The 288,358-nt window shown below is 28.8% G+C and overlaps 8 protein-coding genes across 19 annotated transcripts in view; 6 read left to right on the plus strand and 2 right to left on the minus strand.

The window, feature by feature from the left end:
• Nucleotides 1-19,903: 19,903 nt before the first annotated feature.
• On the plus strand, nucleotides 19,904-54,218 carry LOC119599612 (homeobox protein orthopedia). Of its 6 annotated transcripts, none has more exons than XM_037949456.1 (8): nucleotides 19,904-20,723; nucleotides 22,837-23,034; nucleotides 34,411-34,658; nucleotides 35,697-35,855; nucleotides 51,147-51,351; nucleotides 51,507-51,632; nucleotides 52,508-52,668; nucleotides 52,778-54,218. In XM_037949456.1, the coding sequence occupies exons 2-8, from the start codon at nucleotides 23,004-23,006 to the stop codon at nucleotides 53,177-53,179; spliced, it is 1,332 nt and encodes a 443-aa protein (XP_037805384.1). In that variant the 5' UTR covers nucleotides 19,904-20,723; nucleotides 22,837-23,003; the 3' UTR covers nucleotides 53,180-54,218. The 6 variants fall into 6 exon arrangements, with proteins under 6 accessions (XP_037805384.1, XP_037805385.1, XP_037805386.1 ...); XM_037949457.1 differs by having other exon boundaries at nucleotides 35,721-35,855; nucleotides 52,778-53,179; XM_037949458.1 differs by having other exon boundaries at nucleotides 19,906-20,723; nucleotides 51,582-51,632.
• A 4,004-nt stretch (nucleotides 54,219-58,222) lies between these two features.
• On the plus strand, nucleotides 58,223-61,731 carry LOC119599613 (calcium and integrin-binding family member 2). The gene is made up of 4 exons (XM_037949462.1): nucleotides 58,223-58,361; nucleotides 59,000-59,034; nucleotides 59,700-59,965; nucleotides 61,475-61,731. The coding sequence occupies exons 1-4, from the start codon at nucleotides 58,311-58,313 to the stop codon at nucleotides 61,690-61,692; spliced, it is 570 nt and encodes a 189-aa protein (XP_037805390.1). The 5' UTR covers nucleotides 58,223-58,310; the 3' UTR covers nucleotides 61,693-61,731.
• A 1,811-nt stretch (nucleotides 61,732-63,542) lies between these two features.
• On the minus strand, nucleotides 63,543-162,215 carry LOC119599609 (inositol-pentakisphosphate 2-kinase). Of its 7 annotated transcripts, XM_037949449.1 has the most exons (13): nucleotides 160,395-160,646; nucleotides 159,604-159,735; nucleotides 159,442-159,500; nucleotides 102,601-102,685; nucleotides 73,593-74,192; nucleotides 72,405-72,560; nucleotides 67,450-67,550; nucleotides 66,183-66,710; nucleotides 65,962-66,020; nucleotides 65,735-65,872; nucleotides 64,566-65,061; nucleotides 63,787-64,022; nucleotides 63,543-63,719 (listed from the first exon to the last, which is right to left on the minus strand). In XM_037949449.1, exons 5-13 carry the CDS (start codon nucleotides 74,131-74,133, stop codon nucleotides 63,569-63,571), a joined length of 2,406 nt encoding a protein of 801 aa, XP_037805377.1. In that variant the 5' UTR covers nucleotides 74,134-74,192; nucleotides 102,601-102,685; nucleotides 159,442-159,500; nucleotides 159,604-159,735; nucleotides 160,395-160,646; the 3' UTR covers nucleotides 63,543-63,568. The 7 variants fall into 7 exon arrangements, with proteins under 7 accessions (XP_037805377.1, XP_037805376.1, XP_037805378.1 ...); XM_037949448.1 differs by lacking the exon at nucleotides 159,604-159,735; XM_037949450.1 differs by lacking the exon at nucleotides 159,604-159,735 and having other exon boundaries at nucleotides 159,442-159,543.
• On the plus strand, nucleotides 156,615-172,328 carry LOC119599608. Its single transcript, XM_037949446.1, has 4 exons — nucleotides 156,615-157,046; nucleotides 168,420-168,818; nucleotides 168,879-170,825; nucleotides 171,447-172,328. The coding sequence occupies exons 2-4, from the start codon at nucleotides 168,447-168,449 to the stop codon at nucleotides 171,912-171,914; spliced, it is 2,787 nt and encodes a 928-aa protein (XP_037805374.1). The 5' UTR covers nucleotides 156,615-157,046; nucleotides 168,420-168,446; the 3' UTR covers nucleotides 171,915-172,328.
• Nucleotides 161,454-167,612, plus strand: LOC119599611 (phosphatidylinositol 4-phosphate 5-kinase type-1 alpha). The gene is made up of 2 exons (XM_037949455.1): nucleotides 161,454-162,074; nucleotides 164,132-167,612. The coding sequence occupies exon 2, from the start codon at nucleotides 164,148-164,150 to the stop codon at nucleotides 166,422-166,424; it is 2,277 nt and encodes a 758-aa protein (XP_037805383.1). The 5' UTR covers nucleotides 161,454-162,074; nucleotides 164,132-164,147; the 3' UTR covers nucleotides 166,425-167,612.
• A 51,516-nt stretch (nucleotides 172,329-223,844) lies between the features above and the next one.
• The window catches only part of LOC119599629, an 82,983-nt gene continuing 18,469 nt past the window's right edge, over nucleotides 223,845-288,358 (plus strand). The window contains exon 1 of the mRNA XM_037949487.1: nucleotides 223,845-224,367. The gene's annotated coding sequence lies outside the window, so the exon portion shown is untranslated. The remainder of the gene's footprint in view (nucleotides 224,368-288,358) is intronic.
• LOC119599593 (mucin-2-like) lies at nucleotides 258,212-262,553 on the plus strand. Its single transcript, XM_037949408.1, has 3 exons — nucleotides 258,212-259,032; nucleotides 259,240-259,277; nucleotides 261,658-262,553. The coding sequence occupies exons 1-3, from the start codon at nucleotides 258,287-258,289 to the stop codon at nucleotides 262,464-262,466; spliced, it is 1,593 nt and encodes a 530-aa protein (XP_037805336.1). The 5' UTR covers nucleotides 258,212-258,286; the 3' UTR covers nucleotides 262,467-262,553.
• LOC119599594 (putative uncharacterized protein DDB_G0282133) lies at nucleotides 265,932-273,038 on the minus strand. Its single transcript, XM_037949409.1, has 4 exons — nucleotides 272,963-273,038; nucleotides 272,235-272,852; nucleotides 270,978-271,271; nucleotides 265,932-270,583 (listed from the first exon to the last, which is right to left on the minus strand). The coding sequence occupies exons 1-4, from the start codon at nucleotides 273,036-273,038 to the stop codon at nucleotides 265,932-265,934; spliced, it is 5,640 nt and encodes a 1,879-aa protein (XP_037805337.1).

Below are 288,358 nucleotides of genomic sequence, written 5' to 3' on the forward strand. Positions count from 1 at the left end.
ACATACTTTATGGGGTCTAAAGGTTCTGGTATTTTAAACGATTAAGAATTGCGTTAAAAATAAAACTTCTAAAACTATGGCAATCCTTCTAAACCCTATGGCAATTTCTAACGATCATAGACCTCTTTTTACGTGTTTAAATAATTGTGTCCAAATCGGTGATCATGGAAAAATCCTTAAATTAAATGTTCCTGCCGAATATCAAAATTTTGTTAATTCTAAGATACCATTTCTCAAAATGTTTGGTGAGCTGAATGAACCATTCATTTTCGGGAGGAACTTCAGTATCTTATTTTTTCTCCACACAAACGGTGCCGCCCTAATACACATACATATACATACATATGTACTCTTAGATCTCAACTTCCAAAATTTAAGTTATATTTATAGCAAACAATTACATATTTATTTAATATTTTTGTAACATTTGTCACAAGGTAACACCCATATTCAATCAAAATCATTTCATAATTATAATTATGTTTAGAAAAAAGTTTATCAAGAAATAACAATCGATGCCAGTCATAACACCCTCATTATTACTTTTGTGTTGAGGGCGGGAGAGTTTATGCTGTTATGCTAATTTTAATGTCCTGAGGTCAGGTTAAGTTGTTATCACATAATAAATATGATTTAAGTATTTGTTACGAAACAAACATTTCTGTTTTGTATTGTACGAAAAAAAAACGGTAAAAATCAATTTCAAAAAAGTATCTCAATATTCATCATTCAAATTTCTCAAATTACCTTAAACTACTACTACCATAAAAAATGGAAAATTAAACTCAAAAATTAAAAATAATATTAAAATAGTATGCATTATCTATGTATTTAAGACTGTTTATTAAATAAAGTTACATATCGTCACTTGAAACGCAAACGGCCCTAACTAACCAAAAATTCAAAATCGATTTTATTGTTGATTATAATGTATTGCATCAAAACAAATGTCCACACAAAAAATTGGACTCCTCCGACCAAAATTAGCGATTTATTGACAAAAAAACAAAAGGCCCTATCTACAAAAACATTTAAATATTAAAGGTTAAAAGTCCAATTTATCCATTTTTATATACGCCATTGTCAACTATATGTTTCACTATTAAACAATTTGTTTATTTACTACAAATAAATCACGTTGATAGAAACAAACTTTTCAATTTCAATAGTTTTTTGCTTCTCGTGTAAAATTTAAAAAATGTTAGATAGGGCCGTTTGCGTTTTTCTAACATTTTTTGTTGACTGGATCAAAGGACAACTTCAATTCATTCCATAATCTGTCTTATAGAAATATTATCAGTATTTTTTTTATAAATACATATTAACAATTATTTATTTTCATTCTAGTTAAATTTTTCCTGTAATATGCCATTTACACCAAGGAAATCTATAGTAGTTGGCTTTATTTGGTTTTTGATATTGCCATTTTCAGAGACCGTCCTACTTAATTTGACGCCCAAGAACACAAGGATGTAAATATTTGAATAAATTTAAGCAAAAAATGTATATCCTTGAAAGTTTAAAGTCCTTTAAAAATTGTAAAATTATTATATAGTTTTTCTGTATACGATCACTATACTTTCACTCGTATTAGGTTTTGTTCCAGCCCAAAAAGTAATGTCCAATATTTTACTCACATTTATTTCCTTATTTGTCAACAAATTAATTTGTTCATAATAGAGTAATAATATATTTTTTTACGGCTTAAATAAAAGTTATAGAAACAAATTTTAACTTATACATATTTATTAAAAAACAAGTAAGAGTGCTATATTCGGCTTTGCCGAATCTTATATACCCTTCACCACAGTGTATTTAAAAATATCAATTCTATAAAAGGTTAATTTATTTCATTTTCCCGTTTATATCATTATTATAGCAATAGTAAAACGAACAACAACAACGCTAAACGAAATAAACACACAAAAAAAAAAAATACACAAGGCAGTAAAACCAACAGACATCCAAACATACGAAACGAAATACACAAAAAACAAAATAGACAACAAATAGCAATGAAACTAAGGCGCAATTTACATGAAGACTTTTCAGACGTCTGTTTTTTCCAATTCTCTTTTGAGAATCTTCCAAAAAATCATGAACATTTATACGGTGATTTTTTACATGCAACTATGCATGTCTTTTTTTGATGTTCAATTATATAATCCTTTTTAATTACTTATTCGTAATAAAAACAAAATTAAATTTTTAACATAAAAACCATTTAATTTGATTTAAAAAAATTTAATTACACGCTATAGTATTTTTTTAATGCAAATTTTAATGTTTTCATGTAAAAAAAAGACATAATTATTTTTTTACATGAGCATGATATCAACAGTACGAATGAGTTTAAAGAGGAATGTCAAAAACAATCATGAAAATCCCAAATCATGTTTGTTTTCTTACCCCCCATTCTCCTCTACCCCGCTCACCGCCAATCATCGACAAACATGAAAACAGACGTCTGGGCAAACATGAAAAAAATCATCGTGTAAATTGGGTGTAACAGACATCCGAACATACGAAACTGAATACACCAAAAAACAAAAACAATATACACAAGGCAATGAAACATACGAAACGAAATACTCCAAAAAAAAAGCAAAAACAAAATACACAACGCAATGAAGCCAACAGACATCCAAACATACGAAACAGAATGCACTAAGAAACAAAAACAATATACACAAGGCAATGAAACACACAGCCATCCAAACACATGAAACGAAATACTAAATGAATAAGCAGAGTTGTTGTTATTGCGTATATCAAAGCATGAAAAAAATTGTCTTTTTTATGAAATTTTCAGAGGTTGTCTCGGATTTTTGCTCATATCTCCGGTATTTATGGACCGATTTCGCTGATTTTAAATAGCGATCTTCTCGAAAGCATGTCTAACAGAATTATTGAAGATTTGGATCTTGCCGATATCTGGGGTCCTCTAAAAACTGATTTCAACAAACACACAGACGGACAGACAGACAGACGGACATAGCTTAATCAACTCCGCTACCTATAAGGATCCAGAATATATATACTTTATGGTGTCGGAAAATTATATTATAGAAATTACAAACGGAATGACAAACTTATATATACCCTTCTCACGAAAGTGAAGGGTATAAAAATGGAAATTCCTAAGGACATGAAAGGATGAAATTGCATAAAAATTACTTCTTAAGAATGACTTCAGAAGTAGTGAATTTGGAATCAAATAAAAAAGGACATGCCTCCTATGACAAGCCTGTGTTAAAATCATCACTTTTTCAGGTCTTTTTCAGTACTTCCATGAAGTAAATTCTACTTCTTTCGAAGTTCTTTTTTTTTCTGGGGAACAATAGTTGTATTGCGCCATCTGTGTTTCATTAAAAAATCAATGTACGCTTATCAAAGACACCTTTTATTAGTTTAATCTTACACTGACTACCAGATGACACAGTGTGTTGTGAGACATGTCTCAGCTACATTCAATGATGATGTATTTAGTGAAACATAGATGGCGCAATGGAATATAACATTGTTAAAAAAATAAATTCCTCTGCTGTGCACAGAAAATTCGTTATATATTTTATATGTTCTTCACGAACACGGTATACTTACAAGGTACCAGCACTTGAGAGCAAACGTACAACTGTCAATTTTTTATATGTATACAAGCCGATGTATAAAAAATTGTAAACAATTATCAGCTGGGCTTGCGATGTCACCTTGTATTCAGTACACCATGTTCACGAAGTTAAAAGTCGCCCTAGGGTAGTGCAGCTAAAAGTTGCCCATAGGAAATACCCGTGTTTGTGTGTCGTGCACTGCTAAGTCTGTTAGTTTTTGAAACTCTCTGAATTTGCAAAGCAATGTGAATGTATTTGTGTATCGCGAGGTGATTATAATATTTACCCCAAAGCGTCAAAAGTCGCTTTTTGAAGAAAAGTCGAATATCTTTACAGAAAAAGTCGAAGAATCGATTTAGGAAATACGAAAAAAAGTTTAAAATATTATTAAAAATAAAAATCCGAAAAATAAACTAGAAAAGGACCTCAACTCTTAATATATAAAATATGTAGAAGAAAAGAAAAATAATAAGTGAACAAAAGTCAGGTTAAGTTTGATAATCCATCACGGCAAAGTTATTGTAATAAACAATTCACAAATGTTATCGATATATTAAAGGAAGTTTATGTTTTAATTAAAATTTAAGGATAATTATAATCATTTTATATCAAAAATAAACCGTTAGAAAAAACATGAATGAAAATACTTGTTAAAAAAAAATAAAAATTCTCAAAAATAGTGGAAAAATTATAAGAAATCCCCAATTTTCGATTTTTTTTACTTATTACATAAAAACTTTTTTCGATAAATATAAAATCATCGATAAATATGGAAATATTTTTATTTAAAGTTATTTTTATATAAAGTTATCGTTTTTGGAGAAATATTTATTTGATAGCTTAAAATGTTTCCATATTTGTTACCCGCTTATGTCGCTGTATTTAATAACAAAATTTTTTATTGAAGACTCAAACCGTATAACAATGTACTATTGAAGGTGAATAGAATACAAGGTAAAGTAATGTTATTTTCCATTTTTTAATGTGGAAAGCATTTATAAGCTTGAAAAAAATATTTCCACTAAAATAAATCCATACAATAAAAAATCAGGGAGTTTTATACCCACCATGTAACAAACACATCAAAATATTGCTAATAGACCCCATAAAGTATATATATACTCTGAGATCTCGTAAAATTCTAAGACAATCCAGCCATGTCCGTCCGTCTGTATGTTGAAAGCACGATTTAAAATGGGTAATATCGCACCACAGTGACCCCCTGGAAAAAAATAGGAGTACAAGGATGAAATTTGACATAAGCTAATTTTATACGAAAAGAGATGAGGATCGGTCTATAATTGACCCTACCCCGCATAAACGGTCCTCTTCAGAAAATGGCTTAAACGCTAATTACTGGCTTAAAAATACGAATACGAATACAGCGATGAAATTCTCTCCTCTAAATTTTATGAGGATCGGTTAATAATTGACCCTACATCACAAATAAGGAGCCCTTCAGAAAATGACTTTAACGCTTATTTCTGACTTGGAAATGGGAGTACAGTAATGAAATTCGATATAAGCAAATTTTATACGAACGGAGATCTAACTACCCAATTTTATAAGAATCGGTCCATAATTGACCCTACCACCCATATTAGATCCACTTTAGAGAATGACTTTAACGTTAATTTCTTAGAAATATGAGTACAGTGATGAAATTCGACATAAACAAGTTTATTATAGACGATAATCCCTCTATTAAATTTTATGAAGAGCGGTTCTACATTGAACCTGACCCTCTTATAGGGTACCCACTAGAAAATAACTTTTACGCTCATTACTGACTTAAAAATAAGAGTACAGCGATGAAATTTGGCACATGTAAATTTTTTACGAAGATCTACTTACCAAATTTTATGAGAATCGGTCATTAATTAATACTAACCCCAAATAAGCCCCCCTTATCGTCCTTTAGTGATGAAAATTACAGTGATTAAAATTGATATAAACATGTTTTATACGAACCAAAATCTATCTAATTTATTTTATGAGGGCCATAATAGCCCCCTTCCGAAAAATACTTTAAGTCTCATTACTGGATTAAAAATACGAGTATAGCGATGTTCATACATATTAATATCTATTATAAAATTCAACATAAATCTAATAAATGAGTAAATCGTTTTGACAACAACAAAGTGTTATTGTAGGTAACCTTCGTGTTACGTTATATGATTTCATGGTGGGAAATCCCTACTATCTGAAAATCAATTACGCTGTTTTTTAACATTACATAATTATTGAACATTAAAAAATATTATTTTTTCGTAAAACTTTTTGACATACATATACAGAAATTATATTGTTTGCGTAATATTATTAAAATAGGTTCAAGGTAATCTAATACTCAGTCGCGAATACACAACAATTAATTTTGTAATTTGCAGGTTAAGATTTTTATGTATTACAATTGCCCGAATTAAAATTTACTGTGCTATATAAGGGATACCTGTAATTCATATACATACATATACATACATATATGTACATATGTACTGTAGTTTCTGTTTTGATTTTTCAAATTGGTCAGTTTCAAAGTGTTAATTGGTAAGATCTGCTCCAGCATCCGAAATGATCTTGTATCTCTATTTCTGTTTGAAATGTTGGTAATATTTCTGTTGTTGTTGTTTTTACTGTTCCATTGCTCTTTCACACATTCTTTTTATTTATTTTCTTTTGAACAAAACAGTTGACAGTCAATTGTTTGAAAAACGATGAGCAAATATAATAAAAAGATTTTTTAATGGAAAATTTTATTTCGTATATTTCAATGAAAATAAAAAAAAATCGTGACTTTATAAGAAAAATATCAAATAGACGCTTTGGCATCAAGTAGCCGGTTAAATTTTATAAAAAACGATCATATGACACCCCAACTTACAATTTCTGTTCGGACAGAGATTTTACAAACACTTATTTTCAAATAATAAATTGAGAGTTAATAAAATGTCTTCGTAAAATATCCTTTTCCTTTAATATTTTCAACATTACATATGTATTTGTATGTTTGGGTTCACTTGACACAAGCATGAATGTTTACAAACATTTTCATAAATAAATGTGTACTACTAATGTGTGTAAGCGCGGATATATGGTTTTTCTTTTTTATGGATTGTTTGTTTGTGTTTTTTGTATTTCTGTCGTTAAAAATACCAACAAAAGAGCAAAAATAAACTTATACATAAATCACTTAAACTAAATACGGCTGAATATTATCCAGTGACATGCTTGATACTCGTTCGGAAAAAAAGTTCAACAAATCCTTGTACATGAACAAACATATAATCTCACACATACTTGTTCACACTTACATACATATTCAAGATGTACTCGTATTGAATACTAATGCCAATATTTAATAGTAAACAGTTGAAAAAGGATTTCATTGATATTAAGAAATGAAAGCATGGATTTTATTTATATGTATGTGTTTTATATTTAAAAGAGTTTTAATAACCATTTGCAACTAAGTTAAAAAGTTTATTAACGTTAAAAAACACTTTAAATCATTTTAATACTGGTCATTATACCCTACAATGATCTAAAATCGACATTTTGTTTGGATAGAAAATTCTTTATCAACAACATTTTAGATTTATTATATATTATGTTACATTAAAGGATATTATTGACACATTATAACTGCTAGATGAATTAGTTTAACTTTATGACTTTTATACCAATACAAAGTAATACATAAGTGGATTTCATGCCGGGATGAAATTTGCACCATTATTAGTCCTATTGTATATTAGTTTAGACACAATTTTTCAACATGATTGGTCAGGAACTTTCTGAGTTACAGTTTCGAAGTTGGACATTTTTGACAAACATGTGTTTCTTCTTATCTATGTAACTTATTACCTATTGTTCGTAGCAAAAATTGTTGCAAATAGTTAAGATAGCTATTTCTTCAATCCTTCGGAAAAAATGTAAAAAAATTTGTGAACTTTTTTTGCAAAATTAAAATTTATTTAGATTTTTTAATTTCTGCCCTTTTTATATTCATTATTTTTGGCTCAAAGCAAAGCTTAGATACTTTCCTTTAAGAGGTTTTTGGCTGCTTGGTGGGGTACGAGTGAGATATGCTTCAAAATAAATAAAAACTAAAAAATTAAACTATACTGAGAAACTAGACAAATTAACCTTTCCGACGGTATGTACATGTCAAACTAAAATCTCATACCGTCGATATTGTAATACCGCCAATACGCTAACCTCAAGAATAAAATCTATTTTTATGTGATTTCGCAGAGTACAGTGGGGTATAATCACATTTTCGGATATTATTCTAGCATTACGAAACGGCTGCTTCGATGAAGACAAAATTTGACATAGGCCTACTTAAGGAGTACTCCATTCAAATAGAAGAAATAGACCTCACTACTGCTCCTGGGACGGAGCAGCGGGTGCTCTGACTTGTTATTTTTTTAAACAGGTGTCATTCTTTGTTTTCGGTCTGATTTATGCGATTTTTAGTTAGATTATAAAAAACCTACCTTATCTTATCTCAATTTATAGCCATGGCCGCCTTTTTTAACTATCGGGCTTAATTTTGAATCGATTTTACGCAGATTTTTTTTGCTAGTTAGACAACAAAATTTTAATTTTTATATTCATATCATTTCAGAATTCAAATAACCCATTTATATTGGAAAAAATATTGAGTTACAAAGCATTTAAATTGATACATATCCCACTAAGCGATTGGAAAGCTCTTAAAGTAAAATATCTAAGCTTTGAGCCGAAACAAAAGAAAATAAAAAAGGCAGAAATTGGAAATAAAATTACAAAAAAGTCCAACAAATTTGTTTAAACACTATATTTTCCGAAGGATTGAAGAAATAGTTATCCAAAGTATTATAGCTATCAAACATTGACCTACTGTAACTCAGAGAGTTTGTGACCGATCTTGTCGAAAAATTGGCGTAACATTGGTGTACATTTCATTCCCCATATAGAAAATTTACATTTTGTGGTGTACGCGGCATTAAAAGCAATTTTGCTGTCCATAAAGAGTGAGTCGGTCTAATGTTCATACGGATTTGTATGTGGACGTGTTTAAAGTATTCGTAGTGTCGAGAATCCTTGTGCAAAATTATTGTGATCTTATTTTTATTAAAAGAGGATGAAACAAACATAAATCAACAATCATGATTTCGACAAAACATTATACAAGCTTATCAAAAAGGATTTCAAATTTTAACGCTTCTCCATTTTTTTCAAGATTTAAGTTTTTTCTGTTTCTTTAAGTTAAAGGGAGAAGGACTTAGATATTTTTGTAGAAGTTGTGTTCTATTCAGCTTAAAGCAATTGTGCTATGTGTGGTTAGGTTGGAATGAAGCAGATGAAGAAACAAAAATAGTGCCCATCAACGTCATGTCTTTGTTTTTTAAGAATGTTAACAAAAAAAAAAAAAAAAAACAACTTGGAATGTTGGTAATAATGTATCTTTTTCATTTTTTGCAGTCTTCAGTGTTACTTGCCACTCTCTTTTTGTACCAGCGACATTTATTCATTCAGTCATTCTTTTAACACTCGCACACACACACAAATGAATTAAATAAGAATAATGCGATACATGAAAGTGCACTATAAATTTGTTTTGTTTTTATCTCTTTGTAAACTATATCTATATATGTACATATGTATGTGTGTTTAAGTATTTGAACAAGTATGTATTTTTCTGGTTGGTTAAAATAATGGCAGAATATGTTTTATTTAAAACATTTTTTTGGTTGGTTTTTCTATGTAGAAATTTTGTGTGATTTTATTTTACATTAAAAAAAATAAATATTTGTAGTCATGACGAAAAACAACGAGATGCTTTTCAAAATACAAGCAAACGAAAAATGCACTATAAAACAACAACCACAAAAAAATTATATAAAATAGAAGTCTAGAAAAAGTTTGATTTAGGAAAGAGACAAATTACCACAGAGAATCCATCAAGAGTTTTTGCTTCGTTTTTGTGCTCATTCATTTTCTTTAAATATTTTTGTAAATGTGTATATGTGTGTGAAAAGTGGCATCAACATCCTGTTTAGATAAATTACTTTGAAACAACAACCAAAACTGTTGAAACGAAAAACATATCAAGCGAATGAATTTAAAAATTATTCGTACTTTGATGCCATGTTGGCCTATATGTATGTTAAAGATATTCTTAAGAAAAAATACAAAATTTTCAAGGTTTTTTTTTTATACAACAATAACCTTTTAAATTATGAAAAATTTTCAAAGTTAATCTTTCTACACCCCTTTTGTTTCCTTTTCACTGTCCCACCCAAAATTTCTAGTCATTGTCCTGTCTTCCCCTCCCGCCAATTAGTTCTATACACCAAGGATGGCAAATGGAATTCTACAATTGTACAAAACAAAATTAAAAAATGTACTTTTTTAATTCCGATTGTACTAAATATTTGTTTTTACAAATTTATCATCATCGTAGTTCGTATACCCAGTCTGTAGAATAATCAATATATTTATATAGTTAATGAACTACAACATTTTCAATTTCATTGAGAAATTTCTAATTACTATATTTAAGAAATTTATACTTTCAGAAAATTCTAATTATGTGTCAGAAATTTCTAATTCAATTTCAGAAATTTCCAATTCTATTTAAATGTATTACAGAATTTTCAAGCTGTATATTAGAATATTCCAATTGTATTTCAGAAAATTTAAATTTAAGTTAAATGTATATTCCATTTTTATTTCAGAAATTTTCATTTGTACATTTCAGATAAATTTTGAATTTCTGAAATTCTATTGCACATTAAAAAAATGATTCTTTCTGAAATTAAATACAGTTAGAAAGTTCTAAAATACAATTTGAAATGGTGTAGTCCATAGACTTGCGGTTTAGTTTATATAATAGTCCACAAATAGAATAATCATTCGACTAGAACTTTCTTAAAAATATGAAAGAATGTAAACAAAAATTGTTTTTCCCTTTTTGAAATTCGGTAAAAATTTTACCGAAATCGGAAGTAAATGAAATAATTACAATTTTAGATTATTATTTCAGTCAAGAAATAAATTTATAATTGAACAATTGTTACTTATGTACTTTTAAGGATCGAATTGTCCAAAAAGGACTATTGTATCAATTTTGCTCTCCCTGCAATACACTCATAATCGTTCATACCCATACAAACCACATTTATAAATTCTTATTCAAACATACTAACATCTCAAATAACAAGTATTGCCAAATTGTATGTGCATAAAAATCGTTTAGTTGTTAGATGCGATATTATCTAGCGTTCTTAACTGGCATTCTGCTAAAAATCACTATTTGTCAGATTATATTTATTTAGACGATTTTTTAAAATTTACCTGTTTAAATTTTAGTAAGGACTTATGAATACTTTGCATTCTTTTTAGTTTTTACTATTTAAGTAGCAAAACTAAATGCATTTAATAGAGATGTGAACATGTATGGCTGTATTTATAAAAACTTATTTTAGGTTTATTAAACAATTTTAGGCAAAATTCAGGAAAATCGTATTTATAAACGTGAAATAGCATAAAACACCTTCAATAAACCATTGACAATTATAAGAATTTTATTGTAGGCTCGACCCTTCTTTAAGCCCACAATAACTTGATTTTTAACAATTTTATTCTCAGATAAAGCTTTTTCCGGTAATTTTAGGTTGATTGCGAAAAGTAATTACGGTTTCTTTTAAAATAAAATCTAAAAATTCTAATTTTAACGTTTACAAATTTGTAAATAAAATGCCAGAAAATTTTTAAACGATTATATTTTGAGGAAAAAACTCAAATCTAGGCATTATTGGATTAATGCATGAATATTTGACAATATTCCAATTGTCCAGCACTATTTTTAGGCAATTTGGAAATGCCCGTCTGTCAACCAAATGATGGACAAAATCATTTGATTTGGCTTTTTCAAAGTTTGTTGGTTAAATATAATGCCATAAAGTAATTAACCATGTAAATTATATTGATTAGTGTTATACTAATGCAAAATATATTCGCCGGCATTAAAATTAGTCAAATATCAAAGAAATTGATCAATATTTGCAAAAATTTATCAAAAATTACAAGGAAAATAAGTAAAAATAAGAAAATGTGTCATAGTGATGTATATTTTGTCGCAAAATATCCGTTATTCGGAAACTTTTAATAATAATTAGAAATTATATGTTATATTTATACATCTGAACTAAATAGACATTTATTAAAGCCATATATATTTATTTTTCTTAAAAGTTTGTTTTTATTGTCAAAAATCTATTATAAACAAAAATATGAAATTAAGAAAACCGAATCAACGATTATTTTATCCTAATTGTACGCAACACTAACACATAAAATGACAGCCATATTGTACAGTGCTGCCAACTTAAACATAAATCAGCACAATAGTTAATATACGTTTATTATTTGTTTATGAATATCACAATTTTATTAATGGTTTTTAAGGCTAAAGTGTGCTTTAATTATTGAGTACATTAAAAGCAAAATAAGATTTTTTTATAAATACAAGCGGTAGTGATTATCACGCGTATTAAATTAGCTTAATTCACTTAACTTTATAGTATTCACTGAATGTATTATCGTCAGATGTTCAGAAATTTAGTTTCCTGGACGTAATGTCTATATATGTTATATGCGGAAAAATATCACTCCCAAGATATTTGGATCAAATTACGGCGAAAGCTTGACAATAACAAAGAAAGTACTCCAGAGTTTCACTGTCTTCTCTACATGCTCTACATTCGTTCGAATCCTCACGTCCTATTTTGTACAACTGTGCCCGTAATCATGTGTATTCACTCAGAGTACATACCATCATACTAACCTCAGACTTGCTCATTTTACGGAGGCTTATTGTCCTGCTCTCGTTTGGGACTTTGTGGTTCTACCTACCAAGAGGCCTTATGGGTTTCTTTCATATACAACATATTCCTAGGGGTATTTGCTCTAATGTTCCGTTTGACAAAGACATTCTGTCTAAGATCAGTGTTTCAAAGTTTTCGACATATTCTGTGTCAGGTATGCGATCGGACACTTTCGGTGATTGTGTATAGCCTTCCCATGTGTTCAGTATACACTGATGACGTGTAATGTGACCGCGTTTAGCCAGTTCTCGACTGCATCTTATAAATGCTTCAATGGGTGGAATATCTAGCATGCACTACTTATATCCAAGCAGCATGTGTGCTGAACTCCCTGTAGTAGTTTGATATTATACTTTTTATTCAAATAAGTCCTCCAGATTATTGAAGCATAAGCTAGAATTGGTCCAATTACACTTTTATAAAGCCAATGTGTCATAGTAAGACTAATAGCCCATTTCATGCCTATGGCTCTCCTACATAGCACCCAGCACCGATATGCCTTGTTGATCCTATCCTCTATGTGGTGTCTCCATTTTAATTTCCGTCCAAGAATTACACCTAAGTAATTAACTCCGTCTATCACCGGTATCTTCTTGCCAAGAATAGACAGATTTCCGTCTTCGCCGAGTTAACATTGAGGCCTCTAGGTTGAACCCAGCTCAAGGCCGTATTCTTCAGCTCTTCTACACAAGTAAATTTCAACCAGGACACTTGCGAACGTTTCTACTTTGGCGACTATATGCTCTTTATTTCGACATAGAAAATTGTCTTGTCCTAAACGGTTACTTAGTAAGGTCCCGAACATTGTCCCAGATTATATTGACGAAGTTAGCTTATAAGCTATAGTATTAAAGAAATCCAGGAGGGCTTGTCCCCTGCGATTGGTGTTTGTGCTACCCCAAGCTACTTGGTGAGAGATGCTTCAGTACTTTTTCATTCGATGATAATATTTTTTTTGAGAGGAGAAAACATAAGTTCTTGTGACATAAGATACATGTTCTAGGGCGAAAGCCTATATCAGCGTAGAAAAGTCGAAAATAAGTATTATAGTTCATAACTAATTTTTATTAATTTTAAAATTCGTAATATCAAAAAATCCTTCACTACTAAAAAAACGTGTTGACAACACTGAAAATTAAGGATAAGTATTTTATATGTATGTGTGCGATGTGTTTTATTTGTCTATTGTTGTGTTTAGTCATCAAGGCTCAATTAAGCTTTGAAGTAACTTTGTGGTTGTAATGTCATAAATTTTGACTGATTATACGCATAAATCTATTTACATTACTCTTTACAATATGACCCTTGATATTATTTTATAAAATTACAATATAAAAAAAACGATGAGATATATACGAAATATATTTTATACTTATTACTACAGCTCTTTTATTTTTTTATAAATAAGAAAAAGAAGTAGGTTCAACATGTATGTATGTGTATGAAGAAGATTTAAAATCTAATATACATATTTTTAATCGGTATGACATTCTCAAGAAATTTGCTCCTTAATTAGGTGACGCTTCTGTATTTATTGTCTCATTTCATTATGTTTCACACTTTTTTGTCGTTTGCTTCGAATTTTATATTTAGCATCGTTTGCCAGTTAAAACCCAATCATCCATCATTTAATTAAAGGAAAATATCAACTTTTGGCGAAGTATCTCGTTTTCTTTATGACAAATGTTTAATTAAGAAATGGTCATCCTTTTTCATACCCACTCGTACAAATAAAAATATTTTCGCCTTTGGTTTGGGATCGCATCAAAATCTGAATTCCCAAACAAAAGAATACCAAATTTAAATAAAAAAGTATTTATATGAATACATATGTATGTAAGTTCATTAGGGTAGTTCCAAAATAAAAGTTGCTAATATTTCCAGCTAAAACGAATATTTAAAGAATATATCACTATGCTTTAAAAATTGTTTGTCCTTGCATCAATATTAGAGTGAACTAATTAATACAAAGCATGTTCACTTCATCCAAAGAGTTCACTTATTAAGTAAAAATCTTTTCTTAAAAAACAAACCAATCTTTTATAATCTACTTTATTTCGTATATCACAAAATTATAGACCATTCAAAGGTCTTTTAAAAATTGGTGAAAATAAATTTTGTTAATGACATACATTATTCGGAAAATATATTAAAATTGTTATTTTCTCTCATATAAGTTACATTCAGAAAAAAGTCTATAATTGACTTACGCACAATGGAAAACTTTATTGATTTCCGTATCGAAAATGGTTTTTACAAAGTTTGGGTTTTTGATAAAACATTTATATTTCCTTAAACTGAGATAGCTACCCCCATAGGAGGCTATACGATATTATGATGAGATTTCGTTACAGTATATTTCATAACTACAGTATTAACTCAATCAAGTTTCTTGAGGATGGATCCATTATAGGACCTAGACCAGATATTAACCTTATATATTAATTATACTGAATACCAATTTATCTCAATCTCAATATATTAAAACAGTTTCTAGTTCTACTCAATTTCGACACGATTGCAGCGCTCCTAGTAACTAGGATCTGTAACAGAAACTTATCCCGAAAATTATATATTACCGTTCATCAACTAAGCGCCCCTTTCTGCGAATTTGGATTTAAACCACAGCCACTACGTGGAACATGTAGGAACCTCAACTAACTGACCAGCAGGACAAAGTCCTGCGTGCAACTGGTCACCCGTAGTACCACCCCTCCTGGTGCTCTGTTCGTCACCATGTCAAATCATACCAAGGGAAGGCCTAGGTTAGATTTGATTAACACCAGTTTATAGTCCCGGAAGACTGGTAGCACCTCTTTTCCCAAGCTTGCAATAACACCAAAATGGAAAGGTTCATCAAGGTAACATGTCCCTGGGGGTGGTATAGTTAATAATAGAGTTCTGAAAATGTGTGACAATATTTATATTCAATAAAAAATTTTCCTGCAACAAGATACATACTATTGTCCTGGAGCCATCCTAATGTACATTTGTATATAAACCTATAAACCGATGTCTGTGTGTGTGCAAACATTTTTATATGAAAAGAAATATTTGAAGAATTAATATTGGAATTTTATAAGAAAATTTTCCAAAAGGACAAAGAATTTTTCAACAAAATTATATAGATACAAGGAAATAAATCAAGTGAAAAAATGTACAATCAAAAAACCAAGTAAAACAAAAATATTGTTTTCTAGCATGAAAAACCCGATATTTTAAAATGTTAAGCAACGGGAAGTAATGGTCAGAGATTAGATACCTCGAGTACTTGAGAAAAGCGCTAGTACATCGACTGGCGTGTAAGCAAAATAGGGGGTGGTGAGTCGTCTAATTAGCTTACCCTGTGGGTGAAAAAGTACCACCGTGATATGAGGCCAACTGTCATATAAGGCACTTCGACATCTTGAACAGATTCACATAAAAAGTTTATTCAAATTCATAAGACAAATAAAACAATTTGAAATCTTGCTGTTTTTTTATTATTCAATTAGACTTTTCACCTTCGTAGAAACGGTATACACATATAAGTTTGTCATTTCGTTTGTAATTTTCATACTCTAATTTTGCGATATACATATGTACTTATGTATGTATATTCTGAATGCCAACGAAGTCGATTTAACTATGACCGCTGTCTGTATGTGGTTAAAATATATTTTCTGAAGACCCCAAATATCTACGGGATCTAAATCTTGAATAATTTTATCAGAAATGTTTCGAATATCAAAAAATCGTTCAGAACAGCCGAATATAATCCGCTTAACATAATAATACACACCTTATAGTGGCGCATGTACATATGTATGTGTTATAAATGTCGACTAACGGACACAAAATGTAGTAACCGAAGCAATAATTTGATGAAGAAATAAATGTTTATTGTTTTAATAAAAACGGTTTAAAAAAATAACACAACATAACACAAGATGACAACCATTATAGTATTAACAATATTATATCGTAGATACCAAAGACACGCGTCACGAAAACTTTGAATGCCACTCGCCTCGACATTTATACAAATATTCAGATATAAGACCTGGTAGTCATAACAATATTTAATATTAAAAAGAAATAACATCAACCGCCAACAAAAACGGAAATCAAAAGGTACTGCAAAAATAAATACAATAGTTTCACTACCATTTTAAGAATGTACATTGATGCTGTAGATACATTCATAATCAAAGGAAAAAATAAAATAATTTCACTCATTCGCTACACGCGCCACACAAGTGCTGAATAGTTCTTTTTACCTTTCAATATTTCACCTGTTGTTATGAAACCTCAAAAAGAGGAAAAAAGGAAATGTATGTGTGTATGCACATAAAAGCATCATGGAGACATTATTGCAAAATTCTTTACGAATGGTGTGTATAACCATGTGTGTTGGTTCCTTTGTTAGTTTAATAAATATTTTAAACATTGTTTTTTCCTTTTCGCTGACAATACTTTTAATAGATATTAAAATTTACATTTTGAGAAGATTTGCAAACAATTAGAAATGACTGTCGATGTAGATATTCTACTTTTAAAAAAAGGCAAAATAAAAATATGGCTATGAAGGCTACCCTATAATTAAACCTTGATATTTATGAATCGATGCATCTGTTATTGTCAAAATGATTTACTCATTTATTAGATTTATGTTGAATTTTATAATCGATATTACTATGAACATCAGAGTGATATTTGGAATAGGGCTTAACTGAATTGTTGACATAGACGTTCGGAATTATAAAGTAAAGAAACAGCTAATCTATAATTAATTACAAAAATAGGTAAACTTAATTACCATTTTAATTCAGTATTTTTAAATCAGTTATGAGCTTTAAAGCTATTTCCTGAAGGGAACCCTACATGGGATAATTATGGACCCATCCTCATAAAATTTTGTACATAGATTTTGGTCGAAATGAGAGTTAAAGTAATTTGTTGAAGGGTGCTTTATATGTGGGTAGGTTTAATTATGCAACAATCCTCATACAATCAGTAAGAGAGATTTCAGTTCGTATAAAACATAAATGGGGGTAGGGACAATTATAGACTGCTCTTCGTAAAATTTGATAGAGGAATTTTCGTTTACATTAAACTTGTTTTTGTCGAATTTCCTTGCTATAATCATATTTCAAAGCCACAAATGAGCGTTAAAGACATTTTCTGAAGGGGACCTGATATATGAGATAAGGTCAATAATGGACTGATCCTCATAAAATTAGGAAGCTGGATCTCCGTTTGTATAAAATTTACTTATGTCGAATTTCATAGCTGTACTCGTATTTTAAGCCAACATTAAATATATATTTTTGTAGAGTTAATTGTGGACCGATCCTCATAAAATTGGGTAGTTAGATCTCCGTTCATATAAAATTTGCTTATACCTATATAATTTCATCACTGTACTCCTATTTCTAAATCAGTAATGAGCGTTAAAGTTATTTTCTTAAGGGGATCTTTTATGGGAGCTAGGGTCAATTATGAGAGATTTTAGTTAATATAACACTTGTCTATGTCGAATTTCATCGGTATACTTGAATTCGTAAAACAGTTATGACCGTTAAAACCAAAAAAACCTTTTCTATATTGAATAATTATGGAAAATTTCAACTCTCTGCCTCTTTTCGTTCGAACCCTATCGTGCTTTCAACAGACGAACATTGCGTGATCGTCTGAGAATCTTACGTGGTTTCAGAATATTATGGGGTCTATTAGCAATATTTCGATGTGCTACAAACGGAATGACAAAATCCATTCATTTTTGATGGTGGGTATAAAAAAAAATCCAGTATACAGTAAATTTAATGGAATTTTTTAATCAAAATAATGCTTCGCCGCCCATATGATACCCTATACCAGTGATTATGTTACTAATTTTGGTTATTTTTCGAATAATTCCTTGATTCCGAAATATTTTAAAAAATTGTTACCAAAAAGTGTGTTTCTGAAAGAGGGTTTATATGGGGGCAAAGGTAAATATGGTCCTATCCGTATACATTTTGGTAGAGTGATTTACGATGATATTAAAGTTATTTATGCAGAATTTATAGAAAAACTAAGATTTTCCGAATTTGTAGAGATTATACAATATTTAACATTATTATAAGCTCAAAAGTCCTATTCAGTTGTATGGGTCCGCTATATAATAAAGAATGTGATTCTGAGTCGATTGGTATACTTTAAGGTGGGTGTAGGACCACTATTTTTAGGTGTTATAAACATCAGCACAAACGCATAATACCCTCCCCACCATAGTGGTGTAGGATATAAAAATCTGTAAAGTAGACTTAGTAGATGCGTCCATTGTGCTTTTTAAGATAGTTTAATCTTTTTTACAATTTATGTGTGAATATGATTTTTTGATATGTTTTATTATTATTAATAAAAAATTAGAATGCTTAAAATTATTCCCTTATAATTCAGAGCCAAATCGATGGTTATTATTAAAATTATTTAAAAAATAATACAATTCAAAGTCGTTTTATTCGAAATTATGTTTTGACCCGATTTTGGCTTCACCTAATGATATCAAAATGCCAGTATTGACATTTTGATACCTCTTCTTCATAAAATAATAATTAGTTTCTAAAGTACAAGGCAATTCAGAAATCGGCACTATATTAAAGGAACATATTTGTATAAAGAAATATAATGAAGCGATTCTAACTTGAACAACAATTCTAAATAAACACCATGTTTATTTGAAACCAATATCCAAATGGAGAGGTATTTTTTAAAATAAACAAAACAAATCAAACACAATAACAAATAATGAAAATACAACAAATACCAAACAGGTGAATAGAAACTTGCGTAATGCAATCATTCACAATAGACACAAAGAGAAAGAGAGAGATAAAATAGTCAGTAACTTGGCCACGCCTTGTGTGTGAAAGAGCAGCTTCATTAATAATGTATGTAAGAGAGTGACAGCATAAAGATGACAGAAATTCACCAGCCATGGCATTGCAAAGCAACCTGCTGTTCTCAATTCATAAAAAACGGTACATCAATGATAAAACTGGAGATAAACTGTTGAGGACTAAAGCACACAGATAGACAGATATGTACATCCCCACCCCCATTTAAATGGCCATCTTGTGAAAAATCAATGGAGTCAAGTTTCAGAATAACTTTGTCTTTGTTACTCTCATTTGACACTGAATACATTTCCCTTTGATTCTGTATATTAAGAGACAAAACTTATTTTGTTTTTCTGCGTTTTTTTTGTTTTGTTGGTTTTGTAGACAGAATAAAAGAATTAAAACGCAATAGTATAGAGTTTATCCAAAAATCATAAAAAGTGATTTTCGCGTATTTCCGATTATCATGAAACTGAGACTAAAAAAATGGGGTGGGTTTGTTGATTGCAATGCGTTGTGAAACAATGCGAAGACGACTACAACGACAACGAGAGTGGGCGCCTTGTGGGCAAAAGTATCTATCTGTCTATCTTGTATAATTCGCAATACAATTGAATTTATTTTGCGTTTGCTTATTTTGTAAACTATTGAGGCATATCAACGTTTCGATACTTTTTTGACTGCCTCATTGTCAAATGCGAATCGTCTGCACTGCGAGTATAACGCGCGGTTTAACAGCACAATACAACACGCAACAAAATCCTAAAGAAAATCACAACCGGAAGTGCCAACTATGTACTAAAACTTTAGTCCCTAGGGCAAAAATATAAAACACAAAAAAAAAAAGAAAGAAAAGTACAATCAAATATGTATACGAAAAATCAATAAATGGATATATATGTTTAAATATTCTAAAAATTATAAAAGTATTATTTAATAAAAATATTCACCACTGGTGTAGCACTTCAGTAAAATATTAAATTAATGCTTAATCACAAAATTAAAAGAGAAATTTATAATTGTGTAAATAAAAATAAAATAATTGTGTAAATTAAATTCATCTTCTAGTTAAAGATCGCGTGTCTTTATGTGTAAACTTATAACTAAGAAACCAAAATAATAATAACAACAAACAATTTTGTTCTTGTAATGGGAATAAGTGTTCGACCAACCTTTATCTAAAAAGAATCTCTCATTCCTCACCACCACCTATTTAATGAGTCTCTTTATGGCAATTGAATTGGTGTTTGTGCCATAAAACCAAAACATTTCATTTAATTAAATCTTTTCCGACTACTTTTACAACGACTGCTTCTTACTTTTTATGGATTTTTTCCAATTTGGCTTAAATGGTCATCGATGCAAAGGTAAGTTTAAATGACCTTATGTTTCTATATGCCCACTTAGGATACTTTATTATGAATATAAAAATAAAGAACATTTTATGTTTAATAAAACTAGCAAAAGATTGTGGGAAATATTAAATAAACCTTTATTTATATGCATACTTACATACAAACATATTGTTCATTTACAACAAAATTCGAGGTTTTTGAAATGAGGGCTACAAAACATGCGTCATACTAAAGTTTTTCATATAGTTTTATCAAATTAAAATTATGTCTATTATTTTCGGTGTTAGATTGTTTTAACGAATATTAGATAAATAAGAATTAAATTCCAATTTAGATGAGAAACGTATTAAACTTTACTATCTGAAACTTGTTTAATTTTTCAAATTAAAAGTTCTCCAAAATGTCAGTTTGTACTCAATTATTCGTGGTTTTGTATTCTTTGGTTTATTTGACAAATGATTATTTGAGGTTTTATTTTAGCCGGTTAATAACAGGACAATTAAAAACTATTCGGTTAATCAAATAAATGGAAATATTAATAATAACAAACAATATAATTTTCCACTTCTTCGAGTTAATTTTTTGTCAATTTTTTAAATAAGTTTTTTTTTTTAATTTGCAAAATAGAAATAGTTAAAATAAAAACTCGAACACACATATATTAGTAACAACTGATTAGAAGAACTACTGGTTCTAGATCGCATCATTATTCCTTCATATCCCAAACAGGTTAAATAAAAGCAAATTTAAAGTAAATGTTGGAGGATTATCATTGGCTTAATTATATTTACAGAACGTACCCTGCAAAAAAAAAAACTAAGTACTTCCAAAAGAATTTATAATTGATTAACCGATCAACGGTTAATAGTTTGAATAAACATCTAAAAACATTTTTCTGGAAACGACTTTTTTTGAATTATGCCAGTCTAGTAGTAAATTAGAGATACATCGTATGTATATACATATATGCATTAACTTTTGAAAGATTACTAATTTGTATATCTCGAAATAAGAAATCCGTCGGTGAGTATTATGAACGTTAGTTTTTCGTTAGTTGCCAAAAAGTTATCAGTGAAGTGTACATATTCGCACCCACTCAATTGGTTCATTCAGAATCTTTTTAATCAGGATAACAACAAGCGATGAAAAGGACAACCCAACCACATTTATACAGCTACAGCCTTGGCTGTGGCAGATATTGTGTTCTATAGTGCAAGTCATGCTATAGTTCGGATTGGCATAAAGATATCTCAGAATTTTATTTTTAAAAAATAGGTTTGGAAATTATAACCCATTAATAATGCCTTTTTATTACATTATATTAAAGAGAAAATTGTTCTTTACAACCCTGTTATGGTATTCCTAATAAATCGCGATAATATTGCATATTTTAGATAATGGTATTCATTCATATGAAAATAATTAAAATACTTAAAAAAAAAAACAATTACGAACAAAAGCATTAGATATTGCTTTTGGTGGGAGAAGTTTTTTCACCAAATTGACTTCAAAAATAGATTTTTATTATCAGAACAATATTTGCTATAAGGTAGTGCTGTGGTATTTTGCGCTCCAAAATGTAATAAAATGTACATATTAATCATATGATTTATTCAAAAGTTATTTATGAAAGAGTGTTATATTCGGCTATGCCGAATCTTATATACCCTAAAAGAAATGCTCATTACTGTCTTAAAAATACGAGTATAGCGATAATAGTGGACATAAGTAAGTTAAAGTAAAAATACGAGTATTACGATGAAATACTATATGTATGTTCATGGTTTAAAAAAGTTATATTTTCTTTATTCGAAAGAGCTAGGTCGATAATTGACTTAAACCCATTACAAATATTACCCTAATGTATATACCCTTTCACTGCACACGGTTGGATAATATGTATATAAGATTCGGCATGGCCGAATGTAGCACTCTTACTATTTTGAAAATGTTTAATTACATACAACGTAAAAATATTACATATTACTGCTTAAAAGTTATCTGTGGGTTGCTTTCTTTTATTGAAAATTGTTTCAGTGAATATGAACAAACAAATTGATCTTTTTTATAATATGTATATTTACAATAAAATACTAGATTTTCTACTATTTTTGTACAATTTCAGATCTCCATAGTGTGAATCCTGTAGAAAAATGTGTATAACAAATCAACTGTGATAAAATTCATTCCTTGGCCAAGAGATTTTTAAAATTACAGATTACACTTTAAATCAAGGACACTGACTAAAGCGGCAAACTGTCGACATTATCAATTAGAAACTTTTCGGCAAACATGCTGAACAATCTGGGAGCCAATGTTTTGGGTAAGTGTGTTTAGTAGATGATCTTTAGATTCCCACACATGTTTACTGTTTCATTTTTAACTCTATAATAACAAATTGAAATGCAAACAGTCTTTAAACAACATACAATTATATGGTTACAGTAAATTAATGTTAATCATTGAATAATATTTTACTTTAATTTTAACTATTTAAATAATTAAACTAATTTCTTAAATATACTTCCGATTTGCAATTATCCACTACAGATAATACACAATACACTCTAAAAATAGAGACAACTCTATTATAAGCGGGAAAAAATAATAGTATTTAATTTATAATAATAATCACAATCAATGCTAAATGAATGAATGAACAGAACACATCGACTAAATGACGATCTGACATGAGTGATAATTATGGACTTGGTCTACGATGAATGAGTGAACGAAAGAGTGAATTAATGAATGGATAAAAGTGAAATGAAAATTTATTAACAATAAATTTAAAATCAACAGTTAATGAAAACAAATAATGAACTAAATAATTATTACAATATTTAGCAATAATTAACTTTTCATTAACCATAATTATTAACGAAAACAACCACAGGGAATGCATTTACATATGTACATGTGTAGATGTACATATATAAAAATATACAAATGTATTTACATCTGAACGAGTTCAAAAATAGAATGATTTCTTCTTGTGTTCCGAGCAATCACAAATTAAAAAAAAAAAAAACAAGAAAGGTGGAAAAAAATTGAACCAGATGCCCAGATTTATGTGTGTTTGATTATGCTCTGATAGTGATAATTGTTATAATTGCTCTTTTAAATAATTCGTTTATACTCATAATGATAATGATTTATATAATTATTATTAAAGTAATTTACATTGATTTTTATGTATTTATATATTTTCGTACATGTGCAGAAATACATACACTTGTGTGTATAAGATTGTTTATTTATAAATTATGTATTCTCACCACATTATTAACATCGTTTTTTAAGCACTTTCATTTTTTTTAAATATATTTCTTCTTCTCAACGTTGAACAGTTGTAATGTAGCACTTTTTTCAATATGCTGCATTCACTGCATGAATTATAGATTGTATGTGTAGATGTATTCACAATTTTTTAACTTCATTGCAGTTTTACATTTATTTATATTCTGCTGCATGCAACCATTTCGTTTTTACTAGTAATTAATTATTTTAATTTAATCGATTATTAATTTATGGCAATTTTTCACACTTGCCAATAGCTCTATGCAGATACAAGACTACAATATGTATGTTTGTATGAACATTTATTTGACTTGCCGCATATATGTGTGCATTTTTATTCATAAAATACTCCTACAACATATGTATGTATATATGTATATTTATTTCGGTATTGAAGGGGATGGGTGCATGTGACACAGAGAATGAGTATCATAAATTTGATATTTGGCAACTTTATTATATGGGCAATTCCCTACGATTGTGTGTGACCTTTGTATACCTCCATAGTAGTTGTTCCAAATCAGAGAACTTGGAAAAAATCATCAATCAAAAACCATTAGGAACCTTGTGTTCCAATATATTGATTAAAATCAGGCGATATCATACGTGACAAAAAACGAAAAAGCTTTTAAAGTATATATAAATATATACAAAATTTTAGAATTCTGTAGGAGTATATTTTTTGTTTTAATTTCTTACACTTCGTAATCCATAATATTTAAATATTAAAACTGGTATTATATACATTATACATTTTAGATCTACCGATTTATGAGGGGATACTATTCCCTTAATTTTTAGCTCATAAGTAACAGAGTTATGTCCTAAAAAGCGATATTTGAGGGCCCATTTGTATAGCGACAAGGTTCGGTGGCGTCAATGGACCGATTTTAAAAAATAGCCTGGGTCTTTGGTGCAACAAAAGACCACACATCAAGCTTTGTTGAATTCAAAAATTCCATACAGGGTTTTATTTTTTCAGTCGTGTTTACATTTTCATGGAATTGCCCACATGCTCTTTCGAAATTGATAACAAGTAAGTTTAGCAGACTTATATACCCATCATCAAAACCTTATCATACTTTCATATATTAATATATGTAAATATGAACAATAGGAACTTTTCAGAAGAGGACCTTTAATGGGATATTAGCTCAATTATGGACCGAACTCTTTAGAATTCGAGAAGTGACTAGGATTATTTTTTATAAAAATTTGTTTATGTCAAATAGAAAAAATTAGTAGAACATAAGCGCCGTTCTAATGATTTTATTTAATTTTATCTACTTTCAAAAGTGTATACTATTTTCGGTGTGTGAGGAATTTTTGGTTTAATTGTTTAAACTAAGTCATGTTAAGAATTTAATTTCAATTTAAACTTTCTCACGATTTAGTTATAAGTTAGAAATTGTAAAATGCCAAAAAACAAACAAATGTACATGTATTTATATACGAATATACGTATTTTGCGTTTAAATGTAATAGTTTAACTCTGAACTGTTAATATAAATCAACTTTTTTCCCATTAAATCTAAAATTTGTATTTAATAGTGGGCATAAGTTAAATTCTTTACTAAATAATAAAAATATATCTGCAAAAGTTTTCCTTGTTTATTTAAATCACATATCGTCTACTGAATATGGTCAAAATCTGCATTTAATCAAAATACATAATACAAAAAAATGAAACACATTAGGCATTTTCGCGGCTTAGTAGTGGTGAACCACTAAACCAGAAGTTTTGTTAGAAATTTGGAAAACGTTTGCAAAAGACAAAACCGCAAATAACATACGGACAATAAACATACGAATAGATAAACTTACATACACACAAATACAAATTTATTAGAACGTATGCATTTAAAATCTAGTTCTGTTTCGTATTCGTTTTTTTTTCTATGCAAATGCAGCGATTAATTAATTAAAATTTGCGCACAAACGTAAATTTATAGCATGCAATTTTAGGCAATTTTACAAAAACGAGTAGTAAAAAAGAAAATTCTGAAAAACGAACAAATCGAAAACCACCAACCATTACCAGGCAATATTCATTTAGGGGGCGTTTGGGTAAGTGTGTGCGAAAAGCATATGTACGGATGGATTTTATTCAGTCACTATTTCTGATAACACAAAACGCGCGAATGTACATACATATGCATATGTATTGTGAAATACACAGGACACTTGTTTCAGAATCAAAACAAGTGGTAAGAACATACCACTGCCATATTCGCATTTTCATATTACAAAGCGATGATAATAAATTTGAATACAATGATAATAAATGTTGGCCATGTAGATATGTGTGTATATAAGCGTGTGTGTGACCACCCTTACATTCATACCTTTAAACTCTAAACCACAATAAATAATAGTACGCATACAATTACATTCTAATTTCAACAAACAAATTTTGCAAATCAACATAAACGCAAATGCATAAACATACATACATATGAATGTACGTATATAGTATTTATACCAACAATATGTATCACAACTAAGGTTTTATTTAATTTCATTTTATTTTTTATATTTTTACATAGTTGTCGTATTTGGTTGCCTATAAATGGTTGTTGCTTACAAAAGAAGTGTATAACAGTGTAGCGACGAAACATTAAATTACAAATGCAATCGTAAAATTAATTTAATTAATCCCTGCGTAAGCATTGCAGACATGATAGAAAAAGTTTTTAATCCCTAAATGTTGACTGTAAATAAATAGGTGTTTTTCATTAAATACATTCACTTCCTTTCCGACAGTCTCTCGCCCTCTCTACCTTCCCGTCAAACATTTAACGTCACAGCTTAATATTTATGTTTGTTGTAAACTGATTTTGTAATTGCGATGATATGTAGTTGTGAAATATAAATTATTTGAAAGCTTTACGTTGCCTCGTTCAGTCCCAACATTTTCAAGTGAAAAGTCAAAATATATTAGAATTTGTTATATTTTTGGCAAACAGAGTTTCTGTAATTATTAAGCCTTTTAAAATTGTAAATTGTTTGATAATTGCCAAAACAAAATAGAGAAAAAACAAATACTTCGTATATGCAAGCTTTTGCTTTTTTCATGGAAACGGAAACAGAATGGTTGTAAAAGGATGGAGAAAAATATGTAAATTCGTATTATTTTTACTGTTGTTGTTTCTGTCGGTAAATTGCTTTTTATAAGCCAACAAATGTAAAAAGGATTAGTGAATTTATTATTTTACTGTTATGCAGTGAAAATAAATTTTTGTATAAATACATTTACGAGGATGAAAAAATATAAAACAAATAATTATGGTCTACCAAAACTTTCGAAACAACTACACTATATTATTATTTAGTGCAGAGTCTATTATGCGTTTTGCTGATGTTTAAAACACACTAAAATATTGATCCTACTCTCACGTACCATTGGATTCAGAATCACTTTCTGAGTCGATTTAATGGCGTCTATGTAAACGTTATCAAAGACCGGAATTTTCCAGATAATTGCATGAAATACTTTTTTAGTTCAGAGGCTAAGCTTATTGAAATTGATCGAAACGGTCCATTATTTCACCTTGCCTCTATAAAACCAGAACTCCCGAAAAGCACCTTTAGACCATAATTATGTTAAATATACTAGTTTCTCGACAAAACTAAATTTGACATAAGCCTTGATTATTCTGTCGATTTTCGTAAAGATCGGGCTTTATTTGACCTAAGCACCCATACCAAAATTCTTGACCATCCAAAATTCCCTTATAAATACTAATATCATGGTGAAATTCGGCACAAATAACCTTTATATAAACATAACTCACACTGCTAAATTTTATAAGAATTAAGTCCTAGCATCAATATTAGCCTTCATTTCAAAAAGTTTAATCTAATAGATAAATTGTTGAAATATATCACAAATAGGCTAAAAGTCAACGTAAATGCTTTATTACACAAAAATAAATTACACTACTAATAACTTGTTTAGGCCATTATATAGTCGGTCATGCTTACTTGTTTTAATACTAATATTTTGGCTATATAAAGGCAAAAAGACATTATTTTACCCCTCTTATAATAAAAGTGTTTAGTGTACTATACTACTATTTGTTTAGTGTACTATACTACTATAGTATAGTCGAGACTATCGACTCTATATAGACTATCGACTATAGAGTCTCGACTATAGTATAGTCGATAGTCTCGACTATAGTATAGTCGATAGTCTCGACTATAGTATAGTCGATAGTCTCGACTATAGTATAGTCGATAGTCTCGACTATAGTATAGTCGATAGTCTCGACTATAGTATAGTCGATAGTCTCGACTATAGTATAGTCGATAGTCTCGACTATAGTATAGTCGATAGTCTCGACTATAGTATAGTCGATAGTCTCGACTATAGTATAGTCGATAGTCTCGACTATAGTATAGTCGATAGTCTCGACTATAGCATAGTCGATAGTCTCGACTATAGTATAGTCGATAGTCTCGACTATAGTATAGTCGATAGTCTCGACTATAGTATAGTCGATAGTCTCGACTATAGCATAGTCGATAGTCTCGACTATAGCATAGTCGATAGTCTCGACTATAGCATAGTCGATAGTCTCGACTATAGTATAGTCGATAGTCTCGACTATAGTATAGTCGATAGTCTCGACTATAGTATAGTCGATAGTCTCGACTATAGTATAGTCGATAGTCTCGACTATAGTATAGTCGATAGTCTCGACTATAGTATAGTCGATAGTCTCGACTATAGCATAGTCGATAGTCTCGACTATAGCATAGTCGATAGTCTCGACTATAGTATAGTCGATAGTCTCGACTATAGTATAGTCGATAGTCTCGACTATAGTATAGTCAATAGTCTCGACTATAGTATAGTCGATAGTCTCGACTATAGTATAGTCGATAGTCCCGACTATAGTATAGACAATAGTCTCGATTATAGTATAGTCAATAGTCTCGACTATAGTATAGTCGATAGTCTCGACTATAGAATATTTAATTTTTTGGAAAGAAAATGTTATTAGACAAGAACATTTAATAGGAAAATTTATAAAAAAAATTATCCATTGCCAACCGTATATATGAACAATTATGAAAAACACATCATACTATATATAAAAAACCATAAGGGAATGAAAAAATAAACAAATAAAAAGCCCGCGTAAAGTTAAATTATCACACCTAACACCGCACCTTTAATTTGTTAATCACGATTTCAAAGAGCAACAAACAAAATCATACAAAATAAAATAATGAAACGTGGTGTAAAAATAAATCATCGAACAAACAAAAAATCGACCGATCCACCACAGCGACAACAATAATAACAACTAAAGACGCTGACGACATACATCGTCTTAAGCAATCAGTACCAGACACTCAAGTCGAACTTAACGATATTGACACTGGTTCTCATAGTATCTGTCGTAGACGTTCTATATTCCTCATTTATTTTGAATATGTAACTTACACATTTATGTCTGTACGTATGTAGGTATATGCTTTCATAGATACATCATGACTTACATTAAATGACATTTCTTCAATGCATTCGCTATGCTTTTGCACCAGAATGTAGCATCTACTTATTCCATCTTTTCTTATGACACATCGCCTATTACCTTATAATTGTTGAATAAAGAAGATAAGTCGAAGACGAAGGAAAACGCTAATTAACAGTAGCCAAGATTGGTGTATGTGTAAAAATTAGCACTTGTCTGGTAACTTGAATCCATATAAATCGCGTTTTCAGCCAGAAGTATGTCCGTATTATTACGTAGATATGAATATTGAAATGCTTAATGAATGTTGGATGTACATATGATAGATTGTTGATATTCTATTGAAGATAAGATGGATTACAACAGTCTCATATAAACTTCTATTCATTGGTACCACGAGTTTTTTATATGTTTAAAGGGAATGACAATATGTATATAAATAGTAAGCAATAAAATATCGTACATAGAAAGAATTATAACACTCTAAATTCAATAATTGGTATACATAAATAAAATTGTTTTTGTTAGAGTGTTTCCGGTGGGCAAAATTCTTAAAAGGCCCAAACAATTTTTCAAATATTTTTTTGTATAACAAAAATTACGAAAATTTGTACACTTATTTCGATAAAAAGCGAAAATAATTTTGTTCAGAAAATTAAAACATCTATTGGTAAATAACACATCTTTTGGAAAATCTCTTTTTTGACAACAAATTATTAAAATATTTCGGAGTTTAGATAAAAAACTTAAATGCTTTATAAAAAAATAATCCACATTTTTAACATACGCACTGGTGTAGGGTATCATATGGTCGGCCATGCCAGACTCTATATTCTTATTATTATTATTGTTTTTTTGTAAAATTATTGTGAAAAAAATATTCTACTTTGCGATAGTAAAATAACATACATATAACAGACACAAAAAGTACTAAATTAATATTTTGATCTGAAATTTATATAAAATGCATTGAGGAATCATTAGCCATCAAAAACTCAATTTGATCCAAGATTGAGTTAGAACAGTCATTAGCTGTGGATATCTAAGAATTACACATACAGATTTTAAAGAGTGAAAAGTTAGCCTTTTTCTTGCCTTATTTTTGAAACGTTTTAGCCTTTTCTGGCCTTTTTTCCGATTTAGCCATTTTTTCTGAATCTCCTGGCAACACTGATGGAGTGCAATGTCTCTCAATCTAGTACTTCTGATAGCGTCACTGCTCGTTATTATGAATATAACTTTAAAAAAATTACAAATTTAATCTATATAGTCAAAGGAATCTTACTAATTTAAAGAATATTGTTTTTTTAGTGTAACAATTGCAATCATTGAAATCCACATGTTTTCAACACTTTTTCTTTTTTTTATCATCAAACAAAATGCCGAAACGCCGCTTAAGAACACACGTAAAAATTATTTTAACATCAATTTGAGATCTTAAAATGCATCATAAACTACAAAGGCGCCGTTTATGGGCCAATCATAAACAGTAGTCAATATTCGACAGGTAACCAAACAACCTGTCATAAAATATACTAAAGAATCAAGTTAAATTTTAAATATTTTGGTTTGCTTTGGTTGAGTGTAGCAAACTTTTATTTAATGGATACAAATCGCTTGTTATTTATGTTTTGTAAAGTTATTGTGAGTAAAAAACTGACTTTAAAAACAGGGAAACCAAATATTTGGAATTTTGTAAATTTTATAATTTTGGGATATATGTATGTATGTATGTATGTATGTATGTATGTATGTATGTATGTATGTATGTATGTATGTATGTATGTATGTATGTATGTATGTATGTATGTATGTATGTATGTATGTATGTATGTATGTATGTATGTATGTATGTATGTATGTATGTATGTATGTATGTATGTATGTATGTATGTATGTATGTATGTATGTATGTATGTATGTATGTATGTATGTATGTATGTATGTATGTATGTATGTATGTATGTATGTATGTATGTATGTATGTTTGTATGTATGTATGTATGTATGTACATCTACAATTTTTATTAAAAATGTGATTTTTTACTTATTTTGAATTTAAAAATGTATTATTGACGTTTGCTCGTTAAGTAAAAAACTTGTTACTTATAATAAACACAGTACATTTTTTAACTACATAAATATTTACTATTTCTTTGTACAACTTTTTTAAATAATTTGAAGCTTATTATAACCTACTCCACTATAGTAGGGAGAGTTCAGAATTGTTTACTGATTCGACTTAACCATGACCGTTCGTCTGTCTGTCCATGTAAACCTTGTACAGGTCGCATTCTTGAATATGTAGCAATTGTAATCACAATTGACATTAGAAAATCTATAGTATACTATAGAAATGTTAACAACATTTAATCCAATCCCCCGTACAAGGTGCCTATCGGAAAATGATTTTTATGAAATTTGTCACAAAAACGCTTTAAAGATCATACTATATATTTAGATACAACAAATTTTATGGAATAAAGTTATTTCTAAACTAAATTTCCTTAAGAAATTTATAGAAATATTTAGGCCCCATATAAAGACCAATTCCCAAAAATTTTGATATTAAAATTTTTCCTAAAATTAATGTAGGGTATCATATGATCATGCCCGACAATACTTTCTTAATTGCTTTTCACTAACTTCTGCTAGTAAAATGGTATTTCTTACCAACCAAACTTTAAAATCTACAACAATACAAACAGATTGATGATTTTGCACCTACACTCACAAGTAAATAAAAAAGCAACAAACACATAAACACAACTACAAATGTGGGATTGCTTTAAAATAATTGAAATAAAACAAACTAAAGTGAAGTGAAAAATACATGAATAATGCATTTTCTTTGTAACTTGATTTCTGACTTAGAAAACAACTGATCGCTAAGAAGTGAACTGTGCTTTTTTAATACATACTTATACCCTTGTAGTATCTGTGTGTGAGCACCGATTATGAAAAAGATTTAAAAAAAGTAACATTTGTCGTCATACAGGCGTGAGTTCACAACTACTAGCGATGTGCAAATGTTTGATTTAGTTTAAAAATATTGTATGTATGTATGTATGAGTATGAGTTTTGTTGTTGCTCTTTGTACATTTTTCAATACCAAAGAGTTGAAAAATAAATAAAATATTAGTTTTTTTCATTTCCTCTATATTTTACTTCTTCAGTTGTTTTCAACAATTTACTTTGTTGACTTGGCAGAAAAGAAACAACAACAAGAATCGATCACATGTATGTGTTAAAAAATATTCCCGGACGGGCTAACTGACAGAACAACAAACTGACTGACGATCTAAAAGAAATCAATTTTAAACTCTTTCGCGTTCTGTAAGATACTAACCTGCTGATATTGAAGTTGTTGGGCTTAAGTTATTTGGTTTGTTTGCTAGCCTTTAGTTTTAAGGTGTATTTCGATGTAGATGTGCGATTTGTTTAAATGTTTTTCTGGTATTGAGAAAAACTTTAGATTATTTAATGATGGATCTTCGTTCTTCTATTCCATATCGTGTTTGCTTAGTTAAATAAAACAGCAGCAGCACCATCCGCAGACAACATTGGAAGAAATTGTGGCAGTAATCGTAGTTGTATCTGGTATTTAGATAGTTAACGAACTGTATGTGTGACATAGAATGTATGAGTTTGTGTTTGTGTTTTGACTGCGAAACTAACCCCTTTTTAACGTTTTGTGAAATTACACAGGTTTCAAATCTCACCTCTACGAATGTATCTCGTACACGTTTATTTCACTTACAGTCACTAAACTGCCTGACTGACGTTATTTTTTTATTTGTTTGTATCTTTTTGTTTTATTTGAATTTACATTTGTTTTATAGCGAGATTTTTTTTCTACAGATACTTTATATATCTGTCTGTTTGAGTGCCATGAATGTGTGTATGTTTGTGTGTGTATGATTTATTTTCCATTTTTTTCTACTGGTGTTTTTGGCATCTTTTGAATGACAGGTTGTTGAAAAATTCAATTTACTTGAACATTTCAGTTAAGTGAGATACATACGCGCGGCATCACTCCACAAATTTTAAATGACGGATTTCCAAATAAAAAAGAAATCAAATAAAAATAATACTAAATTTACGTACATTTTGTATTTCGTGATTAATATTATTTTTTTGCCGTAAACTTAATCAGTTTCTATGTATTGGTATGAGAGTTTGTGATTATATACAAACGAAATCATAGTGTGATTGCAAATATTAAAATATAAATGATAAAACAAATACATATACATGTGTACGTTCAAATAGATACATGAATTATATACTAATAAAATATAAGGATACAAAACAAAAATAAAAGTGAATTTTTATTGTTAACGAAACAAGAATACATACACAAAATAAAAGCGACGTATTTTAGTGAATATCCAGCCAGACTTTAAGAAATTTTTACATTGTACAAATATATATATAGTTACCACCTACATACATACATACATATGTATGTATAATTAACATACATTTTAATATAAGGTATGGTTGCACTATAATTTTCATAATCACAGTCATTTATAGCAATATGAAATATACTTTATTAAGGGTTAACATTTTGCAATTGTCCTTGAGAATTATGGACATTTAATTTTTTGGCTCGAAAAATGCTTTTAATTCCAAATTAACTAAATTAACATTTCGCTAGAATCTTTGGTTCTAATCATATTTTGTTGAATTTAAAAGAAAAGAAACATTAAACAAAATACTAAGTTTTCATGTCTAATGCAAACTTATAGGCGGCGTCAAATGATTATAAATTATAAATTGAACTATTATAACTACATTTAAAATAGTTTTACCAGAAACTAAGATTTTAGAGTTACGAAACTCTTGACACAAATAGCTGTCGATTAGGATTGAATTATTAACGTATATCAATATTACTCTTTTTGTAGGTCCCAAAGATTGTGATATACCAAAAGCCGCCCTGTCTGCACTACATGCCGGTGTCAATAGTTTCGGACATATATCAAATGGTCCGCCCAACAATAATGACATCTCATTGAATGGTGGTGGTGGCGTTAGTGGTCGTTTACATGTTTCCAGTAATTTATGCGATACGCAAAATTCACTTGGTAACAATAATAACAATAACACTAATAACAATAATAATAACAACAACACTATGCAACAGCAAGATCAGGTGAGTTTTTAAGAACCCTCATTATTTTTAAACACAATTTCATATAAAATAATTAATGTTTTTTTTTCGTTTTTTTCTTCCTTGGTGTTTTTTCTACTCTTAATCCTTTAACATAAAAACAAAATTAAAAAAAAATCATTACGACAAAAAAAAACGTGTTCAAATTTAATTCATAACAATTTATGTGCATCTGTAAATGTATATTATGCTCTGATGTGGATCTATATAAATGTCTTTATATACGCATATTTAAAAAATTTAATGTATATTAACTATCGATATACTTGACTGCTTGCAAAACTACTTTTCCATAAAAAAATTACAAAAAACAAAAAAATTTAAAAGTAAGTGTGATTACCTTTAAGAACTATTTTATAAATACATATTGTTGTAGATACATATTTATAACGAATCCATTATTATTGTTTTTTTTTTTAATTTTTTATATAAATGTACATACATAATATGTATGTATATATGTATGTATGTGTATCTACTTGTTTTCCTAGAAAACCACATTGTCCATTCACTATAGTCGGACACAAGAAAAAGAAAATTTTAGATTTAGATTCAAATTAAATAACATTAATTGGAGTTACAGATTTCGATAAAAATTAATATGACGTACTACAAATTCGAAAAAAAAACATAACCTTTGATATTATTGTGCATAGATTTTTACTAGGATCCAGAGTAACATAAGTAAATATTTGAAAGAAAAGCTCCCTTTAAACTATGACGAGCGTCCCTCAGACGATGTCTAAACTGAATCAAATCTTTAAGGTTCTTTAATATTTTGACAAAATTCTAAACAATACTTACAAACAAGATTAAAATATTTAAAATTCAATTACAATTCAAGTTTCTATGAAGTAATTTTAACTTAATAAACTATGATTTTAAAGTTTATATATGGAATGGTACCCTAAATGTGTAAATTAACAATTAAATTATATTGCATGTTATTTTTTTCCGACAATACTCCCAATCCTAAAATAAACATCGAAAATATTAATGTGTAATTTAAATTTATTGCAGAATTCGGATAAAAATAATAAACAGAAACGCCATCGAACGCGTTTCACACCGGCACAATTAAATGAACTGGAAAGATGTTTTTCGAAAACTCACTATCCCGACATATTTATGCGGGAAGAAATTGCAATGCGAATTGGATTGACGGAATCAAGAGTACAGGTGAGTAAATTTGGAATATGTAGTGTGGGAATCATATATATTGTTTACCAACTGTTTATTATTCTAAAAGCGTGTTCAGGAATATATGTATGTATAGTAGAGTAAAGCTCTTAAATAGTTAAATGTAACTTTAATATGTTAACAAACCCCACATTTGCTTTTCGTTTGAAGTCAAGTCATTGGCAGTTTATGTTGTCAACATCGTCATCACTATCACACTTAATCCTGGTAGATTGATTTACAGTCGGGCATGCACAGGCATACTAATGAGCTAAGCTAAAACGGTCTAAATCGGAAATATTTATTTAAATCCTTTTAAATAGACATTTCATAACTAAAATAAAATAACATGGATTTAGAGAAGATGACAATGGAAAAAAAAAGGATTATAACCGACATAAAATAGATGTCAATAATTTCTGATGACTTGTTTTTGTTTTTGTTGTTGTTTTTGTGTTGTCTAACAATAAACGCAGGGATATTATGTTTGTGTGATATTTAAATAAACCACATCATAATGTGTGCATGATAAAGTTAATTTATATGCTAATTTTATTAACAATGCAATAGCAAAATAATAAAAAAATAACAACAAAATAACTAAACTTCTCCCCTCCTGCTATGAGGATAATTCTTTTAAAGCCTTTAGAATGACATTTTAAGCCTAAAATCAAACTAATTTTTTGTCTTTAACGCCATAGAATCACCAATAACACCATGTGAATAAACCCATTCTCCCCTCAGGATGGTGCACAGTTAACTAACACTCTGTCATTTTCTCAACTTATGACTATTTGATATTGGTGTCGTTGTACTTGTCACTGAGCAGATGCTTTGGGGGAAAGAGTAAAAATATTGCTTTGTAGAGTGCGGCATGGTGGTGTGACAGTGGCCATTATTATGTTGTACTTTTAGAATTAACATTGATTTACAATTATTAAAAACCATTTATCAAATTGTATCCGAATGTTGATTTTATTTTGTTTTAGCTCACGTTATTATTGTATTCTTTAAAGTTAGCTATTTTTGATAGCGGTATTGTGAAACAAGTATTGTGAAATTCTCCTCCTTAGTTCATGCCTTTGATCCAAGTTGGAATCAGTTAGGAGTCAAAGTGTTCGATTTTAATATAAAATATAATTTTTGTATGTGTTGTAAAATAAATTTATTAATGTATTCTACTATAAATGTCCCAACATACATTTAATCACAAAAGAAAAAATTCCACATAACTTTAAATAAATATTGAAAATTTAAGTTTAAAAAAACTTATTTGTTATTTGTTAACTCTACCACTAAAATTTAGTTTTAGGCTAGAAAATTAGCCACCTGTTGTCTTAAGTATTTTCTTACAACGGTAAAAGCAAGATATTTTCCAAAAAAAACTTTGGACATTTATCTAAACCACAGAGAAATATAAAACACCCACTTTTATATTATGCCATATTAAGTTCATGTGTGTTTGCAGTTCTAGCTTTTACTTACGTATAAGTATTTTCGTTTATGTGTATGAGCTTGTATAAAATTCACAGAAATGAAATAAAAAACACCTAACAAAACCTATTGAATGAAGCTGTATTGTCGTATAAAGAAAATCTCTTCTCTTTAACGCCATGCAGCCAGTATCCACCCTGTTTCAACCGTAGAATTCCCTATCTGACATTTTCTGTTTCTTTAACAATTTCCTCGTTGTTGGTTGCAAAAAATATATGTATGTATGTGTTTGTACATTAGGGTGTCCATTTATATAAAAAGATATGGTACGGATATTCTCACCGATAACGAAAGTTAATTCTAAGTTACCGTTTCTTATAATTTTTGTCTTGGATCAATCAATTGGGTCAAAGGGTAAACAGGTCTTTTCAGCATTTTTCCATTTCTTCATATTTTACCCGAAGGAATGATATGAAATTTTGATATTATGAAGGGCGCTTTCAGTAGCATATTAAGATCTTTTGCAGTAGTTTAAAAATATTGAACATTTTCATAGCAAAAGCAGTGAAATCAAAATATTTATAAATATCCATTCTTAAAAAAAAATAACTTAAAACCGATTTTCAAATGTGTTCATTTATTTTAAAGGCAAAAGTGTAACAAATTCAATTATTTATGACGTAATGGTCATTAAAGTAAAAACCCGTCACTTTTTTCAACAATTTTTAATTTTTCTTATGCTCAATGTTGACTATGATTACGCTTTAGGTTTCCAAATATGTAATTTTATAAATTTGGACGAAGACATAAATCGCTTTATGAAATATAAGAACCCCTGCACGAACATCAGAAAAAACTTCAAGCAGCTATTATTTTTGGGCCATCCTAATGTACATGTACTATTCGTTTTCTTATTGCTGCCATTTTTACCCTCGGTAGTCATTTCTATAAAACATACATATTTCCATAGTATTCGGTGTATGATTAAATTTGACTTTATGTGATTTTCATAAAATATAAATTTTGGCTTTAAATGTAAATTATAACAGAATAGTTTATGGGACTGGCAGATAATACTATACATACACACATTCTTTTTAATTTTGATTTAAAAAATATTTCGAAAAGCAAAATTCAAATATCTAAAACGGAATGTCTGTCTGCCTTTATGGTTACAGTGGTTTTATTGAAAATAATAAAGAAGAAAGGAAAACAACAGCAATGTAATGACAACGTTTTGTCAATGTTTGACAAAAATATGTTGTGTAAATTGGTAGATTGCAGTTTATGTTAACTAGAATTTGGTTTGTTGCACAACATACTAACAAGCCAAAAACCGAGTTGTGGTTAAAAGTATTCAAACTACTAGTTTATGTATACATTTCGTTTAGAAACTGGCCACTCGAAGAGAAAAAATATTGTTGGTTAGGTTATGTGAAAAAACGACTACTATAACCGTGTTATGTTGCTCTTAAATAATGATATTCCTTTTAAGAGCATCATCAGTGATTGTGACAAACATGTACACGTTTGCTGCTATCATAGTCAACATAATATGGTTGCGACAAGTGAATTTCTTGGAATAGTGTTAGAATGATTGTTATAACCATGTCCTCCAAAATGTATTCTCTGTGTGCATATATGTACATACATGTATAGTATGTACATATGAATGCAGCATTCTAATCAATTCTCCCGTCGGATCTTTTTTGTATTTTTCCTACTCCAAATTATCTATAAAATTGGAGTCAATATTAGGGTGAGTATAAGTCAGTGAGCTATAAATCTATTTGTGATTTATTGTTGCGAGAAATTAGTCTATTAATGTAACATTAAGACAGCAATGAATACAAGCTATTTATCATGTTGTTGGGAGACAGGGTGCTTAGCAAATAAAGAACAAAAACTTTTGGCTTTTAATAAGAAAATAATCTGCAATATATTATTTTTTCTAATTTTGTTACTACAGGGATATAAGTATATTAACACTTCCTAAGGAAATCTTCAATAGTTTAATAATAGTTTAGGGAATTGAAAAACAGTTTCTTTTTCATACATTGTATGTTCGTTCTGTTCTTCTGTTGTTCGTACTCGTGATTTTCATACAGAAACACCAAATAAAAATCTTAAAATAAATTAATCATAAAAAATTCATAAAGTTGTCTTCATACACATGTCGTTTTTTATACTGGTTAGCACGTGACATTGCAACAGTTACACAGCAACATGTTGCAAATTTTAAATAAGAAACAGTAAAATTTAATATAACAACCAATAAATACTGTAAACAGAACATAAATAGAAGAGATATTTATCTTAAATCTTTTAACATCATCAAATTTGGTTAGAAACAGAAAAAAAAAAAAAAAACAAATAAAATGGAAATACAAAAGGAGACGGGGTGTACAAAAGCCTTTTTTGGATAAGTTAATTTTATTATATTCCATAAACAATTTACAAATGCTCACACATACACACTAATATACCTAAAAATGAAATAATTGTGGAAAGGCCTAACTACTCAAATACACACAATTCACTTGTAATAATACTGCAAGGGAGTAGCAGCAGGAGGAAGAGGTATTAGCCCTGTCTACCAATAACTGTGTATTTACAGATTAACTCACGTGTCAACACTGGGAACAAACATTTAAACGCACGCTTCCAAGCCAACATGTAAAGGAAACATTGTTGTGACTTATTACATGCTAAATTAAGTTTCCTTCTTTTCCATTTTTCTTCTTATCTAGCTAGAGACGAATGGCATGGGATTGGGGTTGGCTTTAAACAAATTTTACAAATTAAATGTTTGTAATGTTGGTCATTTTTATGTTTCCACCAATGTTTATTTTAATTTGGTTTCCTACTGTGCACAGTGGGCGTTATTTAATGTGTAAGATTGGCAAACATAATTCAAAGTGGATATATATATGCCAAAGGGCATACATTTCGTATACAATGATGGCATTTTCATGACAAGATTTTGAAAGCATATGTATGGGGATTACCCTATATTAAAAAGCAAACCCGAACTTCGGCAAACTTTGTTCAGTTTTGAAAGTTTGGTAAACCCGAAGTTTTTGTTTTTAAATGAAAAACATAAAATTTTGTTTAAAAAATAACAAATTTATAACATTTAAAGAGAAGTCACCATCAGGGAGATTTTTAGAAGAGGATGTTTAATGGGGACTTGGGTTAATTATGGTCTGAACTCCCTCGTTTAATTGTTTTATTATTTTTAAAAGTATTCGAATAACGAATATTTTGTGAGAATATACATACATGCACACTTTCTCATTTTTATTAAAATTTTAGACAAATTAAAAAAAAATCAATTTTAATGTTATTTCATATCAAATTTAAGAAATTAAAAATCATTAACCCTCTAAAAACCGGGGTCAAAATCAAAATTTTGAATATTTTATGTTCTTGAAGAAATAAGAGCATGATGTTGTTAGTTTGTTGATGGATATTGATAAAACTCCTTAGAAATTATTTTAATACATACAAATAATACGATAAACCAAGTACTGGATATTAATTAATTCTTTAAAAAAATAATTTTACAAAATTTCTTTTTAAAAGTGTTTTTTTAGTGTTTAAAACAAATTGGTCTTGAATTGATCCCAAGTACGACAGAGGGTTAATTTTTGAAGAAGTTCGATTCCTAGATTTCTGGATATATTTTCGTGTAGTTAGTCAAAATGTATTCATAATTAAATACACAATATTTTGCTATTTTTAATGAAGAATATTAAATATACAAAAACTTGATTTTGACCCCGGTTTTTAGAGGGTTAATGATTTTTAATTTCGGGAATTTGATCAGAAATAACTTTCCATGGACTCGGAAACGGATTACTTGATCAAAATTAAACAACACTTAGTTATAATATAATTTTTACTTAATTATTTGCAAAAATTCCCGAAATCCTTCAACTTTACATCGCAGGTACGGTAAAACTATGAGAGGTATTGAGCTCATTCTTTTTGTGTTTAATTCTTATATATATCCTTTATATCCAGTATAGAAAACTTTAAGTTCTTAAAATCCATTAAACAAAATTTTTTTAAATTTGAAAAAGGAGTTTTGGAGATGCTTTTAAAATAATGGCACTTTTTTGACCACAGACTAATCCAATTTGAACAAAAATTCGTACTAGCACATTTTATGAATCTTATATTTACTTTTATGTGTCTTCAGAATCACAAAATCTCGGGGGAAATTTAATAACTCAAACATTTTTTTAACCAATTTTGAGCTTTTCTACATTTTCTCCCATATAAACGCATTTACAAACTTTGGCGGCGATGCGCGGGCTCTTACCCTCAAAATAATTGAATAATATATTACAGTCTTCCATTTGACGTTAAAATACAACATAATTTCACTATTAGAAGTTGATTCGAGAGAAAAGCCTATTTTCGACCCACCCTATTGTTTATGTCGAATGGCTATACTAGGGACGAATTACCGCATACGTAATCATCTAACAAATGTTGATCATTTTACTCCCATCTTTGATGGTTCTTATAAAAATATTTAAGCCGACTTTTATGTATAAATTTATAGAAAATGTTGTCATTTTGGTCAAACTAAACTAAAATTTGTAGTTTAGAATAATTTTTAGTTTATGAAAATCTAAAGAAATTCTTAAAAAAATCCATAAAATATGTTTGTGATGTTTAAGTTTATTTCTCTCGGCAAATGGCGATTACCTTGACTACAAATACAATAAAAGTAAAATTTGTAACAATTCCAATCATGCATCATTCACTGTCGTAAATTTGTGTGTGGGATGGATGTTAGTTCCAAAAATATTTACCTCTTGCTATGTATAAGTACAAAGTTATAGTTGCTACTGTTACCGTTGCGGATGTTTTGAAGTCAAACAACAAAAAAAATACGTTTTCCAAAAACATCCATCTTGAAAAGTTGTTATTGCCGATGTTTGGAATTTTCAATTTGGGTCCCTAAGTTACGAAATTCAAGTTGTGGATGCTCTGCTTTCATGTGTTTGACTGTATATGCGTGTTATAAAAAAGTTACCTTTCACAAATGTATGACTGCATGAATGTTTGTGTGTGCATTGTCAGTAGCAACCGGAAGTGAAATATTTGTAAACGAGTACGTACGTAGCTTTCTTTATCTGTGCATGTTTAAAAGTTTTTCTATTATTTTTATTTTGATTTTCATATTGTTTATTTGGATACTAGAGGGAGGAGTAAAAGATTTTGTTGTTGTTAAATTCCTTTCATTTATAATTAAAAAGAGAATGACAGAAAGAGAGAGCGCTAGAGAGAGTATACAAAATCATTCACAATAGTGTTACAAATCCAAATATCAACCCTCTGTTACTGTTTGTTAGTGGGGGTCTTTGATAAAATTGACTTGCGCTGGTTGTCCTCATTTTTTAATGAAATTCTTTATAAATTTTCTATCAAGTTTATTTTTAATAAACTTTAAATAATGCCTTTGTGTTAAAAATAAAAAAAAAATATTTTGTTGTTTAGAATTCCCATTCAAAGATGCATAATTTAAATTGTTACTTTATGTTTCATCTTGAAGGTTACTAAAGTAATATATTAAAAAAATAGATGTCTCCTTTAAATTTCTATGTGGAACAAAAAACATTAGAAAAAACATTTAGGTATTTAATTTTCTGTATAAATTTGTTGTTATTTTTACGAAATTTTATTGCTCTATGACCAAAATCTAATACAAATGAACAAGCAACATAGAACAGTCGTAACAACAAGAAGCGAAAATTCTGAAATAACATTAACATTATCTTTTATGTTGACGTTTAATTTAAAATTAAATTAAAATACGATGTCATGGATTCTGATTTTATTCTTTGCAATGTTGTTGTTGTGTAAGTGTTCATCCAACTTCACATTTTGTTCGATGGGGATGTTTTGATAGAATGTGAGAGTTGGAATTCTTTCGGTTCGCTTTCTACGTTTTACTTCCACTATTTCACTTGATTTTGTAGCACGGTAAACCAATGAAATGTTATGTCAGAATAGAATTAAGTTTTTCATTCAAAATTTATCAGTATATGCTTGCGTCGACGGTACTCAATGTGAATATTATAATTATAATCTTTATAAAATTTTTGAAAATATCAAACCGACCATTTCCTTACAAAAAAGGGGAAAATGGAGCAATATTTTTAAATTTGAAAACTAATTTTACCCAAGTCTGCCACTAAGGAGTTAATGATAGGCAAAAAGTAAATTCATTCTTTATTTTGCAAAAAATTATTCAAAGATTTACATTTTTTATAAAATCACAACAATTCGTATTTGGTAGCTTTCATATTTGATACGTACATTTCAAATATGGGCAATTTCGTGTTAAGTGACCCAACTCATAAAATGGATTTGGATGAAATTTGCACCAAGGTTAGTACTATTTATAGTAGGCCAAATACAAATTTAATTTTTTTTTAATAATTTTGAAAAAAACTAAAAAAAATTTTTGGAAACAATAAAGAAATAGCTATTTCAACACCTTTGGACAATTTTGAAAAAAAATAAAAAAAATTTTTGGAAATAATAAAGAAATAGCTATTTCAACTCCTTTGGACAATTTTTGCTAGGACTAATAGGTGAAAAGTTACACTCATTTGAGCACCTCTGAGTCCAGCCGTTCTTGACCGATAGAACTGAAAATTTGTGTCTAGCCTACTATCAAATAGTACTAACCGTGGTGCAAATTTCTTCCACCATTTCATTGACACGAAATTGCCCATATGTATTTTTTAATATTTAAAACATTTACCAAAATTATTTTTTTTCAATTTCAGCGCGTAATCGTCGATTTATTCATTAAATATAAAATATGTAAATAATTAAATTTCTTAATATATCTAGCTACAAAAATTGAGTGCAGTTCTTGAAATGAAATTGAGACGCTATGAGGATGACATCCTTAAATGTCGTTAAAAAAGCGCATTAAAGAATTTTCATGTTACAACTTTTGTTGTGATTTAACTTATGCCAAAAACCAAATACAAAAATTCTCCTCAATTACACAAACAAATAAAAAACTTTTTAATAAACAAAAGTCAAGTCATAAAGTAGTTCATGAAAAAACAATAATTTTTGTCTGAGCTCAAAACATAAAACCACAGTGCCCAACAACAAATAAATCGTCATATGTAAGGGAGGTTTTTGTCTCGATACAGCTTTCCCACAGCAATAATTGCCAGGGTGCGTGGTGTTAAAATAGACGACACACTTTCGTTCATGTACACAAGTGAACAAGTAAAAAATCTGTTCAAAATCTAATAAGAATGAAACTTATGGTCTGTTAAATGAAGGGTGAACGAACAAAAACGCAACTTTCGGTTTGTGCCTGCAGAGATTTTTGTATTTGTCTGTCTGTTGGTTTTCCCTTTGTTTGTAACTTAAAATCCGTATAATGTTTGGTTTGGGAATATAATGAACCTGTTGTGTATAGAATTTAATATAAATAACCAGCATAATATTGCCATTTGATTTGTTTGTTATAGAATTATTAGATGATTATGATGATGATCACAATTATTATGACACTATCATCCTATAACAGTGGCTGTGGTATTTTTTGGGGTGGAGTGCTAATATGTTTTTTACGTCTATGAAAAAAACAGACAACATTAATTGTGCATTATACAAATTTCGAATTAAACACCTGTCATAATTATACCAACAGAAGAAAAAAGTCGATATTTGAAATCGTTAAGAGTATTGTTATGTTTATTTCGGCTAAATTTAATATTTGTATGACAAATATTTAACCTTATGAACAGTACTGCCAATTGCTTTTTGCAAAAGTCTCTAGAAAACGTCAAATTTAAGTAATACCTAAAAATTTTGTAATTTTTCCAAATACCAAGACTAGACTGTAGACTATAGACAAGACTATAGACCAGACTATATACTAGGCTATAGGTTAGACTATAAGCTAGACTAATGGTCAAACCATGATATATTAATTATAAGGTAGTGTGAAGAGAACAATGAATTATTGTTTTTTCCTAATACACTTTTATATTTTTAATATCTGGAATTTGACAAACCCCGTATGTAAAAAATATATCTTAGACCAACCTATAGTCATAGTGACTTGTGAAAAAACTTTTTCAAAATAAATAAGCTTAAAATATCGCGAGTTTTTAAGAATTTTTTTAATACTTCATTTTATAATTGACATATTAAATTGTTATTACAAATATTTCTATCTGGGAAAAAAACGACAAAGGAATCTCCATAGATGGTTAAAAATCTTAAAATTTCCCGCTAACCACTAAACGTCAAATGGGCAACAATACTTATAAACTGCAATTAAGTACTTAATCAAATTTTAAAATCATATTTATATTTAATTTAAACAAAAGTTTGTATATGTACATAGTTTTTAAATTTCTTCACATCAACTCCTCCTCCGCCGATGATGGCAATGACACTGGCTTTAAATGGTTAAATATTATTGAGAGGGCGTATTAAATTGAAACAAAACTGTCAACAACAATATTCAAACACATTAACAGCAAGAGTTCTCTTAGTATTTTCCTCCAGTTTTTCTGTTTTTGTTTGTCGTTGGCAGCAATAGCAACTGCTGATGTTTTTGTCGTAAAATAGGATTTAAAGGATAACATAAAATAAATCGTTTGCCAGTAAAGGCTTTATATTTGCTAGTGTGTGTTTACACACACATACTCACTCACATAGAGCACATACATTTACTAAAAAAAATTCACGTCGCTTCGACCATTTTTATGTTGCAAATAAACATAAAAAAATCCTTGGAAAATGAAAAGATATTGGCCAAAAAGCGATTTTCATAAACCACTCAATAAAATCTTTTAGTTAGTTTCCTCCAGCTTTTTTTGTTCCCTTTTCGGTCTCCATTGCAAAAGAAACATTTGGTTGGCGTTTTGCACTTGTTAAAAACATAAAGTTTATTGACAATTTCAGACACAAGAACAGAAAAATAAAATAATAATGTGGCTGTGTATAAAATGGCTTAATCTAATAGTGAGTTAAGTAATATTAAAACACACACTCCCACACATAGACGACATCATCGCAATGAGTTCGTACAAAATGAAAGCTTTTTCAATTGATATTTGATTGGTTCAAGTTTTTTCATAAAATTTTGTAAAGAATTCGTAATCAAACTGGAAAAATAGCAAATAGCAAATAACAAATATTCAATATTTGCTTTCATCATTGTTAACATGCAGCCTCTGTAGCCCACACTCCAGCATATAGAAAAATATCATTTTGATTTTTATTACAATTTCAATTGATTATTGTCATAATGTACGTTTTATAACTTTTATTACTGTTCTGCAATAAAACGAACAAAATAGAACAAAGAGTTATGAAAAAAAACTAATAAAAACTTTATTGAAATTGTCAACATCAATATGAAATTCAAATCTTGTTGAGTCGTACGAATTGCGAATATTGATGTCAAATATTTACTATTAATTGCCACTTTTGCAAAAAAGTTCTCAGTTAATAAATGATTGCGATTTTATACGAGTTACAATTTTATTAAATGTTTAAAATTGTATAAAATCTGAAGAGTTTTAAATAAACATTTATATTTGAAAATTTTTGGAACATGAATTAAGAAATATAGGGCAACATATCGGCTTAAATTTAAACAAGATTTTTAATAATGTTTGTATAGTCCATACAAAGGGAAGACGTGTGACGAAACCTTAAAGTTTTGATAAAATTAAACAACAGACAAGTACACAATTACACATAATTTCTAATCCATTGCATGAAATTTAAATGTTTAATATTTAAAATTTAATACCAATTTATCATTTTTGCATTCAGCGTTGAAATACAAAATCATTACTCATGACGACCCAATGATTGCTTTTTCATGTCCTTTTAACTTTTACTGACTTGTTTTGGTTTTATTTTTTTTCGATTTTATTGTTGCTGCTTTTTTGTTTTATTTTTCCTTTTGCAAGCTCATCATCATTTTCATCATTAATGCATGAGGGAGAATTCTAAACAAAAAAAAAAAAAAAAAACACTGAAAAAGTATTTATTACATACAGTCAAAACAAGAAAACAACAAAAACACAAATAAGTATTAGTCAAAATAATAAAAAACAAACATTTTTGTATGTGTGCATGTGGTGTGTTTTTATACGAATGCTCTAAACATAACATAGGGTGGCTCTTAAACAGGAGATACAAATCAGAATGAATATTTTAAATTTGATATACTATTGCAGCGACCCTAATCCACATGTACATAATGTTAACAGTTGTCTGACAGTTTTAGAAATATTCGTTAATAAATAAAAACTAAAATGCTTTAGTAGCAACGACTTTAAGTTGACCTACAGTTTGTTTTTATTTTAATATTTATTTTTACAAGAAAAGTTTTCTATTACGAATTGAACAAACTTTTAAATATTTTTTGGATATTTTAACATTTTATAAGTAGAGCTAGGCAGTAATCTATTTATTTCGTCAAAATCATCTAGCCTAGTCATTTTACTCAAACATTTATTTATTTTAATAAAAAACCTCATCAATTGTAGTCCAGAAAAAATTAGGCAAATTAATGGAAATTTTAGCACTAGATTTTTTTATATTAACCATTACTGTTAAATGGCTCAAATATTTCCACTTGTAGTTAAAATCAATTTAAAAAAATGCAAATTTCGAAAATGAGTTTTTGAAAATTATTTAAAAATTAAAGTAATTGAGAATATGATTGAAAATTTTGCAATGTTACAAACGGACTAATAAACTAAATACTTTCGTTTTAAATCAGTGGTTGAGGTTATGAAAAATTAAACATAATTGAGGCGGCTGGAAAAGGCGCGCATATATAATAATACAATAACCTTGTAACGTTTTTTTCATTTTTCATATTTTGAATTTTTGTTTACAAACACCCTTAAAAAATAAAGCGAACACATTAAAAAAAAGCGATAATTTAATGTTTTGTGAAACCACCTCATTTAACGCCTATTTATATGTATGTCTATACGAGTATGGAGCGCGATGATGGCGAGGATAAATAGAAAACAAGAGCAGCAGCAACAACAATTTTTAATGTTATGGCAATCTATGACTGGTAGAACGCCTTAAATAAGGTTATGACTTTTTTGTGTTCGGTATTTCTTAAACGGAAATTCACACCTAGAAGTCTTCATGCAAATCACGTTTTTATGACTTCTGTAAAAATCGATTTACTTTAATAATTTTGTTGAATAAAATATGAAAATATCTTATATTTTACATAAATGTTTAAATTTCAAAACAGAAAAAATCAATGCCTGAACTATGTACCTTCTATTAAGTCAAATTGTTTTAGAACAAAAATAGGAAAAAACAAAACCTATAGGACATTAAATACAAATAAGCCAAGGTCACTTTGTTATCTTCTTACACCACCGACATCAACACAACCCTTGAAATGAATCTCTTAAATATTAAAGTAATATATCGTGGCGTTGTCATTTACTTTTTTCCATAAAAAATGTTTTCGTTAATGCATTATACGGAACTTTTAACCTGCAAATAGTTAGACACAGGAATGATACAAATTTAATATACATACATATGTATGTACGTATGAATGCCTGTCCGTCTGTTTGTCTGTCACAAAAGAAAAAAAAAGGTGGATAGACAGGCAAAGAAAAGCAGCCAACTGGCACAAAATGATTCTCTGTTATAATTTAACAAGTGATGATAAATACCCGTGGGATTGTCATCAAAAAAGTACAAGTAAAGTTACTTAAACTAAAAATGTTGGGACTACATTTTGGTCTCTGCAATGTTTGCTTATTCGCAATGTGTGTTACACATACATGCATATTTTGATCTTGAAAAATATAAATAAGAAAGGCATTTTTATACAGTATTTTAAGTTTTCAGTTGAAAAATTCAAAATTTTATTTCATTTGAAAATTCGATTTCAGCACAATTTGTCCCATAAAAATTTTACTAATTGTTAAAAAATAATTGTATTTATTGTGTGAATGGGGAGTATTAAATGAATCAAAAAAGTATTTTTATTTTTAATACGCCAAAAACTTATTGTTATTTTTTCATTGAGATAAATCGCTGGTAGGAGACACATGTAAGCTGTAATATGCATATATGCGTTTTTTAACAATTTTTTAGGACAATATACAATATTTAATTAATATATACAGCGCTTAGTAGTTTAGTTCTCCAATATTTTATAATAAATAGTAACTTCCTGATCTTTATCAGTTCAGTTTGATTCGTTAGTACTATTGGATAGTAGACCAGAAACAAATTTTCAGATCTATTGGTCAAGAGATTGAAGCAATAACTATCTTAAGTCCTTTGGACAATTTTTGCTAGAACCAATAAGTAAAAAGTTACACTAATTTTAAAAAATCCTGTATGACCAAAACGTCCAATTTTGACCCCTAACTAACTCCGGCAGTTCTAGATAGATCTGTATATATGTAGATAAAGAATACAGCTGAAAATTTGTATCTGGCCTACTATCCAATAGTACTAACCTTGGTGCAAATGTCATAGAAATCGATTTTTAAGTTGGGCCAATTAACTCGAAATTGCCCATGTATGTATGTACGTTGTTTATGTCACATGATGATATCCGAAATATTGTGGGTTTAGTGTTGACCGTTAATGATCAGAATCGCTTATAAAAAATATCCAAAATTGTACTCGAATCAAAAATTTGAGTTTTTCAAACTGAGTACAAGAAAATACGCGACATATTAAAGCTTTTCATATAATTTTGTCCATTTCAATTTTTTTCCAACGTCTATGTATGTATATTTGATAAGTAAAACCATTTTGAAATGACCCCTAAAGTTGTTCCATTTTTTCAAATTAAAGCACAACTATTGATAGCAATTATTTAACATTTTCATTACAACAAAGCAAAAACCTTTTTGAAAATTTGCTTGTAACTGTCAGAGTTCTTAACAATCTGACACATTTGGTAAAAAACAAACATGTAGGCAATGTTTAAACCTCTCAACACTCAATCAATGTCCTTTCCTTTGCATAATAAACACACACACAAACTCTAATATTGCGTAAAGTTTTTCTTAAAGTCTAATTTGTATGTAGTAGAAATAACAGAAACAAACCTCAATTATCGATAGAAATTCTAATAAAACAAAAACACTTTCCTATACCTTTACATTATGTATGTACATATGTGTGTATTTGTATGGTCTGTGTGAGTATAAATTTACAAATGTAGTTTTAAGAAAACATATAACATATGAATTGTTGTTCTAGAAATCTGTCAGACAATATACTACATGCATAAATATACAAAAATACATACATATGTATGCACAAATGCGACAAAGACCATTACGTGTACAATACACGAAAACATGTTTTTATCAAGACGATACGAGTACAACTATGTATGTAAATATTGAATACTTTTAAGGTTTGAATTTACAAGACAAATAGATACATACATAGATGGTATGTTTTATGTAAATTTCCTGGAGCATAAATACATATATATACATATCTGTGTATGTACATGTGTGTCTATATATTTATATAAGAAATGTTATTTCACAGTAGTTGTTACGGTAATTGATCTTGTATAAAATCATGTTTCAGCATGTTTCATTAATGAGTCTTATTAATAAGTTCGAATATGAAGTAGGAAGAGGGAAAGGGATATTAAATTGACGATGAAAATAGTTAAATACCTAAATATAAAAAAAATTAAATATTTTCGGCTGATATATCTATCCTAAGGCTAGGCTATTCTTAGGTTTAAGTTGAAATAAATAAATATTTTGTATTGTGAATTTTGAAATTACATTATTGTTTCGTTTTGTTCAGGTTTGGTTTCAAAATCGTCGTGCCAAATGGAAGAAACGCAAGAAGACCACCAATGTATTCCGAACACCAGGCGCTTTACTGCCTTCCCATGGTTTACCTCCTTTCGGCGCCAACATCACAAACATTGCAATGGGAGAAGGCTTGTGTGGAACAGGCATGTTTGGCGGTGATCGTTGGAGTGTGGGTGTCAATCCAATGACAGCAGGTATGTAAATATTTTACTTTTTTTATATTATACAACTCTTTTACATAATGGTGTGGTATTTTTCTTTCCCTCCTTTTCTACGTTTCTTTATTTTCCTTATGACAATTTGTAATTTTTTAATACTAACAAATAATTAAACTACTTAATAAATAAAGGTTTTGGTCAACTAAATCAATCTTCTTCGCTTTCAAGTTCATTAAATAGTGGTTTAAATTCTGGTATTAATTTAGGTTCCGCTATGGGTGCTGGTAGTTATCAACATTATGGATTAAATGCTTTAGGTACGTTTAAAAAAATCAATCACACATATATATTAATTACTCCTTTAAAAATTTGTTTTCTAACATCACATAAATTAACATTATTAGTTGTAATCGAAATGTAGTTTTTTTTTATTTTTTTATTTTATTGATTTTATACATACTTTTAATACTTTAAGACAATCTAATTGCGATTTTTAATATGTAGCAACAATAAAAACATGAACAAATGTATTATAATATTATATCACGTGTTCTAAAACGAAAATTGCCAAAAATTTTCCATAACACAAAGACGACATACGTATTTTTGCAACAAAAATTAAAGAAGATTGATAAGTGACAAAATATTTTAAATTCTTTAACCCTCTTTTTTCGAAAAAATCAATCTTAAAAAAAAGTTGAATATTTTAAACAAGAAAGTTTTTCTCTAGAAAAAGTAATTACTTATGGGTTATATCTCAATTTTATGACAGTATATTAAAAAAATAATGATTATACTTAGATTATATTATCTCTAATAAAACAACAGCGACAGCAAAGGGTTAAAAATACAAGTTATAATTTTTTAACACACATGTACGAATCACGACTTTTGTTTTTCAATAATACATTTTGATTTTGAATTGTAAACGAAAAATAATAAAAGATTTTTTGGTGAGTTTTTATTTTGATATTTGCATTAAAAATTAGGATTCTGGTGCTGAAAGTGTTTAAATTGTTCATTAGCATGCCGAAAACATATGTATAAAGTAGGAAAAGATGTTAATTAAAAATTCGGAGACAAAAATTTCAAAACAAAAATATTTGTAGTGGTTTTCCATATCATAACACGCATTATAGTGGCATTAGGAAATATTTTTATAATAAATATATGTATACATCTGTTTTTTCAGGCGATTCAATGATGTACCAACATAGTGTTGGTGGCGTTGGTTGTGGAGGTAATGGTTCACCAACAGCCACAACCCCTCCGAATATGAACTCATGTTCTTCGGTTACACCGCCTCTAACAAACCAACCGAATCCTAGTCAAAATGAACTCAATGGTGATATGGTGAGTTAAAGTCGAAACATTTAGCACAGTCACAAACCTTAATGTGGTTGATGTACTGGTTAAGAAAAGTTTAACCCTTATTTTTATTTCCCTTTACACAAAATAACAGAGTGCACAACCTCATCATCAACAACAACCTCCACCGTCACAACAAACTTCTCAACAACAGCAAAATCACCAACAAACTCAAAATCATCATCAACCACCACCACAGCAGCAACAACAGCAAACACAACACTCTGATTCCAATGCAAGTAACAATAACCAGGCACACCAGCAGCAGCAGCAGCAACAACAACAGCAACAGCAGCAACAACTCTTACCCCATTGTCATCAATCCATGCAATCGCCGACAGATGGCTCTAACGAGGACGATGTATGGCGTGGTCATAGCATAGCTGCCTTGCGTCGGAGAGCTTCAGAACTGAATGCCACAACGGGAATACCATCATACTTGCACCATGCGGCTGCTGCTCACAACAGTTACGAACACCACAATTCGGTCTACTGAAATTTGCTAAAAAGCTTTGAAAGCTTTTCTGACTATGGATTTCCACAACAGGATTTTTGAAAAAACTGTATAATAAAAGTTGGTCACACAAAATGGTTGCAGTAGAAAAGCTTTCTAAGCTTTATGAATGTTCTAAGAATGTGCATTACAGAGTGGCATACAAAAATAACAATTTACTTTACACTTTTAAGTTTCCTAATTCTAAATCTTAATTTTTAACTGTACAATAATTGAAATTAATTTACGGGCAATTTGCCCACGCGTATTTAATTTTCCATGTTAAGAAAGAGGATTTGATTATTTTAATTTTATTTTTAAAAAACCTCATACAAAAGTATTTAAAATTGTTGGTTCAATACAGTTTATTTTTTCAATAATTCCATATGGCACTGAAATTATTTAGTAAAATGTTTAATAGTGCAAAATAGAAAGATTATGAATACTTTTGAAAATTTTTAAATTTATTTTTATTTTACAAAATTATATTACATATCGAACATTTACTACAAAACTGGAATAATTCAATCCTTTCCAGGAAAACGGTCATTTTTTTCTGGAAATAGATAAAAATATAAATAAGAAATACTTTAGAATAGTGTATATGTTATAGTACACAGTTCAAAAAGACCGAATTTCATGTTATAAAACGTGTGTAATAACGATTTTCGTATAGAAAGTAATTTTTAGTTATCTGGAAGGGCAGTTTAAAAATACTTAGGAAATAGGTCAAGACAACTATATGACAAATATTTTTTTTAAATAGGAAAGTCCTATAATACAATTGTATAATTGGATCAACTTGCTGCAACCCCATTTTTGATACTTATTTAAAAAAAATTGCATTATTTAATTTTAAACTGTATTGAACTTCGTTAACTAAACAATTATTTGTTTTTTCGTTTTTATTTGTTAATTTTCAAAGTGTTTTGTTTTTCAGTTTAAACAAATATAAAAATAAATTATGTAAATAATATTGATATAAGAAAGAAGTAATTAAAACCATTTAAAAATAATATTTAAAAATGCAATACAAGACTATAAAAACGAATTAAACAATGTATACGAAAACATTTAATGAATTAATTATAAGTAAAATTATTAAAATAATTATATTAATAACAAATCAATAAGTTTAAATATAAACTATACTAAAAAACATAAATAAAAATTATACGAGTTTACAAAAACAAAGAAAAATAATTATAAAATTAAATGTTTAGCAATTATTTAAAGTTTTTTTTTCAAATTTAAAATTATACATAACAATTATACAAATTCATATAAAAATATTTATGTACACATTCAAACCTATTGTAATAAACAAAAAACAAATAAATATATAAATATATATTATTTTAATTAATTAAGCGTGCTATAATACTACACACATACATATAAATAAATATAATTACAAATACAAATATAATGACCGACAAACAGACAGATATACATACATACATACATACATACATACATACATATAAACAGAAAAACTGAAAATCCGCAACAAAAGTAAATACCGGAATCTAAAAACATAAATTAAATACAAATATAAATATAAATACATGTATACGAAATAAAAATTTACTACAAGTATTAATTTTAAGATTTATACAGATGTTGTCGCTCTAATTTTGATTTGTTGTATTTTCTTCTTTGTTTTCGTGTTTTTTTTATAATTAAAATAAAATGAAAAGTATTAATCGTTAATAGCTGTAGACCCATTTGCTTTATTTAATTTATATGTAATTACAATTACACGTTTTTTTATACTAAAACTGCAAAAAACAATTTATTTTCGGGTTTTATGTTTAAAAGTAAAAGTGTGAGACATATGAGAATAACTAGTTCCTATGTATATCCTTACATATTGCATATTTGTTGTAATTTTTAATATTTTGTTTAATTTTTTTTTTTAATATTTAACATATTTTTTGCCAAAATCTAATTTTTAAAATAAACATTCCATTAAAGAAATAGTAATATGTATTTATTATGTATAACAGAATAATATAAAAAAAATATAAATTAAAATAAAAAACTATGGCAAAATGCCAATTTCAATGTGAATCCAATACAAAATGAAGTCAGCTAAGTACTATGTAATAATTAGTTTACTACATTTCTTCCTCTAGACTTAATAAAATAAACTTAAAAAAATAAAATTATACAGAAAAATTATAAATAAATAAATGTAATAGACTATGTATTGTAAAGAAATTATAATTTAAACCACTAATTAAAATTAAACATTTGTATTAAGTATTATTTAAAAAAAAAATTAAGAAAAAATAAATTTTAAAATAATTTGAATAGAAAAGTGATATAATCATTTCGAATGCATGTCATCGAGGTCTTTTGAATAACTAATAAGATATTAGGGTTCTGAAGTATCGTGTTTACATATTATGTTTGAAAGTGTTAAATTTTGGAAACTTATCGAGATATTAGCCTTTTTTTTTTTTTTGTAAGAACGAAAATAAAATAAAACAATTAAGTGTGGAATAAATATGGATCAAATAATTGCGGATATTGACAAACATATTAAAATTTTGATTGGAAACTCAAGGAATATTTATTTATTAACCAAACGCAATGAATTTTTTTTAACGTTTTATCATTATAAATAACAAAATTTAAAACAAATTGTCAAAAAGTTTCCTAAAGCTAAAACGAAAACCGAAAAAATACGATTTTTTACAATTTTACCAATTTGAGGAAAAACTTCAGGAATAAATAAGAAACATATAAAGGTTTCTAAAACTGCTTCTAGTTTTGGGGCACAGTTTTGAAATTTTAAATCATGTGGGTCAAAATTGAAATTTTTACAAAAAATAGGTTAAATTCGGACCATCGTATTGTCGACATATTTGGGCAATAGGACACTAAAATGTTCCACGTAATGATTTCTTTCATAAAAGTACAAAATTTAATAAAGAGTTAAGTTAATCTTTACGACCATAAAACAGTCCAAAAAAGTAAAATTTTAAGAAAACGACTTTAACGTTCATTCCTAATTTTAAAATGCCTGTATATTCCCTGCCGAAAATTGAGACTACTCTGCAGACGCGTGTAAAGAGTACTTCTCAAAGGACTAGGACTGGTTCAAAACTAATGCAAATATATGGAAAAAACATACATACATAGATGAGTACCACGTAATCCATTTCCCTGGAGAAAAGCACATTATCCTTTATATCTGGCTTAAAAATCCAGTTTAACGGTGAAATTTAATATAAATAAATCTTCCCACCAAATCTTATGACGATTGGTCCATACCCTCCATGTAAGCACTACTTTCGGAGAAATACTTTAATGTTCATAACTGACTTAAAATTTACAGTATAGCAACGAAATTTGTCATGAACGAATTTTATTTCAACCAAAATATCTCTCTCATAATTTACATTAACGGGAGAGCTTGGCCCGTAATTGACCCAATCCCTCATAGAAGGGCCTATTCCAAAAATCACCCTGATGGCCATGTTAATCTAATTATTTGATGTTCAGTGTACAAAGTTCGGCATTGCCAAATATAACACTGTTACTTTTTTTAATTCCAGCATTCTTTCGTAGAAACTAGTTTTAACACAACAGGATAAAAAAAGACCTTGAAAATGTTTCTAAATTCTTTATATTGCAGATAAAATAACATAATATTGCCTAATTTGGGGATGGGTAAAACTTATTTACTTAGATAATTTAAAAATTATAAATAATAACACTGGTCTAAAATGATAATACAAAATATTATCCATTTTTCCTCACACATCGCATTTCTGAAATATTAAAATTTTGACTTCAACCCTTGTTCCACGTGACTCCCTAATATTTTTTCCGAATTATATTTTTATATTTATAAAATTTAAGAATGCAAGCTTGCAAAATTCAAGACCGTTTGGATGTTTTAACCACTCAAAGATGATTGTTTTCCCTCTTTTTGGTCTTTGAATATATAAAACTAAAATTTCCATAGAATTGTCCCCTTTCGTCCTTTAAAAAGGGCAAACAATAAGAAAATTTAAATCGAAGTATGCAGTTTAACTACATAAAATCTATTTTGATTGTTTTTATTAAGGGCATTGCACAAAAGTTTCAGTTTTGAACATTAACATAATTCAAATAAAAAACAACTATTTTTAACTGAAACATACTTTATTACTACTACAATAAAAACAAATTAAACGGAACTACTAAACTAATTTAATAATTATATCAATCAATATGCTGTCGGTGTTTTCTATTGTGTGTCTAAAAACTGACCTAGTCAATGTTTCAACACTCCTTTATTTGTTTGTTAAAAAAGTAATAATCAAATGGCAACAACGCTGTTGGTGACCTCACCTAGAAGAGAAGCAGTACATGGAAAAACAAGGCAAGACGAGAGCACTCCTTAATTAATTTCCATACATCGCTCTATGAGTTTTGCATTTTTTTCTATTTCTGCTGTTGGTTGTGTATTTTTTACATAAAAATAGAATAGAGAAAACAAAAAAAAAAAACAGAACTCTACATGATGTTTTTAATCTTTCAAACACAATGTTTATTGGATTTACAGAAGTGTTGAGAAAAATAGATACTTGAATACAATAAATATATTTATTTAAAATCTTGTAAAAGAATTGCTATATGGTCTAAAACCAATGGGAGAGAATTTATGAGCTAAACATAAAAATTTAAATTTTATGGAAAACATAGAATAACGAAGTATCAAATGCTAAACAACACAATGTTTGGCTCCTGTCTCTAACTAACTCATCGTCAAATATCCTTGTGCTATTATTTTAATCAGGCTTGTCAGTTTTATTATCAATGTGTGTGTATTTTTACATTAACACATACAAGTGGTAAAACTTTCATAAACAACAAGATAAAAAACTAAGAACAAAAAATCATACACAATTTTTTTGCCCACAATGTTTGCTCAGTTATAAAAAAGTCACGGTAGGATATTGTCACTTTTTTGCGGCTACAAAATACAAAACGCGGTGTAAAAAAATAAAAAAAAAACAGTTACCGGAGTTTGTTTTATCCAACATATTTTTTAAGTTGAAATCAATTTATAAAATAGTTTTGCAATTTTTTAAACGTTCAAAAGAAATACTAATACAAACAAAAAAACACACTCGAAATGGGAAATAAAGTGGTTACATTTACTGAACAGCAACTAGATGATTATCAGGTATAACTGATAAAATATAAAAAAAAAAATAAAATAAAAAGTTTTATTACAAAATAGATCAAAATTAAATATTGCGCAGAAATGAAATAACTTTTGCAAAAATGACAAATGGATTTTAAATAAAGTTAATGAAGTTATTGTCGCGCTTATTTAATATTGAATTGATTATTTATTGAAAAGTTTTTTAATAAAATTAATGTATAGCTGATGAAAATATGTAGTAAAAATACGTATGATTAATTTTTGTTTAAATTTGTACAGTATAACAAATTTATGATTGTAGTGCATACTTATAGGAGGGAATACTTTTATATGCCCATCACGGCTTATGATGAATAAATATTAGTATTTATAAAATACTTATGCGTACCAGTGTACATTTGTGGTTCATACATACGCATATATAATTTTGAAACCTCTTTGATAATGTTTTCCAAAAACTAACACACAAATTTAAAAACGTTAATAAATAACCGAATAAAAAACCTATGAAAATTAAAAAAAAATATGGAATTGTAAAAAATAAAATTTTTGATTTATACATATATTTTGAATATTTAAACTGATTTTTATATACATAATTCAAACAAAAAATTTAATAATTATTTTTTGCTTAATTTTCGTTTAAAATATTAAAGGATTGTACATTTTTTACCCGCAAAGAGATCTTACGGTGAGTATTTGCATGCTATGCTCTTTTTCCGACCATTGTTGAATTATCATTTATTTGTAGTTATTTGGTGTCTTTTGTTAAAAAATACTCCCACTTTTATATAAACTTTGGAACTGACACGCAAAATGCTTCTTTTGTCATTAGGGTTTTTGCTTTTTCTTTTGGTTTAGTATTTTATTATTTATTTACTTTTATTTGTAGTAATCTGAAATGAATCGTGCTATTTAAAATGCTTTTGTTCGAAAATACATCCATGAAGACCAAAATTTAATTTCATATCAGAATTAGTAGTAAACAAGGTAAAAATTATCCTCAGTAGAAAAACTTTTTTGTGATTTGAAAAAAAAGGCAAAGACAAATTATTGCGTCACGAAAAAAATTTATCAGTTGTCTGTTTCTTTCGTTTCCGAATAGTAGAGATTTGATAAAGAAAAATTCGAGTTAACATAAATTCCCTTAAATTAATTTCTTTAGAGAAAGTATTAAATTTCTGTACAGTCAGTACTCTGGTGACAAGCATTTCTGTCAGTAATACAAAAAGAACAACAGCAACAAAGGCATTGTCAGCATTATTAACAAACACAACATCATGCTCCTTAAATTGTCTATTGTTTATAAAACTGTCATCCTCGTTTTGCATTTAATTTTGTTTGCTTTTACTGTAGTGTCCACAAAAGATTTCGTGAATTACGTCCAGATTTGGTACCACGCCAAATGACCGAGGGTCAGGCATCTAGTGTCAAGGTTCCTAAAGACTGCATAGAAAAAATGCCAGAATTAAGGGAAAATCCATTTCGTCGTCGGATTTGCGAAGCATTTTCTCGTGATGGCCAAGGAAATTTATCATTTGAAGATTTTCTAGATGCCTTTTCAGTTTTCAGCGAACAAGCACCACGAGATATAAAAGTGTGCTATGCATTTAAAATCTATGGTAAGTTGACTACATACAATTCCATATAATATAATTATCCAATCCTATTAAATATATTACCCATATACTTATATATACTATATAAGTATATGTATATTCCGAGACTTTATACGGAGTCGATTAAACTATGTCCGTCTGTCTGAAGATATCGTCGGAACACAAATCTTCAATAATTCTCTCAGACATGCTTTCGAGAAGTTACCTATTTAAAATAAGCAAAATCGGTTTATAAATAACATAGATACTTTGAGCAAAAATCCGAGATAACCTCTGAAAGTTTCATAAAAAATATAGAACTTTTATGCATGCTTAGACAAAACGAATTAATAAAACAAAATGTTGTTCTTGTACTTAGTTTGCTGTTTTAGAAAAACAAAGCAAGAACAATACGATACGAATGAAGCCCGGAGTAAATGAGAACATATAAACGGAGACTTTTTGGTACTTTTTCGTTCTTCAAAAAGTATTTTTTTCTATAACATTGAACAATGAACTAAACATAAAATTAAGCATGATTGAATGAAAATCAATAAAAGTGGACTTTCTGGTGCTTTTCAACTATTAGTTTTTGATATTTTGTAATAAAATTATAAAGTCTTGTTTGTATCATATTTATTTGAAGGTTTTCAGATTAAATTCCCATTTTATGAAATTAATGATGCTATTAACAATTTTCTTTTGTATTGTAATGTTGCATACAGTATTATGTTTCTATAAATTTATATTAGTTTGCATAAAATTGAAAGACTTGCAACATCTAACTTTATACGTACAAAATAATTCTCAGTAAATATGTACATACATAAGTATGCATGCATGAAGTGTGTTAAGCAACCAACATTGGCAACATTGGAATTTGACAAAAAGTCAAATGTTACTTAAATATATATGAAACAAGTACTTTCTATTTCCATGCAAATCATTTGATATCATCTAACCTTCTCTACCTTTATTACGCATGAATTTGTTATAAAATTCAGATTAAAATTAATGTAGAAAAGTTTGTTTTCAGTGGTTATGATGTTATTATGTTCCTACTCAATACTTGCACAACAAGTGAAATGAACCTACAAAGCCAATACCACAAATAAGAAAATAAGAGGAGTACTAAATTGGAAATTACAACCGATACCAAATGAAGCGTAAAATTGACTTTAAATGAAAAATGCAAGAAGGCGAAGTTGTTAAAAGGCAACTTTTGAATACATTTAAATCTGTGATTTTTATGACATTTTATAAAATTGAGATTTACACATACGGGTCATAGTTATATACAGGTGTAACTTGATGACAGAACAGGAGTTCTGCTCATGGATGTCTTCATATTTCAAGTAGACCCAAATCCAATCAAATATAAATTACGAATCCAAACCAAAGTTGCTAACACATTCTCTGTTTTCATATATTCTCTTATAGTCTTTGCGTTTGTGTGGTGCATTTTTCATTTAATTTTATTTATTCTTATTTTGCTTTTACTGTACTTGTTTGTTTGTTTTTTGTCATTTACAGATTTCGATCAAGATGGTTTTATAGGTCGTGCTGACCTTTTATCGTGTTTAACCACTATGACCAAAAATGAATTAAGCCCTGAGGAGCATCAACAAATAGCCGATAAAGTTATGGAGGAAGCCGATGTTGATGGTGATGGCAAACTATCCTTTCTTGAATTTGAGCATGTTATTTTAAGAGCACCCGATTTTCTTTCAACATTCCATATACGAATATAAAAAGGATTGAAGCACAAAGCAGCAGATACACACACACATAAACACTCATACATACATCTACACTTGATACATATGACGGCATCTTATGGTAAGAGACCATCGTCCAGTTGAGTTCAATCAATATTCCATACATACATGTACGTACATACTCTACAGTATGAACATTTGTGCAAACGTATGAAAGTACAAGAAGCTTTGCATGTGTAAGTTTGTACTATTTGCAGCATGTAAAAGTATCATCGAAATAAATAAAATCAAATAAATTTTTAATCTGTGACCAATAAATCTTTTTGAATTTATATTTAAATGTATTAACATTTCATAGTGAAGTAAAATGTGTGGGTATTTATTTAAAAATTGCAAACTCGAATAAATAGAATAATCTTTTTAATATTTTAACTATTAAAATTTTACGAGGGGAAATATATTTTGTTGTAACTTCTATGGTATAATACAAATTAAAAAAAAAGACTTTAACATAACGAAGTTTACATCCGCTGCATGACCGAAATGGTATTCTTTCTAATCTACTTATGTAAGTAAGTTGTTGACTAATTCTGCTTTTAAAATTATCTTTATAAATAACTAAAAATGGAAATTAAAATCGTATTTACCCTATATTCCCGGTAAATTCTAGTTAGAATCCATCCCATTTACATACATTGGGGAATTTCATGTCAAGTGACCCAACTCAAAAAATCGATTTTGACGAAATTTGCACATACGTTAGTACTATTGGATAGTAGGTCAGCTCTATCGGTCAAAGTTGGACGGACATTTTGGTCATATAGGGTTTTATTGAAATGAGTGTAACTTTTCACCTATTGGTCCTAGAAAAAGTTGTCCAAAGGAGTTCAGATAGCTATTTCATCACCTTGGTGCAAATTTCATACAAATCGGAAGACATCGATTTTTAAAGTTGGGTCACTTGACACGAAATTCCCCATATGTATATGAGTAATCGAATATTGTTGTAATTCACCATACTGCACTAAATATAAAATATGTAACTCTATAATATAAAGTTTGTAAAATATATGCATTAGGGGTATAACCAAAACAAACAAATTCAAAGCTTCCATTTGTAGGTTCAACAATTTAGTTAATTTAATTTAACAACATAAAGTTTTTGAATTCTTAGAGATAACAAATTCCATTAAGCTATGTCCATCTATACATATATTTGTTAAAATAAAGTTCGTTCTTTAAGGCATGCTTTCGGAAATTTTGAATATTATTTTAAATAACTGAAATTTTAAATATATTTCGAATGATATGGTCTGTATAAGAACATAGACAATATGTATATCTAAAGAATGAAATTCGAAAGATCTTTCATCTGTAAGAGTTTTAGGGATTGAACTTATGTATATCTCAATTATTTATGCATATAATTTGGATTTGTTTGTAAAAGTTGTATAAGTAAGGCCAATTTGATAAAATGGAATAATCGTATACCCTAATATATGTACATTCAAAACCAGCATTATATCGTATGCATTTTTTACCAAAGATTTTTGCATGTGTGTGCTAGATTTATAAGAGTATCTTGTATATTCCCAAGGGAAATAAAAGTTATTCTTTGTGGTTTCATCTATGTGACCTTTGGCATTTCATGGAATATTGAACATATAGAAGATAGATTATAATTGAAAAAGAAGAAAACTTAAAATATTGAATAGAAAAACCGATGTAGTAATGTAAAAATATGTAAAAACATGTATGCATTTTCAACTTAGACACAATATATGTACATACACTTTTTTTATTTCTTCGTGTAATCTTCTCTTACTAGAATTTTTTTAAACATCAATAAATAATAGTTTTTTTAATAAACACTTTGAACTTACCTTTTCATTTAGACATACACCTGTGATTACATATCATTCATTGCATCAATTATTTGTTTGGTTTGTGAACAGTATTTGTTAAAGTGTGTATCTGGTTTTGGATCCAAATCCAATAGAGTGACTTTTGTTAAAAATGTCTTACCAAATATCGACACCACATGAGTAATGTCAATTAAACTGATGGCAAAATTTAAAAAAAAGAATTTTATTTGTCCAATAAAGTAAACAATTGAAAACGTCTTACCTTTCTTTAGGTTCTTCTTCTTTGACTACTTCGACATTTTCAATTTCACAAAATGTTATCATTATGGAACAATCCAAAGCAGTGGCACCTAAAATATATTGTTCCTCCGGAGATAATTGGCAAAGTATCAGCTCGTTGTGATTTTTAGCAAATTTTTCAAGTAGTTTGTATATGATGTTGTATGTTTTTCCTTTTTTATCAGCATATTCATGGTCAAGCATAAATTGAAGATTAATCTATTTCAAAAACCAAAAATATACAAAAAAGGGAATAAATAGAATTAGAAAAAATTTAAAGGACCATCAAAAAGAACATGCAAATACGTTTTTGTTATCTTTTATTAAAGCTTCTCTGTATTGCTAAAAAAAAACACTTGAAGCAAATCTCTTGAGCAGTTAGAAAAATATTTCGGTTCTTTTTGGGATGTTTGTGTTTGTAAATCCCCAGTGAGAGTTTCTTTCACACACAAACCAGGTGTGTCTACTGAATTTCAGGCACATATAAAAAGGGGCTTAATAAAATCGACAAAAATCATTGTCTTATAGAAACAAAATCAAAAAAATTCTAATGCGGATATTATTTTAATGCAGCGCACCTGCTTCTTTTGTGTTCCAAACTTATGGTTGCTTTGTTTAATAACAAAAATGTTTTTTATTATTTTGTCATCATTCCACATATAAACATACATACTATGTACGTTTTAGTATGTGTTTATGCATGTATGTGTGTGTGAATGTTTGTATGTGGGTGTGAGGACATAAAAGTAAAGCTTTACTCACCTTGGCCAACGATTGTAAATGTAAAATTTTTTGCAAGACACAATTCTTTGGTAAGCAGGTCACTTCCGCTTTGTTGATTTGCTCTAGACACCGAGTGCTGTAGTCGGAGGAGGACGTTGAAGTAGTGTCCATTGTAAAGATGGGTTTTGCTGAAGTCAATGTTGATTTAACTTTAGTCACTTCCGTTTCCGTTAGTGTAGTGGTACTTGCTGCTACTGTTGTTTTTGGCATTGTGTTGAGTTTTTGTTTTTTGCATGAAGTTACACTTGACTGTGGTTGACCATCAACAACGCCAGCACAAATAGCAGCACCATATTCATCTCCTTCTGCTTCTCCTTCCTTAACAGCAGCAACTGATGCAGTACTTGCATGTATTTGCTCTTGTTTGGTCTCTTTGTTCGTTTGCTTTTTTTCACCGAATTTCGCTTCTACTTTTCCCTCGTATTCCCTCAACAGACACGTTACCAGCAAATGTTTTATAAGCTGCAGTTTGTCACTAAAGGATTTCACCAGTTATAAACATTGAATTAAGTTGAGATTTTATTTGTTTTTGTTTAAAGTGTTTATCGGTGGAATGAGTTTTCGTTTTGGTAACGTTATTATATGTAATGTTATTATTGTTGTTATTTTTGTATTCAGTTGTTTTTCATTTTGCTTTATTTTTTTATTACCAAAGACATTAATTTTATTGGTTTTTGTTTGACTATGATCATCGTCACAGTTGTATAAATATTCGAATTTCGTTATATTGTAGTTGGTTTTATTAAAAAAAAAAACTTTTTTCCATTATTTATTATTATTTTGCGGAATGTTAAATTTAAAACGGTATTAAAGACTTGATATTTTAGTTATACAATCTTACAACGGTTCTCCAATGAGAATTCCTGATAAAAGCCTATGTTTTATAAAATTGAAGTATCTATTATTTCTGTGAAAAATAACTTACTACGAGACTGTCATAACTCAAAAACCATCGCTCCAAGAAAATTGTTTTTTGATGTAGACATATACAATTTTATGGACATTTTAATCTAGTAAATCATAATCAACCAAAAACATTACTTTGTTTCCCGTTTTCATTTAAATTACAGAATGACAATACAACCATATTTAATATTATTTTAAATAGCTTGATTTCGTTATATATACATACATATATTCCAACCTACCTTGAAAACAAATCATCAATTTTGGACGTTCTGCTTATTTGGTCATCAAACACAATGTTACCGTTTTTGAAAATACGCAAATTATTTTGAGGACACTCGAAAAGGGATTGTAGCGCGAAAAACATTTGTTCCGTATTCCTAGAAAAAAAAAAATAAACCCACAAACATTAATTAAATTATTTTAAAAGGTGTTGACTATTAATTAAAAAAATAAAATTAAAACTTACCCGGAAAACAAATCAATTGGACAATATTGATTACGTTTACATATTTTTTGTTGTTTTATCTGTAAAAACATTTTTTATAGAAATAAAGTTGAAATGTTAAATTTTTATTGATTTTTTTAAAACTACTAAAATTTTTTGTCGAAAACTTGAAAAAGAGGAGGCAAAAGATGGGTATTTATGTGTGAGCGTTTGTATGAATGTTTGGGACTGGCAACAATTACCTTTAAAAACTGCATACAACAATAACGACACCTGGTATCCACCATGTCGTATAATGAATGTGATATTTTGTCATCTCTTGTTGTGCCACTCGTACTGTTGTTACAACAACGACTGGTCATTGCCTCCGCTGGTTGTGATGTAACTGGTGTTGTTGTTGCTGCCATTATTGTTCGTGATGGTTCAGTTTGAGTGGTAGTAAAACATCCACTGTCTGTTGATGATTTTATTGCCTTTGCTTGTGCCGCTATTGGTACTGTTGTTGCAACAGCCGCTTTTGATGTTGTTTTTGTTTCACTTAAACTTGGTGGTTGTGCTGCTCTTATTGTTTGTATTATTTTTGGCTTTATATCAAATAAATTGTTAACATCGTTTGGCAACAGCCAACCTTGCTTTGGTTTTATTTCAATGGCGAAAGTATCTGGACCGAATATATTGTTGCTTATGTTGCCACTGTTATCAATGCTGATGCTGTTGCTACATTGTGATGTTTTCATGTCCGTTGTTTCTGTTGCTGGCTGCTTTTTACGCTTTTTAGTAAAAAAAAATTAAATAAAAAAGTCATGAACAAAACATAAAAAGTACATTGTAAATGACGAAAAGGTCCAATCGCAAAATAACATAAAAACAAAAAGTTTTCAAAATAAAGAAAACCTTAAACCATCTCTCAACGATAAAAAAGTATATGGAATACAATATGATTGTGAGTAAATGATGTATGGCTTTTGCAAGAAAAAGTATCAACAGCATGTCTTTTTTTTAATAAAATGTTCTTAACATTTAATAATTCCGGTTAAATTTAAATTCATCCAATAGACTTATACTGCACAACAAGCAAATATTTAAACTTTAATAAAATTTAAAGATAAATTAATTTGAAATTGTTTCTTATACATACTTTAACAATAATGCTGTGTTGCATGTTGCTTGCTGCTGCAACTCTGAAACACATGAATGTTCTTAGAAGCAATAAACTAAAATTACATTTAGCACAAAACAAAGAATAAAGCAAGGGCTACACGAAACAAAAAAAAACAACATAAAAGAAATTACATGGATGATTTATTATTTTCTAAGGAAATAAACAAAAGACCCCCGCATTCACTGCTTCTTCTTTAAAACTGTGTACAAATTTCGAGTTTTTATATTTTTTTGCTTTCCTTGCTTTTATTTTACTTTTTTGGTTAAATAAAAAAAAATTCAGTCAACAACGTTCGCATAAAAAACAAAATGAACAAAACAAGGATGGAGGAAATTTGTTTGTTTTACCTGTAAGTTGGAATATAAAATATCGAACTCTGCAGGCAGTTGGGTAGCATCTGGTAGTAACAAACCGAAATGGCCACCAAATTCTTTATCCAAGCGATTAGCTATAGAGAAAAAAATATAAACAAATTGCAAATACAAAACAAAATTAAAACTATGTAAATGGAAAATAACAATATTACAAATAAATGTTTAAATAAACAATAATACAAATTTATTTCAATGTATACATACATCTACACACACATACATTTATAAACAAGAATTTTAAATATATGTATGTATATGAAAATACACAAATACATACATGCATTCATACCTATACATTTTTGTATAAATGTAAGATTAGAAAAACTACGTAGATATGTACATATATATATATATATATATATATATGTATGTATGTATGTACTAGGATATTCAAACATTGGGGTTTTGTTTTAATCGATTAACTCTACAAGCGCTGAATATCAGTTTTACTACTTTTTAAAAGTGTTTAAATAAGAAATAAAATTATATTTAACATCCATCAAAATTTAAATTTTAGTCGAAAACCTAAGAATGTTAAAACGCATTCAAAAAGAACTTTTATGTAATAACCCACATTTCGCTTTAAAAATCGCTTTTGTGATCGAAAACAGGTTGTAATTAATGGAGAAGTAATTTTTGTGATCACTCTTGTTAAACTAAAATCGCCCGTATTTTCGTTAAAACAAGTTTAAATTGAAAAAGAGCTTATTTTGTGATTTCCCTCAAAAATCCAAAAAACGAATGTAATTTCGTTAAAACACCTATGTAAATATCCAAAATGTAAAAAAATCCGATTAATTGATTGAAACAAATTGATCGGTTTAATAGTTTTTCGATATTTTTAATTATTCTAACGAAATTAATCGACCGAAATTGTTAATCGATCGACTGTTAATCTATTGAATACCCTAACACTTACGTATGTATATTATGGTGGCCCCATTTGTATGGATAAAAAAATACGGTACTGATGTTCCCACCTAAAATGAGAGATTGGTTTATTTTAAGATACCGTTTCTCAGCATTTTTTATCCTGAGATCAATATTTGGTGAGCTGGATCAAAGAATAAAAAATGAACTATTTTAAGGTTGAAAGGGCATATATACATATGTATTATATTGTAATTTTTGTTACAATTAAATAATTCAAAGTAAAAATTTGAAAAATCAAAAAGAAATTTACGAAAAATCCACAATTTGTTAAAATTGCTGCGGGGACTTCTTTGACAGCAGCGAAAAAGTAATATTATGGCTTTTTGTACTAAAGGATGTAAAATTGTATAGTTGAAAAAAAATAAAAAAGTTACACCCTAATATGTAGTCATATATTCTTTTGTATGTTCCCTGCCAGCAATTTTGTAGTCGACTATGAGAAAAATTCACTTCTAGTTTACTTTTACAGACTGACTATAAGCTAACTACAATGTAATGCAGAGCTGTCCCGAAATTTTGTATTTGGCAACGTAAAGAACCGACTTTTAAATACTAACTACAATCTAACTATAATGTGATGCAGAAGTGCCTCAAAATTATCTGGAGAGAATTAATTGTATTTCAACATGTTTTCCCTTGTTTCTCTATTATTATGATTTTATTTGTTAACTTTAGTAGACTGACTATAAACGAACAACAATGTAATGCAGAAATGTTCCAAAATTTGGTATTTATTAACGTAAACAAACGACTTTTAAAGACTAGCTACAAGCTAACTATCATATAATGCGGGAGTACCCCAAAATTATCTGGAGAGCATTTTGTTTCGACATGTTTTCTCATGTTTCGTTATTATTTGGAATTTTGTTTTACATTTTTGTCATTTTCTTGTATATGTACGTTGTGAAATTTGAGTCAGTAAATTGGAAAAATTAATCATAAAAGGTTAAATATTTTAAAACTCGGTCCCTAAATTCTAAATTCTGCTGATTAATACTGTAAATATAATACATTAACAGTTAACATTACACAACATTTTAAAATTTATTTTAGATTTGGATCAATGGGAATCATGGAAATAATGAACAAATCATTCATAATATTATGGATACCGGTGTTTTTATTAGTTCCCCTGCAGAAAACTGATGTTTATTAATTTTAACGAACTAATATCATAACTTGTATTAAAGCGAAATGTAATTTAGATAACTAGTAGTTAAATTTTAAATATATTTAATTAAAATGTAATTAATTAATACAGTAGGGAATACAAAAGAAAACTATTACTTGACTTTTCTGCAACTAACTTTAAGTTAGTTAATAAAGAGTTACCTTTAAGCTAATTTTTTAGTAACTAACTTTAAGCTAGTTGAAAAGTCATGCAGAGTCGGACAATTGACTACTGCGTAGGAGATCGCCATGTTAAAATAGTCAGTCGGCTCCATTAAAAATAATCCAAGAATCAACCATAACTAGTTGATGAAAAAGTCGGCTTTTAATGCATTTAAAGTTAGTTGAGTTGCTGGCAGGGTTATTGCACTAACCACACACACAAAATTCATATTTATTGCATCAATTCCATTTAAAAAAAGGTATTTTTATGAACAACCGAAAAACAAATATTTTTTATGAATATTTTAAACCATGTTTTTTTCTTCATCTTCAGTTACTCTTCGAACTCATAACAATAAGTTTACAAATGCATTGACTTTAAAAAGAGGGTTATATGCAGAAAACTAATAGTACTGCAAATACACTTGAAGAAGTAATTAATTATTTAAATTTTTCAATAAATTTTATAAATTAAAAAACTGACAATTTTCTTAATAGAAATGTAGTTATTATCAACATAATCCAAAATTGTGTTCTGTGAATTTAAAGTGATTAAAAAATTACATGACTGAAAAACTATTTAAATCTTACAGTGTATTATTGGGTAGATTTTATAAAGAATAGTTAAACATGTAATAAAAGTTATTTTTTTTTCTTTTGATGCTTAAAGTTTTATCTGGAGATTTTGTTTAGGGAAATAAACATCAATTGCTCAGAAACGAATGAAATTTTGAAATGCAATGAAGATGTATGAATTGTTACATTATGATCGATCGATTGTATTGGATTAGTTTTCATTTTATTTCGTATTCTTTCTTTAAACTTAAAAAATACTTGGCAAAGAGAAACAAATATTTGTTTAAGAATTTATTCCATCCAAATGCATACACACTTTCATCTGCACAATTACATTTACAAATATGTACATCATCATACAAAGATGAAGTTCAAAGTAAATAATGAAAAATAAGAACAGTAAAAAACTCTTACGAAATGTATATTAGATACATAGAAGTTGTGAATGCCATTTAAAGGATTTTTTATATAAAATATGTTTTTTTTATTAATTTAAACATCAACATAGCCCATTGAGTAGAGACCCATAGTCTCCCAGAAAGAAAAGGGAGACGAAAATGTTGATATTATGATACTATTAATATTATTTACAGTGTCTTGCATATTTTTATTTTAAGAATAACAAATGGAGCAATTTGGTTTTGATATTTAGACATAAACAGTTCAAGTTTCTTGATTATTAAAAAAAAAAACTACAAATCACTTTCATTGCCCAAATGTGAATTAAAGTGTTTTTATAAATGCTTATTGCATTGTTGAAGGTAGAGTTTTCCTTTAACATTGTGAGTATTCAATTAATACTTTGATTGTAGCAATCATCGCCTTAATTTTTGTAAACTATAATATGTAAAAAATGATGTTTAAACCTAAACCACTTTTCATACTTACATATGTACTATGAAACAAGTATGAAAGTAAAGTCAGGCATGGCCGACTATATGATACCCTACATCAGGAGTATATTTTAAAAATAATTTATTTTTCATAAAGAAACTTTAAAGTTGAATTTTACCTTAATTCCGATTATTTAAGCAATTTATTGATGCAAAAGAGGCTTTATATGAGAGTTAGGATCAAATATGAGCCGATTCTTAACAAATTGGGAGCAGGGATGTATTTTTATATAAAGGTTAGTTATGCTGAATTTCGTCACTATACTAATGATTATAAGTAAATTTTTGGACGTTTAAGTTATTTTTAGTGGGGGTTTGTATGGGGGCTAGGGTCAAACGACGGCCGATCATTATAAAAATCGACATGGTCATTTACGCCTATATAAAACTTAATTGTGCCAACTTTTGGAGAGATAGTAGTATATTTGACGTAGTTGTGAGTTAAAAATCCTAAATCGGAAGGTCAGGTTGTATGGAGGCTAGGTGAAATAATGCACCGATTTCAACCATTTTCAATAGGCAGCTAGCCGGACAGATGGGCATGTCTTAATCGACTCAGAAAGTGATTCTGAGTCGATCGGTATACTTTAAGGTGGGTGTATGACCAATATTTTTGTGCCAACTTTTGGAGAGATAGTAGTATATTTGACGTAGTTTCAACCATTTTCAATAGGCAGCCAGCCGGACTTACGGACGGACATGTCTTAATCGACTTTAAGGTGGGTGTATGACCAATATTTTTGTGCGTTACAAACATCACACAAACGTATAATACCCTCCCCACTATAGTGGTGTGTATAAAAAATCTTGTAGTTATGTCAGACACTGTGTATTTCGAAAAAGTTGTTTAATTCTATTTCCAATTGTGTATATTTTAACGATTATTTGTTGATGATTGCAAATGTATGTATGTATTTCATGCTGTAACAACTTTTATTAAATTAAATTCCTCAAAAATAGTTTTGGAAATAAATTTACGAATACTATTGTTTGGATATAGTCTTTTACATGCATACATGTACAAGTTCTTGTACCGCATAAATTGTTGTCTATTCATATTATTCCATTTTCAATTTATACATTCTAACTTATACCAATAAAAAAATAAGGAAATAGAAAATTTATTCAAACACTCATACATAGGTACATTTATTCAAACTTACAATACCCCGTTTCTATTACATGCATACATACCTGGCCTATAAGGCTTAATGTGCTCATTTATCCAGTGTCTGTCAATGGGATTTGGCACTGCAACAATATCCGCTTCAAATACAAACTCATTTCCCACAAGACAACGTATGATACTAATATAAGCCACATAATGGTCCATTGTCAAGATTCCAACAGCTGGTAGAAGAAGGAAACACACACAGCCACACGCAAAACCCAAAATAAAAACTTGGTATAAATATCTTGATACAATGGAGGCAAGAGCAAATGAATTAGCAACAAAATAAAACATTTGGGAAAAGGACAGACGAACGGAAAATAATAGAAGAACAAACAGTCAAGCAACATATCAACAATAACAATTGGAAAAAAATATGAACAGAATGGAAAACAAAAAAATTTTACATTAGTTGGCACCGAAACTTTTACACCTATTTTCCTACTTTTATATCAAAATTAAATTGATATTATTACATTATATACAGAATATTTATTAATTAAATAAATCAATTAATTTTAAAAAATTTTATATTATTTTTAAATTTGAAGGAATCGAGCGTATGGCGTAGTTTTTGATTTGTATATGATTTTAAATATTTTAAAAGAGGAGAAAAGTACAAAGTATTTAGAATGAAGAAAAAATAATGCAAATATTGAACTTGGTAATATTAAATAAGGAACACAATAGCTAACGCAAAGAAAATTTAACAATGTAAAATTTATGGGCTTTTATTAAATAGTACCTTTAACAATCACAAAATGGTATAACACAAAGTTTTTTGCAATTTCATCGAATGTTTACAAGGTATGCTTAAAAAATTCTAGGCGGTTCATACGAGCACGTGGAGTAGCAAATCGTATAACTAAATTGATACACCACCTGTTTTTAGATGTTTGTGTAGCAAGTAGGCTAAAATATGTTGTTCATATAAACACATTCCTTTTGGAATTTGAAGCCAACAAAAACAAAAAAGAACTCAAGGGAAACAAATACAAAAACTCCACATAAAATCATTAAAGTTTTGAAAATGGAATTTTCCAAACATTCCCCACATATGACCAAAATACAACACACACTGTGTGAGTGAGTGTTTCAACACAATAGTTGCAGCAATCAGCAGTTTTACTACATGTACTCATATGTTAAGGTGGTAAAGGATATGGATGTGGATGTGTGAATGTATTGTATGTGTTTATAATAAAATGTACCATCGTTTTTATTTTGCTGCTGGCCGGTAGTTGAAATCTTGTTTGGCTCCTGCTGGTTCATTTCATCCTGCTGCTTTTGTTGCTCCTGTGCATGTTGGTGTTGTTGCGAGAGCCCTTGGTTACATTGGGTCTCCTGGTATTGTGGTTCTTGTTCCAGTTGCTTTTGTTCGTGTTGTTTGTAAATTTTTGGCAAACGTAAAACTTTTTTAAATTGCGGCAATGCAAGCACCAAATTTGCATTACCCTCAGCACGATATATCAACTCAATTTGGCTCAATTCCATAAGTTGCTGAGACTCCTCCAGCTCGCCTTTCCATTTACTTTCCTGCAGCTGTTGTTGTTTATGCTCCTGCTGCTCATGGTGTTGGTGATGATAGTGGAGGTGTTGATACTGCTGCTGCTGTTGCATCTCCTTCTCCTTTTGTTGTTTATGTTTTAGTTTCTGTTTTTCATTTAAAATACTCAAAACTAACAACAATTCCTTCGGTGTAACCACTGATTGCGATGATGATGAAGCGTATGATGTTGTTTCAGAGGCCATTATGAAAAGATTTTATTTTCAATCTTTCTCCTCCACTTGCTATCTCTGGTTTATTGTATCTAAAATAAAAAATTAACAAAATATTTATACAATGAGCGTTGACGAAAAATATTTTCAACAAAAATTTGATGCGCAAATATTGTTGTCAACATCAAGGCAGTGTTTAAAATACTAAAATTTTTAAAATAAAGGATATACATCCGAATCCAGATCCGTCAGAATATTAATCTGACCGAAGTCTCACTGCAGGCGAATAATAAAAAATATTAAACAAATACTTTAAAAATAAATTTTATTTCGTGCACACACTCTACTATTATGTTGAACTACGTATGTATATGAATTTATTGTCTTCATGGACATTTCACATTTGTAAAATGCTATGAATACTACAGTTGTGTTTAAAAATAGTAAAATATGCAGATGTTAAAGATCAATATTATTTTGATTTTATTTACTCACAAATATAAGCACGTTAGATTAGATCAAACGTTTACTTTTGTATGGTCTATCTAAGCATTACTATCGCAGACATTTTTTAAATACATAAATTATACATTGATTATATTATTTAGAACACAATTGTTTTAGTGAAATTGCTTATATTTCATATGAATATATAAAAGAATACATTTGACCTGCCCTTGTATAGGTCTGTCCATATATTACAAATTTTTATAAATAAAATTCGCTTAAAATAGTAGCACTTGCATAAAAAAGTTATAGTTTTATTAATTTTTTATTCTCAATTCAAATTAAAAATATTATCAAAACAAATAAATTTTTAAAGGGCAGGTTTAATGTAAATAAACACTTGCATGCATTGGCCATTACAACCATAAAGTTTTGATTTCATACTAAAGTTATTATTTTATCATGCTTACTTGGAACATATAGTACCAAGAGTATGTAGTTGTTTTAAAGTGCTTATCTTGTAGATAAACAGATTACAGAATTGTTCTATAAAGTTTCTTGTTGCCAGTTTTTGTACAAAGTTGTGGGAGACTGAAAAAAGACGGCAACACAAACACTAACATTCATCTTTTAGTTTAAACTATTCAAGGATAATTGCAAAGCGATAAGTGTGAGTGTAATAAATTTTATTACTTCAAGTATATTTACTACATATAATGCAACATAAAAAACAATATCAGAGAAAAAGTTATGATAAAAGTATCCACATCGGAAATAGCACACGAATATACTGGCATGTAAGTGAACTGCAATTAAAAATATCTGATAAATTGATTTCATTTAAATTTTTATGCCCACTTACTGTTCAAAGTCGTACAAAGTAAGTGATATTGTTCAATATTTATGAAAGGAATCGAAATTGGATGAATTGAATTGCTTTAATGTCACAAAAAGTTCTGCTCGAATAAACGTTTTTATATTTGCTTTTTTATTATTATTCGATTAAACGATTTATTTTTAAACAAAATGTTCCAATTATTTGAACACAAAGGATATATTAAAACAAAAATTACATAAAGTGACGAAATAAATTAGTAACTCAATAGATTTTCAATAAATGGTTATTCAAATTTATATTTCATTACAATACTTTTACATAAAATGTTTATTAAACCAGCGAAGCAAAACTGCTTATTTGTTTACCCATCGGTCACCAATTTGCAATGTTTGTGTAACTATTCATAATTTGCATTGACTACAAACTAAAAATACCATGTTTTTATAGAAAGCAAATTTATTTTTGAAGTGATTTCCTGTTCAACAAAAAGAACGGTGTAATACAATTCTTACACTTTATCAAATCCTTACTTACACCTAAGCACAAAAAACTGTTGAAAGTAATAAAAAACAAAAACGAAACAGGTAAATGCAAATAAAGTTTGTAAATCGCAGAAAAAGTCAATTTAATGACTGTGCATTTCTTTCTTAAAAAAAAAAGAAAATCAACTCCATGAAACCCATTTTCAATAACAATTTTCTATTCAAATTTTCAATTTCAGGCAAATATAAAACTGTGAAAGGTAAAAAAACAGTAGTAGGAAAAGGAATAAAATAATAAAAAATAAAAACAAGTAAGAAATTATAGTCGGGCGAGGCCGACCATATAATACCCTACACCTGTTACAAAAATAAAATGTGATTTAGTTTTCATAATAAAGCATTTAAGTTGACTTGTGTCAGATACATATACTTAAGCCATTTATTGTTGAATAAAATTGTTGACATTTAAGTCAAATTTTGAAGGGGGATTTGTATAGGGGCTATGGTCAAATGAGACCCTATAATTATAAAATTCATGCGAGTCATCAAGGCTAGTATAGAACTTGGTTTTGCAGCTTTTTGTCGAGATACGAGTATATTAAACATAATTATAAACTTAAAATCCCTATTCGTCGTTTTCAGTTGTATGGGGTCTAGGTGAAATAATGGACCGATGTTAACCATTTTCAATAAGCTTCGTCTCCGGTACCATAGAAGATCATGTGCCAAATTTCATTGAATTATCTTCAAAATTGCGACCTGTAGTTTGATTACAAGGTTTACAAGCCCTATTCGGGGGTTCAGTTGTATGGGGGCTAGATGAGAAAATGGACCGATGTTAACCATTTTCAATAGGCTTCGTCTCTGGGACAATAGAAGATCATGTGCCAAATTTCATTGAGTTATCTTCAAAATTGAGACCTGTAGTTTGATTACAAGGTTTACAAGCCCTATTCGGGGGCTCAGTTGTATGGGGGCTAGGTGAAATAATGGACCAATATTAACCATTTTCAATAGGCTTCGTCCCTGGGCCAATAGAAGATCATGTGCCAAATTTCATTGAATTATTTGCGACCTGTAGTTTGATTACAAGGTTTACATGGACGGACAGACGGACGGACGGACATAGCTAAATCGACTCAGAAAATGATTCTAAGCCGATTGGTATACTTTAAGGTGGGTATAGGACCAATATTATTGTGCGTTACAAACATCAGCACAAATCCAATATACCCTCCCCACTAAAGTGGTGTAGGGTATAATAAAAAAACTGAAAAGTATAAAGACAGAGTACAAATACTCAAAATGTGATTGTAATATAATCAGCAATATTTTGCAAGTGAAATACAAGTGATACCTTGAATATCTTTCGGATGAAATACTTTTCTAGTCAACAGAAACGAAAGAAATTTTATAAAAACAAAAAATATTATGATGCAAAACATATCGTCTTATAAAATGTAAAGCCGTGTAACATTACTTTTCATAGTCTTACAAGAGAAGCAAAAAATCTAATAAAATAAAAATTATTTCAAATAATTCAAATTAACACTTTTCAATTTAAACAACACATAACGCACCTGTTTTGATAAAAAGTACTATCTGGGTTTTAATGAAGTTTAGAGAAAAGCTAATTTAATTGTATTTTACATAGACTTTTCATATTTTATATTGTCTTTTTATGCATAGAATTGAAGATTTTGTTTAAAATTTGAATTTTGTAAAAACATGTTGAAGGAACATTTGGTACATTTTAATTTTTCTATAATATGGAACCAAAACACAAAAAATTCAATATATACGATACTTAATGAATGAGAATCGTAAAGAGGGAATTTTTTGGTATATTTTGTTGAATGAGATTCCATAAGAAAATTCTTTAAGGGACAATTTATCTATAATACGCTATTTTGCAGTTCAGCTGGCCATACATATTTATGTATATTTCTATAAAAGTGGGAGTGCATCAACAATTCTGTTCTGGTAGCAAATAAGTTGAGTGTCAATTGTATGTAATCGGAAAACAAAGTTATTATTTTTGTTGAGCAATGGTGTTTTAACATTTGAGTTTATAATAATGTAAAATGAAGAGCTCCATATCAAAACGTTTTAATTCAACTAAAGCAATTTTTTATTCATAAATTAAAAAAATTCTGAAAATAACTAATAATCGTGATCCCAATCAGCGAGACACCTCGTAGACCTTGATCAATCACTGTTATTCTAGAGGAGCCTCACGACCCTGAAGCGATTCTGAATTCTTCAGAGCAGAAACCCAGATCTACCAACCCAAAATTGGAAGGTGATCGTAGTTCTTAATCGTTGCCATTACTCCGACAGAGGCAGTGCAAAGTGTAGTACTATGAGAGAAGTCGTTAGATTTTTATTTCATACTGCCAAAACAAAATAAAATGAAAATTGGTATGATTATCAAAAAAATCAAAAAGAAAATATATTTTGTTTTTACACTATCAGATTTGAAATAAAATTAAACTTCAATTTGATAAAATTAAAAGAAAAAACGTAAATTTTCATTTTGTTTCTGTTTTTATTTAAAATTTTGTTTCTGTTTTTATTTTTTCTTTGTTTAAATCAAAGAATAAATAAGAAATGAAACTGTTGTCAAAAGTACCTAAGTCTACTGTCATCCGGTACCTAACTCTAAGAATGTATTAGTAGAATTCTCAAGTCAACATAGTTGCAAAAAATCGTATTGAAAAATATTGAAAAAAATATTACATTTCAATTTATACTTTGAAAGGTTTCTTAAGATATTTTCCACATATTTTATCTACAAACATTTTATAAACACGTCTATTTGTTTTTTAATCTATAATATTGAAAAAATGAATTATTTATTTGAAATATCTTTTTCGTTTACCATACGAAAATTTACAACATTGTTTTTTTTTTTTAGTTTTAATTTCAACGAACAAAAATTCAATGTCAAAAAATAAAAAATATTTTTTTTTTCGTTTGTAAAAAATATATTATTTTCGGGCTATTAAATGTGTTTAAATTGTGCAAAAAAATTATAAAATATAATGTTAAGTGATAAAAAATATTTCAAAGTGCTATTATCCTCAAATTTTCGCGAAAAAGTTTTGAAGTTTGGAGAGAGAATAAAATTTTTACATATGTGTTGGATTTACACAGCACTCGTCTGTGAGAAGAGCGTAATGTTATTGTTGTAAAAAATGACAGCGTTTCACTTCTTGTTTATTCTTTGGTTTAAATAAAAATAAAACTCAAATAAAATGAAAAAATCCAATCGTTTTGAAATTTTTCAAAAAATTTAAAAAAATCATACGATTTTCAATTTTCCATTCGTATTTATAGTAAGTTTTATTACGTTTTGTATCTACACTATAATATTTTTAATTTTATTTGAAAATTTTGACATTTCGTTTTACTGAATATTATGGTGTGTAGCCGGCTTAAGCTGCGCGTCTATCGGGTTGGCGAAAAACTCGACCCCACACCGCAGATACGGCAAATCGGTAAAGACTTCACTACACTCCCTAGTTGGACACATAGAGAAAAATCTTGAATTCGGAGATTACACGTTAGTGGCCTTTTGGACATAAAAGGTGCTATTAAAAATGAAAAACCTGATATAATTCTATCAGCTCTACAAGAACTTAATGTCGATACTATAACTATAAGGTTCATAAAAGACCATCTCGAACAACGGATTATATGTTCCAATATGGACACAGCAACGCACCATAGAAAGGAAAACACGAATTAGTGAAATTGATTTTTAAAGCGGTCATCAAGCCAATTCTGTTTTATGGAGTTACCTTTTGGCGGAAAGCACTAAATATAAGCTCAAATTGCAAACTCCTTGACAAAGATCTAATTAGAAAATCGATCCTAATTATCGGATCAGTGGAGTCAATTTCTACGATATCCCTATTCGCGTTGCTAAACTGGATTCCAACCAGAAAAATGACACTCAAACGGCATTGAATACTATAAACGTATGGTCGTTTAGATCATATAAACATGCAAGTATTACCGATAGAATAGAAAACCTCTCCTCCAGAGAAGCTTTAGTTTCGTCATCTCGAAAAATACAGGATTACTTCCAGAATCTGCAATGATTGTAGTTCAATTCAGGCTGAAATATCCGCTATAAAAAGTGTAGAAAACTAGCTCTGGTATCATAAGATATCGAACAGAGAAATTCTAATCTTTACCGACAGTCAAGCTGCAATCAAGTCTCAGATAGGTGTATACTCTATATCACGACTAATCCAGGAATGCCAGACATCCTTAAATAGGATGGCGAGATATTCAAACGTTGTACCCGTATGGTACTAAGACATGGTATGGTACTAGACTCTACAGATGGCACTGATCAGTAGCTCTTAGACTCTCTCTCTCTCTCTCTCTCTCTCTCTGTTTCAACCTCCAATCTCTTTTAACTATTAATCTCTTGAATATCTACTGCTGACCCTTACTACTGTCCATTTCACAAATTTCTCTTTCCTATTTTTCTCTTTTAATCTACTTACAGGGATCAAAAGGACCCACATGTGCGTCTTTCGCAGCCTGCAAAATCAACTACCAAAAAATAAAGTAATAGTGTAAAATTTAGTTATCTTGCAATTTCTTATAATCACGGTAAAGTCAATGGCAATATTGATTATATAAAGTTACAAATTAAAAATCGTTGAAAATGTAGTAATTCCGAGCATTATTAGTTTTGTATATAAATCTGACACTTCTCTTTCGACCGTAACTGTACGTTAAGGAATTTGTATGAAAAATTATTCTATTGAAGGAAAACTTTGTAATATACGAAAGAAAAATAAAACAATTGTTTGCAGCAAAATATGCAGGAATATTTATTTGTTTTTCTCTAAGCTCAATAATAAGTTTATAAAAGAGAAGAAAAAAAAACAAAAACAATAAGTAATGCTACTAATACTTTTAAAAAGAAAAATTCTTTTGGTTTTTGAAAAACAAACTCAACAATTTAATCTGCCTTGGAGGTATTTATTGTTCTTATTAAGTAAGTATGTACACCGTTGCACAAAAACAATTACTTTGGTTCTTTGTTCATTTATACTTTCTCGAGTCATCGACACTCAACTTAACAATTTTTTTTTGTTGTTGCTGTTGTTGTCGTTCATAAAAAACAACTTTTCAATAAGAAAACATAGAAAGTATCTTGATATCCTTTGAAAATTTAGATATTTGGTTAAAAATAATTAAAATTAAACACCTTAACATGCCACACCAGATGCCAACAACAACAGCATCAGCAATATCAAAACAATAACAATTATAAAAAAGAAACAAAAACCTTAACAAGATGGAAAAGATTCCAATCTCAACTCTCTACTTCAGTTTATCTTCTGGCTTTTGTTTTCTCACCTCTCACACCCCAAAACCAAACTTTATACTTTAACAAAATTGTTTGCTAAAAGGCCTGTACTTTCTTGCATCTGTAACTAAAGAAAAACCAAAAGAATCAGACAAAAAACTCTGTGAAAATTGTTGCGGTAAAAAGTTTGAAATAATTGTTATTTAAAACGAACTCAATATCACTAACAAATTTCATTTAGAAAAATGTTTCTCTAAAATACCACACAAAAAATGCCAATATTTCCTTCCACCTTTGTTTTCATGTTGAACAGACACACGGACACTGTATACGAGGAGTACTAAAAATAGTTATACAATTTACATAGATGCGAGTACTTTTCTCTAACTCAGTAAATAACAATGTATAAATACATAGATGTAGATGTTTGTTGAATTGGATTGGATGTAGAGGTGTACAATCCATTTAACTTTCATTGTTACATTCCTTGTACTTGTTACTTTAACTTTTGCTTTCCTTTATTCGGTAATGAATGAAAGGATTTCATTCCGTAGTTTGGTGCCTCTTTTTTATTTCCTTTATTCATTTCCACTGAAAAAAAAATTACAAAAAATGGCAAACTAAACTTAAGATTTTAAAACATAATTTCCGATTACCCCTGAATGTTATTTAAAAAAATGAGTAAAACTGCCGGTACACCCTTTTTCTTTGTCATCAATGATCAAATCCGAAAAACAACAAGAAAAATGATTTAAATAAATTAAATACTTTATTAAGCATGTTTCATTAGTAAAAATTTATGCGTGAAAAATATTTTTGAAAAACAGCTAAAATATGTATGTTTTCAATAAAATTAAACTACATAAAGGGAAAAAAGACATTTTAAAATTATACATGCTTGGTACCAAATTGACAACAAAGTATTTATAATTTTTCAATAACATCCGTTGTCAAAGCATGTACGGATAGTTGTAAAAAAATACTCGACGTTATCAAATCAACAAAATAATAATAAATAATACATGATGTTGTCAAATCACAAACGCCGATTCGATCTACGATTGGCGGCGGTAAACTAGGAAAATTTAATTTTTTTTCATAATATTTATTGCCAACGGAATGTCAACGACGCATTTCCGAAATAACACAAAGCGTAATCAAAATGGCAACAATGCGTTGTTGCAATGACAACGATGTGTTGTCAAAATTACAACGGTGGTTGTCAAAATGATTACTGGGTTTTGTTTAAATTTTGTACACATTATTTGTCTAACAAACAAACTCTCTTTTGACAACAGATTGTATCAATTTCGGTACATTTCTACCGTTTTTTTTTTCCTCTATGTACATACATATTTGAATGTGAATATGACGAATTTTTATGTGCGTATTGATTTCTTTAAGTGTATTTTTATTTTTCTGATTGGGTATTTCAAACAGCGAAACTTAACAAAAATATGTAAAGTTAAATATTTTCAATGTAAATATACAGTTTGGTTTATTTTACTTCATTTTTATTTTATTCATATATTTTCTGGACTTCATTGTGTAAGCGGAAATTAAATTTTTATTTATTTACATATATTTCATTTTTTCAATTTCATCTGCAATTATGAGTGTCTCCTATGTAACTACTATTCTTTTAAAGAATTTTCATATAAATAAATAACATGCATACATATGTATATTATTGTATGCAAAAATATGAGGTTGAATCCAACTTAATTCAAGCGCCATCTATATGTCAACTTAGAAAATGTTTCCACCTATAAATAAGACAAATTGGAACTTAAATCTAAGAAATTCCAATTAACATTTCAAATAACTGAACAGTCGAACATAATATTTAAATTTTAAGAATCTAATTACACATTTACCGACTACACAAGTATAAGTATAAATATCTTATATGTTTTTGACCATAAATTGTTTGACAAGACTTAAACGCACAATAACCCTGCAGATCATTTTTCGTATAAGAACTAATAAGAATAAGAATTGCTAAATTTTTAAACTTAAAATTGAGATTTTTAAATCGTTAAATTTAATTTTTTAAAAAAATACCAAAATGCAAAGTTGGCAACCGACAATTTTTAAACTAACTTGTATGTAAGCATGTATGTACATTTATAGTTGTATCGCTGTGTATTAATTAATTGTGGAGAGTGTAAACAATATTTGTATTATTAATGCATTTGCACTGCTAATGATGTTAGCACAAAAGCTTTAAAGGTTAAAATGTTCAATATTGAATTGAATTTAGACCATTAACATGTATGTGTGTGTGTACATGTATTTCTAAGATGCAAGGTTTGCATCTCACAAACACACCCATTATAATCCAAACAATCGATGTGGCATCATGGGGCAGCAGTTGGCTTCAAAAGTTGTAAATTAAAACTTTTAATTTAACAATTTTCTTAGTGTTTTTGTAACAAAATAAATGATTTTTTGTTCAAGTAACGAGTAATTTCCCATTTTCAGGGATGTTGTTTCGTTTGGCAATTGTTTACTTTTGTAAGTCTGCTGGCTCTTGGCTATTTAATTTAATTTTACAATTCTTGTTTTTTAGCTTTAAGTGTTTTTGAAAGTGTATATGTATAAGGAAACGCATTTTTATAAAATAGTGTTAAAATATACTTGCAGCAATATTTACTCTTTAAGTATTTCAAAAAAAATGTTTAAGTTTGGCATTTAGTTTCTAATAAAATATTATGTATTATCAAGTTAAGTTTCAAACATTCAAAAATCGAGTATCCGGTTTTCAGTGAGTATATTAAAACGGTAATGCAATTCCAAACAACCAAAAATTTTACATTCACACCGTTACATTGACTTCCAAAAAAATAATTCAAAGTGTTATTTTTGCTGATTTTCTGAAGCTACAAATCAAATTTCATTGAATTAGAACACCAAAAATAGTACCTTTAGTTCGAATTAATCAAAAATATAATATTTGTGAGTTTTCTGTTTTATTAATATATACATATAAACATTAAAATTTTTATGCAACAAACACAAAATTCTGAAACTTTTGAAAGCCAAATAGAAAATATTTTCCCTCTACAACAGACAATGATCAGTAAGGCTAAAATAATAATTTGCCCATTTTTCGCCCCCTTCCGGTCAAAACATCAAGAAATGATATAGCCTATTTTAGACACTTGGACATTGGTACAGCCGTTTAGACTTGATTGACGCACAAACAAATAATAAATTAAATTACAAAAAGTTTTAAAATATCATTCAATTAAATTTTCACTCAAAAAAAATCTTCTTTACGTTCTATTTTCTATTTTGCACACAAATAATTCCGCCATGATTTACTCGCATAATATTGTAAATTGTGATGATGAAATAAATAATGAACCAATTGTTTGATGTCCTTTTTTAAATTTATTGACATTTGTATCACTGTTTTCAGGGGCAATATTTTTTCATGATAATTCTCTCGATTGGAAGTTGTTCATAATGTTGATGTGCATGTGACAATATTTTTATGCCCATACTAATGTTTGTCATGGTCAACTATCTGTTGTGTTCATTGTCCATTTGGCCTAACGAAAAACGTGTTTAAAATATTAACATGAAAACGAAATCATATTCCAGACAACATGCTGTAGACAAATTTCTTCTCATTCACTGAACATCAGATAGAAAGTCAGTCAAGTCAAAGAACTAAAACATACTTTCAGTTTAATTAATACATACATAGTTATATACTTCTTTAATTTCAAAATCGGTTTGTATTTTCATAAGTTTTTAGATTTCAAAATAGTTTTTATACTGCAAATGCTTAAATTTGTTTCTGGTAGTTTACAATTAAATGACAACTGTACAATTAGATGAATTAAATCTTTTAAATGTTTTACTAGACATTCATTGACAATTTGCAGTTCATTTGAAAGCTGTAAATATACGTGACCATTTTAGAACATAAAATAATGAAATAATTGCAAGTTATAAAATGATAATTGGTTTAATTGGTACACAATTCATTTTTTCGATACTATTTAAATGCGCTTATAATGGAAACATGTCTTTTTCAAAATCCTTTCACTCGAAAGAGCTCTTTATAAAAACTATATTTTGTTCTAAAGAAGTCACAATTAATTTAAAATGTCTCCATAATTGATAGTCATTTTGTCATTTATTATTATCTACTCTTCTCGTGTTTCCGTTTTAACAGTTCCCGGAATTGGAGATCAATTATTTTTTTAATTACAATTTTATTAATTTAGACGCAATCAATATTACACCATGTTAATAAAACTATAATCTCCGTTTACTGCATCGCCGCATAAAATAGCTACTAATGGGATACTGGCTTTATTCTTGCAACTTTAGAGCTTATAGAAACTACAACTTTTCATTTTTACTTCCACTTTTGTTTTAACCCCAAGAAGTTATTTAAACATTGTTGCCGCCAACATTTAATTCTTGCTGGCATAGAAGCGACTTGAAACGGAAAACAAGCAGAGGACATGAGTTTGAATTACAAACAAGTCTAGCGACAACTATCTGTACCTGCTGCATAACAGACTAAGAATGTATACAGATTAGTGTTCCATTGTTACTACTCCCACAATGTTCTATTAAAATCACTAAACCAATACAGTTTTGCATGCAACACCGCTCGTTCCGGCATAGGTAGACTATATCTACTTTGCCCTACCGTAGGCTGGATAATCGTCTCTTCTTAAACTTTTTTCATTTTGTTTTTGTTCTCTTTTGCTCTAAACCGACATAATCGCTGAGACTAAACTGCTTTAAGGTTGTTTTTAAATGAATTAAATCCCATTCAAATATTACCGCCAAATAGGATATAGGTTGATGTGAATTCTAAATGAAAATGTGTGTGTGTGTGTGTGTGTGTGTGTGTGTCTGTCTTACAAGTTTTATGTATGAATGGGTGAATGTAGGTGTAGAGTTTATAAGCTGATTATGTAAAATATATGCAAATTGTACAAGAAACTACTTAGGAAGAGATTTAAAGATTTCATTCAAAAAGTAAAATAAAATTAAACGTTTAAGAATTTATTTTTAATTTAACTGTAATTGTTATTTTTCGTAGAGTTTAACTCTATAGAAACAATAATCCACAAAAATGAAACAAAAACGATTTGTAGTTAGTGCAATGTTCAAATTCAAAATATATTTCCAAAAATTTTAAAAGTGTGAAACAGATTCATAGATTCTTGTTTCATTCAAAATAAATATTTATACCTTTATTGTTCAAACGATTCGCATTTATACTAATTACGAGAAAAATACAAAATATATCCCTACCAGCGACTTAAAATCTTGATCTCAGTACAATACGTTCAAATAAATTTTCTGCAATCTTTTTGAAATGGGTCTCAAAAATTTCGTAATTTTAAGATCACTGGAAAAATAATTTAAATTTTTGTTATAGTATTTTTGGAACGTAAAACTACTTCTAGTGAATTATAAGGGGCATAAAAATTCCAAAATAATCCAAACAATTCTGAAATGGACCATACCAAATGTCAAACTATTTTTTTAATATTTTTTGTATAAGCTAAATTACGACAATTTTGACAACTATTTTGGTAAAAAACGAAACAATTTATCTCCCCAGCCCACTAAAGATTATATTTATTTTTTAGAAATTATACTGAGGTCAGGATTTTCAATCGCTGGTAGGGAACTGAGCACCATTCTAAAAAATAATTTTCAATTATCTCGTGTCCAGTAAATTAATACGCATCCATTGTAGAAATACCTCTATTTCTACATGAGATTCTTAAAAAGGCTTTATAGAGACATGTCTTGTTCGCTCTTTAGAGTAAAGCGGTTTGTATTATTTTTGCTCAAAAGAAAGCTTAGACCATTTCCTCGGCAGACATCGATTTTTAAATTGTGTCACTTGACACGAAATTGCCCATTTATAAATCATTTTTTTTCCGAATTGGACAATAATTGGTCATAGCTCTCATATAAGATCCACTTCCGAAAATCAATTAAACGAACAGAATTCATTAACAAATAGCTCTACCAGATAATTGTTTCCCACTTTCAGCTCACTTCCGAAAATCACTTTATAACAACTCATTACTAAATGACGACATCAAAATAAAGTTCGACCATTTTTTCCGGATCGACATCCTAAGAATTCAATTCTGTGCTGTTGTCATTACGGAAACCAAATTTAAGCTTTCAGTATTAATAAAATATTATTTTCTATAAATATTCGACGTATTAATAAAAAACTAGCTACAATTGAAGGATGTTTATGATTCGGCGTAGCCGAATATAGCACTCTAACATGTTAATTTTATTTTTGCAAAAACATCAAAAACTTTAGTGTACAATTTGAATGTTATTTCAATGTTTAAAACTTGCATTTACTTCCTTACATGAAATACAATTAAATTGATTAGTAATTTAAAATACTTTTCTTATGAAAGGCAATTAAAGGGGAAATGCATGGCGTTCAATGAATGGACCTTTTCTATTAAATCTAGACATTCCTCACACATCCTTTATCAGATATTTGTGGTATGCAGCAGGAGTAATGGAATGAACAGGGAAATGCATTCAATGAATAAATGAATGATGCAGCCCAATTATCCAATGGAGAAATGAACATTTGTATAATTTTTTTCTCAACCTACTCATCAAAATCATCCATGTCATATGAATACGAGACACACTGACACATATAAAACACACACATACAAACATACTTTAACAAACAACTGTGGAATAAAGATGAGTGTTGAACAAGACCTTCATCTCCGATTAAATTACATGCATTTCTGAAACACATAAATACATTCAATGAGTGAGCCTGTAGTTCTGAGTAAGTGTCCCAAATATAATGAGAAAAATAACTACATATGTATGTTATAAAATGCAGTACTGAAAAAAGGTCTAAAGTGATCCCAATCTAAATTAATTTTCATACCAACAACAAAGTTAAACATTTTGCAAAACTACTTATATATTTGAATAATCCGCATAAAACTACAGGACAATGTGTTGATGAAGTAGAAATTAATGCATACATGTTCAGTCATGAAAATATGTACAACTTTAGGTGAGAGCGACACAACGACAATGGCAAAAACTTTGTAGAATAAAGAGCTTTACATTATTACCAAATCCAATGAACCAAATCATCCTTTCCCAATCAACAAGAACAAAATAGAAACGACAAGAAGATGTTTTTCCCAGTTTAAAGCAGAGCAGCAAATACATACATACAAATGTAGAGTAATTATTACGGTTATTTGAAATACAAATACACCCTTTACAGTAAATACGGCACTGATCCGAGTACACAAATCCCTCAACTGTTTTGATACGCTAGCACTTGGAATCTTTATTGATCGACATTTACTTTCGTAAATAACTTTTAATTGAGTCCATTGGTTCCAAAGTTATTAAAGAGTGCAATGATACTATTTTTCTATAGCTTCTATAGCCCGCAACTGTTTTGATATGCTACCACTTGAAATCATTAATGATCGGACATTTACTTTCGTAAATGACTTCTAATTGAGTCCATTGGTTCCAAAGTTATTAAAGTGTGCAATGACTATTTTTTTATAGCTTTTAGCGAAAAGTAAACTATGTTTTGTCTCTCACGACTTTTCGTTAATAATACTTTTTTTAGCACAACGATGATTCAGTTAAAGAATTCAAGCTAACATTCTTTACATTTTAAAAATAAAAATTTAAACTTCTTTAGTATCGCTTGAATACGCGTCATTTGTACTGGGAATCATCTTGTACGTGTTCTACCACATACAAACCGGTCGTTGATTTGTTGATGTGTTTGTGATTGTGTGTCAATGCATCTGTGTGGCGGAAAATGTAAAAGTTTTTATGAAAAACGTTATTTGAAAAAAATGATATCTAAGAAATGCGCCAAACAAAGAATTTAAAAATTCAACACTATACGGATGTGGTGATGTGTGCGAATAATTATCTATCTATTATCGCTGCAAATATGCAGGGGAAAATGAAATTTAATCAAACGTTTAAGAATAATTTAAAAAAACTTTCACTGAACAGAATTTAAGTTTTTTTGAGGTTAGAAAAGGATTTAGTTTATATTTACCATTAAATCGAATAAAGTAATAATGTGTGATAGCCAGGGAAACCAAAACATGCAAATGCATGTTTTTTTTATGGTGCGTCGTATGGACTCATGGTTAAGATATTTACATGTTTCATAACAATTTAAAAATTTTGGCATCGATTAATTAGCGCATATTTTTGTATATTATACCCATAAGAGCATAATTTTACATGATTTGACCTTACTAGCATATTTAAGACATATTTAAGACCTTACTAGCATATTTAAGACATATTTTCGAGTTTTTAGAGTATATTTTATTTGAATTGATTTCTCTTTAGCCGTTACCCAGCAAAAAATAGTTTTTCCTTAGAAGCAGATTTGTAAGGCAGAAATCAGTTGTCACTGCTTACAAAAGATTTCAAGATTTTTATATGGTATTCTTCGCGTAGAGTCTCTGCTTAAGGAATACAAAATGTGCACATTTCTCACTTCCAAAATCGTTTTTGTAAGGCAATAATTTTAAGATGCAATAGATAAAGCAGTTAGAGATGCAGTAGTATATAACTACTACATCTCTTATTAGATTTATTAATATTATTTCATAAGAAAAACTGCCTATCTTCTATAATTTAGTAAATAGTAATGCAATCTTTCAAAGTCAAATTATGAGAATGCTTTAAGTGAGAACCTATAACATATGGTAGAACAAAAGATTATTAAATTCTGACGAATTGGCGAAATAAACAGTTTTCTGCTCTCCTGAAAACTTGTGTTGTGTAAGACAGAGAGTTTTGATTATAACCCCTTGATATGCTATACAACTAAAATAAATACATTTTTATGTAAATAGTTTGTTATTAGTTAAACATTCATACATATGTATGTAAGTATGTGCATATACATAAAATAATACACTTGGGTACAAGGTGTTAATCTTATTGCCTACAATTTGCAAAGGATTTAACGCTTTAAGGATATTACCGTTGTGAATATACACACATAATTATGTAATTATAAGTGTGGGTGTGTTTATCATTTATTAAACAAGTAATTAATAGATACATAAATGCAAACATGGAGACTAGGGTGTCCCGTGGACCACTTTTTTGGAAGAATACCTCCCAAACGATGCGCTTTACTTTATTAAATACGTGAAAAATATTTTCTTTTCAAAAGGTCCTCAATTTCCTACCTGCGATTGAAAATCTTGATGTTCAAAAAAACGTTATACCATCTTTACGAAATAGGTCTCAAAAATTCCGTAATGTTTATCTTATAATTGCGGAATTTTTGAGACTCATTTAAAAAAATCGAAGATATTTTATTTTTCAGAAATTATACAATATTTTCAAATAGTATACATATTATATCGCTGGTAGGGAACTGAAGACCATTAGAAAAAAATATTTTTTTATTTTTCTCGTAACTAGTACATTAATACGCATCAATTGAGAGGTATTCCTACATGAAATTCTTAAAAAGGCTATTCCTCGGGATACTCTAATGGAGACAGGTAGAGAAATTAATATATGGGCAATTTCGTGTCAAGTGACCCAACTAAAAAAATCGATTTGGATGATCAAGGTTATAACTATTGGCCAGGCACAAGTTTTCAGCTCTATCGGTCAAGAACTGCCGGACTTAGAGGGGGTCAAATTTGAACATTTTGGTCAAACAGGGTTCTATTCAAATGAGTGTAATTTTTCACCTATTGGTCCTAGAAAAAATTGTCCAAAGATAGCTATTTTTAAATAGATTTGTTTTATATATTTTTTTTCTTATATATCAATTTGCTCTTATACAATCAATTTGCTCTTTTTTAATATTTGGCACTTAATTTTCCCCTTTTTTCAAAATAGACGTTTTTGTTGTTGTTTTTTTTTTTTCTTTTTTTGCTCAGAAGAAGAAGAAATAGCTAAGTTTTTGAGTTAAAATATTATTTTTTGCATAAGCCCTTAAAGGAAATTGTTTAAGCTTTCATCTGAGCAAAAGAAGAGAAATAGTAAATAAAAAAAATTATTTTAAACAATTTGGACAATTTTTACTAGAATCAATAAGTGAACACACTCATTTGAATAAAACCCTGTATGACTAAAGTGTCCAACTTTGACCACCTCTAAGTCCGACAGTTCTTGACCGATACAGGTGAAAATTTGTCTCCGGCGTATTATCCAATAGAGTTGTGTCACTTGACACGAAATTGGAATTTTGAAAAACAAAAAAAAAACATTTCGTTGAAATTGTATGATATTTAATATAATAATTTCAATTATTTGCATTAAAAAATATAAATTAAAAAATAATGTAGACCAGCGTTACTTTTAAATAATTTATGGTTATTTTGATCCAGTGGCCACATTTTGAAGGAGAATATATATTTTCCAAAGATATTTGTTATTTTTTACATATGTACAGTATTTCTGAAATTTATGTTCTTCCTGGACTATAATATTCTGCATTTACACTTCAGCTAAAAAATATTAAAATTAATGATTAGCTAAAAACAAATGTATTTTGTAGCATTAATCAATTATTAAATTAAATGTTTTAAGGAGCTTACTATGATTGAATTGAAGTGCAGCAATTGATTAAAAATTTACTAAAATACTTGTAATGTTTCAGTCTGCATAAGTAAGTGTACGCGTATATAATAAAACATTTTAATTAGTTTTTGCTTAATTAGTGCAATAAATGAAATAAATGTGATTAAAAAGCTATCGTATCAATTGATTTTTAGAATTGAAATACATTTTTTAAAGTTGAAATTTATTAATTTTTTTTTTATTGCCCAAAGGAATATTACATATCAAGCTTTAAACATGTGTTATTAGGTCTGTTCATTTACTTTCCCAGTAAAAACTTGCAACGAGAGAGTAAAATCAAAATTTACAAAATTACTCTCAAAATTAGTAAAAAGTAAATGAACGCTTTACTAGTAAAATCTTTCAAGAAAACAAAAAAACTTATAATAGTTTGCAACGGGAGAAAATGTTTACGCTCTTGGTTTTTACTCTTCTTACAAGTTTTTTGAGTTTTAGTTATTGAACAGAGCAATTGTCATTTTAAGAATACAAAAATGTCTTGTCTTTTGCAATATTTTTTTAAAAATTACTTTACAATAATAAATTTCTTTCACTTGTCAAAATCAATATTATTTTAATTACTTCTCTTGTCTTTCTCTTGTCTCCTTGTTATTTTTAAAAGAGTCGCAATTCATCTAGATCTATTTTGTCGCCTCTGTCATTAGGTTACTTGAAAAAAGTTCAATTGTGAACCTATTCGCAAATGAAAAGAACAAAAATAAACGAATGGTATTAACAATAACCCAACACAAATAATTCTTATATAGAAGACTTTCAAAAATCACTTTAACTTCCTGAAGGGCTTTCCTATTTGATAAAGTAGTATCATAAAATTTATGATAAATTAAAATTTCATAATGTGTTAATATTTTATTCTAAGTATTTCAGTAAAAATGAACCAAGAAGAAAAATACATTATATTCCAACTCCAGAGGGAAAGAAAAGGAAAATATTTGTTATTAGTTATAACCAATTTTTGTTAATAGCGGTATTGTGTTTCGATGTAAAGTAAGATTAGAAATACAAATATAAAATTCTATATTTACTTAAGAAGCAGACAGGTCTGTGACACTAATTTCCATAATACTGCGATGAAGTCCAATCCAAATAATGAAAGCGGCAAACAATAATATATACATTAATCCTGATTAAATTAAGTCAATGAAAAAGTTAAAAAGAAGTAAAAATTATTATTCAAATATTTCACTTTGTACCCCTAATCTGGGTTTGTTTGTTTGTCTGTCTGTCTGACTCTCTGTGACATAATAAAATTGTTAATGATGTCTCATTGAATTTGCATGAAGACGATAATGATGATGACAGTTCAGCTGTAGCTGCTATTTAGATACATTACAACTACATACACCCATGGAGGCACAAGAAAAATAAAATTAAATCTAATTTAAGACTTGTTAAAAGCAACTTCAGTTTTTTATCCCCCATGTTCGTAAGCAAAACATTTTTCTACTTGAATGGAAATATTAGTTTTTCTTTTCTTGCCTTTCGACATTTATAGTCGTACAATAGAATTAATCAAAAGTGGAGTTAAAGTTTGGACAAGATGATTATTTAAGTTGATTGTGTTTGGGTTTGTTTGTGTCTTTTGTTAGTTCTAGTTTGATTAATTGAATTTATGGTTAATTTTCAATAAAGTGAAATTATTCCCTTTTATAATTTCTTTCCAAACACATTTTTTGCAATCTACAACTACATACATACATAGATAAAACTGTTAAAATACTCAGTAGTTTTTCATTGGTGTTTAATCAGAAAAGAAAAATCGAAGCTAATATCTATATAAATGTATGCATAAGAATTAGGGATATTACCATATCAAATTGATCCAGAATAATGCCTTATTGTTTTTAATATGAGCCTTTTAAAATTTAAATTCCCTAATTGTATTTTAATTTTTAAATGTCTTCCCTTTTTAAACACAAATTAAAAGCAGCCAGTTGATGGACCAAAGACCATTAAAACCTTCTGCATTATTTAAATATAAATATCAATAATTTGAATTCGATTCCCCTCTTCAGAAGAATTTTATTTCTTAAAAATAAATTGCAATTATTATTTATAACCGAGAAATATGCAAAACTATACAACTGTAATTCTTCTGAAAGTAGTACTAATGCACTAAAAAAACATTGTAAGTAAAAATCAACATGAAAAGAATTAGATCTGCACTCGAAACATATCTTTATATTCAACAATGATTTATATAGACGAAACTGAATTATATCAGCAAGTATTTATTTCCATTTTTGAGGATTTAAAACAATACAATTTGCAAATTCGATGTATTAAAAGTATTTCGATATAAAATCTACAAGTAGCCAAAGTTAAAATTCACTTTCTTTGAAATATTGTAATAAAGTATCACATGAGGAAATCGACGTAACCTCTAATAATTCAAAATTATTAGACACCTATTGAAAACAAAAATAAATGCGCGCCGTTTGAGGTATATCACGTTGATGTGCCCGAAATGGAATGATTATAGGAGCACAGCAAAAACTGCTTGATAATATCAAATTTAGTTTCCTGCCCAATCACTAAGGCTAAGAAAAGAGCCTCTCCATGGTGGAATTCGGAGCTATCTAAGCTACGTAAAGAAACACGCAGAGCCTTTAACACATGCTACAATAACAAATTAAAAGCGAATAAGAACCTCATAGAGAAGCTTCTGCGAATCTATAGCAAAATTCTTGCTAAAGACCAATCCAAAGGAAAGACGACACTTGGTCGAAATCATCAGCAGAATCCCTTGATATTCTACTGACTACCCATTTTGAGGGCTGCAAAGATGTTGTCGCGGAAATTGATACGCAAAGTAGGACTCCATCGGGAATCCATAATGACATCATCTCCAATGATAAGATTTTGTGGGAGATTGATAGCTTTTCCCCATTCAAATCACTAGAATCGGATAGTATTTTGCCAAAGATGACACAAAGTGCAAAAGAATATATCATGATCAATAACTAGGAATATATCATCATCAATAACTGATCCAAGAGTGAACCCAAGCAAAACAGAACTGGTACTATTCCAAGATTCAACTTGGCAAAGTTCAGAGATCAGCATGCATTGGAATAACAAATGCTCTTAGAATTAGTCCTTCAGAAATGAAAATGAACTGCGGTGTTGGTTCTGATGTCTTCTGGTGTATCTCTCACCCTCTTCCCAACAACTGTAGTGTTTTTTAGGCAGAAATATATGCGATAATGTCAGCATGCAGGGTACTATACGATCTCAATATTCGTGGCAACATACGATTTTTTGTCGACAGTCAAGCGGCACTTCTTTCTCTAAAGTCAAGTACTACCACTTCTCTATTAGCCAGACAATGCAAGATGGATCTGTTCGAGATGGGTTACCTGTATGATATTACCGTTGTTTGGGTCCCTGCGCATAGGAACTATTATGGAAATGAAGCTCACCTGCTCGAGCTTGGGAGAGGCTAAGATATTATGACCGTCTTTCAATGAGTAGAGTGGTCCTGTGAAAACGGAGTCCCTTGGATTCTACTTGACTGTCCGCGGGGTTAGAGCGAAACAATTTGGCAGTTACTTCATATCAATTTTTTTATTTATCAAATAATAAAACTGAACCCTTCTATAGCTGAGTTTTGTTTTAAGGGCTGGTCTAGTCTAAATACTCGGATAACTTAAAACGAGAAAAAATTAAATGAAAAAGGATGAAATAAAAATGTTAGAAAACGTATATATTGTTGCGGCACAGATACATGAAAGAGTTTTAAAAATGTATTTACGATTAAAACAACTACAACATAAAGGCAGAGGTTCTCAAAAACTATTATCAGTTAATTTTTTATACATCAGAACAGTTGACATAGTCATTTCGAAAATATTTATAATTCTTCATAAGTTACAAAAATCTTACTTACTTATTCATTTATGAGCGTTTAAGTCATTTTTCGAAGGGGACTTTATTTGGGGGAAGGGTCAATGATGAACCGAACTTTTTCAAATTTGGTAGAGAGATTGTTCTTCTTATGAAAGCTGTTTGAGTGGAATTTCATCAATATACTGCTAATGTGGGGGTAGAGTAAATTATGATCAGATGTCCGTAGTTTCTGGGTGAAAAAATCACTGTTTTGATGGTGGGTATAAAAATATGTATTTCAATATGAATTTTTGCCCTTAATATGGTTCCAATTATATTCATTACATTTATTTTACTTACACTTATTTATATGAAGCGCTTTAATTATGCGAATTAAATTAAGAACAAACAAAAATACTTTTTTTTCTTGTAACACCGATAATGAACAAAAATTCTATCATAAATATTTCCGTTGATTTTTAATATTGATGACACTCCACTTCTTTCTTAAACGTTTTATGTTTTAAATTGTTATTCATTGATTACAAATTAGAATAGACCGAATTTTAGAAACTCTGATTTTCTGATGCATATTTGTACTACGTACATCTTGTCTAACTTAACACATAGATACATATGTATATGAAAGCACATACATATGCAGATAGTTATTGTTAAATATGCAAAAACCATAAGAAAATTCAAGTATTCTATCTATGAGCTGCATGCGAATCCTTAAAATACACAATCTATAACTGTACCAAAAGAAAAACTGGATTTTTATGCAAAATGATTTTGAATTCGCAATCCTGAATAACGAAACAAACAAAAACATAAAAAATGAAAAAATAAAACAAACTGCAGCAATATAGAAAGGAAGATGTATCTTTAATACGGGAACAACAACCAGAATGAATAACCAACAACCGCAATATCCATTTAAGGAAACACTAAAGAAAAATAGTTCAAATTTATACATCCTCATTTATTTCAAGTGTACAATCGCACATACGAATACAAGAAAAAAACTTTTGAAAAAAATGTGTCAAAATTTAATGTAATTGTCATCACAAAAGCCCTTAGAAAAAATGGTGACATAACAAGAGTAGGAAATAAACTAAAAAAATGTTAAGCATTCATTGAATAAAATAAATTATTATCATTTCGAAATGTGGAAATTTTTGTTTTAATTTTAAGAATTCTCATAAACACTTATTGTATGGCTCATATAGAAAAACATTATAAATTTCTTGAAAAAATATGTTTAATTTGTAACTAAATACTGAGTACTACAAAATATTCGACTTACTGAAGTCGTTAAAATAGTTTAATCTTCAACAAAAATGTCTTATATCAAATCAATTACGGGTGATTCGTTATATAAACGTCAAAAGTAAATCTTATTGTTTTACCTATTTTTGATTAATACAATTTCGATTTGACTCTGATAAGAATCGTATTGATCAAAACGAAATTGTATGTATAAGTTGATTTATTTTTAAAATTACAAAATTTCTTCTTTTTTTGTCATTCATTCAAATACATTTTGTATTTTTGTTCTTGTTCTACATCCAACTAACTGCTTGCGAACAAATGTTTTGAAATTCTCAAAATTCTTCAGTTCATTTTAAGTTTTAAGTATGATTTTCAACATTTGTTTCTTTTAATGACATTAGTACGAGTGAGTAAGCGAGTTCACACTTTGTTTGATAAAAGTAGAGAGTGCTAAAGGTGTTAATAAATGCAAATTTTATGGTTTAATGTTGATTGTTTTTTCCTGCAAACTAAAAGTTGTTGGAATTCAATTGACATCAAATTCAATTCAATGGATTTTTGCATTTCACACTCAGTTTGAAATATTCTTTCAACTGTTTGTTCGTTAGTTCTTGCTTTCAGGAGCATTCAAATTTTAAAACTCATAAATATGCGTCATGTTCTCATTTCCCTGTTTTTTTTCTCATGATTTCAATTGAATTCTTTTTGCTTAATTTATTTAAGCAACTAAATTGTTTGCTTTGAGGGGTTTATTCGTTCTTTTATTCATTTGCTTGTTTATTTCTGACATCGACTTCAAGTTGTAAAAGTTTTACATTTTGCCGGATGATCACAGAGAAAAGCAACAAAAAAGCTAAAATCAAAACTGAAATGTCCTCAGTTCAATTGATAACAATGTTTCAGTTGAAATTAATTTCAACTTTAATGACATTAGAAAATAATTCCTTAAAGGCAAGGGGAGTTTGTTAGATGAAATATTAAAAGGAAGTAAAAATGTTCATTCTTCTTGGAATTTCTATTCATCACAAAAATTAAATTTGCAGTTTTTATGGAACTACTTAATCGTTAAATTGAATGCTTAGAGATGAAATATTTAAATTAAATTATACAAAAAACTAAAATTATAACGAATCAATTTGGTTTACGACCAATATTTCGATTTGTTACGAAGTGATATATTTTTGATGAAAATTCAAATGATCAGAAATAAATGTTTTTATTCTTTTTCCCCAAAAATAGATTTTTGATGGAAAATTATAGTGATCAAAGTTAAAAGATTTTAAGATAGAATAAAAGGTAGAAAAAAGTACCACAATGAAATAAAGAATTTTAAAAACAAACTAAATAATTGTTTGTGTTTTTAAATGTAATTTTATTTTATATTATGTATGTATTTGCATCGTTGCAAAACGTAAACTGAATATATTCTTTAAATGTTGTTATTGTATCGTTGTTGTATAAATGAAATGTGCATGTGTGAATGGATTAACTAACTAAAATGATAAAATTTTAATTTGTTGAGGATTTTGTAAATCCATTTCCTTCCTTTTGCTAAAGTGTTACTTGTTTTAAAAATAAATTAAACGTGTCGTCATTGTTGCTAGAATTACATTGTTCTTTGAAACACATATCCACATGTCTGCATATGTATGTATGTACGATATGTAGTATATACATTGCTCAATATTCCTTGCAGTTCGGGCTGACTATTACGAACTAGTGATTCTACCTAACGCTAACAAATTTAGTTTCGTGACTAGTTATTTAACATGCATTTCGAATGCAATTAAACAATTGACTCTGCAATGTCTTTTTGTCCTTCTGTTCATTTATTTTATACTTTACAGGTGTACTAACTGGTTACTTGCAAGCAAAACTAAATTATTTTTTAAATTTGGTAGTACTGCCCGCAATAGTTCCTTCCAGAAGTATACAGGAAGATTCTGTGAACATTTCAAGAAAATCGATCCAGCCGTCTATGGACTTCAAACTCACCCATAACCATATTTTTTATAAATTGTACTGAGGTCAGGATTTTCATGAGAAAAATGTCCTCTAAAAAGGATACATTGATTCCTCTCAATATTTTTGGGTTATATTGTCATGTTTAAATACACACAAGTAAATAGATAACTAGGAAGTTGCAACTTGCAACGAATGTAACTATGTATACAATAACTTAAGATTAAGATACTAATTAAAGGACATAAGTGTAAGTACATAGTACATATGTATACATATATTTGTTCATATTAAGTACAAATTGTATATAAATACATATACATGGTACATATGAATATAAATGCATTTACTTAAACTTAAAACGCCTAAACTTCTACATTTTCTTCCATCATTGATTTGAGTATTCAAAATATGTATACTGATATACTGATATACATACATACATACTTACATACTTGCTACGAATTATATATGTAAGTCAATATATTTCTACTTTAAAAATACATATTAAAATTGCTTACGATTTTACTACACTTATTCTATTCTACTTTCGTTATTTTTTTACTTTTGCTCGCTAACAGTTTTACGAATGTGAATACACCACATACACGTCTACCAGAATGCAAATTACTAATACCTGCTGCTGATGGTTCCTACTGAACAGTGGTTTGGAAATGTTTTTAATGATTTCAATTAAGGTTATGGTAAGGCTGCAGAAGTCGAAAACATCAGGCCTTTGGACTAAATTTGCTCTTTAGGTCAATCGAATAAAATTGTTCATAAAGATTTATCAAATAGTTTTCGATTCCAATACCACTGTGTACTGGGTTGTAGCTAAAACTGAATATCATTCTTTCGTTTTATTTTTTTACTTCTAGTCGTAGAACTTCATCGTTTTCATTTCATACAAGTAAATGGCAAGTGAATGGTTGCTGAAGAAGTTATACATATTTTTTTATTTTATTATTGAATACAGAAGTTCTTGCAGTTTATGCGAATTTCTCTGAACTGCCTTCAAGCGCACTATTCTTTTTTTCATTTGAGTTAGTTTTTGCTGGTTTATTTCATTTTTTCTTTTTACCACTCTTTGTTGGCGATGTTGAATCTACTCGTATTATTGTATGGATGTGTGTGTAATACCTTGTAAATCCCTTAAGTAATGATGATGACATTCCTTTATGAATTCTTGGGTCCATTATTCGTGGTTATAAGCAAAATGTACTAAATGTAAGTACCGGGTACATGTACGTTTTATTATTATTATTGAATAAAATAGAAAACGAATAACACAAAAACAACAAAATCTGAAAGAAGGAAATATATTTCAAGTCTATTTTATTTCGATTTGCTCTTGACATGGATATTTGCATCAAAAGAACATTAGTTTCTTAGAAGAGTGAAAAATATGTATCACGATAGACAAAAAACAAAAAGAATTAGAAGAAATTACTTACTAAATAGTAAAAAGTAATAATAAAAGAAGTAGTCAACTGTGGAATTGAATGAGTTTTAAATGTGAATTTAATGAAGTTTTTAAGATTTTGTTATAATCTCCTTCGATTTAATTACTGCCTTCTACATTTAAATATATACATCTGAAACTATAATCATTATATAAGAGTAGACATTGTAAACGTAACCTCGAAACTCAACTACAATTTTGAGGTACGCTTTTGACAAAATTCGATTTCAATAACAGACTTTTCTTTTAAATTTGTATGTAGCTCCATCCATTCATAAAACAAGTACGAGACAATAGTCAAATGTATTCGTTCATATACCCAAATAACAAATAACACCAAATAACAATAATTAAAATATAATAATTAATCTAATTGTATTCAGAAAAGGTTCCCACTAGAGTGCTAATAGGTGTAGGGTATATAAATGTCAGATATTTTTCCGGTTGCATAGTGTTTAACATATTTAATAAAAAATGGTGAATAATACAAAAAATGTATTTGTAATAAAACTGCAATTGTAGCTTTTACACAGAAAATGAGCATAAAAAACAACTAAAATTCTTTGGCATTCAACATATGCAGAATCCTGTCTAACCAAAAAAGGAAAGTTTGAAAAATGTCTGCATTTATCAAAGCTTTTTGGGCTTTAACCAACAAAAACAGAACATAAAAGAAGGATTTATTTTATGCATGCTAGTCAAGGCCAGATATGAAAAGGGAATTTTAATTCCAAAAAAGGCCAGGAATTTACATTAAATTAAAGATTTACAAAGGATATCATTGCTACCAATACCTTGCATACTAAAACGGATAGATTAAAAGTTATTGGAAAATTCCAACATTTTTTATTTATACTTTCATACGACAACAGGTACAAGTTCATGTTTGTAGTCTTGAATGAATACCATCAAACCTATCAGCAGTAGGCGTATTTCGGGGCTAAAACAAAAACACACTTTAAGGATTTAATCAATTTTAAAAGATAACACAATCGTCTGGTTTTTCCTTGTCTTTAATACATCTACAGGTTGTCACTGAATATCAACAACAACAAATATTAATATACCTCAACCGCAAGTTGAATATAAAAATCATTCATCCATATATGCATTCAGCAAATATAGAAATGCATTGTAAGGAGTGTGAGGGTTTTTGTTTAACATTTAACACCTGAACCGGCATAACATGTGATGATTACAGCAACAAATAGTCAAACTCTAGCGAAACTATCTGAGTCGACTTGGCGAACTGTTTGAATGAGAGTAATACCCAACAAGGGATTTGGTTAAAAGTAGTAACTACCACACAACAACTGAGTACAGCCATGATGATGATAATGATGGTAGACTAACAGAGCAAAAGAAAAAACTTGCTGCAACACAATGTACTGTCCTTCCTACGTTTCGAATAAAGGTTACGCTTTAACGTGTGACACACGCGTGGCACGTGCATACCAATGACATTGATGCAGAAGCAGTTAATATATTCAATACATGATGGTGGTATCTATTCTTTAACTGTTGCTTATTTAATCCTTTTACTTAGCCATGCACATAGACACGTGTATATGATGCAATCGTAAATTGTTGAATGTATAGATATATCGTACATTTAGAGGGCAAATGAAAAGATATTTTGTCTTTCTACACCCGCATATTACGGAATTGCATTAATATGCAACTAATGCCACCAGTTGATTTACTTCAAAAGGTTCGGAATTAACTCTTAGACATGTTCTGCTACAATCTTCTTTTACATTTTCTCTTACACATTTTAAACTTTCCACTTTGTTTCATTCCCTTTTTTTAATTACAACTTTCTTTAGAGCGACTTCAGCACCTTTTTTCCTACGGCACTTCAGGGCTTTATTTTTCCCAACCATTTGCTGTTAATTAAGTCAAACTTTTAAACGTTACGCAAAGTAAACAAAATTAAAGAAGAATTGAAGTAGGGGAAAGAGGTTTTTTTTAGCAAAACAGAACATGGAAGAACATTAATAGCAAGCTTGAAAAAAAAACAAGAATTAATTCTAAAAAATATTCCCCTTTAAGGAAAATCTTTGAAAGGTAAAAAATAGAAAGAAAAAAAGTAATGCTACGATGTTTTAACGTATGCACAGTGGGACTGATAAATGGTCTTTAAGTAATTAAAGCTTCAATTCATTCATAATTAGGTTTTACATAAATAACAAAAAACAAAAAAAATCCTACATACCTCTATTCCAAAAATGGTAAATCTTTTTTTACTCGCTGATTTTGTACCTCAAATTGCGTTGATTGCTAGATTTATATATGGAAATCTGAAAAATAAATTTAAATATTTATTAAATAAAAAATAATTTATCGTTTCAATAAGATATAAAGCACAGAAATCTGTTAAAAATTGTAAAAGTTATTACAAATTCCTCAGATCGTTTAGATAACAAAACGGAAATGTTCAAAACAATTAACATATTTTGGGAAATATTCTTATAAACCTTTTAAATATATTCGTATTTACATAAATATAAGTTTTTTTTCTTAATTTGATAACGTAAACAGTATTTTTTGTTGTAGTCATATATAAGAAACCCTTCAGACGGCAATTTCAAAACGCCAATTTAAAACTTTTAAACATTTTGTTAGGCAAATTTTAATTTTTTTCAAACTTTTCTTTTGTGATTTATGAGTAATATATAAAATATTAAATAAGGTAAAGGTACTACCTTTAGCAATACCTGTGATTTGAACTCTGAGGATTTTGAAAATAGGCTTAATTCTTTACTGTTATATTTTTTTAGAATATAACATTTCCGATAATAGGAAACATATATCTGAAGTTTTAGTAAAATCGATTAAGGTTTTGGAGCAAAATATGTTTAAATTTGAAATTTTTATTTTATTTTACTTTTAACTGATTTTGTCCGTAAAACTTGTACTTTATATGATCAAATACCATGAAACACTTTATATGATCAAACACATAAAAATATCTTCACAGGATTTGATCGGTAGATTTATAACCAATTTAGCAATTAACTAGTGAAATAAAAGAAATTTCGGGCAAATTTTCTTATGAAAAACTAATATTCTAGTATATTTTATCTCCAGTGTTTGACACTGCTTGCCACTGTATGTAACTGACAGTATTTCATGCAAACAAAGAGCTTTAAAGGAAATAACAACTGATTGTCTATATAAATATTTTTATGCAAGTACCAAAAATACGAGATACATTCCATAAGGGAAACGTATAAAGGTTTATCACAAAAAAATAAAACAGAAATTACAAAAAAAACACACACACTTAGTGAGTATTATTGTGCTACTTACATAATTTAATAATTTACAATTATTTTAATTTTCCCGAAAATACGTCATTTATACAAATTTGAACTCATATTATCTTCGGTAATTATATAGTTGAAAATACATAGTTGATACGTCTAATCTTTTCGCTCATGTGTTTAATTACACTGTGTGTAATTATTTAAGTCTTGGATGAATAACCATATACATACACCACTATATGATAAAAGACCAAAAATAAGAAGACCCGTGTCTTCCAGTTTTGCCCAAAGTCATGCACTATTTTAGTTATAGGCCCCCAAAGATAAGTATATATATTAATATTGACGCATTATTTTGCATTGCTTTTCTAATTCATGAGTCACAGGTATATTGGTGGAGTCACAAGATCACCCTGTATGATGTTAATGAAGTATGTAAAGAAAATGGAAGACAGTCTGGAAGCAACGTGCCTGTGGACATCATAAGTTCCGAAACATAGTCAGATTCGGACGACGATTTGTGTCCACAACTTAAAAGAGTGCAATTTGCAAGTTCAGGTCCATCAACATTATAAACATAATACTAATACTTTTTTTATAATTTTTGTAATAGATAGCATTGTATCTCAATGTTGAAGTAAAGAAAAAACAAACTTTTCACTTTTGCGACTAATCTATCATTCCTAGGAAGTACATATGTTTTAGAAAGTTGTTTACTGAGATCTTAGGAACATTTTTGTAGTTGATTGTTTTCTTACATTTTGAACGGTTTGCTACTTATAGAACAATTACTTTTTGCGATTCTGATCATGAAGATTTTTTTGACTTCATATGTTCACAATTTTTGTTCTTTGTGAGCAGGCAACAACATTAGAGTTCAGCCAGAAAACGATTTTTGTTGAGAAATAAAAGTGATCACAGATTTTAAAGTATTTTGCCCCGAGGCCTCTAGTTTAGCCAGAAAATGGACTTTTATGTTTTCACTCAAAAATCGATTTTTGGTGAGAAATAAAAGTGATCACAGATTTTCAAGCTTTTTGCCCTGGGGCCTCCAGTTTAGCCAGAAAATGGACTTTTATGTTTTCACTCAAAAATTGATTTTTGGTGAGAAATAAAAGTGATCACAGATTTTAAAGCTTTTTGCCTCTAGTTTAGCCAGAAAATGGACTTTTATGTTTTCACTCTAAAATCGATTTTTGGTGCGAAATAAAAGTGATCACAGATTTTAAAGCTTTTTGTCCTGGGGCCTCTAGTTTAGCCAGAAAATGGACTTTTATGTTTTCACTCAAAAGTCAATTTTTGATGAGAAATAAAAGTGATCACAGATGTTAAAGCTTTTTGCCCTGGAGCCTCTAGTTTAGCAAGAAAATGGATTTTTATGTTTCACTCAAAAATCGATTTTTGGTGAGAAATAAAAGTGATCACAGATTTTCAAGCTTTCCCCCCTGGGTCCTCTAGTTTAGCCAGAAAATGGACTTTTATGTTTTCACTCAAAAATTGATTTTTGGTGAGAAATAAAAGTGATCACAGATTTTCAATCTTTTCGCCCTGGGGCCTCTAGTTTAGACAGAAAATGGACTGTTATGTTTTCACTCAAAAATTGATTTTTGGTGAGAAATAAAAGTGATCACATATTTTCAAGCTTTTCGCCCTGGGGCCTCTAGTTTAGCTTAGTTTAGCGATTTTTGGTAGGAAATAAAAGTGATCACAGATTTTAAAGCTTTTTGCCCTGGTGCCTCTAGTTTAGCCAGAAAATGGACTTTTATGTTTTCACTCAAAAATCGATTTTTGGTCGGAAATAAAAGTGATCACAGATTTTAATGCTTTTTGCCCTGGTTCCTCTAGTTTAGCCAGAAAATGGACTTTTATGTTTTCACTCAAAAATCGATTTTTGGTAGGAAATAAAAGTGATCAAAGATTTTAAAGCTTTTTGTCCTGGGACCTCTAGTTTAGCCAGAAAATGGACTTTTATGTTTCCACTCAAAAATCAATTTTTGGTCGAAAAAAAAAGTGATCACAGATTTCAATGCTTTTTGCCCTGGGGCCTCTAGTTTAGCCAGAAAATGGACTTTTATGTTTCCACTCAAAAATCAATTTTTGGTCGGAAAAGAAAGTGATCACAAATTTCAATGCTTTTTGCCCTGGGGCCTCTAGTTTAGCCAGAAAATGGACTTTTATGTTTCCACTCAAAAATAAATTTTTGGTCGGAAAAAAAAGTGATGACAGATTTCAATGCTTTTTGCCCTGGAGCCTCTAGTTTAGCCAGAAAATGGACTTTTATGTTTTCAGTCAAAAATCGATATTTTGGACTTTTATGTTTTCACTCTAAATCGATTTTTGGTGCGAAATAAAAGTGATCACAGATTTTAAAGCTTTTTGCCCTGGGGCCTCTAGTTTAGCCAGAAAATGGACTTTTATGTTTTCACTCAAAAGCCAATTTTTGATGAGAAATAAAAGTGATCACAGATTTTAAAGCTTTTTGCCCTGGAGCCTCTAGTTTAGCAAGAAAATGGATTTTTATGTTTTCACTCAAAAATCGATTTTTGGTGAGAAATAAAAGTGATCACAGATTTTCAAGCTTTTCCCCCTGGGGCCTCTAGTTTAGCCAGAAAATGGACTTTTATGTTTTCACTCAAAAATTGATTTTTGGTGAGAAATAAAAGTGATCACAGATTTTCAAGCTTTTCGCCCTGGGGCCTCTAGTTTAGCCAGAAAATGGACTTTTATGTTTTCACTCAAAAATTGATTTTTGGTGAGAAATAAAAGTGATCACATATTTTCAAGCTTTTCGCCCTAGGGCCTCTAGTTTAGCCTAGTTTAGCGATTTTTGGTAGGAAATAAAAGTGATCACAGATTTTAAAGCTTTTTGCCCTGGTGCCTCTAGTTTAGCTAGAAAATGGACTTTTATGTTTTCACTCATATTTGGTCGGAAATTTTTATTTTTTTTATTTTACTTTTATTTGGTCGGAAATAAAAGTGATCAAAGATTTTAAAGCTTTTTGTCCTGGGACCTCTAGTTTAGCCAGAAAATGGACTTTTATGTTTCCACTCAAAAATCAATTTTTGGTCGGAAAAAAAAGTGATCACAGATTTCAATGCTTTTTGCCCTGGGGCCTCTAGTTTAGCCAGAAAATGGACTTTTATGTTTTCAGTCAAAAATCGATTTTTCGTCGGAAATAAAAGTGATCACAGATTTCCATGCTTTTTGCCCTGGGGCCTCTAGTTTAGCCAGAAAATGGATTTTTATGTTTTCAGTCAAAAATCGATTTTTGGTCGGAAATAAAAGTGATCACAGATTTTAATGCTTTTTGCCCTGGGGGCTCTAGTTTAGCCAGAAAATGGATTGTTATGTTTTCACCCAAAACTCGATTTTTGGTGAGAAATAGAAGTGATCACAGGTTTTAATGCTTTTTGCCCTGGGGGCTCTAGTTTAGCCAGAAAATGGATTGTTATGTTTTCACCCAAAACTCGATTTTTGGTGAGAAATAGAAGTGATCACAGATTTTAAAGCTTTTTGCCTCTAGTTTAGCCAGAAAATGGACCTTTATGTTTTCGTTTAAAAATCGATTTTTGGTCGGAAATAAAATTTTTTCAGTCAAAAATTTGGTCGGAAATAAAAGGGATCACAAATTTCAATACTTTTTGTCCTGGGGCCTCTACTTTAGCCAGAAAATTGACCTTTATGTTTTCGTTTAAAAATCGATTTTTGGTGAGAAATAAAAGTGATCACAGATTTTAAAGCTTTTTGCCCTGGGGGCTCGAGTTTAGCCGAGTTTAGAAAATGGACTTTTATGTTTTCACTCAAAAATTGAGAAATAAAAGTGAGCACAGATTTCAATCCTTTTTGCCAGAAAATGGACTCAAAAATCGATTTTTGGTATTAAATAAATTCCGAGCGGTTTGCAAGATATTAGCCTGGGAAATTATCACTTTTTTCAAAAATAACACCGAGGCCCCACATCTTTGGGGGCCTATAACTAAAAAGTGCTTGACTTTGGGCAAAACTGAAAGTGTCCGTATATGGTTATTTTTTTTTGCACTGTTATTTGTCCTAAAAATGTTTGCGTAAAGTTACATTAAATGTAAAAATCATTTTACATATTTCAACTTCTATATTTTCATGTGATTCAAATTACAATATGCACTAATCAGCCTTTTTAACTGTCCCTCGTACTTTCTGCCTTCTTCACACTATACATCAAAGCTCTTAAGTCTTGAATCCCCTTTTGATCTAGACTAATGGCTGGAAGCTTTGTTTCAGCATTTTCTTCCATGTACATACATAACCATGACCTTAAAATCGTAGCAAGAAAAAGTGCACGAGTAGACAAGTAATTAAATTTTGGAATACAGTTGTAAGACTGGATCAAATAGGAATATCTTGAACTAATACACACCGCCGTTCGTTAAATTTCCTATGCATAAAGTGAAGCATATTTTAAGGAAGCACTTTGCAATTTCACACAAAATAAAAGAAAGTCGTGATATTATTTATTTATAAAATTTTTATGTGTTTGTTTTGTTGTTTTTTGTCAACACTTTAATATATTATTTTTTATATTTTTTCTTAAAAAACTCGTTCATTAATTTTAGATTTTACTTAGTTTGAAGCTACGTCTTCTTTTTTAATAATTTTATAAAATTAGGTATTTACTGTTTGCTGACTCTTCCCTGAGTTTTCGATGTTCTTTTCATTTGGTTGACAACAGAACTTACGTACATACCTACATACATATAGAAAATGTTATTAAATTTCTGTGGATATAATAAAATTCTATTGAGTTGTGAAGAATCATTTTGACTCGAAATACAAACAAACATTTTGTTACAACAACCAGTCACAGATACAAAACGGAAATACGTAAAATATGAAAATAGTCATTTCTTCTTTTAATGAAAATAAATATGAGAGTGAAGGAACTTTAGTTTTTTATGTACGTTTTGTGTGCATTTTATAGGCATAAACGAATTTCAATTACCATCTACACATTAAAATGAGAGTTTAAGAAGTTACAGCATATTTTCATAAACGATTTTAAACTTTGTATTGGTTTGTTTACCAAGCAGATATGCTTTATTACAAAAATCTTGTTGTAAAACATTGTTAAAGAAGTACGACTATTAGTAACAAAAAGGATATACAAAATTTAAATTTTTAATGAATAAATTCGATCAGATATTGTTATTGTTTTTAACGTCTATTAATATTTTCAAACAAATTACATTTTACAAAAGAAAAAAAGAAAAACTTAATAACAACCCTTTTTATCCCGCCTCATCGAAATGAGTGATAGAAATTCGATTTTTTTTTTTTTCATTTTATGGTTGTGAAATATAAATACATAAAACGTACACCTGTCTGACTAAAGTGATTCGAAAACTCATAAATATTTCATTACGTTTCATATGGAAGGAACAACTTAGTATACTTGTACGCCATCATTGATTGCAAAAGAAAAAAATGTATATAAACTTCTGATTTGATACCGGTAATAGAAAACTAATAAAATACATAGAAAAATACCTTACTCTTACATAAGTAATGAAAACATTTTTTCCTTTTTTCATTATGGAATATTTATGAAAATGGAAGAAAGTTTGTTTTTCTAAAGTTATAATAAATATATTTTCTAAATTATGGTGAACAGCTCGATGGGAGGGGGATGAGGAAAAGCGGGTACAAAGGAAACCATGTACCAGTAAGTTCAATGAATCTGTTTATATTGAGAACACAAAATTTAAAAAGAAAATTTCATTATTTTATCAAAAATCTATATTGCAAAGTAGAAGCAAAAAGTTAAATTATGTATATATACATACATATAATCAAGAACACAAACAGAGTTTGAGAGATAAGAGCGAGAGAAAAACAATATAATTAATAATTAAGGCGTTTTAATACTATACAGTAAATAACTTAAGAGCCAAAACAACTATAACTACAATATACAAAATACATCTTCAGATTTACAAAAGTCTCTGGAGATGTCTTAATGACATTGGAATTTTTGATTAAAATCTTCGTTTAATTAGATTTTATTGCAAACAAGCCAATGCCACTGGAACCATTGAAACTGATGACAACAGCGAATTATTATGACAACATGACAATAATGATGATGATACTGCTGATGGTCGCATTATAAATGTAAAAAAACAATAACAAAAATATAGGAAACAATTACCTGGAGTATTCAAGTCTACTAGTAATCAAATGGAATAAACAAGTTTCATGGTCATTTGCATTTTTAATTAATTTTTACCTTTTCTTTCAGAGAAAAACCAAACAAAAAACAATATTTAACGAATAAGTAAAACATTCAAGTACTACTCATTCTAAATGTCATTTAAATCCCCAAAAAGAATCAAAAACTTTGACAATTATTTGAATATTAGAAATAAAAACTTTAGGTTAAAAATACAAATTTTTTCTCCGTAAAACCACTACAACTAAGTATTTACACACAAAAAGAAAATAAATTGTAATCTTGATAAAATAGTTTTTTAGTGTGTATTTTATGTGTGCAAGTGGGATAGTCTGGTACTTGGCTAAAAAATACACATATTTTTTCGTATTTTTCTACATTTTACAAAATGATGAAACTTACAAAAAAGTCATTTACTTAAATTACAAAGTTTGCTCTTGCAACCACTCCTAGTGCTACTCCTACAGCCACTTCTTCAGCACACTTCTACTCTGACTACTTTTAACAGTTAAGTTTTCTTTCAACTTTTATTCTGAACGTTGTGGTGTCTTTTTTTCAAAAATATTATTTTACTTGTCGTATTTTTTCTAAATTATGAAACCATGAAAAAAATATGAAATTACTTTTCAATTTCCTTAAAACTAAAACTGAGAGTAAATAACCAACCAAAAGTTATCAAATTTTTTATTTTCTTGATGATGATGAACCAAAAATGAGAATATGAATTACAAGCTCAGATACATAAGCCCTCAAGTAAAAGCTAAATAAGACAACAACAGAAATAAAACTAAGAAATCAACAAACTTTAACGTTTTAACAATTTCCCCCGTTTTGCATAAAACGCAATAAAGTTGCAAGTGATTGCAAGTATCTATTTATAAATATTTACAGAAATAAAAGACAAATATTTTACATTTTTATGTAAACATTTGATCAACAAAATTAGTAAATGCCCGATTTTTTTTTCAAACATTCATCATTATAAAGACAGAAAATGTTAACGTTTATTTGTTAATAAATAAATCTTAAAAATACTAATATCGGTGCTAAATTGATGCAAGGCTAATCGGAGCTTATTAGCAAACTACTGAATATTACGTAGAAATGTAGCCTTGTTCCGTTATACTCTAATGTTTATACATTCACATTTGTAATAAACATTTGTTTAGCATATTTTAAATGAAATGCACTAAAAAATGTTCTACAACGATGTTGGCACATTTTAATTGGGCGTATAATACGTTTCAAAATACCATTAATGAACAAAATTAAACATACTTATGTACATATTATCCCAGCAAAAAAAGAACTTCCAGAAAAGCGAAAAGAAGTCGAATTTACTCCATGTACTGAAAAAGACATTTTAATACAGGGCTTATCGTAGAAGGTATGATCTTTTGATTCCAAATTTACTACTTCTGAATTCATTAAAAAAAAATAATTCATCGTCCTTTTATACAAATAAAATTACTTGTCACTTTCTTGGAAGTTATTAAAATCACTTCCACTGAAGCTAAAAAAATATAAACTTAGCATTTCATTTGAAGTGTTGTTGAATGTAATTCTTTTGGAAGCATAGTTTATTTTTTGCTGGGATACTAAGTATAAAGAAATGTTTATATATATTTTCACACACCTCCGACTTTAGTTTCATAATATGCATACAAATCCGTAGTTATATAAAATGCGTACATACAAAATTATGTACATACAGTGGCGAGCAAAAGTGTATTAATGTCGGTAAATTTTCTGATAAAATGTCTATAAAATTTTTTCTTGCTAAGATATTTTAACAAAATTTCATATGTTTATTCTATATTTATTAAATTACATTATTGTGTAAAAAAGTATAAAAAATTCAATCACAACTATGGTTATTGTGCACGATCGCAGCATAGGTCTATTCGAACAATTTTGCACATGGGGGTTATTGGCACATTACAAGGGTAAATTTTATTATGTATCGTTAATTTTCGTCGATTTTTTGATATCGACATGATTGATATTTAGAATAAATTTAAGTACCATTTCCAAACCATAGCTGGCAATTTTATATAAATATACTGTGTTACTTTATTTGTACTGAACATTTTGTGGAAATGGGGCACCGAATCGGAATTCTGACGGAAAGAAACAATAATGCAGACAAATAGCTTGTTTCTTGTATATACAAGATGGCGCAAAAGTAATCCTTCTATCAGAAAATGCTATAAATTTTGCAATTGGCCCCTAATGTCAGTTCTCCTTCTATGGCACTAAACGCGTGTAATCCAAGAAGAGCCATTACACCCGCTCAAAGTCACTGTATGGTGTGCTGCTTTCGCTGGAGGAGTCATCGGACCTTTTTTCTTCGAAGACGTCGCGGGCCAAACGGTTATTGTGAAGGGTGAGCGCTATAGAGCAATGATCATCGATTTCTTTTTGCCGCAACTTGATAAATTGGCATTGGAAAACATGTGGATCCAACAGGACGGTGCAACGGCACACACTGCACGTGCCACAATCGATATACTGAAGGATGCATTTCCCGAGCGCCTACTTTCCCGTTTTGGTGATTTGAACTGGCCAGCAAGATCGCCTGATTTGACCGCTCCAGGCGGTCTCCGTTCCCTACTAGCTATTGAAAATCTTGATCTGAGTACAATATCTTCAAAACAAATTATCTCCTATGCCTCTAGCGAGGCAGTTTGTGAGCTGGGCCAAACATATTATTTCTGTGAGTCAGTCTAATGTAAATACATACATCTTTAACAGTGAATGAGTTTATGGCCTTTAGTAGAAGTAGCAACCAACACTCAACCTCATGTTCTTACATTACCCTTGAGGTTAAAAATCTGAAAGATTTCTACAAGAACAAGAGGTGTGTAAAAAATGAATTTAGTAAATATAGTATATGCAAACAAATTAAATGTTGAAAATCTTAAATCATAAATCAATATTGCTTGAATTTACGTTGCATCATACACTAGTAAACCCAATATATGTTATGTATTTATACCCTTCACCTTCGATAGAAGTGTATGTATGTATGTTTGTGTGTCTGCTAAAAATCAATTTTCTAAAGTCCCCAGATATCTTCGGGATCCAAATCTTCAATAATTTTGTCAGACATGCTTTCCTATTTAAAATCAGCAAAATCCGTTTATAAATAACGAAGTTATGAACAAAAATCCGGGACAACATCTGAAAATTTCATCAAAAAAAGAGAATTTTTTGCATGATTTAATAAAAAAACAACATCAACATTGCTTATTCAAAAAATAAAAACGTATGGATGTGTGTTGGTTTTATTGTTTTGTGTATTTTGTTTCGTTTGGCGTAAGTTGTTGTTGTTTTATTGTTTAGTTTTGTTGTTGCTAAAGTAATGATGGAGTCGGGAAAAATAAAATAAATATACATTTTATAAAATTAAACTTTTTAAACACACTATGGTGAAGAACTCTTACTTGTTTTTGTTTAGATTATTAACTTACGTGGGTCAAATGACTAAGTAAATTATGTGAATAGTGAATAGATAAACTGCATTAGATTAGAATCTAATGTGTGAATAATTAACGAGGGCCGATTGCAGCAAAAATTGAAAAAAATCGTTTAATCACTACCTAGCAATTTGTATGCCTTTTAGTTAATTTTCCTAGTCCACATACTATGATACCGTGGAATACCTTCAAAAAGGCCTTTTCTAGTCTAAGTGTCCTCGTGTTCTTTAGGAAGGCGTTATATTACAGTTTTTGTTTCACAAATATGTATATTTTAATCGCTTGGATTTGTAATGATTAACTACGATCTTTTGTTTGAATTTCTCTATGAATATATAAGAAGCAAACTGACTTTTCTGTTGCATAGAATGCTTTTTCGACATAATAAAATGGACTCTTTTCATTTATTTATTTGATTTCTTATTGTTTATCATCCTTAAAAATTAAAATATGTGTGTATGTATATATTTTGAAGTCCACACACAAATGTTTTTACTGACGATCCTAAACCCCAAAAAAAGATTAAAATTTGCTACTCCAAGTTTAGTGACTAAAATCAAACATAAATAGAACAAAAAGAACAACATTTTTCATTCAAAATTATACTTCAATGTTTAAATTATACTTCAATGTTCATCACACTCACATGCATTGCCTTAATACTGACTATACTTGTGTATGTATAATATACCTTTATACATATGTACATGCATGTGTCGGTGTATATTTGTAATAAGCTTATATACAAATTTATTAAATATGTATGATCTTTGTTTTTAACAAATTTTGTAAAACACTTCCCCCACGTTCCACTCAATCCATTTACATTAGTTGAGTTGTATGAATATACATAAATACACTGCGAATCACTTAAATAAGGAATTACATTTTATAAACTGTAAAAGAAAATATCTTTCTAGAAAACTATATATTGGGGGATTACAAAATTACGGACATTTAAAGGCCATATTTTTACTATTAATTAAGTGAAAATAGTGAGCGGATTTCATTCAATCTTCTTAAGGTATTGTTTTTTCTCTTTACCTATAATAAAATTACGATTTTTTATGCATCACTCGAATAAGAAATTATTATAATTTAAATAAACTAGGCGGAATCTGAGAATTCATATTGATTAATGTGATTGATAATGTCATAAATACTATACAGTATTATTTTAAATTTCCAAAAAATACGACACGAGAAAACTCTTAAAACTTCCAACAAAATAACTAGTTTACAAGATATATTCGTTCAAAGTTAATAAAATTAAATTCCTTATTTAAATGATTCGCAGTGTACATTTCATTTACCTTTTAGATTTTATTTTCCACTCATGCAAATAATCTGTAAAAGGACAAAAGCCTTGTAGAACTTTCGACCAACTTGTTAAGGATTCCAAGTCAACAATGTAGGGATGTAGTATGTGTGCAAAAATACTTAAATTGTAATTAACATTGTGTGTCCGGATATTATAGAAATGAAGTTTTAGTTTATTTTAGACATACATATGTACATACATATACATTTAAGGATCCTAATCATTTGTATTGTAAATTAATTCACATTTATAAAGCACTTCTATTTAAAATATATGGTTAAATTAAAAGTGATATTACGGAATTGTTAAGCATTTGTGAAATTTAAATAAATATTTTACAACATTTTCCACTTAAACAAGGTTGGCTTAAAAATAAATAAAAATATATTTCCTTAAAAGCAGTAAAGGAAAAATGGACACCAAAATCTTAAAAAAAAAAAACATTTATAATTTGCAGATTTAAAGCACATGCTAAACAATGGCAACCATAAAACAAGTACGAAGTCTATATTCGCCTTTGACGAAGCTTATATACCCTTCACCATAGTGTGTTTAAAAGATTTTTTTTTATAAAATTTCCATTTATTTCATTTTTCCCGACTCTACCTTTACTTTAGCAATAACAAAACAAAAAAACAACAACAACACCAAACGAAACAAAATACGCAAAGCAATAAAACCAACACACCACCAAACATACGTTTTTTTCCAATGTTGTTGCTTTTTTGTCAAAGCATGCAAACAATTTTCTTTTTTTGCTGATTTTAAATAGGAAACTTGATAAGCACGTCTGACAGAATTATTGAAGATTTGGATCCCAAAGATACAGACAGGCAGATAGGCAAACAGACAGACGATGGACAGATGGGCATGGCTTAATCGACTCCGCTATCTATACGGATCCAGAATACTTTATAGGGTCGGAAAATTATATTGTGGAAATTACAAACGGAATGACAAACTTACACAAACAAACACATTTTCACGATGGTAAAGGGTGTAACAAGTACCACTCTTACAACCAACAAAAATACGTAAAATGAAGCCGGAAGCGGAAGTGTCTAAAAATAGTTGTATGTTGAATGCAACAACGTGGTAAATGTGGATGTAGCACCCCAAGTGTTCAAAAATTGTTGCATATTTCCTACCAACAACAATACAAATAAAAACAAAAGCAAAATGAAAACGAAAAGAACGAAAAAGTATTTTGCAGTAAATGAAAATAATGATTTATATTTACAAAATACATATTGGCCAAATTCTCTCGGTCCATTGTGTTGTAAAGATAAAGAAAGATATTACTTTTTCCTTTTTTGTTCGTGAAACACACACATTTTTGGTGTGCAACCATTTTGGCACACAACAAGCGAAGTCGCCCACTGTATAAGCTTTTCCTGCTTTAAACTATCTGTGGAACTATTTGTAGGGCATTTAAATTAATATGTATATGTATGTAGACGTACTTAATCTTTCTCAAGTGTGTCTGATAATTTATGCTGTGAAAACGCAAACAGGTGGTCAGTTGTGTTGTTTTGTTTTGGTTGCAAGATTTCCATCAAACCGGCTAATTCTTCCTTTTGGCTTTTATTTTTAGCACAAACAATAGCCACACATAATATATGTATGTAGATGGTTTCTTTCTTACACAAAATAACAGCATCAAAATTCTGTTATTAAATTTTGAAATATACATATATATTTTTTTAGCAGCACAGGCAAGGAACAAAAACCAACTTTTAAGGAAATATTACCTGTCACAACTATATTTATAACAATAAACGTACAAAGTCATAAACAGACCATACGAAAGCAATATACAAAAGTACACTCATAGAAATTAATATGGATGTTCCCCACCAAAAAAGCTCATTACAAAGTAAAGCTAAAATAAACAATTTATACATTGCTGATGTTATTGGTTACATGCTTCGCTTACATGTAAGGATTTCAAAAGTGAATGTAATTGGAAAAGAAGTACCTCAGATTTGTAAGTGTCCACGGAAATCGTATACCTATCCCAGCAAAAACTTTTCCAGGAATGGTGTTAAAATGATAATTATATTTTAGTTATTATTTTATCACACTGATGTCATTGGAGAGAAGTATATATCACAATCGCTTACAAGTAATTAAAAAAATAGTAAACAAAATTAAATGTGGGCGTGGCACCTCCCATATAAAGAAAATATTAAATTGGTATACATATCTGAGAAAATATAACAGCTAGAGTCCTCATTTTTCGGAGACACTTTAGTATCACCATGAATGTTTAGGACAAAAAATGGGCGGAGTGGAAATAGGTGGGGGCACCTCCCATATGAATTAAATACTAAAATTCATTTATCTGGGAAACAATTGATAAAATCTTAAAATTTTGCACAAGGACTTTTGCATCCATGGGAATATTGAGGTGAAAAAATAATCGGACTTTCATAACGGGGTCCTGGCACCTCCAATACGTATTGAATACAAACATTCGTATATCTGAGAAACTATTAGAGCTAAGACTAGATTTTAGGGGCGTGATAAAAAAATTGCTTTATATATGAAACTATTAGAGCTAGAATCTTTAAATTTTGTACGATGAATTTTAACTTTCATTTGAACACATTGGTGAAAAATGGGCTGACTTTTATTAAAAAGGCCTGTCACATCCATATGACTTAAGTACAAGAATTCGTATATCTGGGAAACTATTAGAGCTAGAATTTAAATTCTGCACGAAGAACTCTGACACTCATATGAACATTTGGGTAATAATTTGGCGGACTTTCAATAGGGGTTTGGCACCTCCCATATGAATTAAATATAAAAATTCGTATGTCTGGGAAACTGTTAGACAGTTAGAGTTAGAAAGAGTATCAAAGCACACTGGGTATAGCATACACAGAGTAAGTTGATATTGAATGTTATTACTAAGTGAATACAATTTACAAAAATCATCATTTTAGTCAGAAAACATAAAAAGGTTAGAAAACGTGAGCAAAAAGCTATTATTAATATTTCTATTATTTCTAAAAATGTATACGTCAAAATGCACATTTTTCAGTGGCTCCAATTTAAAGAAAATGAGTTCTGCTCTATTTGTTTCAGTGTAAAAACCCGAAAATACGTTAACCACCAAATTGTCCCAATTATGCAACACAACACAAATAATGACTTCGCAAGATAATAAACATTACATGCATACATATTTATAAATTAACAAGAGAATAAATAGATAATATAATGTTTAAAAACTAAACTTTATATTTTTAGGATTTACTAAAGCACCTTTAATTCTATGAAGGAATAATATGTATTTATGTATATTAGGAAGGCCCGACAAAATTTAATATTAAATTCCGTTAGCAAGTCCAAAAATATTTCAACATTTTACGAAAAAATTGTTTATAAAAGAATTAATTTATATAATAAGTTCCATTAATTCGACAGCTTTTGTAAGATATAGAGCGCTTTCAAGGACGTTTTAAGAAATAGCATATACTTTCTTTGCAAGAAATAGGACAAAGCCATAAAAATCCATCTCAAAAAAAAAACTAATATTTTAGTTGGGAACATTGACACCATTTTTTTGAACCTATGTATGTAAAAAAGAGGCCACCCTAATTCACCTACTTATATGTTTGTTTCCTGTACATAACTTTGAGCAACATACTTAAATATATATTCATATATGCAATAGGATTCCAAGGGTGTATGAGTTTAAAATTTACTTTGTACTTTATTGCACGCTATACAACAGCACCACTACCACCCGTCCTCCCATTCATACGTTCTTTGAAACCTTTGTCTTTTTTGATAAACATAACAACACATAAATATCAACATAACCTAAGGTTATTCGAAAACAATTTGTCACCACTCTGTATGTATTTGTATTACACATACTACATGCATATGTATTATTGTAGGTATGTATATACACGTACACAACCAACATGCTGCTGAATACGTTTACAACAACCTTGAACCAACTTAAATCAACAGAAATTTAATAGATTTTTCATTTCTTTCATTCGTTTATTCACTTGTTTTTATTTATTTTTTATTTTTTGCGTTTATGTTTGTTTATTCATTCATCCTTATGAATATGCATACATTGATACAGGGTGACACGGTTGATGTGATTCAATTGCTGCATACATACATATGGGGAATTTCGTGTCAAGTGACCAAACTTTAAAAATCGATGTCTTCCGATTTGGATGAAATTTTCATCTCACTAAGTGACTACAAAGGAAATGGTCTAAGCTTTATTTTGAGCAAAAAAATATGTACAACAAAAACGTACATTTAAAAAAATAGGGAAAATTAAGTGCCAAATATTGACAAACATTTTATTCTTGAGTTAAAAAATAATTTTTTTGATAGATATCCCACTCGCATCCCATTATGGGACAATAAAGCTCTTCAAGAAAATTGTATAAGCTTTCTTTTAAGCAAAAAAAGGGCCCAATTTAAAATAAAAAAATATTAAAAAAATATATTTAAAGAATGAAGAATAGCTATCTGAACTCCTTTGGACAATTTTTGCTAGGACCAATAGGTGAAAAGTTACACTCATTTGAATAAAACCCTGTATGACCAAAATGTCTAACTTTGACCCCCTCTAAGTCCTGCAGTTCCTTACCGATAGAGCTGAAAATTTGTGTCTAACCTACTATCCAATAGTACTAACCTTAGTGCAAATTTAGTCAAAATCGATTTTTATTAATAAATTAAACATTCTAGCCAGCCCTATATTTATAGTAAAAAATCTTTAAATTTATTTAATATTATGTACTATTTAAACTTATTAAACAGTTTAGGTAATAAATTTCCTTTTAGTGTTTTCAGAAAAATATTCGTAAAGATATTTTTTTACAAGGTATATAGACTATTGCATTGTCTATATATTACACATAAATACTTTCGAAATCACCATATTAATTTTCTATTGTTAGGAACTTCTTGATATTTGAAAAAAGAAAATATATAAAAAATTATACCCCTAATGTATTCATATGCTTTTATTTTGCATATAATTTCTATAGAAAGAAGCAGAAAATCATAAACTGTGACAATATTTTTTGTGAAGCAGGTTGTTGTAGAATTACCTTGAAAATTGGTTCTTTTTCATCGAAGGAACTGTTGATTTTAAGCTACAAAAATATAATTTTTATATTTTTTTAAAAATTTAAAATGTTTAAATTTAATTAAAAATGTTATCACTTCCTTTTATTGCAAAATAAAAGTTTGGAAAAATAAAAATCGATTTAAATATATGCAACTATGTTATTTTTTACACATCACCTACTTCAATCAGTGTTGTCAGAAGAATTTTTGAAAAATGTCTATGCTGATTGAAAAAATCCTGTTTTTGTCTATTTCCCTACGACAATCATTTATACTATAAATTATAAAATTTTAAAAATTATTTATGTAAATCAAATAAAAGAATTGCGCAAATTAAAGGAGAAATAATTTTTTAAATTTTCGGACTAAATCCAATTATTATACTAACAAGAACCAAACATCTTATGGACAAATATTAAGTGTGTTGCTCATATTTATGTGTTGTTTCTAGATAACGTGTGAGTAGTTTGAGTTAAAATTTTACTTGTATTTTGTTTTTGTTACAATAACAAAATACAAGTAAAATTTGTGCTCAAACTACTCGCTCGTTATCTAGAAACAACACATTAATCAAAACATTTCTGCCCTATTGCAATTAGGGAGACGTGTTCACTTTTCTTCGACCGATTTATACCGTATTTCAGTTTTTTTTTTTAATACTTTGAACATTGAAGTAAACGCTTTGTTGCTGTCGAAAAACGGTGTTTTATCTGAATTGTGAATGAATTGTTTTCATTAGTGTTGTTCGTGTCTAAAATTATTAGAATATAAAATATCAATATCAGTGGGTTAATATGGTCCTAGGAATTTACGTCTACATTAGTAATTTATGCAGAATATCATCGTGATATTAGTGTTTATAAGTGAATTTTGACCATCAAGTCTGAAGTCCTGATCATTTATTTCTTTATATGGGTGATAGGGTCAAATGAGACCCGATAATTACGAAAATTATTATTATCATTAAGATTTGTATAAAATTAAGTTTTGCCGATTTTTGAAGTGATACAAGAACATTTAATTTATGAGCACAAAAGAGCTATTTGGGGGTACGGTTGTATGGGGGCAACCATACGTGAATAGTGAACCGATTTTAACCAATAGGCTTCGTCCTTGAGTCAAGAAAAGAGTGTGTGCCAAATTTCATAAAATTATCTTGAAAATTGCCTTTAGAGTGCGCACAAGGTTTATATGGACACACAAACGGACAGACAGACGAACGGACGGACATATCTGAATCGACTCTGAAAGTGATTCTGAGCCGGTTGGTATACTTTGAGGTATATGAACAATATTTTGGGGTGTTACAAACATCAGCACAAACGCCTAATAACCTCCCCACTATAGTGGTGTAGGGTAAAATTATTAGTATTGTTAAAATATTAATCGAATATTCGATTAGAAAAATTGTATTCGTCCGAAGAAAAAAAATGTTCTCGATCAATCGAAAAAATTTTATTCGAATGACAACCCTAGTTTTAAGGTTTTTTTATTCCTTTAAGATTTTTTTGTTTTATGTGTAGTTTAGCTGAAAATTTGTATCTGGCCTACTATCCGATAGTACTAACCTTGGTGCAAATTTCACCCAAATCGATTTTTGAGTTGGGTCACTTGACACGAAATTGCACATATATAGTAAATAGTGAAGTTTCGTTCTTATTTTCGTTAAAATATTTTTTTGGTAGGTGATCAATAATTAAATGAATTTCTTCTAATTTGGTTAATGAATATTTAAAAATTATGCTTCATACGCAGAATACCCCAAAGGATATTATAATTAATTGTTTAAATGTTAATTCTATTATAAATGGTATTAAAAATTATATATGTATGTAAGTAGGTATTTTTTAATTCTAGTACAATATGGTATATTTATTATCATTTGTTCAAATAAACTTAAGGAAATAAACAAGCTCAGCTGTCTTTTTTTAAATTTCGGTTTGGCACGCCACTAACACAAGTCATTATTATTAATATGTATTACAACATTCCGCTTTCGGGCCATAATGTTTAATACATACACATGCATTGACAAAAAACAGTTTTATTTTTCCGATGAATTTTTTCTTCTTTTTTTAATATAGTGTTAGGAAAACCTTATGCCGTTACAGTTGATAGAGCAAACACCGCAACCACCACCAATACCACCTCCACTAGAAGCACTATTTCAAAACTACCAGCATTATCTACACCTAAGGTAGGTCTTGTTCCTATAACTTCAACCCACATACACACGCACTTCAGAACTAAAAGCCAAACTACTAACGGAAATGTTGAGCGAATTTTCAATTTCATTTATCAAACCAACTGACATCTGGAAGGCGCTAGAGCACGAGCTAAACACATTTAAACAAAAGGATATAAAAATGCATGTAGGGAGGAAAAAAGAAAAAAAAAAACATTCTCGTAACAACTATAGCACACAGAGCAAACACACGCCAACGCTATGAACAATTTTCTTAGCCACTGGAACCTTTTTTTCGAGTTTAGTTTAACCAACAATAAGAAATATAAAGACCAACAAAAAACAGCCCCTTTTAACAAGATTCACTTCAGTGACCAAGTAACAACACACTCAAAAGCACTCATCTACATACACGCATCACTACACTACCACTTGTGCAAAAAGAGGAAAAAAGCAACAACAATAATAATAAAAAAGTAGGGAGAATGATAGAAGGACATAATGTCCTTTCAAATGATTAACATACATAATAATCATAATGAAGAGGCGCATGCTACAGAGAGAATATTTCAAAGGTACAACGCATATTTACATACAAATACAATAGAGAAGATGGCAAGAAAATGACTATAAAACAAATTTGAATGTTCAACAAATAATAAAAAAAAACACACACACTCATTATTAAAATGTATGTGTGTAATTTAAGGACTCCAACTCTATACAAAAAAGGGATCACCGGAAATTATTTTAGACAAAAAAACCCATTTCCAGAGACTCTTATAAAGTTTTTATTATTTTATTCTTTTCAAGTTTTTTTTTATTAACTCAAGGTTTATGTTTGTACATTGTGATAGAGGGTGTCAGACTGACATCATCGTGTAAAAAAATAGTCACAAAAACTTATACAAACTCGTAACTCAGCAAAAAATAGATATTTGATGTAACAATGTGTTTAGTATTAAGGTGTATATCGTCACCTAAAACGTAAAAAGCGTAAACTAAAGAAATGAAATAAACAACATGGAATCTTTCCATCGAAATTTTGTCACAAAAAAACAAACGGACCTAACTACAAAAAAGATAGGACTGTTTCTTAAAGCAGCTGGGTTTTGACGTTAAAAATTTTGCTTATTAAAGATATATAAATCGCTCTGAAACTAACTATTCATTTTAAATAGTTTTTTGCTTTTCCTGTAAAATGTTCCAATTTTTAATTTGTCTGCGTTTTAGATGTCGATAAGTAATATAACTGTATTTTCCTTTTCTGACTGAAACATGGCGCGTTATTACAGATCACTTCAAATAATTCTTCAAGAAAAAACGCAATAAAAAAACACTATTTTACTACTCATATATGTATATAATGCTCTAATAAAGTATACTTCCTGAAAATAATTCCCTACATTTTTTAAAACATTCATGTTAAACTTTTTTTTATAAATTTTTTAAAATTAAGCTTGCGATCGAATTGGTTACTTTTTTTAATTACAAATTTAAAATCAGTTTTTAATTAGAAATTTTCGCTTTTACTAAGAACCATGATTTCTTCGAGACATACAAGTACTTAAATATTGTTAGCAATTTATAGATTTAACGCTTATTCTTTAAGTTGTTGAAGATTAACTAGTTAGAAGCAGTTGAAGCATGAAATGTTTAAGTGAATCAATCAGTTTGTGAAGAGGATATAAAGAGAAAAAGGAGCAAAGAGTCATGTCAATGTCAACATATTTTTTATAAATCATATTTCAAATTTAAAATTTATATTAATAGTCATTTAAGAAAAATGTTTATTAAAATTTAATGTATTAAAATCTATAAAAGTTTATTGTTTATCTGCATTCTATTTGATTATTAATCATATGGCATGAATACGTTGAATCAAACTGAAATTTGAAAAAGTAAAAGAAGAAGCCACCAAAAATATATATAAAAAATTCCATGCATCATTACGTATAGATACGTGTGTATATTTGAATATAACATAATACATTCTTACGCATTTAAGGCTTATTTAATCCAATCGTAGCCAATATAAACACCAACACGTACGCAAAGGACTTTTTCCTTTATTTTTTTTTTTTACTTTTTTGAATTCGTATGAATGTGCTGTGTATATATAGATAGAGGGAATTCCAAAAAAAATATCATAACTGTTAACAAACAACCTGTTTTGAATTTTGAATAAGTATCGACACTTTAACCATCCTTAGACTACAACAACAATTTGAAATGCTCCCCCACACATGAACATTTTTGGCAAATACCATCGATTTAATACCTACCAAATGCAAAAAAGGAAAAATAATAAAGAACCCAACAATAGCATCAATTTTATTTTTTTAATTCTTTTCAACAATATAATAAATTATATTAAACTGACAAAAGACGAGAAAACGTACAAACAAACGTACAACCACACACTGAAAAGAATAAATAAAAAAAATAATCATGCTGCAAAAAAGCCAATATCAACTTCATTTTCACTTTTTCATCCGGTTTGTATGTCTAAGGTCCTTTTATAATGATGATATTCTGGATGTATGTGTGTGTATATTTGTATAAGTAAGGAACAATAAGTAGACCACAAATTGTCCCTCTTACACTCCATTATGAATGATACAATAACACCTTTACTGTATTTGAAACTTTTTCTACTACTTTCTATATAATTTTTTAAACCTTTATGAAAATTAATAGAAGTCCGAGTATTAAAATTATGATGTTGTAGAAGTAATTTAAAGTATCAAAATAAGGTCATAAAAATTTAGAGAAGTTCATTAAAATAATTTATGTTTTACGCAGAAAACAAAACTGAAAGAAACCAAATATAATAAAGTATCGCCACAATGTCCTTTATGCACATTAGATTCATACTTATGTGATTCATCGGCTGTTTTTTTTTTTTTATATTTCAGTTTAACTTAGTGGTAAGATTTGTGGACACGTACAATAGTTTCTTTATTTTATTTATGCCACATCAATGCAAACAATATGCGTTTTGATGCAAACGCTGTTAATGCCAGCAGATAGTCATATAGATTGGATAGACATTTAGATCAGACATATCGGCATTTTTAGATTTTGTTGTTGCCCTTATTGCTGCTACATATCATAAATTTTCTATAATTTTAGAACGATAGAATATAGTACGTGTTAAACGTGGTATTTTATCGATGGATATTAAGTACCTGCCCTTGTGAATCGATGAAAAAATCAATTTGTCAAATATTTTTTTAACGATTTCCATAAAAATGTTGCAGTTGAATGTTTCGTTCTTTTTAGAACATGAGGAAATTTATTATTGTAATAAACACTCAAGAGTGCAAATGTGTTTGGAAACATTTACACGTACATACGTATTTCAACAATGCAATTTTATTAAATTCATTTGTATGCGAATGTAAAAAATTCCTTAATCTTTTTCTTATTCATTTTTAAGTTTTTTTAATAAAAATTTTACTGAGAAAAAACATAGCATCCAAAATATTATCCAGAAAACTAGTATGTATAAAAAAAGTTTAAATAAGTGGGTTTAGGAACTTCAGTTATTTATAGTCAGTCTATATGATACAGAATAGTCAATAGTCTAGTCTACAGTCTAGTCAATAGTCTAGTCTATATTCTAGTCTATAGTCTAGTCTAGTCTATAGTCTAGTCAATAGTCTAGTCTATAGTCTAGTCTATAGTCTACTCTAGTTTAGTCTATAGTCTAGTCTAGTCTAGTCTAGTCTATAGTCTAGTCTATAGTCTAGTCTGTAGTCTAGTCTATAGTCTAGTCTATAGTCTAGTCTGTAGTCTAGTCTATAGTCTAGTCTATAGTCTAGTCTATAGTCTAGTCTATAGTCTAGTCTATAGTCTAGTCTATAGTAGTCTAGTCTAGTCTATAGTCTAGTCTATAGTCTAGTCTATAGTCTAGTCTATAGTCTAGTCTATAGTCTAGTCTATAGTCTAGTCTATAGTCTAGTCTATAGTCTAGTCTATAGTCTAGTCTATAGTCTAGTCTATAGTCTAGTCTATAGTCTAGTCTATAGTCTAGTCTATAGTCTAGTCTAGTCTATAGTCTAGTCTATAGTCTAGTCTATAGTCTAGTCTATAGTCTAGTCTATAGTCTAGTCTATAGTCTAGTCTATAGTCTAGTCTATAGTCTAGTCTATAGTCTAGTCTATAGTCTAGTCTATAGTCTAGTCTATAGTCTAGTCTATAGTCTAGTCTATAGTCTAGTCTATAGTCTAGTCTATAGTCTAGTCTATAGTCTAGTCTATAGTCTAGTCTATAGTCTAGTCTATAGTCTAGTCTATAGTCTAGTCTATAGTCTAGTCTATAGTCTAGTCTATAGTCTAGTCTATAGTCTAGTCTATAGTCTAGTCTATAGTCTAGTCTATAGTCTAGTCTATAGTCTAGTCTATAGTCTAGTCTATAGTCTAGTCTATAGTCTAGTCTATAGTCTAGTCTATAGTCTAGTCTATAGTCTAGTCTATAGTCTAGTCTATAGTCTAGTCTATAGTCTAGTCTATAGTCTAGTCTATAGTCTAGTCTATAGTCTAGTCTATAGTCTAGTCTATAGTCTAGTCTATAGTCTAGTCTATAGTCTAGTCTATAGTCTAGTCTATAGTCTAGTCTATAGTCTAGTCTATAGTCTAGTCTATAGTCTAGTCTATAGTCTAGTCTATAGTCTAGTCTATAGTCTAGTCTATAGTCTAGTCTATAGTCTAGTCTATAGTCTAGTCTATAGTCTAGTCTATAGTCTAGTCTATAGTCTAGTCTATAGTCTAGTCTATAGTCTAGTCTATAGTCTAGTCTATAGTCTAGTCTATAGTCTAGTCTATAGTCTAGTCTATAGTCTAGTCTATATGCTAGTCTATAGTCTAGTCTATAGTCTAGTTTATAGTCTAGTCTATAGTCTAGTCTATAGTCTAGTTTTTAATCATGCTGCAAATTTTATAATATAGAAATTACAAATATAAAATGTTCTTTATTTAGTCCTTGTTCATTCATGTTCGTAAATTAAAAAAATATTGCAACGGAAATTAAATTATCGTTAAGAAAAATAACCCAAAATAAAAAATTAACAATAGCAATAACAAACAAGAAAATAGATGTTCAATTAAAATTCTGTATCAGTATGCGGTAAATGAAAAAGTCTTGTAAAAATAAAACGTGCCGTAAATATACTTGTCATTCAATCTACATTACCAAAATATATAAAAGCTTCCTAATGTTCAGGTTGCATGCCACACTAGTATTTGTTTCTACATATATTGCCAGCTAACACCCAACACAACAAAATATTAAAACATACAATCATGATTACAATGTTGATTTTAATCATAAAGAAGCTGTAATAAGGGCTGTTCATATGAAATAAAAAAATATATAATAAAAACTACAAGAGCAATAATAATAACAACAATACAATACAATAAATACATTATAAACTTACACTCAAACAATTTTATTTTAACGGAAATTCGTGTGAGTAATTTTGCTCTCTTTCCATTTAGATTCAATTTCCACAACGGATTTTTCAAACAAATTTCACACAAACAAAGAGAACGTATGGATGGACGGACGGACGGACGGACAGAGAACATACAATACATTCGTGCAACTCGCGGATGCAAGTAATTATAGTAACAATTCTATAAAAAGGCAAAAAGAAAAGATGCAATACAGAGTGGTAGAGGTGGCACAAAAAACACACACACACCTTTATTATTATTTAATATTTTTTGTTGTTGTAGTTCTCGTTGCTACTGATGATGTTGATTGCATTATTGTTGTTCTTTGGTTCCCTTGTAGAGATGTTAAAATCTGTAGCAATAGAAGAGGAAAATAAAAACACCCCTTGGTGTTGCATACACCGGGGAGCAGCAAACAAGAATGAAAATACAAATAAAAATATAATGACTTGAGAGAAAAAAGGATATCAATTATATTAGAATGCATATGTATGTATGTGTGACTATTCATATGTATGTGTGACGTATCCTTATGCTTATGCATGTCCTGGTTATGAGGGGTAACACAGCGAAAAATTTATTTTGTTGTTTTTATTATTAACGCCACACCAATATGTTTATTTACGTTTGCTCGAGCTGCACATCTGCCTCTGAGCGTTGATTTTTCGTTTTCGCTGTCGTCTAGACTGTTTATTTGTACATAGAGGGGTTGGTTTGTTGATTGTTGAAATTTATTTCATTCTTATTATTTTTTCATATCAGTTGGTTCATAATGGAATTAATTAAAAAGTGTATGTGTATGAACTTCAATGTGTATACAAAATTTGATAAGAGCAAAAAGCCGTTACTTTTTGAAATGCCAATAATTTTTATAAAAACATCAATTATTTTCCGCATGAGAATGATTTCTCATGGACCCTATAATACCATATGTTTAGGTAATATTGGGTCCGAAAATTAAGCATATTTAAAAAATGTTTTTGGATTGACAATATTTGCAATTTTAAAAGAAATGTTTTGAAAAAAAAAAATAAATTTTTATGCAAGTTAATATTTCTTATAGTTACTCCTTAAGTCGCAAAAAATAAAAACATAATTTTTATTGCATGACAATGTACACAGAATGATTAATGTCAGTTATATTGAGACCAAAGTATGTAATTAAATCATTATACCACAGAATTTGTGGTAAATTTTATTTGAAAATTTTTTTTTTTCAAAATAAACAAAAATTATATAATTTTATAGCTGAAATTGTATCTTTTACAATGTTTTGCAAATATTTAACATAAAATCGTTACATTTTCCACAATGACTATGAATGAGTAATGTGTCAATATTAAGAAATTCAAGATATGAAAATGTTGCTCATGAATACATAAACAATGTAAATAAGTAAGAATATATATAAAATATACACATACATATGAATGTACATATTATGTATACCCAATAAACATTGATTCAAACCTGTGAATATTTTTGAAAATTTTCTTAACTAAATAATGTATTTTCCAAATTGTTTTCAAATTTTAAAGTTTAGCCTTTGAAATAAACATGATAATTTCAAAAAACGTTTAAAAAAATATAATGTGTGATATTTATAAAATTTTCAAAGTTTTGTTTTAATTGAACTTAGAAAAGTCTCTTTCAAAAAATAAATTATTTTAGAAAAATAAAAACAGAACATTTTTTCTACAGCAAGGGAGCGAAAAAACGTTAAATATAGGAGAAATAATCGGAGATATAAAAGAAAAATATGCTAAAATAAATGTATGAATGTTTTATTTTCAGGTGATGTAAAAAAATATATGAATTTTGCAATAGTTAGCATTATAATTAGGGTTTGAAATATATATGAAAATAATAATAAAGAATACTTCAAATACGTTTGAAAATTTTTTTAGTTTCAAGCTTACCTCTAGCCTTTTTTTAAATTTGAAATACATTTGAAAAATACGTTTGATTTCTAACTGCCTTTTTGTTTGAGAAGGCCATAATTTTCTATTTGAAAACAAAAATTTTCAAATTTGTTCTCAAAGGCTATGTATGAAATTTGAATAGGTTTTCAAATACATATTTACATCATTTCAAAGGTTTTTGCTTATTGGGTATTTATAGCCAGCACAAATATTTGTTTAATTTCACACAACTCAATATTTTGAAAAAACAAAAAAATATGTATTGTTTATTGTTAAATATTGTCTTAAATCAAATAGAATAATTTAGTCAATATACACCGACATAAAATTACATACAAAAATTATATAAAAAATCTTTTAACAAATTTAATGTTTTATTATACTTTAGAGCAACAGAATTTGTTTTAATGATTTTAGAATTTTAAAACGTGTGTTTTAAAATATTATTGCTATGTATATATGCATCTGAGAATGAATTTTTGATTGAGAAGGCGTGCGGTAGGAAGTTTCGGAAAATTCAAATAGAGAAAGTGCTGAACTAAAAATTTAAAATTGTGAGGCACTTGTTTATTTTGAAAAACTTTTGTTATATTTTAAAACTTTATGTGGAAATTTTTTGGTTTTAATCAATTTGGCATTGAGAATATTTTCGTTTCTTTTTATTCATTATGAAAATTTTAATGGATTTTGAAAATTTGAATTGTATTGTACAAAGACGATAAGAAAGAGAAAAGGAAATTTAAATTTTTTTAATTCGGTGATTGTTGTGGAATCCTAGTTTTATTCTGCTTTGGAGGAATCTGTTCCAATTTTGTGATTTGTGGACAATCTTCTTTCGCTTTCACTTGAAACTAATTTTGGGTAAGCAATTATTCACATTTTAATTCTCTTTGGATTATTGCAAGGAAAATATTTGATTTTGATCTTTGTAGGTATCTTTGTTTGCATTGTGGATCCTTTGTTCCAACAGGGACTAGGATCCGGAGGACTCGCAAGCAGTGTTGTAGATGAATTCTATTTTCGTGAACCTATGTCTATTATATTGTATAGTTGGATAGGAACATTATATTCTATTGGTCATCGGTTACATCCGTCTTAGCAAAATTGTCATCTTAAACAGTTCCAATAACTCTAGTATTGAAGAACTCCATTTTGTCTACATAAACGCGGAATATTTACCTGAAATCTAAATGCATAAATTTGAAATTTCACTTATTATTAAAACCAACACCTAACAAGTCCTCAAATAACCATATTCTTGACAAGTCCTCAAATAACCATATTATTTCAAATCCTAACAAGAATTTTGGATATTTTTCACCTGAAGTTAATTATTAAATTCATAATTCTACATCTCCTAAATTACTTACATATATAGATAATAATTTAATTAATTTTTTTTTTGTTGTTTAATTTTGACATATCTTCATTTTAAATTCAAATAGATTTTTTTTATATTGTTTTTTTTTTTTTTTTTGTAAATTTTGTTTTTTTTTTTTGCATTTGTTTGTTTTAACATTGTTTTCGTTTACTTATATAAAGTCAATTTCATTATATGTTATTAACATTACACTTTTCATAACATAACATAACAACATATTATTGAGTGAATATTTTAAACAATCTTTATTTTGCCAACATCTCAAAAGACAACAGGCCTGGAGTCTTCGCGGGATAACAAATAATGGTGAGTCAAAGGTATTTTATTTCAAAATTTTAAAATTTCGCTCTATAAAATATGAAAACAAATTTCGAATATTAATTTAAATAATGTTAAAATTGTATAATATTTTCTTTTAAACGTATTGCTAGAAATAAATGTTATTAGCATACTTGATACATACCTGTGTTGGTAATCTTAACATGAACCTATTTTATTTTGGTTTTATGAACATTCTGCTAATAACATGATTCTAGTTATATAACGTATTTTTTTTATAATTTTGTTTTCATATGGTAGTTTTTTTTTATTTTTATTTATACACATACATAACACGATAATTTTTATGTAAATTCATTTTCGTTAACAATCTGTTAACAACAACATTTTCCATTATTTATAGCTCTTCAAATTAAAATTTCAAATAGTCTGTGTTAACATCGTTTTGGTTTGTTACACATTTTAACACTTGAATGTTATCAATAGGAAATATTCTTTTATGTTGAATATTTGTTTTCCTGTTAATAACATAAATTTTACTTTTCTAAAAAAAAAAAAAAAAAAAAAAAAAGCCTATTGAAATGATATCTGTAGCATACTTTTTGGCTGGTTATATAAGTAAAATTTAAATACGATATTTGAAACAATGTTATTTTAAACAGTCTAATTTAATATGTATAATTTACTCTTAATAACATTTCATTGAAATTTAAATACGAAATTAATAATTTTGTTGACATTTATATTTGAACTGTGTAAATATTGTAATTTTGAATTATTTAAAGTTTAAACTAAATTTTGATAGGATGTTGTATATTTCGACTAACTACGAGTATATAATAAATGATTTGTTATTAGTTTGCAATATGAATTGCTAAATTAGTTTTTTTTTTATTTCTCGAAAGGTTAAGGGTATGCGCAAGTAGATCAGTTCTGGGCTATCTAAAATATTGATCATACGATAGCATGGTTTGGGTGGGTATTGATCTTGGAAGAGGAAAATTACTTCTATCCCTCTTCAACCTAGCTTCTCTCCTACACTTTCTTTTGTTTTTCTGTTTGTATTTATTTTAATTATATTTTTTTCTCTTATCTTCGGTATAACTCTTCTTTCTTTTGTATTATGATCGATTTGGTATTATGCTACCTATTTTTTAAATTTTGTGTTACGAACTGCAAACGTACTTGATAGGGGCAAGAACCACCCCATTTTCCACGAGCACGGCCGGTATTTAGGTAGCAGCCCCTTGAAAAGAACGACCCTGGCGGTTAGGTTCGTTACATAGATTTAAAATGGCGCCCAACGTGGGGCATCAGCTAATATAGGTTAACATTTTAGTGTTATTTACATTTTATTCTCATAAATTACATATTTTTTGGCTGATGCTTTCACATATAACTATCTCAATTTCCGTGTTATCGATTTTTCTTTTGTTTTCACTTTTATTTATCTAAACCTTTTAAAATTTTTGGATTTTAATGTTCTCTCTGGGAATGATTAACCGAAATTTTTATAGGGCAGGTCTATTATTATTTTTTTTTATGTCACTATTATGCTTGAGATTTTTAATTCTGATCATTGATATTTGGAATTTTGCTCACAGAATATGATATAATACTTTGGGTTTTGTTTTTATTTTCAAAATTTTACTCTAGGGTGAACAGTGATGAGATTTTTGATTTTGGTTCATACTGATTTCCTACTCTCACGATATCCTTATTGTATTTTAGCTTATTTATGACATTTTAGGTATCAGAATTGAGATTTATAAATTAAACTTCTGATTGTTTAAAATATACTTAATTTTGATATCATTTCTTTTTGTTTTTTTTTTGGTTTGAAGCTAGGAATTTATTTGTTAGTATTGTTTCTTTTGTTTTTCTGTTTTAAGTTATATTGACTACCTGTTGTATACCTTTAGCCGAGTAGAGAAATTTTGGTTGATTGTTTTGTTAAGTTTTTTATTAGTATTTATTAATTTGTTTTGACAATGCCAATTACGAGGAGTATGGAAAACTTGAATGCGGAGCAACCGGCCAATTGTAGTTTTACAATTCCGGTGGAGTCCAATTCTCAGGCCGCTTCTCGGCGTGGTAATCCACAAAGTATTGGAAATGCTGGAACCGAGGGTGATAGTTCTACATCCAGCAATAACCTTGATAGACAACAAATTAGGCGTATGATCAATAGTTCGATGTCAACACTTCGTGGGGAAATGACGGATTTTATCCGTAATGAACTCAGATCATTAGTTCGTGATATGACTTTAGGTGAAAATGTAGATTCTCACAATTCACAGCCACCTAATAACCCAGCTTCTTCTAATTCATCTCCAAGGACAGGTAATGGTCAGGAACCTTTTGTGGGAGAAAAAGTATCGAACATTATTCGTAATTGGAGGGTCAAATTTTCCGGATGTGACGACCAAATGACTGTTGACGAATTTATTTATAGAATAAATGTACTGACGACCAATAATTTGAACGGGGACTTTGAACTATTGACAAGACATTCGCATGGACTCTTTGAAGGCAAAGCCTTAGATTGGTACTGGCGTTACCATCGACAGGACAACGTACTTGACTGGTTTGCTTTGACAAGGGCTTTGCGGGAACAGTACAAGGGTGACTACACAGACTTCGACGTAATGGAGGACATACATAGACGGAAACAACGTACTACAGAGACTTTTGATGACTTCTACGACTCCATTTCGACCATGACAGACAGACTGAAAAATCCTATTTCGGACGCTAATTTATGTGCCATACTAGTGCGAAATCTCAGAAATGAGATAAGACACGAGTTAATTCATATGGACATAACTAATGTAGCACATCTTCGTCGTGAGGTCAAACGACATGAGAAATTTATTACGGACATTCGTGGACAGGAATCAAAGAGACCAATAAGAGGACATATTTCTGAAATTGACTTTACGAATACGGAAACGACTATTTTGGAAACTCCTGTTTCTGACATTTGTGCACTTCGTACAGAGACTAAGTGCTGGAACTGTGACAAGGCTGGACACAATTATTACGACTGCTTAGACGTACGACGGGTGTTTTGCTACGGATGTGGAGCAAAAGACACTTACAGACCGACTTGTCCCAAATGTGGGGTTAAACCACAGGGAAACGGACAGAAGGATGTCCGTCGCAATTAATACGGACATCCGGGACTGATGACAACTCTGATTCTACAACTTCAACCGAATATGACAATACTATTGCGAAACACGATATTAACACTAATAAAGATAAACATCCGCTAATGAGACCTTACCATGAGCGATTATTGGAGTATAATAGGATTCGGGAGAGAATTTTTAGGGATTTTCAAGCCCCTACAACACCAAAACGCTCATCGTTGCGTATACGCGATTTTTATCGTAAATTAAAATCATTACGTTCTATTGTTATATCACCAATTATTTCACCAGATGACGACTCCAGACCTTTTATTAACTTGAGAATAGGTAACGATAAATATTTAGCATTATTGGATAGTGGTGCCAATAAGAGTGTAATTGGCGGTGCTTTTGCTTCTCAGGTACATAATATGGAAAACTTTAAAAAATGCAATGGGAATGTTAAGACGGCAGATGGACAGAGACAAAACATTTTAGGGACAGTAACATTGACAGTGACTTTCCAAAAACTTACAAAACAGATAAACTTTTTAATAGTTCCAACTATCCAACAGGATATTATATGTGGCTATGATTTTTGGACTGAGTTTGGTCTGAAGATTTCAGTTCCAGAAATCGGAGCACTTGAAGTTGAAAAGCCTGATCCTGACAAGCTAGTTTTGACCCCTTCACAAAAACAACAATTAGACAACGTTATTACTTCTTTTCCAAATTCGGAGACTGACGGTTTAGGGTGCACCACTCTCATTGAACACCAGATAGACACGGGCGCGGCAAAGCCAATTAAACAGAGATATTACCCTATATCTCCTGCCGTAGAAAAGAAATTGTGTTTAGAATTGGACAGAATGCTCTCCCTAGGTGTCATCGAAGAAGCTCCTAGCTCTCCATGGTCTTCTCCGACAGTTGTTGTCATAAAACCGGACAAAATAAGGATGTGTGTGGACAGTAGAAAATTAAATTCCGTGACAGTAAAGGACGCTTACCCCATACCGAACATTGACGGACTTTTATCGAGACTTCCTTCAGTTTATTGCATTTCAAAAATTGATCTGAAAGATGCCTTCTGGCAAATTAAACTGGAGGAAAGCTCAAAACCTAAGACAGCTTTCACGGTCCCTAATCGGCCATTGTACCAGTTTACAAGAATGCCGTTTGGACTGTGTAATGCACCGCAAACGTTGTGCAGACTTATGGACGTTGTTATTCCGTACAAATTAAAGTCACATGTTTTTGTGTACTTAGACGACCTACTTATAGTTTCGGCTAACTTTGACGAACATTTAACACATCTGATGGAGGTTTCAACTCAATTAAGAAAGGCAGGATTGACCATCAACATCAAAAAGAGTAGTTTTGCTCTTAATAAGGTCAAATATCTTGGATATGTTGTAGGGAACGGTAGCTTACAAGTGGACGAGGACAAGGTTAGGGCAATACAGGACTTTCCGGTACCACAATCTATTAGACATTTACGACGTTTTTTGGGAATGACAGGGTGGTACCGACGTTTCATTCAGGAATATTCCGCATTAACTTTCCCACTGACAGAACTATTGACCAAAAAGAAGACCTTCAAGTGGACTGATGAAGCCCAAGTGGCGTTCAATCAATTAAAGACTAGACTGACGTCTGCGCCACTACTTGTGCACCCTAATTATGAAAAGCCCTTTATTTTACAATGTGATGCAAGCACATATGGCATAGGTGCGGTATTGGCGCAGAAGGACGACGAAGGGACAGAAAGACCCATTGCATACATGTCCCAGAAGCTAAACAAAGCACAACGCAACTACACTATAACAGAGCTTGAGTGCCTAGCTGTGGTTATGGCAATCAAGAAATTTAGGCCATATATTGAAGGTCAAGTGTTTACAGTGGTTACCGACCATGCAAGCCTGAAATGGCTCATGGGCCAAAGGGACCTTTCTGGTAGGTTGGCTAGGTGGTCGTTAAAACTCCAGGGCTTCAATTTTTCAATTGAGCATCGTAGCGGAAAGGACAACATAGTCCCAGATACATTATCGCGTGCGCACGAGGGCGAAACTTTCGTTGATGCTATCGAGATTGAATCCTTACCTTCGATTGACTTGGACTCAGCTGCTTTTGATAGTACTGAGTATGTTAGTTTGCGTGAAAATTTTGCTACATCCGGTATTCCTGACTATAAGGTTGTGGATAAGTATATTTATAGGAGGGTTGATTTTTCATCTGGTGAAATAGACGAATCCGAATCTTGGAGACTTTTAGTGCCCAGGGAATTACGTAACAACATTATGTACTCTGCTCATGATGCACCCAATTCTGCCCATGGCGGTATTGCCAAGACTTTGGAACGTGTAAGACGATATTTCTTTTGGCCAGGACTTGCGACAGACGTAAAGACTTATGTTTTAAATTGTGACTTGTGTAAGACCTCTAAGACTCCGACTTCGACATTAAGACCACCATTGGGTAAGATGGTTACGACTGAAAGACCCTTTCAACGACTATATATTGACTTGATTGGACCCTTACCCAGGACGAAAACCGGACATATTGGTATTTTGATTATTTTGGACCATTTTTCTAAATTTACGTTTTTGAAACCTCTCAAGAAGCTCATTTCAAAACATATCATTGACTATTTACGGACTGAAATTTTTACCTGTTACGGTGTACCTGAAACTGTTGTATCTGACAACGGCTCCCAGTTTAAGAGTAGAGAGTTTGAAAATTTTTTGAATAAAAACGGTGTTGAGCATGTTTTGACAGCTGTATATAGCCCTCAATCTAATGCCAGTGAACGTGTCAATCGATCAATTAACGAGGCGTTGAGGAGCTATATTAGAGATAATCAGAGGGAATGGGATATTTACATACCCAGTATTAACTGTTCTTTACGCAACAGTGTACATCAGACTGTTGGCAGGACACCGTATCAGGTAGTTTTTGGACAGAACATGTTAACTAATGGCAAGGACTATGAAATTTTACGTAAATTACAAATTTTGGCGGACAATGACTCATGTGTAGAGAGACAGGACGAATTTTCTTTTATTCGGAACAAAATTAATGAGTATATGCGTAAAGCTTATGACAAGAACGCACGGACATATAATCTAAGATCTAGAACGAAGGACTTTACAATCGGACAGAATGTGTACAGACGGACATTTTACCAGAGCTCAAAGGCAGAATATTTTAATTCAAAACTAGCACCTGTGGGAGTAAAAGCGAAAGTCCTACGTAGGATTGGCCAGGTGTATTATGAGCTAGAGGATATTGATTCGGGTAACAAGGGCACATACCATGCGAAGGATATTTGGACATAGTAGTCAATATTTGGTATTCTTCTGTATATGCCTTTTCCAGTTTCAGTTTCTGGGAGTAAGTCTCCAAAACTGAGACTGTTTTGTGAGGCACTTGTTTATTTTGAAAAACTTTTGTTATATTTTAAAACTTTATGTGGAAATTTTTTGGTTTTAATCAATTTGGCATTGAGAATATTTTCGTTTCTTTTTATTCATTATGAAAATTTTAATGGATTTTGAAAATTTGAATTGTATTGTACAAAGACGATAAGAAAGAGAAAAGGAAATTTAAATTTTTTTAATTCGGTGATTGTTGTGGAATCCTAGTTTTATTCTGCTTTGGAGGAATCTGTTCCAATTTTGTGATTTGTGGACAATCTTCTTTCGCTTTCACTTGAAACTAATTTTGGGTAAGCAATTATTCACATTTTAATTCTCTTTGGATTATTGCAAGGAAAATATTTGATTTTGATCTTTGTAGGTATCTTTGTTTGCATTGTGGATCCTTTGTTCCAACAGGGACTAGGATCCGGAGGACTCGCAAGCAGTGTTGTAGATGAATTCTATTTTCGTGAACCTATGTCTATTATATTGTATAGTTGGATAGGAACATTATATTCTATTGGTCATCGGTTACATCCGTCTTAGCAAAATTGTCATCTTAAACAGTTCCAATAACTCTAGTATTGAAGAACTCCATTTTGTCTACATAAACGCGGAATATTTACCTGAAATCTAAATGCATAAATTTGAAATTTCACTTATTATTAAAACCAACACCTAACAAGTCCTCAAATAACCATATTCTTGACAAGTCCTCAAATAACCATATTATTTCAAATCCTAACAAGAATTTTGGATATTTTTCACCTGAAGTTAATTATTAAATTCATAATTCTACATCTCCTAAATTACTTACATATATAGATAATAATTTAATTAATTTTTTTTTTGTTGTTTAATTTTGACATATCTTCATTTTAAATTCAAATAGATTTTTTTTATATTGTTTTTTTTTTTTTTTTTGTAAATTTTGTTTTTTTTTTTTTGCATTTGTTTGTTTTAACATTGTTTTCGTTTACTTATATAAAGTCAATTTCATTATATGTTATTAACATTACACTTTTCATAACATAACATAACAACATATTATTGAGTGAATATTTTAAACAATCTTTATTTTGCCAACATCTCAAAAGACAACAGGCCTGGAGTCTTCGCGGGATAACAAATAATGGTGAGTCAAAGGTATTTTATTTCAAAATTTTAAAATTTCGCTCTATAAAATATGAAAACAAATTTCGAATATTAATTTAAATAATGTTAAAATTGTATAATATTTTCTTTTAAACGTATTGCTAGAAATAAATGTTATTAGCATACTTGATACATACCTGTGTTGGTAATCTTAACATGAACCTATTTTATTTTGGTTTTATGAACATTCTGCTAATAACATGATTCTAGTTATATAACGTATTTTTTTTATAATTTTGTTTTCATATGGTAGTTTTTTTTTATTTTTATTTATACACATACATAACACGATAATTTTTATGTAAATTCATTTTCGTTAACAATCTGTTAACAACAACATTTTCCATTATTTATAGCTCTTCAAATTAAAATTTCAAATAGTCTGTGTTAACATCGTTTTGGTTTGTTACACATTTTAACACTTGAATGTTATCAATAGGAAATATTCTTTTATGTTGAATATTTGTTTTCCTGTTAATAACATAAATTTTACTTTTCTAAAAAAAAAAAAAAAAAAAAAGCCTATTGAAATGATATCTGTAGCATACTTTTTGGCTGGTTATATAAGTAAAATTTAAATACGATATTTGAAACAATGTTATTTTAAACAGTCTAATTTAATATGTATAATTTACTCTTAATAACATTTCATTGAAATTTAAATACGAAATTAATAATTTTGTTGACATTTATATTTGAACTGTGTAAATATTGTAATTTTGAATTATTTAAAGTTTAAACTAAATTTTGATAGGATGTTGTATATTTCGACTAACTACGAGTATATAATAAATGATTTGTTATTAGTTTGCAATATGAATTGCTAAATTAGTTTTTTTTTTATTTCTCGAAAGGTTAAGGGTATGCGCAAGTAGATCAGTTCTGGGCTATCTAAAATATTGATCATACGATAGCATGGTTTGGGTGGGTATTGATCTTGGAAGAGGAAAATTACTTCTATCCCTCTTCAACCTAGCTTCTCTCCTACACTTTCTTTTGTTTTTCTGTTTGTATTTATTTTAATTATATTTTTTTCTCTTATCTTCGGTATAACTCTTCTTTCTTTTGTATTATGATCGATTTGGTATTATGCTACCTATTTTTTAAATTTTGTGTTACGAACTGCAAACGTACTTGATAGGGGCAAGAACCACCCCATTTTCCACGAGCACGGCCGGTATTTAGGTAGCAGCCCCTTGAAAAGAACGACCCTGGCGGTTAGGTTCGTTACAAAATATGGCTCGGAGTTGTAAATACACATTTGGACCATTTCTCTTATTATACATATTTAATACATTTCATATATTATAATACATTAGGGAAGATTTATTGTTATATATTTATTATAATTTAGAAGAGTGTAAGTAAAGCTGATATGATAGTTAACTCTTAAAAATTTAAGTAAAACCAATTTTCATATTTAGATACTAGAAGAATGACTTATTCATCTATCCACATATTTAGTTTTTAAAGATTTGCCATATTTTCTATTTAAAAGTAAAAAAAAATATTTACAAATTTATTTACTTAGTTCTAAAACTATTTGTTCATTAGATTCAGAAATGTTCACAATACTAATGTGATCCAAAATACCATTACCGAAATATTCTTATCGCTAATTTTTATAATCATTTAAAAACTACTTTTCCGATGTATAATTTAATTATATTTGTTTATGTCTAAATTAATTATCTAAGATTTGGATTCTGGAGACATATGGAACCTTCAAAAAACTGATTTTGAAAAACAGACGTACAGACATTATAGAAAAAAATAATAATGTAGTTTCTCATATTTTTTAACCCTTTCCGTGGTTTTGTCGAATATATTCGACATTACAATAGACTCTGTTTTTAAGCATTTTTTTGGGTATAATATTTAACTTTAGTTTTAATTTTTTTTCTCTTAGATGAAAATGAAATTGTCACTTAAGACTACTTTTTAAAAAGTGCTTTTTAACAACGTTTAAAAAACAGCTTCATTTAATGGCCAAAAAAATTGTATTTTAGGTGATCGGACTATGCAGATTTAAATTGTATTGTATTGAAAGAAGTTTAAGAAGACATTTTACAAAAAAAATTCATAAAATATATTGGTGGTACTTTTTGGAGACTGTTTTTCGAATGTCGAATATATTCGACATTTAACTTTGACCTTCTATAACTCACTAGGGAAAACTCAAATTCAAAAAATATTATTTTTCCCGGATTCAGCATACTCAAATTATCTTAAATAGAAGTTTTCAAGTTTTTTTCTAGACATAAATTATTTTTGACCCTGAAAGGGTTAATACTCTATTCGACTATGATATGCCAACATGCATAATTGTAAAGAATGTCAATAGTTATATCCCTAATACATATTTATTATAAGAAGAATTGTGTCTTGTACATACTACATATGTAAGTAGTTAAGATACTTTGTTTACATTGCTGTCTAGGAATGTGAATAGTCGGTTTATTTAACCCTCTAAATCAAAGAAGTTTTATTTTAATCATACATTTTAATTTAGGAACAAAAATGCAAACAGGGGACTTGGAGTTAAGTTTATAAATAAAAGATGTATAAAAGGCTAGATATATAAACTAAATATTTTTACGACCTTTGACCTGATATATCTCAACGGCGCTAACGTAATCAATGATTTTTAATTAACATTCCGCAGATTGATAATTTTTTCGTATAATTTAACTGGGCAAACAAGGCAATAGAGTTTCATTTTAAAAAACAAAAAATGAGCAAAAATGCTATTCAAATATTATTATGCTCATTTTGGAAGCTTCCAAATGAATGAAATAATATACTTGTTCTATTTAGAGGGTTAACGTTTTTTTTTTTTTTTTTGTTTTGCTTTTAAACGAGTACATTGCAACATCAGCCACGTATTAGTGTGGGTAATACAATGCCAAATATTCACATAAAATTTTAACACATAAACCCATAAAAATTTTAAAATATAAATAGTATAAATGTATGTACATATGTATGTATATTTATATGCCATCAAAAAATGGTGGCATAGTTTTAGGTGCTTTGGCAAATCCCAAAAACTTGTAAAATCTTTATAAGGAATAAAAAATAATTCTTTTAGGTTTCCCTGTTGTTATGTTTGTCTGTTTGTTTTCGTTCTTCATTTTTCTTTTGGACGTTTGTGTGTATGAAGTGGGGTTTTGTACTTTTTCATATTTTCCTTTTAACAGTTCTGGTAATAAAACTTGGGAAATAAACACATATATACGTATGTACGTTCATAACTGCAATTTTTGTATATAAGTATATGTAAGTATTAGAAGAGATGCCAATAGATATAGGTTTTCAAAAATCCCGAAATTCAAGATTTTAAAAACTACAGCTCCGGAAGTTTGTGGAAATCAAGACTTACATACGGGGTTTACAAAAATTATTAATTTTTTTACAAAATAAAAATTGAGAATTTGGTTTTGGTAAAACTGCCTATCAAAAACTTTTATTACCAAATAAAGGATTAAAATGCTAAAATTTACTTACACAATAGGATTTTAAGTCATTATTTTAACACGATTATGATGTTATTGGAGGCAAGTATTTACCACAATCGCTAATGAATTAGAAAGTATTTATATAATACGTTATTAATAAGACGCTATTAGAATACTTCTATGTAATAAAGACTATATGTACTAGTCATTGAAACGTACATATGTTAATAGGTATGTAAGTCGTTACAATGGAAAGTCATTACCAAGTTGTTACTGGGTATATTATTATCAAACGACATATTCCGACAAAAACGAATGTTCCGAACTTATTTGAAAGTATGTATTTTTAAAGTTATTATTTATAGGTACGTAACCGCATTTTCTGGATCAAGATTGGCATCCATGAAGAGTATGGAAAAGCTATAGCAGATGTATATATGTATGTACGTGAGTATGGAATGATTGTGGTTATAGTTATACTCGTAGTTCTAGTCAAAAGTAGTATAAGTAGTAATGGGAACACAGCATTAGCTTATTTAAGATACTTAAGCTAAAAAGTAATAAGCTTCAAGAGTTGGTATGTACTTTTTTCGTTACGCATGCACCAGCGGTAAAGGCAAAAGCAACCTGCAACTGTATGTGTGTTTGGCAAATAAAAAATGAATATGTGTAATAAAAAATAACAAGAGAAAGAAAAATACATCTTCATAAAGCTTCATAAGTATGTCATGATTCCTTTATTCCTTTTTATTTTTTTAGAACGACTGTTAAACTACATGTGTATTGTATGTATGTATTTTTGTATGTATATGCGAATATGTGTGTGTTTGTATGTGAATCATAATTTACTTTATAGTTTACCCTATATTTACACATGGAAACTTTCTTTACAAACTTGTAAATTCTCAGTGATTTTTTTCTTGAGTTTTTTATATGTATGTATTTCTGGTTTTTGTACCAGTAAAAAGTCTGCATTTGTTTGTGTTTATTCTCATGTACAACTTTAAATTGTTCTGGTATATTTTTTTAATACGTACATACATATGTACATATGTACACAGAGAAAACCACTAAAATAACATTTTATAACAAAAATGAAAACATGGTATTTCATACACAAACACACATACATATGCACGTACAAGCCGTGTACATCAACAAGGATCTACTGCCACATTTTACAACATTGGCAGCCAACATCATCAACACTATTTCCATTGTGCTTTATGTACACAAACCTACTTATAACGGCCGAATAATAAGTTATTTCAAAGGAAATGAAACAAATTTACATAAAAATTATTTTTACCTCGATACACTTCTTTTCTGTATCTTTAACTGTTTAACCCTTGCAAATAATGCGATTTCAGTTCATATCAATAATGCAGAAAAAATAATCGCATGTAGCCAAATCTAGAAAATAAAATGCAAGCAGGAGCGAATGGTAACATATATAATTATTGCAAATGAAACATATTTTTAAAGCGTATTAAGTTTAAAAACATTTTTCAAGTTGCCCTCGTATGTATACATGTACCAACTTTACTACAATTTAAATGCCACCGCCACACATATGTACATCATACATACACACATCTTTAAAAGCATACTTGTTGTTGTAAGTTTATTGTTGTTGGTATGTAAAAGAAGTTTAAGTTGTGACATTAAAATATGTCGTTACGACTGAATGCAATGTATGAGTGTTAGCAAATTTAACCATTTATACAGTTATGTGCAAAATAAAATTTTAAATCATAGTTATAATTTTGAACAATAAAATATGGTTGCTGAGCTTGAGGCCACTTTAAAATTAAGAATGTTGATTAAGATTGTTGAATTAAGGCCAATATTTGACAAATCATGAGATTTTAAAAATTAAATCTGAAATCCTTCAAAATAAAAAAATTGCTCTCACGTTGAAAATAGTACAATTTTTTAAATAGTTAGTGAAGAAGAGTTCAAAATATCCGAATTTTAAATTATACCAGTTTTGAAGAAAATGTTTTTATAATGCATAGAATCATAGAGCCCTCTTGTTAAACGTTTTATGATGATTTCCTACCTCTACAAAACCTATAAATATGGATGTACAACCTCTAATAATAATAAATATTTTTAAAGAAACATTTTTTTTATTCGAAGTTTACAATATTTTGTCACTATCATTTCTCACATAAATGCATGAACATATGTATGTAATAAGTATATATTATATTTAGTTGAATACATTCATGTATACTGATCAAAATTAAGCACATATCTGTGTACATTGTACATACATACGTATATGTCATATGAAATATGTGTTAAAGTTTACTTTCAGAAAATAGCATTCTAGATGTTGAAAAATAATGGCGCAACTACTAATTTAGCCTCACACTTATTTCACCTTCTCCCCTTTTTAGCCATCATTGTTATTTTACAAAATAAAAAAACAAAATTCGTTTCATTGTTCCGTGTGCCACTTCAGATGCTTTTCTTACTTCTTTTGTTCTGTTGTTCATACTCTTACTTAATATGTATAACAAACAACAACGACAACTATAACAACAAGCATTTATTTTGTTTTAACCATTTTACATAAACTGTTCTACTTCTATGACTTCGCACAAAGATCTCACACATGTACGCTAGACTGGTTCCAAAAAATAAACTTAATTTTTACCAAGCCCAATGAAGCTTAGGTGCAGGATATCCGATAATCCTACTTATATCAGAACCTATTTTACAGCGGAAGATGCAGCAAAGCACATAGTACAGCTATTCAGTTAATAAAATGTTGGCGAAGTCCGATCATAAAGACGCATGAATATAGTTATGTTACATATGTACATTACAGATGCCCAAAATATATCAACCTTGTTTGTTCATCAGTGTCTAAAGCTAAATGGTGCTTAATTTTAGACCAATCGGATAAATCGATTGTAAAGTATAAAATTGGGTAAATAATTGGACTTTTTTGAATTAAAATTATTTTTTTCTTATCATTTCGACCAAATTGTATCTTCTAGAGAAAATTGTCCAAAAATTATATTGCAATCTAAGGCGGACATTGGACCCCAAGGTCCCCTACAGAAAATGACTTTAACTCTCATAACTGAATTAGCTATAACAGTATAACCACGATTTTCTACATAAACAAGTATTATAGGAAAAAAATCTCTCTACTAAAATTGATGAAGATCGCTCCATCCTAACCCCATATAAGGTACCCTTCAGAAAATGGCTTTATGGCTCATAACTTGCTCAAAATTAATGAAATTCAACATAAACTAGTTTTATAGTAAACAAAATCTTTGAGCCAATCGCCCAATAATTAACCCTACCTCCCATAAAAAGTTAAAGTAGATAGGTGAAAATCGACAAAAATAATTTTATCAAACCTTCTCTCTACTAAATGTTACTAGGGTCGGTCCTAATATGGTTACTTGAATAATATGGTTAATTGAAAACATGTGATTACTTGAAACCATAATAATATTGTTATTTGAGACAATAATATGATTACTTGAAACCATTAAATGATTATATGAAACCATAATATGGCTACTTGATGCTATGGTTACTATGATGTGAACATTTGAAAAATCGTAAAGTGGTTTTAGGGTAGCGAAGCACTCCGGGTTAGCTATTATCAGTATATTGTTAATAAAACGTTACAAAATAATCGCTCGAATTAACAAAAAAAAAAATACTTTTTTGTAAGATATAATTCACTATTCCAAATTCTATAGACCCCGATCCATAATTAAGTATATATATAGGACCATCAATATTTTTTGGACACCTCTAATTTACATACGTTATTTTAAAACATGGACACACAGACGGACGGACGGACATAGCTAAATCGACTCAGAATGTGAGTCTGAGCCGATTTGTATACTTTAAGGACCAATATTTTAGGGTGTTACGAACATAAGCACAAACACATAATACCCTCCCCACTATAGTGGTGTAGGGTATAATTATTAGTAATTTTCAAATCAGAATTCCAGTAGAGAACTACCAGTAAATATTAATTATACCCAATATCACTACAGTGAGGAGGCTATTATGTGTTTGTGCTGATGTTTGACTCAGAATTACTTTTTGTGTCAATTAAGTATGTCCGTATGTCCGTTCGCCTGTCTGTGTGTCCAGGATTCTATAATATGTGTCATGTGTCTGTCCTTACTTTTCTAATTTTATTAAATCACATGCAGGCTTTTGGTGTAGAATCTATAAATATTCCACGAATTTTTATTCCAACGTATTATGAGTCATCTTTAAAAAATTTTACGTCGCTTTATAAATTTGTTTTGTGTGTTATATTTTTATAGCTTAATGAGTACTTTGGTCCGCATTGATCTCTGACAAATGATGAATGAATAAGAGTAAATATGAGGTAGCTCTGTCGCTAACAATGACAACAAAATACAATTTAACCGTCTTGTCTATACCCAAGCAAAATTACGTACATCAATACCCAACATACCCGGGTATTTCATACAATTTATATAGCTGTTTTTTTACATTTCTAGTGTATAATTTAGATAATTATTAAAACTAATTTAATAAAATGTCTGTACAAATAAATTAAATATTTTTTGACCACATACCATAAATTTTAGCCATTTTTTAAGTTTTTTCATTGTTTTCTTATTAACAAAAATATTATATGCAAAAAACTTTAAGAAATCCCCCTACATTATGTAGAATTTGATTTTGTAAAATTTTAACTTCATGAAGCTATTGATCTTAACCGGAGAAAGGTAATTAATTTTTGTCCGATAACTGACATATACTTTTTACTCATACCCGGGTATGTAAAAAATTGGCCATAAATCGGTTCAAAAAATATATATCTAACTAATTTTTGGAAAATTTATAGAAAACATTACTCTGAAGAATTTGAAGTCGATACGACATACAGATCTCGAAATACATGTATGTGGGTATTGACATAACGGTTAAGTTAAAACAAGATTAGCAAGAACAAATTGTGACTAACTGAGTAAGTGTAAAACAAAAAAGTTAAAAATTTAGTTGTACGTGCTCGACCACAATATACCCTACATTAGGTGGCTCAGCTTCCTTATAGAATTAGAAGTATTATTATGGATATGAATGTTGTATGGGTAGTTAACAATTTAGCGATAACACTAGGTGGCCATTTGGCCCATTCCTATACCCGTCATATTCATTAGTTAATGTTTAGTTTTCCGATTTGAAAGCAATTTCAATTAAAATTTCATTTTTGGACACGCCTATTTTGGTTTATTCATAAAACAACTCTTTTAATATCAAACCTAATTGTTTGCTGGGTACGTACGTTTTACTAATCATTTTGAAGGTAAAAGTCTTAAATTTTAAGAAAAATTGATTTAGTATATAACAATTATTTAATTGTTTTTCAATAGAAAGTTAATCATTTTGTTTGTTAAAAATACAATAATTACTTCTACATTAATTAAAAATTATTTCAAAACAATTTTCTCTTTTAAAGACATAATTTAAACGAACAAAGTTGAGAATGAAAGAAACATTTTTAGAAAACAAACGTTTGTTCTTTTAAAGATGACGGTTCGGTGCTCGTGTACTAATTACTAAATTATATGTTTTCCTCATTTGGTGTCATTTAATGAAATAATGGACTTTACGAAAAATGTTATTTTCAAAATGTTAATAAATTTTAAAGTATGATTCTTTTCGCCGAACTGTATTTCATGCTGATGAGGAACTGTAGCTGACTCCGAAAATGCTTCCTAATATTTTTCTGTATTCTAAGAAGTCATTACAATTTGAAAAATGTTACAGTCCTAGGCAGGATTTGAACTCGAGTCTGACAAAAATTTATTAATTTATTATTTTAATAAAATTTATTTTTAAGAATATTTATGAGAATATAATAAAAAAAAAAATAAAAATATACGCTCAAACAACTTACATATATCAACATGAATAAGTAAACATACATATATAAATAAATTAATGAAAAAGTCAGCTTGAAAAAATAGTACTTTTTTTACCAGTGCAAAAGATACATTAACATGCATAAATTACATATATATATTAGGGTGGTCCCACTTGGAAATTAAGAGATGGAATTTGGAAAAAAAAATTTAATTGAATATCGGTAACAATATTTTAGATGTATTGGTATTTTAGCTTATGTCAGTAATGGTCTCTTAGGATTATCGGTAGTTTAGCTTATTTCGGTATTGATATTTTAGCGGTAACAGTAGAAGTGCTTAGCGATAACGGTTGCCAACCTTGGTTTTGAGTCCACCTTCCAAAGAAAAAATGGCGGATTTTGCATCTAAGCAAAAAGTTAAAAATAAGATAACCAAAGACGCAGGCATCTACATATATGTAGTTCACTGTGTACTATATATTTATAAAACGGTTCGATATTTTTATGAAGAAATAAGACAAAAGAAAGATATACCCTAGTATGTAGAAATTCATATTTGAAATTGTTAAAACAAAATTATTTTGTTGTTATGGTTGCTACTGCTGTTACCTTTAACCCCACCCAAGCCTTTTATGTTAATAACTATTTTTTGCATAATAAAAAAATCCAAGGTTACATCATGTTGTTTTTTTTTTTTTTTGTCATTTGCATTACAACTCACATTTTCAACACATAATTTTTTGAGGATCTAAGTTTGTATTTTTCAATGTTTGTTACGTTATACAAATTTAGCATTTATATAGTTTAAATGTGAAATAACATTACATGACACAAATTTATATGATTTTATAGATGAATTTAGTAAATTTTAAAATACTTATTTTATTCCTAGAAATTTTAGTTTCTTCTTTTTATTATCTGCTTAAATATTTAGGAAGTCATTAAGGGTTGTTTGAGGGGTTTAAGAGATTTTTGCCATTTCAGCATAAAATACAGTCGACAACAAAATAATTGTAAACATAAATTCTAATTGTATCTTAGAGATAATGATGTCTATTCCTTAAAAACGCTTCCTTGTTTATGAGAGTATGTCTGTATATATAAAATACATGTACACATACTACACATGTAAGAGTGTTTGTATTATTAACATAAATATTTATAGGGGTAGTGAATAGAATAGATCCTACATGGAACGTGCTATATGATGCAGAAAGAGCCTTCATTTAGCAGATGTCTCCTGTTTTTTCTTCAACATTCTTAAAGAGCATAAAGGGGTGGTTAGTATTTGGGGTAAAGAAATAGAGAAAATAAAACTACTTTAAAAAAACTGACATATGCGGGTTTTAATACTTAAAAAAACAAACTTTAAACTTTTCCAATTCATTTTAGTATAATGACACATAGAAATTTGTAGCGATGAAAAGTAATTATAAATTCGATTCGATGATAAATAATTTCTCTATAATATTTTAATGGAAAAAATACTTAAAAAGACAATAAATTTTAATTATATTTTATATTTTACTCTGATGTTATTTCAATTCGATTGTATATGTAGTTACTATGTATTTGTGTGTTTGTAAAAAAGTTCATTGTGGTCTGAATATTGTGGCAATTGCGTCTGTGTAATTTTATTTGTTTTTCAAAATTAAAAGCGTTTAATACAAGCTGTGTTCTCTTATTTATAAAATTTGCAAGTTTTAATTATAATTTATACGAAAGTGTAAATAGAGAAAATAATAAACAAATTGTAAAAGAGAATGAAAACAAGGACGTAAAAATGAGTGTAGATTTTGCTGTTTTTAGATAAAGAATTATGTATTTGTTTGAAAATGCATTGAAAAGCCTAAACCGAATCATTACATAATTGTGATTATTATAAACATACATATCTACATAGGTACATACATACATCTGCAAATTTTATATCATGCTTATGTACATTGCATTTTATTTTATCATACAATATGTCTTGTGCTACTTATTACTATTTTTTTTATTTTTTAAATAAAAACAAAAGAAACGTGCTATTTTTTTCAAATATCGACCGAAAATAAGTAATTAAACACATTGACTTGGGAACAATCAAGACACATTGACTGAAGTACTGCACACTAAATTATTCTATATCTGCTAAAGTAAATTCTCATTTGTCTTAGAAATAGAGCATACGATAAGATATAACATAACATAATATAAATAAAATATAACTGCATATAGAATAGTATTCCAAAATATACATACATACATATGTATGTATATGTATTTATAAATAAATCCCAAATGTATGTAGGTTATCAAACTCCAACTCAAGAAATGTTTATGTGTCTAGCAGAGGATTATATCAACAACAAAAAACATTGAATAATCTAGAAAACAGATTCAACTGTTAAAGGGGCGAAAGGAAAGGACACATGCAACTGGTGACAAATATTATCGGCGCAAATGCCTACAAAATCATATAAAAATGAACCCAATATATAACAACAACTTAAATAAAATCCCTAACAATTGAACAATTGTGCTGTAATAATGTTCATACAGACGCACATATTCTAACAATCAGGAAGAAATATATACATACATTCAAGCGGTTGCCTCAATAATTTTCATACGAACGAACTAAGAAGAAACAATTGTCAATCTGTATGTCTGTCCGTCCGTACGTTTGAACATCTGTATTGAATCAGGTCTTGTTTGCAAACCAAGATGTATACGGCAGTTCTTGTTATCCTTTCCAGGACTACTTTGTTTGTTTCTCAGTCGTTCGTTTTCTCTCTTCCCTTTTTGGCAACAAAATCTAAAGCTGACAGACAAGCAGCTGCCGCTCTTGTACATATGAATAGAAACAAGGAACCAAAGAAATAACATTCTATGCATTACTGAGATTTTCATTGTATGTATGAATGTATGATTTCATGCATGTGTGCAAGTCAATAATACATGTATGTATGTATGAGTCTTTAGTGTTTGTGTATGTTGTACATATTTGTTTTATGCTTCATTTGACACATAAAGAAGTTAAGTAACAACACAAACTGCAATGAGAAGGAAAAAAATAAGAAAACACCACAAAAAAATTGCAAACACGGAAAATGCTGAGATACATATGTACGTACATACATATATACTTTTCTTCCTCTTTTACTTTCGATTTAATAGTTCTTTATATATTTTTCTTCAACTATTTATTTTTGCGTTCTATATAAAATTATACGAGAATTTTTTTCCTTTCATGCAAAAATATTGCTGCGTGGAAATGTTTATACCTATGTATGTATAACCCTACTTTTGACAAAGTTTTCCGGAAGCAATTATTTGAAGGATATTAAGAAGAATCTAAGTTAAGATATAAGCTATCCTTAATGTTGTTGCAACAGACATGTTAAATATTTTTAATTTCACACCATAATTTTGCTTAAATATTATTCTTAAATCGCAAGCGCAGAAAATAGCTAAATCCTGTTGTTTTTAAGAAAAATAATTAAATAATCAAATAAAACAACTCGTTAGTCGGTTAAGGATTCTAGGAGTTTTTTTCAAGTTTTTTTTTTATTATTTTGTCTATGAATCGTTTATTTAAACTGGTGTGTATTTTGCTGCAGCTTAATTTATTTGTTTCGCGAGACATGACGGAGTCTTTCAACATCCTATTTAAAATATGTATTTGTTGTTGGATCAACAAATTTATGTTTGAATGTATTTCGGAGTATTCCTCCATCTGTGTAGTTTTCATTTAGTTCTTGCTTTCTGCTTTTTACAGTTGCATTCTTAGTCCTTCTATTTGTGTAAGTGTGTATGTGTGTTTGTGTTAAATATCTTCTGTTTACTTACATTTACAGTCTTATTTTTGTGGCATTGCTAGAATGCTCCAAAATTTTTTTTACTATTCCATTTTAGTCATCTTGATGTACATATGAGTGCCATGCTGAGTACAAGAAGGTAAACAGAGTTCATTCAACTGTATTTTCGAATGTTTATTTGATTTTTTAAAGTGGAGAAAATAACATGCAACATCATGGATGAGTACGTGTATTATTGCCACATGAGATTATTTTTAAATCTGGGGATATATTTTATTATACGTAATATTTCTTAAAATCTGAAATTGCAGTGCAAAATTACGAATTGATATCTATACAACATAATGAATGAATCCTCTTTATAAATGAATGCTCTTATATAAAATTAGTATCAAGAAAAAATGCTCCTACATCGTAAATATTTACATATGTACGTAATAGACATTTAGAAGTGAAACATACATATTAACTTTTATTATTTCAATCGGGGTTTATTTTTTAAATAACATGATATATTTAAAACATATTGAAGAAACAGTAAAATGTCATAAAATATGGTTCTTTAGAGGCAGATCTTACAAAATTTTCTACCGGAAACTTTTACAAGAAAATGTTATTAAAAGTTAGAAAAAGAAATTGAATATGGCAACATCAAATACATAACGCTCATTTACTACAAGACTAACATAACTAGTTATTTGAACTGATTACTACAAAATATGTTCGCTTCTTTTTTGTTGTAAACGTTAAATTTAGTTTAAATTCGGATGATTTAGGTTTAATTTTTCAAATCCCATGATTTGTTTAAAAGTTATTTAATATTCACGAAACAATGTTTTCTGAGTTATGTCAGTCTTGTAAAAATAATAGAAATCCAAAAAAGTTTCAAATGATATTCTTTTGATTGACTTTTTTGTTTTGGTTTAAGTTTTTCTACTTGCACTTCTTGATAAATACTGTTGAAATAACATTTACTTATCTTATTTCAACTTTGCAGACATAAACACATTTTCAATACAACTGACAAATTCATTTAATTTTTTGTCTTGTATTTTGAAGCTTTTTTTTTTAATTCAGAATTCATTTATGTATTTGTATTTTTGTGTACATTGCAAAAATATAAATAAAAAATGATATAGATAAAAAGTTTAAATCAAAATGTTTGATATAAAATGTTGATATCTCACATTTAAATGCATATTAAGTAAATATTATAAGGGTATTGAATTTGATGTTGTTTATAACACAATCAAATGTTATTTACAAATTGTATTATACTGTATGTGTAAATAAAAACCTTTTGTATGTATTTATGTTTTTATCATAATTTGTATTTGTTTAAATTGATGTGCAATAAAATGCATAACTACATACATATGGGGAATTTCATGTCAAGTGAACCATCTCAAAAAATCGATTTTGACGAAATTTGCACTAAGGTTAGTTCTATTGGACAGCAGGTCAGACACAAACTTTCAGCTCTTAAAGGAAATGGTCTAAGTTTTCTTTTGAGTAAAAAAAAAAACAACAAAAACGTCCATTTTGAAAAAATAGGGGAACATTAAGTGCAAAATATAAAAAAAAATATTCTTGAGTTAAATTTTTTTTTTGATAGATAAGCTTTCTTAAAGCAAAAAATGTCCATTTTGAAAAAAAAAAATTTTTTTTTTGGAAAGAATGAACAATTACCTATCTGAACGCTTTTGGACAATTTTTGCTAGGACCAATAGGTGAAAAGTTACACTCATTTAAATAAAACCCTGTATGACCAAAATGTCCAACTTTGACCCCTCTGACTCCAGTAATTCTTGACCGAGTATCCCATAGTACTAACCTTGGTGCAAATTTCATCCTAATGGGAAGACATCGAAATTCCCCATATGCATGTTTATATTTACAATATTTTTTCTTTAATTCATATATATATAGGATGTTAGTTTCGGACTAAATCTATCCAAATTCAAATCCTAAATTGTTACATAGCAAACAATATACATATGTAATCTAAATGAGCTTGGAATAGATATTTAAAACTCCTTTAAATTACAAAAGTAAACTGTTAAAAAACTGTACAATAATAAGTATACCATAAAATAGGCAAGAAAAGCTAAATATTTCAAAGTCAATGTCTGTTGCCATTGTAAAATAATGATTTATTCTCAGATGAGCCCATATTTTGGTCTTCTAAAGAAAAAACCCATTGACCACAATGTAGTTACACATATTTATTGCAATTCGTTACACTGTCAGTTTGAATGAGAGACAATTTAAAAGCGTTTTATGTTAGAAAGAATCTTAATTGAAAATTCTTATCACACACATAAACCAAAATCAACAGCAGCAAAGAAATAAATAAAAAACGAATAAAGAATAAACAAACTAAAAACGAATTATAGGTCAATTTAAAGGTAGAAAGAGACACAAAAACAAATACATAAATATAATTCAATAATAATTTCGGAATGAAAACTATCAGAAAAAACTTAAGCTTTAAAATGTGAGAAACAGAGAGAGTAAGCGACTGTAAGGAAATAAAACAAGAGTGATATTTGTTAAACTGATAACAGATTATTTGTACGAAACAACAGAATTAAAGTGAAAGTGTTGTATAGTTTTCAAAAAATGTGTAAATATGATATTTACAAATATAATCATAGCACTGTTCCAGATCCAGAATTAAATAAAAACATCTGCTCTTTATTATCACAAAAACCTCAGCAGATTATTAAAGTATTTTGTTTTGGTTTTAATCAACTTACCGTTTGGTTTTCTCTTTAGCAGTCAATATTTAGATGTTGCTGATGATGTTACAGGGGATATTTTGTGATCATCAGCTGTATATAAATGTGTCATCAGTAAAAGAGCGCGTGTGCCCAAGAGCAGTTGCGTTAAAACAAATCGTTTTAGAAAAAACAAAAACAGTATAAAAATAAGAAAATATTTTAAACAAAGAAAATCATTATGCGGAACAGTTAGTTCTTATTTAAAATAGAATGAACTTTAATAACAACAGAACAGACAGACATATGAAATATTGGGAGAATGAGTACACTCAGTGAGTGACTTAGTGAGTGAGTAACACAGTACTATTGGAAACAATGACAGCTGTTTAGTGATTAAAATGAGTAAATTGTTTGTACTCAGTAAACTCAGGTAATCGTAAACGCTGTTGTAGTTTGTTGAATAAATTTTATATAAGCAAAGCAAGCTCGGATTGTTTATGTCAGATTTTCAAACAGTGAATTCATGCTTAATGCGAAATTAAAAAAACTCAGACGACAAACGTTACATTATTTAGAGATTTTCAAAAAAGAAAAGAGTTTTTAAAAAGTTTAATATGTACATATAATTTGTTATTTTACCATCGAACTTAAATCATTTATCCAAGTGAAAATTCCCGGAAATTTTTCCCCAATCTGACTGCTCATTTACTATAAGACTAGCATAGCCCAAGGAACATTGTTTCATGAAAAACAGATTTGAAAATTTTATTAAATTTTCCTTTATTAAATTACGTTTTAAACAAATCATATCGCACACCCAGTACAAAAGTGACATACTCAAAAAATATTTTTTTCAGAAAAGGGAACAAATTTTTACAAATTCTGAAACATGAAGAAATGCATAACGTTTTTTATTGAACAGTTAACAACAACAAAATACACTAATATTTTTTTGAGATAAATAAGTATCTTGTCCATAGTTTAAGGCTTAAACTTAAGGCATAAAGAATTTAAAAACGCAAAAATAAAATTTTGATTTGGGTCACTTTAGTACTGGGTGTGCGATATGTGATACAAATTTTACAGAAAACCGGTAAAGTTTAACGATTTTTTATTTTTAAATTATATTATTTTTGATTTGATTGCAAATTTTGATTTACCATTTGCAAAATATGCAAAAAATATTTTAAAACCTTTAAAATCGGCTGGAATCGTTTTTAAGTTTTCTATACAGGTTTGTTGACATTAATAAATTAATTCGATTGTTAAAATCTAAAACCATATTTTTTATAAACCCAAATGGTCATATCTCATAAACTGGTCATTTAATTTCTTCATTTATGTGGTTAATACATATGTAAATTATATATGAAATGAATATAAAGTAAATAAAAATTAAACTTCCATTAATTTTGTTGATTCGCAAAAAAAGAAATAATTTAAAAAAATATGAATTTACAACAACTTTTTTTGTACTTTGATTAAAATAATAATAAACAAAATTTAATTTCACTGAAAAAACTGTAAAACCACTTTCAGTTTTTAAAGTGAAATTCAGAAAAAAAGGGTAAGGTTACTTTTGTGATCTACTCTCGATCAGAATGGAATTCTGTGCAAATGGAAAAATGGTACCAACTTATAATGCAAAATTTACATAATATGTAATATATTTTGTCGACTTCTAATATTAAATTCAGCGAAACATATTGAACCTGACACCATTATCAAAAACTGGTCAACGAATTAACATTTATTGAAATTATATCAATCAGAATCAATATGAAATAATTCTTTTTATGATCTGTATCTAAAAACAAATATACAAAGCAATGCGTCATCAATTACGTACAAAACAACTTTAAGTTGATGATGAGTGTTGAATTTGACACCAGTCGATTCATTCATTCATTCACTTCAGTGAGCAGTGCCGGTCTGAGCACAATTTGTTATCAATACAAATTTTAAATTCACTCAAAAATTGTTTACCTTTGAGTCGAAGGCATCTGAGTGCACGAGGGTAAAGAGTCTTAACACAACGTGATTAACATTGCTAAAGTGAAGACGTGTGCGCACGCTCGTTACAATTTTATTTTTCTAAAAACGGGGTTTTAGTTTGTGCGTGTTTTTTTAAAGGGGGTTAATAAGTTTGTTTACATCGGCTAGAACAATTAGAATACAATTAATTTAACATTTTAACAAAAAAAAAAAAAAAAAAACATTTGCCATTGAAAGTTAAAAAATAAAACATACACATAAATACAAATACTAAAGAACGTGTTGAAAATACTTTAAATAACAAGAGAAAAAAGAACGTTTTTATTGAAAACAAATTATTAAGATTCTATAAAACAAAGTGCAAGTTAACAATAATTGTGGAATACCTTGGATTACGAACGAGTATTGGATTACTTAAGCCAAACTTCAGTGGATAATTGTAGCTATAATTAAAAGGTAGGTTTAGTAAAAAATGTTGAGTCAAGTTTAAATTCTAAGTTAAAAAAAGGTTTCTTTAAAAATTTTTATGATTTCACAGGGAGCTAAAAAAGTGTGTATTTTATTTAAGTGTGTAAATAAAAGTCCTCATGATAAACTTTTAATTCCAAATATATGTATGTAGATATGTTATATGTATGTATATTCTTTTCATACATTCATAAAAGGTAAAAAGGGTTATTTTATGTTTTTTTAATAAAAAAAAAAAAATATGATTCGTCAGCAAAATATTTCATAAGCTTTTTTTATTGTCTTCTTAAAAATATTTGACATTTTTATTATTGCGCATATACATACATACATAATATGCACAATGTATTGAAACAGTTTCAATTCGTGTTATCAATACTCTTATCATTTATACAATTATTCATTCGCCCATTACAGAGCCCTTTTATTACATTTCAGATTATTATTACATATTATTTGATATTTAATAAGTCATAACGAATAAAAAAGCAACAAAATATATTCGAGTATTGAAAAGCCATACATTTTTTTGGTGTCATTATATTTTAAGTATGTCAGGGCGCATCAAATGAAGCCTATCTAGGTGGAGGTTAGAACTACTAAAAATTAAATTACTAACTATAGTTAAGATTGGAATTATACCTATACCTTTGTACATTTATAGTAATAATATGAATTTTGTGATAATTACGATTGTTTATTATGTGATGAATCATATTCAAATTTCAGCGAAACGTACATACAAACAAATATAAGAAGAAAAAAACACTCAACAACGACTTTTATAAATTCCTATAAGAATTTAAATGCATGAATAAAAGTTGGAAATACAAAATATGTACATATATATGTATTTGTATACTGACCAATGGATGTGGTATTTTAATTTTTTTTGCTTGGTTTTTTACTAATGTTTTCGTGTGGATCTAAGTTGAGATTCCCTCATCTAAGTGTGTATTTTTTAACATTTTATGTTTCAAACATTTAAAAACTGAATATTGAGCAATGAAATTATTAATTAACAATTTAAATTAAAATAAATTTAATGATAATACAAAATAAAAACTACATTTAATGAGAGTGTGAAAGCATTTATTTTATTTTTATTCAAATTAATATAAAAAAGATTTTTTATCACTTAAATATCAATTAGAAAATGATTTATATCAAAGCAACAAAAAAGGAAATAAAAACATCAAAACAGATTTAAAATATTTAAATTATTGGCAAAAAATCGATATAAAACAATAAAGCCTATTTTATTTATACATATTATTATATTTTTAATTTTCTTTATTTTTGGCAATTGCCATAAACACTTGTGCCACCAACATCTATACAAACATATATTTAACCATAAATCAATACAATGTCAAATAAATATTAAAATGGAAAACAAAAATAATAATAATAAACTAAATATAAAAAAATACACAACGATATTGGGTATTGGAACAAACATTCATAGTATGTACACAAATTGTTTATTAGGAAATATTGAACAAAAACAACAAAAAATGTGCCATGAATTTTTAAAATACATATACCTACATACATATGTATTTAAAAAAACTATTAAAAGAAAAGCTTTACTAATGTACAATGACACTACATGATATTATGTATTTTTTCCATTTTATTAGAAATACTATAAAACACAATTGACAAACAAACAGAACGTTTAGTTCAAAGTAATGAATTCAGTAACCACCATATTTGTAAATTTTAAAGTGAAAATATTTGAAATTTCTAATGACAGATAATCTTTTCTATTTAATTCTATTATTGACAAGTTTGAAAAAAGCCAAATTAAACAGTATGAACTAGTATTTATGTATGTCAGAACCTGTTAAGATTTTTTTATTAAAACTGACTTAAGTATTTATTTATTTATTTCTCTGGTCTGGGGGTTTTATCTCTACAATTAATAGTCAATAGAAAAGAAATCTTTATATGCCACCGTTACTTAATAAGAAATTAGCCATAATTATGGCAATAAATAGTTGACAAAACCAATAATCGAACCAAGAAAACAAAACTTGAAAACACAAATACGATTTAGAACTACTTACACATGTTTGTAAATATATAGTATGATGACCATTTATATTTATTTATGTATTTCGAAAAATCGTTTTAATAAGTCATTGTCCGTCCGCCTGGTCTGTTTGATATTCTATTCTTTTGCTCTAAATATGGCAAAAAAAAAAAGAAAAAGAACAATGTTGACATTTAATATCGAATCACTTAAATTACAATCATTTTCTTTGTATTTTTCAACGTACACTCTCATTCAAACATTCATATGTAAAAGTTTTTTCAAAAGAATTTTATAGAAAAAAAGTACAGAATAAATAAATTAAATAAATAAATAAACACTTACCGTGAATCATGAGAATGAGGCGAAGTCTATGTAATAATCATCGCAATCAGTACAACTGGCTTTAAAGATTTTAATTACATTGTTATTAAAATACATGTATGTCTGAATGTATTTTTGTGAATATAAACAAGTGTTTTTTTTTAAGACAATATTGAAACTTACTTAAAACTTTAGAAAATAATAATTTCAAATTATAAAGAATTTCATCACAAGGAAATGTTGAAGGATTTTTTTATACCTATAGAATCGTTATTTAGCTGCCGGGTTTTCATATTTCGAACATGGAATCGTTTGCTTATAAAGAGAATGTTTTTTTTATTCTTAACTAAATTATGGTATTTTAACCAAAATTTAGGCACATCTTAAGTTTTCAAAAGATTCATACATATACACTTTAGTATTTACTGTGAAATGTCTATTTAGACTGTTTTGATTTATTTGAAATCAAATAATCTAATCCAAAAAGGCTCAAGTATTTTTATGATTTAAAAAATTAAATAATTAAAATTCAACACAAGTTTCCGTGTTGGAATGTTCAACACTACACAATCATTAATACGAGTGCATACATACGTATTTACAACCAACAATAGTATAGAATAGCAACGAAACATTATTAGATTAACTTTTGAGCTAATAAAATTAGGAATAAGTATTTGTGTACGTATTTAATATATAAAAATGCATGTGCGTTTTTTTCGTTTGTTAATCAATGAATCGATTTTCTAGAAATTTGAAAAGCTAATTATTACTTCGGACGAAGTTCCAAACAAAGTAAATTTATGGATGACCCTCATATCTGGGAAGTTATAATATGCGGTCTTTAAACCATACACACTAAATGGCGAGCGGACTAAAGAACAATTTTAAGATGAGGATAGCGAACTACACTGGGTTTAGTTATATATTAGACAAAAAAAATAATTTAATGTTACCAACGTTGTAGTACCTACCATGTACTTATAGGTATCTAGAAAATTTTTCCCTAGCATGAATTCTTGTTAGAATGTGTAGTTGTTGTTTTTAACTTTTAATTGGATTATAATATTGTACAATGTTATACTGCGATATAAATAATTGAAACATGTAGTCATCTTTTTGTAATTTCACAAACTATTATTAAATTTTTATTTAATTACACAAAAGCACAAATATAGAAAAATATAAACCACAACAAACTTTATAAAAGAACACTGGTCTACAATGTGGACAATTTTAAGATTTATTGCAAATCTAGCGTTTTTTAACTATAAAAGGCGGGAAACATTAAAAGGAAAGTAGACAATATTGATTTTTTAAGAATAAGTTTTTCTATAAGTTTTAAAAATGCATCAAAACATTATTTATTATTTTCAAATCAGTTAGCAGCTTTATATGAATAATGTAAAGTTTTGTTGTTTATTTTAATTTTTTTTAAGTTTAATTTATATGCAAATTTCTTTCTGTTATCGTAAAGATATTTAAATTCAATAATAGATTTATTTTAATATAAATAAAGGCTTTTGTGTGTTTGTATACATTTTATAAAAATGTTTAAATTTATTAAAAGTGGGTTAAGATTTTATTCTCTTCTGGGTGTGAAGTTTGCTGATCTTTTATGTGTGTAGTTATATCCATAAATATATACATGTGTGTGGACGTGTTTGATCGAGATTTTCAGTGCATACCTATAACATTTAAATATTGAATTATCGAGAATTGCCAGTCAGTTTTTATTACCAAGACTATTACTATTTAGAAAAAATAAAACGTTCAGATACGTGACTAATCGACTATAATTCTGTTAGCAGTTTACTAATATTGATAACTATTCCATTCGGTGGTACTTCTCTACCCCAGTTCTGATCAAAATATGGCAACCTTCCATATTAATATATATAAAGTATATTACGTTTTACAACACTGAACATTGGATTATATCTATCTCTTTTATTCGCATTTTAAATTTAAACATAATGGATTTGCTCTCACTATCTGCTCTCTTTCAACAAACTTACTCGTCGCATTATCATAAAGCGCCTGTCATTTTAATAACGAAATTTTCATCGACGCAAACAACTCGTAAAACAGCTGCTAACGCGAAAAAATAATAATTAAATACATATTATTCTTTAAAATTTTAACAAGAAAACCATAAGAAGTATTTTATTAATATCACACAATAAAACATATTCAAAATACGAGTGTTTCAATCAAACGAAAACAAGAAGAACGCCCCTCCTATAAATGGTTTAATGGAAATTAAAAAAGACAAATATCTAATTCGTAAATACATATATATGTATGTATAAGTCATCATTAGCAAAAACATACTTTGGATATTGTATTATGGATAATAAATGAATAGTGGAAAAGAAATGTGATTAAAAAAAGATATACACTCTAGTCAGCTTTATTTGTTCGTCATTGCTCTTGCCAGTTTTTGTATTGGTGCTGTGTGTACGTGTGTTGGAGCCGTCTGCTCTTTTGTAAAAAAAGCAAAACAGAAAGACGAACTTGTTGCTTCATTCATTATTTTTACGTGAGACATCAAAGAAACGTTTTTACAAAATACTTATGATATTTACGATCGACCTAAATTTATTTGGTGGTCAAAATTTAATTTGTGAAAATTTTTGCAATTTCAAATAAAAGTGAGTAAAAATATTTAAAAAATTGTAAGTTATAACAATAAGAGAGAAACGATATTAATAAAACTACATTGTCAATCGGTACATTACCTGTCTTGCTGGAATATTTTTTTCCGAATTTCACTTTATTCACTAATTAAATATGAATGTCATAATTGTTAAGTGGTCGATTTGATAATTACATTAAAATATGCTCACAAATACATTGGAAATCAAGTTTCAATACAGCGTCAAAAGTACAATTTTTTGGCGAGTTATAAAGTCAGTGTTGTATTTTTACCCTTGAATAAACAATATTTTAGAGTTGCCACATTTGATTTTTTTTAAATAATACTTTTATAATGTCAATACATATGACAATTTTGATCTGTTTTAGCACAGTTCAATATCCAATAAAAATATTCCCCAATGAGCTTTTTGCTACTTTTGTCATATTTAGAAACCCTATGTTTTTCCATAAGATATAAATATGTTTCAAAACAAAAATGATTATTTTTTATAATTTATTTCTTGCCTTGTGTTGTCAACAAGGCTATGTACATACATACATACATATCTTCCCTAAAAACGCAAATGGCCCCAACTAAAAAAAAAATTCAAAATCATATTTTTCATTTAGGATTGTACCTATTGCAAAAAAAATACTCCGACTACCTAATTAGCTTTTTTAATAACAAAAATCGTTTTCAATTAAATAATTTTCAGAACAACTGATAAATATAACGTTAAACAATATGTCTTTTGAAGAAAAATAAATCGCGCTGAAAACGCGAAACTAAACTTTCCATTTTAAATAGTTTTGAGCTTTTGCAAAATGTTATACCTATAGCAACGTTTGTGTTTTAGGTGACGATATACATATGTACATATACATATTATGCATGGTCCATTTTTGTCCTCTATATGTGTTTGATGATAAAAATATCCAAAAGTTTTTAGAATCATTTATATTTTTTACGGGTTCACTGGTTTTTATACATATTTGTTGTATAATTTTATTTCGTTTTCACAAAAAAAAAAAAAACTTAATGGCAACTGAATAATCAGATACATAAATAAATTTCCTTTCAAATTGTTGTTCGTGATAGAGATTTTAAATTTTCTGAAGTAACTTTTTGCCTGTAAAAAATGTAACTAAAATAATTAAAAAGTCTCATTATCCACTTAATTGTATAAAATAATCTACAAGTGCATTATTTTTATTCAGTTCAGTCATTTAATTTACATCTTAAATTTATGCATTTTTATTCTAACTAATTTTATAAATATTTTCTATTATTGGCCGGCCGATTAATAACTTGTTTATACTCTTCATAAGAAGAATTTTTGGGGTAAAATGTAAACTGTGACTCATCATGCATCGTTAAACAACAACAAATTGAATAGGGTACAAAACAAAATAAAAATGGCATGGAGTCGTGATTGAATTGAATGATTTATATTATAAAACAGATATGTATTAAAACTTGTTAAGTTTATTCTAATTGTTTATAATACAATTCATGTAAAACAAAAAAGACAATAATAGCAATAAATCCGATACAAAGCTTTTAATTGTATATGAACAATAAAATGCGAGCAGCAACAGCACTCGCCAAGTTCAGCATGAGTAATTTATCTTGAATAGAATGTGAGAGAACCGCACATAAAATAATGATAATGAGAATTGAAAACACTCCTCAAAATTTATTACATATTTGGCTTTTTGTTGCTTGAGGGTATTTCCCCTGTACGAAACAAAAGTACAAAACATTACATACAATTGCCATTAATTAAAATTCAGAATGCATTTGTTTTATTAAATTTTTATACAATTCATTGTATATTTATGTTTTAACTGCAATATTATATTAAATATGTTTGGTTACACTTACATACATATATACATACGTTCTCGATACGGAAGTAGTTCCGTTTAAACGGCTTTTGACAAGCAACTTTTTCTTTTTTCGTAAACGTTTCTCTTTTTTTGTAAACTTACAAAGACGCAGTTTTGTGTGATTTCTTCGCTTTTTACCCAATTTGCCTTTTTCCTTTATTTTTGAAACGTCTATTTACAGCATTTTGAGCAGAGAAATGGCCAGCGAAATTGGTGTTATTGATTCTGTAGAATTAGAACCATTTAGACAACCAAACAATACCAAAATAAAAAATGATAATGATGATGATGATAATCTGGCCAGCACTTCGAACGCAACGAATGCAATGACCACTGCCACCTTAACTATATTAAAACCTAACTCAATGTCAGCAATATCTGCAGTTTCAGATAATGAAGAAACACATTTGAATCCCTACCCCTTGAGCACCCTGGCAGTTATGCCATCTACGTCGCGTCAACTTTTCAGTGAGGCAGCAAGTGCTCATGGCGGACATGAGACGACATCGTTTCTGCAGCAAGAGATAAGTCAACAGCAGAGACTCAAAAGTGCATCGTCGACATTGGACAAAAGTGTATCGCGAAATCCGTCTTCAGCGGGGAAGCATGAGAAGAAAATCGGCCATCGTCGTGTGGACGACGAGGGCGAAGTGACTTATAAGAAAATCCAAAGTAAACAGATAATGGGTTCCATACAGCTGGGTATTCAACACACGGTGGGAAGTTTGGCTTCAAAACCAAAGAGGGATTTACTAATGAATGATTTCTTTGAAATGGAAACGATTTCATTTCCGCCCGACGGCTCTTCTATTACTCCTGCCCATCATTATAGTGAATTTCGTTTCAAGGTTTACGCTCCAATAGCTTTTCGTTATTTTCGAGATCTATTTGGCATAGCGCCAGATGATTTTCTAATGTCCATGTGTGCTGCTCCTCTGCGACAGCTATCGAATCCTGGAGCTTCCGGCTCAATCTTCTATTTAACCGATGATGACGAGTTCATAATCAAGACTGTTCAAAAGAAGGAATGTGAATTTCTCCAGAAACTATTACCAGGTTATTATATGAATCTTTCCCAAAACCCACGCACCTTGCTGCCAAAATTCTTTGGGCTCTATTGCTTTCACTATAATGCTAAAAATGTCCGACTGGTGGCCATGAACAATTTGCTGCCATCAGACATTAAAATGCATGCGAAATACGACTTAAAAGGATCAACATTCCGGCGAAAAGCCTCAAAGGCAGAACGACAAAAAGCCAGTCCCACCTACAAGGATTTAGATTTTATGGAACATCATCCGAACGGTATCTTCTTGGAGACAGATAAATACAATGCACTTATTAAGACCATACAGAGGGACTGTATGGTTTTGGAAAGTTTTCAAATAATGGATTATTCTCTGCTAGTGGGTATACACAATCTCGATTTGGCAGCCAAAGAGAAGAGAGAAGAGCGCATTCGTAATGCCAGAGCCAAATTGCAAAGGGCTGATGAGATTCGAGAAGCAGACGAAGCCCCTGAAGCAGATCAAGTGTACAATGCTGCTGCTTCGAGTTCTGCAGCGGCAGGCTCCGCTTTGAATCGTTCGCGCAGCATGAATCGCCATCGATTAGTGGCTCATTCAACGGCGATGGAATCCATTACCGCAGACATAGACACGCCCTTTGAAGAGGACGAGGACATACCCGCAGGTGGCATCCCCGCCAGATCAGAAAATGATGAGCGTTTGATATTATACATCGGTATCATTGATATTTTGCAATCTTATCGCTTGGAAAAGAAACTGGAGCACACTTTTAAAGCCATTATATACAATGGAGACACCGTTTCGGTATGCCGTCCATCATTCTATGCCCAACGTTTCCAGAATTTCATGGGTAAAACAGTGTTTAAGAAAACACCAACATTTCCACTGAAGCATTCCCCTTCAAAACGAAAGACATCGAATGCCACTGCGCGCACGCCTCAGAGAACGCCATCGCAAAGTGTTAGTTCAAACAGACCGCCTTTCATGTCTGGATCATCAACGCCTCCACCGGCATTCGATGATATATCTGAAGAAGATATAACAGCTAATTCATCAACGGCTGTCCGAGTTTCATCGCATTCGCGAAATTTAATGCCACAGAAATCATACATGTCCTCTCATCGCAGTACCCTGGGCAGCACCACTGACGACTACAGCGATGACGATTTAGCGTCGACTACTGGCAGTACTCGCTCTCCCATGCAAAGAAAAAGGGCCCAATTACATTTATCGAAAACTAATGTCCATGTAACCACTGTGGGTTGCATTGAAGACCAACCATCTCCCAATCAGCCTCATCAACAGCCCGATCATAAACAATCGGATGAGGGCATAGAACAAGACGTTGATGGTAAAAAAGTAATCACCACAAAATCAACCTTCATACAGGCCAAACAAGAACAAATCTACACATCCACTTTAGTTGTTAACGATGTGGTGAGATGATGGCCTCAGTCTTCCTAAAGCTCCTCTCTGGAGAGACGAAAGTCTAATCCCTTTGGTGATTTCAAAAATTACTTTTTGTTTTTAACTTGCTGTTCGTTCTTCCACTTCTATGAAATGAACTAAACAGTTATCGCTTCGTTTTCTCCATGAAAATGTTCATATCATAAATCAAGAAAATCTTTACTTACTTACATACAAACTTATTATTAGCAAGAATTATTATTTGTTTTTCTTAAAGCTTTTCATCATTACCTTCTGCTTCTTATAACATTTATTTGCGTTCAGCAGAATGAAAACCAAAACAAAAATTCAACTCTAAAAGAAGTGCTCTTAATAAACGCGAAAACAAAAGCAAAACATTGTTAACAATTTATAGTTTTAGTCGAAATCATATCTACTTCTACAACTATTTCTAATAATTCTACTAACAACTAACGCCCGCACATATACAGACATACATACATATATAAATTAAAACAAACAAACAAACTTTACAACAAGGACTTTCATTTTTAATGTTCATTTATCCTTTTATTCATGCTTTACAAATTGTTTTCCTCTTTTGTTTTAGTCCTTTTTCATTATTTATTCTAGTTGCTTTTTTATTATTGTCTTTTGTTTGTTTTTCGTATTATTACTTGTATTATTTAAGTTCAGTTTCAATTTACAAAATGTGATGATTTGTTAGAAATGAATTTTCCTTCTACTTTATGTTTGTGTTTCAATAAACCAAAAAAAAAAAAAAAAACAGTATTTCTTCATGTTTTAATTTAAAAGTTATTAAAAAGCAAATTAAATATCATACATACAAACATCTTTTAAATAATATATTTAATCAGAAAATCTTTGAGGTTTGAGAATGAAATGTTTAATTTCTAACGTAAATTTACCACACACATGTATATTCTAGTTATTTTAAAACTAATAGAAAATTTATTATTACTCACCATTTAATTAAATTTAAATCAGGGGTGATTTGTGAAAGTTATATTATTATTATTATATTATTAAAAAAAATCTTTGGAAAACATTATTTTATGCTTTAATGTATAGAACAAATAAATATCGACATCAAACATATATAATTGTATAAAATACTAATAACAATAACTACAATAGTAATGTAGTTTATACATACTATTAATTTAGTATCTGTATTTAATAAAAAACAAATACATATAACGAAAAAAATTCAATAAATTACCAAATGTAGTTTTATTTAAATATTTCTGTTTAAGGATAACGTATAAATAATTTAAAATACCAAATTAAATTAAATTTAGAATGATTTGGAAAATGGGAAAACATCATAAGGCGTATTTTCTATGAACAATCAACAGTAGTTCTGGGAGGCGAGATAAATAAAAAGTGTTAAGAATACAACAGTTTTTATTTCAGCTTCAAATTATGTTATAATCCTTGCAAAACTGCAATTACTTGAAATCTGTTGCTCATAAAACTATTACGTTTACAAAGTAAATCTTACTGATTAGTGTAGCTACATATATACATAAAAAGAGGGACAAAGGATGGGGCTAAAAGCGAGAAAAGGATAATCTAACATAAATTTTATGGAAATGTAAAGATTCTCTAAACAACTATTTACAATTTACTTATTCATACTAACGAGAAGTTTAAGCCACTAATGGCGCAGATAGTTGGATGCTTAACATTAAACTAAATAAAAGAGAATGTTCCAAAAAATCCATCCACTTAAACTGCCACTATTACTATAACACTTCGCAAGTCAAACCGTAATCAGCTTCCCTTTAGAGTAGTTTTGCATTTACTATATCGTGCTCTTCCTCCGTCTCTTTGTCGAGTAATCTTTGGTTGCACAGCATTTATTTTTTCTTGCTGTGACGAACAACACTTTAACTCCAACAATTTGGAAAGAAGAAATGAATAGAAAATGGCAAAAATACAAGTACTTGTAAATATTTTCAGTAACAAGTTTATTTATCTAACATTCTTTCTTTCAATTTTTGCTTACAGGGATTTACACACACTTCAGTGATTGAGATGGCTTTTCAACGTAGTTACAGTAAAGTCTGGTGGGGTTCCGATGATAATCAGTTACCCGGCATGAATGTCATGAATTCAGCCAACCAGCACTTGCTCAATACAAACCCAAACACTGTGAGTTTAACAAGTGGTGGCTTGTATTCATATTTTAGTCAACAGCAGAATCCGCAACAACAACAAAGAAGTCATCATCAACAGACACAACAAAAGTACCAACAATTTGGCGGGATTGCTTACCACTCCTTGGATTTAAATCAGTTCAAATCCTACGGTGGCAATTTATCGCGTATTCAAGAAGTGGAAGACGAACACAACATATCAAAATTGTCTTGGGAAAGACATGATAGTCCTGGCAGCTTGAGATCACAAGTAAGTAGTTGGAAGCAATTACCACATAAACAAAAATTAAATGTATTATATTTTTTCCAGGATTCCGGGTTTTCCGATAATGATGAATTTCACAGTACTCGAAGCTTAAGTGGTCGATCTTCGAAAACCTCCTCTCCCAGTAGCAAGTCAATGAGAAGTTCTAAGAGTGACATTGGTTCACCGACTTCCGTGCGAACAGTTGAAACACCGCCAACAGTTATTAGACGTACGGGAAACTCAGAATTTTACACACCACTGGTCAATGTATCTAGACGCATTTCATTCTCTTTCTCGGCAACACCCAATAAAAATACACAAAACCTTGAGGACGATGATGGATCATCTTTGATGGCTAAATTGGATAGTATGCAGTTGATGGCAGAATCGCCTTTACCCAAGAAATTGGAGTTTGATGACTCGAACACAACACATAGTAGTGATGCTGTTTCGCCCATTAAAGGAAATAATCCCAGAATTAAAAAACGTAAAAAGGTTCAGCGTAAAGCTACTTCACCATTATCGGCGGCCCATAAACGCATTCAAAAACTGAGCAATGACATGGATGAAGAGGAAGAGGATAGTGATTTGGATACTTCATTGGTACCAGAGTACAATAACGAAACAGTATATTTAGGTGGAGCGCCAACATGTTCCACACCACCACCACCATACAACAATGAAACTGTTGTCCTTGGTGGGCCCATGGAATCCAGTTATAATAGCATTACAATGGAAGAACAAGGAATTTCTCCCTTACGCCTTAATGCCAGATTCAGCGGCAACACCAGCACTCCGAAAACATTAAAAATTCATAAACCTGCTTGCACTCTTCCCTCATTATTCGCCTGTCAAGAATATGACAATACGCTATTGAATGGTCATACAGAGGATGTGCAAACGTGGTTAGATGACCTGCGCATGTCCTATGACCACGAAGTAATGTCCACACTACAAACAAAATCAATAGCTCAGGAAGCTTTCAAAAACTTACAAATCACAACAAATACAGTAGCCAAGTTTATAAGGCAACTGCAGCAGAAAGCCCTTTCCATGCAAGGCTCGTTTGAAAAAGTAGAACGTATGCTAGGTGGTGCCCAAAATGTTTCCCTGCAAGACGCTCTAACGGGATCCTTGCAACTATTAGATCACGTTTCTGAATTCACTCTCATCCTGGAACGCAGATCGGTTTTCTTTGCCGATTCACGCTTGGAGCGAAAGCGCTACGAGGACTACTTAGATCAAATACGCATGGTCAATAAGGACACTCGCTACTCTCTGGAGAATCATCACTACATCAATCTGGAGTCTTTGTTAGAAGACTTGCAAGTTTTGAAGCGTATTCTTCTAATCAGCGTACAACAAGTGTATGAAAAACTTGTGCGTATTCTTGTGATCAGTGTGGAAAATGGTCGTTGCGATCTGATGTTGAAAGCTAACATTAATATGATTGCGACCCTTATGAACATCGATTATGATGGTTTTGCTTCGCTCACCAATGCCTTCGTGCAAACAGAGGCTGTGAGAACGTTGCTGGTAGTTTGTTTGGATCACAAATTGAGTTCGGTAAGAGCTCAAGCACTAAGAGCTCTGGCCACCATCTGCTGTGCTCCCGAGCCGATTGCTCAGTTGGGTTCTTGTGGGGGCATTGAAATTATACGAGACATTTTGCAAGTGGCTGGCGCTCAAAAACCAAAAAATGACATAAAACGGGGTGATATGGAGAGACGCGAAGCTGTATCGCTATTGACCCAAATCACAGCTGCCTGGCATGGTCCAGAGCACAAAGTTAGTGGCTTGAAAGGCTGCATTGAGACTATTGTAGAAGGCCTCACTCAACTCTTGATATTCACTGAATGCCCGCAAACTTTGCTTTTGTGTACGGCAGCCTTGAATAATCTATCACGCATGGAAATCACTTCCCACTACTCCATTATGTCACACGAGACTATTTTCAAATTGATAACTACCATGGAGCAGAGAGACAAAGGCATAAACGTGTTCCTCTATGTAAGTATTTTTATATGTATTTCATATAATTGTATTTCAAATGTACGTATTATGTACATTGTACATACATATGTACATATATTGTATATTTGTTATGTAGGTACATCATGCTCGTAAATTTTACACAATCATTTCAATTGCACCATTTTTGAAAAATATTCAATTTTATTGAAAGCTTTTTTTACAAGCATTCTTATTATACAAACGAAATACTAACATTAAATATGGACCCTTAAAATTAACTTGACTTGCAACTTACAACAGGATCCATAAAATATATTCTCTCCTACTAAAAGGATGGGGAGAACAAACGATATTATGTTGCCTGAGTATAAAGTTTGTGAAATTTATTTGAAACATTTGTTTAGCAATTTTTCTTCAATCTTTGGCACGTTGTTTTCATCCGTTTACTTGAGAATATTAAGAATTTTATTTTCCATCACCCTCCCTCCATTTAGTTTCTTACTTTTTCCTACATACATACATTCACATTTGCCTACTTATTGATGAAGTAGTGAATGAACTACAACAATTTGTATCTATAGATTTAAGTTTCTTACAAATAAAACCTGTGTGTATAATAAAATTTCATCATCGCTTTGTAACTTTTTTCTTTTGCAGGAACAAATCGTTGCCATGCTGTACAATATGTCTCTGAATAAGAAATGCCACAGCCATTTGGTCAATGCCGGTATCATAAATTTCATCACGTACGCATACGAAACGGAATTCTTTAAGAGCTACAATTCTCGTGGCGAAAGCGAAGCCCAAAAACGTTGTATCAAAACAATTTTGCACACATTGACACGTCTAGTACAGGACTCTGTCTTGGGAATGGAACTGCTGGAGCAACAGAAGCACATGCCATCCTCCTTATTCTTCAAACTGAATTCAACACTGGATACAAAACAACAATTGTTCTCACTGGATGCAAATTCTAATCGTGACATTTCTTTCCTAACCCACCAGCTATTGCAGCAGGCAAAAAACGAACGAGATGAACAATTACAACACAAACTACATCCAGAACATGCGGAAAAAGGAAAGAAATTTAAAATGCAACTACAACGTCAGGAAAGTTATGTTTAACAAAAAACACAGACAACCTGCCCACACGAAATGATATTTACTCACGGGTTCTTAAGATGAACAATGGACGAACTAAACAAAAACAACAACATCAGCAGCAGGAAAAAGAATCAACCTAGGATTTGAATTCACGAATACACACAAAGACAGTGAGTGATTCAAGTTCAGTCAGGAGAGCAACGTCACGTTCCGTCAGCCACGTTTAAGCGTTTACTTAAACGTGCAGAAAAGTCATACAAGTTTTTAGTTTTTTTTTTTATTTCTGACTCTGTTTTTGCTTTTTCTACTAACATTTAAGGTTCAATTACAACAGAAAAATACAACTTTTATTTATTTCTTATTCGCCCAGAAATTTGCATAGAAAGAAAAAAATGTAAAAATCCAAGAGTTGTTTCTGAACCAAAAAAAAAAAAAGCAAGAAACCAGGGAGAAGTAAAAATATTAAAAAGAACAACAATTATATGTACATTCCTTTAGGATTTGACAATTTATTGTATTTAATAAATTTTGTTTCAAGTCTTGTTTAGAGAATAAAATACAAAACAAAAACTCTAAAATTAAAAAATGTAAAATACAATTTTATATTTCTAATTTTATAAACATATGTATATAAAGTATACTTTTGTAGTATGTATAAGCTATAGTCATTTTTGTGCCAAATATATTTCTATAATTTTTATAAAATAATAATATTTATGAAAAAATTTTAATATTAATGAATGAATTGTTTAATGTAAAATAAAAAAAACATTTGGAAATATGTCTATTTTAAAAACAAAAATAAGAAATACATCGTATTATATAAAAAATCAATATTAGCATATTTTTATTTGGAAACAGGGTTAAAAATTTGATGTTAAGATCATGGCGAGAATTTCACTATGTTTAAAAACTTCTGTTTGGCATTAAGAGTTCCATTTCGCTTTAAACTCTCGTATTTGCTATTTAAACAATATATTTTCATGGCTTAAACTTAAGAAACACTTGGGGATCTCTTTCAAGAATAAAAAATTAAATTTTATAATATTAAACGATTTTATTAAAAATAATGTCCCTTTGAAATGCATGAATGAATGAAGGCGAGAAACCTTAAATCATATTTATTCATAAAACGTAGAAAAAAGAATACAATGTATTAAAAGTATACATACATATTTATGTATGTATATGTCCAAGGTAAATGAAAAAAGACAAACTACTCTTGTATGTCACTTAAAATGAAATGTAATTTTAATTTTTTCCATTAATCATGCCTACTAGAGGAGAGTTTAATTTAAATTTATATGCCAGAGAGAACTAAACAATAAACAAATTCTGCTATAATAAAAAATACGAAACAAAAAATTTCTTTCAATATATTTCATAAATGTATCTCTCATTTACAACAAGACTGACACACTCCAAAAGAATGTACGTTTCGAGGAAAACGGCTCTGAATATTTTATGACATTTCATAATTTCTTAAATAAATTATAAAGAAATCATGGGATTTGAAAAATTAAACGAGATTTAGATAGTAAAGGTTAATAAACCGTTTATAAAATATTTTTTTTTATAAACTGTTTATAAAATAAAAATTTTTTATGAATGTTTAATTATGAATATTCGTATAACCATGACTTTTAGTTTAAACATTTAAAATCAAAAATACATCTCGCACCGAAAATAGTAGAAATTTTTGAAAATAGATAAAACTAAATGAAAAACCTTAGAAGGGCATATATTTTATATTATTCAGTTCAAAATATCCGAATTTTGAATTTTGCTAGTCTTGTAGTAAATAAACGATATGTATTTTTATATGTATGCATTTATGTATGTGTATGTGTGTAAGATATTTTTGTAATTTTAATAAAATTTTTCCATGACCACTACCTGAGTTTATTAAACATATACATACACACATACACGGTGAAACCTTAAACTTTTCTCATCAACATACTGAGGGTGAACTTTTTATTGTGAGAATGGTTTTTAAAAATTTCCCTGCCAGCAATTTTGTAGTCGACTACGAGAAAAATTCACTTCTAGTTTACTTTTACATACTGACTATAAGCTAACTACAATATAATGCAGAGCTGTCCCGAAATTTTGTATTTGGCAACGTAAAGAACCGACTTTTAAATACTAACTACAAGCTAACCATAATGTAATGCAGAAGTGCCTCAAAATTATCTGGAGAGAATTAATTGTATTTCAACATGTTTTCTCTTGTTTCTCTATTATTATGATTTTATTTGTTAACTTTAGTAGACTGACTATAAACAAAAAACAATGTAATGCAGAAATATTCCAAAATTTTGTATTTATTAACGTAAACAACTGACTTTTAAAGACTAGCTACAAGCTAACTATCATATAATGCGGGAGTACCCCAAAATTATCTGGAGAGCATTTTGTTTCGACATGTTTTCTCATGTTTCTTTATTATTTGGAATTTTGTTTTACATTTTTGTCATTTTCTTGTATACGTTGTGAAATTAGAGTCAGTAAATTGGAAAAATTAATTATGAAAGGTTAAATATTTCAAAACTCGGTCCCTAAATTCTAAATTCTGCTGATTAATACTGTAAATATAATACATTAACAGTTAACACCACACATAACATTTTAAAATTTATTTTAGATTTGGATCAATGGGAATCATGGAAATAATGAACAAATCATTCATAATTTTATGGATACCGGTGTTATTATTAGTTCCCATGCAGAAAACTGATGTCTATTAATTTTAACAAACTAATATCATAACTTGTATTAAAGCGAAATGCAATTTAGATAACTAGTAGTTAAATTTTAAATATATTTAATTAAAATGTAATTAATTAATACAGTAGGGAATACAAAAGAAAACTATTACTTGACTTTTCTGCAACTAACTTTAAGTTAGTTAATAAAGAGATACCTTTAAGCTAATTTTTTAGTAACTAACTTTAAGCTGGTTGAAAAGTCATGCAGAATCGGACAATTGACTACTGCGTAGGACATCGCCATGTAAAAATAGTCAGTTGGCACCATTAAAAATAATCCAAGAATCAACCATAACTAGTTGATGAAAAAGTCGGCATTTAATGCATTTAAAGTTAGTTGAGTTGCTGGCAGGGTTCTTTTAGAATTTCGTTTGTATCAAGCCTAAAGTTATGCTATATTAGAGGTTATTATTTATAATATTCTGTTTTGTTGTACTTTCTTCTTATCAGGCATGAATAATTGAGTTTTAAAATGGTAACGAACTCAAACAGATTAAAATTCACTTTAATTTGAAAGTAATGAAAAAGTTTTCTTGAGAAATTTGACTCAAAAGACAAATCAATATTTGTTTTTTAAATTTTGTATTGAGAATTTGGACCTACTTTCGATTAATAAATGCTGTTAACGTGACCAAAGGAATCAGTGTCCGGAACATAATACATATTTGGATCCGATATTTAATTTTTTTAATTGATTTTTAAATTCATTTAGCACTTAGTTCGGAAGAAAGTGCATACATATGTATATACAACAAGACCGGCATAAATAAAAAACTTCGTTTTGTGTAAAATATAACATTTTATGACATTTTTCTTTCTTTTAATAATTTTCAAATAGATAGCCGGATTTGAAAAATATAACTTGATATATAAAGTGGGTGTTAATATGTTTCTCATCTGAACTGAAACTAAATATTTAGTTTCTATATGAAACTATATGAAAGGCGGGGTTTTTTGAACTGAGTACTAGAAAATATGTGTCATATTAAAACACATATTTTCTAGTACTCAGTTCAAAAAACACCGAATTTTGGATTTACAACTTTTATAAAAAGTTTTATTATATTTATTATATTGCAATTGATGAATAATATTAAATGTTCCGTCCCTGGTTTTCATTCAAACATTGATACTTCAGCACTTACACATATACATATGTACATTAGGGGATAACCAATCGGTAACTCGATTTTCTAAAGTCAATTACAAACAAATTTATATGCATTTTTAATAGTATAATCTACATGTTTGGGTATTAAATTTGGAAGAGGGATAAACCGCAGCCCCTAACTTTGCTTTTTTCTTCATGTACTAAATGTCGTGGGTAAACATTGACACTTGTTTATATCAAAAATTTCGGATTTTCTATTAAAAACTTTAAAGCATTTGCCGCGGAAACCTTTTTAACGCTCGAGAAAAAGGGATATACTTTTTCGACGTACTTTTTCATGCTCTATATAGAATAGATAGGGCCGATTTGAAATTTTCAAAAATTGTACAAAAGTTATCACCCTAATATACATACCCACATTCGACGTTTTAGATGGCGTTTCGACAAGAAACAATTTGTTGCTTACGTGTATCATTCATTTTTTCATTCCGTCATTCATTCATTTAAAAAATAAAACATAAACCCAGGCATAATTTAATTTCGTCCGTCCAACAATGTTGTTGTAACATTCTTTCGTTAACGTGGACAATACAAATGAACTCGGACACATACATATAAATATATTAGGGTGGATCGAAAAACCTTTTTTTTTTTAGCTCAAATCGATTTTTAATAGAGCAATTTAATTAATTTTTATGTTAAAAGCCCGCGCATCGATCCCAAATGTTGGGCGTGAGTATACAAGAGGAAAAATAAATACATAGATTATTTTCAGTTTATATTAAAAATTAGATATTGTGTACAAAGTTTTGAAAATTTTTATAATGGTATCGTAATATATACAAAATAACTATTCTATAAGAAGTAAGAAATTATAGTATGATGTGGTCGACCATATGATATCATAAACCAATTATAAATATAAAATGTGATTTTTTGTAACTACGCATTATATTGAATTTTACATTGGTTGCGATATATTTAGGCAATTTAATGATGAGAAACATATTTTCTGAAGGAGAACGAAAACTTAATTTTATACTAAAATTTTCTGTTTTTTTGAAACCGGTTAACTGAGACACAAAAACCCAGACAAATTTCAATAAATTTGTTCATCTTTAAAACTTTGAAGTCCTTTAAGTAGTTAAGCTCATTAAATTATAAAGTATTATGTACTAATATAAAACTTATAAAATTAAGCATATTTGATCATTTTTCTTACACTAGATCGGTTCACCCTATTTTATGTTTTTCTAAACTGCCCTTCCTTTTGTTGTTTCAACTATGTCACGTTTATAATCAGCATCAGTTGAGCGCGTTTTTATGTTTTTGGTCGCCTACGTGTTAATATGTATTTTACTGTTTTACTTCTCAAGGTATGAAGAGATGGCCAACTTGTCAGTCAGTCAGTCAGCTGGTCATATTTTGGCACGTTCCTAAGTCTTTAAAAAGTATTTTATTTCTATAGTACAAATATGTCCAGGGATTTCTCTTACCTATTTATTTCTTACATTGACCATAGATGAAAGGGACTGGAGGGTGAAATGTGGATTCTAACAAAATTTGGTAGAAGGATTTACGTTAATATAAAAGTAAGTTATGCCGAATTTTATCATAATACAAGTGTTTGTAAGGAAATTAACGACGTTGAATTTTCTGATGGGCACTTTGTAGGGGGGTTAGGGCCCCGATATAAACCAAGATCAATATGGTTCATCCTTGGGTCAAAAGTAGTAATGAGTATACTAAATTCTATCGAATTATCTTAAAATTTGCTGTAACGGATTTGCTTGACAGACGGACTCAGAAAATAATTCTGAGGCGATTTATATAATTTAAGGATGGTATAGGACTAATAAATTTGTGCGTTACAAAAGGCAGCACAAATCTAATATAACCTTCCCAATAAATATTAAAATACAAATTTAGTTAAAAATTTTAAAGGAAAATAATGAAGCAATTCTAATAAAAATAGTATTGATAATTAGAACAAGTGTAAATCAATGAAATACTTATGTTTAATCAATGTCATCAAATTATACATAATATAGCAATTCCATCAGTGGCATGCAGAATCATTAAAAACAGCACTTAGATGCCCTTCAAAATGAAACTATCAAAGGTGCTATAGAACATTATTTTTTCATATTTTCAAATCTTGATATTTTTACAGATTATGTCACATTTTTTCTTTGTATTTTTTCTAAAGATACAGATATTCATCTAAGACCCATAAAAGTCAAATCTTGATATTTTTAATGTCGATGCAGATTATGTCACATTTTTCTTTGTATTTTTTCTAAAGATACAGATGTTTATCTAAGACCCATAAAAGTATATATATTATGGGTCCTTATTAGATTCTAAGAAAACACGATAGAGTTCAAATGGATGTAGCTAGCAAGCTGAATGGGAACCTGTTTACTTATAAGTATCTTTGATTTAAAAGAAAAATAATGATTTTAATAAGAGTTTGAAAAGTGTCTTCATATGGGAACAGGGGTGGAAATGGGTTAAAGCAAATGATTTGTATTAGAAAAAACTTAAGATAAATATTTTTCTAGCTACAATGATTACGAAAAGTAGGGCAACATTTTATTCTTTTTTATCTTCTTTAGTCTGCATTGAATGATTTTTTCAACAACATCTGCCATATTTCTTGAGTATTAACTTGGCCAAGAAGTTAAATTGTATTTCATGTTTAAAAATATATGCTACACTCTTTTTGTACATTACATTTTTTGTTTCGTTGAGTTTTTGTAAAACTATTCGCCTTACTAGCAAATTATGATAATCAAAAGGAAATGCAGTGTTCTGCTAGATTTCCGCTTCGTTCTACAAGTATTTTATCCTTTTATATTTTATTTTTTATTTTGTTAGAGTTTTTTGTTTACAATCATAACCGAAGAAGAAAGGAACGATAAATATACACATACATATTTTTTTTTAAATTTATATTGCTCAAGTCGTGAACTATGCTGATGTCCTTGTTGCTGCTGTTCTTGCTTTAGCCTCCAGCCATTTCTCCAAAGCTCTCTAAGGATAATATGAATTATCCTTAAATTCATATTTATGTTTTTATGTTTGAGTATCTTCGAAAAATATTGACATTGTTGTTCATATTTTTCCCTAACAAACAAGAACGCCATTAAATTGTTCAAAATTTCAATAATACATCATTGTTTGTGCTCGTACTTAGCGTTATTATTTTATAGCATACTTTTGGGCAATTCGGCGTTAATGTTAATGCGTTTATTTGTACAGTGCTTTGTGCTCTTTCTACTCATACTAAAATTTTGTTGTGCCTGCCAGCGTCTGTGTGTGTCGAATGTACGAATTTAATACTTTTTATGGACACAACACCTTTTTAACGCTTCAAAAAGAGAAATCCATAAAAATATTTAAACATTTTTTTATCACCTTAATCATGACAAGAAAGCATTGAATGATTTGGCATTTACATACATATACATATATTTATATTTTACACTAAATTCGTGGTATTTATGTAAAAAAACGGCAAATACATAACATTCTTTTAGGTCATTAAGTATTAATTTTAATGAGAGTTTGCATAAAGCGAAATGAAAAATTTATATACAATGATATACCTATACATTATGACACATTGAAAGAAAATCTATAAAATTGCTCTTTAAGGAATATTTATTAAAGATATTAACAAAACCATAGATATTTTTATTACAACTCATAATCAAATTAACGATACTAAAGCAACAATGAACGCACATACCCATCATCCGCATAAAAACATACTTATAAATTAATAAATTTTTGTTAAACGGTTCTTAAACGGCAAAAGGAAAATGTAAAACAAGAAAGAAACGGCGACAAACTCAATCAACTCTCATTTTTATCCTTAAAGCATAAATTTTAACAACTGTCGTGTCATTGTATGTGTGAAACATGCAAGTATCCAACCAACGCACCGACAAACCAAGTATCCGTCGAATCGCTTATGTCCACTGGTAATGGTATAAGCTACTTTGTTTGTACATGTTGCAACGTTGCTTCTTGCTTGTAAATTTTACACTATAAAACCACAGCTTGATAATACAAATATGAGATTACATACTAGTATTTATTGTGTGTTTTTAAATTATGTATATTTAAAAATTAAAAAATATTTACTTTTGTACATACTTTATAAATACTTATCCCATTTGAAATTTTTTCTTTACGACATTGTGGTTCCGAACATACAAATTGTATGACTTCATGACATTTCAGCACTTGTAGCTGATTTGCACTGACAACTGATATAAGATGTCTGAATGACTTGACAGTAGTTAGTCATCTTAAACCTAAATTAATTTTTAATTTTAATAAATTGTATACAAATTTTATTAATATTTTTGTTTTTAAAAAACTTTTTATGAAACATGTATATTTATATCGATTATCCAGATCAATTACGGACCAGTTGATAAAGTGATTAATTTGTTGAAAAAAACTGTTATATCTGGTTTTATCTTAAAATTTAAGCTATTTGTTTTTGATGATTTTTGTCAAGAATTATACCTCCTTAGGGCTAATATATGTACATGTATACATATTTACATAAATGGGCAATTTCGTGTCAAGTGACCCAACTTTTAAAATCGATATCTTCCGATTTAGATTTGCACCAATGTGAGTACTATAGGATAGTAGGCCAGACACGAATTATCGGTCAAGAACTGCCGGATTTAGAGGGGGTCATAGTTGGACATTTTGGTCATACATGATTTTATTCAAATGAGTGTACCTATTCGCCTATTGGTCCTAGCAAAAATAGCCGAAAAAATTCAGGTATTTCTTCATTGTTTCTAAATATTATTTCAATAAACTGCGTTCTCGGATAGAAAAAGATATTTAATACAAAAATTAAAAAAAAATGTTCTTCTCCAATTTGCTTAGTATGAAGATTTTAAAATTTAAAATCATTCCAAATATGTAGCTTTTAAAATATGTATGTGTAATAAAAAAGTTTTAAATACTGTTGTGAAGTAGTTTAGAGTGCATAGTTTTTTGGTATCCATTGTTTTTAATTTTAATTCGGTCTAAAAAAGCTGTAAACCATTAACTCTAGATGACAAACACCCTGTTGAACTAGTGAATATGCGAGATGATGTTGATGATGTACCGCACTGTGGACCATTTTTTGAGATGGAGACCAAAAATAATTTTTTTAATGTTATGTTACTTATTTGAAATTAAACACTAGTAAACTTCGGAAGCCAGAAAATAACAACTGTATTTCAACTTTATCACAGCAATGATCAAACAATAACTATTCTAGATTTTGTTCTATTTTAAATTTTCTTAGTAAGTTTTAATTTTTGTAAAATTGACTTTCGAACTATCACTTTTAGAAAATAATCATACTTTATGTACTTTTAAACTTTTTTTAAAAAAGTCAAAATTTCCAAAAAAAGTTCAACACTGTGCTGTAGTCCGAAACCTTCCCTACAAATGTATACTCTATTATATATCCGCTTGGATTTGCCAGTGTACATCTGATCCAAAGTCGGATATTTTGTGCAAAATTTATAAATAAGAAAGTTTTGAAATCTGTGTGTGTCTGTTTGTTTAAAGTATATACACAGCTAAACGGATGGACTGATTTTCCTGAAATTTTCATAGTATTTTTCTATATTCAGCAACGCCCATGTACAAAATACGCATTCAAATTCGTATACATGAGAAACTTCAATAGCTAGGGTCTTAAAATTTTGGACTGGCAACTTTAACACCTATACATTTTAAGAAAAAAATAATAAGCGGACTAGCATTAGTGAGCGTGGCATCTCCCATATTAGTCAAATACTAAAATTCATATATCTAAGAAATTATAACAGAAGAGTCCTCAAATTTTGCTCCGTCAACTTTGAAATTTGTATTAACATATTGGAAAAATATGGAGTCTCCCCCATATTATTCATATACTAAACTTCGTATATCTGGGAAACTATAAAAGTTAGAGATACCAAATATTGTATTAGTATTTTAAATACAAGTATAAATTTTTAGGGGAGAAAGGAGCGTCCTAAAATCAGTATCTTTCATATTAAAAAAATACTACAATTTGTATATCTGGGAAACTATAACAGCAATAGTCCTCAAATTTTGCGCGTTCAACTTTGATATTGATATGAACAATTAGGAAATAATTGAAACACAAAGATCCACCTACCAAACAAAAAAATCAAAAGTTATGAATTTTTGGTCGCCATCCCGTACAATGGTCCACTGTTGACCACGCTGATATAGTGTATTAAATGTTGATGATTATGTAATCTATGTTGTTAACAACATCCATAGCTATAATACCTCCTAGTTGGGATTTTTATGATGATGTTGGATTTATGAAAAAAAAAAAAACAAATGTGTCTATGTGTGTATGTGCTAGCTTTTGCTCTGTATACGTTGTATGTGTGTATTTATTTAGAATATTTTAGTCACTATTTAAAGAACTTTTAAGTACGTCAAATCAAGTTTGGAAGTATTTAAGTGAAAACTATAATGAAATCTTAAATTTTTAAGAACATAATGTTGCCACATCCACACATACATGTATGTGTGTTAGTGCGTTTATTTCTTTTAGGTACATATGTATTATATTTCTAATAGTATGTGCGTGTATGTTCTTTTGTGGTGTTTAAGTTTTTTAACAACTGAATATAAAATTAAACTGGCTATTAAGGGAAAATGGGGCAATTGTTTGTTGTTTTTAGCTGCTGAACACAATACATTGTTGTATGTGTACAAATGAGTGTATGTATGTATATGTATGTATGTGTGTAGACGTCTGTCTGTCTGACTGTGCTATTTAAGTACACATGTAGCAAGTTTATTATATGAAATTAATGTTGGATATATGATGTATGGCATGAACAAGTTTTTGTTTAATTTTTGGGTTCTTATGTTATTAAAAGTTGTTACTAGTTTACCAAAATCTGGTTTACAAATGTATACATTTTATTGTAATAAAATACATTTTCGTCACTTTAAAAACATCCTTTTATTTTATAGGTTCTAATTCAATCATAACGATATGTGTTTAGTTTCTAGGTCCAATATTATAGAAAATTTTAAAACTACCAGTTAAAGAACAACAACCTCATATATAACTGTATCGCCACATTCAATGCTTTTGCTTTTGCTTTTATTTGTACAAAAAGAATGTTTTAAAATAGAACCAAATAATTTCCCCGAATTTGGTCTTATATGTGGCTTGAAATACCATTTTTACACCTTTTTTGACTTTTTTCTCTCTCTAGTGATGCAATAAAAGTGCCATTCAAAAAATTTCGGATATGTATAGATATACATACATAGACAATATGTTATATGCTTTTTTTTGTGAAAATAAAAAAATATATTTTTAATTAAAAAAGTCTTAAAATCTACTATGATGAAGGGTATATATGATTCGCTATAACCAAATTTAGCATTGTTATTTGTTAAATATTTAATTGTTATATTTTTTAGAAGAATACATTCTGTATGAATCTTTTACTTTTCTTAAGTAGAAGAAGGGTCGCCACTTACATTAACGAATTTATAACATCATTCTGGGTTACATCATGTCTGCTTGTGGCAGAATAATATGGACGTCATTGTAATTCTATGCATCTGATATATACGTGCAGTTGTTGACATTGCATACGAAAACAAAAGAAACTTTTTGCTTAAATAATGAGAATTTTTGTTGTTTTTCAAAGTGTAAAATAGGTCATACATGTTGTTTGTTTGTCTAAAAAAAAACTATTTCCCTTCCGTGTGCTTATGAACATCTCATAAACTAATATTTTGTGGAAAAAGAAATAAGTGTTTGTGTTAAATTTCAAAAAGTAAAATGTAAAGTTTTTTTGTATTAAAAATAAAAATACAATAAATATGTACGTACATACATACATCTGTATACTAGGGTTATCTTTTTTTATTTTTTTGCAAATATGTGTAGTTTTTATAGTTTTTTTCAGAATATTGATCACATGTCCGACACAAATGGACCGATTTTACAATTACAGACTTTTTCAAATAGTTTTTCTACTTAAACGAAAAAACAAATTAAAAAAATTTATCTAGGAAATGAAAGATTAAAGAAAGTACTTCAATAATTAACGCAAAAATAATAATATTGCTTTATTTAATTAATAACATAAATTTAAGTTTGCAATAAATTTGTAATACAGGTTCAGTAAAATAAGAAATTTGTCAACATTGATTTATACAATAGTTTAGGCGTATAATTAATAATATTGATAAAATTTATACATGTTGCTCATACGTTCATTCATGTTGCATTCTCTTTCAGAATTCAAATACATATTTTTTTGTAAATGTGTTTTATTATTTTCTCTTGTTCAAAGAGAAATACAATTTCATATCATATTAAAATAAAGTAAGTTTTACTTTCAAATTCGTATAGCAATATTTTAATTTTTAAATATTTATGTATTTTTACTTTTCATCTTATTTTTTCTTCTTATTGGACACTTTTATTTGAAGTGTAAACGAACAAAAATAATACGTGATTGAATTTAAAATAAAATCTACTCGAAACTTTAAATTGTGTCAAAAGTGTGTACAGCTTTCTTACTTTAAGTATCAAAATAAAATTAGAGCAACAACCTCAGGAGCAAAAGTGAAAATCATCGTCAGCATTATCATTCTTATCATTATCATTGTCTGTCACATGCACAACAATCATATTGTATAGTATAGCTCTAGCATACATTCCAATTTCTTGTCTGATGCAATATCCCAGCAGTTTTTAGACTATATGTGTGCATTTGAGCCAATTCGTATGTCACTTGAATAAAAGTTCTACAATACTGTTCATCGTTTATCAATGGTTTGCAAAAAGACTTGAATTTAAAATTTCTAATAAGAAGTTAGATTTAAAAAAAAATTAATTCTTAAGGTTAGACAATGAAAAGTTGGTTAAATAATGAAAGTTACTCAGGACTTTTTTTATACGTTTGACCGACATCAATAAAAATGAATGTAGGAAATTTCTTGTGCAGACTTGTACTAGTCGCACTAGTTGTACTAGGAATGACAAAATTGATACAGTCTTAATACTGTTTAATGCTCTCAAAGTATGTTAACTTTTAAAATATTTTTAAGATATTGTGTATAGTATATACATATGTATATATGAAGTATTATAGAAACATGGAACGGAATATATGCAAAAAGCAATGAGTGATGCAAATAGGGGTCCATAGCATCTCTAAAAGAATTAAAGTATTAGTTTATATACATAGATAACTGGTGCTGTAGTCGATTGTCCATTAATTTCGGGTGCCACAACTCTTACTGAGTTTAAAATGAGCCATATAGAAAACTCAATTTTTTTTTCGTTCCAGATTCCTGGGAAGATGTTTAATACCCTAAAAGGCAAAAAGGTATTTTATATATATATTTTCGGTTTGTTTGTGGCAGGTTTTTTATTTTTGTTTATTTTAAAATTTTTTATTGTTATACAATATTGTGCTAACATAAAATGAATATAGTATAGTCAAACGCAAACGGTCCTAAGTAAGCAAAAAATTTAAATCAGTGATTATGATGTATTACATCAACATAGAAATGCAACTGAGTCAAAATTTAAAACACATGTCTGTTCATGAGGTTCTACTTCAAGAGGTCATAAAACCCGAACTATTAGATGAATTTATTTAAGATGTTACTCGCGTTATTTACATTTATAAATATTTTAAAATTTTAGAAAAAACTCCATAAAAAATCTACATAGTTCCACAGAGGTATTAACTTTATTAATACAATTTGTTGAGTAGTTGGGCTTTTTGTTTTAGTATTATACAAGACTTTTCGTTCTAAGAATATTGGTTTGCTTTCCTAAAAAAGACATTTACGTTTTAGGTTTCGATATAAATTTTATATTCAGATATATAAAATTTGAATTTATTTATAAAATCTCTCAATAAATTTAAAATTCAGAAATAATGTTAAAATGCCAATGTAGACAACGTAAATTCTAATTTAAAATACAAATAAAATGACCGCATTCATTTGTAGATCTGTTAACTTAAAAATAAAATGTCATTTTGGTACATAGAAAATATTTAGAGTGTTGCTAACAAAATGTTTACTTATCGAATGACTTCAGGCCATGTACGGGACAAGTATGTTGACAACTAAGTGATTTTAAATAGTAACTGGGTTTATAATAAATGAGTGAGCAGATAAGTAGATCGCTTTAAAAATAATATTTTGCATTATTTTCATGTACATACTTGCAGTAATGCATGTTAAAGAATCGTTCGTTATAATTTATTTGTATCCATCCGATTGTTGCTTTTTACATATTGCTCATTTACTAAAAAAATGGTATAATCCTAAATTCTTTTTTTTTTGAACTCAGCTAGTACTCAGAAAATTTTTAATTTTTGTGTATAAAATAAATTTATTAGGCTAATTACTTGTTTAGAAATAAATTCTTTTATTGGACCTTCAAAAACACAATGTAACAGAAAGAAGAAATAAATGTAAAACACAACTTAAACCACAAAAGACACTTGTTGTCATTTAACTCTTCAAATTTGAGTACAGTTGGAGTTGCTGATGGTTATGTTGCTGGCAACTGTTATTGTGGTCATACATTCAACACTGCTTCAACAAAATACTGCTAACAAACTATTGGATAGACAGCAACAATAAAGCGACGCCATAAACAGTAAAACACAAAACTGGTGTGTCAGCCACAATGTTTCTATTTTAAAGAGGCTGTCATGGAAAGAATAAGCAAACAAAATTACAATATGTAATTTGGTCAGCCATGGAGGAAAATTTTATTATTTTTGTGCAAAAATAAACTTGAAATCATTTCCAAATATTACCAACTTTTGAATTGAGGTGACTGTCGGCTGCAATGAAACATTGTACGAAAAAATGCATTTCACTACTAGCTTTTGTTGCAAGAAAATCTTAATAAAAATAAATATTGTTCTCTTCTCTTTTGTAGTTTTTGTTCTATTTGTTTTTAAGTTTTTTCTTGCTCTTTTGTTTAAGTCCTTTTTAAATAATACTCGCACAATCAAGATAATATAAATACAAATACATCGAAAGAAAGGAAAAGGAATGAAAACACAATTTCACACTCACTTGATTTTGTTGTCATGCTTATTGTCATATTGCTTGTGATTTTTGTTGTTATGTTGCGAATATATTACATACATATATACATAGTTATAGTCTTACACTTACACCCAAATGTACAACATACATACGTATGTGCATTATTAAGGCTTCATTTGAATCGATCCTAAAAAGTTGATACTTGCTTAACTGATATTCATAAATACAATAATAATGTACCTGATAAATGGCTTTTGTTTGCTACTAACTACTACTATCTAACAACAGAATGAATGACCGTTATTGTCATTTGATCTGGATCACAAACGGTACGCGTTAAAACGAAAATTTCCAGTATATTTCTTATTTTCCAGTAAATTATACGTTTTACTTGAAATGTTTTTTTAATGCCATCCTACTGTACACATTGGAAGTTGTTTTGTTTTGTAGTGGTAAATTTTATTCGAAGTGAGTGTGTTTCGGTATATTGAAGATGTCATCATCATCATTTCTTTTTTTTTTTTTTGGTTCCTGTTTTTGTGTCGGTGTCAGTTTTGTTATTAGTGTAGTTGTTGGAGAAGTTGTTGTAAGCAATATGAAAAACTAGAGAAACCAAAATAAAACTGATTTTATTGAATGTTGCCAGTATTTTGCTGCTGCCAAAATGTCTGTTACAGAAAGTTGTGGTTATTTGTGCTGGTTTGTGGATTGAATGTATCTACATCTATTCCTCGATATATTTCATATTGTTAATCATAATCCTATCGATAGCCAAAGCAAGTATATAATAAAATATTTTTTATATATACATACATATGTATATGTATATATATCTAATTTCGATTCTCACGATCTTTTCTGAGATTTGCAATCAATAGTGTAAATGGAGTCATATGTTTACGTCATAATATTAAAGAGCTTGTCTTCTTATGTTTGGTTTCTTCTTTTTCCAATATTAGTACTAGTAGGAGTAGAATATGAAGTATTAAGTAGTAGTGTGTTGATATACGTTAACAAAAGTAGTGTAAATTTAATCAAGCGTACTTTATTATCATTATCATTTTGCCTTGACAGTAATTGTTCAAGCTACATATGTATGTATACTATTGTGATATTTATAACTTGCCAAAGTAAAGGACTCCAGACTAATTTTAAGAATATGTAGCACAAACTTCAAATATTAAATATAAAAAATATATGAAAATATGTATATGTATATAATTAAGGAATAAAGATTAAAAGATTTTTGGACGCTTATTGGGATGTCTATCAAAATGAATGTTTCAGAAAAAAAATCTTTCAAAAATGGCACCAGTTAAAATATTTTCATGTTAAAGGTGCCCTAATTTGAGCCTAGCGAGCGCCGCCCCTGGAGAAATTGTGGTGTCTATTTTCAGAAATCACATACTTCTTGGATATCCCTGTCAAACTTTGTACCGATTGAACCAGCCACACATAGTTCTAGTTTCAAAACAATACCCATGCTATAAATTGAGAAACCTTTGTCTTGAGTTACAAAACATTTATTTTGATAGGTATTCCACTCGCACCCCACTAAGCGACCACAAAGTTCTTAAAGTTAAAGGCCTTAAAGTTATTAAATTGTTTTTTTCCATGCCACTTTTGGGCTCTGTATTGGACTATGTTCTTTAAAAAACTGTGCTTCATCATATTAGAATTGTATAAAAAGTCAATAAATTTATGCCAAATATGGCTAAATGGCCAAATATGGTTAAATGGAAATAAAAATATCTAATGGCAAAATTAACTTTTCGATGTCTAAACTAAATTGAAATGTGCTAAATTTAGTCATGAAATAGCTAAATTCGCAACACTGAATAGGACTTACCTTGGTGCAAATTTCATCCTGATCGGAAGACTTCAGTTTCAAATGTTTGGGTCACTTAAAATGAAATCTCCCATATATGAATATGAAATATGAGTTAATCTTAAACTGAAAATAAATAAAACTATATGAAAGACTTTAGAACGGCACATATTTGTTTAGTACTAATTTCAAAACTCAGGAATTTTAAGTATAGTATCAAATGTAAGTCGTTGCCGATGTCTGCATCAGTTGTTATCAAAATTTCTTTCGACCTAAATCGACATGTTTTGATTCAATATTAAAGAAAATTATTAGAAACGATTAAAAATACCAATTCTTTGCTCTCGACAATAACTTATTTAATAGGGGTGATTGGTTTCTCAAAAAAAAAAAATAAAAATTATAACAACTAATGTTCTTAGTAATAGAATTTCATTTTCGCTTGAGTCAAACCAACAACGAGATTCTAATGAAATGAAAATATTACAAAGAATTATAATTTAATTTTTTTAACCAAATATTTGATTTGCCATAACTTTTCTTCACGCAATTTTATTGACATTGTTAATACAGAAAAAGTTTTCTTTATCTGGCATTTTTCTTTTCATTTTCTCTTTCATTTGTTATTTTACTTTTTAATCAGAATTAAAAGATGTGACACACAGAACGAGGGCGTAAAGAATTTGTATAAGTTTATAACTTTTTTTCTTATTCCCTTAAAACTCACAAAATAACATGTAAATTAAGTTAAATAAGCAGCCTTTCTTTTATTCGTAAATTCATTTATTATCCTTGGATAAGGATAATTAATACTTGTTATGTGGCAAAAAGCGCGAGAAGAAACCAAATACAAAAAGTGTATAAAGTTTTGCATAAAGTTGTCATTTTATTATGAAACTACATTACCAGAGCAAGACTGAGATACTAATACCAGGAGAATAAGAGATATAACGAAAGAGAAAAAATGATAATATGTACTATAAATAATATTAAATAAGTATTTAGGCTTTAATCTGTAGAGGAAAACAACAATTTGAATGAACTAAAATACGAAAAGTTATTTTAAAACATTTATTCATTATTAATTATATTTTTGCAATAAATGTCAATAATACTAGTAAATAAGCAAACAGGCTCGAAATTCGTATCAAGAAAAGTTTCTAAAATAAAGTTTTTTTATGATTTTTTTCGTCATAATTATGATACAGAAACTAAACGAAATATGCAAATTAGCTAAAAAATTATACTCAATTTGACTTTATTATTTATAGAATTAACATTCAAATTGCTAAAATAATAGTCCAAAATAAGAAAAACCCAAAGTTTTCTTTTCGCATTTATGTACATATACATAAGTCTTTCTGTATGATTTGGAAATAAACAGGAAGTTATAAATATACAGCAAATTTCATATTTGGTGATAAAACCAAAATCCAATAAAAAGTTTTTTATCACTCTCGTGTTTGTTTTGTTTTTCTTTCCGCCTCGTAACTTTTGATACATCGTCACATTAATATTGAATCATTTGATTTGATAATTATTGAACAAGGTCGACTTTGAATGTCATTACAATCTAAATATAGAATTATTAAAACTTATAGAAATATTTTCAAATTTCCAAATTGCACATTAAATAATACTTATTTTCAATAATTTTTACTTTTTATATACTGTTTTTGTCGGAACATCGACGATATGTACCTGCTCAACATGAAATAAATAATTTGATAGTGTTTGTAAACTTAAAAAATATCATAACATTAGGGAGACACTGTTTGCACGGAGAATAAGGCGCTTTCGGATAATTTTTATATTTTTAATATGTTTACATGAAGAAAACAATTTTAGTAAAATTACACTAGTTTACAACGATTTTACTTTGGATATAAAACCGTCTAAGTCAGACAAAATATTAAAAAAAATCTAGGACATCAAGTTCTTAAATTATTCATTATGAAAGAAAATGCTAAAAAGAGGTTAAATTTGGAAAAAAATCTTTAATTCACTACACTTTAACTATGGTTTTCAAAAATATTGAAAATTTTGTGGAAATAATCTTGGTGATTATATGTTAGGTTTATCACTCATACTTCCAAGATTTTTTCGGAAAAAATATAAATAAGAATTTATATATATTCAAATCCGTAAGTTTGTAATTCTGGACTAAATTGTCAATATTATTTTTGAAATTTTAAACAAAAATCTTTTTTCGAGTTAAACATTTATCATCACACTTAAGCGTTTGATATGACAATTGAAAGTGACTTTCATATGATACCAAATTAGCATATATGTATTTTCTATATACGAAATGTAAAAAAAACTCAAAAAGGACCTTTTTATCCTTAGTCCAACTCTTAAAATATTGACATCAGGACACAAATGTTGAGAAATTATAACATAATATTAAATTAATTTTCATCCAGTAACTTCTATTTTGGGTGGTTTGATATTTACTCTGCTAAATTATTACATATTCCCAAACACGAAATATGATGATCATCATCGTTGTCATTATCATTATCATCACTATATCAATAATTGGTTGCTTTTATAGAATTCTATATCAATTTTATATTGAATGCTAATGATGATTGTTCATCATTGATTATTTATTTTGTTTGTTTTTTATTTGTTAAAGAAGAAAACTTTTTCAATTAGTTCATCATCAGTAACAAATATATTTTTGTTTCTTACCGGGTTTTTTCCTGTGTATTTGGAATATTTTGTTGACTTAAAACGTAGAAGTGGTCAACATTAACAACAAAGAATATTATAATAGATAACTACTAGAAAAATATAATTGTAATGAATGTTTTGAATGATTTCTAGGACAATAATGGTTTACATTTGAAGAATAGCTATTATGGTCAAAATAAATAATTTAGAAATATTTAAAATTTACAAATTTATATCAAACACATTTTAGGTACCCAAAAATAAATATCGATTTACATAAGTGTCTAAAACTAACTGTTGTTAAATTTTAGTCCTATCGGACAACTGGTATATGTGCCGGAAATCGATTGAAAATCGTGTAAATAAATATTCAAAATTATTATTATCATCTAGAAAAAATTATCTTTCCGATAAGATTAAGATAACATTTCTTCCAAATTTAAAAACATTTAGTTTAAAAAACTCCACTTTTTACCCAACTTTACAGTTCAAATTCACTGGCACGAGTTCCAGTTACTCGATTGGATTATAAGTTTTACAAAAATCGATATTTTTGTGCCACTACTAATGCTGAATAATATAATCTGCAAGCTAGCTGCTTTTGTTGCAGTTTATAGAATTACTTTCAATACATTGAAGTATCAATCAATAAATATTTTAAGACCTTGAAGCATTTGTGGTATTTTATGCTCACACTCAATGCAGATTCAAGTAGAAGAAATGAAACATTGCTCAGTAAACATTGAATACAGGAATTTAATTATTTATTCTATTCAAAACATTTCAGAAAATACTATGAGTAAATTTTACTACACTACTCTTCAAAACCATGAACTCTGGCAAAGAATCGCGTTGGCATTTGTTCGGTGGTAACAATTGAATTTTCATTTTAAAAAAGTGAACAAAAGAAAATTCAATATAAATGTAAGCTTACATTTTTTTTCGAAAGTTTTCAAATGTTCAAAGTGAAAAGTTGCTAACAAGTAAGGGAAATAGTTAATTGTTAAGTATTTTCGTATCAATCGGAATTGGTATGTGAAATTTGGTTGCACATTTAACTTTTATTTGGAAAGAATATTAAGAAAAAAAATTAAAAAAAGTGGAAACTTTAATATATATATATAAATATTGAATTGTACACAATTTATAGACAAACCTAGCAAAATATTATCTTATGTATAAATTTATAATAGAGTGGTCGATTTCTGAATGATACACAGAACATACCTTTGTTCACAGCTATGAAATATTTGGTGTGACCACTAAAAAATCATAATTTTAATTTCCTTTAAATAAATATTTATTTACTCAAAAATCACAAATCACTTTGAAATGTCTTTATAATAACTTTTAACATTATTTCCAATTAAAGAAATCACGTAAGATTAAGAAAATATTTACAAAAATTAGTGGTTACGTATTTTACGTCAAATACTTAATTGGTGTGAACGTACCTTAAGAACAATGCGTTTCATTGGAAACAATTATGATAAAGTAGGCTTTAGTAGCGATTGGTAGTCCGACATTTAGATTAATTCGGTTTATGGTATTTTTCGCAAAGGTGAATTGATAATCCTTAGAAGATATTTTTCAGTGTGTAGGGTTTAATCGGAGTAATACGAATTGATATACATATTTAGATCTTAATAACTGAAAGAAAATTTTTAGATAAACATTTTTCATAAACAACTAAAAAGGCAAAACGTGTCATAATATTAAAAAAACCATGTGGTTTTTAATTGAAATTTTGTTTTTAAATATTATTTGCATTTTAATTCCCAGCAAACATTGATGTTCGATGTCAAGTTTAAAATTATTTGAAATCAGTCAGAATGTTTAATTTTTTCCTTTTTAGGAGTCTTCTATATACCTTTACATATGTCATATCAAACATACATACATTTTATATGTCCGTTTTTTACGTTTTCTGATGTTTATTTTTTTTCTTTATATATGGGATCAAAATTTGTATCTGGCCTATTATCCTACTATAGTACTAACCTTGGTCGAAATTTCATCCAAATTGTTTTTTTAGAGTTGGATCACTTGACACAAAATTGCCCATATATAAAATTTTAACGTTACTGACTGACTGATTCATCATCGCACTCAAGCTAAAGAGCTAAAATTTGGACAAGATATTAATCTCCCACCAAATGGATTCACTAAGACGGAAATTCGAAAACAGGGAAATTCGGTAAACTCGTATCTCCTAAACTATAAGATACAAAAACAGTTTAAAGGTTATCATCATTTAAAACATAAGCGGACAAGTGTTTGGTACTTTTTCAAATACGGGAATGATGAAAATCTATAAAAAGGGACTTTTTGGTACTTTTTCGTTCTTCACTGCTAATTTTTAAATTTTCTGTAATATTGAGACTAGAATATTGAGAATCATAAATTCAAGCATAGAGGTTGTAAAAGTCACACTAAAATTTTTGTACAAGAAAACAATTTGTATAAATAATTTTGAAAACTGAGATTGATGACTTCTTTTAGGATTTATACCAAGTGTCTTTAACTTTTTTTAAAAAAATTTCAACTAGCACAATCTATAAAATAAAGAAATAAAAAGGAACGATTTTTTGTTTCAAAATTACACATAAAGTATCATAATTTTATTTGACTATGTCGAAATATTTACTACTACGGATGTATAGCATACAAATAATAAAATTTATAATTTTGCCATTTTATGAATAACCGTATAATTTGAGTATTAACGTCCTTAGTAAAAATATAAAATCGTTCATAATCGAGCTATGCGTTATGTACATATGATTTCGAAAATTGAAAACGAATCACCATTATTTTTCAAAAGTTTTTTTCATAAATTTCAATTGAATTTAAGATTTTCTTCTAATTATTCTTAAAAAAATAACATTACAATAAAATTAAGATCAAGTACGGATTTAAAACTTTTTTTAAATGTGAGAACATTTAAACCGTTTCACTTTATGTTTGTTGGGTTATTTTCAAAAATTAGTTATATAGTTATACATACATTCATACATACTATCTTTTATGTATGTACGATTAGGTACGTACATCTGCAATTGTAAATATATATAGGATGTTTAATATAAATACATAATAACATCTGTTTGCACGAGTATGTGTATCTAAGCAATTTCAAATTGTAATTTAATTAAAACCGTTACCAAATTTGCATGCGGATTTGCCATTATACGCTTAACAACATGATGTGTGTTACATTTCTTCAATTTAAGCCCTTCTCCACCTACCAGCATTCATGTAAATTCATGAATATCTGTCTACAGACATTTATTTGCACTCTGATACCCCGGTACGTATGTACAAACATACACAAGTATTCCTCTCCTGTATATTAAAACTATAATAACCTCATCCACACATACTGAGTCACACACAGAAAAACTGATTCCTTACCATACCCACATAATGAATGGAATGAAGAAATAGGACCTGCCTCAACTAAATATGTTGTAAGACCTTTGCATAGTTAATAAGATTTTGGCGGTAATTTGTAGATTTCAGAAGCCATAACTAACTCACTGAGTATATGGGCAGATGAGTAAGTAGCTGAGGTAGTTGAGGTAATGTCTGTGTGCAGTGAGTGCGTTTAGTTACCAAAAACAGAAAGGTTTATTCTTATGATTTGTTATTTGTATTTTCTTCTGTTTGTGATGCAAAAGGTACAAACACATGCTTCCTCACACAACCAGGGAAATGTTTCTGTTTTAGACAATTTGTTTTCCATTTTAGATGAGGGATCCATTTGTGGTCAAAGGATATTAAATGCGACCAAATGCAAACATGAAAGTTATGCCAGCTTTTATTTCAAAAACATAATTTTACGAATCAAATGTTAAATGTTGTTATTAAATCATTTGAATGTGTAGCATAAATAATGTTTTTTTACAAGAGATACTACATACATAAATAAATTTAAGTCAACCTGATAAAAATCCATAAATATTCGAATTAACTTACTATTAGTTAGTTAGTTTAGTTGTTTGCTTAAGAAGGAGTTGATTATAATGAATTCTCAATATAAATGTAATTTTTAATTTTATATTTATGGACAATAAACTGATCCTCCGTATATGGTCAATTATGGATCACTCCTCATACAATTTAGTGGAGTTATTTTGACCACTTGTTCGGGGGCTAGTCGAAATCGTAAACAGATAATGTCTTTTTTCAATACCAAAAAAGCCTTTTCTAAAGAGAATATTTGAATAATTCAGGTTTGCAGCATCTTCAATTTGGACCCTTTCGTGTTTTAAACAGACCTACAGATAATCTAATGAGGAACATAAAAAATTATTATAACCCCATCTTTTTTGATGGTCGATGTAGAAATAAGTATGCAATCAAAAACAAAATTTATCTTGACTAGATAATTAATTAAAATTTATATTTTCCAAAAAGATGAAATATATATTTATATGATAAACATTCGAATAGGAAGTATCTGAAAAGCTATATTGATATATTGATGTGCAGGATCTACTTACGTTAGTTTTTTAAAATTCTGTTAGGAATTCTTATAACCCAAAGAGTGTATAAAAAAATAAATAATTATATTTTAAATATAAAATATCATAATTAAGCAAATTGAAAGTATGCATGTATTTTCGCAACACTCTGTATTTAGTTTGAATTGAAAATATTTTTCAAAGATGTTTTGTGTTCATTAATTTCAATTGGCACAATTTATTGGTTTCTTTGTGAATCATAATTGATGGTTTAAGGTTGGGAAGTCATTGATAACTCCAATATAAAGATAACCAGCCAAGCAACACAAGCTACCAAACAATATGTCTTAGTTGTCTTTTCAACTCTAGATCGATCTATTTATGGAATTTCCTGTATTCCATATTATTTATTCGAGTTTAAACAACTATGTATATGTATATCTGCAATGGGTTTTGTTTATGTATGTAGTTGTTAAGCAGAATACTATGCCAGTGTCAAGTTCTACACACAAATGTATCTGTTTATCTTTTGAATCTATGTGGGTGTATTTATTGTCAAGAGTGTAGTTTTATATAGATGGATCCATTGTTGAAAGTGTCAAGTATAATTTGATACTAAGCTAAATTAATCTTGTTGTTTTGGAAATTGATGCCACAAAGATTTTATTTTAAATTTTTTGCATTTGAATTGTAACACATTCATACATATCTATAAATATTTCGAATATTCATGCGTACATTTGTATAGTTATATGTGTGTACAATAGTCCGACTCACAGAAAATAGTGGTACTGTTACCTACCACAAAATATACCTTGATAGATCATATGATCTTACCCACAATATTTTGGAATTAGTGTTAGCCGTTCGTGAACTGGGGGATATGATAATAATTTTATAAATTTTGATATGCATATATTTTTTATAAAATAATTAAAAATAAAAAATCCGTGACTATGTTAAAGACACGAATATGTACATATATATGTTTAATACTCGTTGGGCTTAAATGGTTCAGCTCACCAACTGCCATCGCTAGACTCAAAATATTTTGGGAATAGTCATAAAATAAACCAAGATCACTTTATAGAGGAGTCATAAAACTTCGACATTGCTTTCCTTATATATATATATGAGTCGGTCTAATACACATACAAATGTATGTGATAGCTCTTAAAAACTTCAGCTTCGGGTCTAATATAATACATAGTACATATTGTTATAAGCACTATGTTATTGTGTCTGTGCAAACATGTTGTTCATGTTGTGATAACTCTATCTGTTAAATGCGGAATATAAAAAAGTTTCTGCTCTTCCATTTATTATTCAATGACAAAAAATATCATTGCATTTTGTAGCTGTTTGTATTTTTTATTTGTGTTTACTTAGTGTTTTTTTTGTTATTGTTTAGTTGAAAATTGCATGACTGAAATGGCTCAATAGCTTGCCTGTCAGTCTAAGATTCAGTGATTGTTATATCTGGCATTTAATGCTGCTTTTGCTTAAGCAGAAGAAGAAAAAGCAAAACTAGGAATTAATTCGAAAAGCAGGATGCTCCAACAAAGTCAATTGTGTGCATAGTGTGTAAACATGCTAACAATTAATCATGGAATAATACAATTCTTAACAAAGAATAAAGTGATAAAGGATAATTGTTTGAAGATTCTCATGAAGTTGGATGTTTATTGAAATTTACATTTCTTATTTTCTTTCTCTGTATGATTCATAGAGATGGATTGAGCAAAGAATCCCAGCGGGAAAAATATCGAGAAAAATTGCCATTCTAAAGGCCTTATTTTACCGCATTGCAAAAGCTTAAAGATTTTTCAAGGCCATAGTTGCCACAACATAAATATTGTAACAGTCTATTTTTTAGAAGATAATGAAGAGAGACATGAGATAGTAATTGTAAACCTACTTATGTGAGACTTTATTTCGAATTCGTATGAATTTTGTTGGAAAGAAGGATTGCAGGTTGAGATGAGTATCGTTTTTTTTAGAATGTGCCTTTTGAAAGGCATACTAAAGAACCCCCGTTTGGGCTGTTTGTACGCACACACACTTGACGCTGCAAGCAAAAATTGTATTTCCAATTATTTAATGAAATATTTTCGTTTAAGATGTTGAATCCGTTAGACTTTAAAGAGCAGAGTTAAACAGATTAATCCTTTGCGAAAAATAATAAAAGTTTTCTGGGAAAAAGAATATTCTTGCTACAATCCAGTGGCATGGTTATTCTATAGGATTCGTCATATTATTTTATTCCAATAGATTCATGAAAAATCCATATTTAAAACTCATTTCCATCGTCTTAATTGCTTTTGAAGCTAAAATTAATATTTCAAAATGCTAACCAACTTCCTTAATCGCTTGCTTCGTTTAACTTCACAAGGAAATTTCGAAAACAACTTTACTCAAAAACAGACAACATTTCATTTTATAATTTTTTCTTTTATTTTTTATTTTCCATTTACAATACTATTTTTTTATTCATTGTAAATGTCTTTTTCGTGGCTCTTCCTGTTAACTGCCATGTATTGACAAAAAGTAAATTGGTTTTTAATAATAATAATAATGATTTTGAAGATTGCATTGTATAAAAATTATAATTGAAAATCGTATTTATTTACTTAAATGATGTGGAAATCTGTAAATTCTTGTAGGAATTTATTATAATGGATGTAAAAAAAATCAACCATAATACATACATTTTTCTTTTAATGTTCATTGTAAATACTTATTAAGGCTTTGAATTTTCGGAATGCTAAGTTTTAAAAGAGTAAGGTTTTAAAAGAGTAAGGTTTAAATGCTCAAGTTTTTTGGAATATAAAGTATTCAAGCCAACACAATTTGGATCAAATTACGAATAAACATTCGTTTTGTTTTTATTTAACTGATTTACGATTTTCTATGCCTTATATAAAATAAACCCCGCAAAATCATACCATTACAAGACCAATTGCAATAATTTTAGTTCCAATAAAATCGAATTGCAATTTCATATGTATAACTGTAACTGAAAATATTAATTACAATAATATTACAGTAAATAATAATTTTTACCAACATCAAAAACTTTTATGCTGAATTAAGGGAAATTTCATACCTTTATTAAGTAAAATTAAGTAGTTGTAGTTAAAAATAATCAATTACAAAATTACTCCTTTTGTAATGTAATGTAAAATGTTATTGCCATCCTGAAATGAAATTATATTTTAATCATACTGATATGTACATACATATTTTAAAATATTTGTAGTAACTTCAAATTCGTTCCAAAATTATTCATCTGTGTACTTGTGGTTTTTATTGATTGCAATATTTAATAGAATTTCCAACGATAGTTGAATTGTTAATGTCGCTTTTCAATATTTTCAAATAGAGCCTTGAAATAAACAAATTTATTTTGTAATAGTTTAACTTTTGCACAGAACAGAAAATACATTTTTCATTACACAGCCACCATCAAGGTTTCTTTAACGTTATTTTTTGTTTTGGAACAAAGACCAAACCAATCCATTTAAATAGGTATGTTTCTGTGTGCATTTGAGTGAACATTAGAGGTATAACATTCGATACATATTACATATTATGCGATAACGAATACTTTACTATTTAAACCAAGTTTTAGTGCAAATCAAGCCAATTTCCCGAATTTGAACTACTTTTTTGAAAATGTATATTGCAAAATATTAAAAAAGTTATAGCCCTATTATACATGTTTCAAACTATACTCTACTGCTTGTGCTGTTTTCTTAACCACTCTCAAAAAGTTGTGTACGGTTCAACGATAAATTTAAACCAAAGTATTGACACTTGAGGTTACTTTTAGGAATACTGAAAAAGAAAAACTGCATTACTACCATATAGTCACAACCAACCAATCTACCTACCAACATAAAGACCAAACGTCCGACCGACTAACCTACACTTCATAATTCACATTGTAACAAACATGTTCGACGTAGGAACATGTCTACTCCCACAATCCAAGTAAATCAATGATCAGAAAAAGCAATGGAGAAGTAGATAATTTAGGAAGCGGAAAGGAATACGATATGTTGGTTCCACAATATTATATTACATATGTATTATAACATCTACAAACACACATACATACCGTGAGTACTAAATACTGCTTTGTTTTATATGCATGTGTGTATGTGGTGTATCTGTTGCTGTATATATGTTTGTATATACTTACATATTTGTTTTCTTGCAAACTATTAAGTGTTTTTGATGTAAAACATTATAAAAACTCATAAAGAACAATGAAAACCCCTGAAGAATTATTCTACATTCAACGTACATAATTCTGTTAAATATAACATTGTTTCTAAAATAGAAGCGTCCGATTAGTAATGACAATACATGTTTCTCTGTAAGAGATTTAACATGTTTCGGCGAAGAACAACAAAAATAGCAAAACTATGTAAAAATGAGCAAACAATACTACCTATGTACATGTGTTTGGCTAAAATCAGTTTTACTCAATTCTGCTGTTTTCAATTCAACAACTGGAAATCAAAAAACGTCTTACCTTTCAATTTCAATGTTATCTGCAAGTTGTGAAGGATATTTTTTATTGATTATTTCAATATCAAAAGTCTACTTGGGCACAAAATATCGTTGAGTCATTTGCGTCTTGCTAAACTTTATTACTTTTAAATCATTTTAAATAAATCATATTTTATAGTTGAATCACTAGATTACTATTCTTTATTTCGAAACATTTTTTAGATTACGAACATACGGGAAACGTGTTTAGTAATATTGACTTTTCCTAAAACCGTTACAAGTGCAATCAAAATTGTAGAGAATATGTACACGGCGCATGCCTTTTATGCTCTTAAGTTTTTACTTGTATACTTTTGAGGGAAATTATCTCTTTTTGTTTTTCTTTACCTTCAATGGTGAAAAATTACTTAAAGAATTAAAGAGTTTTATACAGATTTATTTTAAATTCTGAGTTTCTCATAAGCAAAACTTCAAGCTAACATGATTTTGTTTGTATAAAATTTATTTCATATTAGTTATATACTGTTACTAACTTGTTATTAGGAATGCCAATCGGATTGATTTAAAAATCAAGGATATAAAATACATTCAGGATATAAAATACTAATGGGTCTCTTTAATCACGAATAATTTAAATCAGTTGAAAATCATGAAAAATTCACATTTTCTACTTACATGTGGGCAATTTCGTGTCAAGTGATCCAACTTTTAAAATCGACTTCCGATTTGGATGAAATTTGCACCAAGGTTAGTACTATTCGAGAGAATATAAACAAATTTTCAGCTCTATCGGTCAAGAACTGCCGGACTTATAGGGGGTCAAAGTTGGACATTTTGGTCATGCAGGGTTTCATTCAAATGAGTGTAATTTTTCACCTATTGGTTCTAGCAAAAATTGTCCAAAGAAAATTGACTAAGCAAAAGAAAAAAAAAAAAAATGGAGTTAAAAAAAAATTGAAACAATGAAGAAATAGCTATCATAACTCCTTTGTACAATTTTTTCAAGGACCAATACAGAATTCTGAGCTAAAAATCGATATTTCTGGGTCCGTTTGTATGGCGGCTAGGTGTGATAATGGACGATTTCAAAAATATTAACAAGTTTTGAATGATTGTTTGGTTTTTCAAATTTTTACATAGATTTATTTAAAGTAATAATTGAAATGGTTATTTCTGTTTTTCAAAATTTCATTTAGTTTTATTGCATATTAATTTTTCAAAATCCATTTTATCTCTGATTTTGTGTTAACTATTTAATCAAGACTTACGTAATATGTATGCTCATATAAGTACATATAGCACTTTATGACCACCCTAATATACATACATATGTGTCACACATATTAATATTGATTTTGATGTTTTTATTTTAAAATAAAGAATATTTCTTCATCATCACCTCTGCAAGATGACATATTATGTATATAAAACATTTATAAAATTACTAAATACAACTTCCTGAAACGTTTACAGAATCTTCTATAATTATACTATTGCCATTGTGGGAGGAGGGCTCTCAATAGTGGGAGTGGCATCTTCTAGAAATATAATTATTAATATTCATATTCATAATCAAGTTTTTATTTTATAAGAAGTTTATGAAACCAAATGTCTCTACAAAATTTGTTTTATAAACCTGTTATAAAATAAAAATTGTGAAAAAAGGCCCTTAAACTATTGTCACAAAGCGAATAATTTATTTTTTAATACAAAAAAGTTAAACCATTAAAGCATTTTTAAATAAAATTCCATAATCCTTCATATTACATAAAATTATTACTGAGTTTTATTTTAATAATTGTTAATGCTAAAATCTGTCTGAAATTAAATATAAAATTTTAACACATTCATAAAAGGTTTAACAACCGCCTAATATAATTTAAAAACATTTACCGGTAATTTTACAAATAAAAATTAACGGCATGAGTTTTACTCTTGAGCATTTCCTTTAAATTATATTCATTTGTACTGTTTAATACTTAGACTATGAGTATAAATATTTAAATATAATCCTTGTATTTATACTAATTAAATATTCTTTTTAATTTGAAACAACATTTACATATTAGGTTACATATTTTTTTAGTTGCTGGTGATATATGTATACACATGTATGTATGTATATACATACGTACATAGTATATATTATACATGTGTAAACTAGATTTCATTTATGAAATTATTTTAGTACAAATATAAATATATATTTGGTTAAGGTCCTTTAAAAATATAAAATATTGTTCGTAGGTTTCACTTTTTATTGTTGTTTTAAACAAATTTCAATTGCTTGATGAAGAAAAGCAGAAATTAATTTTATTGCAATCAATTGAATTTAATTGAAGGTGTGAAAACTGTTACCTGTCATGAATAAAAATAATAATAAATAATCATAAAAATATGTATGTACTTATGTACATGTTTTATATTTAAACAGTTTTCGTTGAAATAACAAAAAATATAAAATACTGGATGAAAAAAACACGAAACGTTTAAAAGCTCTTTCATTGTCTGACACTTTAGATTGAAGGAAATAAAGCCTGAAGTCAAAATGTTTCTTTCAGCATACATCCCTACTCGTTTTGTGAGTTTATTTATATATATATTTTTTTTTCAAAGAACACATTTCTATGCATTGTTTCCAATGAAAGCGAATATGGGAGGAAAAAGTTCTTTAAAAAACAGCATGGTAAAATTTAAAATTCTACACACTTGATTTATGATTTATATTTGTTTGAGTATGAAATTACAGTGAATGACAGAATTTGTTAAATATAAATAAATACAAATAAAATATTTTATTATAATTTTACTGTAGTTAGAAAGAAATTTTTCATAATTTCGTCTGTTTTTATATTTGATTTTTTTTTAATTATGCTCAACAATTTCGCACTTCAGTTTCATTACTTAATGTGGATTTGTTTGTTTAAGCATGATTTGTTCTTTCAATGTGGCTGCACCCGCCGACACTTTCAACATCCAACTCTATCTCACCGAAACATAAACACACAAATAGACACACATATTTACTTAGGAACGTTATTTTGAAATTTCCTTTTGTTTATTGAGAAAAAATCTCAATTGTTTATGCGTTGATGTGTGTGTGGGTTGCGTTGATTTTTCCTATAAATGAGGTTTGATTAAAAGAATTTTCATGTTTAAAAAAGGAAAACAAGACAAAGAATGAAAATGAAAACACAAAAAAAAAACTGGCGTCAGCATTAAGCGATTTCTAGGAAAATTGAAGTAAACTTTAGTATGGCGTTTTTTCACTTTACTTTGGGTTTTTTTCTAAAATATTTCTTTAGTTGTATTTCATCAAAAATTGTACTGCATTATTTAAACATCAACAACAACAACAATATAAATAAATAAATCCCCACTGAAAGTAAGTATTTATAATTTAATAATTTGTTGATCTCGGAATTGAATGTAAGAAATCAACAAAAATTGTTTTTTAAGTTCATATTTTCGAAGATAAACAACTACAACATCAGAGTGAAAAAATAATAAATGATAAACAAAACACATAATTTGAAAATCATGAAATTCTATTTGATTTTATTTTTCTTCAGGCAGTTTATTGCTGCTGCTGTTGTTGCTTTTAAACTCACGATATACAGATACAATTTCTTTTAAAAAATCTAAAGCTCATCCATAAAATCCAAAGCACGCATAAATTTATTGTTTCAATCCAAAATTCCTTCTTCCATTTCCAATAATAAAATACCAGATATTTTATTTTTTAACTTATTTATTGCTTTTGTTGCTGAGGACTTAGTGCGGCATGGATATTGTGTGAGAGAGTGAATTAAATTTCGATGATGGAGATGTTGTTGTTATTTTGCATTTTTAGGCCGATTTATTATTCAAAAAAAAAAGGAAACAAAAACAATTCGGTTGGTTAATTTTGTTTATAATGGCTTGCTGTTCCGTTCTGGCAGTTTGTCCATATTAGAGTCAGACCATGAATCACTTTCACGCTTTTGAAAATGCCATGTAAATAGACCATTTTAAAAGGCTGCAGGAAATATACTTGTATTAATACTTAGTTATTTTTTCTGATTCGTTTTATTTAGACAATACAGATAATTATGCCGGTTGAATTATTTTTTAGACGCGCTGGCCATAGACTTTGTGGCTTCATTGAGTGGTACATGTTAAAAGTCTTTAAATCGATGATAAAGCTACATCATTATTTGCTTATACTAAGCATAATGTGAATTAAAGTCGAAATCTGGTAGAAAATAAGAGTATACATACATACATATGTATATGTATGTATTTGTTACACCGTGTCTACATAGAAGAAATTATAATTAATATACTATCGTTTTGGTAGAATTATAAAATTAAAATATAAAACAATTTCGGTTCAAAGTTGATTTTTTTTTTTGTATTTTCCGTATTTAAAGTGTCAAACTGAATCTCATTGTTAATATGATTTTTTACAGTTAAAAGGTGCAATTTTTTGATACATATTTTTTACATATTTACTTACAATATTTCAAGTATTTATCTTTAAAGTATTTTACTTGTTTTCTTTGACGTATTGTTAATCTTGTCTTTTTGACCAGAAAACTTTTACACACACTTATTTTGCTGGAAATGTCTTTATATTCAACAGCGGGATTATATAATGATTTAGCTCTTTTTGGTATTCTACTACACCTGTCCGTATTTTAATGACTACATTTGTTTTCATAAACCTAATATTTGGCAGGAAAATTAACCTTTTCAGAGGAACTATATAAAAAGCAAAAGCTGCAAAATAAATAAAAAAAAATAGCCACAATACAAACAAACAGACAAACACTTGTACCCGAATACATAAATTTAACGGGAAGAAAAATTAAGTAAAAAGGATAAATTACTATACCGGCATACACCCTTATACACAGACACATTCACATCTCTCTAACACTAATAAATAAATATATATGTTGTTAAAGTGAGTATTATTTCACTACTTTGTGTTCTTAGACTGACAAACTGACACTGAGTGCGATGTGTGTGTGGTTGTGCGTGATTTGGCTAATATTTTTTATAATTTTGTTGCTTCTGTTTCCCCTTTCACTCCATCCATTACATTCGTATCTATTCTGTAGAACTGAAAATAAATTTAGCGCGTAATCGGGATTTAATGTTTATTTCACAGGCTTTTTGTTTCGTTTTGTTTTGGTTTGTTGTTCTCCTACGTATTTGGGTTGTAGTTTGTGTGTCTACGAATATGTGTTTATGTTTGCTTTGGTGTATGTGTGCTGTTTTTGTGGGTACCATAACAGCAAAAAAGGACACGAGTGCTAACATCGTTGGAATTAGGCAAATCTTTGGTCTTTTCTCCTTTTTGCTTTTCATCCTAAAGTCTCGGTTGGAATGGAACCCCAAAGGAGATTGAGTGTGCAAGCGAGTGAATGTTATTTCAAAGCTGGCATATCTAAAATCTAAATCCGCATAAATACTGTCAATTAAAAAAGGATAATTTTCATGATATTCATCACCAAGATTACCCTCGACTACTCACGTACATAATACTACAAATATAGAGGAGATTAAAATAAAGGACAAATGCTCAACAATCTTTGGCAAATTTTGTGGTACAGACAGAGGCAGTTGCTGCCATAAAACAAACAATTGAATTGGACAACAGGCATATTAATAAGGATTAACACCGTTTGTGGAGGTTATCAAAATGGTAAAGGACTTGTGCAACATTTTCTTTTTGCCAAATAAAATAATTTTTTTTTTGCGAATTTTTTGTTCTTGTCTTTAAATTTTTTGTTTCAAATTGAAAATAAATTATGCAATTTTACATTAAAACCAAAAAGCGAGAGAAAAATTAAAATGTTAAGCCACTTGTCAATATATGCCAATATTCGCCGGATCTTTTTTGCTCAAGTTTTCAAGTCAATGTCACATTTTATCATTGGATTTTAAATTGACATGTGTGCAAGCGTGTGTGTATGGGTATAATTTTTTTCTGTTCTATCTCTCAGTTCCAATATGAAATGACATCAGCATCATTACAGTCAACTGAAAGGACATCATGGGCAGTTGTAAAAACAAAACGACAGCTCGAATGTCGTCATGGTTTTTAATGCGCCAAATAGTTTATTATGTTCATTGAAAAACAACAGTAACAACAACAACGAGAAATACACAATAACTATAACTATTATAACTGTTTTTGTAGCCATTACTTTATTATACATATTATGGAAAAAACCCGGACTATATACAATACATAATCAAATACCTAGAGAAACATACATTCACTCAAACACAGTCTCAAATATCCTTTCATATACATACACATTCATGTAGTAGTCGTTTTAATACAATCTCATTCGTGTCCAATAGGCCATTGTTAATCATTACCCATCCAGCATCCACCGGTCTACTGTACATTAGAGTGTCCCTTGGACAACGTTTTTGTAGGAATACCTCTCAAACTATAAGACTGACATAATCATAAAAAGTCGTTTCAAGAATGATTTCAAAAGGCTGCGAATGTTTACTGACATTTAACTATTTTTAAATGACTTTTAAACACATCAAGAGATTCATATAATTAATTTAAATTTTTTTTAAGATCTAAAAATGTATCATATACTGAAAATAATAGGCTTATTTCAATTTTTTAAACTATACGCTAGTATGATGCATGTTTTGTAGCACTCAGTTAAAAAAACAATTTACCAAAATATATTTAAATTACGTGTTTTAAACAAAACGATCATAAATGTTCTGACATTTTTTCTCGATTCGAAAGATACAAAACACAGGCACAGTTTCGAAAACAAATATGTATTAAAGAAACTTTTTCAAAAGTAATTTTTTATTTTACTTCTGTTCGGTACATAAATAACTATAAAATAACTATCGTTTGACACTTGTGCTTACATCAAATTTCTGTTTCTAGGGACACTCTACAGTACATGTCATGTGATGAAATATGGAATTTATCATGCAACCATATTTGTCCATTTAAATTCGTGAATACTTACGCATGCACACACACATATAAACACGTATTTTCGTTAATGAAAAAAGTTAAAACACTTTTACGAAATTGTTGTAAATTAAATTAATATTTGCTATAATTTAGTTAAAGCAATTTCTTTTGTAGCCAATGAAATTAAATTTACCCTTCCGGTCTAATTTTTTCAAAATTTTTGAGAAAACTGTTAAACTTCATTGATTACTTTAAAAATTCTTATGTGAAATGATGAAGTTCCACTTTGTAAAATATAATGATAAAATATTTCAAAAAAACTAACAGAATATTTTACTAATTATGAAAACTTAAAGTAATTTACCATATGATGGTACGTATGGTACGTATAAGCGATATAAATTCTACATTTATTTTAACAAGTATACGACCTCACATTTCAACATGTGAAATTTTGTATAGTGAAAAAGTCAGTTTGTAATTGGGTGTTGAATTGCGATAACTGCTTAAATTACTAATAATTGTATCGTGAGAACATGACATTTTATGAAAATAATTCCGCAAATAAATAAGCCTTCTGGGTTTTAACTCTTTTTATCGTTTTATAAGGCTATGATAATAACTAAACTAAAAATATCGTTTAATATTTTTTTTTCATAATCCAAAACACAGTTTTGATCCATTGTAAATAATATTTATGCATATAAAGGGTATACTCCACAATATGTAACAAGTGAGAGCGTTAAATCTCATATACCCACCATCAAACCGTATGGCGCAAAAGGAAATCTTCCCTATAAACATCAGGGTGATATTACTCATCAAATTAACTGAAGAGGACTTTATATGAGAGATAGGGTTAATTATTGACCGTTTTGCATAAAATATTTCATATTTTTTTTAGACCGATTTTGCTTCATATAAAACATCGACACTTTCAGATCTATTATGGACCGATCCACATAAAATTTGGTTAAGTGATTTTGGTTCGCATGGAACTTCATCACTTTACTCGTATTTTTAAGCCAGTAATGATCGTTAAAGTAATTTTTTGAAGGGGATCTTATATGGGGGTAGGGTTAATTATAAACCGACCCACATAAAACTTGGTAGAGAGGTTTTGGATCATAAGGGACTTACTTATGCCAAATTTCATTGCTATAATAGTATTTTCAAACCAGTAATGAGAGTTAAGGTAATTTTTTGTAGGGGACCTTATATGGGGGGTTGGGTCAAATATGGACCGATCCACATAAAACTTTGATAGAGAGATTTTGACTCCATTAAAACTTATGTGTGTCGAATTTCATCAATATACTCGTATTTTTAAGCCAGTAATGAGCGTTAAAGTCATTTTCTGAAGGGGACCTTATATGGGGGTAGGGTCAATTATGGACCGATCCTCATAAAATTTGGTAAGGAGATTTGGATGATTTAAGACTTATTTGTGTCGAATTTCATGGTTATACTCGTACCTTTAAAACAAATATACCTGTTAAAACTATTTATCGGGGATTCACTTGTATGGGGGCTATCAAAAAACGTGGACCGATATTGCTCATTTTCAATACCACACAAACCTTATCTATAAAGAGTATTTGTGCTCATTCAGTTCGGACTGTATCGTGCTTTCAACAGACAGACAGAAGGACGGACAGACTAGCCATGCCTGTCTGTCCGTCCTTTCGTCTTAGAATTTAATAAGGACCCAGAATATATATACATTTGCGTGTCTATAACCAATATTTCGATGTGTTACAAACGGAATGACAAAATCAATGATGGTGGGTATAAAAAAGCGATATACGTTTCTAAATGTTTATTTTTACATTTGAAAAATACTAATTAGATGCAATTATTTGCAGTGATATAATATTTCTTTAAAATAATTATGTTAACTTATTTTACACATGCAAAAATAAAAACAAAATATTTTATTTATAACACAATTAATTTTATCTTAAGTTATTAAGTTATTATTACTGTAACTGCTATCAATGGCTATTTAATTTTTGAATGTAATAATAACAAATTGCTATCGAATTATGTTTTTCGTTGAGTGTACTAACAACCTGCACATTCAAGTCGTAATTAATAAAACTTAACAAACGATAAAACAAACATGTTAGGAAATAAGCACAACGGAAACATATCCAAGACGAATTTCAAATACACTCTATTAAGTATAATTTGTAACTAAATATTTTCTTTGTGGTGATATAATTCTGTGAAAACAATGAAAAGCTATAGATAACCCTGTAGAGTAATTGGATGTTGGGAGTTCGATTAACGCCAGAGACTTTGGACCGTTGCACAAGGGTTTATATTAATTTGTAATTTTATTAAAATGTAAATAATAAATTAATTATTTATAAACATTACATACACATTATGATTAAAATGCTGCATGTTCATTTGAATAAATTATAAGTACTACTACACTTGAAAAAGACAAGGAAAGTTAAACTATCAGATTTTGAAAGAGCATTCAGACTCAACAGCATTTATGGAATTTTATTAAAATTTCAAATATTTTAATGTAATTGAAGTACAAACTCTTCCGTAGGGTATCATAGAATAAAATGTAATGTGTATGAATGTATAGAGAGAAGGAAAAAGTTATGATTTGTTGTACGAAGTATAAAGGTAAATTGTTGCAAGAGAAATACATACATATATCAAAGCTAAAATAACAATTTTTTTTCTTATTTCAACCGAATATTACCTACAGAATCGGGTATTTTTTTACTGAATGTGAAAGAGTAATGGAAAGAATAACAACAACAATTGTAGAAACATAAGCAAACTTTTTAAACAACATTTATAAAAAATCTTAAAATTAAAACCACACCCAAAACAAACACGGTGGCATTTAATTTGATCGACTTAATGATGCTTTTATAGTTTCACACAAACATCGAACTTGCCCGATCGCATACTAGACACAGAATTTTTTGAGAACAGTTACGGTTATAAGATTAAATCTAGGACTGCATTGGACTGTACGAAATCATAAAAAGTCCTATTATTTACCCAATTTTACATTTTTCAATTGATTTCTGGAACGAAATTTGTTTTAATTATATAATTAATTTATTCAATTAATAATTAATTTATTCAATTAATAATTAATTTATTCAATTAATAATTTCATTTTAAATTTAGATAAATTTAGATAATTAAAACAAACTTGTTTATTAGGATCAGAAAATATCATGTATATAAAATTCTACAATTTCTAAAAGTAGTCCACAGTAACTCTTTGATGTTTATTTACATACATATATATATTTAGTTTATTACACATACATATTTCTCATATTATTCAATATTGTTTTTGCTGATTATTTTATCATTTTGTCATATCTATAATATAATTTGACAATGTCATATTTTGTAAAGTGACATGTTTTCATCCAATTTAATTTCTCATTTTACATTTAAATCAATATCAGCTAATGGAAGCATGCAAAAACTAAATAGCAGTCTATAATAAATATGCGCATTAGAGGTACAAAAATAATATCGTTTTTGTTTGGTTGGGTCTCATTTTATTAATTACAGAGTCTTAAACTTATTTTAGACCAATTGTGTAATCTACTGAAAAGTGTAAAATTGGGTAATTGATAAGACTTTTTTGAAAAAATTATACCATTAATATTATATTTTCTTAGCATTTTGACCAAATCTTATCTTTTTGAGAAAATTTTTTATCCAACGTGAAAAACAAAGTTATTGGGCTAAAATATTACACTAATCAATTTTATTCACTAGCGAAAAAATAAGACCAAAAATTATGTATATACATTAGGGTGGCCCCAATATTGAAGATGCTGATACCTTTTGAAAGTTTTTATTATTTATCATATGAAAGGACTTTGGGAGACGTTTTCAATTTAAATACGACTACAAAACTATTACAAATGTTGTACTTATTACATTTTTCAAATTCTTACATAGAATTTCTTAATGAATTAAAATTGCTACATTGGAATCCCCATATTTTTTAAAGAAACACTGTATATTCTGTTTTTTGAAATCCGATATGTTTTTTATTTTATTTAAATATTTTAAACCTTATTTTGTGTGTTAGCTTTATACTTGTTTGTTACGCTTGCTTTGTAAATAACGGTATGTTTGTTGTTGTTTACATTTTTATACCCTACAACACTATAGTGGAAATGGTATTATGCGCTTGTGCTGATGTTTATAAACCCAAAAATATTGATCCTATACCAAACTTAAAGTATACCAATCGGCTCAGAATCCGTATGTCTGTCTTGTATCTACGTAAACATCGTGCGCACGCCACAGGTCTCAATTTTTAAGATATTTAGATGAAAATTGTCACATAAATTTCTCTTGGCTCAGGGACGAATCCCACAATATAACCGTACCCTACAAATAGGGCTTTGGTACATATACTTTCAATTGATGCAAGTTGTTTTGTATTAAAAATGGACGGATTGGTTCATTATTTTGCTTGGCCACCATACAAGTGACCCCCGGAATACATTTTAAACTATCATAGCTGGCTTAAAAATATCAGTATATTGATGAAATTCGATATAAGCAATTTTATGAGCACCGAAAACTACCTGTTATATTTTATAAAGATTAGTTTATAATAGATCCTTCTCCCCACAAATTTAATAACTATGATCACAATTGACCCACGTGCAAGTTCCCCTTCATAAAATGACTTTAACGTTCATATCTGACTTAAAAGTTTCAGTACAGCAATGATTTTTGACATATATTATATTAATAGAAATGTCTCTACCAAATTTTATGACAATTGAGAAACGGTATCTTAGAATCAATAAAACTTTCATTTTAGTTTGGAACATTGACTCCTTATTTATCCTCCATACAAACGTGATCATCCTAATGTATACATATACGTATGTACATTGCACATACATACATATGTATGTAAATTTTATGATTTAAAACAAAATAAATATTCACACACATACATATCGCACACCCAGTACAAAAGTGACTCAACTCAAATTTTTATTTTTTGAGAATCTTGTTCATAGTTTAAGTCTTAAACTTAAGGCTTAAAGAATATAAAAATGCAAAAATAAAATTTTGAGTTGAGTCACTATTTGAGTTGAGTCACTACTGGTGTGCGATATATTGTTATACACAGAGGGAAAAGGAAATAAACACGCCTGGTACGAAATTGACACAAAGGAGTTTATAATTTTTCAATAACATCCGTTGTCAAAGTATATACATACGTAGGACAACACTATGTAATTTTGCGTGCAACAATTCGTTGTCGAAATCTAAATTTTATACACATCCGTTGTCTAAATGTTATCAAACGGGGTAAGCTCACTATTGGCAACGGATTGTTTTCGACAATGAATTGTTGCAATGTTGTCAACATAGTGTTGTCGTACATGTGTATATTTTCACAACGGATGGTAATGGAAAATTATAAACAGTTTGGTGTCAATTTGGTACCAGGCGTGTATATTTATTTTTCCCTCTGTGTATAGATGACATTAACGTGAATTTTTAAATACATTCATACGTTAATATTGATCTGTAAAATAATATATTTGAAAACGTGTAGAATTATATACATATGTATATAAAATGTATGTATATACATACATATGTATGTATTAGAATGTCCCGAAGAACAGCGTATTAAAATTATAATATTTATACAATCGTTGGATATGAAAAATGCAAATAAAGCACTCGTGATATTATAAAAGAAAGTAAACGGAAATGGAGGTATGAAACTTCGACCAATATTTTCCCTAAAAGTTTTAATATAATTATGTTAATAATCAAATATACTTAAATTCAATACACTCCATATCAACAGGGCCTCCCTAATGTACAGAGAAAATCTAAAATAGATTTTCGCTAATACATAAATATGTACTTATACATTTGTATGTATGTATGTACATTGTAGTTTTAAGTGATTTTTTTTTATTCAATACGACAACATTAATTAAATGTTAATGACAACACTTCCATATGTACATTCGAATATGTGCATTGTGTATATGGGAAATTCTCTTTGTATTTTATATTTTATGAAACCGATCTAAGGCCCAAATATTTCTTTGGTCCATATTTTTTTAAATTAAATGTTGATGAAATTGTATTCAGGAGTCTGAGAATATCTGGCTAAATTTCATTTATAACTTTGTTCCCTCTTTGTAGATCTATGGATTTTTTTATGTAACTTTGGTTCCATTTGTCAAAAATTATTCACTTTAATAGATTTATAGTTAAATGGAATAGATTTTGGTACATAGTCCTATTACAAAAAATCGATAAAAATGTTATGCTTTAACTAAAAAGAGTAGAGAAATTCCCATATACATGTATACATACATATGTTTGTACATAGTACTAGAGATGTTAATCGTTGTATTTTGAGTGATGATATATTGATATATTAAAATTTGCAAATCATTACATTCACAAAACTATCAAATCATTACAATCACACATACATTTGTATGTAAATATACATTAAGGTTCAACTTTTTGGACATTATTTATTTATTTGTCCATTACAATACAATTTACCGAGCAGGGTGACGATGACCATACGGCCGTTGTAGTGTAGCAGACCAGAGTCTCTGGTGGGAAACGAACACACAACCCCCAGACTGGCAGGCTAGCACACTACTTTTTAGACATTATTTTAAATACCATTCAATGTTATATTTTGGAACGACATGATTAATATCAACATAATATTTAACACTGTAATTATTACAAAGTCATTAGTTAATAAAATCAAATATTTTCAATATGAATTTAAAATAAGTTGAAAAATGTAAAACCAAATCATACATCGGTTTTTCGTTTGGATGTACATAATATATTAGATACCTATACATATTTTTTTTTTGTTTTCAAAATACATACATACATAGTAATTTTGTGATTTTAAAGAATTTTATATAATATGATAGCAAACGCGTAAAAACATTGCTATTCGCACGTAAAAAATTACTCATTGCTTTTCATACATATATGATTTTTGGAAGTGGGTGCTATGAAAATACGATTTATACATAAATATTTATTGATTTAAAATTTGTATGTAAAAAATGTTGTAGTAATACCCATATTCCAGAGGGAGTTATTTACAATTAAAGCATTTTCCGAGATTATGGACATTTGTGTGGGGGCTATATAAAATTTTGAATCGTTTCTAATAATTTTCAGCAGAAGATAGATATCTAATCATTCAATGGCTGAGTTCGTTAGCATTTTAAATCAAGTGTTTTTTAATATTTTTGTCGGATCATTTGTGCAGTATTTTTAACAAGTTATTAATACGTCAGCTTAGTACGCAAACGTGGCAAGTCTTCTTCAGTAAATTTTACATGAGAAGCAGAAAAATTTCATAAATCTTCCACGCTAACATTTTAAAATTTTTTGTATTGAAGAACGAAAAATCAAAGAAGAAAACTATGTTTGCTTCTCCTGTAAAATTTACTGAAAATGACATGGGGCATTTTCTCACTAAGCTGATGATATATCTACTATTATAATATAGGAGGGAACACTCTGTTATGCATAAATGTGTATCAAAATCTGCAAATTTTAAGAGGAAAAGAACAGAACTAATACAATGTTTAATTGCCTCTTATGAATATTTTAATAAAAACTTTATTATTCACACAAATAATAAAAAATATAAAATTTTGAACAAATCCTATTATAAGATTTTAATAGAAATATATAATTTTGTCAACAAATTCATTAAATATATTTATCATTTTCTATTTAATACTTATACATACTCATTTAAATCAACGTAGATAGAACCAAATTAATTATATCAATAAATATTTAATATATTGTGCCATCAGTCAATGGAAATTCTAACCGAAATATTATGCATATTGGAAGAATGTTAATAGTTGTGATTTTGTGTCTAGATTTTGTATTATTTTTTTTATTATATAAATTATTAAAATAAATTCATAATTGCAGTGAAACTTGTATTACATTTTAAGGTGTAAAAAGAATCGAAGTTCACAATAAATAAATGGCTAATTAAAAGTTGCACAAAAAATCATTGAATTCCTTTAATGTCAGCTGTGCTCCACAAAATTAAAAATATTAAACTAATTTCTTTTAATAATATAATAATAAATAAAGTAATTTTTATAATAACCTTACAACTGGCTTAATAATAGCAATATAATGGCGAAAATTGTAATAAACTAATTTTATAAGAACATAAATCTCTCTAACAAATTTGATAAGCATCGGTTCATAATGTTAAAAATAGTATTGTAGTGACGAATTTCTGCACAAACAAGTTTTATAAGAATTTAAATCTCTGTACCAAATTTTATAAGGGTATAATAGACCCTACCATCATATATTTTATTTTAAGAAATTAGTAAATCTTTTTCATTTTGTGGAGTCCAGCTGACTATTCTGAAAATCACTCTGATGCCTATTAGCCTAGGAAAATAATTGCTTTGCTGCGAAATTTTAAAGAGCTAAATTACTGTTATTAATAAGATATTAAAAGTCACCATAAATATAGTAAGCGCTAAGCTAAGAAATTACCCGTTAACACAGCTCTCTGGCCCATGGTGAAATGTCCGTCTATCCGAAATTTTCGAAAGGATCAGGGGTCATAATTATGAATATATTTTGAAAAAAAAAATCTGAAAATGTTTACTACAGTGGAAAATATGGCTTAATAATATTTATTTTATTTATTTATTTTTTTTTTTATTTTATTTATTTTAAGCAAAATATAAAATATATTATTTAAATTAAGCAAAAATATTGTTTAACCAAAATGTAGGAATTTCAATTCTCTATAAAAATTATAATAACATTATAACACGTAAGACATACATATAATAAGCGAGATATTCCAAAAACAGATTTTTGTAACCTTTGATCTCGCTATATTATCGTTGAATTTTAATCCCTTACTAATTAGCTAAGGATAGGCTATGTGTCAATTTCTTATAACTATCTAAAATTCCCCAGATTGCTCATTTTTTGTCTAATTTTCTTGGGGTATATATTAATTTCGAATAAATAAGTTTAGCATATCAATTAAATGAGAAGACCTTCCGAAATTTATTTTAATTTTACGGCACATAATTTGATGATGGGTATATAAGATTTCGCATGGCAGAATATAAAACTCTTACTTGTTCTAATTTAGTTTTGTAAGAACTCTTCAGCAATAAAGTCAATTTTGTTATTAACAAAATTGTGTTGTAATTTAAAATTACAAAAGTCGCGTGACTTTTCTTGTTCTGCATCCGATTTCAAAGATTTCTCGAAAAATTTTTTCGAAATTTTCGAAAAAAATATTCCCGGCAAATTTTAAGTTCTTAGAAACCCTAGTATATATGTTCATCTGTGAAACATTTATCATGATTATCGTGCAAATAGTTTATAATAGTTATAGTTTGATGAATACGTCAAATCTTGGCTCAATATTATACTTTATCCATCTATTAGGTAGTGTAAAATTGTGGCATAAATTCATTAACAAACTAAAAATAATGAAGCGCCATAAGCACACTGTAATAATTAATTATGAAAGCAGTGCCCATTAAGTGAATTGGCCATATATTCATGTCCTTCAAATAGTACTAATTATTTAATTGCTTCAAAACAATAATGTGGCAACGAAGTCAAGAAAGAAGGTAACGATATGCGAATGTGTACAAATGTGTAATACAAATAAGTTTCTGACTGGTAAAAAATTACTCTTTATGATTTTAAGTTGAAAGCTCAAACACATTTACACATTGACCTCCTCACTCGCACAATCATGCAGCCATACACTTATACGATTTTATTCATGTATACGCCTATGTACATACACTTACAATGTCTACCATAAGTTACATTTCCGTTGCGATTTTAACACATTACTATTGTACTCTCATTGTATTGTATTGTAGAATTGTCGGTAATGAATGTTCAAATAATGTTCGCTTACACATATAGCACACCTAGTTTAAAAGTGACTCAACTCAAAATTTTAATTTATTGGGTTTAGATGTATAACGTCTTAAGTTTAAGCATTAAACTATGTTGTTGTTGTTGTAAAAAACAACTACATATGTATTTTTTATATAATAATTGATATAAAGTTTATTTCGTTTTCTGAAAAATTCAAATTTTGAGTTGAGTCACTTTTGAACTAGGTGTGCGTTATGTATGTAAGTATATGTATATTCATTAACATTGTACTTATACACAATCATTCGTTCACTCATTTACAGATTCTTATTGCCTGCAATTGAATATTTCCTTTTACAGATTTAAACTTACATACATACCCACATACAATGTTTCTATGTCCGATAAAATAAAATAAAGTGAAGTAAGTAAGAACTTGTATATACATATGTACATACATACATACATATGTATGTGTTAAAAAATACATTTATTTCCTCTTTATATTTTCAAGACCTTTTAAACACAGCACAGTGGAAAATTTATGCAAAATTACATATTCCTTTAGCTAGTTTGGCATTATTTTTGTTTGTTTTGATAAACTTATTATAATGTCCCACTGTGTCCTTGGCTTTATTATTCTTTTATAGTTGTCGTGGTTGTGGTAAGTTGCTGCGGTATTGGTGCAGGCACTAAAATTATATACATACATATGTATATATACATATGGGTAATTTCGTGTCAAGTGACCCAAGTTTTAAATTCGCTATCTTCCGAAATTTGCACCAACGATAGTACTATTGAATAGTAGGATATATACAAAGTTTCTGCTCTATTGGTCAAGAACTGCCGGAGTTAGAGGGGGTCAAAGCTGGACATTTTGATCATACAGGGTTTTATTCCAATGAGTGTGACTTTCACCTATTAATTTTGCCTTATTTTTCAAAATGATTTTTGTTTTTGTTGAATTTTTTTTTGCTCAAATGAAAGCTTAGACCATTTCCTTTAAGAGCTTTGTGGTTACTTAGTGGGATAAGGGAGATTTTTGAAAAAAAAAAAATATTAAAAACAAAATTTGGAAACAATAAAGGAATACATAGCTATCTTAACTCCTTTGGACAATTTTTGCTAGGACCAATAGGTGAAAAATTACACTGATTTGAATAAAACCCTGTATGCCCAAAATGTCCAACTTTGGCCGATAGAGCTGAAACTTTGTGTCTGACCTACTATCCAATAGTACTATCCTTGGTGTAAATTTCATCAAAATCGATTTTTTGAGTTGGGTCACTTGATATGAAATTGCCCAAATACATATATGAATATGTATATATACAGTGGTAATAACAAAGCAACAACGATTAATTTATAACATGAAAAATATTTTACAATTAAACTCAATTGAAAATGGATTATTGTAACTGGCATTATAAACCTACTATTTAAAAATATATGGTAGTGGGTTAGTATGTGTATCTGTGTTCCCAGTAATTTTTTAAGGTGCCAATGCTTCCCTTTTGGTTAACAAGAACAAGAACTATAATTTTGTGACATTCTTATCCATCTACAGTACCTTAAAGTAACACATTTACATTAACTCAACATAAGTAATCTATTACAAAGTTTTACAGGCACAAACAATTTTTAACCCAGACACCAATGTACATATACTTTTGAAAAGGGCTATGTCCGATGGTTAATTCGGAATTTCTTTAATTTTGAGATATAGGTTTTCACTTTTTAATCTATATAGTCTATTCCATAGTTTAGTCTAGTCTAAAGTTTAGTCTATAGTCTAGTATATAATCTAGGCTATATTCTAATCTGTAGTGAAGTTAACAATATTATTTAAGTAAAGGTTTCCCAATAAACCAAACGATATTATAACGATATCGAAACGATATCACTTAGGTGATAAAAAATATCATAAGTGATAGTCGTTCTCGTATCGAGAACGATAGTATTTACGTACTAAATGGTACCTTTCCTTATGATATCGTTTTTCCATAAAATTATGATATCGTTTTCGCTATCATAATTTCCAAAAATAATGATAGTTAAATCGCCTTTTTCAGTTTTTTTTCTGTATGCTCTTTTATTCTTAAAATTTCATTTAAAACGCTATTTAACTTAATATTTCGCTATTATACATATAAAAAAGCCTGAAAAGGGAAGGATTGCATTCATTTGTACATATTTACATACATACATTAATACATATTTTAAAGTAATCATATTTTTCATCACATTATGCATTGTCTTGCAAATACCTGAAACTTTTCAAAATTGCATACATGTCAACTTACCACAAAACTGAAGTATCGAACGAAATTCGCGTATTTATTTGGACTATTTATCAATAATTTAGTTGATTTTATTTTAATATCCTTTTTAGTTTTCTTATGTTCGAAAATTTTTATTGAAATTATTTTTATGTTTGAAGTTTTTTTCAAATGTTTGTATTTTCTTAATTTTTTTATTGGAAACAAAATAATATAAAACGATATTATAATAATATCGTTTTAAATAATGAAATATGATATCATAATCGCCCTTTAAAAGCAATACCGTTTTCGCTATCATATCGTTCTTTGGTTTATTGGGTTATTTACTTTTTGGAAATTTTATTTTTTTACATTTTGACTTATTTCGGTAACAATATTTTAGCGTTATCGGAATTTTAACTTATTTCTGTATTGTTACTTTAGCGTTATCGGTATTTTGGCTTATTTCGGTATCGGTATTTTAGCGATAACGGCACACAGAGAGAAAAATAAATATACACGCCTGGTACCAAATTAACACAAAATTTTTCAAAAACAGCCATTGTCAAGTATATACATACATACAACAACAACATGTAATCTAGACCGCGCAACTTTGTCAAGATTGCAACAATTCGTTGTCGCATTCTAAACTTTATGCACATTGTCCAAATGTTAACAAACGTGGTAAGCTCACTATTGGCAACGCATTTTGATTTAATTGATTTTTTTTTTTAATTTTCGCATTTCCATAATTTTATTTGTTTCAAACTATAATATTGGAATTTATCTATTTTACAAATTTTCATAAATTTTCAATAACATTTTATTACATATTTTGTGAGGAGATATTATGTATTTTCATCATTTGAATATCATTTTAAAGATTATTTTGATTAAAATTTTTTGCTATTTATTCGACTGTTAATTTCTTTTAATTTGGAACAAAATTTTCTCGAATTAATCTTTATAAACCTGAAAACCTTTCAAATGTTTTAAAATATAATTCAATTTAAAAATTACTCACCTTATTTAACACTTGTTTCCTTTCCGCCAACAATTTTATTTTCTCTTTTTCACAATCTTTTAATTAGCTTTTTATTTATTTTTATTTTTTGTCTTTTATTTCAAAGCTTTTTATTTATTTTCACCACCTTTTTTTAATTCCTTAGCTTTTTTTCTTACAAAGATCTACACTTGATTTCCTTTACTATAATTGAAAGCTTTTTCTTATTTGAAATTATTTTACTTCTTCATTTTTCTTTACAAAACTTATAAAAGCTTTTCTTTTCTCAGTAACAACTTTTTTTCAACTTTCCAACCAACCAACTAACCAGTGAACTTAACACACTACCCTACCCGCACACCAACTCACACTTATTAACAACGAATGCTGAAACTAAAGCAACACACCGAGCTGCAAACATTTTATATTTTTCCAAACAGTTTTGCCACACTATTTTTACTAATTTACAAGATACTTTTTAACAATATTTTCACACAGAATTATTAACAAACATTTGAATTTCATATTTGTGTAAAAATATTAACAATTTATTAACTTTTAATCGGATTTATTAATTAGCTAAACGACCACTAATCACCGAACAACCGAACACTTGCGAAATTTCTAGAAAACTAAAAGAAAAAATGCATGTAATGATTCTATTGCTATTGTTGTTGTCGATGCTGCTGTCATTATTTGATTTGTACTAAATTGTATTTAAATATGTATGTATGCAATGTGTTTGTTGTCATTTTGTTGTAGAGAGTGCGTAAATAGATTAAGAGCAAGATATTAAGGAGATTTATTAGAGAATGTCAAATCGGAAATATTTAGTAAAATGTTAATAAAGGAATAATGACAGGGTTAGGATATTGTTTTGTATGTGATATTTATTAAGGCGAATACGAATGCAAATATGTATACAGAAAAAACTAAAAATATGTTTCAATTATCAAAATAATTGTATCAAGCAAGTTTTGCACCTATCACCATAATGATGATATCAATTATCAAATTTGTAAAAAAATTAAAAAAATACTTTTTTTTTCCAAATAACAAATTAATCAGAACAATTAATATCAATAATTGAGACAAAATTTAAAATTGATTAATTCATTAATTGTATAAATTAAATATTTAATAAAAATAAAATCTAATTTTTATTAATTTATTAATCAAATGAATTAGTTTGTTTGGTAGAAAATGTATTAAAAACCAATTAAGTTGATGATTAAAACAATCAAATTATTAACTGATTACTCACAATGTTAAAGGAATGCTTGACCTTTAACAATGCGCTGAGCATTTACAAAAAATATCACTTTATTATCAAATTTGAACATATAAAGTGTTTTATAAATTATCAGGAAACTTGAATATTATATGCCTAAAATCGTATTGACTATTTAAGAATTATAAACATTGTTAGCATAAGAATTCAAAATAAAATATTAAAAAAAAAAACTAAAATAGAAAAGTTGGCCAGAAAATTTTTTTCAATCAATTAAAAAACTAATTGAATCAATTAAAAATTTAATCAAATTTGTAAACTTAGGTTTTAAACAACGAGATAATTAAGACAAATAAAAAATTGCTTAAATTAAAACTAAAAAAAGAGAAAAACATGTTAATTGAAAATAAACTACTGATAATTTTTTCTATGTATGTAGTATGAATTAATTTGAAAAAAAGTCAGAATTATAAAATTACATAATTTATTTTAATGAAAAATCGAGTTGTAAAAACTTATGTTTTAAACTTAAACTGACAGAAATAGAATTTTTTTCGTAAAATCAAAAATTTACCAAATCTCTCATTTCTTATTATTGTGTTGCATATCTTAAGTTGATATTTTACTTCAGGAAAGAGAGATTGGGTAAATTTTTGATTTTACGAAAAAAATTCTATCTCTGGGCTAAAATAAAAAAATATTTAAAAAATATGTTTTCAAATAAAGTGTGGGCCAAAAATTATCTTTAATTGTAAAAAAATTAAAAAAAATATATAAAAATTTGTATTCAGATTTAAATATTTTACACATTTCCGTAAAAAATATAAAAGTGTGTATACTTTTTAAAAAGGATAAGTGAAACTCTTTCCAAAACCGTTGAAAAATATTAAATCGGCTAAGAAAATTTTGAGATATAATTTTTTTGGTCTGTCTAGTCAACAAAAAGCGTTTTTTTACAACATCTTCCGATTTTTAGGGTATATTGAAGATTCTAAAAATGGTAAAATGATCTACTCATCTAGGTCTATAAAAAGCATTATATCGCGTAACGAGTGTTTAGATCCTCAAATTTTGTCGGAGCCACTTTAGTGTCAATATGATTATTTAGGACAAAAATTGGGCACAGACACAGAAAAGCGCCGAGACACCTAAACTTAATTTTGGGTCGTAGAATCTAGTGGCATACCCCGTTTTGAAAATTTGGGTCAAAATCGGGAGATATTACGTTTTAAAGTTTGAGGTGATTTTTTCTTTTTTTTAAATTTTGAAAAAAGTTTTCACTCATAGACATGCGAACTAATTATGAAAAACTAAATATAGGTATATGCATAATAATTCAAATGGACTCTAGTTTCATGTATTTGTTTAGTTCTCTATGCGTGAGAGTTTTGTTTTTTTTTTTTTTAATTTAAATAATCAAAAATCACCTCAGAAACAGTTTAAACTTTAAAATGCAATATGCCCCGATTTTGATCCAACTTTTCAAAATGGAGTATGCCACTAGATTCTACGACTGAAAATTAAGTTCACGTGTTTTGGCGTTTTTCTGTGTCTTTTTGAAAGTTGAAATTTTACGTACAGTGTAAATATTATTATTATTATTTTTAATTTTCCGTAACAAAATTCCAGGCAATTCATACTCACTTAAGAAACTACTTTAAAACAAAACCCCAACCCTGGCTTTATTCTTTTTCTAAATAACATTTTACTAATGTATTGCGTTTGACCATTACTAAAAACTCTCCTACTTAACATTGTGTTCCTAATCTATTTACGCATTCTAAAATATTCTTCCCCACCACCCAACACAATAAAATTACAACAAACACATTATGTATGTATATGCAAACATTTTAGTACAAATCAAATAATGACAGCAATATCAACAACAACAATAGCAATAGAATCATTACTTGCATTTTTCTCTTTTAGTTTTCTAGAAATTTCGCAAGTGTTCGGTTGTTTGGTGATTAGTTGTCGTTTAATAAATAAATATATGCGGTAAAATGAAAATTAATTGTTAATATTGCATAAATATGAAATTTAAATGTTTGTTAATATTTCTGTGTAAAAATAATGTTAAAAAATGACCTGTAAGTTAGTGTACATAGTGTGGGAAAATTGGTTGGAAAAATATATGTAAATGTTGTGACGTTCGGTGTGTTGCTTTAGTTCGGCCAATCGTTGTTAATAAATAAGCATGGATGTGCGGGGAATGTGTTAAGTGCAACAGCTGGTATAAGGGAAAGTGAATAAAGGTTTGTGTGAAGCAAAGAAGAGGAAAAAAGCTTTTATAAGTTTCGTAAAGAAATGAGGAAATAAAAGAAAATTTAATAAGCAATAAGCTTTCAAATGTATTGAAGGAAATAAAATGTTGATCTTTTAAAGAAAAAAGCTTAAATAATGAGAAAATAAAAAAGTCGTTAAAATAGATAAAAGAGCTATTAAAAAGTTGAGAAAAAATAGAAAATAGAAAAAGCAAATGAAAATTTTGTAAATAAGAAAAAAAAATATTTGTAAAAGTAAATTCAAAATTTGTAAAAAAAGAGTAATTGAAGTCGTTTGCGGAAAGGAAAGTGTTAAATAAGGTGAGTGCTTATTTTATTATAATACATATAAAGCTATATTACTTTTTAAATTTCAGTTTTTAAACAATGTTGCGCTAATAAAACCACAATTTTTAATTTACATGAAATAGTAAAATATAACTAGTAAGAGTATTATATTCGACTAGGTATTTTCGAGGTATTTTTGAACCAGCAGTGGGTGTTAAAGTCAGTTTTTGGAGGGGACCATATGTATATGAGGGGTAGGGTCATTTACGGACTGAACCTCATAAAATTTGGCTGATATGAAACTTATTTATGTCGAATTTCATCGCTATACTCGCATTTTTAAAACAGTAATGACTGCTAAAGCTGTTTTTCGTATGGGGTCCGATATTGCCCAATACCAAATAAACCGTACCTATAAGAAATATTTGTGGAAGATTTCAACTCTCTAGATCTTTCCGTTCGGGCTCTATCGTGCTTTCAACAGACGGACGGACGGATGGACAGACATGGCTAGATCGTCTTAGCGTTTGTGGGTCTATGATCAATATTTCGATGTGTTACAAAATCAATATACCCCCATCTTTTTTTATGGTGGGTATAAAAATATCTTTAAAAATTATAGAAAATTCAAAATATATTTTTTTTACTTATAAAAAGTTGGCCAGTTTTAATTTTTTCGACCAGGTTTCGTAACTCATATTCGATGATACCTATTTGGTGACTAATCTATCGACCAATATATTGTCAAGTCTACAGTCTAGTCTGTGTGTATGTTGATATTAGTTTTCAGAAGACCCCAGATATCTGAAAGATCCGAATCTTCCATAATTCTATCAGAAATACGTTCGAGAAGAATGCTATTTAAAATCAACAAAATCAGTCCATAAATAACGGAGATATGAGCAAAAATCTGAGACAATCTCTGAAAATGTCAAAAATTTTGATTTTTAGTGCATGCAGATATAAAAATAATAAACAAACAACAACAACAAACATAATCATATGGTAAATTTTGATCTTGTACTTGCTTGTTTTTAAAAACAAAGCAAGAGCAACACGTTACAGATAAAATTGTGTGTTGTTATTAGCTTAAAACATGAAATTAAACATGTATGTCGCGGAGTAAATGATAACCTATAAAATGGGACTTTTTGGTACTTTTTCGTTCTTCAAAAGGTACTTTTTGAAAATTCTATAATATTCAACCTAGAAACATAAATTAATCATGTAGAATCCGTAGTAAATGGGAACTTATAAAAAGGGACTTTTTGTTCTTCAAAATGCACTTTTAATAATATTGAATCTAGAAGCATAAAATCAAATATTCAAATCTGTAAAAGGGGACTTTTTTATTTTGATTTTTGTAATAAAATACGTACTGACTATTTTTGTTTAACACATTATGGTGAAGGATATATAAGATTCGGCACATCCGAATATAGAATACTTGTTATTTCTAATAAATCATGTAATGTAATGTGTAATGATTTCGCGCAATACTCTGGTTTTGCGGTAATCAGGAACAAGATTGTTAAATACATATTTTTGTTCGCTTTTTTATTTATTTAACTTCCTTCGTGCTACACCATTAGTTTTTTTTATTTTGTGTATGTGTGTCTGTGATTACCAGGGAAACTAAAAATATGCTCAAAAAAGTGTTTTAAGCGCATTCAATATGCAGTAAAGAACTGAAAATATGCTCTAAAAATAACATTTGTAATACTTCTTAATACTAAAAAGACAGAAAATATAATCAATATTAATTCTACAAGACTTCTTTTTGATAATTGATTCATATCATAGTTAAATCATAGGATTTAGTTTTACGTTCAAATAACCAATATGTAATATTAATCCGCATTTGTTCTCCAAAAACACAAATTTCCAACGACAATGTTTGACATTCATATTTCTTCCAATTGTATTCATAGCTTCTTCATTTTAATCGGTGTTGTCATAGAATGTAATTACTGCATTCTATGACAACACCGATGTCCCTATTTAAAATGTAATACTTTATCGAATAAAAAACTATTGCAATGAATGTGACTATATGTCGTTTTCCAACTATACAAACGATTTTTTTTTTCAGAATTGTAAACCAGGCAATCAATTTTAAAAATAAAATAAAAAAAAAATCATGTTTTGCAAAAATTTAAATATACAAAAATTAAAAAATAAATCTCTAAACATCAAAATATGTATGGATGTACTAAAAGACTAAAATATGATATTAGAACTCGAAAATATGTCTCAAATATGCTACTAAAGTCAAATCATGCAGAATTATGCTCTTATGGGTAAAATAGGCGCTAACAAATCGATGCCAAAATTCTTAAATTGTTCTGTAATGGGGAAAAACATGCATTTGCATATTTTGGTTTCCCTGGTGATTACATTTATGATGTGAAAAAGTCTCATATGTTTGTATACATGTATTTATATACATATGTATATGATTCTTTTGTTGTTTTAAACAATTTTGTTGTTTCAACTGTTTTTTTTTTAAGTCGATTTATATGGCAGCTTTAGCCGTAAGCTGGCTGCATGACGTTTATACGGCTTATTGCGTATTACTTTACATTTGATTGTATTGTTTATATTTCTTTTACAAGTTCAAACTTATACTTTACACCCACCGAACGTCTAAACGGCTCCAGGGGCGGCACAGTAGGTGCTCAAAGTAGGACACCTTTGACATGTAATAGTTTTTTAGATTTTTATATCCCAAAGATGGTATCACAAAACCGAAAGTTATTATTTAAACCTTTATCTTAATTTATTCGGAAAGTATTATCCAAGTATTCAAAAACAAATCGCTGGGAAATGTTATTTTTATTTCTTTGCCAGGAGAAAATTGGAAATTTTTTAGATTTATAGAATTCTGTATGATTTCAGACATGTCGATAGAAAATATTTAGTGTGCAGAAAGACAGTCACATTAATAATACGTATTTATTTATATATACATATTCATAAATAAATGAAAATATGTATAAGTATGAAATAAAAATAAATGTTTATTGACAAATTAGGGTGGCCCGAAACAAGAGTAGCGGAAGTTCCCAACTAAAATGAATATTTTATTTATTTTATAACAAACCGTTTTTCCAAATGTTTGTCCTGGCGTCAAGATTTGGTGAGCTGGATAAAATACATTTTTTTGAATGCGTCATACAAAGGCCTATCATATAACACTAATAATTTATATTATTCTTTTTTTAATTTTATTGCGGAACATCTATTCCTTTTTTGGCCTCCATACAAACTGTTCCACCCTACTGTAAATAGGTATGTTTTACACAGGAACGCCATATAGTAGTAGATTTGCCCATGAAAAAAACGTTCATTTTATATTTAAAGCAGGCATCAAGTAGCTCTCTGTGTTTTGTTTCGATACGTTGATAGTTCATAAAAAAATCTTTTTATATTTTTAAGCTCAGGTCTACTGAACCCACATGTGAGCGTATAAGTTTATTATAAAAATCAAATGAAACGCAAAAAATAAATACAAACAAACAAAACGTTTGCCCGCAATACTCGTTCCATTCGTAAAACAATTTTAAATATGAAATATGTAATACAACGTTATAAATTCCTCTTTTGTTAGTTCCACAACCATGTGCACGTCAAGGATTTTAGAATCAGTCATACTGAGTTTAAACTTTTATTAACCTTAAATAAAACATGTCTTGGCGTTTTTTTATAACGTTTAATCCTTGACTTTCATATTCATACATAGTTTTATAACACATTGACTTTGATTTGTGATTAATAGCAAATAATAAATAAAAATTCATTAAAGTTATAAAGTACAGGCAAATCCCGGTATAACGAATCTCACTTTAACGAAAATCTGATATAACGAACAGCCAAATTTTTAACAATAACTACCTTATATAGCGAACGTTTAAGAAATTTTATACTCGATATAACGAATAAAAAGAAAAAATACCTAAAAAATCCAGCTTTTGATTTTATATTTATATTGTTAATATCAAAAACTTGATTGAGCAATTAGAATATAATGTAAAATGAAAGAAGTCGCCCATATTCCTAATTTTAGTTATACTACATATCTGACCTATCTATCAAAATTCCTTACATTATAATCTAAAAAACATAAATCTGTTAGATGTGAATTTAATGGTAAATTTAGCTTGAATAGTGTTTAAAAGGGATACATTGAAATAATACAATTTTACAGCAAAATAAATTATTTCGATACCCCAATATGGCGCAATATTCCAGGGTTTTGAAATTATCAGCATGAGACTCAAGTTCAGTTTTTCCTCAAAAGAGTTTAATTCTATCTTCTAGATAATAAAATAAGGTTAAGGAAATAGCAGGAAATTAAAGTTGTTAGAAAACTAAAATCCTTCACAAATTTTTCAATCCGTTCAGATGTTCAAAATGGAAATACGTGTGCGTTGTTAATAGTTGTTTGAAATAAAATTTGAAGTAATAATTTCATACATTAATTTGAATGGTTTTTTGTCCATTAAATAAAGAAATTTACTAGAAAAAATAATTCCGATATAACGAATATTTCGATTTAACGAAAGGGCCTGACATTATATCATTCGTTATACCGGGATTTGCCTGTATTCAGAATTAAATTTTTTATACCTTTAAGTCTTTATATTCTTCTGTATTCAGGACGCACGATTTGTTTATCTCAACATGCAAAATCTCAAAAGGGTGTAACATGAAATTAGTAATTTCCACAAGTCAGAAAGTCCCAAAAAACATCATAATAGACAATGTCTGGCGGTACAGTTATATTCAAATGTGTTTATCAATGCTGGGATACAATACTTGCTTTCATTTTATTAAGCTTTTTGTCTCTCCAGTAAAATTTTTAAAAGTGTTGTTACGCCATTTTGTATTTGAGGTGACGATATATTTCTTATTTATTTTTAAGGGTCACGTGATTTTCCTCAAATATTTTATAGATGTGAATGTACCTTTAAAGTTGAAAGTAAACACTTGGTTAGTTTTCAAAACATAATTTTACAAAGTATTTCTTCTGTTTGTATTAATCGTGAAAGCAACAAATATGTATAATAATTTTATTTCTTTTCAGCTATTTTTGTTTTCAATTTACACATGTATTTAAATAAATCATGGTTCCACCAATCAAAATTGTTAAGATTCCTTTTGGGGATTTATAGGCTAAAATTATAAAGATTAACAGTTGGTAAATTAATATACATATATATTTTTTTGGATCATGAATTACCATCTTAAATTACTCATAAATTTAGCAGAACAGGATATTTAGTACATATGTATTTACTTAAAGAAAACTTTTCCAACATTCCACGTACATATATAGTATATAAAATGTAAATGAGTTTTGTGTGTTAAAAGAACTTAACGCTCAAACACTCAATTAAATGTTCATTACCACATAATTGTTTTTATGTGAAAAATACACAATAAAAATGCAATTATTTTAGCACTTTGAATCAATAAACTAACAAATATTTAAATAGACAACAACAAAAATTAAACCAAAAATTTGGTAGATTGTAAATGTTTTATGCGCGAATGTGTAAGTTTGTTTGCCCATGAATAATAAAAGTAAAACAACTTAATTTATTAGCAATAATTAATAATTAATGTAAAACCTTCACGACCCAAATTTTTATTACGAATAGTATACATCTTTGTTGTGTGAATGTCAAATTGTAAATATGAGAATCTTATTTACGTCGAATTACGAATAAACCGAATATTTTTTTTTTTCAATTATTCAAAAAGTGCAAACTCAATCTTAGGCTATTGTGAGTTTTTTAAAACAAATCATTACTCAATGTTTTTAAACTTGGGACAAATTAAAAAAACTCTAAAACAGAAAACCAGTTAAATTTATTCCTTTATATAGGAAGCTATTTTCGATTATTTTAAAACCCGATTATTAACCGACTGTATACCCTAGTATATGGTAATCTAACAATGTCCTTGATAATAAACTTTTTTTAATTTTAAAATTTTATGAAAACATTTTTTTCTTGCAACCCAAAACCATATTTATTAAATCTTGCATATGTCTGTATGTATGTATGTGTGTGAACTATACTGTTGTTTCTGTCAAATCGTATTAAACTTAAACTTTTTTGTTTTGACAAATGGAAAGAATAAGTTTGTTTGTTATGAAAATATGCAAATTTATTGAAAATTCAATGTTCAATTTATTTGGTATAAAATAAAATTGATTTTTTTTCTCCATTGCTTTTTGTTTTTATACGTTTATCGGTGGATATTTTCATACACTCCCATTTAATGCGGCCTTCCACGTGCAATCGGTGTAATTTAAAAATTACACAACACATGCTTATTTAAACTTAAAAACTCATTCATTGAATTTGGTAAGTGGATAACAAGCAGTCAGTTGTGTTATTTTCTATGTGAATGGTTAAAAAGGCGCCATATATTAACTACTCATACATAGTACATACTTACAAATAATACAATAAACATAATCACACATACGGTATATACATGTGTACATGTACATTAGGGTGACCCGTGGACTACTTTTTTGGAGGAATGCCATCTCTAACGATGCCTTTCAATGTACTAAATACGAAATCATCAGTTCCCTACATGCGATTGAAAATCTTGATCTTAGTAAAATATGTTCAAAACAAATTTTATGCAATCTTTTCGAAATGGGTTTCAAAAATTGCGTTATTTTGAGATTATCGTGGTAAAAATAATTAAAATTTTTGTTAGTGTATTTTATAAGGGGCATATAATTTTCAAAAAAAAATCAAAAAATTCTGAAATGAACTATATAACTAAAATATTTTTCCCGTAATCAGAAGAAAATTTCGGAATTTTTGTGACCCATTTCGAAAAAATCTATATTTTATTTTTCAAAAATTATACTGGGGTCAGAATTTTCAATCGCTGTTATCGAAAAAAAAAATATTTTTTATTTTTCTCGTGTTCAGTGCATTAATGCGCATCGACTGAGAGTTATTCATACATGAAATTTTTTTAGAAAAGCTGTTCCTCGGGACACTCCAATGTACTTAGTGTTATAAATTTTTTAAAATTTCAAATCGGACTTTACATAGAGTATATCACTTTTTCCCGAGTGTTATAAAAGTTTCAGCGACAAATGCTTTAAATTTTTCAATATTTATTCTAAACAAAATTTTATTTATTAATACAAAATCGGTAATTTTTGATATAATTAGGTGTCATTGTTTGTCCTATGACATTTACACTAAGAAAAGCATGGATGCTTTCTGAAAAGTTTTAGAAATTCGATTTGCCTCGGTAGGTTTTTGCACAAAATCGTCTTGAGAAAATTGTTTTCGTATTAGAACAATACTGGCTATCACGTGGTAATAGAGCCTAATTTTGGCTATACCCCTAATGTACATATATGTATATGTACATACAAACATACATACATATATGTATAGTCGAGATTGGGTTATAGGATTCTGTTTTACCTCAATCTACATACGCAGCAAAGAGCTTCGCAGCAATTTTATATTTTTTATATGTTCCTTTTAGACCATATTTTTATATATAAATAAATTACTTGTGGATCACCCAGCAAAATTTGAGACTACTCCCAAAACGCTTGTTAAGAGTACTTCGTAAAGGACAAGGACTGATCCAAAACTTATTCAAATACATATATGATAAAACATGTTCCATTCAACGTTAAGATGTCCTAGGCGAGGATTGCTAATCCGCACATGCATGGATCATGTACTGTACTGTTTAATATACCAGAAGTAATCCATTGCAGAGTCAACTGTCTTTTCTAACTGAAGGTTCAAATATAGTTTAATATATCTAGTGGCGTAACTGATTATATAACCAGATGTAACTCTAAATTATAGGTAAAATCACTAGTTCGGGACAGACACACCGAATAGCTGGGACGCTCAATAAATTATGAAAGTATTTGAAAGTAATAGAATGTTTCGGGGCATTTTTTAAACAATTTTATTTTTAAATCAATAATTATTTCCAAATCATTAAATACAAGGCTAAAAGTTTCCCCTTCTATTTCTTAAACAAATTTCTCACAAATTTGATGTAGAAGAAATAACAAGAAGAAATAAAAAGTTTTTTTTTCTAAATTTTCTATAAAAATATCTCAAACAATACAATTATAGCGCCACACATATATGTATGTATGTGTATGTACGTAAGTACATACACAATCAAAGTAAATATAAAATAATACTGTAACGTTTGGGAATCCTTGTAGGCAGCTGTTTTGTATATTTTGTTTGTTTTTATACCCTACACCACTATAGTGGGGAGGGTTTTATTCGTTTGTGCTGATGTTTGTAACACCCAAAAATATTGGTTCTACACCCACCGGTTCAGAATCACTTTCTTCGTCGATTAAGCTATGTCTTTAAACATACTCCACATTTTAAACATACTCATTGGTGTAGGGTGTCATATGGGCGACCATGTCAGACTATACGTTCTAACTTGTTTATTTTTCATTGATTTGCAAATAGAAGTTTCCTCAACTACACTTAACGAAACGATGGGTGTTCGGAAAGAAAGCGTATACTGCCATATTAATAGATATACATATGTATAGTACATGAACCAACGATGACTAATAAGTCCGAATTCTTAAGCTTACAAAAATGTCGTTCTAAAAAATATATTACATTTCACTAATGTTTTTATGGACGCTGGTCACCAAAGAAATCCACGAAATATGTTGTAGTTATTTCACAACAGTAAACAGTGCAAAAAGGGAGTAAACTAAATTTATTGATGTTTATTTTAAATATGTACATATGTATGTAAGTACATCGTACAAAAGCGCGTATACATATATTTATAATGTTGAAACTTCTTGTTATTCTCGGTTTTATATAATCAGTATTTAAAAACGTATATAATGTGTAAACCAATATGTATACAGTTTAATCTTTAAAATAGAAAGTAAAACTTTTTCGATTACAAAATACATTTCATATATTTTTATACCCACCATCAAAAAATATGTTGCTATTTTGATTTTGCCGTTTCGTTTGTAACACATTGAAATATTCCTGGCAAAAACATGATAATCACTTATACTTAACAAATTACTTTTCAATGACTACTACATATCGTCTGCATTACTTGGAATAAGTGTAGTAATGACTTAAAAATAATGTTATATGTAACTCCCTATTTCTAAGAGAGCGTGGTAAGTTCTTGCCTCCTTTCAACCCTTTAGCTGGATTGATCGTAGAAACAAAAAAAATATTCACATATATTCTTTGTTGATAAGGTTTGTTTGGCATTTGTATGTTTTGAATCGGATTTTCCCGGTTGGCATTCATATAATGTTCGGTATAGACGAACATCGTAGTGTTTATTAATAATATTTTTAATAAGAATATATTTTAAGGTATTGTAACAGCGACAAAGTTATGAAATAAATAAAAATTGTGTGTAGTAACCCAGTAAAAACTTTCATTATTATGTAAGGAGTTAAAATGCTCAAATTTACTTACACAATAACATTTTAAGTCATTATTTTAACATGGTGATGTCATTGGAGGCAAGTACTTACCACAGACGATTACAAGTAACTAGAAAAAGTAGTCATTGTTAATCGCATGAAAAAACGTACACAGCTTCTATATCTGTGTTGCAAAGATGACTAATGATGTAGAAAGTATTTATATAACGCATTATGCGTAAGACCTTATTAGACTACTTCTGTGTAATCCAGACAATATGTGGTAGTCATTGAAAAGTATGTTGTTAGGTAAGTAATTACAATTGAAAGCCATTACCCAGTTTTTTCTGGGAATAAATAATTGATTGAAATACATTGACATTTAATAAGAAGTTTAAAGTACTTTTAATTCGTTTATATCCGTCTTATATGTATATTGTCTGTAATTTTTCACCCTTAAACAGATTTGTAGACACTATGTGAGGAAAAAGTTTATTTTATTTTTCTATATTATGTTCACCACATTGTTTTCAGTTTAGAGAAGCATTAAAAAACTTTTTAGCGAGTTTGTTAACTAATACGTTTACGTTTTTACATAAATCAAATCAATGTGTTACGATTTGTTTCTTAACAAAATTTTAAGTATATTTATGCTCAACAGTTATTGAAAGTTCAAATAAAAACTACCAAAAAGTGTTGTCTTTTACATGTCTAAATTTTAAATAATACTTCAACATTTTTCATTAAAATACATTAAATTTCTGGTTTCTCATCAAAAAATCCTTTTTAACGAAAATCTGAGTGATCATAGATGTTCGTTACATTCTCATTTAGCTACTTCATTTAGGGTTTTCACGTAAACATTGATTTTAGAAAATTTACGTTTACACAGACACAAGCTCTACAGACAATTTTATGTTTCATCTTAGATGGAAAATATGCGTTTTCATAGATTTTCAGCCTTTGATTTTGTGTTATGTATGTATTTATTTGATGAAAAATGTGAGGTTTTCATTTTCCATACAAAAGTATGTTTGGTGGAAAATATGATTAATAATACATTTTCGCTACTATTTGGGGGCATAATTTAATAATTTTATTAGATTTATTTTCAATTTTATAATCCATATTAATCCATATTAACATCAAGTGGAATAGGGCTTTAATGACCGAAATCCAAATTAAAAAAGTATACATTTTAAAAACAATAATTGTTTTCTAATTTTTATATACATAAGAGGGGTTATATGGGGGTATGGTCAATTATGAACCGATCCTTTTAAAATTTGGTAAACAAATTTCTTTTACATAGATTTTGGTCGAACTTCATCGCTATACTCGTATTTTTAAGCCAGTGATGAGAGTTAGTCATTTTCTGAAAGGGGTCTAATATGAGGTGTATGGCCAATTGTGGGCCGATCCTCATACAATTTAGTAATGGGTTCCTATTAAAATGGTTTATGTCAGTTTCATCGTTGTACTTTTATTTTTAAGCCAGTAATGAGCGTTAAAAACGTTTGCCGGGTAGTAATTGTATGTTACAAACGGAATGACAAATTCAATGTACCCCCATCTTTTTTGATGATGGGTATAAACATCATTTGTTTAATTTCTTTAAGCAATTTGCCTTGTTTGTTATTATGTATAAATATGTATGCACTTATGTTTGCAAATTTCCTTTGCATTAATTGATCTTTAAATTCACTGACTCTAAAGACCATGTTAAGGCAATTCTCTAAAGTAATTACATTATTGTCTTTTGCATTATTTACTTGTAGCAACTACACGTACATGATGCACTTTTTTCTGTTGTTTGTTGCAACTTCCACTTAACTTTAATTTAGTAAAACATTTACCATTTTTATACATATTTCATTTCCGTTCAGTCTTTTTATTTATAAAAAGGAAACGGCATACACATCTACTACTCACATTCACATACATATCTTTGTATGTGAGTATCTTTAATTGGAAATCGCCTATTTTATAGCATACACATGTTCATGCAACAAAAGTAAGAATGTACTCACATTCACATGTATGTCTATTACACCTACACACCTACGATCCTTTTAGTTGTTGTTTTTCTCAGTGGAATCAACATTTTAAGTTAAATCGAATTAATGCTCATCTATGTACTCCTTACTACTACACGTAAATAAGTGTTGCCAAATCATTCTAATATTTCAACTAAATAGATTTAAGCGTTAAAAAAAACGTTAAATTTATATAATTCAGATAATTTTTAACAAGACAGAAAACGTTAAACTCAAAAACTGTATCAATTATAAATATAATTAAATGAACCAATTAATATTTTTTAAAACAGAATATTACTAGAACTTTATATATTAACATAATTTTTCTAACTTTTGTTCTCATATATGAATATCCTAAGTGAGAATCCAAATTTTCCGAATCACAATTCTTCGGATTAAGAAATTAAAAACAAGAAAAACACACATAGCGGCAACACTTACGTGTATGGTTGGAGTGAGTAATCTTATTGAAGTTAGTTTTTTGTTTTCATGTATGTAGTATACCTACTTGAATTCTGTTGTCTTTACACGGATTTACTTTCCAATATTTTATTGGATATTGAAGTACTTATAATGCGTGTCAGTGTAAAGGTGAACGCAATAAGTAGGTGTTGAGATAAGACACTTATGTTTGAGGCTTTGTAATAGATATACATACATATACCCACAAACATGTAATTTTATTAAGGAGATAGTGATATATAATGTTTGAATTGAAAATCGAGATTCTTTGAAAATTTTTTAGGCGTTAATCCGATGCTGAAAATTTGCTTAAAATTCTCGTTACAACTACATATACTTATTAACTTTGTTAACATAAATAAGCGTTGAAACAAAGTATCTGGATTTTTTGTTCCATTTTCTAACATACTAAAGAATTTATTGAAACCCAGGTATCCCTAATTTCATGTTGAACTATCCTAGTACGCATTATATACATTTAATTCCCAAAGCAATTACGATTACACGGCTGTAAAAACAAAAACAAGAAATACTTAAGTTATTTTTTCTGCTTTTATTATCTCACTTGCGTTTCAATACACAGAAGTCATGTTCACGTACTTGATAATTTGTAACAGCTTGTACCTATACCAAGTGTTAACGGGCAGTGTTGTCAACATATCATATAGGTCATAGTTCAAGGAAAAAGCACATTTTTTATCAAAAATCGCATAATTTGTTCAAATATTTCAAAGTTATTTCTTGAAAGACCCTATTTATTAAGTTATACATACATAATGCAATTTCATGTCAAGTGATCCAACTCAAAAAATCGATTTTGATTTCGGTCTAGAACTGCTGGACTTAGAGGGGGTCAAAGTTGGACATTTTTGTCATACAGGGTTTTATTCAAATGAGTGTAACTTTTCATCCATAGGTCCTAACAAAAATTGTCCAAATGATAGCTATTTCTTCATTCTTTCCAAATTTTTTTTAATTTATTTTTTTCAAAATACTCCCTTTCAGATAAAAGCTTATACAATTTCCTTTTAGGTCTTTCTAGTCCTATAATGAAATAATAGTTTTTTTTCAATATTTTTCACTTAATTTTCCCCTATTTTTTTTCAAAATGGAAGTTTTTGTTGTTTTGTTATTCAAAAGAAAACTTAAACCATCTATAAAAAATATTTTAACTGAGAAAGCAAAGTCTTGAGTTAAAATATTATTTTTTTACTAAGCCCCTTGCATCTCACTATGTAACTACGCAGCTCTTAAAAGATTTCGTTTAAGTTTTCTCGAGATACAAGTATATTTACATAATTATGGGCTCAAAATTCCTTTTTGGGGCGTTCTGTTGTATGGGGGCTAGGTGGAGTGTACCGATTTAACAATTTTCTAAGGACCTTGGCCCAAAAAATGCATATGTGCCAAATTTTATCCATAATATTACTACATAGCTTAAATTATTTAAAAATGTCTATTACACTTTTATGAAAATTAAAAAAAAGGTAATAAAAAGTTGAAGTCTAATTTTAGGCTAATGAAATTATTAAAACATTTAAACTATTTCCAGGCTGCTTAGCTCAAAAGAAGTAGAGAAAAATAAATTTTTATTGCATTTTTTTAAGGGTATTAAAAAAAGAAATACCGAAGTTATATGCAAATAATCGTTAGTTTCTTTTTGTTATTTTTGTGCCTTTTTATTCTCTTTTCTTTTATTTAAATATTTAACGGAATGACAAAGACCATTAACAGCATCTGTTTCTTCGTTCTGTAAGAGAGAAGAATCGAAACCATACTCTTGTTACTGTTGATGACAGTAGTCCTGTGGCTTGGAGGGGGTAGGAAGATATGCATGCACAGAGGACAGACCATTAAGCCATTGTGATTGCTTCTACTACTTTAACAGCAACAACGACTATTATTATTGTTGTTTTTATGGTCTTCATCATTATGAGTACGAGTATGGCCGTAGACCCATCATCAGTAGTTAAGAATTTCTTTAATTTTTATTTTTTTTCTAATCCAAATAATAAAAAATAACTGTTGCTTTTCTTCAGATACTTTTGGTTCTCGCTTATTTTTCTGCCTTTTCTTTGATGACTCAATCGTAATCAATAGATTTCTATGTGTTTGTGAGTGTTTAAAATCAGGTTTAAATAATAAAGACAATTCTGCCGGTGTTAGTAGTTGTTTTGCTTCTACATTCATACATAAGTACATATTTCTTCTTTCATGTACCATATTCTGTGGTTGTTCACATTTTTTATTTAATGTGGCCAATATTCATTTCGGCAGTCTTTGTAAGGCATTAGGACTTGTCCATTTGCTGCCTTTGCCATTCACTCTAAGTTCTGCTTCATTCACATGGCCTTTTTTTATGAATTTAATGTGTTTTTTTCTCTTCTCGAAGTCATTATTTTTAGCATTTTATAGTTTGCTGGTGTGTGCTTATTTTTAGTATGTATTTATGCATGTACATATGTATGTATGTAAGTATATATGTGTGAGTGTCATAATTTTTTAATGGTTCAGTTTGCATCTAGTAATTCTTTCCTTTTTAAAAAGAAAGGTGGACATTTCCAATTTTATTACTTTAGCTTTTAAATCGCTTAGTTTCTGTGTGTGTAGAAAAAAGGTTTGCAATTTGATTGTATTAACGACTTAATAAGTAGTAAAATTGTTATTTTTTTCTAAGTGAAATACATTATAATAAAAATAATAAAGACACAAAATATATAAAGTTGTAAGTTACATTTACTTGTTAGTAGACATACATATGTATGTATGCAGAATATTCATACGTATATTAGACCAACTGTTCCCGATTGGGCGTCCACGGTCCCCTAGGGGTCCTTAGCAACATTCTTAGCGAAAACTAAAAAATACAAAAAATAAACAATATTCTTTTATAAATGTTCTAAAAATATTGAAAATGTTTCAAATCGTAATAAGCACTGTAAATCATTGTGTCGATATTTTATCTTAAATATTTAATAAAATCCACAATTTTTGTAGTTGATTTTTGCCATTAAATTTTTTCGGATGATTATCAAGACATAGATATAAAATTTGTTATGTCATCTGAAAATCCAGTCGGTCGACATAAAAATAAAGATGTAAGCTTTGATATATTTGCACCCTTCTTCGGGGTATCTTAACCTGACGCTAAATTTTTAAAAACTATTTTTTTACTTTATTTCGCGCTTATTTTATAAAAAATTTAGATGTCATAATTTGTTATAATTTCCCCATATAAATACTTTTTGTATTATTGAAAATTTTTTGCTGAGATAACATCCATTGAATTTGTTTCTGTAAAATAAAAGCAGTAAGCTTGACCTTTTTCAAAAAAATATATCAAATATATCGTTGACTCTCACTCAAAAAATAATTAATCTACCACTTAATTTTTGATTACTTTGATAAATTCCACGAGTATATTATTAAAGCATTAAAAATAGTTATCAACTCTAATTCGATATTACATATGTATCAAATGTTTCATATCTTTTTCTAAATTAACAATGACAGCTGACCATTCATACAAATCAATTTGTAGATGACATATTCATATACATATGTATGTATTACGCATAACCAATTTTATACATTGTATACGTCAGTAATGTATTCTTTATAAACAAATTGCTACATGTGTATGTATTACATTAAACCTGCGCTTAGAATCTTGATATCCTTTTAATACGTCTTTTTCCATAGTAGCTGAATGTAATTGATGCAAATTTATAAAAAATACGAATTATTCTGTCTTAATGTCTATTACATAATCTCTTATTCTTGAAAAAATCTACATCATTAAACGCATATCCGGAACTTTAAATGTATGGAGATGCAGCAATCTTAACCATAAGCCAAAATTTGCATTATTTGTAAATTCTCAGTGTACCATATTGGAATTTATAGTAAAAAAGCTAAAATTAACCGTTAAGAGCACTTGAGAACAATTAAAAAATTTGGAAAAGCACTTTCCATTTGAATAATTCTCTGCATAATTTGAGGATTAACAAAAATAAAAAAATTATATTAACTATGTAGAAAAAATTATGAATATATAAAAAAGTTTCGAATTTGGACCTCATGGGTCCACCTGGGATGTAGTCATGATCTCATGGTAAAATTAGCTCCCTTTAGTTTATTCATCATTGTGTTGGATACATAACGTATACGTATGTATTATTTAATTTTTGCTGTCAAAATTTTGCAATTTTACCATGAGATGTTAAATATTTCCTCCTTAATTTTACATGTGAAGAGAACAAGATAGACGTTTTATATATCTATGAATTGGAAATTAAGAATTTTCAAATGCGAATATATCCTAAGATATAAAAGATAATTGATAGTTTTTTATAGTGCTTGATGAGGAGATTTTATATATGTAAATGAAGAAATAGGATCGTTTTAAAAATTTAACATACCCGAGGTGTCCTACTTTGCGGATTCTTGACTATGCCTATGGTGAACCCATGAGATCCAAATTCACAACTTAAACTCTTTACGCATGTTAAATTTTATTTGAGTCACAAAGTCACAAAATTATTTCCCTCTGTTTTTATTTCTATACCACTGTGTAACGATCATCCCTAATCATGGATTAATAATGTAAACAACAACATTAAAAATGGTGATTACAAAAAAGCGCGATAGCAAATATTTGATGTGATATTGTGTATTTCAGTTAAACTAGAATAATAATAATAATTAATTTAGGACCTTTTAAAAATTGTTTGTTTTCAAAAAGATTTACCCAAATTGAAATAGTTTTTGCATACTTTGGGATGAGATATTTTTACTGCTGTCAGTCAGTGTCTTATTTTTTTATTGTTTATTACTTAAATAAGAACAAATCTTGAAATGGATGGTCTTTCATTATATTTTATCAATCAAATACATTAAATCTTTAAAATGATATATCTTCAATAATTAAAATTTCTTTTCAATGAGCAGTTTAGGTACTTAAATAAGTTTAAATGATTTTGTAATGTGTCCAACAACGGTTGACAGTGTGACACATTTTCCCTTTACAACTTTTAAGATTCCTTCTAATTGCCCAACCATAACGACGACAAACATGAAATACATAAATAAAACAGTAGAAGATGAATGAATGTTGAATGTTAAACAAACAGTTCTAAGGTTTATTTTTCTCAGATACATACAGTATAGTTTGACATGAACAAAAAATACTCAAAACTATAAGTTAAGTTTTCCCAACTCATAGTTGTTGTTGTTCTTTTTTCTTCTTTCTATGGCCAGACTATCAATCAAGCATAAAAGAAAAGCATGTCAAAAGGTTCAGTTAAAAAGAGACTGAGTGATGTTGACAACTAAAGGTGTCAAAATGTTACAACTGAATAGATTTAGTGATACGAAGATACACAATCAGGAAAACTAAAACAAAATAAAATCTTCGTAGTAATAAACATTTAGATGGAAATAAAAGGCAACAAGGAAAACAACTAAAAACTTGAATAATTAATGCTACAAAATATTTGAGCTAGTTTATTTCTATTTTATTGATAAAGTTTTAAAGTTGGTCGAATAAAACTATTTTCAATGCTTTAAAATAGTATTTAAAAAAATTGCTAAGGAAATAGATATTGATGTCAAGATAAAACAATGAGAAAAGATAGAAAAATTAGAATAAACTAAATTTTAATTTTCTACTTTGGGGCCATCATATATATACAATGTACATACATTAACATTAGAGTGATTCTAGGAACAGCATTTTTGGGAATCAGGATTTTTAATCGCTGGTAGAAAATTCAGGATCCTTTAAAAAATTGTGTTTTTATTTTTTCCGTTTTCATACAGTATATTATACATATGTATATATATTTTTTAATTTTTCTGCATATTTTTGTAATATTTTGGTCTCAAAAATTCTGTAATTTTGTGCTTATCGCGAGAAAAATAATTAAAATTAATTAAGTTATATATGGTATGTACACACATATATTAAAGGTGTCTAAAAAATATCGATTTTAGTCAGATTTACTGATTTACATACGTATGTATGTATGTATGTGCATAAATATTTACACTTTTGTTTGTGTGCTTGTGGTTATATTTTATATCGTTTAGATTAAAAAATGAGTTGAGAAAAACAAACGTTTCTGAATATATTTTGATTCCATCTCATAAAAAGGAAATTGCATTTTACACATGAATTCATTTGATTTTTAACGAAGCATCTGTATGCCTCTAAAGCAGTGTTGCCAAGCATGTTGAAAATTTCATATTTTGAAGGGATTTTCATCAATAATTTCTTCTGTAGTGAAAAGGGCTTTAGAAAATGTTTACGGAAATTTGGAAAAAAACTTTAAATTTCTTCATAAAATCATACTATGTAACACATTTATATAATAAATTCTTTATTTGCAAAAAAAACATTGATATCAATATAAAATATGATTATTATATAAGTTAGTGCAATTTCGATAATATAATCCGACTCTAAGGCTAGAAAAAGGCTAAATTTTCAAACTTTATAACATGTATGAGCGATAGGGTAAATTATGGACCGATTGTTATTGGTAGATATATTTCGTTAAAAATATTTTCTGAGGGGGGCCTTGTATAGGGGGTCCGGTGAGTTACCGACGCATTCAGCAAGAAATTCAGTAGGAAGATTAACGTTCCTATAAAAGTTGCTTATGTCGAATTTCATAACTGTACTCGTATAATGATCGTTAAAGTACTTTATTTGCCCTTTGAGATTTTTCATTCGTCTGGCAATACTGCTCCAAAGACAACAGCACTGGTGGTATGTATGAAACACATGTAAACATTTTCTAAAAATTCATATTGACTCGAACATTTTTAGGCAAAAAAGATTTGATTTATGAAACATTATGAAAATTCAAAAATTCTTTACAATTGTGAGACAAAATATATATTTCTTTAAGTCGATTCTACATTTATAAACTACTCAATGATAAAATCAATTTATGTTATTTTCAGTAAGTTTCGCTTTTATGTGTTTATACAAGAGTATTTAAATAATATATCAACAGTGGCAACTAAATTAAAAAATGCACTTGGTAATTTTTGTTATAAAACATAGCATTTAGAAATTTCATCCTTTTATAGACATATAACGTGTTGTTAAAAAGATATACATAAATATGTATGTACTTACATGCATATGTTTATATAAAAAAAGTCTGGCATAAAATCTCAAAGAGATAAAAAATCGTCTAAACTTAAAATGTAAAATATATGTACTTATTCACTTATATACATATGTATGTATGTAAGTTTATTAAAATGTTAACATTTTACAAGTGTGTGCTTCTAAAATGCTGCTCTAAAAATAAATTTTAATAAAAGAAAAAATCTGTAAAACCTTTGTTTTTGGCTGTGGTTGCTGCGTTTTGGTGTTAGTGAGGAGAAAAATGATTCATTTTGAAAATTAATAACACTGTTGTTGTCGAATATTCCACTGTTGCTCATATACTTAGTCATATGTGTTTTGGTGTATTTATGTATGAGTGTGCGAGGTTGTTTGTTTATGCTTTGCTTCCGGTTTCCGCTTTAACTAATTTATGGCCTACATTTAGGAGTGATAAAAATGATAAATGTTTAAACTTGTATTTAGGTATGCCATTATTATTTCTATTACATATTTTATTTTTTCACTTTTCTAGTACGAAACCAAATCCATTGGTCTTATGTGCATAATTTAACGCAAATTGACGATAAATCACATTTTCAGTAAAAAAAACATATCATATACACAACAACTTCTAAAACATAAAACAAAAACATATCATATACACAAAGAAGTTTTAAGATTTTGAAAGAATTCATATAAAAATGTTCTTTAAGTAATAAATTGCATTAATCTTATAAAACAAATTAAAAATGCTAAAATTTCTTTTTAAACTAATATAGAACAGGAAGTAGGAAATAAAAGTGATCACAGATTTATATAGTTTTTGCACTTGAGCCTCAGTATAGCCAGAAAATAGATTTTTATGTTTTCACTAAAAATTATCACACATTTAAATCCTCTTTGCTCTAGGGCCTCTAGTTTAGCCAAAAAAATTTACTTTTATGTTTTCACTCAAAAATTACTAAAAATAAATTTTTGGTGCGAAATAAAATTAATCGCAAAGTTTAGTTGTTTTTGCCCGAGGGCCACAAGTGTAGCCAGAAATTTTACTTTTATATTTTCACTAAAAAATCGAATTTTGGTGGGAAATAAAAATTATAACATATTTTAATCGTTTTTGCCCTAGGTCCTCTTGTTTGGCCAGAAATTTGGCTTTTATGCTTTCACACAAAAATCACAAAAAAATAAAATTTTGTTGGGAAATAAAAATGATCACGGATTTTATTCGTTTTTGTCCTAGGCCCTCTATTTTAGCCAGAAAGTGAAATTATATGTATGTTTTAACTTAGAAATCACTAAAAAAAACAACTTTTGGTGGGAAATAAAAATGATGTTTTTGCCCTAGGGTCTCTAGTTTGGCCAGAAAGTGGACTTTTAGGTTTTTACTCAAAAATCACTAAAAAATAGATTTTTGGTGGAAAAAAAATTGATCACGGATTTTAATCGTTTTTGCCCTAGGCTCTTTAGTTTAGCCAGAAAATGGACTTATATGTTTTCAAAGTTTTAATGATTTTTGCTCTAGGGCCTTTAATGTTTTCATTTAAATACATTAAAAATTTAAATTTTGGTGGAAAACAAAAATGATCATAGATTTTAATCGGTTTTGCACCAAGGCTTCTAGTTATAGTTGTTTTGTCCTTTTACCGAATGATTTATAAAACTCAACCTCTAAATCAATATTAATTGCACATTTTTATTTGGTTTTTAATAATAAAAATAAGTAATAGTGCGATTATATGAGTACCTAAAAAAAATTAAAAATAAATGTTATGGAAAAAATGAAGGAATTGCTATCTGAACTCGTTTTGACAATTTTTGCTAGGACCAATAGGTGAAAAGTTACACTCATTGGAATAAAACCCTGTATTACCAAAATGTCCAACTTTGATCTTCTCTAAGTCTGGCAGTTCAGGACCGATAGTGCTGAAAATTTGTGTATGACCTACTATCCAATAGTATTTAGTGCAAATTTCGACAATAAAATTATATAAAATATATAAAATTCACTGCAGAAATAAAAATATATCGTTGTTCCAACACCATTTCGTGTCAAGTGACCCAACTTTAAAAATTGATGTCTTCTGACCTACTATTCAATAGTACTAACATTGGTGCAAATTTCGTCAAAATCGATTTTTTGAGTTGGGTTACTCGATATGAAATTGCCCGAATATATTTTTAAAGCACAGCTCTAGTTTACAGAGTACATTTTATATATGAAATCGTCGTCATATATTAAATTATATTAACATTTTTTAGACTTAATTGTAACATCTGATGTTGTAATTTACATGTGCAACGCGAATACGAACATGAACAATTTCGCCATCATCAGTTGTTGCAGCACCGCCACGTTGCCACTGTCACTGCCACTACAACCACAAACACTAAGCATTTTGTTTGTACGTAAAACTGTTGTTTTTGTACATTTTAATTTTGAGTCAAGCGGGTAATTTACAACTTTTAACATAAAAATTTTTCAACAGCAACAACTTTAGAGCTTCAGAAAAAAAGTCTTGCAACGCAACTCTTTTACTTCAGTTTTGTTGTTGTTCTTGTAGTTGTAGTTTTGCATGAAATTCACGGGGCGAAAAATAAAAAAAAAAAATAATCCAAAATAATGAAATAAAAAGCATACAACTTCCAACATTAAATATTTGAGTTTTGTTAAAATAAAATTAAAAACTAAACAACACTTCAATGTGCGAGTGTGTATGTTTAAGTTTTCATACAGGAAAAGGACTACATACATACATATATGTATGTATAAGCTAGTAACTATGTGTATGTGTGCAGTTACGCAACAAATGTTAGAATTGTAAATTTGTTTAACTGGCAAATGGCATCTGAATACAAGTGCGAGAGGGCAAAATTTATGATAAAACTCATTACATTTAATGGAAATGTTATTTATTTTGTTGTTGTTTCGGATTCTTGTTTTGTTTCATTTGTTTCTCGCAACTAAAACTTTGTTATTCACATGTCAACGAACTTTAAAAAGTTGTACTTCTCATGTACTTACGTATAAAACGGATATGAATATGTTTGTGTGTTAGTGTATGCTTAAATTTACGAATTTTTGGTTGTGAAATCATGATAATGTGAATTTCAAAAGAATGCAAAGTACAATTAAATAATTTAGTGAGTGCGGAAAAGTAGATTCGATATTTTGTATAAATATGTATATATACATGTGTAAATATGTATGAATGTACATACATACATACGTATATACACTAGACCAGTGATTTCTGTATGGCTGATATTTACTCAATCAACAAAAAATATCTACATATATTGAACTTTACTTTAATTACGATAAATTCGAACAATCCTCATAAAATTTCTTGAAAAGATTTATGTTCAAGTCAATTTCATATGGGTCAACAGAGGTCCGAAATTACAAAATTTGGTAGTATTATTTAAGCTTATATTTGCAGAACTTAGTATTAGGGCTAAGTGGAAGATGCATGGGCTATCCAAAATGAAATAATTGCAAATAATTGAGATTTGTTTCATTCATACTCTTAATGAATTTCTCTGAATTTCATATATAAATTGACTCAGAAAGTGATTCTGAGTCAATCGGAATACTTTAAGGTGGGTATAGTACTAATATCAGCACAAACGCATAATACTCTTCCCACTATAGTGGTGCTGGATATAAAAATTATGAAATGGACCAAACTAAATGACAAACAAGGTTTCAAATTTTCTGTATATTCTTAAAATTACAACAATTTTGACAACTTTTTCGATAAAAAGCGAAAATAACATGCATCTCAAATCCAATTAGTTTGTGGACCAAAATTACTCGAAAAACTAGGCACTTTTTTAAGTCTATTTCAAAAAAATTGTAGATATTTTTTTACAAGTTATACTCAGGTCAGTATTCTCAATTGCTAGTAGGGAACTGAGGAATGTTCAAAAAAATATGTTTCTCGCGTTTAATACATTAAGAAAGTTATTCCTTCACCAAAAAGATTGTTCCTCAGGATACTCTAATATACTGGTTTATACTTCAGTAAAATAAAACTTCAAATTATTTGTTGTAATTGAAAATTACTAAAAAATATATAATTTGAATTTTAAGAGTCACTATGTAATTTGTATGTATTTTTTGTCTTCAGATATACTATTAGTATGTTTTGTATTCGGATATATTTTTAACAACAGACTATTTAGTTTATATTAAATGGCAATAATGTTTATTTTTATTATAATCGCTGTCATTACATCCATATATTATGCTCGTATTTATTGTTATTTAAGCATGAAGGCATTCATTTGTTTCGATTTTATTGTTAGATTTCGACGAACTAATTTCTGGTAAACATTTCATGTAATTTAGATACCTGGCATATTTTCGTATCGGTTAGCATTTGACATTGTAAATAGTCCTTGAATTAAAGAGGATACAAATAAATATGTACACACAAACTATTTTTATACAAACAACAAACAACATTTATTTATACAACATATGTATGTATGTATGTACATATGTATTTGTAAACAAATAAATACATAGTATACGTCGGTATGTAAAGTGACACACCCACATATGGCTTGTTGTAAACTAGAAAAAAACAAGGCAACTACAAGTTGCCATTTGAAAATTACTGTGTACATTCAACGCCCTCTTGACATCAAGTGCCAACAGTAACAACGACAACAACAGTAATATTAACATGTTATCTAGTTATGTACGTACATATGTATGTACGTACATATGTATTTATGTATGTATATACAATATGTATGAGTGTGTTGAGTATGTGAATCTTAGCGTTTTTCAAGTGGTTTAAATGTTTAGCTTTTTAACAGCATTATTACTTAAGCACAGTAAGAACAACAACAGCGAAGGAAAAAAGCTTCAAAATAGACGACAGCTTAATAAGATTTACACAAACAAGTTAAAACATATGTTATCACACATACATATGTATGTATGTACATTAGATGTGTCCAAAAATACCGATTTTATTTGGATAAGTCTTATTTTGTTCACTGGTGTCTAAAACTTAATGGTGTTTTAGTTTTAGTCCAATCAGATAACGGGAACCAGTGCCGGAAATCGATTGAAAATTGTAAAATAAACATTTTAATTATTTTAATTACACATTTAATTTAATTTTTCAATTTCTTTAAAAATTGTGCCACTAAAATTATGTTTAATATTAACATTCCGACAAAATCATATTTTATAGAAAAAATTATCTTTCCAACAAGCTATAAAATAATAATATCGAGCTACAAATAACAAAGTTATAGGCATTTCCTTTCACAAATACATATGTATGTAGCAAAAACCAATAATTATTTCATATATTACTCGTTTTTGTGTAAATAATTTGAGTTGAATATATTAAATCGTGTCTCCCTCACGAACGGACAACAATAAACCCATAATTGTTTGGGTAACATTATATTACATAACAACGAATATGTCATACTACAAACACAATTATTTGTGAGTCAGTCTAATAATCATACTTAAGTTCCTAAACAGACAGACAGACAGATAGATAGATAGATAGATAGATAGATAGATAGATAGATAGATAGATAGATAGAGATAGATAGATAGATAGATAGATAGATAGATAGATAGATAGATAGATAGATAGATAGAGATAGATAGATAGATAGATAGATAGATAGATAGATAGATAGATAGATAGATAGATAGATAGATAGATAGATAGATAGATAGATAGATAGATAGATAGATAGATAGATAGATAGATAGATAGATAGATAGATAGATAGATAGATAGATAGATAGATAGATAGATAGATAGATAGATAGATAGATAGATAGATAGATAGATAGATAGATAGATAGATAGATAGATAGATAGATAGATAGATAGATAGATAGATAGATAGATAGATAGATAGATAGATAGATAGATAGATAGATAGATAGATAGAGATAGATAGATAGATAGATAGATAGATAGATAGATAGATAGATAGATAGATAGATAGATAGATAGATAGATAGATAGATAGATAGATAGATAGAGGATAGATGGATAGATGGATAGATAGATAGATAGATAGATAGATAGATAGATAGATAGATAGATAGATAGATAGATAGATAGATAGATAGATAGATAGATAGATAGACGACACTTGCGAACATACCGAAGTCCAATTGTAAAATATAAAAACATCATTTTAAACGTCTGTATTATTATGTATATCTGTTTCATTACGTTCCGTTGAGCGGGTTAAAGTAAATGTTAAAGAGCGTAAACTGAATATATGTTCATAGATATTGTTACTTAGATGGGAAAAATAGTGATGGTTGTAATGTTTTTGTGTTTTCAAGAATGTTTGTTGCTTGATGTTAAGCTCAAGTCGTTAACATGTTGTCATATTAAACATGTACATGAACACTTACGCTCACACTTAATACACAATCGCACTCAGTCACACCACCCAGTCACCACCCTTCGACCCACACTCACAAATACGTTAATATAATGGCTACGGTTTATATCTGGCATCCTTGCAATCAACTTGGAACATAAAGACGAGACAAAGTTCACAAATAAATTGTTTTGCATATTGAGTAATAAAATTGTAAAATAAGATGGTTATAAATTGCACAATGACAAAGGTTAAAAAGCGCTTACATTTTATTCTATTTGTTATTTTAAAAGAAGAAGTTATGGTTTTTTATCTTATATCGCAACAGGTTTTCTTTAGTTGTTTTATGAATGAAAGCCCTCAAATACGGCTCATTTTTTGTTACTTTTAAAGAAAAAGAAAAAAATGTTTTCTAATTTCTTGGAGTAGTTTAGTATTGAAAGTACAGTTTCTAAATTCATTCAATTCCATAATTTGATTTCCTAAATGTTCCCTCCTGGGAGATTTATACAATATTTCGAAATATGATGACCTATAATATTTTTAAAAATACAATTTTCCAAATTTTTGGTAATTTCTGTATTATTAAAATATGCTAAAAATCAGACACAGTAATTGTTATTATATTTATAAAAAAAATTCCCTATAAATGACTGAGAACTTTTTAAAATAAAAATTAATAATAAAAAACACAAAAAATTTTGATTTTTTAAACAATTATAATGAGTAAGAGTTATATGTATGTATACCTTATATAACACCATTCACCATAGCGTGCACAGTGGGGCAGAATGGAAATTTTTTGGAAATAAATCTGGCATTTCTAAACGGCTGATCCGATCGGGATAAAATTTGGCGTGAGCGAAGCCAAGGAGTATTCGAGTTTAAGTTTTGAAGATGAACCCTGCAGATGCCCCAGGGACGGCGCTGTGGCGGCTCAAAGTAGGGTACCTACGACATGTAAAATTTTTAAACTCGTGCCATTTTTTTGTTTTTCACCCAAATACAAAGATATTTTGTGAAAGCGCTCGACGAGATCTTGAAAAAACATGCTTGGACATACTACTTATCTCTTATAATATCCGAGTTATAGGCATTTAAAAATTTAGTGATACAAAATTTACCATACCTTGATCCGCCTTTTTTTGAATACCGGGCGTAATTTTGGACCAAATGGACTCAATTTTTTCTTGTTAGTTAGACAACAAAATTTCCAATAATATACAAAAAATTTCAGATCAATATCGTTTACAGATCCAAAAATATACGTTTTTTAATTTTAAAATTCAAAAAATTTTAGATTTTTGGCGTTTTTTTGCCAAAAATGTGTCTTAACTCTTTTATTAATAAAATAAAATTTTTATTAAGAACATATAACAATTTTATAGTTTTCTAAAAGGTATCTTTACGCAGAACGCTTTGGCGTAAAAAACTTGTCCTATTTTTTGAAAATGTTGCCACTGCGTCCTTCCGAATATGACCTATCTTTTATCAAAACTTCAACTTTGGGCGACATGTTCTAAAATCCCAAAGCTGGGATCAGAAAACTGAAAGCAGTTTTGGAAACCTCAATATGTTTTCTATTTACTCCAAAAGTATTTTCCCAGCCCTGAAAGAAATGTGGACCCTATGGGCAAAAAAGTAAAAAATCCCATTTTTGGGATTTTCATTCCTATTTTTGGGAATTGCGGGATGCCCTTTGACCTTTTCAATTTTTTTTTTGCATATTCTTATTTGAAATGACAAATTTAACAAGCGTTGAAAATTTCATTGAGTTTTGTTCATAAATAAAGATTTTGTCATATATTACATATTTGTTTAATTTCTAAAACTATGATTTATATCAAAATTTTAATAGGATCGCAGATAGCTACAACAATTTAGTCCATATTTATCCCTTAATATCATTTTTTAGTTAGATATGGAAATTCTCGACCCTTTACAAAAAATTTCAAGCCAATATCTCAATTACATTCAACAATATGTTCATTTAAACCTGTGTCCTTTAATTTCATCTATACATATTTTAGTATTAAGTATGACAGAACATATTTAAATTTTATATTTACCTATTTTCTATTTGTTTGCTTATCCTTATAATTGAAAGGTCCTATTCTGCTTAAATTTTCAAAAATTTATAACTAGTTTTTACCTAAATTTTTTCGACAGATCATTTCGTTCTGTTTAGTTTATGATCATGTAGGTAAAAATATACAGGTAATGATAATTTCGATTCATTCACTAATAAGAAATATCAATGACTGAATTACAGGTTATAGTAATATAGTCCTAAATGTTAATAGGTAGACAATTTGTAATTTTTTACTTTGAAATACCTGTATCGGAAATGACAAGAATTGGTATATAAGTAAACTTCTTAGATTTTAAGTACCATATTTAATAAATCTACAATGAAGATTACATTAAAGTACGAAGAGTTGTGTTCCGTTTTATGGAGTATATCTTCAAAAGGGCCAGAAAGAATTGAAGACATTTCAAATTATATAAAAACTACATATAGTAGAAAAGTAGACAAAACAGGCATATCAAAAATTGAAAACTTTTTAAAACTTTTTGATGTAAAAAGTAAGTCTGTGGATGGAAATCAAAAGAAATTTCGATTAAAATTTTGTAGTTGGATGGAAACTACTACGGAAATCTCAACTTACAACACATCAACAGGAGCGCCTTGCAAGTCATACGAAGACTTATGTTCAAGGTAAAAAAAAAGAGGGTCACACAAAAACTTTTTTCAATCTCAAATGAGGAAATTGCTGATACATTTAACGAAATGCTGAAAAAGGAAAACCAACCTATGGATGTCGTACATATTGCAACTATTCTTCCTAATGCATCACCAAAACGACTTAAGCGAATTGTGGAAAGTATACCAACTCCAACATCATAATCAAATTTTACTGAAGAGGAAGCAATAGCGCTTATGTTGGAACTGGGTCTCAGTCGAAATAAGTACCAAATATTAAGGAAAGCTCTGCATGAAAAAGGACACAATATATTACCATCATACAAGGCGATCCAGGAAAAAAAAAAACAAACTATCCTACTAAATCAACAAAAAATAATGAAGAATTGAAAGAACTGAGAGCTGCGGAAAAAAGCATAATCCAAGAAGAATTTAAAGTTCAGATGGGATTAAACATCGACAAACCACTTTCAAGTTGCGGTAGTACAAATGACGGTAATACGTCGAAGGTTTTTTCGTGATTTTGAAATTACTTCAAAAATAACTGGAATCGACAAGGAGTTGCTTCGAAGAGTTAAAACTATTTTAATGGCACTGAATAGTAAACATAAAATTAATGAAAATCGATTTGGGGAATACACATCTGAAATTTCTAAATTACTTGTATCTCTGTATCCATGGAGGGAACTAACACCAACAGTACACAAAGTATTGTGTCATGGTCAAATAATAATTGAATCGAATATTCTTCCACTTGGAGAGTTAACAGAAGAAGCCCAGGAAGCGAGGAATCGAGATTTTAAGCATGTTCAACTATTCAGCTCAAGAAAATGCTCCAGGCAATCACAGAATGAAGATATTTTTAATAGTTTACTTCTATCTTCTGATCCTGTTCTTTCAACTATGCGAAAAAGATGGATTTGTTATGAAACTCTATCATCTCAAAACAAGGAAGATTTAAAGGACTTATATTACCTTCTGGATATGTATACCGATATGACAGATTATTTTATAGAAAATAAGTAGAGTTAGGAATTAACTATATAAGTAGGTTGTAAGAATTAATTGTATTATGTTTAAGATAAACAGTTCAAATAAAAAAAGCTATTATACTAACTGATGATATTGTATTAAATTGTGTTTTATATTTCGGTGGGCGGGAAAGGTAATTTGTGTGGGGTGATTTAGGTGTTGTTGTGCGTGGCTCATAATAAAATTATAATTTTTTTAGAGAGATTTTAAGCATGTTCAACTATTCAGCTCAAGAAAATGCTCCAGGCAATCACAGAATGAAGATATTTTTAATAGTTTACTTCTATCTTCTGATCCTGTTCTTTCAACTATGCGAAAAAGATGGATTTGTTATGAAACTCTATCATCTCAAAACAAGGAAGATTTAAAGGACTTATATTACCTTCTGGATATGTATACCGATATGACAGATTATTTTATAGAAAATAAGTAGTGTTAGGAATTAACTATATAAGTAGGTTGTAAGAATTAATTGTATTATGTTTAAGATAAACAGTTCAAATAAAAAAAGCTATTATACTAACTGATGATATTGTATTAAATTGTGTTTTATATTTCGGTGGGCGGGAAAGGTAATTTGTGTGGGGTGATTTAGGTGTTGTTGTGCGTGGCTCATAATAAAATTATAATTTTTTTATTTTATATACAATATTATAATAAAATAATTAACTAAATAATTTTTAAAAATTGTCCAAATATTTTATTCAACACCAAATGTATGTTCTGTCATACTTAATACTAAAATATGAAAAAGATGAAATTAAAGGACACAGGTTTAAATGAACATATTTTTGAATGTAATTGAGATATTGGCTTGAAATTTTTTGTAAAGGGTCGAGAATTTCCATATCTAACTAAAAAATGATATTAAGGGATAAATATGGACTAAATTGTTGTAGCTATCTGCGATCCTATTAAAATTTTGATATAAATCATAGTTTTAGAAATTAAACAAATATGTAATATATGACAAAATCTTTATTTATGAACAAAACTCAATGAAATTTTCAACGCTTGTTAAATTTGTCATTTCAAATAAGAATATGCAAAAAAAAAAATGAAAAGGTCAAAGGGCATCCCGCAATTCCCAAAAATAGGAATGAAAATCCCAAAAATGGGATTTTTTACTTTTTTGCCCATAGGGTCCACATTTCTTTCAGGGCTGGGAAAATACTTTTGGAGTAAATAGAAAACATATTGAGGTTTCCAAAACTGCTTTCAGTTTTCTGATCCCAGCTTTGGGATTTTAGAACATGTCGCCCAAAGTTGAAGTTTTGATAAAAAATAGGTCATATTCGGAAGGACGCAGTGGCAACATTTTCAAAAAATAGGACAAGTTTTTTACGCCAAAGCGTTCTGCGTAAAGATACCTTTTAGAAAACTAAAATTGTTATATGTTCTTAATAAAAATTTTATTTTATTAATAAAAGAGTTAAGACACATTTTTGGCAAAAAAATGCCAAAAAATGTATATTTTTGGATCTGTAAACAATATTGATCTGAAATTTTTTGTATATTATTGGAAATTTTGTTGTCTAACTAACAAGAAAAAATTGAGTCCATTTGGTCCAAAATTACGCCCGGTATTCAAAAAAAGGCGGACCAAGGTATGGTAAATTTTGTATCACTAAATTTTTATATGCCTATAACTCGGATATTATAAGAGATAAGTAGTATGTCCAAGCATGTTTTTTCAAGATCTCGTCGAGCGCTTTCACAAAATATAAAAATCTTTGTATTTGGGTGAAAAACAAAAAAATGGCACGAGTTTAAAAATTTTACATGTCGTAGGTACCCTACTTTGAGCCGCCACAGCGCCGTCCCTGGGGCATCTGCAGGGTTCATCTTCAAAACTTAAACTCGAATACTCCTTGGCTACGCTCACACCAAATTTTATCCCGATCGGATCAGCCGTTTAGAAATGCCAGATTTATTTCCAAAAAATTTCCATTCTGCCCCACTGTGGCGTGTTAAAAGAAATTGTGCGTATTTTATTAAAAGAAAATATCATTTGGAAAACGAACAAGTAAGAGTATTATATTCGACTATACTATAAACATCAGGGTGTTATTTGGAATGGACCAAAAATAGTCTACAACAATTTTAAGATTATTTTTCCCTTAATCAACTCAAAATTGCGGAATTTTTGAAACCCATTTTAAAAAAATCGAAGATATTTTATTTTCAAAAATTATTCTGAGGTTAGGATTTTCAATCGCTGATAGCGAACTGAGGACCATTCCAAAAAAAATGTTTTTATTATTTTTTGTGTTCAGTACATTAATATGCATCGATTGAGAAGTATTCCTATATGAAGCTCTTAAAAATGCTTTTTCCTCAGGAAATGCTTTTTCCTCAGGAAATTTGCGATCATCGCGGGAAAAATAATTAAAATGTTTGTCAGAGCATTTCTGGTTCGCAAAACGTCTTATAGTGGTAAAAAAATGGAATATCTCCATTTTTTTCACAAATTATTTGAGGTCAAGATTTTCACTTGCTGGTTGGGTACGGTACGTTCCAAAAAATATTATTTATATTACTTCTGTTCAGAGATAGAGAGGTATACCTATACGGTGTTCCTCGGAACACTCTAATATACATACATTATACTGAAGTCAAAAGAAGTTTTACTTTGAATTTATTTATAGTTTTTCTTTTTTGTTTTGTATGGATTTTGCCAAATAGTGTATCTTAAACTTCCTGTTGACCTTATTTTACCTGCAGATGTTTTTTTTGTGACTTTCTGCCATTTTATTGTGTTTATATGTTACTGAGCCAATAAAAAATCTAAACCCAACTTTTCAATTTGATTTAGTTGTAAAAGTTTTCGAAAAGGTGTTTAAAAAATTGTTGTCGAAGTATGTTTTTTTTTTTAATTTATGTATTTTGTTAGTGTTTGTATTTAGTTGATTTCTTTTCTATTTTTAAGGCGTCTAAAATAAAAAGTTTTTACGTTTAAAATTGTTTTTGTATTTAGTAACGGCCTAAATTTCTTAAATTTAGAAATAAACAAAATAAATTTAAATTTTTGCTAATATTTGCCTACGAATATTCAAACGAAATTAGGGACATACATATATAGATATGTAGATTGAGTGTGGTTTTGATTTACAAATTTTTAATAGATCTTGTGACTTTTTTCTTATGAATATATTAAATTATGGAAAACCAAAAACAAAAAACAATGTTTATTAATTAGTTAAAATTTAAAATACAATTCACTTAATTATTCAGAAGCATATAAAACCTGCTGTCAATGCGAGGCTGAAGTGTGTATAATGGAATTGTCATATTATATTTAGAATTGAAATTTAAATATTGTTTATTTTTAAACTGAAGAAATGTGCTACTGAATTAAATAAAGAGAAAATGTATTTTGTATAATTTTCAACAATCTTTTAAAAATCAATCAGAAAATGCGTTTATGTGCTTATAAGTTTATTGCTTCACAAAACATGTAGTTTCAAAACCCAAACAATTTACAAATTAAATGGATTCGATAAAAATTGCCTTTTTGGACTCTTTCCTTTTTTTGAAATGAAAGCAATAAAAAATCGATTTTTCTTTTATGCCTTTAAATAAAACAACATTTCCATTTGTTTTCTTTTCAAAATAGTATTAACGATATGAGTTTGTAAAATATTTTTTCCTTTTAAGTAGAAACAGAAACATACACTCAAATTTGAAATCAAGAAGTTGTTTTTAGTCTGTTGGATGGGATAACTGGCTGTTGAATAGTAAGTTTACAGTATGAGAAAAAAAATATTAAATATTCGAGAGATATATTATTAAAATGTTCAAAATAATAATTCATATTTAGTTTATGTCGAAAAAGTTATTTTTTACGCCAACTCTCTTTTGTCTTAATTAAATTTACATAATAGAATATCTAAAAATTAGTAGTAGATACAAACTAATCGTAACATTGGTAACAGCTACAAAGACTTTATAATCAAATCCCAAAAAAAAATTAATATATTGTATGAAAAAATATATGTTTATTCGTAAACAACATTTATTTTATAAAACAAAATTTCCACACAACATTTTAGGCCTTATTCATAACAATTTATCAAAGGTCTTATAAACCTTTGATACATTTTTATGAATTAGGCCTTTAATTTATAAACCGTTGATAAAATACTTTTTATGAGTAAGGCCTTTATGCAATAACACCCTATACATGTTTTGACTCTTATGTAATTTTTATATTTATGGATTAAATGTTGGCCGTGAGAAATGTTAAGGATTCTAGCACTAATAGTTTCTCAGTTATACGAATATTTATATTTAATTCAAATATGTATGTGGTTTCACGCCTCCTATTGTTGGTCCGGCCACTTTTGCTCCAAATGTTCAAATGGATGTTAGATTTTTTCTATTTAATTCAGATGGGAGATGTGATACCCATATTTGTAGTCCATCATACATTTTTCTTATGTTGAATTGTTCTCGAATTTAGTAAATTTAATTGAATTATTTACTTCTATTGTAAATTTGGGTACTTCAATATACAGTATTTTAAGGTCGACTTAAACGATTAGAAAACATTTTCTTAATTTGTTTATTTCTCACTCTCTCTCTTTCCCTTACATGATTTGTTTGAATTAGAACATTGATAACATGTAAACTTTTGTTTTAAATTAATTTAGTAAAGATATAAAAGCTGCTGAAATTACAACTGCTCTTTTCAGTAGATTTTATGTTATTTCGCAACATCATCCGTAAAATCAAACAAGATCTATTTTTTAAAGATGTGGTGTTTTTATAAAGTTGTGTTATTTTGTGGAATTCTGGTTTTGATGAGTATTTTTGCAGAATCGACAGCAGACGAATCAATGGATTTAGTTAACGATGGTGTAAAAAATAGTCCATTTTCATTTTTTTCAAGAATAAGGGGTAGAGCTGGAGCAAATTTTGTGCCAATATTTGACTTCTCGTCTTTGTTTAACAGTAAAGCCACTAAATCACCAGTACCATCTAAAAAGCCAACGAAAAGGCCGACGAGAAGACCTACAAGGAGACCAGTTCACAAACCACCATATTATCCGCCATATTATCCTCCATATTACCCTCCTCCACTTCCACCACCATCTCATTATCCATATCCACCCCATTATCCATATCCACCACATTATCCATATCCACCCTATTATCCACCGCCGTACTATCCACCAGCAACGACTCCATCTACAACAACAAGCACGACGAGCTCAACAACTACAACAACTACTACGACCACAACAACACCTCCGCCTACAACAACAACTACAACGACCACGACTACAACACCACCTCCAACAACGACCACCACTACAACACCACCTCCAACAACAACTACAACAACGTCCCGTCCATCCCGACCACCGTGGTGGCCATTTCCGTTTATCCAACCGAATGCTGCCGCACTTCCCGGTACTCGTTGGCAGTTGGTTTTAGATCCCAACTCTTACCAAAGGAGTAATAGACGCAGAAAATCCAAAGTTGGTCAATCCTCTGGGTATAAATTTTGGCTAAAGTAAAACTCAAATTTCAACCGAAGTAGAAAATTTATACATTAGTAATTAAATTAAAGTTGCGAATAAAGAAAATTTGTTAAACACTTTAATATGCAAATGTTTCTATATTTAATTCCCATAAAAGTAATACTGATTTATATATTTATTAAAAAATTATGAATCGAAATTTTAAAACTATTAATCTAAAGCAATTCTCTAAATACACAATCATTGGTTATGAAAATTTGTATATAACTGTGAAATTATTTATTTTTATTAAGCCACAAGACCAGCAAAAATAAAGTGAAGTACTTCCAAAAGAATAACATTTATCACCACTTCAAAAGTAGCAATTAGTGAATTTTTTTACCTTCTGTGGAAGTGATGTTTAATGACTTCCGAAGAAGCGAAAATAATTCTGTTTTTCCAATGCTGAAGATATTTTTTTGTTCTTACATTTTTGTGAGATAAAAAAATGTATTTTTGTGCTTCTGTTTTAAATGCATCTATTATCCTTATTAATGTTAATATTATTTAAGTCAAATTAATTGTACTCCATAATATTACAATTTCACTTCCGAATAACTTCTAAAAAAATAGCATAAAAATTACTTCTTAAGAATGACTTCAGAAGTAGTGAATTTGGAATCAAATAAAAGGACATCCTTCCTATGACAAATCTGTGTTAAAATCATCACTTCTTCAGGTCTTTTTCAGTACTTCCATGGAGAAAATTCTACTTCTTTTTCGCTTCTTTGAAAGTTCTTTTTTTGCTGGGTGTGATTATTGTATCCATAATCTACAACACAATTAAATTACGACATAATTTTATATACGGGCAATTTCGTGTCAAGTGATCAATGTCTTCCGATTTGGACGAAATTTGCACCACGGTTAGTACTATTAAATTGTAGTCCAGTCATAAATAATAATAAAAAAATTGGAAACAATGAAGAAATAGCTGTGTGAACCCTTTGGACTATTAGTTGAAAAATTACACTCATTTGAATAAAACCCTGTATGACCAAAATGTCCAACTTAGATCCCTCTAAGTCCGGCAGTTCTTGACCGATAGAAAATTTGTGTCTGGCCTACTATCCAATAGTACTAACCTTAGTGAACATTTTATCCAAATCGATTTTTTGAATTGGGTCACTTGACACGTAATTGTCAATGCATACATATGTAAATTTGTTATTATTAAATAGCCTAGGAAAATAACAGTTTTGCTGTGGAATTTTATATAGCTAAATGAAAATTGGCTCATACTTTTCCTTGCCATTCTAAATAAGGTATTATTAATCGTGTGCGCTAAGCGAGATACGAATATCTCACTTATTATAAGTCGTATGCGTTTTGATGCTATTATAATTTCTATAAAGAATTAAATTCCCTACATTTTAGTTGTAGACTCTTTTCACATAACATTAGTTGTTTTGAAGCTATAGTGCATTATTTTTTCATTGCAATGATATTTTCAAATCATAATAATTTTAACTCCGATACAGATTATGTCCCATTTTTTCTATCTAATATTAGCTAAAATGCATAAATAATTTCTGTTACATTCATTGTCACCGGATCACTCTCTGACCCATAGTGCAATGCCCGTCTGTCCGAAGTTTGGATTCACCAACCGATATTTTTTCTGTGTGCACGTTTACTGATCATAATTATATATATATAATTTTAATAATATCCATAGTCAGAGGTCAGAACAAGGTTTTTTAGAAATCGAATCAAGGGTTTAACTTCCATCCAGCCTGTTTGAATTTTCAAAACCAACAGTTTACGAATACTCAGTTTAGCGAATTCGGGATTTAACGAACGCAAATTAAATCCGTAATTTTTTTATTTTAATATGAAAACAATTTATGTATCTTTAATAAATTTCGCATTAAAATACCGATAGTTTTTACATAAAATAATAAATTAACCTATAAAATTGAGATTTAAAAGCGATTTTAATGGATTCGCATTTTGGCCAAAGCTGTATATAAGCCCTTATTGAGGCGTAGGGATTTACGAAATTTGTGATAAGAGATATTTTAAAAATGTTTTCTTGAAAGATTCAATTCAAAAATTAGAACTCAAAACTTTTACTTTTGTTTACGTTTTTTTTTTATTCGTACATAATTAAGGAATTTCATTATATTTTTATTGAATTTGGATAAAAATTTAAAGTATGCATACATTTGCTTTTGCACATGTGAAGATATGCGATTTTGTTATTAATGCTTCTTAACAATTCACAAAATCGAAATTTAATTATTCATTTTGTATTAATTAGAGCAACCTATTCTTTTACATCAATTTTAATTCTATTCTAAATATGTATGTATGTATATTTTAGGAATAAATAAAATAAGAAAATAGCATTAAAACTGTAACACATACATATTCATTTTTTCATTCTCGGTATCAGATTCTATCTCATTCGATGTAATTAATATTCATAAGTTTCTTTAATGTTTGTAATGAATTGATACATATTATTTAGTTTTATTTTTCTTGTGGTATAAAAGACCAGAAATCTTTACACAAATAGTTTTTTTGTCATTTAGTCCTCCATTGATCGGTTGTACAGGTGGCTTAAATGATGTTGCTCAAATTTGCGGCGGTGTTAGCCATTGCAGTTCTTCTTTTACAAAGTGTGTTAACAGAACCGGCACGGAAAAGGAATAAACCTATTTCTAAAAATGATGTTTATTCGTTAAACGGATTACAAGCTCGCGTCATAGGGAATCCTGTTGTAACGACGTCGAATAATAATTTACCTACTAGTATTGTAATACCACTTAATTTGGACCAATTTGGTAATTATTTTTTAAAATACAAATATGTGACAACAACATCAACGCCAATTAAACCTTCAAGGCCTACTAAACCGTCAAAGCCAACACGTACGCCAAAACCTAAACCTCCACCTTACTATCCTCCGTATTACCCACCTTATTATCCACCGCCTTACTATCCACCACCCTATTATCCACCGCCATATTATCCATACCCACCAATAACAACAACTACTAGGAAACCGAAAACTACAAAAACTACAACCAAGAAACCAACTACTACTACTACTACAAAAACTACAACAAAGAAACCAACTACAACGACAACTAAAAAGCCAACAACTACAAGTACTACTACAACAACGGAAAAACCTACTACAACAACTACCACTACTACAGAAAAGCCAATTACAACAACAACTACCACTACTACAGAAAAGCCAACTACAACTACTACTACAGAAAAGCCAACTACAACGACTACTACAGAAAAACCAACTACTACTACAGAAAAGCCAAGTACAACAACTACTACAAGATTTCCATCATGGTGGCCATTTCCAACTCTAAGACCTAATACACGTTGGCAATTAGTTCTGGACACACCATTTGCGTTTAATAGAAGCATAAGGAGCAAATAATTAAAAAACTCTTTTCATCTCATATTAACTTATTAACTAGATAATTCTAAAAAAACAAATAAAAAAGTATTAAACAAAATATAAAAATAACCTACCAAAACAAAAACCCAAAATAGAAAAGTTGGCTAGAAAAAATGTTTCAGTTAATTAAAAAAATAATTGAATCAATTAAAAATTATATCGAACTTGTAAACATAGGCAAATAAAAAAATCCTTAAATAAAAATAAAAGAAGGAAGAAATTAAGTTATTAAAAAAACTGCAATTCTTAATGGTTTTTAACAACAGTTATTAAAAATGTATTTATTTGTTCATTACAATACAATTACAAATTATGTTCCAACCTAATTTACCGACGATGACCATACGTAGTGTAGCAAACCATAGTCTCTGGTGGGAATCGAACCCAGACTGACAGGCTAGCATACTACCAAATAGCTTGCCCTTATTAAAAATTAAACTCTGAAGAAGGAAGGATCCTTGTATGCGGGGATCTGTAGAGAATAATCGATTTCAACCAATTTTGATATTTTGCTAGAGGTTTCATCGATCTCACTCTTAAATTTTTACCCAAATTCTTTTTTGTTGGTATTATGTACTTTTGTGTGGTTCTTTTTGGCATTAAATAAATAATTTTTAATTTTATTGTAAAGGAATCTTAATGTACACAGCACAATAATTTCAGAAATGAAAAACAAAAATTGGTTAAAAAATTTAGAAGTTATTTTTAACTTAATATACATTTATAATTACTGGAATATGAGTTTATGATAATATAAAGTAAAGCTGCTCATAGTTATGATCAACAAACTTTGATTTTTTAACCGGCTGAAAGAATTGTCTGGCCTACTTTCCTATTTTGTTTTGTTTTCATATAATAGAATATTAATAATTCTTAACAAATAAGAATGTATAGTCGGGCATGGCCGACCAGTGAATAGTACATAAAAAATGTAAATTATTTTAGATAATAAAGCATTTATGTTATTTATTGCCTTCATTCCGAAATATTTTCATAATTTGTTGACAAAAAAAATATTTTCTGAAGGAGAGGTTATATCCTTATAAATATTGGTAGAGTGTGTCACGTTTTCATTAAAGTTATTTATATAGAAATTTATCGTGATACTAGTAGTTATAAGTAAATTATAGACCTTCAAGTAATTTTCAGAAAGAGTCTTTGTATGGGGCTAGGGTCAAATGAGACCCGATCATTACGAAAATCGGCAGTATCATTTAGACTTATATAAAAGTAGGAGGATAGGTGAAACAATTGACCGATTTCAACCATTTTCAATAGCATTCGTTCTTGGGTCAAAAAAGGGTTACATGCCAAATTTTATCAAATTATCTTCAAAATTGTAGCGTGCACATATAGTTTAAATGGACACACTACTATAATGCTGTAGGGTATAAGTATATAGTCAGTAATATCTTTTGTAAATGCTAAACGTATTGTTATAGTTAGAGCATTCCTTTGACATTGTTGAATATTCAATTAATACATTGATTGTTTTAAGTATTAAATTAATTAAATTATTTTTTTATTACTTAATTTATTAATAAATAAATAAATTTGATCTCGATAAAATGTTAAATTCAGTAATTTAACGTTTTTGTTTAATTTTGTTAAAATTGGAAAAAGTACAACTTTGATAATTGTTAAAATAGTTTTGGTGATATTAAATTTTGATTGGAAAATTTACTTTTTCACTGAAGAAATATATATGTTTGTATGTATTTACAACATTTTTAAGTCAAAATTTTTACCATTCGAAAGTTTTTGTTTTGGATAATACCAACACTCTTTTCGAATATACCATTTAGAAATTGCAAACAATTCCAATTAAGGGGAAATGTGTATAAGCCTTGTGAATAAAAGAGTAGATTTGGCCAATTATAAATAAAAAACAAGTAAGAGTGCTATATTCGGCTTTGCCGAATCTTATATACCCTTCACCATAGTGTATTTAATAAATTTCAATTTCATAAAATTTAAATGTATTTCATTTTCCCGACTATATCATTATTATAGCAATAGCAAAACAAAATGAACAACAACAATGCTAAACGAAATAACCACACAAAAAACAAAATACACAAGGCAGTAAAACCAACAGCATCCAAACATAAGAAACGAAGTACATAAAAAAACAAAAAAATCCAAACATACGAAACTGAATACATCAAGAAACAAAAACAATATACACAAGGCAATGAAACACACAGCCATCCAAACATATGAAACGAAATACTCAATGAATAAGCAGTGTTGTTGTTGTTGTTATATGTATATGAAAGCATGGAAAAATTTGTCTTTTTTATGAAATTTTCAGAGGTTGTCTCGGATTTTTGCTCATATCTCCGGTATTTATGGACCGATTTTGCTGATTTTAAATAGCGATCTTCTCGAAAGCATGTCTAACAGAATTATTGAAGATTCGGATCTCGCCGATACTGGGGTCCTCTAAAAACTGATTTCAACAAACACACAGACGGACAGACAGACAGACGGACAGACGGACAGACAGACAGACAGACGGACAGACAGACAGACAGACAGACAGACAGACAGACAGACAGACAGACAGACAGACAGACAGACAGACAAACAGACGGACAGACAGACAGACGGACACAGCTTAATCAACTCCGCTACCTATAAGGATCCAGAATATATATACTTTATGGGGTCGGAAAATTATATTATAGAAATTACGAACGGAATGACAAACTTATATATGTATACCCTTCTCACGAAGGTGAAGGGTATAATAAACATTTAACATTTTGGCAATAATATCATTTCGTTAATAAAGTTAGGCGTTTTAAGTTTAAATATTGTATTTGATTCAATTTCACTCTATCCTTATCATAGCCACACAAAAAATAATCCTTTGATGTTAAATCGAATGATAGAGCAAGCCAAATTAAAAATGATTTTCTCCAAATTATCTAATCCGCAAATTAATTTGCAATCAATTAAAAAAAAATATGGGCTAAAATTTTCTTGTTAACATCACTCGATATTAACCGTAACCGCATTTCGAGCCGATTGTATAAGCGGACTTTTATGTTTTTTATGTGATTTTCGAGCGAAATTAAATTCATAGTAAAATTTGCCAAAGCCTGTTAAAAATAGGTTCTTGTTAAATTACGCTTCACATCTGTGATGAATCAAATGCTTGACGCCGTTTGCCTCTTTACACTAGGGTCGCTGCAATTAAGTATTAGTACCTAACAATATTCCGTTATAATGCTTATTTTGACAATTTGTACGATAATACTTTTATTTACACATATCACTATGTTAATATATTATAATACTATTAAAATGAACAATATTTCTAAATGTTAACTAAAACTAGATAATAAATACATGATGACCATGCTTAAGTATGTAAATAAATTATTATCAATGTACATATGTATGTGTATGTTGTATATATGAATGTAATCCTTGATGTTATAATAATGATGACCAAATGTTGTTCAATACCCATATTGGCCATTGCTCTTTTTTAGATTTCCGTCCTTTTATGGTTTTGAGTTTGCTAGCATTGGTTTGTGATGATGTTTTTGGTACTGTGGCTGATGCAACCGTAGAATCGACGGATTCATTTAAACTTATGTTGTCGGTGGATGTAACACTATCAAAGATGGAGTTTAAAAATTTTCTAATTTCCGCATATGGCAAGGAGTGCCACCAATTTGTCGTTGTAATTTCCTCTTTCGTTTGGGCGGATGCAAGTATATTTTTGTCGGAGTTCGTGTTATAGGGTGTCGTAGCAGGAAAGGATTGTGTTTTTAGTAAATTGTTAAATATGTTTTCTGTTTTATCGTTGGGTCGTCCTCCAGCATCATCAATTTCGTCATCTTTATTTGGTGTCTTTATTCCAGACATTGAGTTTGGGTTGATGTCGTTCTTGATTATCATTCCATTTCCTTTATTTAGATAATCCTTTTTATTGTATTTATTATCGGCCATTTCATGTTTGTCATGTGAGGATGTTGCTGTTCTAGTCATAACGTTTGATTCGCTCTTTGATATGTCGTGCAATTTATTTTCAATTGTTGACATTTCATTTATCCCTCCCTCATATTGTGATGTTTCAACTTCATTATTTGTACTGTGTTGTACTGTTGACCCATTGTCATTGTTTCCATTTTCAACAACTCTGTCATTATCACTATTCTTGTCAGTTTTTTCATTTATAGAGCCCTTGTTCTCTACCTTCATTTCTAATTTCATGTTCTTTTCATTGGAATAAGTAGTTGTACCTTCGTCATTAGCAACATCTATATCATCTGCAGCATTAACATATACATCGATATCATCATCAATATCAGCAACAGCATTACCGTCGTCAGCATTAGCATTCTTCTTCATGGGAAGATTGCCGGATTTACTTAAACTGTCATTATTCAGTTGATTGTTTTTAAACGTTGACCACTTGTTTTGTTTGTCATTTCCAATAATTTTTTCGATTACAGCACTACTGTTGTTTAGTTTAGTTTCTCCTACTTCTTCTGATTCAAATTCTACTGATGGTGGCGATGGAGATGATGGAATTGAAAATGACATAGTTCCTGTATGACAATTGACTGTTGATGTTATATCTTCTTGTATTTTTTGCAACCTAGATTCCTTAACATTTTTATTATCGTTTATGTTCTTATTTTCATCTTCTGTTTGTTGTTGAAGTTCACTTGTCTGTGTTGAGTCTTGCAGAGAATTTCCTATTAAAGCAATTAATTCGCTAAGATGGTCGGATTTCTCCTCAGGCTTTAAAATTGTTACTTTTGCAGTATTGGCGAGATCATTAGAGACCGTGTAAAGAGGACCAGAAATTGAGGTCTCATATGGTATATTTTCAATTATAATGGATGGTTTTTCATAGGAACTTGATTGAGTTAACCATACCACTTCAGTAACTGTTTCAGTATTTTCATTTGGAGGCGTAAAATCATTCGTTATGTTATCTTTTAAACCCCAAGAATTATCGACTGTCGTAGTTGATGGTAAATCAACATCGCTTTCGTTGAAGTCATCTGTGAGTGCAGTTGAATCGCCTATAAAATACTGTGAATCGGATAATTCATTAGTTTCCGTTGTAAACTCTTCATGGGTTGTAACATCTTGAACAAAATTGGATGTTCCATTATTATAAAAAATTTCAGAAGAATTACTTTGTGGTATAATGTCATTATTGAACGATTGGGTTGTATATGAACTGGAGTTTGCCAAGTCTGCTGTTACTAAAATATTTGAAGTCTCGGACGTCGCGTCTTCACTACTGTCATAGTCTTCATCAACCTTTCTCTCACTTGGAATTTTAGTGTATGATGTGTCTAAATTATCTTCTTCGTATGAATCTGCAAAAGTATTATGGAACGAGTTTTTTCCAGATATACTGTTAACGTCAATTGGTACATTGTTAATTGGAGAAACATCTGTGATACTATTAACAATATATTCTGATTCAAAATCATTGTTATTTAGATTGTCTAACATGTAATTTTTAAAACTAGCAGCTGTAGAAGATGTCTCATCAGCTTCACCATTACGATCAATATTTTCTGATGACATTAAGTTTTCGTTATGACTACCTAGAGCATCTGGATTGTCCGCGTCTTCCATTTCAAAATTTGTATCTTTAATTAAATCTACTAAGTTAATTTTAGTTATATTAGAAGCTTCAAAATTGGACCTGTTTGAAATATCGGGAAACTTTAAAGTTAATATCGATTGCTTGTTAGTATTATTATTTGAATCAGTGTTAATATCTAGAATGGAGGTTGAAGTTTCGATGAATTCATCTTCATCGTTATCTTCCATGAAGTCTTGTAAAGAAAATGTGGTTTGGGAAGTTTCGACTTCAGCTAAAGCCATGTTATTTTTGTGTTCGTAAGATATATTGTTTGGTAATGAGTTTACGGTAGATCCATCAATAGTAATATTTGGAGTTTTGGGCAAATTGTTTCTTATTGATTCGATTAAATATGTGGATAATATTTTATGTTGTATTATGTTAGGATCGTTAGTATCGTTTGAAAAATCTTTTTTAAGCTGTTGGGAACTTACTCCCAATAATTTACGGTTATTATAATCGTCTAAGGATTCCAGTGTGTATGAATTATTTTGATCTTCTTCAAATGCCAAAGTCCCATCACTTACTGGTTCAGATGGTAATATTTGTTTAGTTTCGTCTTTGGTTTGTTGCTTGTTTTGTAATAAAAACGAAATAGTCGAATTGCCAGAATCTTTAGGCCCATTTCCGAATTGACTTTTGAGTGAGTTTCTTTCTGACTGAACTAGAACTTCAGAATTAGTTTCGTTTTTTTGTACTATATTTTTTAAATAAACATCTGTGGCTTTGTCTGGTAAGAGAGTATTTTGTACATTAAATTCTTCGATATTGTTTCCATAATTATTCCGAACTGCAGGTGTCGTTGTGGTAAAACTTAAATATTCTTCGTAATTATTGTTATCTTCTGGAATTGTTGTGGTTTCCATTAGAGGATTGTTAGTTGTTTGCATTGCAAGTCCTTTTGCTTCTATTTCTTCTTTAAGCGATGTAGTAATGTTTTTAGTGGGTGAAATGTCGGATTGGTACATTTCAGTGGTTAACAGTTCAGATTGATTTCTCAAAAATTGTATATCGCTGTTTCTATTTTTAACTGTATCAATTATCAGGGAATTATCAGCATCGTTTATATTTATTATTATACTATTATTTTTTTGAGTAATTGTTTCTGATGATTTTATAATATCAGTGTCTGAATGGGGAACTACAAGGATTGAATCTCTGTGTATTGAAAAGTTTGTACTTGAATTATTGGAAATTTCTGTTGTAAGTTTAATTTTTTCTGTTGTAACTGGTAAATCATTTGTTGGAATTTCAGTTGTTTCTTGTGGGGCTTCAGTTGTTGGGGATTCATCGTAATCTTCCCAATCAGTAGTAATAGACATACTGGACAGCGGTAATATTTGTTGAGAGGTTTCGACACTAGATTGAGTAGACTGTTCTATATCCATTTCTGTTAGATTACTCAGATGTTCAAAATAATCGATTTCATTTGAATAATCTACATTATCATTTGGGGAGATATAATTTTTTAATTGAGTTGTTTGATTGATTTTAAAACTTGCTGAAGATAGAATTTTACTTTTCAGAATTTCAGTATTTATGGCAGAATTCATATAATCAGATTTGTTAATGTTATTTAACACTTCTAAAATATTAGAGGCCGTTGTTTCCACACTTATATTCTCAGATTCTTTTTGAACTTCGGGAATATTTGTTGTAGATAATACTTCAGTAGATTCATAATTTTCTGTAGATTCATTAGAAAAATCTTCGTCTGATACTGGATTGGAAATATCTATCGCAATGTGAAGTTGAGAAGTTTGATCTTGCAATTCACTGGAATCATTAAAAGTATATTCCGTTTCATTACTTAAAAGTTGGTCATAATCAGGCAGTTCAGTCGTTTGATCAATAAGAAATTCTTTATATTTATTTTCAGAAAAACCTTGCGTTTTGTGGTTCAAAATCCCATGATTAACAAAATCTTCATCTATGATATGAAAATCAGTATGACTGCTGGTATGATTTATGTTTTTCTCTATTGCGTTCGTATTATTAATTTCATCGTTCATATGTTCTTTTTGGTTGTCTGTAGTATTTTTCGAATGTGAAAAAATCTTTGAGTTAGGAAGTTTAGTATCGTTAACACCTTGATAGATGACTCCATCAAAGTTAGATGTTGTTGGCTGTTCTGTTGTATTCATAAAATGTAGTGATTCTGTAGCCAATAAGTATTTAGTAACTAATTCATTTTTATGGTTTTCTTCTCTATTAATTTTATTGGATGAATTTAAAATTTCTTTTAAAATCTCAAAATCGTCGATTTCACTTTCATATGATTTTATGTCTTCAGGAGATTCAGTGGTAAAATAATTTTCATATTTTTTAGATGTCCCTTTTGGAGTTGTTAATTCAAGGTGTTCAGATTGTTGAAAAATAAGTGTAGTATCGCTATAAGGCATTTCTGTGGTTAAATCTGCAATTTCATCGATAAGTGGTATCGGTAAATCGATTTCATTCGGCAAGTCTAAATTCAAAAGATAAAACAAATCATGATTATTAATATAATAAAATGAGATTGAAATTATCAGATAATTTTTTTTTTAATAAATGAAGGTATGCGCTATTTTAAAGCACCTTATTATCTCTTATGATATTTAGATTTATACACATACATATATATGGGCATTTCCATTAAAAAGTATATTTTTTGTCACATCACGTCACGCACATTAATTGACAATATCTTAGGACCATTCTTTTTGAGATCTACAGAAAAATACAAACAATTTAAAAATATGTACATATATATTTCTTCCCTAGATATAGGCAGTAAATGGTGCGTGACGTGATGTGACAATAGTAGACTTTTCGGTGGAAATACCCATATGTATGTGTGTATTCAATCATATATTACTAACCTTTATTTTCTTTTGTCATTGGTTTAATTAAATAGATGTTATTTGTAACATTATTTTGTTTGGCAATATTTGTTTCCTTTTCAAGTCCATTGGCAGAATGTGTTAATTTGTATTTATCCATTGCTGTATTAGTGTGGGCAACATCAATATTTAAATATTCATCTTTGTTGCCCTTGAATGAAGTCATTGAGTTTTCAGTGGCTTCAGAAATACTTTTAATGGTATTTGGCGTTGAATTTGTAGTTTTTACATTATTTTCCGCAAGATTTTCAACGATATAATGACTTAAATGATCTAAATTTTTTGTAGTGTTAATGTTTAAATATTTATGAGAATTGTTTTCAAAATTTGAGCTTATATTAAGCTTATTTTCATCTCTGATCAATGCACTAAGAAAATAATTTGATTGCGATGTATCTTTCACTGAAATAATATGATAGTCTTGAGATATATTTCGGTTTATATCCAGAAGGGGAATGTTGGTTTTCGTTTGCGAATATTTCTGGGAGAAATTTGTAATCTGTGTTTCATTAGAAATATTGTCAATGTTAGCAGTATTGTTGTGAATAGTATCGGTGCCAAAAGTATTTGTTGGCCTTTCCAAATTAACTTCAGTAGTTACAATGTTTTTCTTCATTATTGATTCCATGTTTTGTTTTGTAAGTAGGAGAGAATTTTTCAAATCAGTAAATGTTTGCAAATGTGGATTTATTTGAAGATGTAAAATGTTCGGTGTTGTTTTGTTGTTTCTATTAATTGACAAATCTTCATTATTATTCAGCTTAGAGAGAGAATTACTAGTTTCCATGGTTGACATATCAGTCGTAGTATTTGGGTTAAAAATTCTTGTGATAATATTTTCAGATGCAGCATTTGACATGAGTTCTATATTTGAATTTAATATTGTTATGCTGCTTTCATTGTTTTTATTTGAAATGTTGTTCATATTATTTGTTATTTTAATTTCGGGAATGTGTACAGATGATTTTTCTTCTATGTTTTGATTTTGTTGTAAATGTATTGTCTTGAGAAATTCTTCAAGACTAATTGGGGCTGAGTAATTGTATTTTGTTCGTGATAATTCTTCACTAACATTAGTCTCTATTAAAGCCTCAATCGCTTGTGATTGTGTAGCATTTGAAACATTTCCATGTGGAGTGTTTGATTGATGAGTCAACGAGATTTTATGTAAAATTTCTGTATCATTGCTGCTATTATTCTTTATATTTTTTTCCGAATCTTGATTGTTAAACTTACTTTCCATTTCTGTCATGTTATTCAATGGAGTTTGGGAGGAAACATTTTTCGTTCTTTCTTGCACTTGTTGAAATTGTTTAAATTTCTCAGCATTTTTTTGTAAGAACTCCAATTGCTGTCGTATCTTTTGGGCACTAGTGGGACTTGTTGTAATTCCATTTGCAATATTTGTTAGATTTTTTGTTTTGGTCATATCATTCAATGGTGCATCATAATCGATAGGTAAATCTTTAATTACTGAAATCTGTTGTGGTTCGAGTACTATGTTGTTATTATCTATTGAATTTGATGGATTATGGGAAAATAAATTTTGAGGGTCGTTGTTAGGTGTTTTTTCTAGATAATGTTCTGTACTAATATCATGAGGTTTTTCCGCATGACTTCTAAGCACCAACTCCTCCATTAATTGTCTTAATCGTAAGTCATACTCGACATCATTCATATAAGGTTTCGAAAAATTGTCTTGTGATTTTGAGGAGATCTGTATCTGTTTGATGGGTTTCGGTAGGGTATAGAGTATGGGCTCATTATGTATAATATTTCCCTTAGATCTATGAGATCTTGATTTAATATTTTTTCGTCTGCCATTGCGGCCTATATTATTAGGTAGAGATTTCGCTAAAATTAAAAAATATTTTTTTATTAGGTTGGTTTCTGAGACTTTCTACGAAAAACATTTTATGATTTAATGACACTTTTGCTATCAATATAACTTTTTTACAACATACCATGGGCACAAATTGTTAGTGATTCAATAAGCAAAATCGTTAAACTTAAATATAAAAATTTTCGTGTGATTAACATTTTATTGCACAAGTATTTTTATAGATCTTAATTACCAAATTAAGATTAAAAGAAATTAAATTATTTTCACATCTGTAAACAAGTTGTTGTTTTATGAAATATACTCTACTAACTGAAAGAAATTAAGATTTTTCAACACAATTTTATGCCCTTTTAAAGTATTGAGATGTTGTCATCTAGTCGTATTTGGGTCAATTCATATGAATGAAAAAAGTAAAACATTTCCATAAATTCTAGAACAAAGTGATATATAAATAAATGTTTCTTTATTTGATTTCATTTTATTTATTTTCAATCAAAACCGTTAACTAAAACTCACAAACATTCTCTTTTGTACACATTTATACTTGATAAGATTCATATGATGGGACGGACGAATGAATGGTATTAGTGACTTTTAAGCTTGTATTTATTTAAAAATGTTAAAATTGTGCTGGTGACTTTACAAAACAAATATTTCAAATAATTCTTCTTCTATTGCCATTACTATGAACCATCATGAACATGCGCTACTCAGTTAGCTTTTGCTGTTACTGATTACAACGATGATGATGTTGTTGACGCTGACATGTGTATTCGGAGAAGTTCAAACCGTTTTGTGAACTGTTTTCCATTTTTAGTTGATATTTAAATGTATAAAATAAAAACTGCTAGCAAAATGAAACTATGTTCGGTTTTTGGATGCGTTACATCTGAAAACGAACAAATACTCAGATAGAAATTTACATACATACATACATATGTATGTACGTATGTGCTACATAATAGTTTAAAGAGATCCCAATAAACCTTTTAGGGTTAAAATTCTGGCTTTCAAAAGCGATCAAAAATTCATAGAATTCATAGAATTTTAGATTTTTTTCATAATCGGTGTCGTTTGGTTGTCCACCCAATTTCCATTGCGCTGTTTTAGTTTCAAAATTTTTTTTTGAAATATGTACATATGTATAATGATAACATAGAAAAATATAAAAATTATTGGGAATTGGGCTAATATATAGTAAGATATGTATATGTTAATGAATAATATTTTAATAAATTAATAATAATAAAATATTAAAACTTATATTTATTTGTTAAAAAATGATTTTAGATTTAGAAAACTCATTGTTTGCTGGGTTTTATTTTATTTTTCTGAGTGTGTTTTTTATGGAAAATATCTTGTACTATGTTAATTTACATAATTCTAACAGTTTTTGTTTAGTTTTTTGTTAAACCATTTCATTCTGGAATTCACAGCAACAAGACAAATAGCTGGCTTAGAAAGACGCATGAATAAATTAAAAGAAGAATATAAAAAGAATCACACACACAAACAAATTGTATGTCACTTTTTTGGGTCAGCTCAATAAAAAAGGTCGATATGTTTTTTAAATATTAATGAATATTTATTTACTGGTGTCATTTATGTATTTTAAAATCAGCAGCACGTCTGTGGTAGATTTACCTTTCAGTTTTTACATTTTTATTTTATTATTCCCAAATAGGGAATACTACTTGTACGATTATTAAGGAAGGTCAAGATAAACCAGTTGTATACGAGTACTCTCTATAATTAATTAAATAAATTTATCAACTTTTTCGTTATTTATTAAATAAATTTAACAAATTCGCACATTTCTTGCTCATTTACTATTACATTAACTAATTACAATTTTCAACCGGAAATGATACCAAATTGAATTAAAAGAAATTTGTACACATATCACCACGAAGGCTTGAATGTAACAAAGAGCGTTTATATCGAAGACGTTTTTTCATTCAATTAACAGTTTAGTATTGTTATCGCATTTGAGCAAATATACAGATTGAAAATTTTTTAAATAGTCAAGAAACTGGAAATATTTATGCCTAAAATATAAAATAGCTCAAAGATTAATACAAAACAGTGACAATTTATAATACCTATTTTTATTGGTATTTGCGATTGTACTGGGTAAATTATTCGCTGTCTGCATTTTGTTATTATCACTTATAATTTTTTCACTTCCATGTTATTCCACAGTTGCTGCTGTTGTCATCATTGACATAATTTTTATTTATATACATTATCAGTGTGATGATTCTTTTATAATCACTTGATACAAACATTTTTCAATCCATCCTTACATATATACATACATACATATATTTATGTATCTGTTGTAGATTCCTTGAGTTGTTTTTGTTGTGTCATTTGTTAAATAACCATAATTATAAGATGTTTAATTTTCTTTAATTTTGCGATGCCATTTTTATGTTTATTTTCCTTTTCTATAAGAATGAAGGAATACCACGTCTTGGCATGTTTATTTTTATTCTTATTTTAGCGTAGAATTCCATTAATCAAATTAAAATTTCTAAAGTTGGTCGGATGGTTGATTGTATGAAATTCTTCTTTGTTTTTGTTCTATGTGGCATTAAAATCTTAAACAGCTTTACTAGTTTACAAAAAAAATAAATAAATAATAAAAACAGAAACAAGTTGAAAAAATTAATTACAATGAATGAAACATTATTGTGCCATGGTACAACACATCATTAAAAAATGAATTTTCTGTTTTATCTTTATTACTTCGTCGTGCAATAAATATTTAGTTAATATATAGTATGAATGGGTATCATGTCCCATCATTTGCTTTTTTCATGCAAATCATTTTTGTGTTTTATTTAACGCTAATGTTTATCAAAGGATGAACTTGTGACAGGGGTTTAATGATAATTTATTTATCTTTTTAAAATCGTATAATAGTTGTCATTTTATTATGAATTTGAGATCGTCGCTTGAATTTTCTAATGAAATTATAAGATTTTCAATTGTTTAAATTTTACATACATATGACACGATTTTTGCCATCAAATATTTGTTTACCTATTAAGCGATTATGGCCGTCATATACATATATGAGGTTTATAATGTAATAGTTTCAATTAATCACATTAAATAAATCTGTGTAAAAATTTTCCGAAATATTAAAACATTTTTAATAATTTAGGAGTCATATACAAAATTGTTTTTTGAAATCGTCTCTCAAAGACCTTTCATGTCATACCAAATTTGCCAGAGATATCAGAAAAACCTTAAAAAGGACCTTTTAATGCTCACCAAATATTGACGTCAGGACAAACATTTTGAGAATTGGTATGTTAGAATGAACTCAATTTTCATTTTCGGTGGGAACTTCAATTTTGGGGCACCCTAATATACATATATCCTTTATATTTTATCAAAAAAATTAAAAAATGGGGTGTATATTGATTTTGTCATTTGTTTATAATGTCCGTCCAATATAGGATATATATATCCTTTATATTTTATCAAAAAAATTAAAAAATGGGGTGTATATTGATTTTGTCATTTGTTTATAATGTCCGTCCAACCGTCTGTCTTTTGATAAGACGATAGAGCTATATGCATATGCGTAAATGGTAGCAAACTTTCATTTTCAATGACAAATTTATATATACTCTTCTATAACTAAGTCAGCTTCTCATGTAATATGTTCAGCTAATTTCTCTACACGCCATTCCTCCACACGATGACTTCAAAATAATCACACTGCGTTATTTGGTCAATTGTACTCGTATAAAAATGTTTTCTAGTAATCCCCCAGACGTGCTTTGGTTCTTCTTATTTACATACATATTCACAATTAAAAAAAAACTCCATATTCTGCGTCATCATCAGCAGTGAAATACATACTATTTGCTGTTGGCTACTATTGGTAATACTACTGTTCTTGGTACACAATTTTTTTTTTTGAATGTATGTGACCGAACTGAGTTTATTTAGTCTTCCAACTGTGTTTTTAATAATACAGAAAAACACGACAAAAATGTTCTAGTGATGCAAACGCATCACACAACAGGCTCAACTAATAAACAATATTAAACTGAAACCATTCTCCAATGGCAACAGCAACAACTATGCCAATCGTAAAACAAAATATTTACAATAGTTTTAGTTGTTGTACATATTTGTTTTTTATTTTTGTTGCTATATGTATGTATGTAATTGCTGACAATTGCTTGCCCCAAAGCAGCAACTAAAGAGTGTAAGAAATAGATGATTATGATGGGTCTTTTGGTTGGTTGGAGGGTATTGCAAACGTTCATTCAGACCAGCCATGTAATGGCTGCTAAAGTAATTCTATATCACTCAATTGAATTGAATGTTTGTGTGAATGAATGCGTGACTGTTTTACGACGAGAAAATCAACAAAAAAGCAAAAACTTTTATGGACAATTTTTATCATTTGGCCATTAGTTAGTATTTTGGTCCTTTTTGTTTTATTATTTTACTGCCATTGCGAGTATTCGTTTGTACGTTCCTTCCATTGTTTCAGTTTGATTGTTGTCAAAAGTTTTAGTGTTAATAACTAAAACGTGATGGTAATTGTCCAGGCGGTATTAATGATGATGATTTCTATTTACTTACAATTTGCATTTTATTTTTTACATTTTTTCTCTTTAGTAAAAATGTTAATACTTTTTTTCGTTTACTTACATACATAGAATGATTCTGTTTTACATTTTCAATTTAAAACGTTTTCATAATATGTAGTTGAATAATGATTACATAATACATTTTATGGTAGTAACGTGCTTTAGAAACATTAAAAAAATTGTGTAAAATTGTTCATATTCATATTGCAATTTATAGAATTATACCTCTATTTTTCGCTTTAGGTCACTACTAATGCAAAAATAACTTTGATAAGGAAAAATATAAGGTCTATAACATTTATATTTTTCATTGGATACAAAATCCATTCTTATATTACTTACAAATACTATTACATGGCGTTTAACTAGTAAAATTATTTTAACATAAATCCTAATGAGTCTTTATTCTGGGTCTGGTAATGTATTATTTGACTGATTAAAGCTATAAAATGCATGATTGGTGATTATTCTTTGACAACTAAAATGTTTAAAAGAAAATTTAATGGTCGGTATAAAAATTATAAAAATGAGGTTATAATAACATGTCACTAGAAAACTTTTATTGTGTATAAATACATACACATATAAATATATTCACTGTAAAATGCACCCTTCCTTGTTATGTTAGCAAAATCTATGAACTTTCAATTATCGGTAACATAAAAGTTTGTCCCAGCAGCTAAAAATGATTCGGGTGTTTGAATACCACTGTGCAGTGTAAATCAAGATCTTATTGTATATGTATATTTATATTATGTATATTTATCAATTTTAAGTTGCAACATAAACTAAAATTCTATTTGTAATTGAATTTTTCTTTCCTTTTTATATCGCACAGTTATAAGAAATAGACACAGTGAATACTTACAAGAAATCTTACAAATCCTCGTTTAAAAACAACAAGAAGAAAATGCAGAGAAAGAAAAAAATGTCCCCCTCGTTTAAGATAAATGAAATTCTGATGCAAATTTGATTTGTTACGAATGTTCTTTTTGCCACAATATTTATGTTTGTCAAGTTGAATAAAAATGTATTTTCCGTTTTGAAACCAAAATTACAATTGCAACAATTTCGCTTTATTTCTTGTTTTTGTCCTGTACTAAGCAACTGACACATTATCCAGGGCCGCATTGCATGTCGTATATTGTAAGTAACTTCAAATCATTTTCTAGTAATGGAAAAACGTAAACGGGCCCACTTAACTAACAACATCCCTTTACTAAGTGGTGTGGCAACATCTGCATCTTTGTACAAATGATTATTGTATAAATGAACGGGCAAACAAACTTCAATGTAAGTACATTCATACATACATTTGATGTCGTTATGTGCAAAAAGTGGCCTTGTCGAGTCGCTTTTATATTTACAGCTCCAGTTGTTCTACGTTTGACATTTTTTATGCTGCATGATTAATTATGCAATTTTTATATTATATTTATACAAAATTAAAATTCAATTTAACCACCGAAGTCTAGTGAGTGTGAGAGAGAGGAAGAGAGTGAAAAACAGTGAACATTAAACTAGTATTTATGCTAAAAGATAAACCCACAATAAATAAAGTGGAATGATATTGCAATGGAAGGATGAAAGCAATTTAATAGAAAAATGAATTTATCAACGAAAGAAACTCCAGGGTGAATACATAAATCATAATATGTTAAGATATACGTACATACATACATACTTATAGTAATGCGGGTAAAATATTAAATTAAAAAGTTAATATCTACAAATACAATTTACATACCCTGCAGGAAATAATGTGATAATTGTCTAAAAAGCCAGTAGTACTATTATCAGAACAGCAGACACTAGACTTTGAAAAAATAGTACTACTATAGTACTTCTATTGAAGTAGCACCACTTGCAGACTGTTTTTGATTTGACATGTGTTTGAGAAAATAAATTTTTAAAATTACTAAAATAATTTTCAAAAATTGTGCATTTACAAACATTTCCTTTGAAATCAGAGGACAAATAGTGCATGACTGTTTAGGTCAAGTTGCATGCAGAACCCTATTTAAGTACATCTATTAAATTTAAAAACTGCAATGAATTTAATATTTATTTTTAATACATAACTCACTATATAAAAAAAAAGAATTCCTCCAAACTTTCAATTTGCATTGTTAGGTAAATTTTTATTTGAGTTGAATATTTATAAATAAAACAATATACAGTAACTCAAACCCAAAATCGGACATGAGTTTTATTAATTTTAAATTAAATAAAAAATATTTTTAAAATTACTTTTTTGAGATTTTAACTATTTGTATGATTTAAGTGGTATACTAGCTTATTATTCTGATACAAACTTGCGAAAGTTTCCTTTTCTTTATAAAAATATTCTACATTAAAGAAGACACATAAACATTTTAAAGTCAAATGCAAAATCGAATAAACAATTTATGTTAAAATGTTTCTACGATTTTGCATTTATAACATTAAACATGTATCCAGTTCTACTCTATTGTGTATTTCATGGTGTCTTTATGAATATAGATCCAGCGGCGGTCTAGGAACTATAGTAATAAGGCATCTTATTATTCGAATAGGAGAAAATATAAAATATGTACCAAATATATGTAAACGATTCGTGGGCAACTGACTGCGTTTGTCCGATTTTGCGTTTGACTTTAAAATGTTTATGTGTCTTCTTTAATGTAGAATATTCCTATAAAGAAATGGAAGCTTTCGCAAGTTTCTCAAAAAAGTAATTTTTAAAATATTTTCTATTTAATTTAAAATTAATGTCCGATTTTGCAATATCAGCAATTATGAGGAATTTTTGTGAACATTAAAACTAGTAATTAATTGGGTCCAAGTGTACTAATATAAGTCAAGATCTAATGGTACTTGTAATTTTCAAACACACTCAATGTTAATTTGAGATAGTTTGGTACTAGTTAAATTTCCTGCGGGGTATACATAATGTGCAATAATAATAAAAATAACTTTGTTTTTCTTAAAACAATTATAGTATGGATAGAATCGTCATCACACATTGAGAGAAAATAAGGAATGAAAAATTTGAGTCGTATAACTGTTTTAATTTTTTGAAATGTTTCAAATTTAACAAAATAATTACGCCAATATTAGTGCTGATCCAAAAACTTTCATAAAATATATTATATCACAATTTCAAAAATATCGCATATGTATATGTACATATGTATATCGGCCAATTAATCGCCTCTTTAGGTGTCATCGAACCCACTGTGTTATCTGAGCAAAACCGATATTTTTGGACAACTCTAATGTTCACGTACCCATTTTATCTTTTGTTTTAACCTCAACTCTTGCATCGACAGAAATTTCAGTTCAGTATTTACAACTATAACAAAGGTGAAATGAATGCATACATATATGTATGTATGTATTAGCCATTGATGGAATGGAAAATAATGTTCATTGAAACAACAGCTACTTTGTCAATTACTTATTGGCTTTATTAGAATGCTCTAGTAAAAACTGGATACTGCAATGGGGCTGATTTTATATTCAAAATAAAACAGGCAGTTTGCTGACAATATCACGTACAAATAAATTTATATGGCCTATTGGCTAGTCTATGTAAAAGTCAACTGACCAGTCTATTGACTATCATATGTACTATACTATTGAGTAGTCTAGACTTTTGCCTTGACCATGACCTAGGTTTTTAAAAATAATATGGACTAATCTATATATAACTCTATGGACTCGTCAATATGAAATAATCTATTGACCTGTTTATGGACAACTTAGCAAAAGTTTCTATGCTTGAGCTTGATTGATTCTAATTCCAATTCCCTATTGATTTCTACTTTCAAAAAACGTTCAAAGCGTATCTATCATACAAAAGTCTCAGACATCATTGATTGAGCCTAGCATGTCCATTGACATTCATTATTTCACTGTTTCTGCGTTTTTCTTATGAAAAGCTTTGTGTAGAAAATATTAGGTATAAGGACACACTGGAATTGAGAAATTGAATTGAAAATAAAGTACTCATACGGCTCACAACATAATGGAGGATGTACAGGTTGTCAATGTTCTGATTATATTAAAAGATTGAACAAATATCTGCTTGTATGTATGTATGTTTGTAGTTATATCATTCGTCATCATAAAATCAAAAGCAAGTGACAGTTACAAATTATGATTAATTACAAAAAATACTGAATCCAATAAATGTGCTTAAATTTGTAACTGTGAGTATTTTTAAAACAAGAATGTAATACACAATGATAACAACAATAAGAATTATGAAAAATATATACAATGTACATATACATATATTTATGTACATTAGAGATGCCATAAATATGAATTTTGCTTTTAATGTCTAAAACTTACTTGTATAAAATTTTAGTCCAATCGGGTAACGGAAACCCATGCCGGAAATCAATTGAAAAGTGTAAAAATTAAAAAACAAGAGGACTTTTGGATTTCTTCAAAAAGTGTGCCATTCAAATTGTATTTTCTGTACATTTTGATCTTATCTTCTAGAAAAAAATGGTTATCGTGTGACAAATAACAATAACAGTTATAAGCATTTTCTTTCTTTCCAATCAATTTCCAGCAAAGGTACCCGTTATCCGATTGAGCTTAAATTTTACACAAGTTTGTTTTGGACACTAATAAATAAAATAAGATCCATCCAAACAATGGGCACCTATAATGTACATACATTTATACATACATATGTATGTATTTATTTTATTATAAAATTAATACTGAATGCGCAAATATAAAAGATTCGAAAACGCATTGTTATAATGTTATTAAATTAATGACAACTTTATAATTAATATCGAATTCATGAAAAAGTACTTTAATATTTCACAAATCTAAAAATGTTTATTTTCCCTACATTTATACTAGAGCATTTTTAGGAATATGATGATTAGTTTTTGTAATTAGTTCAAATTTAGGGAATTTTTGAGATCTATTTGGATAAAACTTAAGAAAATTTTTATAACATTAGTTATAGTTAGTTATAGTTAACAGTAATATGCTTCGTTTGAGAGGTGTGCCAATAACAAAATTTACCACGGGACACTCTTCAACTCTTATACTCATACATTGTCCATACTTACATATACATACATACATACATACATACATACATACATACATACATACATACATACATACATACATACATACATACATACATACATACATACATACATACATACATACATACATACATACATACATACATACATACATACATACATACATACATACATACATACATACATACATACATACATACATACATACATACATACATACATACATACATACATATATTTTTATATTTTATATAGATTCATCAAAATCAAAAAGGCATAGTCTGTACTACCACAGGTTTATACATTGATATAATGTTTACTGGTAAATGCGTCCAAAACTCTATCCATCAGCATTTTAACAAAAATAACCATGTCAGCAAAGTCTCATAAAGGTGTGACACGGAAGTAAATCGAATTTGACACACTGAATTCGTTTCTCTTGTTTGTTCCATTAAAGGATACAGGGTAATGGCCAACAAAAAAATAAATTTTCCTAATAAAATGGTTACGATTTGAAAGGTTTACTGTTGCAGTTGTTATACCCTACACCACTATATTATATTGGTTATATATTGAATTATGCCAATTGGGCCGCAAAAGCATTTATCTTATGGATCCTTACTTGAATCTAAGACATTCGTCTGTCTGTTGAAAGCACAATAAGGCTCAAGAGAAAAGTTAGAAACCTGATTCGTTTGGTAATGAAAATGAGCAATATTCATAAATTTTTCTAGCCCCATAAAAATGTCCTTCGGATTACGATTTAAACAGCCACTTTAATGTGGAGTAGACTGTAGCCGAAATGGAATTTAGTACAAGTTAGTTTTATGTATCACGAAATTATATTGTAAAAACATCGGTCCATATTAGTGAAAACCTAAAAGTCCATTTTCTGGCTTAACTAGAGGGGCTAGGACGAAAAGAAAGAAAATATGTGATCATTGTCATTGTCATCAAAAATCGATTGTTTGGGTAAAAAAAATAAAAGTTAATTTTCTAGCTTAACTAGATGCACTAGAGCAAAAAGAAGTTAGTTAGTTAGTTAGTTAATTAGTTAGTTAGTTAGTTAGTTAGTTAGTTAGTTAGTTAGTTAGTTAGTTAGTTAGTTAGTTAGTTAGTTAGTTAGTTAGTTAGTTAGTTAGTTAGTTAGTTAGTTAGTTAGTTAGTTAGTTAGTTAGTTAGTTAGTTAGTTAGTTAGTTAGTAGTTAGTTAGTTAGTTACTAGTTAGTTAGTTAGTAGTTAGTAGTTAGTTAATTAGTTAGTTAGTTAGTAGTTAGTTAGTTAGTTAGTTAGTTAGTGTTAGTTAGTTAGTTAGTTAGTTAGTTAGTTAGTTAGTTAGTTAGTTAGTTAGTTAGTTAGTTAGTTAGTTAGTTAGTTAGTTAGTTAGTTAGTTAGTTAGTAGTTAGTTAGTTAGTTAGTTAGTAGTTAGTTAGTTAGTTAGTTAGTTAGTTAGTAGTTAGTTAGTTAGTTAGTTAGTTAGTTAGTTAGTTAGTTAGTTAGTTAGTTAGTTAGTTAGTTAGTTAGTTAGTTAGTTAGTTAGTTAGTTAGTTAGTTAGTTAGTTAGTTAGTTAGTTAGTTAGTTAGTTAGTTAGTTAGTTAGTTAGTTAGTTAGTAGTTAGTTAGTTAGTTAGTTAGTTAGTTAGTTAGTTAGTTAGTTAGTTAGTTAGTTAGTTAGTTAGTTAGTAGTAGTTAGTTAGTAGTTAGTTAGTTAGTTAGTTAGTTAGTTAGTTAGTTAGTTAGTTAGTTAGTTAGTTAGTTAGTTAGTTAGTTAGTTAGTTAGTTAGTTAGTTAGTTAGTAGTTAGTTAGTTAGTTAGTTAGTTAGTTAGTTAGTTAGTTAGTTAGTTAGTTAGTTAGTTAGTTAGTTAGTTAGTTAGTTAGTTAGTTAGTAGTTAGTTAGTTAGTTAGTTAGTTAGTTAGTTAGTTAGTTAGTTAGTTAGTTAGTTAGTTAGTTAGTTAGTTAGTAGTAGTTAGTAGTTAGTTAGTTAGTTAGTTAGTTAGTTAGTTAGTTAGTTAGTTAGTTAGTTAGTTAGTTAGTTAGTTTGAAAGGAGGATGTATATACATCAAATCCGAAGAAATACACCTAGGCCTCTATCGGGCCTTTGTGCGCTCCTTAACCTGTGCCTCAGGTGGGAATCGAACCCACCACCTCCGGTCTACCAGACTAGAACACTAACCACTAACCTACCGGAGGCCACCTAACCTACCGGAGCAAAAAGAAAGAAATTCTGTGTTCACTGTCATTTACCATCAAGAATCTATAAACATAATAGTCCACTTTCTGGTTAAACTAGAGGAGCTTTATTTTCCCACCAAAAATCGACTTGAGTGAAAACATAAAAGTCCATTTTCTGGCTAAACCAGAGGCGCTAGGGCAAAAAGAAAGAAAATCTGCGATCAGCTTAATAACCACCAAAAACCGAATCTTAAAATGAAAACATAAAAGTCTATTTTCTAGCTAAACTAGAGGCACTAGTGCAAAAAGAAAAAAACTGTGATCACTTTAATTTTCCACAAAAACATTTTTATTTTGAGTGAAAACACACACTTAAAATTAGACACAACCTTGATGATATACATCTGAAACTATAAATTTAATGTAGAAAACTGTGTTTTTAGTTTTTGGTTTCGTGATCCTGTGTTCTTTTTAAAAGACTTCAAAGTTTTAAAAAGTACATTTAAAATATTTTGTTTTATTTTTAATTTGTAATTTTTATATGAGTGTTTTTAAAACTTTTCTATTTTTTTAAGTCCGATTTAGTTCAAAAAACGGACCACCATCCGAAATTTACTTGTCTTGTTTAAGGTTCGGCATAGCCGAATACCACTCTTTTATTTTTTTCGTTGTTTGGAGGCTGCTGTATTTCAACGATATTAATACATATACATACATATGTATGTGCATATGTATAAGAAATAGTACATTTGTCCAATTCAATATCGGTGTTGTTTCGTTGTATGTCATAATTTTTTTTTATTAAAGGTTTGTTTTCTTTAATACTAAAACAGGTGAAAAATTATAGTCGAGCATTCCCGACCATAAACCGTTTCCGTGTTTTATGACTTTGGGATAAAAAACTATATTCTTACTTATTTGAAAAAAGAGACAAACAAAAAAACTGTGGTTGATTTCTTGTTACAAAAACCACTATCAAATTAATATAATTTAATATTGAATACATTTTAACTACATACATACATATATGTATGTATATTAGACCGACACACAAAAATGGTGCTTGAGTTACCCCTCTCAAAATATTCGCTGTTATGTAATATGATGTTTCCCAAAATATTTTGGGTTCAGTGTTGTCCGTTCGTGAACTGGACAGTTTTCAAGAAAATATCCTATGTGGGACACGATTTTTCATGTTCAATTCAATATTTTACCCATTCTCTAATAATCTTTGTTTTGTTTTAGGATGGTTCCCAAAATATTTCTAGTCTATCGGTGGCCGTTCGTGAGCTGGACCGGTTACAAAAAAGTCCCTTTTTAAATTTTACAGTTTTTTCTTAAACAAAATATACAATACGTGGTATCATTTGAAAGGTTTTAAGAAGCCACATCTATTTTTCAAAATTTTGCATTCAATTTATTTATATTAATGAAAAACCTAACAATTTTAATTTTTTTGGAATATGACAATTATGAACAGACGGTTATTAATGATTAATTATTCAAAACAAAACTAAAATTAAAAAAAAAATCATTTAAAAATACCTTTATTAAATTTGGTCCAGCTCACGAACGGTCATCGCTAGATTTAAAATATTTTGGGAATCATCATAAAACAAATCATGGTAAATTTTTTAGAGGGGTAACAAAATCACGTTTTTCCTTTCCATACAAAGTGAGTCGGTCTAATGTATATATATCGATTTCAAAAGTGTTTTGTTTAAGAATATAATTTTTTTTTCTTGCACTGCACTCTTATTTACGCAGTCATAAAGATTTATTGCAGTATTTATGACAGTAAACACTAAGATAAAATAAACAAATATTCATATACTTCCATTTTTCTCAAGTTCATTAACCCCTTTCAAAAAGTTCTAAACAAACAAATGCAACTTCCAGAAGATACAAAATAAACAAAATAAAAGTGCAAATACTTTCTCGTACTCAGTCGTGTTTACGTAGCAGTATTTTGTATGCAACACAGTTTAAATGAGTTGCAAATATATGACAACAACAATGGTCATCGACAACAAGTCTGCAAATGTTGACAATGACAAACATAAAATAAAGCACAACAACATAAGTAATGTACAAAATTATTTGCTGTAATTATATTAGGTTTGGCCAAAAAAGGTGGATGTTCCTACCCAATTATAATTAAATTTGACATTGGTATATATGCTATGCTATTTATCCAATTTTAATAATTTAAATACTTAATTTAAGCCTATATAATGTAGTATAACAATAAAACTTTTTAAGTGTTATAGTTTTAAAATAGTGATAATAATGTTATAGTAATAAAATAATCTGGTCAGTTGGTATATACCTGATGGTCCATCTCGTTGTTATACAGGTTAACCGGTTTATAAACTCTACACCTGAGTGTTGTTCTTTGAAGTCACTCGGGAGAGCGTGGTAGTTCGTTCTTAAGTCTGCCCAGTGGATGAAAAAGACCATCACATGAAGCACTCGGGCATTCTTATCAGTCGGTCTGTGTGTTTGTTGAAATCAGTTGTCAGAAGACCGCAGATGAAATTAAGCAGTTAGATGTGGATCTTGGAGATATCTGGGGTCTTCTGAAAACTGATTTTAACATACACACGAACAGACAGATAGACGGACATGGCTAAATCGATTCCGCTAACTATAACGATCCAGAATATATGTATATACTTTATAGGGTCGAAAATTATATTACATAAATTACGAACGGAATGACAAACTTATAAATATATACCCTTCTCAAGAAAGTATAATAATAAGGACATCCTTCTAATGACTAGCCTGTGTTAAAATCATTCAGTAAATTCTACTTCTTTTCGCTTCTTTGTATGTTCATTCTGGGTTGTTATAAATACACTTCACATTTGTGAGAATATATAAGTATATATAAGTTTGTCATTCCGCTGTAATTTGATATAATTTTCGAATCCTATAAAGTTTAAAAATACATACATTAGGAGTCATTATAGATAGTGGAGTCGATTTAGCAATGTCTGCCTGTTCGTGTGTATGTTGAAATAATTTTTAGAAGACCCCAGATATCTGCGAGATACACTTCTGTTGAAAATTGTTGAAATTGGTCCATTATTTCACTTATCATCCTTACAACCGTAAGCCCCGAATAGGGATTTTGAGCTCATAAGTATGTTAAGTGTTCTAGTATCTCTACAAATATCGGCAAAACTTAAGGTACGTTCACATCTATCAAATATTTGACGAAAATGAAGTGACCCCTATAAAATCAACATACAAAAAAATCATATCATCAACCTCAAAGAATTACAGAAAAGGATTTCGGTGCGGGAAGTTTTTCACCGAATTGACTTAAAAAATAGCTTTTTTTTATCAGAACAGTATTGGTTACAAGGTAGTACTGTGGTATTTTGCCACCCAAAAAAAGTTATTTCCCTAATGTACACACACACATCAAATGTTTCTTCTTTGGCGGGATTATTCTATATCTTGGCTTTTACATTTTTACTACTATTTCTTACTTTATACAACTGTGGCAGCTCATCTTTTTATACATGTGCATGTGTATTTATCCATGTTTGCACATTTATGGACAACAACTTAACGAACAACATGTGCATATCCGGAAGAAATAACCAGATAAACAACTAGTATAACCATCAGTTTACCCAAAAAGAA

Source organism: Lucilia sericata, unplaced genomic scaffold (genome assembly GCF_015586225.1).
Source record: "Lucilia sericata isolate MDLA Ls3-8-SP2 unplaced genomic scaffold, ASM1558622v1 Contig000083F_arrow, whole genome shotgun sequence".
Taxonomy (NCBI): domain Eukaryota; kingdom Metazoa; phylum Arthropoda; class Insecta; order Diptera; family Calliphoridae; genus Lucilia; species Lucilia sericata.

Excerpts from the sequence above, each read along its gene's own strand:
- LOC119599612 (XM_037949456.1), top strand. The coding sequence starts at position 23,004 with ATGCTGAACAATCTGGGAGCCAATGTTTTGG. Across the intron at positions 23,035-34,410 it reads TCTGGGAGCCAATGTTTTGG|GTCCCAAAGATTGTGATATA; the intron begins GTAAGTGTGTTT and ends CTCTTTTTGTAG. Across the intron at positions 51,633-52,507 it reads TTATGGATTAAATGCTTTAG|GCGATTCAATGATGTACCAA; the intron begins GTACGTTTAAAA and ends CTGTTTTTTCAG.
- LOC119599613 (XM_037949462.1), top strand. The coding sequence starts at position 58,311 with ATGGGAAATAAAGTGGTTACATTTACTGAACAGCAACTAGATGATTAT. Across the intron at positions 58,362-58,999 it reads AGCAACTAGATGATTATCAG|GATTGTACATTTTTTACCCG; the intron begins GTATAACTGATA and ends AAAATATTAAAG. Across the intron at positions 59,966-61,474 it reads CTATGCATTTAAAATCTATG|ATTTCGATCAAGATGGTTTT; the intron begins GTAAGTTGACTA and ends TGTCATTTACAG.
- LOC119599609 (XM_037949452.1), bottom strand. The coding sequence starts at position 74,133 with ATGGCCTCTGAAACAACATCATACGCTTCATCATCATCGCAATCAGTG. Across the intron at positions 65,873-65,961 it reads CCAATTGATTTGTTTTCCGG|GAATACGGAACAAATGTTTT; the intron begins GTAAGTTTTAAT and ends TTTTTTTTCTAG. Across the intron at positions 64,023-64,565 it reads ATTTACAATCGTTGGCCAAG|ATTAATCTTCAATTTATGCT; the intron begins GTGAGTAAAGCT and ends TTTTTGAAATAG.
- LOC119599611 (XM_037949455.1), top strand. The coding sequence starts at position 164,148 with ATGGCCAGCGAAATTGGTGTTATTGATTCTGTAGAATTAGAACCATTT.
- LOC119599608 (XM_037949446.1), top strand. The coding sequence starts at position 168,447 with ATGGCTTTTCAACGTAGTTACAGTAAAGTCTGGTGGGGTTCCGATGAT. Across the intron at positions 168,819-168,878 it reads CTGGCAGCTTGAGATCACAA|GATTCCGGGTTTTCCGATAA; the intron begins GTAAGTAGTTGG and ends TATTTTTTCCAG. Across the intron at positions 170,826-171,446 it reads GCATAAACGTGTTCCTCTAT|GAACAAATCGTTGCCATGCT; the intron begins GTAAGTATTTTT and ends TTTCTTTTGCAG.
- LOC119599593 (XM_037949408.1), top strand. The coding sequence starts at position 258,287 with ATGTGGTGTTTTTATAAAGTTGTGTTATTTTGTGGAATTCTGGTTTTG. Across the intron at positions 259,033-259,239 it reads AAAGTTGGTCAATCCTCTGG|CAATTCTCTAAATACACAAT; the intron begins GTATAAATTTTG and ends ATTAATCTAAAG. Across the intron at positions 259,278-261,657 it reads ATCATTGGTTATGAAAATTT|CCATTGCAGTTCTTCTTTTA; the intron begins GTATATAACTGT and ends CGGCGGTGTTAG.
- LOC119599594 (XM_037949409.1), bottom strand. The coding sequence starts at position 273,038 with ATGTTAATCACACGAAAATTTTTATATTTAAGTTTAACGATTTTGCTT. Across the intron at positions 271,272-272,234 it reads TAACATGACAGAAATGGAAA|ATCATTTAAGTCATTATATC; the intron begins GTAAGTTTAACA and ends CAAAAAATTTAG. Across the intron at positions 270,584-270,977 it reads AATGACAAAAGAAAATAAAG|ACTTGCCGAATGAAATCGAT; the intron begins GTTAGTAATATA and ends TTTTGAATTTAG.